This window comes from Calliphora vicina, chromosome 1 (genome assembly GCF_958450345.1).
Source record: "Calliphora vicina chromosome 1, idCalVici1.1, whole genome shotgun sequence".
Lineage (NCBI taxonomy): Eukaryota > Metazoa > Arthropoda > Insecta > Diptera > Calliphoridae > Calliphora > Calliphora vicina.
In genome coordinates this window covers 104895817-105184174 of record NC_088780.1, presented here as the reverse complement: position 1 = coordinate 105184174, position 288358 = coordinate 104895817, and the positions used below count along the sequence as shown (strand labels likewise).

General features: G+C 29.6%; 1 protein-coding gene across 1 annotated transcript; it reads right to left on the bottom strand.

Annotated features, from left to right (window-relative positions):
- Nucleotides 1-150661: 150661 nt before the first annotated feature.
- Oamb (Octopamine receptor in mushroom bodies) lies at nucleotides 150662-281017 on the bottom strand. The gene is made up of 5 exons (XM_065505039.1): nucleotides 280465-281017; nucleotides 221359-221650; nucleotides 215765-216001; nucleotides 209874-210795; nucleotides 150662-151892 (listed from the first exon to the last, which is right to left on the bottom strand). Exons 2-5 carry the CDS (start codon nucleotides 221608-221610, stop codon nucleotides 150961-150963), a joined length of 2343 nt encoding a protein of 780 aa, XP_065361111.1. The 5' UTR covers nucleotides 221611-221650; nucleotides 280465-281017; the 3' UTR covers nucleotides 150662-150960.
- Between the last annotated feature and the right edge of the window lie 7341 nt (nucleotides 281018-288358).

Genomic DNA, 288358 nt, shown 5'->3' with positions numbered 1-288358 from the left:
AAATTCCCCATATATAAAAATGAAATGGTCCATGTATGTAATGCCATCACGTGAGAACGGCTGGAGCGATTTAGCTGATTTTTTTATATTTGATTCGAAATTTTCATGGTTTGTAAAGAAATAAATTCAAAAATTCCGGGCAAAACTCGGAAATTCTTTTTTCTGTGAGTCCAGTCAACTGTAAAAAAAGCTCCCTAAAGTATGCAGTACAAATTTAGATATTTTATTTGCAAATAAATAAGAACAGGCTGATGTGCGTGGGTTGGAGAAAGTTGAAGAACTAACATTAGTAAATGCTACTGGGCCGGTGCGATCAACTAGTGTTTGTAGTAAATTTGTTCATAGATGTTAAAATATAAAATATAAAAATTTTCTAACATCTTTAACCCATTGTGACTTAAATGTCATGCATTTAAATTTTACACTTTCAAAGTGATTTTAACCCTCCGAAGGGTGAGAAGGGGACCTATTTTATTTCTATCCATGAAAAATTCCAAATATTGAAAAATTTGACCTTTGACCTTCACGATTTAAGGGTTAACGTTTTCCGATTTTAGTAAAAATTTCAGAGTATATTTAGAATTATCTGGACTATAATATTCTGAATAAGTTTTGCTTAAAATTCATAAGAGTAAGGAAATAGAGCTCATTCGCCTAAAAATTGTCAAATAATTGGTTTTTCTCGAAAATTTCAAAATTTAAATCGCAGGTACGGAAAAACTATAAGAGATATTTTCATAATTTTTTCACATTTTTATTCCCTATTGTATTCTTAATAAATCCCAATGAGATGATCAAAAAATTCTGAAATTTGGTAAATAAAATTTTTAAAAATTTGAAAATGGAGTTTTGAAACTGCCGTTAAAAAAATTTTATTTTTTTGTTCATATAGTTTAACGGTATCCTACGAAGACAAAAACTCATATACAAGTATATATGGACATATTTTAAGTAAAAATGAGCTTTTATTTTAATATTTATCAAAATATGTTAATTTTGTTCCTACCTTTCTTGTTCTAGTTGCCTGAGACACGTTAATGGCCTGGCGATTTTTTAATAACTTTAACATTTTTTGACCAATTTCTGGTTTTATGTCTCATTAGAACGACAATTGCGTACAAATTTCTATTCTTTTAAATTAAATTGGTTAAGTATTTTTTTAATAGCAAAATTTTTACAAAAACTGAAAAAAATGATTTTTTTCCCCTTGTAAATGCATCTCAAAACTTCAGAGATTTACCTAAAATTTTTTCAGGATGATTTTTTTACCTGAAAAAATCTCTGCGGAAAGATATTTGACTCCAACGATGAAATCATCTCACAAAAAATAACTATTGTGTTGACTTAGACAAATTTTATGGAAAAATTGGAGAAACATTATGTATTTTTGAACCGCTCTCGTATTTACAATAAAACTTAAATTAATCCCTTTTGATAGTAATGAATTTTTTAAGCAACAAAAGTTTTTCTAAGAAAACTTTTACCTCAAACACCCAGTTGCCAAAGATAAACTTTAAGTCTAGTTAAGATAACTAGTGGCCTAAACAAATTATAGTTTGGCCAACTTAGTTCGTAAAAGGAAATTATAAAAAGAAGTGTATTACGTGTTAGAAAACCGACAGAGAATTTCCACAAGCGCTTAAAAAACTCAAAACTAAAACAAAGGAAAAAATGTTTGACAAAACTATTTAAAATTATAACAAGGAATCATAATAGTTTTTGTTCTTAGTAATAGAGGTTTACATACCTCTCCCTGAAGATCCTTAATTATTATTTGTAAGACAAATTAAGGTGTAAATTGGCCTAATTTAACATTTACCTTAAATTTCTGGTTTAAAGTATAAACAAATTGTTAAGGTATGGTTTTGTTATTATAAATATGTATGTCGTTTTTGACAATTTATTTAACTAATTTCCTTTCTAATTGTTATGGCAGAACACCTGTGTTCAGGCATCATTTAATATTGACAACAATAGTAAAATAAAATAGCAGCAGAAGCAGCAGCAGCAAGGCAGCCAGCAATATCGAGAGCAATAGCAATAACTATTTGTATAAAATATACAACAATAATAACAATAACGTAAATGTGAATTATATATTGTGGAACTATATACCCTGCAGTTTTGAAGGTAGCGGTTAACAACTTTTGCTATAAATATATCGCTATTTATATAGGGACACTAAATTGACAATTGGCTCATCGCTAGATTACCTGGGGTATGCAAAATAACTACTTGGCTCCTCTCTGCATCATTACAAAGAACTTTAATTAATACATATTGTCAAATCATCCCAAAACTATATAAATTGGAATCATTAGTGACGAAGTGATGCTATTACTGACGAAGTGATGTTAGTATAAATTTCATAACGGTCACCTCTTTCAGATGTTCGATGCTCTCAAGGTCTTAAATTATTTTCCATTAAACAGTGTTTTTTTATAAACTTTTTAAAGCGTCAAAAGAAGTTTTGTGAGTATCCTGAAGGGAATATATATATAAAGTAGTATTTATAGTGATATCTTACTTTTTTTTTCATATTTTATTTATTGTATCTTCACAAAATAATGTGAACTATCAATAATTTGTTCAAATCTTAAATCTAAATGTTATTATACCCTCCACCACCATAAGTGGTGAATGAGGGTATATATAAGTTTGTCATTCCGTGTGTAACATTGAGAAATATTCATCTGAGACCCAACAAAGTATATATATTATTGATCCTTATGAAATTCTAAGTCGATTGAGCCATGTACGTCTGTCTGTCCGTCTGTGTAAAACACGCTCACGTCCAAAATACGCAAACAAACTTAGTAGAGTTGCAAGAAAAATATTTATTATTGTCCTAAGCAGTTTGGTATTGAAAATCAGCGAAATCGGTACAGTGGAACTAAAGTTATGAATTAAAATGTGGGACAACCTCAAAAAAAATTTATAATTTTCAGATATTTTTAGTCATTTTTGTAAATATATTGCAGCTACTATCATAAAAATTTGCACTCGTTACTTTTATGATAAAAGGAGTAAGTCTGGTGAAAATTATACGAATCGGTACATGATTTCTCCTAGCCCCCATACAAATTTCTTCCCGAAATATGGTTCTATGGTCTATAAATGCCTACAGAATAGGAATATCCATAGAAAATACAGGAAAAATAAGTCTTCTGGTAAAAAAAATTATATTACAAAATTGTTCGTGGATCGTCTTATATTTGACCATAGCCCCCATATAAAGTACACTTCCGAAAATCCCTTAAATAAGCATAAATGTCTCTATCAAGTTGAAATTCGACATAAATAATCCCCATATACACCAAAATCGCTGTTCCTAATTCTATGAAGATCGGCCGATATAGCTCCCATATAAGGACCACTTCCGAAAAACACAATAACCTACATAAATATCTAAAAAATATCAATACCAAAACAAAATTTCACACAGATCCGTAATTTATATTTATAAATCATACTGCAGGATTTTGTGAATATCGGTCCATATTTGACCATAGCTCCCATATAAGGTCCACTTCCAAAAATCAGTTAAGTACTCATAAATCTCTTATAAATACCTTTATCTTGCTAAAATTCGACAAAAATAATACTCATATACATGGATATCACTGTACCAAATTTTATGCAGATTGGCCGATAATTGGTCATAGCTCCCCTATAAGGACCATTTCCGAAAAAGTTGTTCATCTTAAAAAATATTTAATACATATCGATATCAAAATGAAATTACGCACAGATCAGTAATTTGTATCCAGTAATCATACTTCTGGATTTTGTGAATATCGGTCCATATTTAACCGTAGCTGCCATATAAGGTCCACTCCTGAAAATCACTAAAATCCTCATAAATTTCTTACAAATACAAAAAATAGTTATCAGGTTGAAATTCGAAACAAATTTATTCAATATATACAAAAATCGATGTACCAAATTTTATGATGATAGGCCCATAATTGGTCATAGCCTCCATATAAGAACAAATATCCAAAAAAATCTATACTGAACCAAAATTTTACACCGATCAGTAATTTGTATCCAAGAATCGTACTACAAGATTTTTTAAATATTGGTCCATAATTCGGCATAGCTCCCATATAACGTCCACTCTTGTTAATAGCGTTGTTTATATGAAATTCTACAAAACTAGACCTCAAATACTTAGGACCATAATAGGTCATAGTATCCATATATTAAACCAAAATAGTACACAGATCAGTAATTTGTATTCAAAAATCATAATACTGAATTTTGTGAATATTGGTCCATAATTGGCCACAGCTCTCATATAAATACATAAAAATCACGGTAAAATATTTTATGACAATCGAATCATAATAGGTCATAGCTCCCACGTAAGTCCCACAACCAAATTTTTTGAAATTTGTCTAAATATATTTGTATACTCTTTCTTATACTCTGTTTCTTCACTTGAGGTTAAAAGGGAAAAATGTTGATCCAAACGTATTTACTAATTATTAAGTATATAAATTGTTAAATTTCATACGTTCGAATAGGAATTTCAGTTATGAATTGCTGAATTAGATACAATTTTTTGTACATTTGAAATAAAATATCTTCTGCTTAAACTAGTCTTTCTAACAATTGTTATATTATTTCAGTTGTTATACCATCATATTTAGGTGGAGGGTATTTAAGATTCGGCACTGCCGAATATAGTACTCTTACTGGTTGTATTTTTTTATATATATAAAACTATAGTTAAATATGAAATTTTGTCTTTCTATCATGGTTGCAACCCGTGCCGACTTGCGATTTAGTTTTGTGGTGCATTTACAAGGGGAAAAAATTCATTTCAGTTTTTGTAAAAATTTTGCCATTAAATAATTACTTTTGCAATTTAATTTAAAAGAATCGACATGTGTACGTAATTGTCGTTCTAATAAGACATAAAACACAAAAATTGGTTAAAAAATGTTAAAGTTATTCAAAAATCGCCAGGCCATTAACGTGTCTCAGGACACTAGAACAAGAAACGTAGGAACAAAATAAACATATTTTGAGAAATATTAAAATAAGAGCTTATTTACTTGTATATGAGTTTTTGTCTTCGTAGGATACCGTTAACCGCAGTTATGACCAAAAAAAATTATTTTTTTTAATTGCAGTTTCAAAACTCCAATTTAAATTTTTTCAAAAATTTGTTAAACAAATTTCAGAATTTTTTGATCATCACATGGGGATTTATTTACAACATAATAGGGAATAAAACTGTGAAAAAAGTATGTCAATACCACCTATAGTTTTTCCGTACCTGCGATTTAAATTTTGCGATTTTCGAGAAAAACAAATTTTTTGGCCATACTTTGGCGAATGAGCCGAATTTCCTTACAGTTATTAATTTTAAGTATAACGAATTCCGAATATTATAGTCCAGGTAATTTTATATATAGTCTGAATGTATTACTAAAATCGGAAAACGCTAAGCCTTAAATCTTGAGGGTCAAAGGTCAAATTTTTCAATATTATTATATATTTTTGGGCCGATTTTGATGAAACGTAAGGAAAATATAACATGAAGTTTAGTATTAACAATAACAGTACAAAAATGGAAATTACATACGCAATGCGATTCTTTTAAATAAAATTGCAAAAGTAATTGCAAAATATTAAAAAAAACTGAAAAAATTCATTTTTTCCCCTTTTAAATGCACCACAAAACTAAATCGAAAGTCGTCACGGGTTGCCCTTCTTAGAACAAGCTAAACATTTTTTTGGTGGTATTTTAGGTCACTACGAAAGTTTTCATGTATGTATATAAATTATACTCTAAATATTGTTAAACTATGAAATTACCAAATTAAATTCCTAAACAGTTTTATAGTAATACAAGTAGGTATTAGGATTTATATGAAATTTTACAAAAATGAATTTTACTGCACTATTTTTTTTACATGGAATATTTTTTCGTGCTTTAAATTGTGGTTAAATTCTGCAAAAATGATGTCAATAGTTCTTATTATTGGATTTAAAACTAGCATGGTATTTATATTTCTTGGTATCCAGTAATAATGGGTTGTCGATTGAAAACTATTTTTATATTTTTTCAAGTTTTTTTGCCTCTTCATTACCAAACAATACGGAACAGCCAGTGAACCACCATCAATCACTAGGAATTTCACTTGTAAAGCTTTTCAGTTGACCAGTTAATTCTATTGCAACCAGATATCTGCTTATGCTGGGTTGTTTGGTTTTTATCTAATTCTAAGAACTACGAGGTGTATTTAAGAGTTTGTATGTTTTTGTGTTGGTCGTCTTCGAATATTCCCAGCTACAAGTGAATGTAACGCAATAAAATAAAACACCAAAAGTATTTAAGGTTGATTGCTTTTGTATGTTTTTTACAAAACAAACCTGAAACAAATTTAATGATTTTTGGTTTAAATTTTTTTTGGTACCCTTCTTTGAGTTTTAAAGAAAATTTATATACAAAAATAATCAGATACTAGAACGTATCTGTTGCAGGCTAAACAATATATTAGGAGGTTATTATTGCATAAATAAAGTGGGCGGAATTAAAAATTGAAAACCCAGACTAAGTTATGGTGAAATTTTGAAATTTAATTTCTCTCGACAACTGTAATACTTAGTAAATTAAATAGCGCACGAAAACATATTATTTAAAAGCATTAAAAATGTAATCAAGCATTACAAAATTTTACATGCCTGAGGTGCCCTACTTTGAGACCCCAAAGCGGCACTTTCAAGGGGTCTGTGAACTCTGTTATGCCTACGATAAACTGTATGTAAATCGGATCAGCCGGTAAGAAAGAATAGATTTATTTTCAACATATTTTGATTATGTTCCTCTGTGCAGTATAAAAAATTATGTTTTCGCAACCTTTTTCTTTCTAGTATTCACTTAAAAAAAACTCTGTTTCCTTGTTAAATAAAAAGTTCCTGCCCAAATAAGGTAACCAAAAACTCGCCTAAAACTTCAACACTCCAACACGTCTAGACCATAAAATTTTATTTTCCTAAGATTTAAACTGACACACTTAAAATAAACAAAACCTGGTGAAAAAACCTGTAAAGAAGTATGAATTGAATGAATAACAGTTAGTTGGGTTTTTAAACAAAAATAAAACATCAATAAAAGAAATATAAAACCCATATCACTTTCCACTTATTTTTCATTTGCAGCTTCTGGCAGTTTTTTCTTCAAAGCAATCGCAATTTTTTTTTAAAAGTAATAGCTATTATAATTATTTTACATTTTAGGTGTTATTTTTGTTTTGTTCTTCTTTCTTTTATATCAATAAAGGAAACTGGCAGCTTGTGTTTGTATTTGGTTCACAGTCATTAAATTTTATGGTCTCTCCTTCACCCTCTTTCACCATAATGGTGGACTTGCTGTACAAATGTTGTGATAATTTCAGAAATTTTAGTAGAACGAATACATACCACGCAACATTACGTATCATTGGGCACCGTTATCTTACGTTCAATTCCTGCCACAGCGCCAGTTTTGCATGTCATCATATGCCCCTACTAAGCACATTCGGCATACGTACTACCATTTTAAAGCTTAGTATTTTTCAGGAAAATTTAGAGGCTTTATGAGAATACGAAAGCTTTATTAAAAGCTTTACGTTTTCTACAGAATATATGAAAACTTTTCTATAGAAAATATGAAAGCTTTAGTAAGTTAGTGAGTTTTAAATTTTCTCAAGAAAATATGAAGGCTTTAGTATAAGCTTTAAATTGTCTATAGAAAATTGAAAGCTTTAATAGAAGCTTTAAATTTTCTATAAAAAATATGAAAGCTTTAGAAGAGCTTTAAATTTTCTATAGAAAATATGAAATCTGTAGAAGAGCTTTAAATTTTCTATAAAAAATATGAAAGCTTTAGAAGAGTTTTAAATTTTCTATAGAAAATATGAAATCTTTAGAAAAGCTTTAAATTTTCTATAGAAAATATGAAAGCTTCAGTAAAAACTTTAAATTTTCTATAGAAAATATGTAAGCTTTAGTAAAAGCTCTAAATTGTCTATAGAAAATATGAAAGCTTTAAATTTTCTCTAGAAGATATGAAGGCTTTAGTATAAGCTTTAAATTGTCTATAGGAAAATAAATTTTCTGTAGAAAATAAGAAATCTTCCGTAAAAGTTTTTAATTTCCTATAGAAAATATTAAAGCTTTAGTAAAATCTTTATAAATTTTCTATAGAAAATATGAAAGCTGTAAAAAAGCATTAAATTTTTAATACAAAATATGAAAGCTCTAAATTGTCTAAAGAAAATATTAAAGCATTGCATTTTCTTTAGAAAATATGAAAACTGTAGTAATAACATTAAATTTTATATAGAAAATATAAGAACTAGGAATCGAAGAGACTCATTACCAAACTAATTCTCATTAATCACAACTACCACATCGTAATCATACTTGGGCTCTGTTCCTATTTTGAAAAATTAAGAGCTCTAAATGGTAAATAATAATAATATAATTTTCATATATACATATATTTTTTTTACAATAGAACCAACAGTTAAGAAGATGAATGTATAAATATCATATTTTAACTAGCTGCACGAGTTCATTTCGAAATAAAACTAAAATATTATTGCTATTTAAATTAATTATATTTAAATTTATAATAGCATTAAATTCATAATTTTATTCATAAATCTGTGCAACAAATTTCATTAAATCTGACATTTTTATCTGCTGCATTTTATAAAACTTTTAGTTATGTAATACTTACGCATTAACATGCTCTAACTCCCATATTTACATACATATATCATACATTCGCACACACAATCATAAAATTAATATTTTGTTTTAGATCTCTTTGTATCTATGTCTGTCTGAATTTTCATTGATATTCAAGTACATGCAACCTGCATGCTGCTGTATAAAAAATTTTACAATTTGTATATTTTTCATCAGAGATGTTCGGTATTAAATCATTAATCAAATAGTACTTTTTTCATCTTCAGATTACTAAAATTAAAATTAATTATTTGCATGTAAGGTGCAAATCGCTTAAAGAAAAAAACAAGTAAGAGTGGTATATTCGTCTGTGCCGAATCTTATATACCCTTCACCAAGTTATACTTCAAAATTTTAAATATTTTTAGGTAAACAAAATTAAATTTTTTTTCCAGTTGTTTTTTTCATTTTTTTTTTTTAAATTTTTTCGATTGTTATTTAAAATTTTTTTTTTTTAAATTTTAAAATTTTTTTTTTGTTTTTTTAATTTTTTTTTGTGAAAAAAAAAATTCGGGTTAAAAATTTTTTTCCAGATTTTCACCCATTGTAGGTCCAACTTACTATGGTCTTATATACGTCGTTGCAAATGACTTTGAAATATCTATCATTAGATATCCATATTGTCTATATTAATGTCTTAGAGCCAGTTTTTGACTTCGTATTTAAATATGAATTATATTTAAGTTCTATTTAAATGCGAAAATGAGTTTCTCAGTGCTTTTTTAAATGATACTTAAATGGCCGACGTTGGTCATTTAAATTCTATTTAAGTTTCATAAACTACCATATGTTTTTGACAGCTGACTTTTGTTGTTTGGTTTTTTTTTTCAATCTATTGTAGTGAAAAAAAACCAAACAACAGAGTCTTGCTAAAAACAGCGTCTTGCAAAAACTACAATTCCGATGCGGGTCAATTGGAACTTCTTTTGTACATTTTCCTACCAATAATTTTATTGTTTAATAAACTTTTATTTCTTATTGGGCAAAATGTATCAAGTTTTGTTTTGGTTGAACAGCTGTTTTAAGCAAAACTATCGATAAATTTTTGATATTTAGTAGTGCTACCATACTTTTATCTTATTTAAATAAGACAAATTATGTAGCACTGTAAAACTCAAACTGTATTTAAATACAACTTAATTTTAAGAAAAAATTAACTAAATACGTATTTAAATAACAAGTCAAAAACTGGGCATTAGTAATCCAGATATAGGTCAAAAATCGAGGTTGTCTTGGTTTTTTCCTCATATCTCAGCCATTTGTAGACCGATTTTGCTGATTTTAAATAGCAAAATTCTCGAAAGCATGTCTGACAGAATTATTGAAGATTTGGATCCCGAAGATATCTGGGGTCTTCAGAAAATTGATTTCAACAGACAGACAGACAGACAGACGGACATTGCTTAATCGACTCCGCTATCTATAAGGATCCAGAATATATATACTTTATAGGTTCGGAAATGAAAAATGTAGAAATTACAAACGGAATGACAAACTTATATATAGACGAAGGTGAAGGGTATAAAAACTTAAAATTTTCTATTGACAAAACTCTTATTTAGAAACAGTTATAAATTCAAATTTCTATACAATCAAATACGATCTCTTATGCTTCGGGTTATCGCAATAGATCCATTTTTCTTAGCAAGTAATGATTCGGTGCAAAAATGATTTTCTTTTATAGCGTTTAGGCAGCCTTTCAGACAAACAAAATCGTCTTTCGAGGTCGCTTAGCTTTAATTCGTATGGTTTTGAATAAATCCTGCCGCTTGCAAACGTTATGAAATTGCTAATTGAGCAGCTCTTAATGAATTTGCAAGCTTTTGTTGAGTTTGACAACAATCTTCATGGAGAAATAACTCCAATTCTTGGTCCTGAAAAAATTGTTCTGTGTCAAAATCAACACTTCTGAACCGAAAAAAAAAATATCTCAAATTCAAATTAAAGAAGTAAAACAAAACTTCCCGCATATGACGATTTGCTGGCACAAAATTCGACATTTAGTTTCTACTTGTAGTTTCTACTTTAATGTTCAATATCTAAGTGAGAATAAATGACAGATATGTACACTAGAGCGTCCCTTAGAATTACATTTTTTGAAATGTTGAAACGGTACCCCCTGAAAACTTTCATAATGACCTAAAATACCACCAAAAATTTTTTTAGCTTGTTCTAAGAAGGGCAACCCGTGTCGACTTTCGATTTAGTTTTGAGGTGCATTACAAGGGGAAAAAATGCATTTTTTTTTAAATTTAGCTATTAAGTAAATACTTTTGCAATTTAATTTAAACGAATATAAATGTATACGTAATTGACGTTCTAATAAGATATAAATGACAAAAATTGGTTAAAAACTGTTAAAGTTATTAAAAAATCGCCAGGCCATTAACGTGTCTCAGGCCACTGGAACAAGAAATGTAGGAACAAAATTAACATATTTTGATAAATATTAAAATAAAAGCTAATTTTTACTTAAAATATATCCATATTTACTTGTATATGAGTTTTTATCTTCATAGGATACAGTTAACCTATTCGTAGGTATAACCAAACAAAAATATTTTTTTTTAAACGGCATTTTCAAAACTCCAATTTCATATTTTTAAAAATTTTGTTAAACAAATTTCAGAATTTTTTGATCATCATATGGGGACAACATAATAGGGAATAAAAATGTGAAAAAATTATGTCAATAGCTCCTATAGTTTTTCCGTACCTGATATTTAAATTTGTAAATTTTCGAGAAAATCTAATTATTTAGCCATATTTTGGCGAATGAGCCGAATTTCTTTACAGTTATTAATTTTATGTAAAATCTGTTCATAATATTATAGTTCAGGTAATTTTAAATATATTCTGAAAGTTTCCCTAAAATCGGAAAACGTTAACCCTTAAATCATGAAGGTCAAAGGTAAAATTTTTCAATATTTGGAATTTCTAATGGAAAGATAGCGAAATGTTATATATTACAAACTAAACTCTTTTGAGTGTTTCAAAGTCGCTATGGTGTGATAATTCAGTTTGTTTTGTGGCTGGATTAAAAAAAGGAATGTTTACAATAACATCACAAAAATGAAAATTAACCCTTAAGAGCACTTGGGGTCAAAATTACTGTGTTTTTCGTGATTTTAAAAGTTCAGGGTCATTTGGACCCCAAGTGCTCTTAAGGGCTAATTTCCATTTTTGTGATGTTATTGCAAACATTTCTTTTTTTAATCCAGCCACAAAACAAACTGAATTATCACATCATAGCGACTTTGAAACACCCAAAAGAGTTTAGTTTGCCTTTGTTAGAACCTCATTGTTTCAACATGGCGAATTTAAACAGAAACGGAACAGAAGAAGATTTACCTTACATAGCACCTAGCCTAGCCTTATGTGAAACTGGAAATTATTCGAAGACTTTTAAAAATAAAATACTGAAAATTGTTTGAAGATATCAAATGAATCGTGGGAGTACTAATGTATTTTTGAATATGAAATAGTATCAAAAAAAAATGTACAATTGTATAAACTTTTTCCACTCTGCTTTTCGTACATACTTTCATACAACACACGTACGAGTTTATTTGCAAAATATCTACATTTATATTGCAAATTGTGTTGTGCATTATAATTCTTATTTACTACATTGCTGGGAATAATATACAGATCCACATACATACCGATACTTAGATACATTCTCATAAATGTTAACTTCATTTGTATACACATGTACACATACATATTGTATATATCGTTTCCTTAATCTAGAAAGGCCCTAACTCGTGCTATTTTTAAGTCTAGATTTTTTGGCTAAATATGATATATGAGCGCATTATTTATCGAAATCAACAAAAATCTGGGCTTACAAAAAAAAAAAAAAACCCTAGTTAGGGCCTTTCTATATTAAGGTAACGATATTCATACTTCGTTACTTACGTGTACATTTATACTATTTAATATAAAGTAATTTAAATAAATATACACTGAAAGGAAAATACAAAAATATTTTATCTTAAAAGAACACAAATCAGTTTAAACAAACTTCCCATAATTTAGGTTTATTCATTTGGAAGATCAAGTACCATAACAAGAAAATAGTACCATTAATATGTCGAATTTTGTACAAACAAAGCGTCATATGCGGGAAGTTTTGCTTTTCTTCTTTAATTTGAAAAAAGTGCAGCTGAAGCATACCGATTGTTCACCAAAGCTTATGGTGAATGTGCTGCATCGGTTTCAACGTGCGATAGATGGTTTGTGCGGTTCAGAAGTGCTGATTTTGACAAGGAAAACAAAGATCGCTTAGGCCAGCCAAAATAGTTTGAAGACTAAGAATTGGAGTCATTGTTCCATGAAGATTGTTGTAAAACTCAACAAGAGCTTGCAAAATTATTGAAGCTACTCAAACAGAAATTTCAAAACGATTGTGAGCAGAAGGATTCATCCTAAAGCAGGAAAATTAGGTGCCATACACTGAGGGAAAAACGAAGTTGCAAAATTGGCAACGGTTGGTGTTATTTTAACACCATATGGTGTCACTTTTTTCGACACGGTACGTTTACAATTTCTAAACAAACGTGGAGGAATCGACAATACAATTGGGGGATTCAAACGGTCTCCTATTAGGTCGTATTGTCATAAAATATATTTTTAGTTTAAACACATTTTTATTTGTTTTATCATATAATAACACTTTTTTTGTTTGCAGCACAATAAGAATTTTTTTAAACTAAAAAAATATTTTACGACATTATGACAACTAGCAAGCCCGGTGCACTTCGCTACCTCTACCCTAGTAAAATTAAAAATATATGGATGGAAATACGAAACTAACCCATACAAAATTTAAGAATCTCTCAATTACAGTTCACTTGATATTCGAAAATAACTAACTAATTTTGTATAGGAGATACCACTACACTGCTGTGATCCCATCCATTTTTAAACCTTTTATGTAAATATCAAGCTTTACTTTAACTTTCCATTATAAGGGAGGTATCATTTCTACTAAGCCGATCATTCTTAGCTAAACTTCGAACTGGGAACAGGAGTTAATTCGTTTTTAGCTAACCTCCGTAGAATGGTAATAAATTGATTGATACAGAGCTTAAATTCTTTTAGAATTATAGTTCTCCAGATATTATTTTTTTACTTTGTGCCACAACCACTAATGCAATCCCGACCATTTTCAGCCAATCTGTGTAAAATGGTAAGAGAACTATGCGGACAAAGTTTGAAGAACCTTGCAATTATTACTTTGTATGGGAGGTGACTCACCTCCTTTTCCGACCCCTCCCATTATGGTTGCCCAGATATTCGAAATCAGTATTTACTCTGTATGGGAGGTGCTATGCCCTCTAATCTAATTCCGCCTATATTCAGCTAAACTCCGCACAGTAATAAGAAAATAATTCGCTAAAAGTTTAAACAATTTTACAATTATAGTTCTACAGATATTCGAAATTACTGATATACTTTGTATAGGGTGTGCCACGCCCACTATTCCAATCCCGAACAATTTCAGCGAAACTATGTAAAATTATAAAAGAGCCATTTAGACTAAGTTTGAAGAATCTTGCAATTATAGTTCACAACATATTTATAAATAACTATTTACTTATGTACAATTACATATTCACCCCCATATGCATAAACAGTTTTTAAATTTGTCAAAGGTTTATAAAACAAATTTTGAATGGAAATTTTGTTTTATATACCTTTGATAAATTTAAAAAATTATTTACGCATATGGGAGTTAGATTTAAAAAAAAATCACCTTCAAAATACATTTTTGTGACTTTAAATTACTAAAGTCTTCTTCTTTGTTTTCTATAACAACTCTCACTTAAAACAGAGCGAAATCAATACTGTTTAATTGTTTCTCTTATTTATTTACAACAACAAATTGGACAAACACGCATAGCTTTGTTTACTTTTTAGCTTAAGGTTCCTAAAATACGGAACCGATTTCAATAAAATATATATTCTGCACTTCTGTGAATAAATCCCTTTGAAATGGTATATTTCTTGCCCAAATTGAATGTATAATGTGAGCGTAAAAGGGGTCTAAAGAAATCGACTTGCCTATTAATATTATGATACGACATAATAGCAGACCGTTTGAATCCCCCAATTGTATTGTCTATTGCTTAACCGATTTTATTGAAACTCAGCATGCGTTCTTCTTTTATGTACCAAATTACTAGACTTTTACTTGGATAGGAAAAATTGTATGCAAAAAAATCGAATTGGACTGTATGGGCAGTGAGCGTGGTCGATTTTGATAAAATTTTATTTTTTCTTAGTTTGGTCCATATAATTCTCGGTGCCAAATTTCAGGCCTCTACGACCTCTCCTTATAATACGTTGTTGACACCGAATGGTGTCAAATCGTACACGGATGTGTTAATTTATTCTGTGGGTGTACGAATTGAAGCTGATAGACCTTAAAAGACGATTTTGCACGTCCGAAATTATGCTTGAACGCTATAACAGAAAATAATTTGTTCATCGAATCCATTACAATACTTTGTGTTGTTGTAAGAGATTGTACGTGAAGCCCGGCCAACCAATCTGCTATATAACACCGTCCGACAAATAGAGAAATAATTCGTTAGACACGAACCGGATGATATACGTCTGAAACTATAAATTTAGTGGAGAAAAACTGTGTTTTCATTTTTTCATTTCGTGATCCTGTGTCTTTTTTTAAGGACTTCAAAATTTCAAAGAAGTACATTTTTTAAAAAATATTTAAAAATACTCCTCCTATTCCTACAATGACAAATTGTATGTCAAAAGAACAAGAAGAATTTTAAAATATTTTGTATTATCTTTATTTTATCCTGTAAGGATCAGAAGATGTCAAAAATATCCTTTAAAATGTTTATCCTTTAATATCCTTTAAGATTGCCAATAAATTCCTTTTAAAAAAATAGTGCGTTAAAGACCCAAATATTCTATACTAAATGTCAAAATTTCATCCTTTATATGTGTATATAGGGGGCATTTACATTATGACTTTAAGTCATGACTAAAAATCATGTTTTATTTTTTGTACTAAGGGGGCATTTACATTATGACTTTAAGTCATGACTAAAAATCATGTTTTATTTTTGTACTAACAAATTGTGACATCTAAACTAAAGGCAAGTTTTCTGTTTTTCAAGACTTTTTTTGATATTCTGCTTTGAGCTCTTTTCTGATTGGTTGTTGATACGATTATATGCCAAAAAAAGGCAAACGTGGTTGACAAAAAAAGGCATCGTATAAATGCAAGGGGATTTTCGTAGGGGTTTTAAAAGAAAAACAAACAAAAACGACATGACTTTAAATGAAAGTGCAAATGCCACCATAGTAAAATTAAAATATAAAAAAAAAATTATTAGTATACAAAAAAGTTTTATTAAGAAAAGTGCATGTTTATAAACTACACCACCATAGTGGGGGAGGTATAATAGGTTAGGGCTGATGTTTGTAACATACAAAAGTCCCAACACCCACCTTAAAGTATACCAATCTGCTCAGGATCACTTTCTGAGTCGACTAAGCGATGTCCGTCCGTCTGTCCGTCCATCCATGTAAACCTTGTAATCAAACTACAGGTCGCAGGTTTAAAGATAATTCGACAAAATTTGGCACAAACCTTTATATTGACCTTTATATTTATCCTAGCCCCCATACAATTGGCCTATTTGAAAATAGTTAAGCTCTCATAAATATCTTAATTATAAACATATTCAAACCAAATTTTGCTAAATTAAGCTTTATGTAAGCCGAACTCTCACTACCAAATTTCGTGACGATCGGTCAACAATATTCCATAGCTCCATATAAGCAACATTCTCGAAAATGTCATTAATATACATAAATCTCTGAAATATGTCAGTATCCAAACAAAATTCAACACAAATATGTTTCATATATTCGCAATTCATCCCACCAAATTTTGTGACGATTGGTCCATAATTAGTCATAGCTCCCATATAAGGCCCACTACCGAAAATGTGTGTATTCAAATAAGATTCAACACAAATAAGTTTCATATCAAAAGAAAACTCTTTATAATCATATACCCGGTGTAGGATATCATAAGGTGAGGCTTACCCGACTATACCATTTTACTTGTTTATTAAAAAGTCTTTTTCGTAGCTTTTCACAACGGATTTTGTTATATTTTTTTCGAATGAAATATTAAAATAAAATTTAAAAAATCAAATAATTCAAATTTCAAATATTTTTTAACACTTAAGTACATAGGGTAACATAGAGACGAGACGGAATTGTCAAAAACCTAAGTCTGTTGTCAAAAACCTATCTCTTGCAACAACAAAATACATGCTAGACAATGTATTTTGTTGTTGTATCAGAAATATTATTTGTTGTATTTTTGTTTGACAAATCGGAGTGTCTCGTCTCTATGTTACCCTATGCTTAAGTAGTTAACCCCTTGTGGACCAAGGCTTTGTATCGTTGAGAAGGTTAATTTTTTTTATTAAATGTTGAAAATAAGGACTTCAGGAAGTCATTTACAAAATTTTAACTTTGTGGAGGACCTGCAAGGAACCGAAAAGGAACTGCAAAGATCCGAAAAGGAACTGCAAGGATCCGGAAGGGACCTGGTACCGTTAGGTCAGCATCAATCAAAATATAAAAAAACTCATCGATTTTTGTTTAAATTTTATTAATATATTGATTAGTTTTGTTACTTTTATAACATTTTCTATTAAAAGTCGATTTTATGGTATTTTACGAAATAGTATTTTTCACCATTACAACATAAATGAACATTACAATGAGAACATGAAATAATTCGGAGTTATTCTGGGTAAAGGAGTTTGCCAATATGCAAAAACAATATATTATTCCAAAGATGATAGTGTAATTCAAGGTACTTTTGAGCAAAAAGGGTCAAAATATGTTTTGTTTTCATTTGGTGTGCTTATTATTGTTATGGTACTTTTAAGTACCGTCGGTCGACAAAGGGTTAAGATAGAAGGATGAAGTTTTGGCATGTGGTATTCAATATGTGGATCTTTTACTCACTATTTTTTTTTTTTAAAAAAATTATTGGAAATCTAAAAGGATATTCAAGGATAAAAATTTGAAAGGACATTTTTGACATCTTTTGATCCTTACAGGATAAAATAAAAATAATACGAAATATTTTAAAACTCTTCATGATCATTTGACACCATATTTGACATAGTAGGATGATTAGAAGTATTTTAAACGTTTTTTTAAAAATGTACTTCTCTGAAAATTTGAAGTCCTTTTAAAAGGAAACAGGATCACGAAATGAAAAACTGAAAATGCAGTTTTTCTCCATTTAATTTATTGTTTCAGACGTATATCATCCGGTTCGTGTCTAATATTGAGTGTCGTACGGTGTAACACAACACAAAGTATTTCATCAAACATTGTCATATCTGGTTGTTTTTATTTTTACTTAGCATCATATTCAAAAGCTTTATTTCTTTACGTGTAAATTACTGCTATACAAGTGACTGATATTCAGCAAAAACTAAGAGTTTTACTCTATCATTTTAAAACAGAATGTAAAATACAAAAGCAAAAAAAAATTGAATGAAAGAAAATGCAAAGAAAAACCATATCAAGCATTTAAACGTGTTCTTCAGAATCCATTTTAAGAATGATTTATACATTTAGTTTAAATGCAACTATGAGGTTTTGCAAGTGACAATGTTATTATCACTTAAAACAAGTCATGCCAAACAGTTTAGCATCAAAAACTAGCAGAGTTTTAAATATTTATTTATCTAACATTAGCAATGATTTGTCAGCTATTGCTTAATACTTTCACCCACCTGTAGTTTATTAGTGCCTTTCATATTTTCTCTATATCTTCATTAAGGTGAAACGTGTACTTGTGATTATGACTCTATTGTTGTGTGTGCGCTTGACAACAAGCTATTGTAGATCAATAATTCTATGATTATTCGAATAGAAAATTTAAATTGTTTCAATATATCACTAAAGTACATTCATTTAAGAATCTTATTTTTGAAACAGAATATAAAAAAATAAAACATTAAATAAGAGAAACATTGTAAAGAGAAAAAAAGAACAACCTTTTTAATTTTTGTGTGTGTTTATGTAGCAAATGTTATCGAACATTAGTCGATAGCATGTCTATGCGTTTATCACTTCCGCTTCCTTTGACAACCACAAAGTTTTTGTAATTATTGTTTTTTTTATATTTTTTGCTGTAAGTATGTATGTTTCTATTGATACTGATACTGCCGTTGGTACTTTTGTTGTCGTTGTTGTAGTAATACTAAACTAACTAACAATGCTAACTATATTTGAATGCAAAAAAACATACCAAACTACAGGCATATATCCCAGCAGTTAGGCAAGTAGTCAATGTATCCCTTTTAGACAGTAATCACTTGGTTGACTCCAATTTATATATTGTCGGTCATTTGAATCCAATGCACTCTTTGTAGTGCAGAAAGAAGTAAATTGCTTACTTTATACATCCCATGTAATCTAGCGTGAAGTCAATTGTCACTTTAGTGTCTCCAAGTAACCTTGAGAGTAGTTACTTTAAACGTTTATTTTAAACTGCACTTTAGAAAGTAGTTAATTTACCCAAAATAAGTAATTTATTGGAGAGTAGTCGGAGGAAGGTTTGTTTACAAGCAATCGGTTATTGGACTTGTCTTTTTAACTGACTATTTGAGGTCAATTAGCACCCATACATGTTTAAATAAGTAGATGTGTAGCTGTGTAACCAGTTAGGTAGCTAATAAGATAACTGACTCTATGTAACCGGCATGTGAATCCAATGCATTGACTACTTCGGACCAGCTATCGGACAGCCTCATTGTAATCAAAACGGGTCAAATGACCGTCTGCTTAGGACATGAACGTGTTAAAATAACTAGTCACTTAGATAGTTATGTAACTAGGTAAAATCAATAGTTCGGGACAGTCTCCTAGAGCCGCTGGTATACATTCAAACATCCATTCACACATACATAAAATAGATAAAATATTGTATTCTATATACATTCATCAATAAATGTACATTTAGAAACACTGTGATTTAAATGAATAATGTAAAGGGGGATTAAGAATGGCATTAAACATATTATAGGAAATTTAATTTATGAATAAATTTTCTAGAAAAAATTTCTATACAAAATCAAAGTTATTGATAAGTTTTCTACAGATACTCAAAATTGTGTATAACTTTTCCTGAGAAAAGTTATTCACAACTTTTTTGTAGAAAATCAAATTTATCGATGAAGTTTCTAAAAATAATCAAAGCTATCGATAACGAAAATCAAAGCTAATAATAGTTTTTCAAAATTAAAAAGTTTATCACTTTTTTAGGGTAAATCTAAGTTATCGATAACTTTTTTATAGCTATTTAAAGTTATCGATACATTTTCTATCAAAAATTTTGCGAAGTTATAAAGTTTATGTTATCTTTTCGAATGAAAGTCAATGTTATCAATAACTTTTTTACAGAAAATCCAAGCTGTCGATAATTCTGATTTAACATACATATATAAAATTTATCGACACATAGAAAACTTGTGTTTTCGATACATCTTCTATAGTCAAGTTATCGATGAACTTACTATAAATAACAGAGTTGAACAGACATTTTGGTGCCTGAAATTTCAACTACTCTTTGTACGAGTTGATGAAGCTTGGTTACTATGTTAAACCTGTTTTTTCCAGTCAGTTCGCTTTTACGAAATATCACAATTTTTCATACCCTATTTGGTTGGTGATATTCTTCTAAGTTTTGGGTCTATGTAAACTTATCTTTCTTTTGAGTGTAATAATTCTGGTGGATGCTTTAGAATATTTATCTGATCTTCCAAGAATGTGGAATTAAATCTCCCCCTTGGATTCTTATTCATTCAGAACCATATATGCTTAATTTCATATTTCTAGGTCCATTATTAAAGAGAATTCAAAAAGTACCATTAGACGAACGAAAAAGTACCTATAGTTTTGTTCTCACATTTTGGTACCTATATATTATCCCATATTCCTAATACTAACTTCACTCAGATACATATCAGCTAACTTTAATGTTAAATAATTTAAAATATTAAAAAATGTACAATTAGGAGAATAGTACCAATTTCCCATATCCTTCTTGGACACCTTTCAAGTTTGAAATTAAAAAAATACTCCATATTGTAAAAGCGGTTTGTGATACTGAAATGTCTCAAACGAGTAAAATCTATGTTAATGTGCTCAAGAAAAAAATATGTTTTAAAAAAAGTACCAAAATGTTTACCCGGATTTGGCCTAATATACATTTTGGCACTCGAGTTCCAAATAACACTCTATTAGTTAATTATTAAAATTGGCTCAATAATTTCAAATGAATTGTATTTTCATCTTTGTGGTACCTTTTTTTATCCCCATTGCCTTGGAAAAATTTTATTTAAATAAATTTCTGTATGTCAATTTATAGAAAAACTGATTTTATGGAAAAAGTACCAAAAATAAACACATTTTTTATCCCTTAAGGGTTCGAATTTCCAAAAAGTACCAAATTCGTAGAATACGATTTAAAATTTGTTTCTATTCTAAGTACTAAAATACAGTTTTTACTCCATAAAAGGTACGAATTTCGAAAAAATACCAAACACCTGTCAGCTTTTTTATTTAAATGGAGTAACATGCAACTTTTCATTTCTATCTGTCCCTCTTTTACTGACTTTTTACTTTCAGGTAACACAAAGAGACCTATTGCTTGGACCCACGTGAGCTGCTTTTCTTTTCTTCACTTCGCGGCTGCCTGGAAACCTTACCTTTAACATGCAGTTTTAAGTTTTTAGTATCTTTATTAGTTTTGAAGATATAAGATTACCGAATTTACCGGAAAATCCCTCCTTAGTGTATTGTTTTGGGAAGGGAGGAACTCACAGCATTTAGCTTCAGTCGTTTGGGCTGGGCGATGAATCAGTCAGTAACGTTACTCTTTTATATATATACACGCAGAGAAAAAATATAATTGGGCATGTTTACTGTAACCATTTTAATATTGTTACAAGTTTTTTAACTATATTATAGTCACAGTAACCATTATATATATATAGATTATATATCCAGAAATTGTTTAAGTTGCGAATTGTAATACCAAAGTATGCAAAATACAATCGGAAAACTTTGCCTGTAATTGATTTTCGCTGAGCTTTTAAAACATATTTGGATCTTTAATACAGCATCTCTAGCCATAATGAAGTTAATTTTTTTTTTATAAATTAGTTTATTGTTATGTTTTTATTGTACATCGTAACAAAATGTTGAACCCGTTTACCAAAGGTCAAACTTATAAGGATGGAACTTAAAAAAGTTACTTTTCAACATCCTTGCGATTTCACCATTATATCCAGGAAATTAGAACAACAAAATTTATGTCAAAGCAATGATAATTTTGTGTTGAATACTAATACAAATATTCAACCAATAAGAACAAAAAATAACAAACAAGAAATTAAAAAAGCGATGTTTTAAAAACAAGAGCTCTTCAAAAAAATAAAAATAGTTTTGAAAATGAAATGTTCCATATTTGTTTTATCAATTACATATTTCGCTACACCAAACCAAATGTATTTGTAAAATGAAGTTACAAATATTTTTTGTATAAAAAATCAGAGCTAGCGATAGAATAACAGAGGTTTTCATAAATTTTCTATAGAAAATTAATGTTATCGATAATTTAGCAATGAAAATTAACGGTATCGATAACTTTTCAATTTAAATCAAATTTATCGACTACTTTTTTTATATAAAATCAAAATTATCGACATCTTTTCTATAGAAAATCAAAGTTATCAACAAGTTTTCCTGAAAAATTCAAAGTTATAGATAACTTTTCTATGGGAAATCAAAATTATCGATAAGTTTTTGAAACAAAATAAAATTTAATGATAAATTTTCTATGAAAAATAAAATGTTTCTACAAAAATTAACGTTAGCAATAAATTTTCTATAGAAAATCAAAGTTATCAATAAGTTTTGCAATGAAAATTAACGCTATCGATAACTTTGCAATTTAAATAAATTTTCTCAACAACTTTTCCTGAGAAATTAAAAGTTATCGTTAACGTTTCTTTGAATAATCAAAGTTATCGGTAAGTTTTCTATAGAAAATCTAAGTTATTTATAACTATTACTGAAAAATTCAAAATTATCGATAACTTTTCTATGGAACATCAATATTATCGATAACATTTTCGATCAAAATTAAATTTAACGATAACTTTTCTATAAAAAAAAATAAAAGTTATCGTTAATTTTTCTATAAAAAATAACGCTAGCAGTAAATTTTCTATTCTAATTCAAAGTTATCGATAATTTTTCTACTCTAAATCAGAATTATCGATAAGTTTTCTGTGAAAATTAACGCTAAAAATAATTTTTCTATATAAAATCAAAGTTATATTTAACATTTCTATGTATAAACAAAGTTATCGGTAATTTTTCTATAGTAAATCAATATTATCGATAACTTTTCAATAGAAAATCGAAGTTGTCGATAACGTTTCTATGAATTATAATTATCAAAGTAAGTTTTTTATAGAAAATCTAAGTTATTTATTACTATTCCTGAAAAATTCAAAGTTATCGATAACTGTTTTATGGAACATCAAAAATATCGATAAGTTTTTCTAACAAAATTAAATTTAACGATAACTTTTCTATAAACAAATAAAAGTTATCATTAATTTTTCTATAAAAATGTCTATAGAAAATCAAATTTATCGATAACGTGTCCATGGATAACGAAAGCTATCGATAACGTTTCTATAGAAAATCAAAGCTATCAATAACTATTTCTAAGTTATCGATAACTTTTCTATTGAAAATCTCTATAGAAAATCAAATATATCTATATCATTTGTATGGAAAATCAAAGTTATATATAACGTTTCTATGGATATACAAAGTAAATCAATATTATCGATAACTTTTCTTAAGAAAATCAAATCAAGTTATCATTAATTTTTCTTTAAAAATGTTTATAGAAAATCAAATTTATCGATAACGTGTCTATGGATAATGAAAGCTATCGATAACGTTTCTATAGAAAATAAAAGCTATCAATAACTATTTCTAAGAAATTCAAAGTTATCGATAACTTTTCTATTGAAAATCTCTATAGAAAATCAAAATTATCTATATCGTTTGTATAGAAAATCAAAGTTATATAGTTGTCTATTGAAAATGTATTGTTCAATAGTTTGACAGTGTAACTATGTGTGTTCACAATAATTTGCTTTAAACTCCATAAGCCATCTATTCCTCTCACTCAATTGAACTTTAGAAAGCAATAAAGTCTCTTTGCCTTCGTTTGGTTTTTCCTCACAGATTTTTCTTTCATGTTCATTTTCGTTTTCAGATTTTCTTTTTTTTTATGATTCGAAATACTAAAAAGCTGTTGAGTGTAGTGATTTCATGTAGTCACTTTTGTGTCCTGTTCAGCTCAGCTCAGCATCGACGGTATGTTTTGGAATGTTCAAATACTTGTGAGTTTTGCTTTTCACATTCTGGTTGCAAGTAAAGGAATGTTTAGGTATTTGCAAAGTGTTTTAATTTGTTCTTTTCGTTTTGTTTTATTGGGGGAAAAAAATAACTTTTGCAACAAAATAGTTTAGAATTTCAACACGTGTAATTAGTTTTTAAAAAGTAAATCAAGCATTAAGAAAAAAAAAGTAAAATATGTTACAGTAATAGAGAAAGAGAAAATAAAACTTGGAAACAACTTTAAAACCAGGTTAAAAATAAGTTTGTTCATGTTACAACAGAAAATAAAAACATTTCAAATATAAACTGAGGTGGCAAGGAACTAAGATTAATATTTAATTTAGATTTTTATTTTAAATGGAACGTTATTATATAGAAATTGAATTTGGTTTACTTAGTACTAGTTTGTTAAGTCAAATAACAAAAGTTTAATTAAAATAATAGTTTTTGCGAAGCAAGTAACAATGGACAAATTAAATTTATTATTAAAAATGTTTCAATTTCTAACTGGATCTTCCAAAATGCATGTATGTATGCCTGATGCTACAGAAGTGTTGTCGACTTCCTAACTTTGTGTATTAAATTCTGGGTATAAAACATACAAGTTGTGCTGACATTTTAATATTAAATTTTACATTCTTAAGGCCTTATTCATAAACAATTTTTAAATTTAAACAACATTTTAATATCAAATTTTGTATTGAAATTTTGCTTTAAAACATTGTTTAAATTTATTTGTATTTAATTTTATGGTTCATAAATTGTAGCATTTGTTTATCCTACAACTTATTTAAATATTTATATAACTTTTGACTTTTAACACATTTTTATGTAGTTTTGTTTTATAGATGACAATTTAAATTTGTCTAAATAATTTAGTAGTTACTTTCAATATGTTATACATATATACAGTGGTTGACAAAACAATGGAAACTTTTCCAAATATTTCATTAGTGGCCTAAAATCTGAAATAATTTTTTAGAAAATTTTAACATTTTTGTAGTATTTTATTTGTATATTTTTATTAACTTAATTTAACAAAAAACAAAGGACATAATTAATTAAATTCTAAAAATGAGAAAACAAAATTAAAAGATTTCTTTATTTAGGCATTGACAAAACAATGGAAACTTAGGTATTATTTTAATAAATATGGTCTAAACTTTGCAATAACTAAATATTTTGTTGGGTATCCCTTATTTTTTATAACTGCTACACATCGACGATGCATTGAACTAATTAAAGAGTCAATGGTCTCCTTTGAAATATTTTGCCATTCCCTTATAACCGCCTCCGATAAATATTCCTTCCTGGTGTAATTTTGGGTCCTTATTTTACGATCTACAATTTCCCATAGATTTTCTATGGGATTGAAATCTGGCGATTGGGCAGGCGACTTCAAAACACGTACCTGGTTGAATTGTAACCACTCGGTTACAACCCAAGAGGTGTGTTTCGGGTCGTTGTCATGTTGGAATCTCCAAACTAGGGGCATATTTTCTTTAGCGTATGGATACATAACATCGTTTAATATGGTTCTGTATCCTATACCTGTCATGGTATCTTTTATAATATGAATATGGCCCATACCTTGCCCTGAAAAACATCCACATACCATAATATTGCCACCGCCAAAATTTACAGTCTTATTTGTGTACAAATGTTCTCCCATCACTGCCTCTTAAATTGTATTTGGATTCGTCGGAAAAGAGTACAGTATTCCATTTCTGTATCGACCAGTTTAAATGAGTGGTTCTTTTTAGAAATTAGTGTTTTTTTTAGAAATTAGTGTACTTATTTCTAATTTGAGTTTATTAACAACCTCTCGAGGAGTTATTTTTGGGAATTTATTGAACTCTCTCGCTATTAAATTATCTTGTCTAGGAGTAGTCTTACGAAGTCTTCCACCTAAATGTTGAGTTTTTACAGAACCGGTCTCACGAAATTTCTTTATAATTTTTGAAACTGCTGATTTATTTATTGAATATTTATCACACATACTTTTTTGATTTAAACCAGCTTTAAAATCGTTAATTATTTTATTTTTTAAGTCTTCATAAATCTTAACTTTAACAGAATTTAAAAATAAAATAACTGTAAACAGGATGCTTTTTACGAAATAGTGAATATTTTTAATTTTGTTCCCTTTTTTCAGAATATAATTAATTATGTTGTTTGTTTTTCAGTTAATTTATATACATAAATAAAACTATACAAGTAAAATACTAAAAATAATTTTATTTAAAAAAAATATTTTAAATTTTGGACTACATATGGAATGTTTGGAAAAGTTTTCAGTTTTTTTTAACCACTGTATGTACCTAAAAATATTAAACGGCCAACTAGTTTTTTTCCTACCAATTGCAACATTTGACATGCAAATTAAACTGAGTAATTGTAGCAGTTCAATTTTGTTGGAGTCCATAGATTGTGGAAATACGTTTTTCTTGATCATTTCGCTTTAGTGAAATAATGGAATTCTTAATGATGCTACTTCAAAACATCATAAGTATGTTATTTTGAAACTGATTTAAAAATTGTTTCCTTTTTGTTTTCAACAGAAAAAATAAACAAAGTACACCTAAAAATCCGAATGCATGTTATCACAAAAACTACACCATTTTTTGGAGAAAATTGAGAAAATTCCAAATGAAATTGAGATTTTCCATTTTAAATTGAGAAAATTCCAATTGAAATTGAGAATTTCCATTTTCAATTGAGAAAGTTCCAAATGAAATTGAGAATTTCCATTTTATATTGCGAAAATTCCAATTGAAATTGAGAATTTCCATTTTAAATTGAGAAAATTCCAAATGAAATTGAGAAATTCCATTTTAAATTATACATGGTTCTCAATTTCAATGAAAAATGTTGTAGTATAACTCAATAATTTTCTAAATCATTTTTATGTACTTAGGTGTTTTGGAAAGTTACTTTAGAAAATAATAATTCTACTGTCTCACGATCAACTTAGAGCGTATAGAAATGACAAATCAATATACTCCCATTTTTTTTGGTGGGGGGAATAAAAATGTTTGCTGGAGAAATACAAACAGATTTCTCAAGGCTACTTTTATATTATATATATCAATCAAAAGACCTCAGTTTATTATTTCTGAATCGGATGAGAAACCTGTAATCAGATTCTTGTTATAGTCGATATCATTCCCATTCCTCATTGTATTTATTCTTTTTATATATTTCTCATTCCGTTTGTAATTTCTACAAAGTATATATATTCTGGATCGTTATAGATAGCGAAGTCGATATAAATAGCCATGTCCCTCTGTCCGTCTGTATGTTGAAATCAACTTTCCGTAGCCCCCAAATAACTTATAAACATGATTAATACATTAGTATATCGGGAATTCTTCCGGCTCGGTTGCTATTTAAAATCGAGAAACAAATGGCTGAGATATAAGGAAAAAACCGGATAACCTCCATTTTTGGCCTATTTTTATCTATATCTGGATTACTAAATCATTAATATAGACAATATGTTTATCTAATCATATATATTTCAAAGTCCATTGCAACGATGTATATAAGGCTATAGTAAGTTGGACCTACAATAGGTCAGAATCGGGAGAAGTATTTTTTAACTCGAATTTTTTATTCACCAAAAATAATGTATTTTTTTTATCAATAAATTTCAAAAAAATGGAAAAAAATTAAAAAAACAATTTTGCAAAAAAAAATTTTATATTTTGTTTACCTAAAAATATTTTTAATTATATTTTTGTGAAGGGTATATAAGATTCGGCACAGCCCAATATAGCTCTCGTACATGTTTTTTGTACCACTGTGGAATTAATTCGGTCATTCATAGAATATTTTAAATATAACAGAGAATTATTAGAAAACTACAACTATTATTAGCACACTAGCTTATATAAAAAGTGCTAAGGGACAATGTTCATTTGACCATTTAAATGTTAAAATCAAAAATTCTAAAGCATTATATTGATTTTAATATTTAATAAAATTATTTTCTAAATAACTATAAACCTGTTACGAAAGCTTCAATTAGTTTAAATTAAAATTAATTATAAAGATACATTTAAAGAGAAACATTTCATAAATTTTTATATTTTCCAAACATTTAAAATTTCATTAATATTAAATTAACTAAATAATTAGACAGACTACTTTTGCACACACGTTGTATGTAAAAAAATAGAGTACTTTTTAAAACTAGCTAAATGAATTTTCAATTCTTTTGTTTAAATTTAGTTTTGTTTTTTGCATTTCACATTCTAGTGTTAATTTGTAATCTAAAAAAAATACGTGTCATTTTTAATAAACGAATATGTCACAACAAAAAACGAAGCAACAGGATCACATATACACAACAAACATACACTTGCACACATATGTAATTATGTATGTACATTAGAGTGCTCCAAGATTGTATGGACGAAAAATAATTTCAAGGTACAGGCCGTCCCCCTCTAGAATGGTTCTATGTATTGTAGAAACTCGTTGTGTAAAATATTAGGATGTGAGGATAACGTTAACTGGTGCCGCAATAACGCTGAAGTTTAGTGGTGCATTTACAAGGGGAAAAAATGGAATTTTTTCAGCTTTTGTTAACATTTTGCCATTAAGTAATCACTTTTGCAATTTAATTTAAAATAATCGAAATGTGTTCGTAATTGTCGTTCTAATAAGATATAAAAGACAAAAATTTGTTAACAAATTTTAAAGTTATTAAAAATTCGCCAGGCCATTAACGTGTCTCAGGCCATTAGAACAAAAAATGTAGAAACAAAATTAACATATTTTGAGAAATATTAAAATAAAAGCTCATTTTTACTTAAAATATATCCATATTTACTTGTATATGAGTTTTTATCTTCATAGAATAGAGTTAACCTATTCGCAGGTATAACCAAAAAAAATATTTTTTTAATGGCAGTTTCAAAACTCCATTTTAAAATTTTGAAAAATTTAGTTTAACAAATTTCAAAATTTTTGATCATCACATTGGGATTTATTGAGAACATAATTTGGAATAAAAATATGAAAAAAAAAATATTTTTTTGGACATATTTTGGCGAATGAGCCGAATTTCTTTACTGTTATGATTTTTAAGTAAAGTCTATTCAGAATATTATAGTCTAGGTAATTTTAAATATTAACCCTTAAATCCTGAAGGTCAAAGGTGAATTTTTTCAATATTTGGAATTTCGCATGGAAAGATAGCGAAATGTTATATATTTTTGGGCCGATTATGATGAAACTTAAGAAAAATATAACATGAAGTCTAGTATTTACACTTTAGTATTTAAACTTTCATTTAGAAATTCCAAATATAGCTAAATTTTACTTTTGACCTTCACTATTTAAGGGTTACGTTGGCCGATTTTAGCAAAACTTTCGAAGCATATTTAGAATTATCTGACCTATAATATTCTCTAAAGGCTTTACTTAAAATTAATAACAGTAAGGAAATTGGTATCATTCGTCAAAATATGGCCAATAAATAGTTTTTCCCGAAAATCGAAAAATGTAAATCACAGGTATTGTCATACTTTTGTCATATTTTTATTCTCTATTATATTCTCAATAAATCCCAATGTGATTATTTTGAAATTTGTTTAACAAAATTTTTAAAAATTTTAAAATGGAGTTATAGAATAAATTTTGTTGGTCCTGCCTGCGAATAGGTAAACGATATCCTACAATGACAAAAACTTATATACAAGTGAATATGGATATATTTTAAGTAAAAATTATCATTTATTTTAATATTTTTCAAAATATGTTAATTTTTTCCTAAATTTCTTTTTCAAGTGGAGACACTTTAATGGTCTGGGGAATAATAAATAAATTTAAAATTTTATAACCAATTTTTGTCACTTATATCTCATTACAACGACAATTAGCATCGAATATCCAAAATGAGCGAAGTAGGGGCCAACCTAATGTTCATACACTAGCATGAAAATATATGTCAAAGCCAATCATTGTCAACGCCAGCATCAGCATCGTAATCATCACTCACAAAGCCATCACTTTTACTAAAAAAAAAAATAAATAAAAATGGAAACAGGAAAGTAAACAAATGCAAGCAACAACAAGTTAATGAAGTAAAAAAAAACTTTATTAAAAAAACATTGTAATTTTATATTACACTAATACATACCCTACAAGTATATGTATGTATATGGATGTATGTTGTGTTGAATGAGAACATACATCGTAAATGTGTTAATAAATATATAATAGAATGGACATATTATTGTCTGAAAAACAACAGATGACCTTCTATTTTTTACATATAAGAAAAACAAGTTACATCTACGCTTCACTGATTTACATTACCCTTACTCTACATAGACACGTTAGAAAATGCAGTTTTAGATAAAAATAGAAAATTAAATAATAAAAGGATGTGCAGTAGGGTGGTTCGATTTAGCAATTGATTTATCGATAGCTTTTGGCATGAGGTAAAAAAAGTTCCACTACGACATATCAAAAAAATCATTTTCGAGGCTCCCAAATTTAAATGTTTTTAACATTTTCTCAACTTTTATTTTTAAGGTTTTTGTAGTATGTAAAAAAAATTCACCGATTTCAATTATTTAATTACATCCTATCCAAGGTAAAATTGTACGCTATACCTACTAAGGTATTCATTCGACTAATGATCGTTCAATTTAAATATTAACATTTTCGAATAACGATTAGTTCGAACAATTTTATGTAGAATAATCGAATAAAACGAATAAGTGTACATTAGAGTGTCCCTTATAAGCCAATTTTTTTTGGGAACTTTGGAATGGGTACCCTCTATTTTTTATATATATATATAAAACTATAGGTAAATATGAAATTTTGTCTTTCTATCATGTTGCAACCCGCTCAAAGTTTTGAAAGAGTAAGAAATTAAATTTTTTCAGTTTTTTTTAAAAATTTTGCCATTAAGTAATTACTTTTGCAATTTAATTTAAAAAAATCGAAATGTGTATGTAATTGTCGTTATAATGATATATAAAATACAAAAATTGGTTAAAAAATGTTAGAGTTATTAAAAAATCGCCAGGCCATTAATGTGTATATATAAATTTATGAAATTTAGGAACAAAATTAACATATTTTGAGAAATATTAAAATAAAAGCTTAAATTACTTAAAATATATCCATATTTACTTGTATATGAGTTTTTGTCTTAGTAGGAAACTGTAAACCTATTCGCAGTTATGACCAAACAAATTTAATTTGTTTAACGGCAGTTTCAAAGCACCATTTTCAAATTTTTAAAAATTTTGTTAAAGAAATTTTAGGTGTTTTTGATCATCACATGGGAATTTATTGACAACATAATATGGAATAAAAATGTGAAAAAAGTATGTCAATTAGGTACATTTTTTGACTACTAAGCGTATAGCAAATTCCTAATCTACGGAAAATTCTAAGAACTTTTCCAGAAGAAACCATGGTTCTAAAATCAAAATCGAGCTTCCGGTTTTTTACGAGAAGATTTGGAGCTCAAGACCTCTTTTGCTAGGAGACCTCGGGTATGTTCAATTTTAAAAATAATAATATTTCTTCGTTTGTGTTCCGATTTAAAAAAATTACATATATATAGAATCTTCTCGTCGAGTACTACATATAACATCTCGTAGCTATCAATTATCTCTTATAGCGTAATAGATATTGGCATTTGAATAATACATTTTTAACATTTTTACCCACCCTACTCCAGTTTTTTGATGACCGCGGTTTCAAATATTTTCTCTATTTTTAATTTATAGGACTAACAAGAAATTTATATATAACATAAAGGAAAAATTGATTAAAAATAATGACTGAGTCCAAAGTTATGCTTAAATTTCAAATAATTAAAAAAGGCGATTTTTCGTTATTTTTTTGGGAAAAAGGTGCTTTTATTCTTTTTAAGTTATCTAAAAAAATTTCTAAGAAGATGTATAAAGAATATATAGCTACGAGATGTTATATGTAGTACTCGACGAGAAGATTCTATATATATGTAATTTTTTTGAAATCGGAACACAAACGAAGAAATATTATTATTTTTAAAATTGAACATACCCGAGGTCTCCTAGCAAAAGAGGTCTTGAGCTCCAAATCTTCTCGTAAAAAACCGGAAGCACGATTTTGATTTTAGAACCATGGTTTCTTCTGAAAAAGTTCATAGAATTTTCCGTAGATTACGAATTTGCTATACACTTTACCACGTTTTTTGGGCCCGAACAAATTGACTCACCCTAATGTCAATACATCCTATAATTTTTCTGGACCTGCGATTTAAATTTTGCGATTTTCGAAAAAACTAATTTTTTGGCGAATGGGCCCAATTTCCTTATTGTTATTAATTTTAAGTAAAATCTGTTCAGAATATTATAGCTCAGGTAATTCTAAATATAGTCTGAAAGTTTTCCAAAAATCGGAAAACGTTAACCCTGAAATCGTGATGGTCAAATGTCAAATTAATGTACATATATATTTAAATTTATTAAATTGCTTAAATTTTTCGTAATTCCAAATTTAAATGAGTAATAATGACTTACAAAAAGTATACTGTTTCTGAAATTCGACAAATAACAAAAGACAAGGGGACTTTCGATCACTGTAGATAAGTGTTCCGATAGCTCCTTCCAAAAATATATAAATAGTACTGCATGAAGTTACAATTCTAAAATCAAGTCTTTCAAAATGTTTAATTTGGGATTTATTCGAACAATAGAAAAATCGAATACCCTTAAACCTATTAACTAGGATATTCAATCGATTAACCGTCCAAAATTAATTATTCGAAATTAACTGTTCGAATAATTTAAAATTGCCGATTTTCAAATAACAAATAAACCGATTAATTTGTGTCGATTAACCGATTAACCGAAATTCCTTTTTTTTTGCACTTTAAAAAATTTTGTTGTATATATTTTTCCCTTTCAATTCAAATACAAATTTCAAATTAAAATTAGACATTTGTTGAACATCCAATAAACATGTTTAGTGAGTATGTATAACAACTGGCATATTTAATTTACATGTATTTGAAACATTGTTTGTATTTACATGTATAGACGAAACTTTTTTTTGAAATGAGTCTTTTATCATAACTGAACGAAACTATTAAATTAATCAAAATCAAAACCAATCCAAAAAAGAATATTCTTTATCATGCTTTTGATTTCTCCAACATTTACAATCAGCGAGAGAGTTTTTTCCAAGAAAAGTTTTATTAAATCTAAAGAAAAAAATGGTTTAAATTATATTTTTTTTATAAAAAAAATAGTTCAGAAGATCTCACTAAAACCCAAAACAATTCATTTGCTCATTTGCTGCAACAACGTCATAATTAAAAAAAAAGTCGTTTCGAGAAAAACGTCTTTGAATACTTTATGACATTTTACTATTTCTTAAATAAATTTTCAACAAATCCTGCGATTTCAGAAATATAAATATGTAGTAGATGTTAATATCTTTCTAATCTGTATTTTACCCAACTTTTTACTTATCAAATATACGAGAAAACATGAATTTTCATTTTGATGTATACACAAAAAATAATTGAATTTTTGAAAACTGATAAAACTATATGAAAGATTATAGAACGGCGCATATTTTGTATTACTCAGTTAAAAAAAACACGGATTTTGAGTTATGACGTTGTTGCAGCAAATAGGCGATATGTATACAAAAATTATCTCAAATACCTTATTTGCTGTTTTTTATGTATTTGTACACAAAATGTTGTTGTATTTTAAATTTGAAATTAAAATAGAAATTATTCGGTTAATCGAATAATTTGAAATTAACCGATTACTAACCGAATAAATCTAAACCTCGATTAGTTATTTGCTCGATTAACCGATTAAACCAGAGACCCGATTAATTTAATACCCTACTATTAACTCTTTGCGGTTTAGTGGTCACTTTACTAACCACCTTTTCTATAGTATTTAAAACATAGTTTATTGGCATCTATTGACATTTTGCTAAACAATTATATTTTTTGAAGTCATGATTTTTTGCAAAACTTTGCCGTCAGTGTGCTCTGGTTAGATAAATATATTAATTTGAAAATATTGTAAACCGCAGTCAGTTAATAAAAAAAATCACAGAATGTTTATTGTTCATCGAATTCACTGTTACTTTGCTATTTCGGTTGTTTGGTCAGAAAATTTTGTCAAAAATATACGATTTCCAAAAAATTTATACGAATTTATACTAACCACGGTGGTTAGTAAACTAACCACTTCACTCCAAAAAAAAACTTGGTTTGGGGTGGTTTTTTATGTATTGATTTATTTTTTTCTTACTTTTTATAATAAACTAACCTTGATTAAAGTAAGAATAAATTTATACACAAACAAGTAAGAATATGGTCGGTCAAGCCCGAACATATAATACCCTACACCAAATATATGAGGAAAACATTTTTTTTTTAAATTTCAATAAAGTTGGCCTTATATAGGAGCTATGACTAATTATGCACCGATCGTAACAAAATTTGGTGACATGAATTTTGTATATATAAAAATTATTTGGAGTGAAATTTGTGGAGATACATATATAAATTAAGCATTTATGTCCTATAAAGTCCAATTTCGAGAGGACATTTGTATGGGGGCAAGGTGAAATAATGGAACGATTTCAGCCAGATTCAAGGCTTGATCCTTTGGCCGAAAAAATTATATGTACCAAATTTGATTGAAATATCTCAAAATTACGACCTGTACTTTGCGCACAGGGATTACATGGATGTGAAGAAAGTGATTCTAAGTCGATCGGTATACTTTAAGGTGTGTGTTAGACCAATATTTTTGGGCGCTACAAACTTCTGCACAAACGCATAATACCCTCCCCACTTGGTGGTGTAGGGTATAAAAATCGTGGCGGAAAGAGTTAAAAAAACCTTAAAAATTAAAGCGTAAACAAATTTCGACAAAAACGAGTCCAAAAACTCAAGAAAAACTTTTTTTGAAAAACTGCTAACGCGAATTTATCGCTATTTAAAAAATACAAAATTAATTTTTTTATTTTTTTCATATGTCGCACAGAGGGATTGCTTCATACATTATTTGGCAAAAATTTTAAGGATTACCGAGAATTATATGAACCAAACTAAGAAAAAAATAAAGTTTTATCAAAATCGGCTACGCCCAACGCCCACTTTTCATACAGTTCAAATCGATTTTTTCGCATAAAATGTTTCCTATCCAAGTAAAAGTCTAGAAATTTGGTACATATATTTTTTGAAACAAAAGAAGAACACATGCCGAGTTTCAATAATATGTGTCAGGCCCACCGCCCACGAAACTCATACATAGATAAGAATTTGTTTGATATTTCGTTTATTATTCGACAAAAAATTTTAAGTTTTCGTTTTCATCCTGTTCCGAAAACTTCCGAAAACTATTTTTTTTTAATCGAAACAAGACACTCCCAATTTTAGTTTTATTAAAAAAACAGCTTGGGGGAAAGTGGGGCTACATTTTTTTTTCCATGGAAAATCAAAAATAAAATAATTTTTAGAGACTTATAGATTTGGGCATATCTTTTTAACGGTTTATGAAATCCCCATTTTTTTTTTATTTTATATTTTTCAAATATGTTAAAGGTAAATGGTATTATTAGGAAAATTATACATAATTAAAGCACTGAATTTTGTGAAAATATAAGTAAATTTTTACTTAACACCCTTGCATGGACTTTACTTAAATTTTTTTTAAAAATAAAAAAAAAATTTTCTTAAAACTATAAAAATACATTTCATCTTTAAACATTTCTCTACAAAACTGCATCATTTGATTTTTGAAATTGAGTGTTTGAAAAATTGACTTTTTGACACAAAAATCCCTATGTGTGTCGTAGTGGAAATTTTTTTCCTCATGCCAAAAGCTATCGAAAAATCGATGGCACAATATCGACAAATTTTTGTTCTTACAAATTCGCCCACCCTAATGTGTAGTGTTTTAAATAAGAGATAAGACAATTGCTATACAGCGACTATAAGTTGCTTTATGAAACATTGCATTTTGGTACCCATAATTTACCAGATTTATATGTTAAATATTGAAAATATGCCCTTTTTTCATTTCAAATGACTTCAGCTGAAAATGAAGTCATCAATTCTGCCGCGGTCGCAATATCGGAATCATATTTAAACATTAATGACATAATATTATCTAATTAATAAAGCCATTTGGATAGAGCAGAACAAAAGCTTGATTGACTATTTTCCTGTGTTTATGCGTATGATTAATATTTAATTCACATACATAATTAAAAACACTCATACTCTAATATTTTTATAATATTTTGTAACATTTCGTCAGGCCCTATAATAATTTTAATAATTTTACAATAAAGTAATTAAAATTAGATACAATTATCTAAATAATTGTCATGAAATAAAAAAGAGCTCGTAAACCTCCTTTGTGGATCTGTCATATGGAAATATGATTAGCTATATAATTAAAATGTTTGTAGGGTATTCTCAGCCATAAAATTAAACAAATCCAGTTTAAGCCTGTAAGCTAAACTGATGAGTTGCTTATTTTACTTTGGCTAGACTGTTTTTATACCTTATTTCTTAAATAATTTGTCAAAGTGTCATTTTAATAAAGTCCTTGGCAAATATTTTCATCAGTTGCATACTCTCTTCGGTTAATTCTACTTTATATCGATAATTTTGGGTTAAAAGATTCAAATGGCAGCTTTGTTTAATAAAGTTTCATTCTTATTTCTTAATTATTTCTATCTTCAAGATTTCTATTGTATTTTGTTTCCTTTTTTGTTACCAAGTCAGTCATTAAAATATTAATGGTTGATTGAATGGCTGTTGGTAGGCTTTCGATGTGGTTGAGATTGACCACAATGGAAAATAATTTTTGACAGACAAGGACATTTATTGTAATAAATAAATGAACTTTGTAAGGATAGTAAGACAAAAATGGTAATTTTTCCCTTTTCCAGATATTTTTTTTTTGGGTAAATATTCCTACTTTATTAACCAAGACTTATTTAATATTGTTAATACATGTTAATATTTCTTTATATTTCAAGGAAAATGTAAAAAAATTATAAATTCGTGTTTTAATTAATTACACTAGTTTACAAATCAAACATTTTTGTTTGCTCATGGAATGAAACTTATATTTTTGAGAGGAGCTAGGGACGCTGGTTAATTGATCATTTTTTGTTTCCCACCTATACGTCAAAATTTTGAGATATATGGGTTTTTATTTTTCACCTTCCCTGAGTACTACTAATGCATACTGTAGTGTACCGAATTGTAGTAATTAAGTATTTACATCGTTTTTGGGTACTCAATACTCTGGCGAAGCTACTAGATACTTTCAGAGTTGTATTTTTTTGACAAATTCCAAAAAAAATTAACGGGAAAAAAATAAATACTGTTTAAAAGTACATCTTTCCTGTAGATAAACGTTAATAAATCGCTATTAAATACAAAACTCTAAAGTAAAAACTATTTTAAAATGTCTTTTAGAAAGTGTAAAATAAACCCAGGCCATTTCTGATTTATTTGCGGAAAAATTATTCAGTCAAATCGAGGTTTTCCTATAACATAAACACTGCAAAATGCTTATTTACATTAACAAATTTCGTAAAAGCTTTAGATAAGACAAAACTGGCATTTAAATATGTATGCAGCGTGTTCCCGAGTCTTTCTGAGGCTAAACTAAAAGAAGGGATATTTGTGGGTCCTCAAATAAGAAAAATTTTGATTGATACCAAATTTGAGAGTCGATGTTGAAAATGCAGCATGGAATTCTTTTAAACTGGTTGTTCAAGAATTTTTGGGGAATAAGAAAAGTCAAAATTACAGAGATATTGTTGCGAATTTATTACATAATTTTGAACTGATGAGTGTAAATATATCTCTCAAAATTCACTTTTTACTTTCTCATGTGGATTTTTCCCGGAAAACCTAGGACACATGAGTGATGAACATGGAGAGCGTTTCCATAAAGATTTGAAGTTTTTCGAGAGGAATTATCAAGGTTTTTGGGATCAGAATATGCTAGGAGACTACTGTTGAAGTGTCGTGAGGAAGACAAATGAAAATAATTATAAAAAGAGGACTAAACACTTCATTCTTCATTTTTTTGTCCTAATTTAATGTACATTTTTACACGTTTCTTTTTTAATAAATATCTCAAAAGTTTGACGTCCAGAATTTTTTTTAATATTTTTTCCGAAGTTAGAAGACCTAAATACACAAATCCCCATATGTTTCAATTCATGAGCAAAAACCTTGTAAACTAGTGTTATTTATATACTTGGTTTTATATAGCAGCCTTTTTTTTGAGTATATGTACTAATGTAATTGAATTGCTGTTTATAATGTTGTATTGTGATAGTTTATGTTTTGATTTACACTTGTCTGAGTTTAAATTTACTAAAAGTTGTAAATAACTATTTAGAACATTTCTTAGGAATTTTATTTATTTTTTTTTTAAAGAAATTCTCTTTAAATCCCCTTCTTATTGTTTAATAATGGACTTTATGTTTTCATTATATAATTCGCTTGGTCCCTCAAAGTTGGTCAACTCGGGTCTCACATCCTCGCCATAGTGGTATTATGCGTTTGCGCTGATATTTGTAACGTCAAAAATTATTTGTCTACCACCCACCTTAAAGTATACCGATGGACTCAGAATAACTTGCAGTGTCGATTAAACAATGTCCGTCCATCCGTCTGGCTAGCTGGCTGGTTTGCTGTCTATGTACAGGTGGCGGTGGCACATACAGTACAGGTGGCGGTGGCACATACAATTTTTTCGGCCCAAGGCTGAAGCCTATAGAAACTGGCTAAAATCATTTTTATACCCTACACCACACCAGGGTATTATGCGTTTGTGCAGATGTTTGTAACGCCCAAAAATATTGGTCTAACACCCACCTTAAAGTATACCGATCGACTTAGAATCACTTTCTGAGTCGATTAAGCGATGTCCGTCCGTCCGTCTGGTCGGCTGGCTGGCTGGCTGTCCACGTAAACCTTGTGCGCAGAGTACAGGTCGCAATTTTGAAGATCTTTCGATGAAATTTGATACATATTATTTTTTCTGCTCAAGGACCAAGCCTATTGAAACTGGCTGAAATCAGTCGATTATTTCACCTAGCCCCCATACAAATGTCCTCCCGAAATTGGACTTTATCGGTCATAAATGTTTATTTTTATATGTATTTTCACAAATTCTGCTGCAAATAAGTTTTATATACACAAAATTCATGTCACCAAATTTTGTTACGATCGGTCCATAATTAGCCATAGCTCCCATAAAGACCCGCTTCCGAAAATCACTTTAACGTGCATAAATCGCTTAAAAATATTGGTAAACACACAAAATTCAACATAGTTAACTTTAATATAGACATAAATCACACGACCTAATTTCATGGTGATCGGTCCATAAGTGGTCATAGCCCCCATATAACCCCCACTTCCAAAAATCACTCAAAAATATAAATTATTGAAATTTTAAAAGAAAAATGTTTTTGTTCTGTTTCTGTTTTATTTCACCTAGCCCCCATACAAATGTCCTCCCGAACTTAGACTTTATCGGTCATAAATATTTAATTTATATAGGTATCTACACAAGTTTCTCTCCAAATAAGTTCAATATATACGGAATTCATGTCAATTAATTTTATGATGATCGATTCATAATTAGTCATAGCCCCCAGATAAGGCCTGGGGCCGAATTACCGCACTCGTGATCGAATGAACTATCGTATGGAAAAATAATTTCGATATTGTAATTATAACAAAATATACTAAATTTCATGCTCGATATCGAATGCCGTCGTAATCTCATATAAGAAAATTACGATCGATTTTACTCGATATCAAATGCGGTAATTCGGCCCCTGCTTCTGAAAATAACTATAATAAGCATAAATATCTTAAAAATGTTGCTATACACATAAAATTCAACAGAAATCAGTGTTATATATGGGCAATTCCATATGATCGTACGTGGCATTTCTACGCCTATAGAGTGGCATAGATTTTGCAGAAATAAGAGTATCTGAATAATAATTTGGTCTTTATGTTCCATTCAGAGGGTACTATATTTTAAAATAATAAAAAGTTCTTTCGAAACATTGTTGTCCAAAATATTGAGCGAAATAAGGGTATATCGTACGTGACATAAAACGGAACTCATTTTGAAGTACATGTAGAAATATGCGAAAATATTCGAATCGTGAGAGGCGTTATGTTGTCTTTTAATTTCTTACACTAAACGAAATATTTTCCCTTTACAATCCATTATATTTAAATAAAGACAATCTTGGGATGATTTAATAATAAATAAAATTTAATATCGTACGTGACAGATTTTTCACTTATAATAAAACAATATACATATATTCCGTAAATATATGTATACAAAAACTAAAAAAATGTATGGAAAATATACATTCGGTTTCAATAAACAATTTTATAATAGCAAATAAACAGAGTCAAATTCATTTCATACTATATGCTAATTTGGAACTTAGTTTTAACCGCAATTTTAGCCTAAAACATGCGAATTATAAAATTAAATATAGTCAGTTTTAACTACACTGGTGCAAATTCCTATAAACGCACACAACTTTTTTTTAAAAAGATTGTAAAAATTATACATGAACATATTTAGGGGACTACAAATTTGTTTATTAAATTAGTTAAGACTTCACTTAAAATATTGTTTACAAAAAAAATGCATTTGTACTTTATTTATTTTTTTTTTACTTAATTTTCGAGATTAACAGCCATTTTTAAGGGTATTTTCCTATAAACGCACTTTAATTTATGGGCCATTATAGCATTAATAATGTGTGGATGATCCTTTGCTATGGATTGTTTCAAAAATACGGTCTGGCATTGATTCCACTAATTTTTTAAGCAGATTGAAATCAATTTCCTTCCAGACTTGTTTAATTCTTAGTTTCAGTTCTGTGACAGTCATTATGCTTTCATTCTGGGCATTATTTGCATAAACTTTACGGGCCCCACAAGTTCTCCATTGGTTTTAAGTCCGGACTATAAGCCGGCCAGTCCAACAGAGGAATGCTATGTTCCTAAAACCAAGATTTCGATTGCTTAGAAACATGGATTGCAGCATTATCTTGTTGGAATATGCAATCTTCATCCATTTTTTCATCCATAAATGAGAGAAGAGCATCTTCCAACAGTTCGTTATAAATCGCACTATTCATTATTGTCGGAACAAAACATATTTTCGACTTGGCAACTGCAGAAAACGCTGCCCAAGCCATAACACTGCCACCACCGAAATTACGTTTTGACATCCGAACATCGTTTGATCTCAAATCGTGCCAATGTATACGTGTAGCATGAGTATGAGTCAGGACCGTTTAAATTAAATTTTTTTTCATCAGAAAAAATTACTTTTTACCACTCATCTGTCCATTTCATATATTTTCTTGCGAATTTTAGACGATTTTCTTTATGGAGCTTTTTTAGCATTGGTTTACATTTCGGCTTTTTTCATTTTATGTTTTCATCGTTTCATAAAATGTGTGCAACGTGTTTGGAAGTCACTGGAAGATTCAATTTATTCTTTATTTGTGTGAAATTCAATTTGTGGCGGGTTGTTTCTTGTTTTATTAGATTAAGTTGTCTTCTTGTTAGTTTTTTATTTACCTTTGTAGGTTTGCAAACTCCATAATTTTGACCTTTCTTCAAGAAATTTCGCAACACACTTTCCGAACGATCGATTTTACGTCCAATTTCTCTATTGGAACATCCTTGGTCGTGATAAAATTTAATTTGAATCTTTTCTTGATCGGACAAAAAAGTTCCATTGGGCATCTTTAAAAGTGATGAAATTTATTGATTCAAATAGAAAAAGTTGCAGTAAATTGAGAATGTTACTATTAGAAACGTACCTTTGGTTGAAAAAAAAAAAACAAAAATTGATAATATTTTATTTTTGGTAACTTTTTTAAAATTAAAATTCACCTCTGCGTTTATACGAATCTTCCACATAAAATAGCACCAAGAACATTTGATCGATTGACAAGAATAAGAAAAAAAACTTGTTTACTTTCAAAAAGTACCGTTAAGTTGTATCTCATTAAAAAAAGTTATATTTTGCTTTTGGATGAGAACAACAAAGATATAAAAAAAATACAGAAACAAAATTAAGTGCGTTTATAGGAATATGCACCAGTGTATTGTTATGCCAATAAAATGTTGTAATAAACTTTAAATACTTACACATAGTAATATTTTAGTGTGTTCTCCTATTCAAATCATCTTGAAAAAGAGTTTCAAGGGTTTTTGGGTTTTCGGTCATGGTAGTCATTCTCGTGGAATTGCCCATATGTAGATATAAATCACACGTAGTGGTGTCCGTATATATTTTTTATGACATTTCTTGGTAATAAACGTTTTTGTTATTTCTGTGTAATTTGCTATAATTTAATTGTTTATATTTATTAACAATTTAAATACATTACATAGTTCCTTATTATTTTTACTTTAAATTTTTCCTTAATTGATCAAATATTGTGCATTGACAATGTAATAATGAACCAAAACAAAAACTCTGAAATGAAGTAGACATGAAAGAATTAAACAATTTTTATTGCTGACATAAAAAAGTCGTTGAAATGATTTATTCTTGTCATTTCTTTTTTTTATAATTTGTGAATAATAAAATTCAACAATATATTGTTGAATATTTAACTTTTCATGCAGTAATCAACATAATGAAACTTAATGGAAAAAAATGGAGAATAAATGCAAATGATTTAATATTTTTTATTTATTTTGCTTTTAAAAAAAACTTCAATGAAATTTGTATGGTGTTGTGTTACTTAATAACTGTATTCAGTGATAATATTCATTTTAAGTAGATAAAAATAGTATCGCTTTTATTTTATAAAAAAGTTTATGTTTTTTTCTTAATTATTTTAAAATATATCCTGTATAACTAAATGAAAAAAAATAGAACAAATTAATTTAATTTTCATCATGAAATTGATCATTTATACGGTAGATATCTATTTGTTGGAATTACGGGTATAAGTAGATATAAATAGTATTGCTTTTATTTTATTTATTATTTTTTAAATAATTTTAAAGTTTATCCTTAGTTTTGCTTGAATATTTCCAATAGCAACAAAGAACTAAATATCGATAACTTTAATCTTCTTTATAGATTATTGATAACTTTCATTTTCCATTAAAAAGTTATCGATAACATTGATTTGCTATAGAAAAGTTGTCGATATTTCTGGTTTTACCAATGAAAAAATTATCGATAATTTTGATTTTCCATAAAACAGTTATCGATAACATTGATTTTCTATGGAAAAGTTATCGATAGTTTTGATTTTCTATGAACAAATTAGCGATAACTTTGATTTTTAATACAAAAGTTATCGATAGCTTGGATTTTCTATACAAAAGTTTGGCACGTATTTTAATAGCTCATAAAGATCACTTTGTACCTTAAAAATTTTAGTTTTTTACTATTTTTCGACGCGAAAACAACGTTTTTTTTTGTTAAAAAACTATGATTAAGTGTAACTTCTCTATTGTGCTGGAGTAGCAAAAAACGGATAAATCATTATCCGTATGATTCGGGCCCATCACTTTACCCAATCTTGATCGCGCAAGACCGGCTTGATGCAATATATGAAAAAACGTTAAAATTGTTGATAGGGGGAATGGTTAGTGGAGTGGGGGTTCTGAAGAGTAAATCTTAGGACTTGAAGATTGACATTTTAGTAAAATGAAATAATTTTAAAATTTTTTTGGACGTCATTTACATAGAAAATTAAAAAAAAGATTTTGATATGGCAATTTTCCATTCAGAAAAATATAAAATTTGAATTAACGTAAAATTTTAGCGGTTAAAGATATCATAACAAAATCTGTCACTAATATATATCTAAATGTCCTTAAGTCAATGGCATAACAACTGTTGCTATTCTTTGTTTTTAAATACCATAATTTCTAAAACGGGGAAAATTTTTCAACAAACTTTAAAAAATCCATTTTTTTACCTTTTTTCCCTTGTTCAGGTCCATAGGCAGTAAACCGTTCAATAAACAACTTTCTAGAACATATGAACTTCTTAGGAATAATTCTTAACACCGTTTAGGTAGGTCAATATAAGTTAGTATGAAAAAACTAAAGGAATTAAGGGCCCAGGACCTTGTAAAACGAAGCATTCAGAAACGTAACCAATTTGTATGAAGAATACTGGGAAAAGGGTTTGAAACTTGAATATTTTCCATACAAAATTTGTTTAACGTTTGTCGTTTCGTTTTATAAAATAAGGCCCTAATTGTTTTGGGCCATAAACTATTAAATTATTATAAACTAAATCATACTTCTAGGCAGCTTTAAACATTTTTTTTGATCTTGTAGGTGAAGTTTTTTTGATTTCATATGTTCACAAAATTCCAAACTTTTTGCAAGATATGAGCATGAGAAAATTATCACTTTTTTGGAAAAATGAAAAAAAGTGCAGACTTTGGGCAAAACTGGGAGACACGGGTGTTTTTGTTTTTGGTCTTTTATCACGTACTGGTGTCCGTATATGGTTTTATTTCCATGACTTATAAAATGGCACACACTGTAATATGCCATAGACTATTTATCGATTACTTTAATCCATATTCCTCATTTCAACTGTACATAATTTTTTATAAAATATTTTTATTTATTTAAATTGTCCATTATCATATTACTGAGATTACTGACTTTAATAATCCTTAATCCTTAAAGTGTCCTTAAAGCATTAAAATATTTAACCCACACAGAGGTACACACATTAAAAATTTAATGCAAACATCTTTAAAATGACATAAAATGAACATAAAAAAATCTACATTGAATCACAAAAATCAGGTCATCTGATGCGAAAATCGATTTAAGATGTGTGGGGTAAAATTGAATTTTATTACGGAAACACCGCAAGGCACTTAACATTTTATGCTTCAACAGAATGCATCATCACATCTGTCTGCACAGTAGCAAATACAAAAACTCTTTTAAACACAAGTAAATTATACATTGTGTACATGCAAAAAGGAAACCAAAAATATAAATATGGTAAAATCCCAGAATTTTTTTTTAATATTTGGGGTGTGAAGAAATTTAGAGTTTTTTTAAATTTCTTGAAGTTTGTAAGACCAAAAATTATTTTATCCAAACAAAAAAAAGAATTAGTTGTTAATAAACGTGAATCAAATTGTTCCTAATATTTGCAATCCTTTTAAAATGTTTATACAAATTTTAGTTTTAGAATCTCAATTCTGTCATTCTAAATAGCAAAGTTTAAAAAAACTTGTCAAAAGGTCAAAAGTAATCCCAAAATTCCTTAAAATTGGAGCGAATATCCCAAAAATTAAATTTTTTACAATTTTGCCCATAGGGTCCACATTTCCTTCGGGAATGAGATAATACTTTAGGGATAAATAGGGAGCACAGCAAGGTTTCCAAAGCTGCTTTCCGTTTTCCGATTCCAGCTTTGGGATTTTAGAACATGTGGCCCAAATTTGAAATTTTCATAAAAAATAGGTCAAATTCCAAAGGGCTTAGGGGCGACATAATAGAAAAATATGACATATCTTCTATCTATCTCTATATAAATAAAAATCAAATGTCGTTCGTTGATAATTGCATCAGTAGAGAACGGCAGAACCGATTTAGACATTTTTTTTTTCAAAATGTTGGTCATAGCCCAACTTAGGTTTTTACGGAATGAAAAAAGTTGGCTGATTTTTTGTTTAAATAATCATAGTAATCCTATTTTAGTTTTTACAGAAAAAAAAATTGACCACGCCAATTTTTTTTTCAATATAACTAATTTTTTTCATAGTCCGCTAAAGTTTTTACATAAATAAAAACTGTCCACGTCCAGTAATACGCCAACTTATTAAATACATCTGCAAAATACATCGATCAATCATATTTCAGACCAAAATTCGATTACTTATATAAAAACTCACAATAGCTTAAATGGATAATAACTTGGCCAATATGCGTTTAATCAAGAAAAGGAGCTCGATCTGTGATCACTCATATTTCTCACCAAAAATCGATTTTTTATATAAAAACTCAAAATATCTAAATTCGCTAATAACTTGGCCAATAAGCGTTTAACAGAGGAAAGCAGCTCGATCTGTGATCACTCATATTTCTGACCAAAAACCGATTTTTTATATAAAAACTCAAAATACCTAAATTCGCCAATAACTTGGCCAATAAGCGTTTAATCAAGAAAAAGAGCTCGATCTGTGATCACTCATATTTCTGGACAAAATTAGCCAATAAGCGTTTAATAAAGGAAAGCAGCTCGATCTGTGATCACTCATATTTCTGAACAAAAACCTTTGCCAATAAGTGTTTAATAAAGGAAAGCAGCTCGATCTGTGATCACTCATATTTCTAACCAAATCGATTTTTTATATAAAAACTCAAAATATCTAAATTTGCTAATAACTTGGCCAATAAGCGTTGAATCAAGAAAAGGACCTCGATCTCGATCACTCATATTTCTGGACAAAATTAGCCAATAAGCGTTTAATAAAGGAAAGCAGCTCGATCTGTGATTACTCATATTTCTGAACAAAAACCTTTGCCAATAAGTGTTTAATAAAGGAAAGCAGCTCGATCTGTGATCACCCATATTTCTTTACAAAAATCGATTTTATTTATATAAAAACTCAAAATATCTAAATTCGCCAATAACTTGGCCAATAAGCTTTTAATCAAGAAAAGGAGGTCGATCTGTGATCACTAATATTTCTTAACAAAAATCGATTTTTTATATAAAATCTCAAAATATCTAAATTCGATAATAACTTGGCCAATAAGCGTTGTATCAAGTAAAGGAGCTGTGATCACTCATATTTCTTAACAAAAATCAATTTTTTTTATATAAAAACTCAAAATATCTAAATTCGCTAATAACTTGGCCAATAAGCGTTTAATCAAAAAAGGAGCTCGATCTGTGATCACTCATATTTGTGACCGAAAATCGATTTTTTTATATAAAAACTCAAAATATCTAAATTTGCTAATAACTTGGCCAATAAGCGTTGAATCTAGAAAAAGAGCTCGATATGTGATCACTCATGTTTCTGACCAAAATTCGATTTTTTATATAAAAACTCAAAATATCTAAAGTCGCCAATTATTTGGCCAATAAGCGTTTAATAAAGGAAAGCAGCTCGATCTGTGATCACTCATATTTCTGGCCAAATCGATTTTTTATATAAAAACTCAAAATATCTAAATTTGCTAATAACTTGGCCAATAAGCGTTGAATCAAGAAAAGGAGCTCGATCTGTGATCACTCATATTTCTGACCAAATCGATTTTTTATATAAAAATTCAAAATATCTAAATTCGCTAATAACTTGGCCAATAAGGAACTCGATCTGTGATCACTTATTTTTCAGGCCAAAATTCAATTACTTATATAAAAACTCAAAATATGTACATTGATTTACATATATTCTGTTGTTGCAAGACTTAGGTTTTTGACAACAAACTTAGGTTCTTTGTCTCTCAGTAGCGCTTCTATGTATATTTTATTCTATGTCCTATATGAATAAAAATTATCATTCAATTATTTTTACACTTTTCAAACCGCTTTTCACAAATACACAAATCGAACACAAGCATTTTTTTAAGTTGGACAGGACAAAGTCTGTCGGTACAGCTAGTTTTTTATATAAAAAATGTTAGAGAAAAACATACAATTGTTATATGTTCTTAAAGAAAGTTTTTTTTTAATAAAAAAATATTTTAATACCAAAATCTTCTTAAAGATAACTTACAGAAAATCATAAAATTGTTACATGTTTTAAACAAAGTTTTTTTTTTAATAAAAAAGAGTTAAGTCACCTTTTCGCCCAAAAAAAACAAAGATCTACCTACTATTTTTTGAATTTTTAAATTGAAAATTGTTTATTATACCCTACACCACCATAGTGGGGAGGGTATTATGCGTTTGTGTAGATGTGTGTAACGCCCAAAAATATTGGTCTAACCCCCACCTTAAAGTATACCGATCGACTTAGAATCACTTTCTGAGTCGATTAAACGATGTCCGTCCGTCCGTCTGGCTGGTTGTCTGGCTATCCATGTAAACCTTGTGCGCAGAGTACAGTTCGCAATTTTGAAGATATTTCGATAAAGCCTATTGAAACTGGCTGAAATCGGTCCATTATTTCACCTAGCCCCCATACAAATGTCCTCTCGAAATTGGACTTTATCGGTCATAAATGTTTAATTTATACATGTATCTACACAAAATTCGCTCCAAATATGTTTTATATGTACAAAATTCATGTCACCAAATTTTGTTACGATCGGTCCACAATTAGTCATAGCTCCCATATAGACCCGCTTCCGAAAATCACTTTAACGTGCTTAAATCACTTAAAAATGTTGGTATATAAACAAAATTCAACATAAATAACTTTCATATAAAATCACTCACGAATATAAATTATTGATATTTTAAAAGAAAAATATTTTTACTCATTTACTTGGTGTAGGGTATTATATGGTCGGGCTTGACCGACCATACTTTGTTACTTGTTTTTAAATCCATAATTGATATTGCTCTGAAATCTTTTGTAAATTATTGGTAATTTAGATTAGTCCATTCGGTGTAAAAGTACGACCTATATTTTTAAAAAAGCGGACTAAGGAATGGAAAAATTTTAAAATTTCAATTTTGCAATGCCTATAACTCGGAAATTATAAGAGATATATAGTATATATCACAGGCTAGCATGTTTTTTCCAGACCTAGCCGAGCGCTTTCCTAAAATATATAAATCTTTGAAATCAGATGGCACATGTATAAAAATTTTACATGTCCCCCCTAGTGCCGACCCTGGAGAATTTATCGGACCAATTTTTCTAAGTTAAACTCCTGGAACACTCCTTGGCTACGCCCACGTAAAATTTTATACTTTAATTATATTGTTACGTTTTAACCTTTTCAAAACGTTGGTTTATTTCCATTAAATAAACCGGATACTTTTGATTGCAAATAAAAGCCGTTTAGTAGTTCGAAAATTGTAACAACTCTTTGTTTATTTAAAATGTACAACAACAGAATTAAATAGTCACTCAATGTTTTTTTATACACGTTTATAAATTCGCAGACAAACTTTATAATGTACACGAAATCGCTTGGAAATACTGCACACTTTAAGGCACTCAGTTGATGTTTATTCGAATAGCGTCTCTGATAAACTGACTAACGACTGCAACCTCTGCCACTATTTATAACACTGCACTCTATATTGTTCTTTAACTGTCAAAACTCGTATATTCGAAGCCTAGACTTTTCGAATACACACGCCATCTCTGGTGAACTTTCTACAATGTTCTTTAACTGGTAAAGCTCGAATATTCGAATTCGAATGCTACAGATATGTTACAGTTTGAGAGGCACTGCTTTCAAATAGCATTATGCAACTTTGAATCAGCCGTTAAAATCGTTATATTTGAATTCAAGTACAATTTCGTAACAATATTTTTAAGTATATATTTTTAATTAGTTTTCCGATTTCTATAAATTTAGTTTTGTAGATGTTGAAGTTTCATTGATGTTGAAATTTACGAGTTAAAAAACAGTTATTTTGATCTACAGTGTAAGACAAAAATGTCATATATTTACACTTTGTGACACCATTTTTAAAGTGCAATGTTTATAAAGAAACGTTTTGTGTTTTTTTAAACAATATTTATTAAGGATATTTTAGGACTAAATAAATAAAATATTTCCTTAATTATACTCCAGTAATCTAAAAAAAATAACTGCAACCCATTTACACACTTTTGGCGCAGATTACTAAAGTAACTTTTTTAGTACTTCGAATAACCTGCTTTCGCGTCAATGGCAGCCTGAATTCTGGAGGGCATACATACTCTCCACCAGTTTGCGACACTCTTCTTGCATTATAGATCCCTAGATATCATGGGAGCGCTCCTAGAGCTGAGTTGTGTTTCTAAATGCATTTTGATAATTATAAACGCGACGTTTTAGAATTCGCACCAAATTCTCAATCGGATTTAAATTCTGAGATTGTGGGAATCAATCTAGCAATGTAATTTTGGCGGTTTTTAAAAAATTAAGCGTCTTTTTAGACTTATGTTTGTTGTCGTTCTCTTGTAGTATCACAGTGTTTTTTTCAATTTGTCCACGCCAATCATTGAGACTATCCACATCTGTTGTCTTGATAATGTCTATATACATTTCTGCATTCATATTACTACCAATTTTATGGAGTTTTCCTACACCTTTCGCAGAAAAACAACCACAAAATGGCAATATTCCACCACCATATTTCATAGTCGTCATAAAATCACGGTCTTTTAATGGAGCATTTCGTTTTTGGTAGTCATATTTTGGTCCATCAGTTCTAAAATGGTTAATTTTCGATTCATCTGTACAGATAACTTTTTCCCAATCATCAAAGGTCCATTTCTTAAAAAAATTTACAAGTCGAAGAGACTTGTGTCTTTCAGTTAAACGAGGTTTTTTAACAATCTTTATTGCATAAAAACCACATCTTTTGATTTCTCTAAGAGATGCACGTTTTGAAATCTTAATTTGGTAGCATGAAGATAGTTTTGGTTGTACCTCACGGGGACTATTTTCTTCTCCTGATGCAACTAGACGTTATACAGTGAGACCATCTTTTAACAATAGAATTGAATTCCGTCCACTAATTGGTGCTGGAAAAGCCAAACCACATATATTCGCTATGTTCTCAACAGATTAAAAGAAATATTGAATTTGGTGGATATTTTTCGATGGGAGATACCATTTTTCAGCTGCTCGGTAACAGAATTTGCAACTTCGGTGATAATCTTCTTCATATTCAATATTCCTTAAAGAATTGTAAATTGTTAACTAGTAACATGTTTTAACTAGCTGTCATTAATGAAATTGATTAAAATTGTTCTTTTTCTAAATAATAATAACAAGTTTATTTAACTTTAAAGAAAATGCGACAAAATTGTGTAATTCAGTTTATAACTTTTTGATATCCTGGTATTTAAATGCCATTACTTGAAATTAATTTTTTTGTATTGCTATACTTCACTAATCATGATCTTCATATTGTGTAAAAAATATTGTCAGATTGGTAAATGTTGAGCATAAAAATTCAAATTATAGATATTTCCAAATTTATTTACACATTTGTGTCTCGTACTGTATATCCCATGTATTGAGTTACAAAATATTTATTTTGATATATATCCATCTTGCATCCCACTAAGCGACGAAATAGGTCTTTAAGGAAAATATATAAACTTTTTTTGAGAAAAAAGGGCGAATTTTGAAAAATAGTCAAAATTTTTGATTGCGGAAAAAAAATTATTTTTTTTTGTTTTTTTAAAGATTGAAGAAATGTTTATCTAAACTATTTGGGTCACATTTTGCTAAGAACAACATGTAATAAGTTACATGGATGAGAAAAATCACCTGCTTGGTCAAAATGTTAAATTTTGACACCCTCTAACTCAGAGCGTTCTCTACCGATCTCGTTCAAAAATAGTGTCTGAACTAACCTTGGTGCAAATTTCATCCCGATCGGAAAACATCGATTTCAAAAGTTGGTTAACTTGACATGAAATGCCTCATATATACATATGTATATTAGAGTGGGCCTTATTTTGTACATTTTGAATTTTGTTGTGTTAGGTTTTTTAAAATTCAATAAGTGAAAAGTAAGAGCCACCCTAATGTATATAGATAAAGTACCATAAGACTTAAATGACACAAACACACACTAAAAATGCCTGGTGGATATGCAGTTCACATCTACGAACACATTTGCAATCACTCACATAACGAAATGCTCAAGTTATTTTTGGTATTAAATCTAAAAATATAAAACCCATTATGTAGATCGAACCATTTTATTTTATTTATTTTATTTTTTTCTTTAAAAAAATAAATCCTCTATAGTTTTATAGTCATTTTGTACAAGTAATAGTTATATTTATTTAATTTTTTTATTTGACTAGAGTATGTATGTGAATGTTTCCATGTATTATTTCCCAGAAGTTTTACAAGTAGTCAATGTATCCTTTTTTACTAATGTCTAATTTCTTTGCTCACTACAATTTATATATTTCTCGGTCACTTAGTACTTATTTGTAAAGCTAATATCAGTCAATTGGATACTTCATATATCCTAGGTAAAATTAAAAAAAAAATTAAAATAACAACCCCCCCCCAATTTCTTTGGCTGGATCTGCATCTGATGAGACCCTAAATCAGACTGACTTCCGCTTTAACATCTTATAACTAAATTTAAAACTAGTTGCTCTCTAACAAGAGGGCCATGTTCAAATGAGTCTCATCTTAGCAGAGTGGTAGATCGGCTCTACAAGGATTTGACATGTTCGGTTCTGTGCAAGAATTCTTCTTCTGCGGATTGGGATGGTTTTGTCGTTTTGCAGTTTTACAGTATATTTGAATTCTTCCTTGTCTCTGTGGATTATTTTATGAGCTCGCCTCATGGTCCTAAGTATTTTAGATTGGGTCCTCTGTATAAAACCAATACTAGTGCCCAAATTGGTTTTATACAGGACGACTTTATAGTCAAGGTTTAATTTTGATTGATCACTGATTAACAAGTGAAGACATGAGGCTTTTAGCTTCATATGAATATGAATCAAGGTTATTGAGTGAAACAGGAGGGTCAATTCCTCTCTATTTTATTTTAAGGCTCATGATAAAATAACTAGACACGTAGCTAACTCTATTACGAGTGCTGACCCAATATAAATGATCTGAAAAATCTATAGTTCCTCTTAATCACCTTGAACTGCTGGGTTATTTTGCAGTTTTATGTGTGTATTTTTTATACCCTACACCACCATAGTGGGGAGGGTATTATGCGTTTGTGCAGATGTTTGTAACGCCCAAAAATATTAGTCTAACACCCACCTTAAAGTATACCGATCGACTTAGAATCACTTTCTGAGTCGATTAAACGATGTCCGTCCGTCCGTCTGGTCGGCTGGCTGGCTGTCCATGTAAACCTTGTGCGCAGAGTACAGGTCGCAATTTTGAAGATATTTCGATCAAATTTGGTACATATTACTTTTTTGGCCCAAGGACCAAGCCTATTGAAACTAGCTGAAATCGGTCCATTATTTCACCTAGCCCCCATACAAATGTCCTTCCGAAATTGGACTTTATCGGACATAAATGTTTAATTATACCCTACACCACCATAGTGGGGAGGGTATTATGCGTTTGTGCAGATGTTTGTAACGCCCAAAAATATTGGTCTAACACCCACCTTAAAGTATACCGATCGACTTAGAATCACTTTCTGAGTCGATTAAACGATGTCCGTCCGTCCGTCCGTCCGTCTGGTTGGCTGGCTGGCTGGCTGGCTGGCTGGCTGTCTGGCCATGTAAACCTTGTGCGCAGAGTACAGGTCGCAATTTTGAAGATATTTCGATCAAATTTGGTACATATTACTTTTTCGGCCCAGGGACCAAGCCTATTGAAACTGGCTGAAATCGGTCCATTATTTCACCTAGCCCCCATACAAATGTCCCCTCGAAATTGGACTTTATCGGTCATAAATGTTTCATTTATCTATGTATCTACACAAATTTCGCTCCAAATAAGTTTTATATATACAAAATTCATGTCACCAAATTTTGTTACGATCGGTCCATAATTAGTCATAGCTCCCATATAGACCCGCTTCCGAAAATCACTTTAACGTGCATAAATCACTTAAAAATGTTGGTATACACACAAAATTCAACATAAATAACTTTCATATAGACATAAATCACACGACCTAATTTTATGGTGATCGGTCCATAATTGATCATAGCTCCCATATAAGGCCCCTTCGAAAAATCACTCAAAAATATAAATTATTGATATTTTAAAAGAAAAATATTTTTACTCATTTACCTGGTGTAGGGTATTATATGGTCGGGCTTGACCGACCATACTTTCTTACTTGTTTATAAATGTATCTCCATAAATTGCGCTCAAATAAGTTTTATATATACAAAATTCATGTCATCAAATTTTTTTACGATCGGTCCATAATTAGTCATAGTTCCCATATAGACCCGCTTCCGAAAATCACTTTAACGTGCATAAATCGCTTAAAAATGTTCGTATACTCACAAAATTCAACATAGTAAATTTTTATAGAGACATAAATCACACGACCTAATTTCATGGTGATCGGTCCATAATTGGTCATAGCCCCCATATAAGGCCCACTTCCAAAAATCACTCAAAAATATAAATTATTGAAATTTTAAAAGAAAAATGTTTTTGCTCTTTTACTTAGTGTAGGGAATTATATGATCGGGCTTGACCGACCATACTTTCTTACTTCTTTTATATAATGGAACTCTAAAATACTCTGTATAAGTTGTTTAAGGATTTTAGTGAACAAAATCTGTATTAGAGTTTCATTTCTTTGAAAATTTTATTACAAGTTTATAGAATGTTTTCCAAACATTTGTTTGCGTTTATATGCATGTATGTGAAGTGCACATTGTTGCGTTGCACCGCACAGTGTTGCTAATTTTGAAATAGCGGCCAAAAGTATTTTTTTATTTTGCCACCAAATTTTAATTTTAAATACACATATTAAAGTAAACATCTGAGAACTTCAGAAGCCAAAAATTCAGGTCTCTATGTAAACATTTTCCCTATAAACAGGGTGATTCAATATGCACCTTTATATTATCTGATTGAAAAGTAGGATTGAAAATTCAACAGAAATAACTTTCATATAGACATAAATCACAAGACCTAATTTCATGGCGATCAGTCCATAATTAGTCATAGTTCCCATATAAGGCCATCTTCCGAAAATCACTTTAACGAGAATAAATCTCTTAAAAATGTTGGTAGCTACACAAAATTCAACACAAATAACTTTCATGTAGACATAAATCAGACGAACTAATTTCATTGTGATCGATCTATAATTGGTCACAGCTCCCATATAAGGTCCTCTTCCGAAAATCACTTTAATGAGCATATATCTCTTAAAAATGTTGGTATACACAAAAAATTCAACTTTCATATAGGCATAAATTACATGACCTAATTTCATGGAGTTCGGTACATAATTAGTCATATCTACCATATAAGGCCCTCTTCCGAAAATCTGTCACGAAAATAAATTATTGAAATTTTAAAGAAAAATTATTTTGCTCATTTTCTTAGTTTAGGGTATTATATTGTCGGGCTTGACGGACCATACTTTCATACTTGTTATTATTATTATTATAATGATAATAGTAGTTATCATTATTTATTAAATTTTATTGGAAAACAAAATATTTCTTATAAAACTTTTCTAAAAAAAATCAACATTGTTTTTAAATTTTTTTAGTTATTCGACAAAAATATGGACTCAGAAAGTATTTTATGTTATACAATACTATATACTCAATTTTTTGTTATAAATTTCATATGCAAATTGCAAAAAAAAAAATTCTCACTTAAATTATGGCTAATAATTCTTCTGAAAATAACTATCACTTTTCTAGACATCATAACTACTTTCCGCCAAAACCTAATATATAAATTAATATACCAAAATAAGGGTAAACAAGTCACCTATCAAACCTATCAAATGAATATTGCAGATTTTTTTTACAGCAAATACGATAAAAAATTAATAAAAAGTTACTTTTTCATTTGTTATCGAGCTCACTAACGGCTAGTGCTAGGGCACACATTTTCCAAATAAAATTTCTGTTGAGTTGGTAACATGGATTCTTTTTCTGGTACCAGCCCATTGTGCTTGTGAGTGTTTGTGTGTTGTGCTGATAAAGTGTTTGCTTTTGTAGCTGAATGACACAGAATGTTTGCCAATAAAATATATATAGACTCTTTGACTTTGTTGTTTAGTTTGGCAAGGTTGGCTAAACTTGTGTATAAACTCAAGCCAACCAAAGGAAAGTATTTCAACGCATGGATTTGGTTTGTGAGGACACACATATTAATGTGCTTCTCTAATATTTTAATGGAATTCATAGGAAAAAGCTGTGTGGCAAAGCAGTACATGGAATACATTCAAAACAATCATATTTCAGCAGGTGTACTAAAGAATAGGACATGACTGATGTCATAACGTCACAACTTTCCGAAGCCCTCAAATAACACACATACATGATTGTTACATCAATATATCCACTAGAGTCCAACTTAGATTGCTATTTGTATTCTGGATGTTTATAGACAGCTCAAAAGATATAGAATATTGGAATCAACTTTCCGTAGGTCCCAAATAACTTACTTGATTTATACATCAATACATCCAACATAGTACCGCTTCGGTTTCTATTTAAAATCGAGAAAATTGATCATTAATATAGACAATATGGATATCTAATGATAGATATTTCAAAGACTTTTCCAACGACATATAAAATGCCATGGTATTTCAGTCCTACAATGGGTCAAAATCGGGAAAATATGTTTTAAACCCACAAACATTTTTGTATACTCTGGTGAAGCTTCGCAATAGCCAAATATAGCAATCAATTTTACATGTCTTTTGTAAAGATAAACCAAATAATATCGAGGTAATATCTTAGATTTTAATGAAAATAAGTTCTTAATTGATAAATATTCAACAAAAAATTGCGGTATATCAAAGAATATCGAAGAAAGAAAATATTTGTTGCAATTTTATTTACATTTTTGTAATTTCTCTATCTTAAAAAAAAAATAAATTTCTTTGTGAATAATTACGTTTTAATTCAAATATCTTGTATAATTTTATCTTGCAAAATATGGTTTCTTACTAAATGCAAATGAATACAAATCTGACCAAATATTTTAAATTGACTATTGAAGATTTTTTGAGATATCGCCTATTTTATGTTTATATCATGTTAAGAATTTGTAATTTCCACACTATTCATTTGCGACCCCATAAAATACACAGAAAAAAACAGATTTGTAGTAGCAACCGAATTTGTTGCCAATCGAATGATTCGCTTGCACACATACAATTTTCCGATTCTATGAACGGAAAGTCGGTTGATGAATAAGAATTTCGGTTGAAGTAACCAAACTTGTGTTGCCACTTCTAAAATCGTGTAGCCACAACTGAAAAATTCGGCTACTAAGATAGAATCATACGATTGGCTACAAATTCGCTTCCTACCACGAATCTGTTTCCTCTGTGTTAAAAGTGGATAAATTTATAAATACCGAGTAATATGCCAATACATATTTTAAAGCTTGAATAAATTTACGTATTTTTGAGAAATTTTAAATTGTTTTGTTTAATTTAATAGAAGTATTCGATTCTTCTACATTTCCAATATCGCTATAAAAGGAATAATTTACAAGATTTGAAGATTATAATATCCCCGAAATACAATTCTTTCTTCAATAATTTGAAGCAGTCAGAATCCAATTGCTATTTTTGTACTGTTATTGTAAATACAAGACTTCATGTTATATTTTTTTTAAGTTTCATCAAAATCGGTCAAAAATTATATAACATTTCGCTATCTTTCCATTAGAAATTCCAAAAATGGAAAAATTTGACCTTTGACCTTCACGATTTAAGGGTTAACGTTTTCCGATTTTAGGAAAACTTTCCGACTATATTTAAAATTACCTGGACTATAATATTCTGAACAGACTTTATTTAAAATTAATAACAGTAAGGAAATTGGGCTCATTCGCCAAAATATGGCCAAAAAATCGAAAATCGCAAAATTTATATCGCAGGTACGGAAAAACTCTAGAAGGCATTGACATATTTTTTTCATATTTTTATTCCCTATTGTGTTTTAAATAAATCCCCATGAGATAATAAAAAATTCTGAAATTTGTTTAACAAAATTTTTAAAAATTTGAAATTGGAGTTTTGAAACTGCCGTTAAAAATAGGTTAAGGGTATCCTACGAAGACAAAAACTCATATACAAGTAAATATGTATATATTTTAAGTAAAAATAAGCTCTTATTTTAATATTTCTCAAAATATGTTTATTTTGTTCCTACGTTTCTTGTTCTAGTGGCCTGAGACACGTTAATGGCCTGGCGATTTTTTAATAACTTTAACATTTTTTAATAAATTTTTGTGTTTTATGTCTTATTAGAAGGACAATTTCGTACACATATCGATTCGTTTAAATTAAATTGCAAAAGTAATTATTTAATGGCAAAATGTTTACAAAAACTGAAAAAATTGCAGTTTTCCCCTTGTAAATGCACCACAAAATTAAATCGCAAGTCGGCACGGGTTACAATCATGATAGAAAGACAAAATTTCATATTTAACTATAGTTTTATATATATAAAAAAATTAGAGGGTATGCGTTCCGAAATTCCAAAAAAAAAATTTTTTGGTACACTCTAGTGTCTATATATGGTTATATTTCCATGACTCAAAAAATTACACACAGTGTAACTCACCAGCTGTAATGTGACTTGCTGTAAGTTGTTTTTTGGAGTTTGTCTATTTGATTTTATCATCATCCTCGCCTTCATCATCGTTAGCAGCTTTATACTAAATTGAAATAATACTGAAACAAAGTAAACTTTTGTTTGTTGGCTTCATAGAAATGACTGACATTGTCAACTCGTTGCAAGCTGCACCGATGATTTTAACATTTAAATAAATAATACAATAATCAAATGCCTTAGAGCATTTAGCATGAAGCAAAAAAAATAATAGAGGAAGGAAGCAAAGCTGTGTTGGAAAAAAATATATTTTTTTGCGTTTAGTCGCTAAATAGTTTTAAATAATAAAAGCAACATTTTTAGTTTTCATGTAGACTAGGAAACTCTACAGATTCCGGGAGTTTCCTGTGGTTCTTACAGTTTAACAGAATTTCCTTAATTTAATATTTAAAGGGATTGAAATGTAAAAATTAAATGACATGGTTTGTTGTTCATTCTTCTGCCTACCTAAATGATGCACTTAATTGTGGTCATTTAAAACATTCCAATTTAACTCTGATTATAATACATCTATTTTAAATAATGTTGTCTGTCCACTACTAACAACATTGTTAAACATTTGTTATTGTGGTTTAGTTTTAATAGAAAAGTTTTTGAAAGTTTCAATTTGTGTGAGTGAGTATTTAATAGATAAAATAGCCAACACCAGTAGTTTCTTTGGATGTCCTACATTAAAACATGGTTAAAGAATCTTGGAAAACGATTTGTCAAAAATTTATTATTTTCACTAGTGTTATGAATAGTGTTAGAAAGACTAGAAAATAATACACTTTTGACAAATATGACACGAGGTAGTTATGTTTTTACCCCTTTAGTTACTAATTGGAAAGGATTTGTATATCAATGGAAAGGTATATTTAAATTTAAGTAAGTTTATATAAAGTTTAATATCATTCAAATAGACATCTCCTACATTCTTCTTTTCAAAACTTTGTATCGACAATATAAAGTATTTCTGGTCATATCTATAAAGGATTTCACAATATATGGGCCTCCAAAATTCCAACCTCCAACTTCAATCTGCGTCTTTTCGAATTATAATAACGTTTCCGGTCTTCTGATACTCTGGTTTTAATATCCCCTTCAACAGATGCCTTCCACATTGCCACTAACTCACTTAAATTTCAGAATATATCCAAGAACACCAGTAGCATTGTGTTACCATGTTTTGATCTTGGTAGTGGACCCACAAAGTCTGTGCAAATAATGGACCACGGTTCATTCGCAATCTTCGTTAACATCTCAACAGCAGGCTTCTGCTGACTTACATATTTTATACTGCAATGAACATGTCGTCTAATATCTCTACTCATTCGGATCACCAGATGAGCAGCAACAGAACTGTCATGATTTTCTTCTAATACGCATTGTCAACAGGATGTGGGCATGCACAGCTTCCACGGAATATCAACCCCATCAGTTATATTACGCTGAAAATTACGATAAAGTTGATTACTAAATATCACAGAAAAAATTAAACCGTTTCAATTCAAATATGTATCACATATTGAACTGGTTTCAATTATTTTATAATTTAATCAAGTATTCATGTGATCAAAAACAAAATTTTCTGCTATTTTCTATTGAATTTTGAGTTTTGAATTTGATAATTTTGACAATTGAATATACAAATTTTCGTTACTGGTTGAAATTTAAAAACAGGGTCTCATTTTAGAAAACGAAACTACAAACGTTAAACAAATTTTGTATTGAAAATATTTAAGTTTCAAACCCTTTTAACAGTATTCTTTATACAAATTGCTTACGCTGCCAAACGTTTCGTTTTACAAAATGAGGCCCACAAAACTTATTGAATAGATAATTTTCGTAATTGAAAACACATTTTTGTTATTTTTTGTTTTTGCAATTACGAAAATTATCTATTCAATCATTTTTGTATGATAAATGTTTGAATTGAAATATAATTTTTTCTGTGTATAGCATAATCTGGGTATTTAGTTATAATTTTCTGGGTATTTCGATGGAATTTTCTTTGTATATTTGAGAATTCTCTGCAGCCACTTATCTCATGTGTTTTCGATCGATCACAACTGGCTAAGTTTGCTGTTTCTATCGCCTGAGGTGATAACGCATCTGCAAAGACATTATGTTTGCCTTTTCGCGACTATATAGAGAAATTAAATTGTAGAAACTCATGTGCCCAACGACCTAAGATTCCAGTAGGACTTTTGATTGAATTGAGTGATTTGAGCGGCTGCTTGTCAGTAATTACTATGAATTTGTATCCTTCGAAGGAAGCGGGCATTTTCCAAATTTCACAAATTACACAGTCCGACAAATAGAGAAAAAAATTCGTTAGACACAAACCGGATGATATACGTCTGAAACTATAAACTTAATGAAGAAAAACTGTGTTTTAAGTTTTTCATTTCGTGATCCTGTGTCATTTTTTAAGGGCTTCAAAGTTTCAAAGAAGTACATTTTTCTAAAAATATTTAAAAATACTCCTGCTATTCCAACAATGACAAATTGTATGTAAAAAGAACAAGAAGAGTTGTAAAATATTTCGTATTATCTTTATTTTATCCTGTAAGGATCAAAATATGTCAAAAATGTCTTTTAAAATGTTTATCCTTTAATATCCTTTAAGATTGCCAATAAATTCCTTTTAAAAAAAAATGTCAAAATTTCATCCTTTATAATTATTAGTATACAAAAAGTTATATTAAGAAAAGTGCATGTTTATAAACTACACCATCGTAGTGGGGGAGGTATAATGGGTTAGGACTGTTGTTTGCAACATGCAAAAATATTTTTGCAATACCCAATACCTTAAAGTATACCAATCTGCTCAGGATCACTTTCTGAGTCGACTAAAGGATGTCCGTCCGTCTGTCCGTCCGTCTGTCCGTCCATCCTTATATACATTGTAATCAAACTACAGGTCGCAGGTTTAAAGATAATTCGACAAAATTTGGCACAAACCTTTATATTGCCCCTAGGATAAGGGCTATTGAATTTGGCTGGAATCAGCCCATTATTTATCCTAGCCCCCATACAATTGGCCTACTTGAAAATAGTTAAGCTCTCATAAATATCTTAATTATAAACATATTCAAACCAAATTCAGCACAATTAAGTTTTATGTAAGCCGAACTCTCACGAACAAATTTCGTGACGATCGGCAAACAATATTCCATAGCTCCCATATAAGCAACATTCTCGAAAATGTCATTAATATACATAAATCTTTGAAATATGTTAGTATCAAAACAAAATTCAACACAAATATGTTTCATATATTCGCAATTCATCCCACCAAATTTTGTGACGATTGGTTCATAATTAGTCATGGCTCCCATATAAGGCCCACTACCGAAAATGTGTGTATTCAAATAAGATTCAACTCAAATAAGTTTCATATCAAAAGAAAACTCTTTATAATCATATACCCGGACTATACCATTTTATTTGTTTATTAAAAAGTCTTTTTCGTTGCTTTTCACAACGGATTTTGTTATATTTTTTCGAATGAAATATTAAAATAAAATATAAAAAATCAAATAATTCAAATTTAATATTTAATATTTTTTAACACTTAAGTAGTTAAGATAGAAGGATGAAATTTTGGCATGTGGTATTCAATACTTGGATCTTTAACTCACTATTTTTTTAAAAAAAAAATATTGGAAATCTAAAAAGATATTCAAGGATAAAAATTTGAAAGGACATTTTTGACATCTTCTGATCCTTACAGGATAAAATCAAAGTAATACGAAATATTTTACAACTCCTCTTGTTCATTTGACACCAAATTTGACATAGTAGAATGATCAGAAGTATTTTAAAACATTTTTTTAAAAATGTACTCCTCTGAAAATTTGAAGTCCTTTTAAAAGGAAACAGGATCACGAAATGATAAACTGAAAACGCAGTTTTTCTCCATTTAATTTATTGTTTTCATCCGGTTCGTGGCTAATATTGAGTGTCGTACGGTGTTATTACTAAACATTAGTTTTGTAGAATAATTTTCAGAGAAAACATATTCGTGATAGCAACCGAATTTGTTGCCAGTCGAATGATTCGGTTGCACGCCTAGAATATTTCGATTCTATCAACAGAAATTCAGTTGATAAAAATGAATATTGGTTGATGTAACCAAACTATCGTTACCCCTTCCAAAATTTTGCAGTCACAACTGTAAAATTCGGTCACTAAGATAGAATAATTAGATTAGCAACAAATTCGGTTGCTATCACGAATCTGTTTTCTCTGTGTACATTTAGATGGCGACTTTGAATTCAACTCTCAAAAGTCGTTTTACATCTCGAATGTTTTCGGGATCATCTTCGCTCAACACATGTTATACAAATTTGGTTTTCTGTGTAAAAAATTATTTTTTTTTCGTTTATTCTAAGATTAGCTTATCTTAATCTACGGAAAACTTCCTTCAGATTCCCTACGTACTTACTAACTGATTATAGGCTCCTTTTTAATGTAAAGTATTTCAAAACAACAACTTTGCAAAATGTAATTAAAACTTTATTCTTACAATCAGTGACATTTAATTTTAGTTTTGTTTTTTGTTTAAAGTTAGCTGTAATAAAGTTTAAATAGAAATACATTTAAAATTCTATGCAAAAAACTATTTACAATATAAATAATAGAACAGTAACAGTAACCATGAATTTAAATATTACCATGAAATTGTTGAGTGCAACAAAATAAATGAATGAATTTATTTATTTAATGCTTTCTAGGAAATCTAGTAAATAAAATATAAATAAATAAATATTTGCAACTAATTACTTAATTGAATGGACTATGAATATGAAAAACAGGCGTTGTAATAATATAAACATACATACTTAATTTAAAAATTTAATTTCACTGGCATATTACCCTTAGTGGCAAGAGATTTGAATTGTTAAAAACTGTAGGGCCGTTTTTCTTTTAAAATCATACTTAATTATGAACACTAGCGTTCTCTGATATATTTATGACAACAAAACATGTTTGCATTACCCTCTACATACATACATATATACTAGGCCGGGTCGAATTGTATGGACGATCAAAAAATAAAAATTCGTATTGCAGAAACGAAATCTACGGAAAATTCTATGAAACTTTCCCCAAGAAACCATAGGTCTAAAATCATATCCTCTCTTGCGCATTTCGTCTTTTATCCAATAAAAAACACTATTAAAACAAAAATAGATACTGAAATATCATTGGATAAAAGACGAAATACGCAAGATAGGATTTGATTTTAGACCTATGGTTTCTTGGGGAAAGTTTCACAGACTTTTCCGTAAGATTTTGTTTCTGCTATACGATTTTTCGTGAAAAAATCGAACCACCCTAATATATACAATATTAGCTTATATATGGCGTATGTAACTATGTGCGTTATGTGTTTAGTAACCCTTATATGTCTGTTTACACTATGTATAATGTGACCACAAACTCACATCCGGTTGATGATGATAAAGGATGTTGATGCGTTAGTTATGCAAACATTTTATCAAATCCACATGATAAGTTACTTTGTTGCCAAAGACTCACATACAGAGGGATATTTTTGAATTAAAATAGTGTGATGTTTTGCAAACATATATAAATAAGCAATATTATGTACATACCTACTACTTATATGCAAACATAGCACGATGCTACAGTAAGAAAAAGCATTTTTTTTTGATTTTGTTATATTTAGTCGAAAACTTCAACGTCCCATTTTTGAATACTTTAGTTTATAGATTACTTCTTTAGTTTAAAGACTACGTCTTATACTAAAGACTACGTCTTATACTAAGGACTATGTCTTATACTAAGGACTACATCGTATACTAAGGACTACATCTTATACTAAGGACTACATCTTATACTAAAGACTACGTCTTATACTAAATAATATATCTTATATAAAGTACTACGTCTTATACTAAAGACTATGTCTTATATTATGGACTATATCTTATATAAAAGACTACGTCTTATACTAAAGACTATGTCTTAGACTACATCTTATACTAAAGACTACATCTTATACCAAAGACTACGTCTTATACTAAAGACTACGTCTTATAATAAAGATTGCATCTTATAATAAAGACTACATCTTATACTGAAGACTACATTTTATACTAAAGACTACGTCTTATACTAAAGACAACGTCTTATACTAAAGACAACGTCTTATACTAAAACTACGTCTTATACTAAAGACTACATCTTATACTAAAGATTGCATCTTATACTAAAGACTACGTATTATACTAAAGACTACGTCTTATACTAAAGACTACGTCTTATACTAAAGACTACGTCTTATACTAAAGACTACGTCTTATACTAAAGACTACGTCTTATACTAAAGACTACGTCTTATACTAAAGACTACGTCTTATACTAAAGACTACGTCTTATACTAAAGACTACGTCTTATACTAAAGACTACGTCTTATACTAAAGACTACGTCTTATACTAAAGACTACGTCTTATACTAAAGACTACGTCTTATACTAAAGACTACGTCTTATACTAAAGACTACGTCTTATACTAAAGATTGCATCTTATACTAAAGATTGCATCTTATACTAAAGATTGCATCTTATACTAAAGATTGCATCTTATACCAAAGACTACATCTTATACTAAAGACTACATCTTATACTAAAGACTACAACTTATACTAAAGACTACGTCTTATACTAAAGACTACGTCTTATACTAAAGACTACGTCTTATACTAAAGACTACGTCTTATACTAAAGACTACGTCTTATACTAAAGATTACGTCTTATACTAAATACTACGTATTATACTAAAGACTATGTCTTATACTAAAGAAAGACTACGTCCATTCCCATGTCCAGAAACCCTTACAAGGGTAACCAATGAATATCACGCTATCTTCTCTAGAGATACATACCTGACACCTGACATTCATGGACAATTTTTCATGTGTTGTACACATTTTCTAGGAATATTGTGATTTAAACTGCCTAGTTTGGGTTATTAAACTGGGTTATTAAACTGCGTTTTTATTATTATTCACTTAACAAACTAACTTACAGCTATATACAAAAAAAGTATTGAGTTGCGACGTAGACTCACAGACTGTGGGAAATGATTAGTCAGCGCTGAAGGGTTTAGTCGGGTTTCATCATGTGAACCAGACAATATTTGCCAGGTGAAATATTAGATAATACAACCTACTGACTAACTGTTTGTGTTATGACACTTAGTCGTGAGTGTACGTCACAATATAATGTAAATCCTTAGAAATCCTCAATGGCCATAATCTGGTAACTTAAGGAGCAGTCTCAACCGTATAATTGCTACGGACAGATATCACTTCCTAGCATCTCAACCCGGCAGTGAATATTTGAATAACATTGTTCGGAAGTTTGAAACTAGCAAAACTTCTCGCATTGTTGGCAAAAAAAAATCGACATTTTCAAAGCAAAAAACTAAACTTTGTTGTTTACACTATTATGTACAATATTGTAAATCTCAAATTTTTAAGTCATACACCTAATATTTGTTTTATTTTGTAGCTTAGTGTAATTTGAAATCAAAATGTGTTTTGTTTTGCTTTGAATTTATTTTTCTCTTTTTCTGCTGCTGCTGTTGGTCCCGCATAAAAAACTGAGCTAAAAATTTACATTTATATTGAAAAATGTGTGTTTGTGTGATGCATAAATCGCACAAAAGGATTAATAGAAAACTAACCAATTGTGCGGTTGTGTCGGGTTTACTAAAGATAAAAATATAAATTTTTCTAAATCCACTATATGTACATAATTGCCATTCATTTGCTTTAAATTTTTACTACAATGAATTAAATATGATCCTTTGAAGCATGGCTAAGATCTACAGTAAGGTATAGTACACCACCATAAATTGCGGTTCATTAGGCGCTCAAAAACAATTAATTTAAAGTATAACATTTCGCATTATGAAACTATTTCTGACGGCTTCAAGGCACATTCGCCTTAAAATTCTTGATAAACACTACAATGCATGAATACCTACAGTTAGTATTTAGCTGTTTTCTATTTGCCTAAATGTACTTAAATAATTAATAAAGTTAAATCAGCTAAATCCAAATAAACTGAATAGCAAAGAATTGTATTGAATACACCGTTCGACACTCAATATTAGACACGAAACGGATGATATACGTCTGAAACAATAAATTAAATGGAGAAAAACTGCGTTTTCAGTTTTTCATTTCGTGATTCTGTTTCCTTTTAAAAGGACTTCAAATTTTCAGAGGACTACATTTAAAAAAAAAAAATTAAAATACTTCTGATCTTCGGACTATGTCAAACTTGATGTCAAATGATCAAGAAGAGTTGTAAAATATTTCGTATTATTTTTATTTTATCCTGTATGGATCAAAAGATGTCAAAAATGTCCTTTCAAATTTTTATCCTTGCATTTCCTTTTAGATTTCCAATAATTTTTTTTTTTAAAAATAGTGAGTTAAAGATCCAAATATTGAATACCACATGTCAAAATTTCATCCTTCTACCTTAAATACTTAAGTGTTAAAAAAATATTTTAAATTTGAATTATTTGATTTTTTATATTTTATTTTAATATTTCATTCGAAAAAAAATATAACAAAATCCGTTGTGAAAAGCAAAGAAGAAGACTTTTTAATAAACAAGTAAAATGGTATAGTCGGGCAAGCCCAACCTTATGATACCCTACACCGGGTATATGATTATAAGATATGAAACTTATTTGTGTTGAATCTGTTTATAAAAACCGACTTTTTAAAAAACCGGTTTGTCGGTTAACCGAAAATTGGGCTTTTTTAGAAAACCGGTTTTTCGGTTAACCGACATCGAAAAAACCGGTTAAACCGGTTAACCGTGATATATATGTAGAAAACATAAAATGTCCAATAAAGTATATACAGCTTTAAAATTTGTAGTTTTTAGTAGTCAGGAATGGTTAATATTACTATGAATATACAAAAGTGCTAAGTCCATTTTATTTTGTAAAAATTTCAAAATTATTATCTCAGTCAAATGGAATTGAGTGTAAATATGTTACTAAATATATAATATACTTGTTTTAATTATTGGTTTATTCATTAAATTTTTCTGATATGGAACAGAAAATGTAGCAAGTCCCAAAAAAGGACCTATAAGATGCAAACGCATTTCTTCTTAGCTGTGATTATTTGTCATTATAAATCATACCAAATAATTAATAAAACTCCATATCAGATTTCAGAATATTTCAAATTATGGATTTTGGAACGTTGTTATTTCTGAAAAGGAATTTGTACACTAAGCGAAATGAATAATAAAATAAAATTTTAAGAACAAAACACACTAATGAAGTCAAATTGATTGAAAGAAGGTATGCACATCAAATTCAACTTGACGTTTGGTCAAATCATCATGCTTAACTTCTAGAATTCTGCGGAATTTAATTTTTATAGTTTGATTATGTGCAATTTATTCTGAAAAAGTTTTTAAATAAACTCATCGTCCTCTACTATTTAGAATCGTTGTAATTCTTAAAAATATCAATCTAAATAGGTTTATATTGTAAATCAGCAGTTTAGGTTTCAAATCAGACCAATAATGTTTGTACAATGAATATAAAAAATGCACAAAACCATGAGATTTCTTAATTTTAAACCTAAATTTTAAAAACCGGTTAACCGAGTGATAAAAACCGGATAAACCGGTTAACCGAAAATCAACATTTTAAATTAACCGGTTCGCAAAAAACCGAGATTTCGAAGAAAAACCAGTTTTTCGGTTAACCGGTTAACCGGTTTATAAACACTAATTGCGAATATATGAAACATATTTGTGTTGAATTTTGTTTGGATACTGACATATTTCAGAGACTTATGTATATTAATGGCATTTTCGAGAATGTTGCTTATATGGAAGCTATGGAATATTGTTGACCGATCGTCATGAAATTTGGTCGTGAGAGTTCGGCTTACATAAACCTTAATTGTGCTGAATTTGGTTTGAATATGTTTATAACTAAGAGATTTATGAGAGCTTAACTATTTTCCAATAGTTATCTTTAAACATGCGACCTGTAGTTTGATTACAAGGTTTACATGGATGGACGGACAGACTGACTCAGAAAGTGATCCTGAGCAGATTGGTATACTTTAAGATGGGTGTTGGGAAAATATTTTTGTATGTTGCAAACAACAGTCCTAACCCATTATACCTCCCCCACTAAGGTGGTGTAGTTTATAAACATGCACTTTTCTTAATATAACTTTTTTGTATACTAATAAATTTTTTTTTTATATTTTAATTTGACCTTTATATAAAGGATGAAATTTTGACATTTAGTATAGAATATTTGGGTCTTTAACGCAATATTTTTTAAAAAGCATTTATTGGCAATCGTAAAGGATATTAAAGGATAAACATTTTAAAGGACATTTTTGACATATTTTGATCCTTAGAGGATAAAATTAAGATAATACAAAATATTTTACAACTCTTCTTGTTCTTTTGACATACAATTTGTCATTGTTGGAATAGCAGAAGTATTTTTAAATATTTTTTAAAAAATGTACTCCTCTGAAAATTTGAAGTCCTTTTAAAAGGAAACAGGATCACGAAATGAAAAACTGAAAACAAAGTTTTTCTTCATTAAATTTATAGTTTCAGACGTATATCTTCCGGTGCGTGTCTAAGGAATTTTTTCTCTATGTCGGACGGTGATATTGATACTTACTTATCTCTTAGTAAAGGGAGGGAATGGGGAAACATGTATTTAGCACCTTTCTTTTAGACACGTAATCTACTACTACGGCCAAGAAACGAAAAACATAAACTTTTGCCAAACCAAACCTAAACCTCTGTAACCATTTATCTTATGGAATTTTAATCAGAATTTCCAAACAAGTTAGAAAATGTCTTTCCTATATTTTGTAATCAAATTGCAGCAGGGAGAATCCATATCAAAATGGACAGAAAACTGCTATTTTCGATTTTGATATCTTCGATTTTAATGAAATTTACCACACATATTACGGTTCCAAAGGGTTCCTCAATGACATTTTCATCGCGATTTGAAAATTGAAAAATTTGTTAAAATTTTCTAAAATTATATACACATAATTGCCCATAACATTGAAACTACTCAAAGTCCAACATAATTTTTGATTCTATTTTAAAGGCAAATATATTGTGCTTAAAATGATGTGAATAAAATAGTTTACTTCCAAAAGGTTAAAGGTCAATGTAAAAAATATCGAAGTTCACGGTGTTAAAAATTAATAGATAACGCGGTATGAGGACACCTAAACTCTCTACTATATTCGTTCAAAATAATTTCGATGGAGATTCTATTAGTTCAGCAGTTATAAAGAAAAAGGTTATTTATTAAAGTTACGTTTTTTCATACAAATTCATACATTGAAATATATACTCCGAATATTGACCTTTAACCTTTTGGAAGTAAACAATTTTATTCACACAGAATTGCCTGAAAGTCATAATATTTGCTTCTTTTGCAAATTGATTTTTACTGGCAAATACTTATGCGTATGTATGAATATATGGCTAACAAAGGCTGTGGCGAAACAGAATATAAAAAGATTTTTGTATAAATTTCATTACATCCTCTGAAACTCCTCCATTTGTTGCAGTTTCTTGTACATTTAACAAGCTTTATGTGGCTCTTCAACATTTAGTCAGTTTTGGGTTAGAGCAGTATGCTAATTATATCATGCTGTTTGTAACATTTGGAAATACTCATGAGACAGCCATTACATGAATTATTTTGAATTCTAATGAAATTCTAATTTGGTCTAGACAAGAAACAGTTCAATGGAAAGTTTTATGGGGATATAAATAAAAAAGATAACTTTTAGGCTTCTAATGATGTTAGTATTATAATAAAAACCATTATAAATTTTACTACTGTTTGAAAGAATCACAAAAAAATTAAATTTTAATGAAAACATGGCATTAATATTTGAAACTGATTTCGGTCATATGGCGGCTGTTCTTGACAAAGCGCATTCTGGACATTCTGTATCACTTTTCGAGCATCTCTGGCCGTATGTCAATATGAACAATGTAGGCCTCCAATTGTGGCTGGTTTCTCAAGTGACTTCAAGTGACCCCACAGCAAGTAATCATGAGGTGTCAAATATCACAACCTTGGGGGCCGATTGACAGGTGAATTTCTCGAAATCAAATTATCGCTAAATTTTGATTTCAATAAATCATTGGTTGCGGTCACTGTATGACACGTATCGCCATTCTGTTGAAAACACATCTCACCCCTTATGTTTTTTACTTGGCAAATTAATTATGGAAAAATTAACATCTCGCATATAAAAGTGTGTTTGCCTAGCCAACATTTTCATGAATGAAAATAACCGTGTTATTTTTAAGTTTTCCCTAATTAATTTGTCATGTAAAATACACAAGGTATACATGTTTTAAATCAAGGGATATTGATTTATATAACTTTTGACAGTTAAAAAATTCATTGAGTTTTTGCAAAGATAAAAGTTTTTTCAAATAAAAATTAATTTTTTATTTACACCGTCCGACAAATAGAGAAAAAATTCGTTATACACGAACCGGTCTAACGAATTTTTTATACGTCTGAAACTATAAACTTAATGGAAAAAAACTGTGTTTTCAGTTTTTCATTTCGTGATCCTGTGTCCTTTTTTAAGGACTTCAAAGTTTCTAAGAAATACATTTTTCAAAAAATATTTAAAAATACTCTTGCTATTCCAACAATGACAAATTGTATGTCAAAACAACAAGAAGAGTTGTAAAATATTTTGTATTATCTTTATTTTATCATGTAAGGATCAAAAGATGTCAAAAATGTCCTTTAAAATGTTTATCCTTTAATATCCTTTAAGATTGCCAATAAATTCCTTTTTAAAAAATAGTGCATTAAAGACCCAAATATTCTGTACTAAATGTTAAAATTTCATCCTTTATATAAATAAAGGTCAAATTAAAATATAAAAAAAAAATTATTAGTATACAAAAAAGTTTTATTAAGAAAAGTGCATATTTATAAACTACACCACCATAGTGGGGGAGGTATAATGGGTTAGGGCTGTTTTTTGCAACATACAAAAATATTGTCCCACCTTAAAGTATACCAATCTGCTCAGGATCACTTTCTGAGTCGACTAAGCGATGTCTGTCCGTCTGTCCGTCCATCCATGTAAAAATTGTAATCAAACTACAGGTCGCAGGTTTACAGATAATTCGACAAAATTTGGCACAAACCTTTATATTGCACCAAGGCTATTGAATTTGGTTAGAATCATCCCATTATTTATCCTAGCCCTCATACAATTGGGCTATTTGATAATAGTTAAGCTCTCATAAATATCTTAATTATAAACATATTCAAACCAAATTCAGCACAATTATTTAAGCCGAACTCTCACGACCAAATTTCGTGATGATCGGTCAACAATATTCCATAGCTCCCATATAAGCAACATTCTCGAAAATGTTATTAATATACATAAATCTCTGAAATATGTCAGTATTCAAACAAAATTCAACATATACAATTCCGAATATATGTTTCACAACGGATATTGTTATATTTTTTTCGAATGAAATATTAAAATAAAATATAAAAAATCAAATAATTCAAATTTAAAATATTTTTTAACACTTATGTAAGTAGTTAAGATAGAAGGAAGAAATTTTGGCATGTGATATTCAATATTTGGATCTTTAACTCACTATTTTTTTAAAAAAAAATTATTGGAAATCTAAAAGGATATTCAAGGATAAAATTTGAAAGGACATTTTTGACATCTTTTGATCCTTACAGGATAAAATAAAAATAATACGAAATATTTTACAACTCTTCTTGATCATTTGGCACTAAACTTGACATAGTAGGATTATCAGAAGTATTTTAAAACATTTTTTTAAAAAGGTACTCCTCTGAAAATTTGAAGTCCTTTTAAAAGGAAACAAGATCACAAAATGAAAAACTGAAAACGCAGTTTTTCTCCATTTAATTTATTTTTTCAGACGTATATCATCCGGTTCGTGTCTAATATTGAGTGTCGTACGGTGTTACGAATAGTTTTAAATTAAATTTTACAGTTATGTAGATTTTCCTATTAGAAATGGAAAAATAAAAACAGATTTTATTCCCAAAAAAGTGTTGAAAAATCCCAAAAATTTTATTTCTTTTTGTTTTTTGGCTATAATATCCATACCAGGAGCGGGGTTACATCTCAAATATGAGGTTTGAGAATTTTTGCCCTAAATTTGAATTTTACATAAAAAATAGGCGTAATTTGGACAATTAAATCTTATAACTTTGGAGATATTCGCATTTGAAGATTACATTTTCAACACATTTACCCACTCTACTTCAGTTTTTTGATAACAGCAGGTCTAAACATTTCCCGATTTTCTCCATTTTTATTTTATTAGACTAACATTAAATGTATTTATTAAATACAAAATAACTGTTTAAAAATTATGACTCAATCCAAAGTTATATGTATTTGAATTTAAACAATTAAAAAAGGAGATTTTTCGCTAGTTTTTTGGAAAAAAATTACTTTTTTTCTTTATACGTTATATAAAAATTTTAAAGACGATTTATAAGAAATTTATACTTTTTGAAAATCTATCATTACAATAAATATTGTAAATGTAAACAAATTTAAAAACTGTTGATACGGAGGGGACGCTCCGGGAAATGTTTAGACCTGCTGTTATCAAAAAACTGAAGTAGGGTGGGTAAATGTGTTGCAAATGTAATCTTCAAATGCGAATATCTCCAAAGTTATAAGATTTAATTGTACGATGAGGATTTTTGTAGTGATCGATGAGGAAATTTTATATATGTAATGTTTTTTAGAACCGGACATAAACGAAGAAATATGATCGTTTTAAAAATTGAATATGCAAGGTGTCCTACTTTGGGGACCTCTGACCGCGCCCCTGTAGGTCTCATGAAGTCCAAATTCAAAACTTACACTCGACAACACTTCCTTTGCGCATGCCAAATTTCATTAAAATCGTTTAAAAGTTACAGATTTATTACCCTTTTTATTTTTTCTATACCACTGTGCTGTGTTATTAAAGGACACATCAAAGTCTCTGCTAACTTAAACATAACTCTTAATAGTGTTTGCATCTTTTGCAAGAAATAAATTCCATCTAAAAAGCTAAACAAGAAACAGTTCTTTTGTTACAAATTTTAATAAACTACCAAAAAGTACAGAAAAAGTAAACAAATTTTAAAACTTTGTTAAGGAAGCAGCTCATTTTCACACACTAAATGTACACAATATCCACGCAAATCTTTAATGCAAAAGAACTACAATAAATATTAAATACTAAATGAATTGTAGCTAAATGGTATTCCAATAGCGACTTTCAAAATTTGACAGTTGATAGCGGATATACTTTAGAAGCTACATCTGTCGAAATGACTGTCATTTATTCAGTTTGTTTTGCGAAATCACCATGGCAGAATATAACGTTCAACAACACGTTTACTTAAATCATAAAATTGTTTTATCACAATTGATGTTCTCATTGTACAACTTTCCGATATTACGTGATGTGGCTCATTTCTGGATGAATGGGTTCCTCAATAAATATAATTGTCGAATTTGGCACGATATCCAAGAGAGTCCAATGAATCCCGAAAAGTCACTGTTTCCTACGCACTGTGCACTGCAGTGGTTTGAAAACGTTTTCTTTTTTTTGGAAATAATTCGGTATATCGATAGCTATTGGAGTTATTGTTATGAAAATTCACAGTTGTGGAGATTCTTAAGGCTTATGGGTACCAGGGACTGGCCCCTCATATTTGGTCACCCTGGGGTCTATTTAAAAAAAAAATGACTAAAATCAGTGTTTGATCTGAAAATTAAAATATAAATAGTTCTTGAGAAGGTCTACCAAAATAATCCTACAGGTGTAGATTATCTCTTTCACTTCATGAGATATTTGGGTTTATTTATTTTTTTTTATTTTGTTTGATCTTTTTTCGATATTTTAGATATGACGGGCCTACGGAGGGTCGAATTTTTTCATTAAAAATCAACTATATTGGCTATAAAATTCTAAATAAAATAAAAAAAACTTGCTAACAGTTGTCCTGCTCCAGTATAAAGTTATATGCATCCAAATTTCGAACATGTAAAAACGGCCGTATTTTTACTTTTATTCCCAAAAAAAGTCCTTCTACTTTTTCCGTTGTGGAAAAAAATTTTTTTGGGGACTATATAAAATTTATATGAGAAGAACTATTCAAACTTTTGGCCAATTTAAAAAATAATTATGTGTGTGAAGATAAATTCGTATTTAACTAGTAGAGACACAAACCACATTTTGTAACAGAGCTTATTTTGCAGTAAACAGTGTATTGTTATGTATTTAACAGAGATAGTATTTAAGAGGTAGTATATTTAGGAGGCTAATACAGGAGAATGGAACCAAGTCCATGACCAAAACTATATTGAAGTGGTACTCCATGAGGTCTGTAGTAATGAAATATCTAAAATATTTATAGAATTTACAAATTTGGATGTCTGTTTCGAAAATATATTCTTTAGAGGATCATATAGTGTGTTACGTATATCATTCCAAAAATGCCATTTTAACCTACGATCCTCTAAAGAATTCTTCAAAATCATATTTTTTTGAAAGTCAATTTTCTCAAATCCCAAAATTAGCTCAGCTATCCCACTACAAGTGCACCATTAGGCACCCCTTGGACTACCAAACCTATATAGTGTGTTACGTGTACCATTCCAAAAATGGCCATTTTTACCTACGATCCTCTAAAGAATTTTTCAAAATCATATTTTTTTGAAAGTAAATTTTCTCACAGTCACTTTTCTCAAATCCCAAAATTAGCTCAGCTATCCCACTACAAGTGCACCATTATATAAAGTGTTACATGTACCATTCAAAAATGGCCATTTTTACCTACGATCCTCTAAAGAATTTTTCAAAATCATATTTTTTTGAAAGTCAATTTTCTCACATCCCAAAATTAGCTCAGCTATCCCACTACAAGTGCATCATTAGGGACCCCTTGGACTACCAAACCTATATAGTGTGTTACGTATATCATTCCAAAAATGGCCATTTTTACCTACGATCCTCTAAAGAATTTTTCAAAATCATATTTTTTTGAAAGTCAATTTTCTCACATCCCAAAATTAGCTCAGCTATGACACTACAAGTGCATCATTAGGCACCCCTTGGACTACCAAACCTATATAGTGTTTTACGTATATCATTCCAAAAATGGCCATTTTTACCAATGATCCTCTAAAGAATTTTTTCAAAAATCATATTTTTTTGAAAGTCAATTTTCTCAAATCCCAAAATTAGTTCAGCTATCCCACTAATAGTGCATCATTAGGCACCCCATGGACTACCAAACCTATATAGTGTGTTACGTGTACCATTCCAAAAATGACCACTTTTACCAATGATCCTCTAAAGAATTTATTTTCGAAACAGACGAAAAGCATTTGACGCTTTGTGGGCACAAAATTCGACATTTTCGAAGCAGAAAAATCTTTGTTGTTTACATTATAATATTCAGTAAATAATTGAGATATGTACCCATCAAAATGTCACGTAGGTTATTAAAATCAAAAACCGAGTTCAAAAGATACGCCATCTATTGTAAATCCCGGATGTATACACGGTCATCAGGCAGCTCCAGTCATGGTTTGTTGGGGTGTCTCTTATGATGAAGTCAGAACTTCGGTAAAATTTTACCAATAAACAATACTAGATGCTGTTGTGAACCACCTACGCATTCCCGGCCAACATTAATTCTCTTAAGACTGAAGTGATTACTGCTGTGGCCAATGGATGACGTGCGTGCAGCTATTGACTTAAGCCGTAAAGGCCAAAGGTAAACATTTCGATTGAGACTTATATTGCTTTCTTTAGATGCATACATTTGTAACAATTTTTATTAAAGAAAACATTTTTAAAAGTACTGAATTGCCTTTAATATAAATAAAGATTGCGTAAGAGTAACAACAGCTGTTATGTTCAGTAATTTGCCCACATATTGTTTATGTTTTAATAATTTGAATTTGCAATTCTGTGTTATTTTATAAATGAATTGCTTGTTGAATAATTAATTAAATTATTCTATCGATATCTGCAATGTGAGTGTAGTTATTTGAGTGAAAGTGTGAATATGAAATGAGCCATAAATTAATGGTAATTGTTGATATAGTTTTTTTTTTCGTCCAAACACAATAAAAATATGAGAAAGAAATTTCGCTTAAATTCATAAAATTGTGTCATAATGAAAAACACTTTATAAATTAAAGCATGCCTAAAAAGTTTGAAGACCAAGAATTGGAGTTATTACAGAATTAAGATTGTTGTCAACCTCAACAAGAGCTTGCATAGTCATTGGGAGGTACTCAAGCAGAATTCATCCAAAGGCAGGGAAATTAAGTACAATATACGAATTGAAGCCTAGAGACCTTGGAAAATGATTTTGCAACTCCGAAATGCTGCTTGAACGCTGAAAATAGATCCGTTACGATAACCCGAAGCATAAGAGAGGGCGGCCAACAAGCCGAATCGACACCAAAGTTAAATATCCACGGCGCTAAGGTAATGATGTGCATTTGGTGGGACCATAAGGTTCCTGTCTGCAATGAGCTGCTGAAATCTAGGCAGGCCATTATAGGTAACGATTAGAATATGCGACCAGACATGAAACCGTAATATTCCATCATGACAATGCTTGCCCCCATGTTACAATACCTGTTAAGAACTATTTAGAAAGAAGTGATTGATACAGAAAGCTCTCTTCGGGATACGCTTCACTTCAGCCTCAAAAGATGTGCAGTTCTTTTGCAGCAGAAAGATGGGAAAGGGTCATATCTAACAACGGTTACATGTTTCGTCCAAACTATTATTAGCTAAATGTGAATGATGTTGATTTTGATTAATGCGACATTACAGTTTTTCCTGTACATACTGATTTTCCAATCAGTAACGAAAAATGTCCATTAAATTTATTGAATGCACATTTTTCTAAATCTCAACTTATTAACAAATTAAGTATATGTATGCTGACTGCTTTTTTTCCATCAATTCTAAACATTTTATAGCCGCATTCCAAACGTCTACTTAATTTTATTATTTTGGGTTGCTTAAGTTTTAAGCTCAATTCTGGCCATTAGCAAAGTTATTTTTTTTTTTATTAATCCAATTTTCATGTCTATATACACCCAGATACTATGTTTATATTGATTGCACGAACTATTTTTCTATTACTCTTACATGCCACAAATCATACAATATTAAAAACTTGTGTAGAATGTTTTACTTGGCAGAGACGAATCTTAAATGCCCTGCAGCTATAAAACTAGCATCACTCGTCTGAACATTCATGTCCATGCATACACGCAAGTATTTACACAATTGGTCAATTCACAAGGTCTCTTATCATGTCATATTGTCATAATGTCCTAATATTTCACAATGGTTTTTATTGTTTTTCATGCAAAAACTGTCCCAAAATAAAAGACACTTGCGCCGAATGCTTAAGAGTCGGTTAAGCCGAGCTGCCGAGTCCTGATATATTAGGACATTATGACAATATGACTGATAAGAGACCTTCTGAGTTGACCAATTTTGTTGTTTTTGCTGCTTATACAGTGTAAATAATACAACAACAATCAAAATTACCACGAACCAGTGATTTTTTCCTATAATTTTTGGTGACACTTAGTTACATAACCACCTACGTGCGTAGATATTTAACATGCGTCCTCATGCCGTCCTCAATCTCAACAACGAAGTTGACGATATTCAGTCGGAAATTATCATGAGCGACGAGACGCATTTTCGTTTAGGCAATTATTCCACGCCATTTTTTCATGTTCCAATTTTGGATGCTTGAATCTTTTTATAGGGATGAGATAACTGTTAGCATGTTATTTTTATTGTTTTCGAAATTAGATAATATAGATAATATTTAAAAAAAAAATTCGAACCTTCGTAGGTCCGCCATATCTAAAAAACAAAAAAAAAATCGAGCAGAATTAAAATAAATAAATAAACCTAAATATCTCTTGAACTAAAAGAGATAACTTACATATATTTTGAAAATCTCCTTATGGACTATTTACATTTTAAATTTCAGCTCATTCGGATCATACTTGGATTTTTGTAGATATTTTTAAAAAATGTGAGACCCGATAAGGCGTGTAATTTTGTTACTTAAGCGTAAAGAGCTCTATTTACAACTTTTGTATCTTTGGTGACCCCCACTGAAATTTTACGCAAAAATTTCCTAGATATTTTAATCCTTAAATGGTCTTTTGAAAGGACTTTTTTTGATATTCTCAAAAAAAGGGTCAAATTGACCCCTAAAGAGAGGAGCTATAGGGTTAAGGTCTTCCACGAAAATGACGCCCATAAAATTCAACAATATAACTCTGACAATAAGAATTCACTTAGAGATCTGCTTACAACATTTTTTTCAGTTCAAGCCCGTCCATATAATACCCTACACTAAGTAAAAGAGCAAAAACATTTTTCTTTTAAAATGTCAATAATTTATATTTTTGAGTGATTTTCGGAAGTGGGCCTTATATGGGAGCTATGACCAATTATGGCCCGATCACCATGAAATTAGGTCGTGCGATTTATGTCTATATGAAAGTTTACTATGTTGAATTTTGTGAGTATACCAACATTTTTAAGCGATTTATGCACGTTAAAGTGATTTTCGGAAGCGGGTTTATATGGGAGCTATGACTAATTGTGGACCGATCGTAACAAAATTTGATGACATGAATGTTGTATATATAAAACTTATTTGGAGCGCAATTTATGGAGATACATTTATAAATTAAACATTTATGACCGATAAAGTCCAATTTCGGAAGGACATTTGTATGTGGGCTAGGTGAAATAATGACCCGATTGCAGCCAGTTTCAATAGGCTTGGTCCTTGGGCCGAAAAAATAATATGTACCAAATTTTATCGAAATGTCTTCAAAATTGCGACCTGTACTCTGCGCACAAGGTTTACATGGACAGCCAGCCAACCAGACGGACGGACTGACGGACGGACATCGTTTAATCGACTCAGAAAATGATTCTAAGTCGATCGGCATACTTTAAGGTGTGTGTTAGACTAATATTTTTGGGCGTTACAAACATCTGCACAAACGCATAATACCCTCCCCACTATGGTGGTGTAGGTTATAATTAGACCAGCTGGACTATAAGTTTATTCTACAAAAATGATCTACTCAACATGCCATGTTCTGTTCCAATCAAAAAGTCTTAATTTTTTGGACAGTGTAATTAGATGTTGGGGTTGTATTTATGAAATGAAACGCTGACATTTTTTAATTACGAATAAAGATTTTAGTAAATTAAGCTCAAATTGATATATAATGATTGTAACATTAAGTTTTTGTATGAAATTTGGCTGTAAGAATCCTAAATTACATTATCATTATATATATTTTTTGGGAATACTCGGCAAATTAAAAACCCCAGTGATAATAGATTACCTGGGATGTATAAAGTTACCAAATGACTTCTAACAGCCCTATAAAGAACTCATGCTTGTCTAATGACCCAAAATATATTAATTGGAGTCATCCAAGTGATGAGACATTAGTGACAATTACTGTTTATAAGGGATACATTGATTACTTGCTTAATTGAAAATATTTGTAGTTCGTAGCATCAAAATTTGTTCGAGGTTGTCTTACATTTTGATCCCTAACTTTTTTTCTATTAACCTGATTTTGGTGATAAACATTGCTGATAAATCTTATTAATATAGATTTCATATTTCAAGAATTTCAAAATAATCCAGGTCTGAAACAAATATGTATTTCTAAATGTAACACACAAAACGACTAACTTAAACACACCCTCCATTAGCATAGATAGAGAATATCATAAAAACAAACTACAATACAATACAGAAATCTATTGATTTCTTGTTGAATTTATACACATATATTCCAACTGAAATGAAAAGAAAAAACCAACTACAAGAAATATAAAATTGGGATCAATACAGGACTAAAACAGGGTTTTTACGGTAAATGTCAGCAACAGCTTTTATAACAGTTTTATGTGTTTTTTTTGTCCTACTTCTTGTTATTGTATGCTGCCTGTTTATACACAGATTTGTTATCATTCTGTAATGTTTTGTTTGTTGTTGTTACTGCTGCTGTCAAATAACATCAAATTGTATAAAATGGAAAAGTAAACTGAATTTGTCATCAAGAAAATGAGAGTATACAAAAAAAAATAAAAGGTTTAACCCAAGTTTTTGTTAAACGAAATGCAAAAAAAAAAATATATTTTTTTTAATTTAAATAAATCCCTTTTTTACACAAATCTGAAAATCTATTTGAATTTTATTGATAAAAATTTATTTTATAGTCAAATTATTTTTTTTTATTTATATTTTTCTCTTATTTAAAAATTCTATGTAAATTTTTTAATTCTTTTTCAAAGAAAATTTAAATATTTATTGCTTTAAGTAATTATGCGTGTAAGAGACTGGTAAGCAGTGAGGGAACTACAAACAAAACCGATTTCAATAGATCAAGGCCCTAAAGGGAAATATCTTCGACAGAAAAACAAAACAAGTAAGAGTATTAAATTAGATTGTGCCGAATCGTGTATACCTACCATCAATATCTGACAATTAAATATTTTTCTTATATAAAGTCAAATATGAAGCGAACCTCACGATATAAAGAGTTAGGGTCATATATAACTTTTTTATGTCCCATTTCATCACAATATCAATTACACTGTGCTAGTTGACAAAATCTGTCAAGCGGGTCACCCGGCGGGTTAACCCAATATTTTAACAAATGTTTAGTATTGCAATAGTCGGCAATGCAGTGCACCTAAATATATCACAAAACTGCAAGATACTATAAATTTTCTGTTTGTTTTTGATTTTGAATGCATCAATTTGCCTTGTAGACAATATAAGATATACATATTTGGTTAATTCACAAGGTCTCTTATCATGTCATATTGTCATAATGTCCTAATCTTTCACATTGGTTTTTATTGCTTTTCAAGCAAAAAATGTCCTAAAATAATACTACTCTGTATGCTATGTTTATTGTGTTATCGTAGCCAACCAGCAGAGACCTGCACCGAATGCCTAAGAGTCGGTTAAGCCGAGCTGCCGAGTCGTGATATATTAGGACATTATGACAACATGACTGATAAGAGACCTTGTGAATTGACCAATTATATATCACCGTGTAGGAAATTATGTCTTCTTTTCAAAAATATATAAAATTTGTATGAATTAAGAAATTTAAAAAAAACGGTGTTTTTTTATAAAACCTCAAAATATCTAAATTCTCTTATAACTTTGCCAATAAGCGTTTAATCAAGAAAAGGAGCTCGATCCGTGATCACTCATATTTCTGACCAAAAATCGATTTTTTATATAAAAACTCAAAATATCTAAATTCGCTAATAACTTGGTCAATACGCGTTTAATCAAGAAAAGAAGTTCGATCTGTGATCACTCATATTTCTGACCAAAATTCGATTACTTATATAAAAACTTAAAATATCTAAATTCGCTAAGAACTTAGCCAATAAGCGTTTAATCTAGAAAAGGAGCTCGATCTGTGATCACTCATAATTTTGTATATAAAAACTCACAATAAATAAGTTCGCCAATAAGCGTTGAATCAAGAAAGGGAGCTCGATCTTTGTCCACTCATATTTCAGAACAAAAATCGTTTTTTAATAATAATAACTTGGTCAATAAGCGTTTAATCAAGAAAAGGAGCTCGATCTGTGTCCACTCATATTTCAGAACAAAGAGCTCGATCCGTGATCACTCATATTTTTGACCAAAAATCGATTTTTTATATAAAAACTCAAAATATCTAAATTCGCTAATAACTTGGTCAATAAGAGTTTAATCAAGAAAAGGAGCTCGATCTGTGATCACTCATATTTCTGACCAAAAATCGATTTTTATACCCTACACCACCATAGTGGTACCTTAAAGTATACCGATCGACTTCTAATCACTTTCTGAGTCGATTAATCGATGTCCGTCTGTCTGGCTTTCTAGCTGGCTAATTGTCTGTCCATGTAAACCTTGTGCGCAAAGTACAGGTCGCAATTTTGAAGATATTTCGATAACATTTGGTACATATTGTTTTTTCGGTCCAAGGACCAAGCCTATTGAAACTGACTGAAATCGGTCCATTATTTCACCTAGCCCCCATACAAATGACCTTCCGAAATTGGACTTTATCGGTCATAAATGTTTAATTTATATTTGTGTCTCCACAAATTCCGCTCCAAATATGTTTTCTATATACAAAATTCATGTCATAGCTCCCTTATAGACCCGCTTCCGAAAATTCTCTTAAAAATGTTGGTATACACACAAAATTCAGCATAGTTAACTTTCATATAGACATAAATCATACTACCTGATTTCATGGTGATCGGCCCATAATTGATCATAGTTCCCATATAAGGACCACTTCCGAAAATCACTCAAAAATATAAATTATTGAAATTTTAAAAGAAAAATGTTATTGCTCTTTTACTTTGTGTAGGGTATTATATGGTCGGGCTTGACCGACCAAACTTTCTTACTTGTTTTATATAAAAACAGTTTTTTGACAACAGACTTAGGGTCTTTGTTTCTCAGTAACACATAACCCAAACCTATATGAATAAAAATTATCATTCAAGAATACGTTTTTTTTTTTTTTCTTTTTAACTATTTTTACCCATTTCAAACTGATTCTCACAAATCGAACACAAGCATTCTTTTAATTTGGACAGGACAACGTCTGTCGGGTCAGCTAGTTTATAATAAAACACAAAATTTGTATGTTCCTACTGGAAAACCTTTTAGAAAAGCTCACAACTGTGCTCATCTGCCTCCGTTCAAGGTGCTTCCTAAAACATACTTCCCTCGGAGTAAAGATTTTGAACAATAACTTCAGGAAGCGAAATATATGCACTTGATGTAATTCATCGAAAGTTTTCAGATACCATAATGTAAAGTGAGTTGTGCAAAGTATCTTTCGCATGGTGGAAGTTCTCAAAGTTAACATTTATGTTTTCACGATGGATATTTTTCAGATTTTTTTTTGTCTTGTAAAATTAAACCACTGTTTATATGTACTTAAGTGCTTACATATTTGCTAGTTTTGTGAAGTTTAAAGTGACTTAGTTTAAATTTGAAAGTCTAAATAAAAGAAGCAACATAGAGGTAGATCAACTTTAAAAATAAATCAAACTATTCATAAATCATCCTCAATCATACTTTGACACTTTATCCTTAGGCAATAGCCTGTTTCACTTCCTTCTTTTCTACTTTAGCTTTAACTTCTAATTCGAAATTTACTACTTTTGTATCTGTGTTCTTGTTAAATTTTCAACAACAATTGTTTATATTTTCATAATCTTTTTTCAACTCTTTTTCAACTGGAATAATGAAAAGGGTTTGGGGAGGTGTTTTACATCCCAAACCCATGTCATTATTTCAGCTTTTGTTGATGACCATATTTTCATTTCAGTTTCTTTGCTGCTGTGTGAATAATACTCTTGAAATAAAATATATATTTGTTGTTAAATCAAATGAAAATTCCATATTGCTTAGGGGTTCTGGGAGGTTAGAAAAGCAGTCATTTCATTTGTAACTTTTATTTATTTTGTTTTATTTCTACCACAAAAATAAAAAAATGGTCTACAATGAAATTATGATGATTGTGAATAGAATTGTGGCATATATGTATTTGAATTTGTGTAGAAACAGAGAAAAAGTTAAAGAGTAAATGTGAATTGTACATGTAAAATATGTATATTTTAAAAACAAAACTCAATTTCCATAAAGCAACCACTGGTCACAATTGTTTAGAAACCAACTTTGGTTTGTGGTAGACTAATATAAGGGTAATAATTCAAATGCAAAAGATGTTACTCCAGCTTCTTGCCAGAGATGTAAATATAGTCATAAAATTCTTTAATACTCTTCATCACAAATGATACTTATTTTTGAAACTTAATATAAAGAGGGATCCAGAAAAAAACTTATACTTGTATTAAGTTAAATAAAACTTAAACCGTTTAATATTAAAATTTCCAAAAATACGCTAATTTATTCATATACTGTACAAATTTATTATACATTAAAATATTGGCATATTACTCGGTATTTATAAACATTTTTTAACTTTTTGGACGAGAATTCCTCTCCTATGTTCTTTAATTCTTTTCTTATGAGAGCCCAATACATTTAAACAGGCCGAAATTCCGGACAGTTGGGTGGATTTGCCTCCCGTGTTACAGAATGTGTAGACAACAGTCCAATAAAAATTATTCTGGGGCAAGAAGGTCTACTATTTTTTAATTTTTGTATGAGTTTTGTGCTCATTAAAGACATTTTCGGAAGTGGATCGATTCAGTTGTGAATCGATCCTCACAAAATGTTTAATATTTTACAACATATTTACGCAAATTGAAAAATGAACATTAATTGAGGAGCCGCAGAACAAAAGATACTTTTTCGAATTTTTTTACAAATTGATTTGTTGGTATTTTTATAATATTTGGGTTGAAATCTTCTCTTCTGTGGCTTCTCAATTTTAATTTAAAAACATTGAGACTCTTATTAAAGAAAATATAACACTCATACGTCGTAAAGGTTAAACTTTGTATTTGTCCAGGTAAATCGATAGCTACCAACTATCCATTTTTGCATTATTTCTCAACTTTGCTGGAAAACAAAAAAAATAACTATCAATTTCTATATTTGCCATATTTTCAAAATAAAGACCTTATTATTGCTTTGCCTAATGCAAAAATGTCCAGCTGCCCGCCCCACAAAAATTGATCCATAATGTCCTGTTGTATAATAACACCGTACGACACTCAATATTAGACACGAACCGGATGATATACGTCTGAAACAATAAATTAATTGGAGAAAAACTGCGTTTTCAGTTTTTCATTTCGTGATCGTGTTTCCTTTTAAAAGGACTTCAATTTTTCAGAGGAGTACATTTTTAAAAAAATGTTTTAAAATACTTCTGATCACCCTACTATGTCAAATTTGGTGTCAAATGAACAAAAGGAGTTGTAAAATATTTCGTATTATTTTCATTTTATCCTGTAGGGATCAAAAGATGTCAAAAATGTCCTTTCAAATTTTTATCCTTGAATATCCTTTTAGATTTCCAATAATTTTTTTTTTCAAAAAAATAGTGAGTTAAAGATCCAAATATTGAATACCACATGCCAAAATTTAAAAAATATTTTGAATTTGAATTATTTGATTTTTTATTTTAATATTTCATTCGAAAAAAATATAACAAAATCCGTTGTGAAAAGCAACGAAGAAGACTTTTTACTTAATAAACAAGTAAAATGGTATAGTCGGGCAAGCCCTTATGATATGACCTTATGAGTTTTTCTTTTGATATGAAACTTATTTGTGTTGAATCTTATTTGAATACACACATTTTCGGTGGTGGGCCTTATATGGGAACTATGACTAATTATGGACCAATCGTCACAAAATTTGGTGGGATGAATTGCGAATATATGAAACATATTTGTGTTGAATTTTGTTTGGATACTGACATATTTCAGAGATTTATGTATATTAATGACATTTTCGAGAATGTTGCTTATATGGGAGCTATGGAATATTGTTTACCGATCGTCACGAAATTTGGTCGTGAGAGTTCGGCTTACATAAAACTTAACTGTGCTGAATTTGGTTTGAATATGTTTATAATTAAGATATTTATGACAGCTTTGCTATTTTCATATAGGCCAATTGTATGGGGGCTAGGGTAAATAATGGGCTGATTCCAGCCAAATTCAATAGCCTTTGCCCGAGGGGCAATATAAAGGTTTGTGCCAAATTTTGTCGAATTATCTTTAAACCTGCGACCTGTAGTTTGATTACAAGGTTTACATGGATGGACGGACATACAGACGGCCATCGCTTAGTCGAAAGTGATCCTGAGCAGATTGGTATGCATTAAGGTGGGTGTTGGGACAATATTTTTGTATGTTGCAAACAACAGACCTAACCCATTATAACTCCCCCACTATGGTGGTGTAGTTTATAATCATGCACTTTTCTTAATAAAACTTTTTTGTAAACTAATAAATTATTTTTTTATATTTTAATTTGACCTTTATATATAGAATATTTATTTGGGTATTTAACGCACTATTTTTTTAAATGGAATTTATTGGCAATCTTAAAGGATATTAAAGGATAAACATTTTAACAGGATAAAATAAAGATGATGCAAAATATTTTACAACTCTTCTTGTTCTTTTGGCATACAATTTGTCATTGTTGGAATAGCAGGAGTATTTTTAAATATGTTTTGAAAAGTGTACTTCTTTGAAACTTTGAAGTCCTTAAAAAAGGACACAGGATCACGAAATGTAAAACTGAAAACACAGTTTTTCTCCATTAAGTTTATAGTTTCAGACGTATATCATCCGGTTCGTGTATAACGAATTTTTTCTCTATTTGTCGGACGGTGTAATACTTACCTAGTCACTTCTTATATTCATACATGATAATCTGTATAACAATAATTCAATAAAATCTCCACTCTTTTCAATAGCCATTCCACTCTCTGTACTTGTCCTTATGACTAAACCTTTTTTTAACCATTATAAAAGTATTCATAAAAGACATTTTATGACATTTAAGATAACAATTATTTCTTCTATGTTTCCTTTTCCTATAATTCTATCATTTGATTTAATGGTTAAGTGATAATTTGGTTTTTATGGTTGTATCATAATTTTTTAATAATACATCAGAGAATGTATACAATTTATCATAAAATTTGTCATTAAATTTATGTTACTACTGGGCGGAACAAATTACAAGAACGAAACAAATGTCTTTATTAATTAAAATATCTTTCCTTACAACCTTTACGTTCTATAAATCTATGTGGTTGAAAATACCCACCAACTATGGTTAAGGTCAGCATCAACCGGAAAATAAATAATAACAAAATGTAAAATTTTAAACATGATATCAGCACGTCAACACAACAAAATATGTACGTGTAATCGATATCTAGAGGAAAAATATACTCACACGTTTTACTTATGAGTTTTTTGTTTTTGTTTTTCTTCAAATTAACCTGTTGACCTTACACGCGAAGGTCAAGTATTGAATGTTTTCTTTGAAAAACTTTCTCGGCTTTCTAATGCTTATATTAAATACACATTATATTACAGCCTTTTAAGTTTTATTATTTAAAGCAGAATATGTTTATAAATGACCAACATGACCGCAACATGTGATTTAAATTATAGAATAATTAAATTTTTTAGTTGTAAAAGAAAAGTAACAATTAAACCTTGATTATGGTCGTCACCACTGGAGAGTCGTTATATTGTCATAGTGTTTCAAAGGTTATGGTTTAATGTTGGCAAGTGAGCCAACTCCATAGTCATAAATAGGAAGAAATCTACACATTATCCAAACTTTGTAAAAACAAGTAAGAGTGCTATATTCGGCTGTGCCGAATCTTATATACCCTTCACCAAATTATACTTCAAAATTTTAAATATATTTAGGTAAACAAAATTTAATTTTTTTTTAGTCGTTTTTTTCATTTTTTGGAAAAAAATTTTTCCGATTGTTATTTTTTTTTTTTAAATTTTAAATTTTTTTTTTTTTTTAAATTTTAAAAATTTTTTTTTTTTAAAAAAAAATTCGGGTTAAAATTTTTTTCCCGATTTTGACTCATTGTAGATCCAACTTACTATGGTCTTATATACGTCGTTGCAAATGTCTTTGGAATATCTATCATTAGATATCCATATTGTCTATATTAATGTCTTATTAATCCAGATATAGGTAAAAAATTGAGGTTGGCTTGGTTTTTTTGTGGACCGATTTTGCTGATTTTAAATAGCAAAATTCTCGAAAGCATGTCTGACAGAATTATTGAAGATTTGGATCCCGAAGATATCTATGGTCTTCAGAAAACTGATTTCAACAGACAGACGGACATGGCTTAATCGACTCCGCTATCTATAAGGATCCAGAATATATATACTTTATAGGGCCGGAAATGAAAAATGTAGAAATTACAAACGGAATGACAAACTTATATATACCCTTCTCACGAAGGTGAAGGGTATGAAAAAGTCTTAATGAATTTAATACATTTTATTCGGTATGAAATGAACAATTTATTAAAAACCTCCCGTAAAAAGCTAAAACTATACAATTTTATAATCCGGGGATTTTGGCCAAGGAATTTAGCTACTTCTACGGAGTTAGTTTATAAATCCACATTACATTTCATTACGTTTCACTATTGCACAGTGGGGCAAAATCGAAATTTTTTGGAAATAAATCTGGTATTTCTAAACGGCTGGTTCGATCGCGATAAAATTTGAATTGGGTGTAGCCGAGGAGTATTCGAGGGGCGGCGCTATGGGGGCTCAAAGTAGGGTACCTTCGACATGTGAAATTTTTAAACATCTGTCACTTTTTTGTTTCCCATCTGATTTCAAAGAATTTTATATTTTTGGAAAGTGCTCGGCTAGATCTTGACATGCTTGCATGTGCTATTTATCTATTATAATTTCCTAGTTATAGGCATTTCAAAATTGAAATTTTAAAATTTTGGTCCGCTTTTTTAAAAATATAGGGCGCACTTTTGGAACGAATGGACTCGATTTTTTTTGTTAGTTAGACAACTAAATTACCAACAACATACAACAGATTTCAGTGCAATATCTATTACGAGTCCAAAAATAACTGATTTTCAATTTAAAAATTCAAAAAATAGTATAGTTTTGCTGTTTTTTGGACAAAAAGGTGACTTAACTCTTTTTTTATTAAAAAACAAGTTTCTTTAAGAACATATAACAATTTTATGTTTTTCTATAAAATTTCTTTACGGAGAACATTTTGGTATAAAAAACATGTCCTGTTTTTTGACCGTGTCGGCCCTACGCTCTTTGGAAATTTACCTATTTTTTTTATCAGAATTTCAACTTTGGGCCACCTGTTCTAAAATCTTAAAGCTGGGATCAGAAAGCAGCTTTGGAAACCCTGTTGTGTTCCCTATTTATTCCTAAAGTATTTTCCCAGCCCCAAAGGAAATGTGGACCCTATAGGCAAAATTGTAAAAAATACCATTTTTGGGATTTTCGCTCCAATTTTTAGGAATTGCGGGATTCCCTTTGATCTTTTGACAAGTTTTTTTACACCTTGTTATTTAGAATGAGAAACTTAAAAAACGCTGAAAATTTCAATGAGTTTCGTTAATAAATAAAGATTTTATTACATATTACATATTCATTGAGTTTCTAAAACTAAAATTTATATAAAAATTTTAATAATTTAATTTAATAATTTTAATTTGATCCACGTTTATTCCGAGCTATATTTTTTTGTTTAGATAAGTTAATTTTTGGTCTTACAAACAAAATTTCAAGTCAATATTTCAATTAGATTCAAAAATATGCCACTTTAAAACTCCGTCCTTCAAAAATATTACTAAAAAATTTGTATAAATTTTCTTACTGGTTCTGACTCAGTCACATTAAGAAGAGTTAGTGTTGAGTTAGAGTAGTTTTATTGTAGTGTTGGAGTAGAGTTAGAGTGGGTGAAACAAATTGTTTTTGAATAAATTTACGTTGTGAAAAAAAATTACCTAAAAATTAATATTGATAAAAAAAATTTGAAAAAATAAAATTGTGAAAAAATCAAAATACTCTAAATTTTTTCGACTATATCTTATCCGATTTTGATTATCAAGGACGGTAGGACAATAGCTGATATATTGAAGTACCAATAATGTGTGTAAGTTATTTGGTGACGGGGGAAAGTTGATTTCAACACACATATGAACATTAGGGTGGCCCTTAATAAACAAAAGTTGCATTTTAGCCAGTCTCACCCTCACCCCAGTTTGGTGATTTTGGTAAAAAAATTCAAAATGGCTGTTTGTCGTCATATAATTGTGGATTTGTATGTCTTGGCGTCACTTAAATGCCATTTTGTTTTATATGTCATGTTAGTTGTGAACAATATTTTGAGAATAATGTTCGAAACCATGATGAACATTGCTATAAATATTTGTATTGGTTCAATAGAGTTTTTGCATACACGCAGAAAACAAATGGTTCGACATGGTTACGACAATTATACTATGTATATTCTTTGTAACAATATATTGTTGTTGTAAACATATAATTGAAAAACTTGACATTTGATCTTCACGTGTTAAGGGTTAACGTTTTCCAATTTTAGTAGAACTTTGAGTCTTTTCTCGAAAATCGCAAAATGTAAATAGAAGGTACGGAAAAACTATGAGAGGTATTTTCATAATTTTATTCCCTATTATGTTCCAAATAAATCCCATGGTGATGATCAAAAAATTCTGAAATTTGTTTAACAAAATTTTTAAAAATTTGAAAATGGAATTTTAAAACAGCCGTTAAAATTTTTTTGGTCATATCTGCGAATAGGTTAACGATATCCTACGAAGCCAAAAACTCACATACAAGTAAATATTGATATATTTTAAGTAAAAATGAGCTTTTATTTTAATATTTCTCAAAATATGTTAATTTTGTTCCTACATTTCTTGTTCTAGTGACCTGAGTAATTTTTAAGAACTTTAACACTTTTTGTCTTTTACATCTCATGAGAACGACAATTACGTACACATTTCGATTCTTTCAAATTAAATTTCAGAAGTAATTTTTTAATTTAAAACATAAAATTTTACAAGAAATGTTCACCCTTGTAAATGCATCTCAAAACTTCAGAGGTATTGCGGCACCCAACCGAAATTTTCAGGATGATTTATTTTACCAAAATTCACCAAAATGGGGGGTGAGACTGGGAAAAATCAAACTTTTTCTTATTAAGGGCACCCTAATGGCTATATCGATTTCACTATCTATAACCATCTAGAATGTGAAAATTACAAACGGAATGACTTACTCATATATACCCTTGCTACTCATGCTGAAAGGTATACAAGATTTAATTTTAATATTTGTTGACTGCATCCAAAACTATTTTGTCAATCCATCCTCTGCGTATTAGTAATATTTATAGAATTTCAAGTTAATTATTGCTCATACGTAAACAGCGCGTTATAAGTAACTCAGCATGAGTTTTCTTTAATAACTACATACATATGTATATATAATTTTAACATAATTCAAGATAAAAATAACACATAGACATAAAGGCGACGACTTACTTTGAAATATTTATTTTTTTCTTATACGCTTGAAAAAGCATTTCCCTTTTTGTGGCAGTAAATAAATCTTTTATTTTTGTTTTCGTTATTTTTAAATATTGATAAATTCCGCTGTAAATATTAATTAAATTTCTGTATCACATTCTGCCTGTTTGTCGTCATACAATTTCCATTATATTTTATGTGTCATCTTAGTTATGAACAATATCTTGAGAATAATGCTGGAAACCATGATGAACCTTTTTATAAATATTTGTATTGATACAATCGATTTGTAACTCTTTCAGCCACGCTTTTTTGGGTATAAGTTTAAAATCAAAAAATAGAATTTTTACTTTAATCAAGGTTAGTTTATTACAAAAAGTAAGAAAAAATTACTCAAAATATGAAAAAACACCACATTCCACTATGTGCCCATTTCCAATTTTTGCGGCCAAAATTCAAATGTTCAACTTTCGCTGTTTTTAAAAAAAAAAATTATACGGTTCAATTCCTAACACTACGATGACATAAATGCCAAAAAGGTATGCCAATTGGCCACTCAGTTTTTATATGTAAACAGTTGTGAAAGCTTATACTTTTAAAATAAATTTTTCATGTTGAAAAAGTAAAAGAATTCCATTAAGGAAAAAGTGATTTTTTGTAAAAAATTTGTTATAACTAAGATTTTACGAAAATGGATTACAATACCGGAGGTGTGTACTTTAAAAAAAAACTTAAAATATTTTACTAAATGTTTGTATTATATGTATGTAAAATCTCGTGTTTTAATTAGACATATTTTTTGTGAAGTTGTGAAAAAGTTGTTCGTCTTCTGTAGTATAGAACTTACGTTGCCTGCATTTGCCCAAGGAATGATACCTATGTGGTTATTTGTGGGAAGGTCAGGCTTTATTCCATACTAAAATTTTTTGCAACTACTTGCACCGAAGCAAATAATTGTCTTTTTTCTAGAAACATACTACAATTTTGTGTAACTACTTGTACCAAAGCATGATAGCTCAATTTAGCAACTTTTATAACGATAGCGAATGTCAAAGATATACACAATTGCTTACCCAAAATTTACTTATAGCGGAGCCTCATGAAAACGATTTCTAGAATAAAATTTGAATTTATTTTTTTAAATTGTTGGTTAGTTGGAGGGGGGGTGGGTTAATGGCAACATTTTTAAAATGATATTTGTGGAAAGTGCTATGAGAATATAGATTGAAATCTTTTCTGAAAATGTTTGGTAAGATGGTGACAGGGGGTTATCGGATTAGAGGGGAGGGGGTTATTGCCAATTTCTTAAAAATTCTTATTTTAGCAACAGGGGTCATTACACAAAGTTTTATGATGCTAGCTGATGCTCCCTTGGAAATAATTTTTGCCGCAATTTTGGCTTTTGGACACATAATGCATTCCAAGGTTTTTTGTGGAGCGAAGTGGTTAGTTTACTAACCACGGTTGGCATTAACAATAACTATGATACAAATTTTTGTTTCGTATAAATTTTTTGACTAAATTTTCTGACCAAACAACACAATTATTATGATTAGATTCTCTCCCGAACAATCTCTATATATGGAATAAAAATGTTTAAGTTAAAAAAATCGTTGTTACGCATCATTGCCACGCCCACAATTTGCAATATTTTGGCTACCTAAGGTTTGATATGTTTACTAACTAATGGCACTAAAATGTTTAAAATCGATGACAACAACAAATTTAAGTTTTGGTCAATGAAAATAAATTTGGCCACCTTGCGAAGATATGTATAATTTTTAGAACATTTTTAACTGCACTATTTGAGAGCCACTCCTCAAATGACTATTATTTTATGACGAAAAAAAAAAGAAACATTATGGATTTCGAGCCAAAAGAACTGCTCAAGAACAAATCAAATCGGATACTCTGTTCCAAAGTGAAGCTTTTCCGAGAGACAGAGCGTTCTGCATCGATCGAAACAAATAGTAGTCGGACGGGGCAAGTTCTGGACTATAAGGCGGGTGAGGCAAAACTTCCCAACTACTTCTTTCTAAATAGTTTTTTAACAGCTATTGCAACCTGTGGCCTAGTTTTGCCATGGTGGAATACTACGCTTTAATGTCTGACCGCATATTCTGGGAATTTTTCGGCCAATGCTCGCTTCAAACGAATTAGTGGCGTTCGGTACAGATTCTCAGTAATCATCTGGACAGATTTAAGCAGCTCATAATAGAAAGAAACCTTTTGCTACCATCACATTACTTTAGCGCCATTGATATTTGATTTTGGTGTCGATTCGGCTTCACATACGATCTCCTATGCTTCTGGTTATCGCAACTGATACATTTTTCATCCTAAGTAAGTTTCAATTCGTATGACACTCAATTTCCCTGCTTTTGGATGAAGCCTGCTGCTTGCAAATGTTTTAAAATTGCTGCTTGAGTAGCTCCCAACGATTTTTAAAGCCCTTGTTGAGTTTGACATCAATCTTCGTGGAAGTATTCCGGGGTACATTTGTATGAGGGCTAAGTGAAAACATGGGCTGATATTGCCCATTTTCAATACCAAACAACCTTGTCGACAGATAGTATTTGTTTTCAACGGACATAGCTAGATCGTCTTAGAATCTTATGAGGACCCAAAATATATGTATATACTAATATAAGTCTACGACATATATTTTGATGTATTAGAAAGGGAATGACAAAATCAATATACCCCCAACTTTGTTGATGGTTTTATAACCATGGACAACATGTTACCAATTATTATCGAATTCAGAAAAGTAAAGGTTAACAAATGTAATTTTTTATCAATGAAAAACAATTTGTTTCATTAGAATTCTTGTTTGCTTTTTACTCATATTTCAGCGATTTTCTAAAATCTATTTTCCGAGAATTCATATTCAATTTATCCTTATAAAATCCACACTAGTTATTTACAGTCACTAGTTACACAAAGAATAAATTTGATTTCAGTGACAGTGAAAATTTATATTCTTTGTAAATATAAAAAATTCAATATTAAATTGTATGACCCAAGGAATTTTATTTATTTGTTTTAACTTATTTGTATCTTTCCCTTGCAAGGCCTTGTTAAATTTTCTTTGCAGGATATACAAATTATTTTCAGTTTTTGTAATTATCTCATTTTATGTCTGAAGAAAATATTGTGATCATTTCAGTTTACTTGATAATAAATTATAAACAAATCCAGAGATAAAGGGAGGAATAAAATGTTTGCAGGCATTAAGTTATTAAGAGGCTTATATAAATTATTAAATATCTCTGGAAATAAAATAAGCTGAAATTAATATAAAATAATTCAGTAGAACTTCATAAAATATGAAAATATGATAATTTAATTCATCAACATTTGTACAGAACTTTGGCATAAAATATTTATTAATTTTTTACAAAAGTCTCATAGATTACACAGGTCAACAAATAAAGGACAACATGTTGGTGCCGAGATACCGTTAGTGGTTTTGTGTTAGGTGTACATTGGTAACACCAATAATATTTTTTTTTTAAATTATTTTTCTATATTCAGTTGTGCATCTACCTTTATTTTTCAATATTGGCTGTCATAAGTAAATTCTTGTGCCCGTTTGTTAATTTTATATGTACATTTCTATAAATAAATTGAAATTGTTTCCACCGATGAATTTCCATTACATTAAGATGGAGATTAAGGCAGTTAAATGCTATATATTAGAGTGTCCCTTAGAATGTATATCCCATGTATTTCCATTACTTTAAGATGGAAATTAAGGCAGTTAAATGCTGTATCCCTTAGAATTAAATTTTTTGAAATGTTAAACTCATATACAAGTAAATATGGATATATTTGAAGTAAAAATAAACTTTTGTTTTAATATTTCTCCAAATATGTTAATTTTGTTCCTACATTTATTGTTCTAGTGGCCTGAGACACGTTAATGGCCTGGCGATTTTTAAATAACTTTAACATTTTTTAACAAATTTTTGTACTTTATATCTCATTTGAACGACAATTACGTTCACATTTCGATTATTTCAAATTATATTGCAAAAGTAATTATTTAATAGCAAAAAAACTGAAAAAAATGCATTTTTCCCCTTGTAAATGCATCTCAAAACTAAATCGAAAGTCGAAAAATTTTTTTTGTAGTATTTTAGGTCATTACGAAAGTTTTCAAGGGGTACCGTGTCAACATTTCAAAAAATTTAATTCTAAAGGACACTCTAATTTACAGTCAAATAATTGAAAATATTGAATAATATTGTGTTTGTGGCTTATTCGCATAGGCCTGTGACTTAAGAAATCCCTACAAGAAAAACTCTAACGGGATAAAATTGCACGATCTCGGTGTCTAGTTCACATCACCACCAAGTGAGATGATCGAGTTCTTGTGACCGACTCGAAATCGACTTTCTCGGGTGCTCCTGCACACTCTCACAGACAGCGTACCAATTCTCTGGTAGGTCACGGAACTAAATCGAATGAACTTGCTCTATTTTTTATATTACAATACTGAATACAACATTGCTACTCTTACTCTTGTTAAAAAATATACTATACACATTTTCTTAATATCTGACTTAAAACTGCCAAAGTTCTTTGTTTTGCTTATCCTTATCTCACCACTTACCATAATATTAACGAATTCAATTTAGTTTACTCGAAAATTCCATAAGGTACACATAAAGTGTCTTAAAAATTCGTCTATTATTTAATAAATATGGGGCATTTCATGTCAAGTGAACCAACTTTTGAAATCGATGTCTTCCGATCGGGATGAAATTTGCACCAAGGTTAGCTCTATATAGTAACTCAGACACAATTTTTCAACAACATCGGTCGAGAACTCTCTGAGTTATAGGGGGTAAAATTTTGACAATTTGGTCAAACAGGGGTTTTTTCTTATCCATGTAACTTATTACCTATTGTTCTTAGCAAAATGTGTCCCAAATAGTATAGATAGCTATTTCTTCGATCTTTCGAAAAAAAATATTTAAAAAAAAAAATAAAAAATTTTTAATATTTTTTTTCCGAAATCAAAAACTTTTTTGACTTTTTTTTAAAATGCGTCCTTTTTTTTTTTTTTTTTTTTTTTTTCTTAAAATAAAGTTTAGATATTTTCCTTGAACACCTACTTGGTCGCTTAGTGGGATGCGAGTGGGATATCTATCAAAATAAATATTTTGTAACTCAAAACATAAAATTTTTGACTTTTTTTGCAAAATCAAAAACTTTGTTGACTTTTTTTTTTCAAAATGGACCCTTTTTTAATCTTTTTTTTTAGGTCAAACAAAAGCTTAGATATTATCCTTGAAGACCCTTTTGGTCGCTTAGTGGGATGCGAGTGGGATATCTATCAAAATAAATATTTTTTAACTCAAGACTTACAATTTTTGACTTTTTTTTTTGCAAAATCAAAATTTTTCCAAATGGGCCCTTTTTTTAAAATTTTTTTTGTAGTCAAAAGAAAGCTTAGGTCCATTCCTTTAAGATATTTTTAGTCCCTTAGTGGGATGCGAGTGGGATATCTATCAAAATAAATATTTTGTAACGCAAGACATACAATTTTTTAATTTTTTTTTGCAAAATCAAAATTTTTTTCCAATATGGGCCCTTTTTTAATTTTTTTTTTTGCTCAAAAGAAAGCCTAGGTCCATTCCTTTAAGATATTTTTAGTCCCTTAGTGGGATGCGAGTGGGATATCTATCAAAATAAATGTTTTAACACAAAAATTGTATGTCTTGAGTTACAAAACATTTATTTTGATATATATCCCACTCGCATCCCACTAAGCGATCAAAACCATCTTAAAGGAATAGGCCTAAGCTTTCTTTATAGCAAAAAAAAAAAATTACAAAAAGGGCCCATTTTAAAAAAAAGTCAAAAAAGTTTTTGATTTTGCCAAAAAATCAAAAATTGTATATCTTGAGTTACAAAATATTTATTTTGATAGATATCCCACTCGTATCCCACTAAGGGACCTAAAATATCTTAAAGGAATGGACCTAAGCTTTCTTTTGACTAAAAAAAAATTTTTAAAAAAGGGCCCATTTTGAAAAAAAATTCGAATTTGCAAAAAAAAAGTCAATAATTGAATGTCTTGAGTTACAACATTTTTATTTTAATAGATATCCTACTCACATCTTCCTAAGTGACAAAATAGGTCTTAAAGGAAAAGACCTAAGCTTTCTTTTGAGCAAAAAAAAAATTTAAAAAAAAAGTCCCATATTGGAAAAAAAATTTCGATTTTGCAAAAAAAAATTAAAAAATTGTTACAAAATATTTATTTTGATAGATATCCCACTCGCATCCCACTAAGGGACTAAAAATATCTTAAAGGAATGGACCTAGGCTTTCTTTTGAGCAAAAAAAAAAATTAAAAAAGGGCCCATATTGGAAAAAAATTTTGATTTTGCAAAAAAAAATTAAAAAATTGTATGTCTTGCGTTTCAAAATATTTATTTTGATAGATATCCCACTCGCATCCCACTAAGGGACTAAAAATATCTTAAAGGAATGGACCTAAGCTTTCTTTTGACTACAAAAAAAATTTTAAAAAAGGGCCCATTTGGAAAAAAAAATCGTATTTGCCAAAAAAAAAAGTCAAAAATTGTAAGTCTTGAGTTAAAAAATATTTATTTTGATAGATATCCCACTCGCATCCCACTAAGCGACCAAAAGGGTCTTCAAGGATAATATCTAAGCTTTTGTTTGACCTAAAAAAAAGATTAAAAAAGGGTCCATTTTGAAAAAAAAAAAGTCAACAAAGTTTTTGATTTTGCAAAAAAAGTAAAAAATTTTATGTTTTGAGTTACAAAATATTTATTTTGATAGATATCCCACTCGCATCCCACTAAGCGACCAAGTAGGTGTTCAAGGAAAATATCTAAACTTTATTTTATGAAAAAAAAAAAAAAAAAAAGGACGCATTTTAAAAAAAAGTCAAAAAAGTTTTTGATTTTGGAAAAAAAATATTAAAAATTTTTTATTTTTTTTTTTAAATATTTTTTTTCGAAAGATCGAAGAAATAGCTATCTATACTATTTGGGACACATTTTGCTAAGAACAATAGGTAATAAGTTACATGGATAAGAAAAAACCCCTGTTTGACCAAATTGTCAAAATTTTACCCCCTATAACTCAGAGAGTTCTCGACCGATGTTGTTGAAAAATTGTGTCTGAGTTACTATCCAATAGAGCTAACCTTGGTGCAAATTTCATCCCGATCGGAAGACATCGATTTCAAAAGTTGGTTCACTTGACATGAAATGCCCCATATGTAACATTAACAAACAATCTGTACTTCTTAATACCTACACGTATGATGTCTACTCTCATAAATTTGTTACACAAATCTTCTTGACTTGTTGCAACGAAAACATCGTCAACTGATACATATATTTATTTTTTTTATTAATGCCACCAGCCACAAAGTGATTTCTTTTTTGTTTTTGTTGTGGTAGTGGTAGAGTAGCAAAAACATGGAAAATTATTTGCCACATAAAATGATAGCAAACAACATTAAACACATTTCCCGCTGAGTTAAATGATTAGCAAGGATACAGAGTTGTTGGTTATCAGTTGGTGTTTATATAATAATTACCCGGCAATTTTAATGGCTACAAATTGTCAATTTTGCTCTGGCCAATATGTATTGTATTAAGCCAGTCCTCCCAACCTATTTCTCTAATTTATAGTTTTGTAGTCAATTGGTTCCTTTGTATCATAACTTTCACCAACAAAATCGCCATTAGATGACAACAATATTAGGTTTTAGTACAAGTAGCTTATTGTAAAAATAGCAGTGTGTAGCTGAGTTTGTTTGTCTTGTTTGACTTCTAAATATGAGATGCATATGTGATCTCATTGTGGCTAGCAGTCTGATTTTTCATATCCGAGACCCTAAAAGGTCCAAAAGATTTACAAATCTCACAAAAGTTTACATGCACATAACTATTAAATCATACAATGTACAACATTAAATTTTATTTTATTGTTCAACCAATTATTTTTTAAGTTTTACAAGAACATTGAATTAAACATACCACCAAGCTACCATGATTCACTAGTAAATGATTATGACTTATTTCGTATTCGTCTGGTCAGATTTCAGAAGCTCATAATAGATAGGATCCCACCAAATACAGAGAATTACCTTAGTGCCATGGATATTTGGCTTTGGTGTCAATTCGGCTGGTGTGCCGGGATTTACTTGCGACCTCTTATGCTTCGGGTTATTGCAATGCAAAATCGTCTTTCAAGGCCTATCGGCTTCAATTCGTATGGTACCCAATTCCCTGCTTGTGGATGAATTCTGCAAACGTTTTGAAGTTACTGCTTGAGTAGCTCTCAATGATTTTGCAAGCTCTTGGTGAGTTTTACAACAATCTTCGTGGAGTAATGTCTCCAATTCATGATCTTCAAACATTTTAGGCTGGCCTGGGCGATCTTTGTCTTCCGTGTCAAAATAACCACTTCTGAACCGCACAAACCATCTCACGCACATTTAAACCGAACACATTCACTAAAAGCTTTAGTGAGCAATCGATATGCTTCAGTGGCACTCTTTTTCAAATTAAAGAAGTAAAACAAAACTTCCCGCAACTGACGATTCGTTGGTACAAAATTCAACATTTTAGAAGCAAGAAAAAACTTTGTTACCGCGTCCAAAAGATATGCTACAAACTGAATGACAAAATCAATATAACCCTATCTGTTTTGATGGTGGCGATATATGGGGGATTCATGTCAAGTGAACCAACTTTTGAAATCGATGTCTTGAGTTACAAAACATTTATTTTGCTATATATCCCATTTGCATCACTCTCAGTGCAAAAATAAGATCTTAAACGAAAAGCTTAGGATTTAAAAAAATTTCAAAAAGTCAACAAAAATTTTTGATTTTGCAAAAAAAGTAAAAAATTTTATTATTTTAAATAATTGCATCTACAAAGATTTTTATGCTATTGTTTTAAATGCGTACATTCACAAAATTTTATTTTAGGTTAGAAATTGTGTTTACTTACATATGTACATTAGGGTGGCCCCAAAATTAAAGTTGCGGATGTTCCCGACTAAAATGAAAATTTGATTCATTCTAATACTACGTTTTGAAATTTTTCCGTCCTGGGGTCAATATTTGGCGAGCTGGATCAAAGGATTAAAAGGTCCTTTTTTGAGGTTTTTTACATTTTTTCCATATTTCTTCCAAATAAAGTTTATGTAAATTTGGTATCATATGAAAGGTCTTTGAGAGACGCATTCAATTGGTTATTAGAAATTTAAAAAAAAAATTTAATTTAAAAATTTTCGACAAAATTTTAGTTTTTTTTTTAATTTTTTTATAGAATTTATTCAAATACATAGATGAAATGTATTGCTCATAATGTCAAAACATCATTTAATTTCACCGAAATGGTTTTTCTCGTTTTTTAATATTCAGTAAAGTTCAATGTTTATTCAAATTTGTTTAAACCTAATTGCATCAAAGTAACTTAAATTTTATAAGCTTTCCATCGATGTATAATTTCATATATTTATTTGAATAAATTCTATGAAAAAAATTAAAAAAAAACTAAACTTTTGTCGAAAATTTTTAAAATTTTTAAATAAAATTTTTTTTTTTAAATTTTTAATAACCAATTGAATACGTTTCTCAAAGTCCTTTCATATGATACCAAATTTACATATACTTCATTTGGAAGAAATATGGAAAAAATGTAAAAAACCTCAAAAATTACCTTATTATCCTTTGATCCAGCTCGCCAAATATTGACTCAAGGACGAAAAAATTTCAAAACGTAGTATTTATTTTTATTTCATTTATTTTAGATTGTAAGCCCTTAGGGCCTAATTAATCCAGCTTAATCATATGACAAATACAAACTTTTATTATATAGATACAAAATTCAAATTAAATTTTAAAATTTCAGTATAGATGTATTATTTTTTTATTATTATTTAACACCCCTATTGCACAAATGTTGAAAACTAAACTAAATTAAAAATGACAATTTGTATTGTGGCTAAAGTTTACAGCTTCTATAGATTTTGTAATACAATATTTCTAAATTTTGATATAGAATACGAAAAAGTATTAGAATGAAGCAAATTTTCATTTTAGGCGGGAACATCGATACCTTATTTTTTCTCCATACAAACGGGGTACCCTAATGTCCATTATTTAAACCCATTTCTTTGGGTCTTGTTCTGATTTTCCAAAAATGCCTGCTGGAAATTGTCTGTTTCCTAGAAAACTTTATTCTGGTGTGCTCTGTCTACTCTATTAACTCATTATTATTAGTTGTACCGACGTTAAAATGATACTAAATCTGGTTGTTGTGGGGGAACAATTGCAGTGATGAGGGAGGCTTTTCATATAATTATAAATAATGGGTGTTTAAAAGAAAATGTGTGATGAAATAAAGACAGAAACTACACAATCTATGTAGTTTATAATGTGGTCTAATTTCTTCGTTTAAAATCATTGGATGAGGTATCTTTTGAATGTGATTTTGGTTTTTAATAACATATTTGTCAATATGAAGGGTATCATATCTGTCATTTATTCTCACTTAGTTATTGAAATTATAGTTTAATTCGAAAATATTGATGTTTGCTTTAATTCTTTAATTTGAAAAAAGAGTGGAGCTGAAGCACACCGATTTCTCACAAAATTTTATGGTGTTTCATCGGTTTAAGCGTGCTGTTCAGAAGTGATGATTTTGACAAAAATGACAAAAATCGCCCAGGCTAGCCAAACAAATTTAAAGACCAAGATTTGAAGAAATTACTCCATGAATATTGTTGGTAAGCTCAACAAGAGCTTGCGAAATCTTTGGGAGCTACTCAAGCAGCAATTTCAAAAGATTGGAAGACGATTTGACCGAATTAATGCTCGAACGCTATCGTTACTTGCGATGAAAAATGGATCCATTACGATAACCCGAAGCGTAAGAGATCTTATATGAAGCCCAGCCCACCAGCCGAAAAGGATCCTATATATTATGAGTTGCTGAAATCTGACCAGACCGAACGTATCTGATTCGTTTGAAGTGAGCAGTGGCCGAGAAACGCCCAGAATGAAACCGTAATGTTACAATACCTGTTTAGAAAGAAGTGGCTGGGAAGTTGTGCCTCACCCATAGTCCAGACCATGCCCCGTCCGTCTACTATTAGTTTCGATTAAATGTTTCAAAATAAAAGCTAAACATTAGAAAAAATTCCGTATTTTCAAGTCCTACACCCAATATATTTAGTTCTATTCACAAAATTAAAGTTCGTCTTATCTAAAATAATGACTTATTTTCCACTGTAACTGAATTACAAGTTGGCACATACCTAGCATAGGTTTTCTGAGCACACGGTTCTATTAGACACATAAATGTCAATATTGTAGAATAATGTGAGATGTTTATGTTATTTTTAAAAACTTTATTCTTATCAACACCCGTTACTAAATATAAATATACACAGCAGCAGTTCAGTTCAATTTTTCTTTTATATTTATACCCTTCACCATGAGTGGCAAGGGTATATATAAGTTTGTTATTCCGTTTGTAATTTCTACATTTTTCATTTGCGACCCCACAAAGTATATGTATTCTGAATCGTTATAGATAGCGGAGTCGATATAGCCATGTCCGTCTGTGTGTTTAAATCAACTTGCTGAAGCCCCCAAATAACTTACATACACGAATGATACATCAATATCTCTGAAATTCTTCCGGCTCGTTTGCTATTTAAAATCGAGCAAATCGGTCCACAAATGGCTGAGATATAAGGAAAAAACCAGGACAACATCGATTTTTGACCTATTTTTGACCCATATCTGGATTAATAAACCATTAATATAGACAATATGGTATCTAATGATAGATATTTCAAAGACCTGTGTAACGACGTATATAAGACCATAGTAAGTTGGACCTACAATGGGTCAAAATCGGAAAAAATATTTTTTAACCCGATTTTTTTTCACTAAATATTAAAAAAAATAATTTAAAAACTAAAAAAAAAAATTTTTAAAATTAAAAAAAAAAATTATTAAATTAAAAAAAAAATTTTAAAATTTAAAAAAAAAAATTAAAAAAAAAAATTTCGAAAAAACAACTAGAAAAAAATTAAATTTTGTTTACCTAAAAATATTTAAAATTTTTATTTTAAAGTATATTTTGGTGAAGGGTATATAAAATTCGGCACAGCCGAATATAGCTATCTTACTTGTTTTTCCTTTACATCGGTTGTTGTTCTGGTTGCTGTTGCCAGTTGTGTGTGGCCACTGCTGCCACACAGCAGCTTCTGATGTGATGAGGATAGTTGAGGCATGAATTATGAGCAAATTAAATGGCTTCAACTAAATCAATTAAGGCATCATTACTAACAGCCAAGTAGCCAACGAAGCGTGTTTACGAACCGAGAGATATAAACTTTATTTATAGTAAATATGTGCATGTCTACACTAACACACAATTACATACAATAACACATAAGCCTAAATACCCTGCAAGTTTAAAAGGGGCAATTGTCATCAATTTTTCCATGAGAAATTCCATATATTGAAAAATTTGACCTTTCACCTTCACGATTTAAGGGTTGACGTTTTCCAATTTTAGTAAAACTTTCAGACTATATTTAAAATTACATGGACTATAATATTCTGAATAGCTTTTACTTAAAAATCATAACAGTGAGGAAATTCGGCTCAAAAATATGGCTAAAAAAATAGTTTTTCTCGAAAATCGCAAAATTTAAATCTCAGGTACGGAAAAACTATAGGAGGTATTGACATATTTTGACAGAAAGACAAAATTTCATATTTAACTATAGTTTTATATATATAAAAAAAATTTGAGGGTATGCGTTCCGAAATTCCAAAAAAAAATTTTTGGGACACTCTAATACCCACCACCAAAAAGATGTGAGGTACATTGATTTTGTCATTCCATTTGTAACATATCAGAATCTACTACAAATATAATACGATCAATCTATGTCCGTCCGTCTGTCTGTTGTTGTCACAATAAAGCCTGGAGGAAAATACGTACAGGGATGAAATGTCCTCCAAATATTCCTTGTTGATCAGAAATGTTTCGTATTGAAAATCGGTCAAATATAACCTGAGTTATAGAACAAAATATTTGACTTCCTCACATATTTTTAAAAAATGTTTTGCTATTTTCTTTAAATATATTACAGATCAAATCATGACATTCTTTTGATAAAAATACAAACTTTGTTTGAAATAAAAAGAATTGGTCCATTATTTATCTCAGTCTCCAATTCCGGAATATTGCTGCGGAATAAAAAATATTTGTTTAATTTTTCATTTGAACAAAATAGAAATAAAGGTCTGCTGCAAAGTGTTCAAAAAAATCGAAATTTTAAAAGCCAACGGATCTATCAAAGTGGTACTAGTTCCATGGTCTGCAGAATAAAAGGAAAAATTGTGTAATTGTGGAAATAATATTAAAGAGTCACTTGTAGAGCGTAAGATATATTGAAATTATCACATCTGATGTATGAGTGTGAATATTGTCAATGCACCCATGCAAGACACAGTAAAGAGGTCTTCTACGGCCCTTATATTGCAGATACAAAGACACCCTGCCGCATTGCAAATCGTTAAATTAATTTTACTCGGCGTGTCATTTGCAGCCAAGGCCTTACATAATCACATCTGTTAGAGGGCTGATATAGGGTTCCTACACGGGAAAAATTTTCCGGGAATTCCCGGGAATATTTTTTTGTTAATTTTTTTATGAGTTTTCTTCTAAAAGTTACAATTTTCAGATTCGTTTCGATGGCCAAATTTGATGCTAATTAAATCATTCTATTATATCCATAGATTTTTTCGGTTCTAGCAACAGATAGTCAGTTGGCAAAGAAGTATTACGGTTGAAATAATCTAATTTTTTCAATCAACTCAAGCCACAGCAGAAAAATTGGTTATTAAGAATGAATCTAATTTAAAGTTTATGCTCTTAAACATAGTCGAAATTCGTAAGTTTTTTAATTAAACAAAGAATTTATTGATTTTATACTGACTAAAACTACGACTGTGACAATGCCGATATAATGCCACTATTAAATTACAAGCCCTTATAAAGGCTGGACCAACATTGTACAACCAAATATATGTAGTTATTTTATACTTCTTTTAAAACCCTGGTCAATTTATTCGAAAAAAAAATTCTGGTTTTTGATGTAATTTAGTGTAAAAAAATTCCCGGGATTTCCCGGGAATGAAACGATTTTTTAATTTCCTCCCGGGAATGAAAAAAGTCCGGGAAATTAGGAACCCTAGGCTGACAGAATTAGTACTTAAGAAGGCATCGTACGACACTCAATATTAAACACGAACCGGATGATATACGTCTAAGACAATAAATTAAATAGAGAAAAACTGCGTTTTCAGTTTTTCATTTCGTGATCCTGTTTCCTTTTAAAAGGACTTCAAATTTTCAGAGGAGTACATTTTTAAAAAAATGTTTTAAAATACTTCTGATCACCCTACTATGTCAAATTTGGTGTCAAATGATCAAGAAGAGTTGTAAAATATTTCGTATTATTTTCATTTTATCCTGTAAGGATCAAAAGATGTCAAAAATGTCCTTTAAAATTTTTATCCTTGAATATCCTTTTAGATTTCCAATAATTTTTTTTTAAAAAAATAGTGAGTTAAAGATCCAAATATTGAATACCACATGCCAAAATTTCATCCTTCTATCTTAACTACTTAAGTGTTAAAAAATATTTTAAATTTGAATTATTTTATTTTTTATATTTTATTTTAATATTTCATTCGAAAAAAATATAACAAAATCCGTTGTGAAAAGCAACGAAGAAGACTTTTTAATAAACAAGTAAAATGGTATAGTCGGGCAAGCCCGACCTTATGATACCCTACACCGGGTATATGATTATAAAGAGTTTTCTTATTTGAATTGAATCTTATTTGAATACACACATTTTCGGTAGTGGGCCTTATATGGGAGCTATGACTAATTATGGACCAATCGTCAAAAAATTTGGTGGGATGAATTGCGAATATATGAAACATATTTGTGTTGAATTTTGTTTGGATACTGACATAATTCAGAGATTTATGTATATTAATGACATTTTCGAGAATGTTGCTTATATGGGAGCTATGGAATATTATTGACCGATCGTCACGAAATTTGGTCGTGAGAGTTCGGCTTACATAAAACTTAATTGTGCTGAATTTGGTTTGAATATGTTTATAATTAAGATATTTATGAGAGCTTAACTATTTTCAAATAAGCCAAATGTATGGGGGCTAGGATAAATAATGGGCTGATTTTAACCAAATTCAACAGGCTTTGTCCTTGGGGCAATATAAAGTTTTGTGCCAAATTTTGTCGAATTATCTTTAAACATGCGACCTGTAGTTTGATTACAAGGTTTACATGGATGGACAGACGGACGGACATCGCTTAGTCGACTCAGAAAGTGATCCTGAGCAGATTGGTATACTTTAAGGTACAATATTTTTGTATGTTGCAAACAACAGCCCTAACCCATTATACCTCCCCCACTATGGTGGTGTAGTTTATAAACATGCACTTTTCTTAATAAAACTTTTTTGTATACTAATACATTTTTTTTATATTTTAATTTGACCTTTATATATATAAAGGATGAAATTTTGACATTTAGTATAGAATATTTGGGTTTTTAATGCACTATTTTTTTAAATAGAATTTATTGGCAATCGTAAAGGATATTAAAGGATAAACATTTTAAAGGACATTTTTGACATCTTTTGATCCTGACAGGATAAAGTAAGGATAATACAAAATATTTTACAACTCTTCTTGTTCTTTTGACATACAATTTGTCATTGTTGGAATAGCAGGAGTATTTTTAAATATTTTTTGAAAAATGTACTTCTTTGAAACTTTGAAGTCCTAAAAAAGGACACAGGATCACGAAATGAAAAAATGAAAACACAGTTTTTTCCATTAAATTTATAATTTCAGACGTATGTCATCCGGTTCGTGTCTAACGAATTTTTTCTCTATTTGTCGGACGGTGTTATAAGGTCTTCCGTTGAAGGTCCGTAAGAAGACCTGCCAAGTAATACCTCATAGAATTTCTTCATAGGTAATCTATTAAAAGTCTTGGACATTAAATCCTAATTAAAGGGTTATTTGGGAATATATTCTTAATGATTCAGTATAAAACGTGTGTAGTTTTATATGTAAAAAACACTTTTACCTTCTTAGAGATCCTACATATAATGTGTAAACAGATCTTTTAGAAGGCCTAAAAAGTGAATCCCCATGGAATAATGCCTCCAATTCTTGGCCTTTAAACTTGTTTGGCTGAAAATCGTTGCCTTCCGTGTCAAAATCACCACTTCTGAACCGCACAAACCCAATACATTCACCATAATCATAATCGGTAAGCTTCAGCGGCACTTTTTTTCAAATCAAAGAAGTAAAGCAAAACTTCCCGCATACGATGCTTTGTTTGCACAAAATTCTTAATTTTGGGAGCTAAAAAGAACTTTGTGGTTGACACTATAATGTTCAATAACTAAGTGAGAATAAATATGATAGATATGTTCCCTTCAAAATTACATACATATATGTAAGTTATTAAAACCAAAAAACCGCGTTCAAAATATACGCCTTATATTGTAAATCCATATATAAAATCTCCTGGAATTATGAATTGATTGATTTAAAATTTTAATAAAAACTATTTATTTAATTCAATTTAAACCCAAATAAATTTAATAATGGACAATTTATTTGAATACAAAATACTGTTGTTTTTTTGTTGAATCATTTATTTTTTTTAATTTAGTTTTTGTTTGTTTTAGAGATTGTTTCTATTATTTGATTCTATCAATTGCTGTAAATGAGTATTGAAATAATATTCGTAACATAATATTTATTTTAGTAATCGAGAATAGCTAAACAAGTTTCGTTTGTTATTATTTTAGCAGACCGGTGGGTCAAGTGATAAGTTTATAACTTTCATTTATCGTTTGAACCAATGCACAGTGGGGCAGAATCAAAATTTTTTGGAAATAAATCTGGCATTTCTAAACAGCTGTTCCGATCGGCATAAAATTTGACGTGGGCATAGCCCGCAATTCCTAAAAATTGGAGCTAAAATTCTATAAATGGTATTTTGTACAACTTTGCCAATATTGTTCATATTTTCCTCGGGGCTGAGAAACTACATTGGAGATAAATAAATACTTTAAGGATAAATAGGGAACACATCAGGATTTCCAAGGCTGCTTTACATTTTCGGGTCCAGCTTGGGGATTTTAGAACATGTGGCCCAAAATTGATATTTTGAAAAAAAAATATATATCAAATTCCGAAGGGTGTATGCGCGACATATTCAAAAACTAGCACATATTTTTGATACCAAAATGTTCTCCCTAAAGATACCTTACAGAAAAAATTGTTATATGTTCTTAAAGAACGTTTTTTTTTTTATAAAAAAAATTTAAGTCACTTTTTCGCCCAAAAAACACCAAAAATCTACTATTTCTTGAATTTTTAAATTGATAATCGTAAGATTGCTCCGAAATCTTTTCTAGATTATTGGTAATTTCGTTGTCTAACTAACAAATACAAATTCGAATCTATACGGTCCAAAATTACGATCTATATTTTTAAAAAATCGGACCAAGTTATGGCAAAATTTGGAAAATTTATAACTTGGAAATTATAAGAAATAAATAGCAAACGCAAGATCTAGTCGAGCGCTTTCCAAAAATATAAAAAATTTTGAAATCGGAAATTTTACATGTCGAAGGTACCCTACTTTGAGCCCCCATAGCCCCCGTGGAGTATTTGTACGGACAAATTTTATCCCGATCGGACCAGTTGTTTAGAAATGCCAAATTTGTTGCCAAAAAATGTTGATTCTGCTTCACTGAGCAATGAAATGTATTTTAAATCGTATTGTTTACATTGCAAAAACTACCAAATACAAATTTTGGAAATTCGAAACCATAAATAATCGTTCTTTTTCCATTACGACCACCATTTACCGTCTTATTGATTTTAGGTGGAAAATAAAGTGATTATAGATTAGTGTCTCTATTGCATTTGGACCACTAATAAGCTCCTTATAGCCAAGTTTCTGTTTCAGTTAATTTTCATTTGAAAAATCTATTTATACCTTACACCACCATAGTGGGGAGGGTATAATGCGTTTGTGCAGATGTTTGTAACGACCAATAATATTGGTCTAACACCCACCTTAAAGTATACAGATCGACTTAGAATCACTTTCTGAGTCGATTAAACGATGTCCGTCCGTCCGTCTGGCTGGCTGTCCATGTAAACCTTGTGCGCAGAGTACAGGTCGCAATTTTGAAGATATTTCGATAAAATTTGGTACATAAAATTTTTTCGGCCCAAGGACCATGCCTTTTGAAACTGTCCATTATTTCACCTAGCCCCCATACAAATGTCCTCTCGAAATTGGACTTTATCGGTCATAAATGTTTAATTTATATATGCATCTACACAAATTTCGCTCCAAATAAGTTTTATATATACAAAATTCATGTCACCAATTCATGTGTCCATAATTGGTCATAGCTCCCATATAAGGCTCACTTCCGAAAATCACTCAAAAATATAAATTATTGATATTTTAAAAGAAAAATCTTTTTGCTCATTTACTGGGTGTATGGTATTATACGGTCAAGCCCGACCATACTTTCTTACTTGTTTTGCTTGCAAATACAAATTGTTCTTTTTCCATTTGGTGCACTGTTTACCGAATATAGACATGTTTATGACAATTCGATTTTTTGTTGAAAATCTAAGTGATACAGTTTATCATTCGAACCTTTTCTTATTTGGACCACTATAGCCTCGTTTGTTTTTCAGTTTACTACAATTGGACGATGAAAAGCATATTTTTGGATCAATAAATGCAGAATTTTTGTTTGTGTGCTTTACTTTTGTGATTTCTTTAATTTTGTTTTTAATTTATATACGTTAATGGCTTTAACGAAATTTTCAATTAATCCACTTGTCTTTGCGGGATTTTTCGATTATTTTTTCGCCTTTGTCTTGTATTATCAAAGAAGCATAAAACAGACATTTGAATTTATTAATCGTAACAGTTTGTTTTTGTTATGTTATTGTTGTGAATATTGTATTTTGTCGTCGTCTTGTTAAAACATTGTAGTTGTTGACTAAAGAGGCGCCCTTGTTATTAAGATGTGTGTTGTTATTTTTCCTTCATCTTGATTTTATGCCGTTTTCTCTCCTGCTTTGTTTATTATTAACAAGGACATCACTTTAACCATTTATGGCAGTTGCCAAGTTCGAGAGACGACAAGTCTGGCAAAAGCTAAACATTATTTTCTCCAACTGCCTGCCAAAGCCACCTTAACCATCATCATCGTTGTTAGATGGAATTGTTTAGTGGAAATTTAAGCCTACATTTGACATGAATAGGAAATAGGAAAATGAGACGAACAAGACGTTGACAACGGCAATAAGAAGTGTTTTTTTGTTAGGGGAATTATTACAAATGATATTAGGAATGACAAAACAGTCAGACAGTCAGTCAGACAAGCAAACAAATGGTAAATGATAAATGAAAGGCATCTCTCTAGTGATTTAATGTAAATGACAAATAAGTTGAAAATGTGAGTATTTAAGGCATCAAGTTTCGTATTGTCTATTTCTATTCGACTTTGTGTAATATAAAATGTTTTTATTTCAAGAGTCCCACAGGTAACAACAGCGGAATCAACATGCTGTAAATAATTATGGTTTAAGTTAACTGAGAAGTGTTTTTTTATTTTTTTTTTATTTTTCAAACTTACGAAATTATTTTAAATTCGTCTGAGCCAAATGAAAACAAAAATGTTAATTGGGGGAATTTCTTTTGTGTTTTCTTTTTATATTTAACCATAAATTTATGTCATCGTTTATGAATTTTTCTTTTAATAAAAGTTTACTGGTTTTTCTTTGTTTTTTATGTTAATATAGGCGTCAGCAGTCTATCGCATGTTTATTTGACAAAGCAAAAAAACACTTAAATACTTTCAGTTTAACTTAGATTATTTCAATATATTTTCCCTTTTTTATTGTAAGTAGTTATCTACAATGTTTTATAGTTTTACAAGTTTTAGCAAATATTTAGCAAACTATAATTATGCCATTAGTTTTCGTTATCGCTGTTTTAAGCCTTAATTTATATTAAAAAAATTACATAACATTTAGAAATTATTTGAATTGCTGTAATAAGTTCACACTTCAGTGGCTAAAATGACTTCACCAATAGCGAGGTTACAGTTTCGTTTTTGCTCTAACATTACCAAAACCACCATAGACGAAACATTTTCACAAATTCAAATAAATATTATTCCAAGTAGAGTTGTGTCATTCGAATAATCGAATTACTAAAGTTTTTCTGTTTAGAATAAACTCGAATAAATTAACTTTGAAGTTAAAATTATAAACAATAATTTGAAAAAGAAAAATATCTCCAAGAAACAAGACTAACAGTTTGTAACGTTATATTAAACATTTTATTAATAATTTTCTATATAAATTTTTCAATCGACTTTTGATTAACGCACTAATACCAGGAAATTATGAAACCCGCTTCCGAAAATCACTTAAACGATCATAAATCTTCTTAAAATGTTGGTGTACACAAAAAAATGTTTTGCTCATTTACTTAGTGTAGGGTATTATATGTTTGGGCTTGACCGACTATGCTTTCTTACTTGTCTCAATTGACCATATTCGATAAATTGCATATATCTTTCGTCATTCCATGAAAGATTTATAAAACAATGACATTTTTAATCATGGATCTTCAGAATTTGTCCAATTTTGTCCAAATAACACCAACAATTTTTTAGCTTGTTCTAAGAAGGGCAACCCGTGCCGACTTTCGATTTAGTTTTGAGGTGCATTTACAAGGGGGAAAAATGCATTTTTTTTAAGTTTTTTTTTTAAATTTGGTTATTAAAAAATTACTTTTGCAATTTAATTTAAAATAATCTAAATGTGTACGTAATTGTCGTTCTAATGAGATATAAAGCACAAAAATTGGTTAAAAAATGTTAAAGTTATTAAAAAATCGCCAGGCCATTAACGTATCTCAGGCCACTACAAAAAGAAATGTAGGAACAAAATTAACATATTTTCAGAAATATTAAAACAAAAGTTTATTCTTACTTAAAATATATCCATATTTACTTTTATATGAGTTTGTATATACATAGGATACAGTTAACCTATTCGAAGGTATAACCAAAAAAAATATTTTTTTAACGGCAGTTTCAAAACTTCAATTTCAAATTTTTAAAAATGTTGTTAAACAAATTTCAGAATTTTTTGATCATCACATGGGGATTTATTGACAATATTATAGGGAATAAAAATGTGAAAAAAGTATGTCAATACCTGCTATAGTTTTTCCGTACCTGCGATTTAAATTTTACGATTTTCGAGAAAAACTAATTTTTTGGCCATATTTTGGCGAATGAGCCGAATTTCCTTGCTGTTATGATTTTTAAGTAAAACCAATTCAGAATATTGACTTGGACAATTTAAATATAGTCTGAATGCTTTACTAAAATCGAAAAACGATAAGCCTTATATATTGAGGGTCAAATGTCAAATTTTTCAATATTTGGAATTTTTCATGGAAAGATAGCGAAATGTTATATATTTTTGGGCCGATTTTGATGAAACTTAAGAAAAATATAACATGAAGTCTAGTATTTACAATAACAGCACAAAAATGGAAATTAACCCTTGAGTGCACTTGGGGTCCAAGTGACCCTGAACTTTTAAAATCACGAAAAACACAGTCATTTTGACCCCAAGTGCTCTTTAGGGTTAATTTACATTTTTGTACTGTTATTGTAAATACTAGACTTCATGTTATATTTATCTTAAGTTTCATCAAAATCGGCCCAAAAATATGTAACATTTCGCTATCTTTCCATTAGAAATTCCAAATATTGAAAAATTTGGCCTTTGACCTTCAAGATTTAAGGGTTAACGTTTTCCGATTTTAGAAAAACTTTCAGACTATATTTAAAATTACCTGGACCATAATACTCTGAACAGATTTTACTTAAAATTAATAACATTAAGAAAATTGTGCTCATTTGCCAAAATATGGCCAAAAAATAGTTTTTCTCGAAAATCACAAAATTGACATATTACATAAAATAGGTATTGACATATTTTTTTCTCATTTTTTTTATTTCATTTTATATTGTAAATAAATCCCCATGTGATGATCAAAAAATTCTGAAATTTGTTTAAAAAAATTTTTAAAAATTTGAATTTGGAGTTTTGAAACTGCCGTTAAAAAAATATTTTTTTTTGGTTGTACCTGCGAATAGGTTAACTGCTTCATATGAAGATAAAAACTCATATACAAGTAAATATGGATATATTTTAAGTAAGAATAAACTTTTGTTTTAATATTTCTCAAAATATGTTAATTTTGTTCCTACATTTCTTTTTCTAGTGGCCTGAGACTCGTTGATGGCCTGGCGATTTTTTAATAACTTTAACATTTTTTAACCAATTTTTGTCTTTTATATCTCATTAGAACGACAATTAAGTACAGAATTTGATTCTTTTAAACTAAATTGCAAAAGTAATTACTTAATAGCAAAATTTTTTAAAAAGAAAACTGAAAAAATGCATTTTTTCCCCTTCTAAATGCACCTCAAAACTAAATCGAAACTCGGCACGGGTTGCCCTTCTTAGAACAAGCTAAATATTTTTTGGTGGTATTTTAGGTTATTACGAAAGTTTTCAGAGGGTACCGTTTCAACATTTCAAAAAACTTAATTCTAAGGGACACTCTAATATACATTTATTCAAAGTATTGGTCATTGTTAGCAATGATTTTTTGTCATCTTTCTGGCAACGTATGGATTCCGAGCCAGAAGAACTGCTCATCTTTTGAGGCCAAGAGTGAATCAAGCCAATATCGGATACTCTGTTCCAAATTGAAGCGTATCCTAGAGAGCGCACTCTGCATCGATCAAAACGAATAGTAGTCAATTGGGGCACGACTACTATAAAGCGGGTGAAGCAAAACTTCACAACCACTTCTTTCTAAATAGTTTTTGACAGGTATTGCAACATGCGGCAGAGTGTTGTCATGATGAAATATTACGGTTTCATGTTTGTCCGCATATTCTGGGTGTTTTTCGGCCAATGCTCGCTTCATATGAATCAGTTGCATTCGATACAGGTTCAGCTCATAATAGATTGGACCCCTTTGCTCCCACCAAATACTGAGAATTACCTAAGCGCCATAGATATTTGGCTTTTGTGTGGACTCGTCTGGTTGGCCGGGCTTCACATACGCTTCGGGTTATCGTAATGGATCCATTCTTCATCGCAAGTAATGATTTGGTGCAAAAATGATTTTTTTATAGCGTTCAACCATCATTTCGATTCAGTCAAGAAGCACCCTGTTAATATGCAACTGGTCTAAGGATAAGTGCATTCGTTAGTACTTTGTTTTAGTCACCTTCAGTGACGATGCAGACTGAAATTGTTTACAGCATTGAAAGATTTCTCTATGTACGAAACTACTTGATATAGGCATTATGTTTAACCCTCCGTTAGTCGCAATAATTTTCAATCGAGACTATTGCGACTAGTCTCGATTCAAAATTGATATCAATAAAAGAAAGGCGCGTTTGAAAATAATCTCTTTACTTTTTATATCGAAAACATAAAAACAATATTAAATTCAAAGTATTTAAAAGAATAATAAAAATAAAATTGCAGTAAAAATATATTTTGCCTGTATCAACTAGATCAGTTGCGAGTAACGGAGGGTTAAATCAAACGGCACACAGTGGGGGATCTGAAAAAAAAAAGTGGAAATAAATCTGTAACTTCTAAACGAATAGCCCGATTTTAATAAAATTTCCCATGGCTATAGAGGAGGTGTCGATAAGTTTGGGCTTAAACAACCGAGCCACAATTCCCCAAAGTGGAGCACCTCGGGTATATCAAAAATTAAAAATGATGCCAAATTTGTTTGCGATCCGATTTGAAAGGTTTTTATATATATGGAATGTACTAGACGAGATCTACAAAAAAACATTACATTAGCCATATATTATCTCTTATAGTTTACGAGTTATTCGCATTTGAAAAGTAAAATTTTATTTTTTTTGCCTACCTTGGTCTGCCATTTTGCTAATAACGGATCCAATTCTTTCCCGATTTTCTTGAAGTATCTTTTTTTGAATTAACAACAAATTTATTAATAATCTTAAGAAAGAATTGTTAAAATAAATAAAAAAAATATCTACTGAGTCAAAAGTTATGTGCATTCAAACTTAAAAAAAAATAAAAAAGTCGTTTTTTCGTACCTATATTATACAGAAAATGAGAAAAAAATAAATAATGTTTTTATATTTTTCTGAAAGATAACATTTCAGGAAATATTATAAAAGCAAAATAATATCAAAATTCGTATTATTGCGTGGTCCAGAGCCTTCCGAAGTAGACCTATTTTTTATGTAAATTTCAACTTTAGACAACATATTCTAAAATCGCATAGCAGCTTTCAAAAAATTAAGACCAGTTTTGTATGTCCCAATCTGTTCTTCAATATCATTTGATACATAACTTTATCTTTCTCAAAAATAATTTGTCGATTACTTAGAGTTACTATATAAAATATATCGATATTGGTTTCTCTATAGAAAATTTATCAATAACTTTGATTTTCTAAAGAAATCGATAAACTGTCTTTAAGAATTTGTTGTTGTTTTTAAATTGCTTACACAATTTCCATAGAAATTTTCTAAACAAATACATTTGGTAAACCTTAAAGTCATGCCTGTATATTTTTATTTTATTTTTATATTTAAGGGTTTTTCTACAATGTATTAATTTCATTTCCGTATTAAACCCAAAATATTTATATTTTTTGTTTTAAAAGTTTGTTTCCTTTTCTTAGAAACATTTAGTAATTTAGAAGCTTCCAATTATCCGACTATTTTTACAATCTACCTTTTGCCCCACTCGATACCATCAATTTACTACTAATCATTTCATGAGAAAAAGAAATTTCAGATAATTTAAGAATGTAAAATAAATTAACAGATATTTCCAAGTTTAACTTGTAATAGAATCCTTAAAAGGCTTAACTAATCAAATCAAACCTTTAAGGAGGAAATACATACTAAAACCCACTAACAAAAAAAAAGAGAAACAGATACTTTTTTGTTTATAAGGAATTTCAATAGACTGTTGTTAGAGGCTGCTTTGTATTACACTTGATTAGAAAGTCAAAGTTAACTTAAGAAATACACGGTCGCATAAGACACTTTTGTTGTTTCGTTATCCTTACAAATTTCAGGCCACACTTGAAGCGTTTAACAAGATGCAAAAGAAGATGATGATGATGATGATGAAATTGCTAACAAATGAACATGTTTAATACACGGCACGTGGTGGTTAATATTCATCCTGCATATCCTAAGGAGACGTTGAAAATGAGAGTGTTTTTATATGTGTTAGGATGTCTGTATAACTATGAATCATTTAGGATCCCTTAGACACAATAGTCACATTCATTGTATACATTTTTAGTTAGTTAAGTTTAACAATATTCTATGAAACAAATTTATTTACAACGAAATCTGTAAATACTTATTCTTCAAGCTGCACTTATTCTTCCGTATTAATGCTGTTTAATATTCCAGAAAAGTTAACGAAAATAAACTTCAACTAAATTGCAAAGTATTGAAAACACTTTTTAAGACTATAGACAACAGAAAACGAATACCTTAAAGTTCGAGTATAAATGCTAATGAATAGAATGAAATACAACACTACTTATTTAGGAGAATATGTACAGTAGTCCAATAAAGTCTACATACAGGAAAAGTAATTGTGTTACTTTAAGTTAAATCAGTTTTTTTTTTAGTTTCTTTATGTCGATTTTAGCAAAAAAAAATTCAAATAACGAGCAAAAGTTCACCATTATTAGAGTTATTGATGCTTACTTTTTGGTGGGCGTGGCTTTTAAGATTCATAATAATAATATTTTGAACATTAAACCCAAAAAACGAAAAAAAAAATTTAAAGGGAAGACGCTGAAAAACAGTTCATGCATTAAAAAGTTATTATTAAAAAAATTTAATAACTTTAATATTTCATATAGAATTTATAATAACACAGTGCAGCGTGGGTTATCGGTCTTCCTGAGTACATTACAAATTGTGTCTAAAAATTTCAGAAACCTCTTCAAATTCAGAATTTATTCTAAAAATACCGTTTTCAGAGATGTTCGTCAACTTATCGACCTGTAACTCAGTTTCAAATATTTTTAAGTAAACAAAATTTATTTTTGTTTTCCAAAGTGTTTTTTTTTTAATTTTTTGGGAAATTTTTTTTATTTTTTTTGTTTTTAATTTAAAATTTTTTTTTTTTAAATTTTAATTTAATTTTTTTTTAAATTTAAAAAAAAAAAATTTTTGGAGAAAAAAAAATTCGGGTTAAACATTTTTTTTCCGATTTTGACCCATTGTAGGTCCAACTTACTATGGTCTTATATACGTCGTTGCAAAGGTCTATCTTTAGATATCCATATTGTCTATATTAATGTCTTAGTAATCCAGATATAGGTCAAAAATAGGTAAAAAATCGAGGTTGTCCTGGTTTTTTCCTCATATCTCAGCCATTTGTGGGCCGATTTTGCTGATTTTAAATAGGAAACTTCTCGAAAGCATGCCTGATAGAATTATTGAAGGGGGTCTTCAGAAAATTTATTTCAATAAACAGACGGACAGACGGACATGACTTAATCGACTCCGCTATCTATAAGGATCCAGAATATATATACTGAAAACACATTTTTGTTATTTTTTGTGTTTTCAATTACGAAAATTATCTATTCAATAATTTTTGTATTTAAAATTCAACCAATAACGGAAATTGTATATTCAATTGTCAAAATTATCAAATTCAAAACTCAAAATTCAATAAAAAATATCAGAAAATTTTGTTTTTGAGCACATGAATACTTGATTTAATTATGAAATAATTGAAATCAGTTCAATTGAAATATACATTTTTCTGTGTATAAATACATTTTATGAAAACTTAATTCTTTGCCTATCCATAATTGTTTAAAAATTTTAAATCCATTTAAGAATGTGGGAGTTAGAGGTATTAAAGTACTACACCCTACCATAAAACTGTTTTTTTTAAAATAACTTAAAATTTTGAGGATGTTTCAAAATCTTTTAAAACGGGTTTAGTATGTCCTAACCCTCATTCGGTCGCTTTTCATGTTCTGAAAAAAAGTGTTTTTTTCAGATAAATTCAGTAAATTATCTGTATAAAATTTTATCAATATATTTGGAATATTTCCCAAAAACAGAAAACAATAAATCGATTAAACAAAGTTTCTAGAGTATTATTTCAAGTAATTATTTAGCTTTTATTTGGAGTACAACTTCATTTACCTATTCTCAAACATTTATACAATGTTAGGTATTGTAGTGTTAATATTATTCACAACCATACACAATGTATATACATTGGTGCATATTCCTATAAACGCACACTACTTTTTTTTTAAAAAAAATTGTAAAAATTAAACATGAACATATTTAGGGGGCTACAAATTTGTTTATTAAATAATTTAAGACTTCAATTAAAATATTGTTTACAAAAAAAATTCATTTGTACTTTATTTATTTTTTTTAAATTAATTTTCGAGATTAACAGCCATTTTTAAGGGTATTTTCCTATAAACGCACTTTAATTTATGGGCCACTGTAGCATTATTAATAATGTGTGGATGATCCTTTGTTATGGATTGTTTCAAAAATACGGCCTGGCATTGATTTCACTCATTTTTTAAGCAGATCGGAATAAATTTCCTCCCAGACTTGTTTAATTCTTAGTTTTAGCTCTTTCACAGTCATTATGCTTTCATTTTGGGCATTATTTGCATAAACTTTACAGGCCATATATCCCCACAAGTTCTCCATTGGGTTTAAGTCCGGACTACAAGCCGGCCAGTCCAACAGAGGAATGATATGTTCATTAAACCAAGATTTCGATTGCTTAGAAACATGGATTGCAGCATTATCTTGTTGGAATATGCAATCTTCATCCATTTTTTCATCCATAAATGAGAGAAGAGCATCTTCCAACAGTTCGTTATAAATCGCACTATTCATTATTGTCGGAACAAAACATATTTTCGACTTGCCAACTGCAGAAAACGCTGCCCAAACCATAATACTGCCACCACCGAAATTACGTTTTGACATCCGAACATCGTTTGATCTCAAATCGTGCCAATAGCATGAGTATGAGTCAGGACCGTCTAAATTAAATTTTTTTCGTCAGAGAAAATTACTTTTTACCACTCATCTGTACATTTCATATATTTTCTTGCGAATTTTCGACGGGTTTCTTTATGGTGCTTTTTTAGCATTGGTTTACATTTCGGCTTTTTCCATTTTATGTTTTCATCGTTTCGTAAAATGTGTGCAACGTGTTTGGAAGTCACTGGAAGATTTAATTTATTCTTTATTTGTATGGAATTCAATTTGTTGCGGGTTGCTTCTCGTTTTATTAGATTAAGTTGTCTTTTTGATAGTTTTGTATTTCATTTTGTAGGTTTGCGAACTCCATAATTTTGACCTTTCTTCAAGAAATTTCGCACCACACTTTCCGAACGATCGATTTTACGTCCAATTTCTCTATTGGAACATACTTGGTCGTGAACAAAATTTAATTTGAATCTTTTCTTGATCGGACAAAAAAGTTCCCTTGGGCATCTTTAAAAGTGATGAAATTTATTGATTAAAATAGAAAAGTTGCAGTAAATTGAGATATTACTATTAGAAACGTACCTTTGGTTGAAAAAAACTAAAATTGATCATATTTTATTTTTGGTAACTTTTTTAAAAACAAATTTCTGCGTTTATACGAATCTTCCACTTAAAATACCAAGAACATTTGATCGTATAATTGAGGCAAACAACAAGAATATGAAAAAAAACTTGTTTACTTTCAAAAAGTACATACCGTTAATTTGTCTCTCATTAAAAAAGTTAAATTTTGCTTTTGGATGAGAACAACAAAGATATAACAAAAATACAGAAAAAAATTAAGTGCGTTTATAGGAATATGCACCAGTGTACATGCGCTTACAGTCAAGCATGTTTATCCTTTGAAAACTAATAGATTTCTCTTATCATTGTTATGGCTGCCTTTTGTTAGATTTTTCTGCTATACTCAGTATTTTGCCTGGTTTTTCCGGTCTCAATGAAAATTACTTAATAATTTCTACAATTGGAGTTTTTCCTAATGTCCAAGAATCATACATAAATGGTGTCTATTATAGCAAATTCTCTGTAATTTTAAGTGTATGCGTTTATTATCTTTCATGTATGTTAAATGTTTTGAGTTTTCAACATTTTGAAAATGTTCATATTAATTTCAATCTAATGTTTCATGTGGGCATGTTTTGCATAGCTCTTTCTGGGTGTGAGTCTGTGTAAATAATAGGGTATTCATTCGACTAATGATCGTTCGATTAATCGAATAATTTCTTACGAATAATTATTCGAACAATTTAAAAATGGCCATTTTCGAATAACGAATAATTCGAACAATTTTATGTAGAATAATCGAATAAAACGAATAAATGCTCATATATATTTAAATTTATTAAATTGCTTCAAACTTTTCAATTTCAAATTTAAATAAGTAATAATGACTCACAAAAATTGTATTGTTTCTGAAATTCGACAAATAACTAAAGACAAATGGACTTTCGATCACTGTAGATGAGTGCTCCTACAGCTCCTTCTATAAATATCTTATATATAAATAGGCCACACGTTTTTTTGTGGTACAATTTTAAGTATGTTATTGTCCACCAATATTGATGAAACATATATGGTTTAAAAGCTTATTTTCTCTAGATTTGCAGAACATTTTTTTTTTTAAATTCTTTCCATAAAAGTGGTAAAAAGCGTTTTAAAGTGGTCGAATTTCGGCCACCGGGCGATCCTAGTATAAATAAGTAAGCAAGAAGTTACAATTCTGGAAACAAATCTTTCAAAATTGTTAACTTAGGACTTGAACCAATTAAAATAAAAGGTACGGAATAAAATATTTGTTATTTATCTGGCGAAATATTAGAAGAATCGCAATTAATAATCAAAATATTAACTTACATTAAAGTGGAGTTAAATGTGATTTTGAAACGGTCGTCGAAAGTAATATTGAGGATGACATTTATAATGATTACTTTAAAATAGATGAAGGCCATGATCTTAAAATATATGTATATAAGTGATGTTATTAACCGCGTACGTAAGTTTTGCAAAATATTTAATAAATCGAATGATAAACAGAAATATTGCTGCAAGTAAAGCATGGAGTTCGTATTATACATGATTTTGAACATCGTTGAACATCTTTGTCTAACATGGTAATAAACTTTTTTCGTATTTGTAAATGCGTCAATCATGCACTGCCTGACTTCAAATTAGCCACGTTCACTGACAATGATATCAAACTTTGGACAGATTCCCTTTATTGTGTAATTCCCCAAGACCATTTTATTAAGCAAAGATTCGGCAACGTTGACAGAGCTTGATTTATAATACAATTTGTTATAAATAATTTAGAAATAGTGAATAATTAATTTACTAAAGAATAAGTTACTCAATTTAAAACCCGAATTAATGAACGACATAAAAAAGTTTTTAATACGTTTATATTGTATTTGAATTTAGGATCATGTCCAACTACCTGACATTTTTTAAAGCATAGCTCCAAAACGGAAACTAAAGGGTTTGCTACTTTGTTTTGTACATTGTTCGGGAGTTAATCTGATCAGAATATTGCTGTTGAAAATTTAATGATGGACTTTGTTTTCGAATGTTTTTTAATATTATCAATACTTGAGTTGTTAACATTAACGTTATTTTTGTTTTTCTTAACATTAAATTATTAAAAAATCGACATCAAAACTTCATTCTTTACTTTTTTTAAAAAAAATAAATTATTCGAATAATTCGATTAATTTTAAACGTGTGATCGAATTATTCGAACAAGTTAAAATCTCTTATTCGAATTATTCGTTTTGTTCGAACGAAAGAAAAATCGAATAATTCGAATACCCTAGTAAATATGCATGTACGAAGGTGGTACTATAGAGTTAGTTAATTTTATTTTATTACCCTTGCAAAATCGTCATTCGTTTTAGGCTGATTTATATTTGAGGTGTGTGTATCAATATTATTTCACAAAAGGGAACCTCCTGTACATCATTAGCTGATTTTATGAAATTTACAACAAAAAAAAACATTTCTCATTTACCCGTATACTTTCATTTCGTTTAGGACATGGTTAAACAAGAAACCATTCTAACAAAGTAAAGGAACAAATGAATGAAAACACCAAAGTTGTAGACGTAAATTTTAAATAAACAATGTAAGGATGGGTGTATGTCAGTATGTAAATATAACTGGTTGTAATCGTATACATGCAACATTCCCAAAAATAAAGATGCAAGTTAAATAAACCAACACGTACACGCACATTTCTATGTGGGCTGGTTGCAAGTTTCTTTAGTCGTCTCAGCATTTCTTCTGTCATTCTCTCTGTCCTTCTGTGTGTGTTCTTATTTATCTACTTAGTTTGCATAAAATACTTTTTGAGCTTCCGTCTTTATCTCTTTGTATGTACACATTTTAACATTTCAACGTTCACATTCAGATTGTGAAATTAAGTTTCATTTCGGTTCTCGTCCTTGTTTGGTTGGTTAAATCAGAGTTTTGTAAAAAAAAGATTTTATGCATACCAAATGTTATGTTGTTGTTTTGTTGTGAGTGCATGCATTCTGTAAATATTTTGTGGTTGCAAAATGTTTCTTTTATGCTACAACTTATCCTTACTGTACTTTGATACTTTAATGGAATTTAAACAGTTTTGATCATTTTAAATAAGACATATTTAATATAATGGCAAGAACACTTTTCTTTTGAATTAAATGAAACCAATCTTAATTACTCATAATTTATTTATCAAATTTCAATAAAATTATTTTTTGCCCATATACATATATGGGGGATTTCACGTCAAGTGAACCAACTTTTAAAATCGATGTCTTCCGATCGGGATGAAATTTACACCAAGGTTAGACCTATTGGATAGTAATTCAGACACAATTTTTCAACAAGATCGTTCCAGAACTCTCTGAGTTAGAGGGGGTCAAAATTAGACATTTTGGCCAAACATGTGATTTTTCTCATCCATGTAACTTATTACCTATTGTTCTTAGCAAAATGAGTTCCAAATAGTTTAGATAGCTATTCAATCTTTCGAAAATAAATATTTAAAAAAAAAATTAATATTTCTCCGAAATCAAAAACTTTTTTAACTTTTTTTTCAAAATGGGCCCTTTTTTCTTAAAATAAAGCTTAGATATTTTCCTTGAAGACCTATTTGGTCGCTTGGTGGGATGCGAGTTTGATATCTATCAAAAAAAAAATGTTTTTTAACTCAAAACATGCAATTTTTTACTTTTTTTGCAAAATCAAAAACTTTGTTGACTTTTTTTTCAAAATGGACCCTTTTTTAATTTTTTTTTTTTGCTCAAAAGAAAGCTTGGATATTTTCCTTTCAGACCTATTTGGTGGCTTAGTGGGATGCGAGTGGGATATCTTTCAAAATAAATGTTTTATAACTCAAAACATGTAATTTTTCACTTTTTTTTTTTTCAAAATCGAACTTTTTTCCAAAATGGGCCCTTTTTTAAAATTTTTTTTTGCTCAAAAGAAAGCTTAGGTCTATTCCTTTAAGAGCTTTTTGGTCTCGTAGTGGGATAGTATCAAAATAAATGTTCTAAAACAAAAATTGTATGTCTTGACTTACAAAATATTTATTTTGATAGATATTCATCCCGATCGGAAGACATCGGTTTTAAAAGTTGGTTCACTTGACGTGAAATCCCCCATATCTATAAGAGAAATATAGATAATCTATGGAAATTTTAACTTTCAAAAGAAAACTTATCTTAAATTTTAATTTTCTAAAGAAAAGTTATGGATATCATTAATTTTCTTCAGAAAATGTATCAATAATTTTTACTTTCTATAGAATAGTTTTCGATAACTTTAATTTCCATAGAAAATTTTCGATAACCGTAATTTTCGGTATAAAATATACCAATAACTTTAATTTCCCATAGAAAAGGTATCGACAACTTTAATTTTCTACAGATTTGATTTTATAACGTTTTTTGATTCTCGTGTAAAAAAAAATTAAAGTGTAGTTACATCCGTTTTCATTTAAGTTGAATATATATTAAATAAATTTTCTATAGAAAAGTTACTCTTAAGCTATGTATTTCGAGAATTCTCGGGAATTATTTTCCTTAGTTTTATGTGATGTTTTTTGACTTTGTCTAAGGGCACTGCTACACGTTCAATATATATTGACCGCGATCCAGTATCGCGATATTTATTGAACGTGTAGCATGCAGTATTGATGGATCGTGATCCAAATCGCAGAATAACCTCATTTTGTGTGATCCATTTCAATGGATCGCGATCCAAATATCACAATATATATTGAACGTGTAGCAGTGCACTAAAAGATGCTTAAAACTCCAAAACAAATGCAGAAGATTCATACAAGATTTAACCCAAAGCGAGCATTGGCCAAAAACGTCCATAATATATTTTTTTTTAAGTTTTAAGTTTTTAATTAATTTTCTATAATTATTTATTAGCTATTGATAAAGCTTTCTATTGAAATTAACTGTTATTGATAAATCTTCTATAAAAATTAATTGTTATCGATAAATTTTCTTTAAGAATTCATTGTCATCGATAATTTGTTAATGGAAATTTATGGTAAATTTGCGGTACATTTTTTTTTTTTTTTTTGGAAATGTATCTTTAATTTTTCTTCTTCGATATATTTGTATTGAAGGCAGCACATTTATATTTGTACATGCCACATAAGGTCCCATGTGTGTTTGGTTTAGAGTTGTTTGTTTGTTTATTTAGTTATTTCTGTGTTCTTTTTACGTACAAATTACGTTTAATAGGAAGACATTAATCTTATAATGTGAGCCACATGTAAATGTGCGGTTTTGAGACACGAAAGCACTGAATGAAACGCATAAAATCATCAAACCGCAGAAAAAATTAACAAAATATATCAGAGATGTAACGAAAAATTATTGTTTGTAATACTTTTATAGAATAATAAAAAGGTTTGTTTAGCATGACATAGATTAAAAATACTTGAAATAATTCAGCGGGAAAAAATGCTGTAGAGGCCATACTAAAGGCCTTATTTGGCAGACAAAAGGACTCCCAGCCACATTGCAAAATCGTTTCAATTTAACACAGCTTGTCATTGGTAGCCAAGGATTTGCATATTAGCTTCTGTTACAGAGAACATTGGGGAAGAATTAAATTTTTAAATCTAGCATTTCTAAACGGCTGATCCGATCGGGATCAGTGGGCGTAGCCAAGGAGTATTCGAGTTTAATGTGCTATTTTTCTATAGCGAAAGAGTACTTTGAGTCAAAATTTAACATGTGTTTTGTTATTGTAACAAAAACAAAATACATGTAAAATGTCCACTCAAAACACTCGTTCGCTATAGAAAAACAGCACATAAGTTATTAAAATGGGCAATACAAATGCTGCAGGGGCAAAAAAATGTATACAAATTTTTTGGTATGAAAAAGTGCAAACAAATTTTTTTTGAAGGACGTAGTTTTGAAGATGCATATTTTTGACTCTAATTGAGATATTAACTTTTGTTAGACCAAAAATTAACTCATCTAAAGAAAAAAAATAGTTGGGAATAAATTTGGATCAAATTGTTCCTATTATTTGCAATCCTATTAAAATTTTGATACAAATTTTAGTTTTAAAAATTCTATAAATATGTAATATACAAATTTAGTTTTCAACGTTTTTTGAATTGTCATTTTAAATAATAAGGTAAAAAAAACTTGTGAAAAAGTCAAAGGAAATTCCGAAATTTCTAAAAATTTCTGCAAAAATCCCAAAATTGGAATTTATTATAATTTTGTCCATGGCACTTCGGGGCTAGGAAAATAATCTTGGCATGAATAGGAAACACATCATGGTTTTCAAAGCTGCTTTCCGTTTTCTGATCCCAGCTTTGGTATTTTAGAACATGTGGCCCAAAGTTCGATTAAAATATAGGTCTCATTCCGAAGGGATAAAAAAAAGAGTTAAATCACCTTTTCGCCCAAAAAACAGCAAAAATCAAAAAAAAAAACTTTAAATTGAAAATCGTTTAATTTTGTATTCACAATTGCCCTGAAATCTTTTGTATGTCATTCGTAATTTAGTTGTCTAACTAACAAAAAAAATTTGAAATGCCTATAACTCGGAAATGGTAAGAGATAAATAGAACACGCAGGCAGGTTTTTTCAAGACCTAGCCGCTAGGGAAACAAAATAATTGCACATGTTTAAACATTTTACATGTCGAAGGTACCCTACTTTGAGCCCTCATAGCGCCGTCGCTGGAGAATTTGTATGGCCCATTTTTATAACTTTTTTATAACAAGAAATGACAGATTTATTTCCACAAAAATTTGGATTCTGCCCGAAGGTAGGGCAATAAAAAAACATTTGGATTCGAAGAAGGCATATTAGAAGGTTTTCCGTTGAAGGCCTATAATAACTCATAGGAGCTTCAATTAAAAAATGTCTAATTGAAGGTCTACTGAAGTAGGGCTATAAAAAAGGTTATTAGAAATATTCTTCAGCATAAAACCCAAAGAATGGACTTTAAAGTATCACGTTTGTAGTTTAATATATACAAAATTACTTTACGAGAACATCACAACATAAAATGTTATAAAACTTTGTTCCTTCTTCAAAAATAAATTTTATTATAGAGAGACAACATATAGGAATAATTGCAAAACAAAGCATGTTTGAATTTTAAATAAATGTTGGTTAGACCTGATTTTGCAATGACATTTTGAATGTGTATGAAGGTTTTTAGAAGGAGAATCATATTCCTCTAGAACATCTTCTGAGAAATGGCAAAGTGAAATGAGTATCGGATCTTATAAAAGACATAGGTCTTTTAAAAGCCCTACAAAGTGAAGCCCTAGCTATTTTGGCCCCTGGGTAGTAAATAATCACGCTCACATAAAAACAAATGGAAAAAAACACATTCGGAAGTAATAAAGTTAACAAATACAGACACAGAAACTCACACCTATATACTGGTATGTTTGTGTGAACATAAAGTCATTGTGTATGTGTGGCAAACAACAACAGTATTAAAACAAGCGTGGCCAATGACTTCTTGTTCTCACTTTACTTTTTTCCCACCTATTTCTATTATTTTTTTTCCATTTGTTGTTTTCTAATAATAGATTTGTTAGAGCAAAAACCACATCTGAAGCAAAAAGTTGTTGGCAAATACCTTTAAGGTAACAACAAATTCAGATGTTTGTTTTCCATGACAAAACAAGTCGTCAAATATTTGAAAATATTTTCTTACATCTTTGTTTTTTTTAATAACAGAAACTGATTTATGTTGGGGTCCATTGCTGTGTTTTCATTTTAGGGGGTTTGTTTTACCATGTTTCACTTATTCCATTAGGAGTACTACTTTTGTGCCACAATGTTGTTCCACTAAAAACAACAAGATGTCCTTGTTGTTGCTTCATGTTAACGCTGAAATAATGTTGCTGTTCTTTTATACAAACATGTGTAAGTATTTTGTAGGAGGTGGTCTTTTCATCGTTGATTGGTTTTGTTTCAACTTGTTGTTAAAATTATGTTTTATTAATGCCAAACACATTTCGTGTTTGTTTCTCTTTCACCTTTGGACAAAGTTGTTTGATTTATTGTAAAATTATTCAAATTAAATTGGAAAAACTATAAATTTTGTGCAAAAATCTAATAATCTCAGGTTATGGTTTGGGAAAATTGATTTATGTATGTAGTTGAGTGTGGTTTGTGATCAAAAAAAAATTTAATATTGAAACATTTTTGAATTACGCTGTATGCTTTGCGAATGATAATGAGAGTGATATGAAATTGAAACCTTAATGTTGATATTACGGGCAAAATGGAGAATTTGAAAGGAAAATAATGAAAATTTTTACATAAATTGTGAATGCTTTTTCAATTTAAGAAACCGCTTTAGCGTATTTTATTTTGTAAACAGCTGTGCTTCAAGTAAATGTTTAAGTTTTTTAATAATTTGTTCTCTAGAAAAATGCTGTATTTATTGGGTGTATGATTTAAAAATCCAGGATTTTTCAGATTCTTATTTTGAATAATTTGTACAGTATAAATTTACTCAAAGATCTGGTCATTGTTAGATATGAGCTTTTCCCATCTTTCTGGCAACATATGGATTCCGCGCCAAAAGAACTACTTATCTTTTGAGGCCAGGAACGACTCAAGCCAATATCGGATACTCTGTTCCCAAGTGAGCGTACTGCATCGATCTAAACAAATAGTAATCGGACGGCGCACAGTCTGTACCATAAAGCGGGTGAGGCAAAAGTTTCCATTCACTTCATTCTAAATATTTTATAACAGGTATTGCAACATGTGGTCGAGAGTTGTCGTGATGGAATATTACGGTTTCAATTCTCGCTTCAAATGAATCAGTTGGATTCGGTACAGCATTCTGCATCGACCTAAACAAATAGTAGTCGGACGGGATAAGGTGTGGATTATTATTAGGCGGATGAATCGAAAATTCCCAACTACATACGACATGCATGCTGAATATCTCGGTATTTATAAAATTTATTTGGAAAATATTGGAAAGAGCTTGCGCAGTGTAATATGAAAATATAATTTTGTCTTAGAACAAAAAGTATATATTTCCTGGGTCCTCATACGGAAATTGTTGGAACACAATAGGGCTCAAACGAAAGGACTTATATTGCTGAACTGAGAAATATCCCTCCATAATTCCATATAGCCCCCATACAAACATACCCCCGGAATACTGTTTGAGTAGTCACAAATATATTGATTATGTGGTAATTCTGATAAAATTTTGCACAAATTAGTTCTAAGTACTGTAAATTTATACTGCAAAGTATGGCGAAAATCGGGCAACATTTTTTATTAGTCCCCATACAACGTCCCCATCAAAATATGAATTGAATTTATAATAATAAATTTCTGGATAAAATTTGACATAAAAATATTTTATTGTCAATAAATAATTAATATACCATTTAAAGTTTTAAGAAAGTAATCACTCTATTAAATAATGTACAGTTCGGACCATAACTGATTCAAGTGCCCATAGAATGGCTAAACAAAATTCGGCACAATCGAATATAACACTCTTACTTGCTCTTTATGCCAAGGTATTTTGTGTATTAGTTTAAAATCAAAACAATTGCATTTTTACTTTAATTAAGGTTAGTTTATTTTGAAAAATTAGATAAAATAAACAAACCCCATACCAAGGCTTTTATGGAAATGGTGGTTAGTTTATTAAACACCATGCCAACCACATTCAAAATAATCTATACATACACATATGGCCAAAATAATAAGTACATGAGATTTTTCCGCATCTTTGATGAATTAAAAACTTATATTTATTTTAAATGAAATATTATTTATATATTTAGTTAGTTTATGTTATGTTTAACATAAAACACAATCACTTATCCCCTAATTGCATAAACTAAATTTTTTATTAAATGAAAAATAAAAAAACTTCATAAAATTGGTGGACAAAATAATAAGTACATTGTATAAATCCTTAAATTAAAAGTTATAGTTGAATATTATTTGTTTTATTTTTATTGGTTTTATTAATATCTAGTGTATCCTTTATTATTTTTAATAATTTAGTGGACTCTTCTTGGCATACTGCTAATTAGTTTACGGCAGGTATCCAAAGAGATTTCATACCATGTTTTTTTAAACAAAATCACAAAATTGACCTTTATTGACGTTTGTTTTGAAATGTTTGCTTACTTATTCTGTGTTTCAACTCCCCCTAAAAGTTTTCAATTGGATTTAGATCTGGTGACTGACATGGACAGTCAAAAAGATATTAATAAAACTAATAAAAATAAAACAAATAATATTCAACTATAACTTATAATTTAAGGATTTATACAATGTACTTATTATTTTGTCCACCAATTTTATGAAGTTCTTTTATTTTTCATTTAATAACACATTTATTTTATGCAATTAGGGGATAAGTGATTGTGTTTTATGTTAAACATAACATAAACTAACTAAACATATAAATAATAGTTCATTTAAAATAAATATAAATTTTTAATTCATCAAAGATGCGGAAAAATCTCATGTACTTATTATTTTGGCCATATGTGTATAAATAAAAATCAAATGTCGTTCGTTGGTAATTGCATCAGTAGAGAACGGCCGGATAGATTTAGACAATTTTTTTTTAGAATGTTGGTCATAGCCCAACTTAGGTTTTTACGGATTTATCTAAAATCGGAAAACGGCTCATCGATTTCTCTAATTTTTGTTTTAAATGATCTTAGTAATCCAGTTTAAGTTTTTACTGAAAGAAAAATTGACAACGCAAATTTTTTTTCGATATATCTAAAATCGCAGGACGCCTGGACCGATTTAACTAATTTTTTTTCCGCCGCAAAAGTTTTTACATAAATAAAAATTGTCCACGTCCACTAATACGCCCACTTATTAAATACATCTGCAAAATACATCGGTCTGTGATCAATCATATTTCAGAACAAAATTCGCAATAGCTCACTCACAATAGCTTAAATCGATAATAACTTGGCCAATAAGCGTTTAGTCAAGAAAAGGATAAACCAAAAATCGATTTTTTATATAAAAATTCAAAATATCTAAATTCGCTAATAACTTGGCCAATAAGAGTTAAATCTAGAAAAGGAGCTCGATCTGTGATCACTCATATTTCTTAACAAAAATCGATTTTTTATATAAAAATTCAAAATATCTAAATGGATAATAACTTGGCTAATAAGCGTTTAATCAAGAAAAAGAGCTCGATCTGTGATCACTCATATTTCTGACCAAAAATCAAATTTTTATATAAAAACTCAAATTATATAAATTCGCTATTAACTTGGCCAATAAGCATTTAATCAGGAAAAGGAGTTCGATTTGTGATCAGCCATATTTTTGACCAAAAATCAATTTTTTATATAAAAATTCAAAATATCTAAATTTGCTAATAACTAGGCCGATAAGCATTTAATCAATCTGTGATCACTCATATTTCTGACCAAAAATCAATTTTTTATATAAAAATTCAAAATATCTAAATTTGCTAATAACTAGGCCGATAAGCATTTAATCAATCTGTGATCACTCATATTTCTGACCAAAAATCAATTTTTTATATAAAAATTAAAAATATCTAAATTCGCTAATAACTTGGCCAATAAGCATTTAATCAGGAAAAGGAGTTCGATTTGTGATCACCCATAGTTCTGACCAAAAATCGATTTTTTATATAAAAACTCAAATTATCTAAATTCGCTAATAACTTGGCCAATAACCTTTTAATCAAGAAAAGGACCTCGATTTGTTTTCACTAATTTTTCAGACCAAAATTCGATTACTTATATAAAAACTCAAAATATGTACATTGATTTACATGTATTCTGTTGTTGCAAGACTTAGGTTTTTGACAATAAACTTAAATTCTTTGTCTCTCAGTAGCGCTTCTATGTATATTTTATGCTATGTCCTATATGAATAAAAATGATCATTCAAAAATACGTTTTTTTTTCTTTTTAACTATTTTTACCTTTTCAAACCGCTTCTCACAAATTCACAAATCGAACACAAACATTTTGTTTAATTTTGACGTTAGTTATTACATAAATTTTCGTAGCATTTTTGAATGAATTTGCTGACCAAAACAAACGAAATAGCAAAGTAACACTGAACTCGATGAACAATAAACACTTTGTGCTTTTTTATTGAATTTATCTTAGAAAAACAGCGTTAAAACTATGTTTTAAAGACTATAGAAAAGGTGGTTAGAAAAGTGACCACTAAACCGCAAAGAGTTAATATAACAGGTTGTCAAGTCATTAGACGTAGAAACACTGTTGCATCATCCATTTTATCAAAATTGACAATTTGATAGTTATTATCATACCAGTACTTTAGAGAGATGGCCACATTACATTTGGAGAAATGTTAAATTAAAATTTAACATAATAATCTAAAAATTTTCTAAATACTACTTAATGGCTGCAACCAATTACACATTTATACACTTTGTTTACCACAACTATTTTTTATGCACATGTTATGTTACACGAGAGTTTTTAACATTGAATAAATATCAATGTAGTAAAACCACTAACAAATAATTAGCCAAATTAAAATATTTCAATGATTCAAGTCATTAAATTTTAATTACATTGGTCATGGCATCAGTTTCGCATATAAAATTGCATACCTATACATATATGTATGTAAATAAAACAGACAAACGCTAAAACATTCACATTTTAGTAATTTCTCATACATCCTTGTATGTTGGCTTGCATGTCCTGTTGTGATTTTATCATTTTCTCTTTATTTTACATTCTACATTAATAATCACTCTATAATTATTTCCAATTACAGCATGGAGCAAAGCAAACCAAAAATATTTTATAATTTCTAATTTTTAAATACACATAAATAAGTAGTATGTACAAAACCAAACACATACGGAAAACTCTGTTATACATACCCAGCAGGAAATGTCAATAGTGAAACTGTACTGACTTACTATTGACATAGTCACAGGTATTATTGACTTATTGTGCCCTTTGAAACTTTGTATAGAAGTCATTGGGAATCTTCTTCATTGGAAGTGTACTTCTTTTGGAACTATATGTAGACATTGGACCCATATACTCACTAGTACATTTTAATAATTGTAATCTACGCATTTGGTACTTTTCTGAAGTAGATATCGATATCATTATCGGATATTTTTTTAACATTTGACGACGTTTGAAATAAAATTAAAAAAACAAAAAGGTACGAATTCAAATATAAAACTGTAGAAGCTTCGTTGTCACCAAAATAGTCGAATAAATTGGTGACTTGGAAACACTTGTCCCTTGTTTCCTTCAGGGTACATAAACTCATTTCCATTTTAGGAAGCTTTTGTGGTTTTCAAAGTGCGGTTTACAAGCTTTCATTATTATTAGGCAAATATTAGACATTTTTTGTACAAATTTCTGTATATTAGGGTGGACCCGTTTGTATGGACGAAAAATAAGGTGTTGATGTTACCCACTAAAATTAAATTTTAGTTTGTTTCTTATTCAAAAAGCAAAAGTTTATATGATTTTTTTTCAAAGTAAACATATAAGCAATTCCATGTCATCGTACGTGACATTTGTATGCCTTTACAGTGAAACAAATTTTGCAAAAATTAAAGTTTAAAAAAAAAAATAATAAGTTCTTTCGAAAAATTTGTTGTCCAAAATATCGAGCGAAATAAGAGTATATCGTACGTGACATAAAATGGAAGTAAGTTTGAGGTACATGTAAAAATATGCTAAAATTTGCGAATAGGTGTTCTTTCTTCTTTTAATTTCTAACAATCCGTCATATTTATATGAAAACAATCTATGGATGATTTGATAATAAATAATTTAATATCGTACGTGACATACCGTACGCGACCAATTTTTCTCTTACAGTAAAACAATAAAAAATTAATTTCATACTACAGCCAAAAATTAATTATGGGCATTTTCTGGGGTCACGAACGTACGTTCGTACGCTTTTGATATCCAACAATTATAGAAAACCAAACACTTTCTAGCATTTTTTATTTGGCGATTCGATAGCATTTTGGTTGCCCTATTTTCGAGTTTAAGTTTTCATAATGATAATTATAAACATGTGGTAACGAACTTACGCAAAATATAAGTCAACTTTGGCTGACAGTAGTAAAATGTAAAAATCTGCAAAATGGAACGGAATATTTAAAAGCAATTAATTTAGTTTAAAAGTGTATTAATGTAGGACTCTATCCGGTATTTACACAATAAAATATCTCTATTGGTTTTTTATAATTTTCTTAAGTACCGGTCGCGAACGTACGATTTTTCCATATGTTTTTTTTATTATTATGACCATGCATTTTCCCATAAATATCTTAAAATTTCCTAAACAAACAAGTAAGAAAGTATGGTCGGTCAAGCCTGACATTTTTCTTTTAAAAATTCTATAATTTATATTAGTGGTTGATTTTCGCAGTGGGCCTTATATGGGAGCTTTGACCAATTATTGACCGATCACCATAAAATTAGGTCGTAGTTAAAGAGTAAGTTATTTATGTTGAACTTTATGTGTGTACCAACATTTTTATGAGATTTATGAACGTTAAAGTGATTTACGGAAGCGAGTCTTATAATAGAAGGGACATTTGTATGGGGGCTAGGTGAAACAATGGATCGATTTCGGGCAGTTTCAATAGGTTTCGTCAGTGGGACGAAAAAATTATATGTACCAAATTATGTCGAAATATCTTCAATAAAACACGATGATTATCAACATTTTATTTTTCGATCCTGGTTGACTAATCGTAGGATATGTCCATATAGTTAATTTGAATCTACTACCCTGCAGTTCATTGCACTAGTTCCGCAACGTCGAATTAGTTAGCCACTGAGAACTACTACTAGTGAATTTTCAACCCACTCGCAACGTTATTGACTGGTGAATTTAACACGGGGATGTCATTGCAGGTGGCCGATTGGCACATTCTGCATAACACTTCACTATTAAATTCATTAGTACAAATACATTTGATAAAAAAAAGAAAAAATAAATTTTTCTGAGAGCGGGGTTGAACACATAACCTCTCGTTTTCTAGCCAAATGCTCTAACCACCCAGCAGTTTGAAAAGTGCCAATTGGAAACCTTTCACTAGCTATATTACTACTTGTACAACACACTAGTTCGCTGTGGCTGGTAAAATGGTAGTTAAATGGTTATCATTTGCACTACATTTCACCAGCATATTAAGTAATAAACAATAGTCAGATATTTGTCATAAGTTTTTGAAAATAAATTCAAGAAAAATAAAATCTTCTAAAACATACCACTTCGATGGCCACATGTAATGCTGAATGTGGCTGTTTGTGTTTTCATTCTCAGTGATGATGTAGAAAATGCAAAAATAGAGAGTAGACTCACATGTTATTCTTAATAACAATTAGAGAGCAGTACAAATAAGAGCTCAGTGGTTTAGTGGTTACAGCATTTGACTAGAAAACGAGAGGTTGTGTGTTCAACCCCGCTCTCAGAAAAATTTATTTTTTCTTTTTTTCTCAAATGCTGGAGTATTTTCACTATTGAATTTAATAGTGAAGTGTTATGCAGAATGTGCCAATCGGCCACTTGCAATGACATCACCGTGTTAAATTCACCAGTCAATAACGTTGCGAGTGGGTTGAAAATTCACTAGTAGTAGTTCTTAGTGGCCAACGAATTCGATGTAGCGGAACTAGTGCAGTGAACTGCATAGCACTAAACCACTGAGCTCTTATTTGTACTGCTCTCTAATTGTTATTAAGAATAACATGTGAGTCTACTCTCTATTTTTGCATTTTCACATCATCACTGAGAATGAAAACACAAACGGCCACATTCAGCATTACATGTGGCCATCGAAGTGGTATGTTTTAGAAGATTTTATTTTTCTTGAATCTATTTTCAAAAACTAAAGACAAATATCTGACTATTGTTTATTACTGAATATGCTGGTGAAATGTAGTGCAAATAATAACCATTTAACTACCACTTTAGCAGCCACATCGAACTAGTTAGTTGTAGAAGTAGTAATATAGCTAGTGCAAGGTTTCCAATTGGCACTTTTCAAACTGCTGGGTATTTTTGCTCTTAGAATGTTCCCAGCAGTTTGAAAAGTGCCAATTGGAAACCTTGCACTAGCTATATTACTACTTCTACAACTAACTAGTTCGATGTGGCTGCTAAAGTGGTAGTTAAATGGTTATCATTTGCACTACATTTCACCAGCATATTCAGTAATAAGCAATAGTCAGTTATTTGTCCTAAGTTTTTGAAAATAAATTCAAGAAAAATAAAATCATCTAAAATATACCACTTCGATGGCCACATGTAATGCTGAATGTGGCCGTTTGTGTTTTCGTTCTCAGTGATGATGTAGAAAATGCAAAAATAGAGAGTAGACTCACATGTTATTCTTAATAACAATTAGAGAGCAGTACAAATAAGTGCTCTGTGGTTTAGTGGTTAGAGCATTTGACTAGAAAACGAGAGGTTATGTGTTCAACCCCGCTCTCAGAAAAATTTATTTTTTCTTTTTTTCTCAAATGCTGGAGTATTTTCACTATTGAATTTAATAGTGAAGCGTTATGCAGAGTGTGCCAATCGGCCACCCGCAATGACATCCCCGTGTTAAATTCACCAGTCAATAACATTGCGAGTGGGTTGAAAATTCACTAGTAGTAGTTCTCAGTGGCTAACTAATTCGACGTATCGGAACTAGTGCAATGAACTGCAGGGTTGTAATAAGCTCTAAATACCTTCACATAGTAAAATTTTAGTGTTTGCTCCTATTCAAATCATCTTGAAAAAAAGTTTTCAAAGGTTTTTGTTTTTTCAGTCGTGGTTTTCACACTCGTAGAATTGCTCATAAGTGGATTTCAATGACGTATCCGAATTTTTCCAATTTTTGGCAAAAGTTTTACATTTTTTTTTTTTTAAATTTTTAGTTAAAAAATTATTAAAAAATAGTTTACCAAAAATTCAAATAAAATTGGAACCGGATTGATATTCGAAAAACGGAACATCCTGTTTTCGTGAAGTTATATGAGGTTTTAACGTATTTATTTAAACTAACTATATGTACTCATTTTTAAATTTTTTTTTAAAAATTACAAAATTTCGATAATTATATATAAGGCATTGGAAGCTCTTTGAAAGACATTGCACATTTTCATTTATTTATCGTATCTTCATTAATCCAGTTTTTGATAACAAATATTTATACATTTTCACCATTTCCCTTATTAAACTAACAAGAAATGTATGTTTCAAGTAAAATAAAAATTGTTTAAAAATAATGACCGGGTCCAAAGTTATATGTATTTGAATTTAAAAAAATTTAAAAAATTACGCTAGTTTTTTTTGAAAAAAAGTAGTTTATTTCTTTTTAAGTTATCTCAAAAAATTTCTAAGAAGTATAAGGAAATTATACATTTTGAAAAGCTAACTTAACATGAAATATTTTATATAATAAAAAAATTTGGAAATTTTTGATACCGAATGGAATGTAAAAATCTACTTTAGGGCAAAAATTCTCAAATCTCATAATCGATATCAAAACATAGTAACATAGTTTAGATGGCCCAATTATGTTCTTAATTATTTTGTAAAGGGTTCTGATAATCCTGTCACTGGTATGGATATTATAACACCGTCCGCCAAATAGAGAAAAAATTCGTTAGACACGAACCGGATGATATACCTCTGAAACTCTAAATTTAATGGAGAAAAACTGTTTTTTTCAGTTTTTCATTTCGTGATCCTGTGTCCTTTTTTAAGGACTTCAAAGTTTCAAAGAAGTACACTTTTCAAAAAATATTTAAAAATACTCCTGCTATTCCAACAATGACAAATTGTATGTCAAAAGAACAAGAAGAGTTGTAAAATATTTTGTATTATCTTTATTTTATCCTGTAAGGTTCAAAAGATGTCAAAAATGTCCTTTAAAATGTTTATCCTTTAATATCCTATAAGATTGCCAATAAATTCCTTTTAAAAAAATAGTGCGATAAAGACCCAAATATTCTATACTAAATGTTAAAATTTCATCCTTTATATATATAAAGGTCAAATTTAAATATAAAAAAATTTATTAGTATACAAAAAAGTTTTATTAAGAAAAGTGCATGTTTATAAACTACACCACCATAGTGGGGGAGGTATAATGGGTTAGGGCTGTTGTTTGCAACATACAAAAATATTGTCCCAATACCTTAAAGTATACCAATCTGCGATGTCCGTCCGTCTGTCCGTCCATCAATGTAAACCTTGTAATCAAATTAGAGGTCGCAGATTTAAAGATAATTCGACAAAATTTGGCACAAAGCTTTATATTGCCCCAAGGACAAAAGCTGTTGAATTTGGTTAGAATCAGCCTATTATTTATTCTAGCCCCCATACAATTGGCCTATTTGAAAATAGTTAAGCTCTCATAAATATCTTAATTATAAACACATTCAAACCAAATTCAGCACAATTAAGTCGTATGTAAGCAGAACTCTCACGACCAAATTTCATGACGATCGGTCAACAATATTCCATAGCTCCCATATAAGCAACATTCTCGAAAATGTCATTAATATACATTAATCTCTGAAGTATGTCAGTATCCAAACAAAATTCAACACAAATATGTTTCATATATTCGCAATTCATCCCACCAAATTTTGTGACGATTGGTCCATAATTAGTCATAGCTCTCATATAAGGGCCACTACCGAAAATGTGTGTATTCAAATAAGATTCAACACAAATAAGTTTCATATCAAAAGAAAACTCTTTATAATCATATACCCGGTGTAGGGTGTCATAAGGTCGGGCTTGCCCGAATATACCATTTTACTTGTTTATTAAAAAGTCTTCTTCGTTGCTTTTCACAACGGATTTTGTTATATTTTTTGTCGAATGAAATATTAAAATCAAATATAAAAAATCAAATAATTAAAATTTAAAATATTTTTTAACACTTAAGTAGTTGAGATAGAAGGATGAAATTTTTGGCATGTGGTATTCAATATTTGGATCTTTAACTCATTATTTTTTACAAAAAAAAATTATTGGAAATCTAAAAGGATATTCAAGGATATACATTTTAGAGGACATTTTTGACATCTTTTGATCCCTACAGGATAAAATAAAAATAATACGAAATATTTTATAACTCTTCTTGATCATTTGACACCAAATTTGACATAGTAGGATGATCAGAAGTATTTTAAAACATTTTTTTAAAATTGTACTCCTATGAAAATTTGAAGTCCTTTTAAAAGGAAACAGGATCACGGAAGGAAAAACTGAAAACGCAGTTTGTCTCCATTTAATTTATTGTTTCAGACGTATTTCATCCGATTCGTGTCTAATATTGAGTGTCGTACGGTGTAATCAAAAAACTAAAAAAAATCCCATAAAATTTGTTTTAATATTTCCATTTTCAATAGCAAAATCTATATAAAATTTATATCTATGTAAAATTTCATTAAAATATATTCATAAATAAACATTTAATTTCAGTTTGAAATGGTGGACCCAAAAGGATCTAGCTGGCTGAAATTTTCCACAAATATTTTCTGTTGATATGGTTTGTGTGGCATTGAAAATGGGCAATATCGGTCCATGTTTTCACCTGGCATATAAATATATTGCTGCTTGTATTATCATTTTACAATCCCTAGTTATGGCAAATTGTAGTAATTTCTATAGTTTAATTATTAATCTATATAAGGACTAGTTTATATGGCCAAACCAATTACCATATTAGAGTTAGTTAAAAATTATTTTGAAAATAATTCGGTCAATCGTACTTGATTTCATGTGATTCCCCTTCTAAGACAGTTTTAAAACGGCTGTAAGTCTGTCAGGACACTCAAATGTTAAAATATCTACAAATACACATAGCTAATTCTGTCTGAACCTGGAGTACATATCAATCCCTTTGCGCGAAATTATCGTATGTTACATTTATACGTAGTAAAATATTATACCGATATTCGCTATATTTATGGAAATATAACTACTTAAGTTCATTTTAACGTATGTGAAATTTAATTTACTAAATCGATTATTGTATCGCATTTAGAATTTGGTATCGATGGTACCAGTCAAGGCAAAGAAATTTAATACTAAAGTTCTCCTGAAAAATTTGGTTTTTGTAACATACGATAATATCGCACAAAGGTGTCGATATGTGTGTATAACTGTGAAAATATCTCAACCATAAACACTTGCTTCCACAAAAAATATTTCTTTGAAATCCACAAAAATTTAAGAGACATTTCAAATGAAAACATACATTTTTACTGTACATACAAACATACGGAACAACATATGGTGGCAAGTGGCGGCATACAACGTGATGCAACTAAATTATGCAATATACATTTAACTTTCAACCGTCATCATCATCCTCATCATCATAACCCGCATCATCATCGTCGTCGACACCAATACACGTTAAAATATGCATACAGCTCATATATATGTAGATAATAAGGTGGCTTCTATTTTGAACTTTTTTTATTATCGTTGCTACCAAAGTTTAAAATTGTTCTCCTTCGTGTAAAATTATTTGAGAAAAATCGGGTAACGTTTTTTTGGCTCATTTTATTTGCAGTTTCGATAAAAGTAGCTCAAAAAGAATTGTAATGTTAAAAATTTGGGCGCCTCGATAATGATTTTTTTGCTATGTAGTAGTGGACATTTTTTTTCCTCATGCCAAAAGCTATCATTGGCCCAATATCAACAAATTTTGCTCTTACAAATCGACCCACCCTAATGTATAATCATAATGGTGCGATTATATTTTTGTTGCACGTTTCACAGATGCCCTTGTTTACACTAAATAATACTACGGAAATGTTACATGTACAAACAAACAAACAAAAAGAGTTACTAACTGCTTAGTTCTAAGAAAAATTATGATATTCTACTATTGTATTGTAAGGCCAAGAGGTAAATAAAACATTTATTGTGCAATCTGCTCAACTGTTTATTATTTACTGCATTTGTTGAGGCAAATTATAAGTAAAATTAAATAACGCATAGCTCGTTTGATAAAACAATAATTGTGAATAATGCTTATGTATACTGAATAGTCGTAGAAGTGATTTAAAATGCACAGAGTTTATAAACGTGACTACAATGGTCCAAATGTAAAAAAGAGGACCAATTGTGATCAGTGATCGCTTATATATTAACCATCATCAGAATTTTTGAAGTGAAATCTAAAAATAAATAAAAAGGATGACTACACAGGTCAACAGCAAAAAAAGCTTCACTAACCTCTATATAGACTTGATGCATCATGGTTACCTAAGTACAAAAATGGTGAAATTTTGAATTCTATGGATAGATTACACTATGCAACAAATGAAGACTTTTGGAAAAACACAAGATCATGACAGTATATATAAACCCTATAATTTTCGTAATTGAAAACACATTTTTGTTATTTTTTGTGTTTTCAATTACGAAAATTATCTATTCAATAATTTTTGTATTTAAAATTCAACCAATAACGAAAATTATATATTCAATTGTCAAAATTATCAAATTCAAAACTCAAAATTCAAGAGAAAATATCAGAAAATTTTGTTTTTGAGCACATGAATACTTGATTCAATTATAAAATAATTGAAACCAGTTCAATATGTGATAAACAGGAAATATGCTCTAAAAAAAGCGTTTTAAGCGCTTTAAATATGCAGTAAAAACTTTAAAATATGCTCTTAAAATTTAAAAAATATGCTCTTAAAAAAACAAACTTTTATATAATTTTTAACGAAAAAATATACTTTTATTTAAAAAAAATCAATAGCGGTATTCACAATGTAGAGTACTTGGCCTGGCAATGTAGTAAATGAGCACAATATCCAAAAAATAAAAACAAAATACATTAGAAATTGAAATGTTTGTCAATAAATAGCTCTTCTGCTTTTTTGCTAGGCCAAGTACTATACAGTGTGAATACCGCTAATACAATTCATTTCTAAAAAGGTAAGGTAACATAAATCGTTGTCTATTGGATCTGAAAACATTTTTATACATAGAAAATGTTCTTTCGACATCAACTGATGTTATAGGAGCAAATTTAAAAGACAATATTTCTTTAACACTTAGAACGGTTAAGTTTTAATAAGAACTAAAATTTGATATTTAGATGTCGCTATTATTAAAAGAGTGCTTATTTTATATTAAAATAAGTAAGAGAGCTATATTCGGCTGTGCCGAATCTTATATACCCTTCACCAAATTATACTTCAAAATAAAAAATTTTAATATTTTTAGCTAAACAAAAATTTTTTTTTTCAGTTTTTTAATTTTTTTGAAAAAAAAAAACATTTTCGAATTTTTGTTTTTTAATTTTTCAATTTTGAATTTTAAGCAAAGCTAGTAAAAACCTGTAACACATTAGCGGAAAATAAGTAAGACAAAATTTGTTTGATAAAGTCAAAATATGCTATTAAACAGTAAAATATGCTCTAAAAACGCAAAAATATGACATAAAAATGCTCTTAAAACAAATATATGCAAAAATATGCATTTAAGGGTAAAATATGCCAAAATATGCACTAACAAATCGATGTCAAAATTCTTAAATAGTTCTGAAACGTGTAAATATATTATCCATGTGCTCATTAGACTCAGCAGAAAAAACATGCATTTGCATATTTTGGTTTCCCTGGTGATAAATGTTTGAATTAAAATATAATTTTGTCTGTGTAATATACATAAATCTCTGAAATATGTCAGTATCCAAACAAAATTCAACACAAATATGTTTCATATATTCACAATTCATCCCACCAAATTTTGTGACGATTGGTCCATAATTAGTCATAGCTCTCATATAAGGCCCACTACCGAAAATGTGTGTATTCAAATAAGATTCAACACAAATAAGTTTCAAATCAAAAGAAAACTCTTTATAATCATATACCCGGTGTAGGGTATCATAAGGTCGGGCTTACCCGACTATACCATTTACTTGTTTATTAAAAAGTCTTCTTCGTTGCTTTTCACAACGGATTTTGTTATATTTTTTTTCGAATGAAATATTAAAATAAAATATAAAAAATCAAATAATTCAAATTTAAAATATTTTTTAACACTTAAGTAGTTAAGATAGAAGGATGAAATTTTGGCTGTGGTATTCAATATTTGGATTTTACTCACTATTTTTAAAAAAAAAAAATTATTGGAAATCTAAAAGGATATTCAAGGATAAACATTTTAAAGAACATTTTTGGCATCCTTTGATCCCTACAGGATAAAATAAAAATAATACGAAATATTTTACAACTCTTCTTGATCATTTGACTCCAAATTTGACATAGTAAGATGATCAGAAGTATTTTAAAACATTTTTTTAAAAATAACTCCTCTGAAAATTGTAAGTTTTTTTAAAAGGAAACAGGATCACGAAATGAAAAACTGAAAACGCAGTTTTTCTCCATTTAACTTATTGTGTCAGACGTTTATCATCCGAGTGTCGTAAGGTGTAATATTTCAACAAAACAATAAATATACATCTTCTGAAATAATCTTTTAAAAAAGAATATAATTTTAATGATTTCTTTTTAAACGATTTATTTTTTTATTTTTAATAAAACTTGAATTGAAAAAACTCTCTCACTGATTGTAGATGATGGAGAAATCGATAGTAAGGCATGATAAAGAATATCCAATTTCTCAGTTAATTTTTTAGTTTTTTGTAAGCATATAAAATCCTCCAACATACCATGTGAGTCCTTTTTGCATTTTTTTAGATTTTGATTTTTTTTCAGATTTCAGTCATGTCTTCAGTTTCGCCTATTACTATATCGTTCTCCGACTCATTAGGACAAAGTACATCATTGAACATTCTAGAAAAAAGGGTCATTTGCACATTCCTTATTATCAGTTTTTGTACTATGCTTCAAAAAACTATTGATAGAAGGGAATGTTTACGAGTTGATAAATAAATTGTGTGTGTTTAAAACTACATTTCTATATAAAGTTAAAAAAACAAATTTCGGTTAATCGACACAAATTAATCGATTTATTTGTTATTTGAAAATCGTCAATTTTGAATTATTCAAACAGTTAACCGACAGGAATTAATCGGTTAACCGATTAACGGTTAATCGATTGAATACCCTAATCAATACTCTTTCTGTTTGGTAGTTTTCATTACTTAATAATGGTTTTTCAATAAATCATTTTTAGGCTAATTAATGTTCCTTTAAAAATATTGTCCGAAATTTATAAGTTTTAACCTGAGTTAAATTATAAGCCCTTTAAGCGTGTCAATTATAACTTGTTTTTAATTGTAAATAACTTTTCCAGCTATTTGTAACAATATACATAAGGAAATGAAAACAAATACTATTCTGAGAACATAAATAAAAGGCTAAACAAAAGTATAATTCCTTAATATGGCATTAAACTGAATTTACGTCACAATGAATGACAGAAAAATTAATGTTAAACAATTCAGCAATCTTAATGATTTATTATACATAAAACTCACACTCAAACAGTTTGTTTTTTTGATATATATTTGCAGAAAATATTACAAAAAAAGAAAGAAAAAAATCTAAACATTGAAATGACTTTTACTGGCTGACTGACTGACTGACTTACTTTACTTTAACGCTCACTTGAACATTTAAGACATTTTTATATTTTAAGAGGCGTTGTACCTTTTTTTTAGCCCATTTTGCCTATTTGTTAATTTTTTTCGTGTACATAAAACGGGAAAAAAGTCACAAAAAAAAGAAATAAATTACAAATTAGTAAGTAACCCACATCATAAAAGTTTTAACAGAAAGCAACACAAGTAAAACAGATTTCAACCAAGCTATAACAATAAAGTTGAATATGAATGATGTTTGCAAAAAAGGTTGTTTTTTGAAAACAAAACAAAAAAAAAACTCTTAAAATTACTGTTAAGCTAATTATATTTTATTATTTCAGTCATTTTATTTATTAAGATAATTGACAACAATCAAGCTTCAATGTCAAATCTAAAAGGAATTAGAAGGAAAATCATAATTTTGTTTATTTATATAGTTACGTCAGGATAAGGATATTTTCATTTAATAGAGAAAACGTTCTTCATATTAAATAAGAAATGGCTAGGGTAACCTTTAAAATGTTTTATGAGTTTATTGTTTCATGAGAAATCAAAAATAAATATGAGTTAAACAAATGAAAAAAGTTTTGCTATTTTATGTGATCCTGCTGTTCAGAATATTATCAGAGAAATTGGGTAAAATACCAATTTCAAGATACCTTAAAAGACGATTTTCTATGTCTGAAATGATTTTTGAACTTTAAAAAAAAAAGTATTTATGAATCGAATATTTAATTGCGATGAATAATGAATCCATTACGATAACTTGAAGTGTAAGAAATGGTATGTGAAGTCCGGCCAACTAGCCGAATCTACATCAAAGCTAAATATCCATTTCGTTAAGGTAATGCTCTGTATTCGGTGAAAGCTGCTGAAATCCGGACAGACCATAACATGGAACCTTACCCAACGTAGCAGTAATTAAGTGTCAAATGGAAACTGTACATCAACGAAAGAAATAAATTATATAAAAAGCCAAACAATTGTTATACCAAAATATAACAATTGTGCTTTATTGTGGTCTTCTACTAGCTTTTAATTTTGTTCTTTACAAATACTTTCTATTTTCTATTCAAATTAAAAATATAATTTACAAACACATTTTGGTGTTCATACATGTGTATTAGACAATCAGTTGTATGGAAAATCATTTTTTTTTAGATTTCAAAGAGTGCCGTGTGGAAAGTTAAATTAAAAAAAAAAAATTAAATTTAAAATAACAACTCGAAAAAACAAAAATTAAAAAAACAACTTTGAGAAAAAACAAATTTTTACCTAAAAATATTTAAAATTTTTATTTTGAAGTATAATTTGGTGAAGAGTATATAATAAAAATCGGAAAAAATATTTTTTAACAAATTAAAAAAACAAAAAATTTAAATTTCAAAAAATTTAAAATAACAACTCGAAAAAACAAAAATTAAAAAAACAACTTTGGGAAAAAAAATTTTATTTTGAAGTATAATTTGGTGAAAGGTTATAAGTTTCGGCACAGCCGAATATAGCTCTCTTAATTGTTTTTACTTAAAATGTATTCATATTAATGCTTTTAAAATATAGAAAATATGCACTTATTATAAAAATATATTTTTGATAGGATCAGGAGGGATATGTAGTTTCGTATAATTTGCTCTAAATGTTTCTTCTCTACAGCTCCACAAAGTCTGTCAATGGCTTTTGTAGTTCTCAGTATTGCATCATAAATTCCATCATCCAAGATTGTTTAAAACACGTTTTTGTTGTAGCTTTTTCATTGGGACTCATAATACTGTGACATTTCCTATGATTTTTCGTTCGGCATTTACAGTTTACCGCTAATACACCCAGTGAAATATGTATGAGTAGGTGGCATGCAAAACTCGTTCGTTACAAAAATTAAAAAAAAAATCGAGATAACCATTGATTCTGGCAGTCCTTTTGAATCTTTATGGTAAGCAATATAGTAATTGTATGGGTGCATGTTCTTTTCTATATTTTTACATGACATAAAATTGCAGTTAGCAGCAAAACTTGCTTGTTCCATTCATCAGTCATTTTCATAACACTCTCATTACATATTTCGTAGCAAAACTCGCTGGTTCAATGTTTTAATCATTCTATTTGAAGTGTGCTAGTTTCTAAATTGTTAAGATCTTATCATTAAAAAGTTATGCAGAAATACAAAATTAATTTTTTGTTAAGAATTAGTGTGCTGAATTCCCAATTATTGATAAATTCAGTGAAATTTATTGTTGAGGGATAAGCAAGTTCCTATGCGCATTTCACTGGTTGCTTAGGCAAGATCATCAGGATCTTAATTACTGAACTTTTCCTAATGGAAGCGAGGTTCCTATATAAGAATGGAAAACTGCTTATCGTCTGTGCTGAAAACACCAGGTCAACTTCATTTTAAATTCAAAACTTCAAAGAGAATTATAATTGAAGAAACCCAGAATGGAATGTTAACTCTGCGGTGGGAGATTAATTACAGAACCAAGTTTTGCACCCGAAAACCATTCCGATATGGAGAAACGTCTAAAATAAATCACAATTTTATTTAAAAATTTTTAAAAAACAAAAACACCAACATTGGGTTGTGTTTTAAAAAGCATATACAATTTTTTCGATTTTGTTGCCCTGTGTTATCAATAAATGAAATTGAATTGAAAATTACTTATATAATTTTCTCGGTATAAAATGTTATGGATGTTCTTTTTATTTTATTTATACGTTTATTATAATATTATTCCTGCCTTTAATTTCTAGGCCTTACAATATGTAATTAAATCTTAAAACTAAACAATTATTGTTCTGTCAATGGAGAATCATATTTGGAAAATTAGATGAGTGGTAAATCAGCTCTACGCAGCCTTGAGCTGTCTGAGTTACTGTAAGTAGCCTTGCGAGCGGGTTCGGATGATGATGTAATTGTGATAAATAAGCTTCACGAGTTTTTCTGAATTCATCCTTGACCAAGGGTACATCTAAGTCTCTGTGAATGTTCTCGTTTCTTATGTACCATGGAGCTCCCGTCATGGTTCTAAGAATTTTCGATTGTGCCCTCTGTATAAGGTCTATACTGGTATTGCTTGCTGTTCCCCATAATTGGATTCCGTATGTCCAAATTGGTTTTAAGACTGTCTTATACAGGATGACTTTGCAGTTAAGGCTTAATTTCGATTGGTGGTGGATTAGCCAGAGTAAATTAGAAGCTTTTAGTTTCATGTGGAGCCGCTTGGCTTCTATGTGCCGACGCCAAGTAAGACGTCTATCTAAATGAATGCCAAGGTATGTAACGTGGTCAGACTGTGGGATGTTTACACTGTTTAGTGTCTTTGGGAGATTTTCCAATCATTCGGAAATACTCCTAGAGACAAGATCGCATTGAATAATACTGTGAGCACAATAATTGCCACATCTGGTAGGTTTCCAATCATGGAAGGTGTAATTAAATCATAACCTGGAGATTTTCTTAGTTTAAGATTGTCCTTTATGATCCTCTGGACATCTTCAATACTAACATTCATTAGTTCGGAGTCTGTTCCTATTCGAACAGGTAAATCCCCCAATACAAAATTATTTTATGGTTCCTGGGCACGTAGTCGGACGTTATCGGACTTTGACCCTCTACCGGTGGCTTAATATTCTTAGCTGCCTTCCAAAGGGAGAAGTTTGTGTGCTTAGTACTGGTTAAACTTTCAATATAGTTTCGATTTCTGCGATCCTCTTCAGACTGAAGGGCTCTTTTTAATTTCTTGCTTGCAATGGACAGCCTCTGCTTAGCAGCAGGGAATCTGTTGTGTTGCCAATCTCTTCTACATCTCCTCTTTTCGAGGAGGAGTCTATTAATTTCTGCATTAGAAATACACATTTTAGGATTAGGAGGAATTTGGCACTTAGAGTGATCCAATGCCGAAATGATTAGAGACTTGAAGTCTCTGATACAATCATTGATATCTTCCTCACACTGTATGTTACATTTAGTGTGGATGTGGCTGCTGATGTATTTTCTATATTTCAACCAATCAGTCTTGAATAATGAAGCTTCCGTATGAGACGAATGATATTGGCCGTAATAGTGTAGTATAACGGGAGAATGATCAGAAGATAGTTCATATAATATTTCTGCAGTAATAAAGTTTCTGTTTATATTCCTTGATATGGCAAAATCAATTAGATCAGATATTTTTCTAAGATCAGAAGGCCAATAAGTGGGCTGACCCGGTGATATAAAATCTAAGCAATTTTTTAGATCAACTAGAGTCCTGTACAGCTGTCTGCCTTTGGGATTCATTAATCTGGAACCCCAATATATATGCTTAGCTTTTTGTTCTTTTCTTGTTTTCCCAAATAAAAGTCAATAACTATTTTAATTTGAATATTTGCATTTTTGAAATAACAGCAAAAAAATTTATTTATTAAAGTTTTTTTCTTTTTCTTTTTGTTATTTTTATTAATACTTAATATCAATTTGTTATATTTGTAGTAGTTTTACAATATCTATTTAAATTAATTTAATATTATTATTATTATTTTTGTTTTGTTTTGTTTTATTTTTAGAATGCATTTGATAAATATACAACATATAAATAACAAATGAATCAAGTTTTGTATTTTTATTTGAATTATCTATTTCTGTTGTGGTTGTTGTTGTATTTATTTAGTACATTTATATAGATATAAAATAAATAGAAAAATATCAATTGAAATAGCAGATTAGATTTATTTATTTATGTATTAACAAAGTATTTTATTTACTCCTTCATTTCATTTAAACATGCATATGTATTATTTAGTTAAATATATTAAAGGTTTTGCCATAAATGTTTGTATGTACAAAAAATGTTTGTATAAAAAAAACATAAATTTGCACTTAAACAATTAATTCAGCATAAATAAATTAAGTTTACGGTTATTGTTTTAACATTAAATGTAGTATTAACAAATGGCTAAATTTAAATTTCATTACATATTTTAGTTTAGTTTATTTTATTTTTAATTTAATTTATTTATATATGAAACATTTTAATTTAACTTACAAGCTCAAAGACAAAAAATTCCCTAAATTTAAGATTTAACTATTAAAATGTTTTATAATTAAATATTACAAACAAGTATTGAAATATATTTATGTTGTTTACTTTACAATTATTGTTAATTTTGTAACATTTTTTTTTTTTTTTTATTAAACATTATTTTTGTGTAAATATTAATTTCTTTACTTTAAGCGTATTGCCCTACCCCTTTTTAACTTACCAGATCTATTAAATACTTGCAAACTAATCTCCTCCCTATGAGTGCTACAACTCCTACTACTTCTCGCCTCCGTTAGGGGCTACAACTGCGTGCGTTTCCCATTCGCATTGCTGCCAATATCCATCACCAAGGGATGACAGATTTCATAAACAGGAACTTTCAAACTCGTCTTGCGGACCCCCAAACTATTCGATGAACTGGAATTTGTGGGCCCAAATGAACGTCATCTATCGTTCGAACTCATTTCGGAATGATGCAACTCGGACTCATCGCCAAACGAATGATTCGCTGCACTGGGTGTTATGCTGGGTGTTCGAGCTCGTATACGTATGGCTGACATGTCTGAGCCACGCCGAGATGTTTTCACATTGATGCTCTTGCCCGAGCAGAAGCATTTGCATATGATGCGTTTAAAGGCAAAACGGAAATCTTTGGAGAACAAAGCATAAATCATGGGATTGACGGCCGAATTGCAATAGCCCAACCAAAAAAGCACCGAAAATAACAGCGGATCTATACAGTCCTCACAAAATGGTCTTATTATGTACATGGTAAAGAAGGGCAGCCAGCAGAATATGAAAAGACCCACTATAATGGCCAATGTTTTGGCGGCCTTTGTCTCCATGCGAAACCTTTTCACTTGGGCCTTAATATTTCTCTTGCCCATCTTCTTGTTGGGTCTATTCTGTTGATGTTCACTCGTATTGGAGGTTCTTCTCAGCATATCCGGCATATTCTTACCCACTTGCAAATAACATGTACTATCGTGTTGATGTCTAAACAGCTGGGTCTCTGTACAATCTCGCCCATTTTGGGAACCGTAGTGCACAGAAAACAGCATATTACCGCTGCTGGCAGATGAAGCACGATGTTCTCTTCCCCTTTCGAGGTGCATACTGTCGTGGGCATGTGCCAGTTCGCAAATATTGTCATTAGAGGGATACGAAACGGAAATTTTGATTTTATCATGATTATTGTGTTGTCTGCGGGTGGAGTATTTACTCAACCGCTCGGGCGAAGGTGTTCCCAATGTGGTGGTAGTACTTTGTGTACTGCCATTACTGTGTGTGGATTCGTGTTGGTTCGAGCCTCTTCCTCGATGGATCCTTAGTGTAAGTCGTTGTTCGTCGAAACGGGAGCCAATGCCTTTGGAGCCTACAAGAAGAAAAATTAAAGAATTCAGTTAAAATTAATTCAGCAATATGATACAGCGAAACATTACTCGCTTAGTAATTTGGTGTAAGTGGTAGTTCTGTTAGATGAGTCAGTCGCAACTGATCTAGTTGATACAGCATTGTATTTTATTTTTTAAATTTTTTTTAAATGCCCTAATTTTTATGCTATTTTTTAATAAAAATAAATTTTTTACTGAAATTTTATTTTGATTACTTTCTTAAATACTTTCCCTTGGCCTGAAACTTGTTTAATTTAGGAATTACTCTTAATGTCCCTTTTGTTTATTCCTACTTCACACAGGAACATAATTTCATGTAGAAAAATCAAAAACAATCATTAACAGAAAAAGTACCATTAATATCCCCTTTGTATTTACACATCACCAAGTCTGCGACTTTCATGCCAATGTACGTTTTTATTCTATAACACAAAATTAATTTTGACCAATTAAATGACATCGATTTGATCTTGCATATATCTTCATATTAACATATCCTGACATGATTTTTCATATTTTAGCATATTGCCATTACTCCTTAGCGATTGGCGTTACAACTAACGGTTTTGGTTACAAATTATCACCTTTTAACATGTTCTATAGAATCGTTACGAAGCCAGCACCCCTTCTTTGGAACGGTTCTAGAACCAGTTCTCTAATCAATGATTTTTGCTTGAAATTCTCATCCTTGTAACTAGTTGTATGGTAGTGATATGTAGCTAACTAACCTTCTTATTAACGGTTCAATCAACTGAAATATGATTGATCACAGACCGATGTATTTTGCAGATGTATTTAATAAGTGTGCGTATTAGTGGAAACTTTTGCGGACTATGTACTGCGAACATTAAAAAAAAATAGTTTAATCAGTCCAGGCGTCATGCGATTTTAGATATATCGAAAAAAAAATTGCGTGGTCAATTTTTCTTTCAGTGAAAACTTAAATTGAATTACTATGATCATTTAAAGTTTAAACAAAAAATTAAAAAGCTATGACCAACAATTTAAAAAAAAATTTGTCTAAATCTTTCCGGCCGTTCTCTACTGATGCAATTACCAACGAACGACATTTGATTTTTATTTATTGTAAATAAATAAATAAATCCCCATAAATTCGTTTAACAATATTTTTAAAAATCTGAAATTGGAGTTTTGGAACTGCCGTTAAAAAAATATTTTTTTTTGGTTATACCTGCGAATAGGTTAACTGTATCCTATGAAGATAAAAACTCATATGCAAGTAAATATGGATATATTTGAAGTAAGAACAAACTTTTGTTTTAATATTTTTCAAAATATATTAATTTTGTTCCTACATTTCTTCTTCTAGTGGCCTGAGACTCGTTAGTGGCCTGGCGATTTTTTAATAACTTTAACATTTTTTAACCAATTTTCTTTTATATCTCATTAGAACGACAAAAAAGTAATTATTTAATGGCAAAAATTGAAAAAAAACTGAAAAAAATACATTTTTTCCCCTTGTAAATGCACCTCAAAACTAAATCGAAAGTCGGCACGGGTTGCCCTTCTTAGAACAAGCTAAAAATTTTTTTGGTGGTATTTTAGGCCATTACGATAGTTTTCAGAGGGTACCGTTTCAACATTTCAAAAAATTTAACTCTAAGGGACACTCTAGTGTCCATATTATCCAATTCAGGCCAAAATAAGTTGGTAATCATCATCATATAGCGCTCTCCATTGACAGCGATAGGCCAGTCCATCATCGTTCCCAAAATACACACCACACTGTGATTTTTTTACATTGGACGCACTTGTATCTGATGCGGATTAGTATATTCCCAAATTCGACAATTGTTTCTTGACGTACCCATTCATTCAAAAGTGGGTCTTAGCATAAAACACTTTTATCATGTGTACGTGTTGTTGAACGTTATATCCATCCATGGTGATTTGGCAAAACAAACAGAATAAATATAAGCCAATTCGACTGATGTAGCTTCGGGAATATACTGGTTCAATAGATAACTATTACGATTTATTGATTTTACTCGCAAATGCAATTTTTAGTAAGTGACTTTACATTCGCTATCATTGCCGAGCTTTCTTTCGATTGAGATGTGTTCATTAAATTTTTAAATAATTTTTCTTAGCATGACATATGACAACTTAAGTATGATAGTCCTTGTTTAGCCTTTCAACCTCCGCACCGATTTATTAATATAATATGAAGAAAAAAAGTTTTGTAGATAGGTACAAATTTAAAGTGATAGTTTTAAGTTAGAAAAATCTTCAAAATCATTTCATTAATTATGCTACCTTGTGTAACTTAAATAAGCTATACTTAAGTCTATAGAGATATTATTCTCATGTTAATTCTCATAACAACCAACAACATAAATGTCAATTATGTTTACTTTCTAGCTTAATACATTGTGTGTGAACTTATTAACATTTTCCAAATACCAAATACTTATTAACGTTTTCACATACCCAAATATTAGAGCCCAAAGCAAATTTCTGTATTAGTTACCCTCTACGACTTCCATTTCCCGTAACAACTACTTACGCAATAATCAATAATCTGTCGTATGTTTACAAAAACAAGCACAACTAAATAAAATATGCACTGATTATGTGTAAATATTTGTTTATTGTTTAGTCGGCCAATAGTTTAATCACAGCTAAATAAAACTAAAAATAGTTTTAGTTGTGATAATACAAATGGTCATGGTACACCCACCCACCTGACAATACCAGCAAAAAAAGGTTAAAACTATTTGAAACACACACAAATACTTACGCACGCACGCAAAACAAAACGAAACTATTTTTATTTAATTTTGTCGAAGCAATTAAATGCCACAATTCAATAGAAAAAAGAACTGCAAACATAATAAAAATAAAAACAAATACAAAACCTATTATATCCTTACAAACTTTTGATTGTGTGTGGGATTACTACGCTCTACAGAACACGACAACAGTGGAGAAGAAAACAGACAAATCTAAAGGAAACATTTAAAAGTAAAACAATATTTGTATAAAGAAGACATTAGTTTTAAATATAATAGGACGAACAAATTATAAATAAATCAGTTAGAATTGGGTTGGTGCCATTTATAATTAAAGATTTGGTCTTAACAGCACATTTAGCCCACTATATATTGTAGATATATGTGTATGTAAGTCTTTACATCAATATATATTAACAATTATATAAAGCCTGTAAAAGTAAAACTTATTTCCTCAAAATAAAACTAAACCCACAAAAGCAGCAGCAACTAAATAGAAACAACAAAACAAATAACACAACAGAATTATCCATCCTCCTATATCCTTAAAATATACAACAAATGTTACACACACACCCCAGCAGTTTAGCAAGTTGTCAATGTATCCCTTATCGAAAGTAATTGTCACTAATGTCTGATCACTTGCATGACTCAAATTTATATATTTTCGGTACTTTGACAAGTATGTGCTCTTTGTATTGCAGAGAGAAGTCAACTGGCTACTTTGTACATCCCAGGTAATCTAGCGTGAAGACAATTGTCTCTTAAGTGTCTCTACACATTAATTTTTTACTGCTCTTTTTCGTGAGTAATTCGTGCTAACTGGTTTTATACAAATTGTGTTAATATAATTATGATACAGTTTTTTTCTTTTTGCGTCGCTTGTTACCTAGTGTGAAGGCAATAGTCACTTTAGTGTCTCCAAGTAACCAAGACTGTAGTTACTTCAAAGTTTATTTTGTACTGAACTTTAGAAAGTAATTATTTTACCCAATAGAAGAAATCTGTTGTAGAGTTGACGGAAGAAAGTATGCTTACAAGAAATCTGTTATTGGTTATTGTCTATTAGATGTATTTTTAACTGTATATGAGGTCAATTAGCACCCGTACATATATTAAACTGGTTACCTAACTGCTGAGCAAGTAAGCAGTAAGGCAACCAGTGAGGTAACTGCATCTGCTTAAACGATAAAATACAATGCTTTGACTACTTCAGACCAGCTATCAAACAGACCCATTGATATCCACAAATGGACAACTGACCCCTGCTTTGGACATGCAAGTGTTAAAATAACTACTCACGTAGCTAGTTATGTAACTAGTTATCCCCTAAATGGAAGGTAAAATCACTTTTTCGGGACAGTCTCCTAGTACTGCTGGGGACAGCCAACAAAGCGCTATTACATTAACAAACATCATTTTAATGCTGAAGGGACCATCTGAGTTGTATTTATACTAGAGTGTTAATACGGTTGTAAGTTGGAAAGTAACTAATATATGAAGTTTTTTATAACAATTCTAAGACATTGTATAAACATATCCACAAAACAAATAAATAGAAAAAATTAGATATAGAATGAATGAATAGAAAGTATCAAAATACTATCAAGAAAGGAAACAACTATAAATTGCTGGAAATTGTAATGAAATCGTTACAGCCGAATAATGTCTATTAAGTTTTTTTTTATTAAATTAAAGTAAAAATATATAATAATACTCAATGGAACAGAACTAGAACAGAACTAGAACAGAACTAAAACAGAACTAGAACAGAACTAGAAAAGAACTAGAAAAGAACTAGAACAGAACTAGAACAGAACTAGAACAGAACAGAACTAGAACAGAACTAGAACAGAACTAGAACAGAACTAGAACAGAACTAGAACAGAACTAGAACAGAACTAGAACAGAACTAGAACAGAACTAGAACAGAACTAGAACAGAACTAGAACAGAACTAGAACAGAACTAGAACAGAACTAGAACAGAACTAGAACAGAACTAGAACAGAACTAGAACAGAACTAGAACAGAACTAGAACAGAACTAGAACAGAACTAGAACAGAACTAGAACAGAACTAGAACAGAACTAGAACAGAACTAGAACAGAACTAGAACAGAACTAGAACAGAACTAGAACAGAACTAGAACAGAACTAGAACAGAACTAGAACAGAACTAGAACAGAACTAGAACAGAACTAGAACAGAACTAGAACAGAACTAGAACAGAACTAGAACAGAACTAGAACAGAACTAGAACAGAACTAGAACAGAACTAGAACAGAACTAGAACAGAACTAGAACAGAACTAGAACAGAACTAGAACAGAACTAGAACAGAACTAGAACAGAACTAGAACAGAACTAGAACAGAACTAGAACAGAACTAGAACAGAACTAGAACAGAACTAGAACAGAACTAGAACAGAACTAGAACAGAACTAGAACAGAACTAGAACAGAACTAGAACAGAACTAGAACAGAACTAGAACAGAACTAGAACAGAACTAGAACAGAACTAGAACAGAACTAGAACAGAACTAGAACAGAACTAGAACAGAACTAGAACAGAACTAGAACAGAACTAGAACAGAACTAGAACAGAACTAGAACAGAACTAGAACAGAACTAGAACAGAACTAGAACAGAACTAGAACAGAACTAGAACAGAACTAGAACAGAACTAGAACAGAACTAGAACAGAACTAGAACAGAACTAGAACAGAACTAGAACAGAACTAGAACAGAACTAGAACAGAACTAGAACAGAACTAGAACAGAACTAGAACAGAACTAGAACAGAACTAGAACAGAACTAGAACAGAACTAGAACAGAACTAGAACAGAACTAGAACAGAACTAGAACAGAACTAGAACAGAACTAGAACAGAACTAGAACAGAACTAGAACAGAACTAGAACAGAACTAGAACAGAACTAGAACAGAACTAGAACAGAACTAGAACAGAACTAGAACAGAACTAGAACAGAACTAGAACAGAACTAGAACAGAACTAGAACAGAACTAGAACAGAACTAGAACAGAACTAGAACAGAACTAGAACAGAACTAGAACTAGAACAGAACTAGAACAGAACTAGAACAGAACTAGAACAGAACTAGAACAGAACTAGAACAGAACTAGAACAGAACTAGAACAGAACTAGAACAGAACTAGAACAGAACTAGAACAGAACTAGAACAGAACTAGAACTAGAACAGAACTTGAACTGAAGCGAACTTAAAAACCAATGAAATCACTTAATATTACTCTCATAAAGAGAGTTTTTAGTTTTGTGTACGATGATGCGACTTCATGTGTTCAACATGCATATCTGAAAAATATGTTGCAAAAATTATTTGGCTCAAATGAAGTTGGTGCGAAACTTATTGAACCAAACTGTAAAACGCATGCTGGTGTTGCTAATTCTCACCATAGATTCCCACCTCAATAAGGCGAAAATTATAGAGACACGATTAAAACTTTTACTATTCGATGACTGATGTACAAATGTTAGAATGAGGGAGAGTGTGAAGTGAAGAAAATATTAGTGCTGAGTAGAAATCGATTGGCATCGATGGGCCAAATGGATTTGTTTTTATAGTTATAATCATTTTAATGAAATTTAAATACCTATTTTTAAAAAAAAAAAAAAAAATTCAAACTGCATTGTTTGGCGGGATTCGAAGCCGCAACCCTCAGATTAATAGTTCAGCACACTATAGACTAGTCTATCGTGGCACCTCCATATATAGCTGTTTCTGTGATCTCCATGTTTAATATTATTGTATTTATTTAAATCTAACTTCTTTCGACCTTTCAAACTTCCATTTCACTTATTTCCCCTTTTGCTCTTTAACAGAAATTGTAAATTAATGTTGTTTTGTGGTTGTTTTTCTAAAATTCACGTGGATGTCGAAATGTCTCCCATAGCTGTACTTTAATTTACGCACGAACACTTTTAAGCAGACATAAACTCTGGCACTCATACCATCTCCATCTCTAAATCTATCCAATCATATGGTATTATTAGTTATCGATAAAAATTGCCTTTGGGTTTAACCAAAATGATCCTTATGTGCTTCGTAATTTCTTTGTGTTTATTAGGAGGGTGCCAAAAAATATATCTGTCAATTTTGATCGTTTTTTTGTGACCACAATTTCAAGGCAATTCAGCTGTTGTTAAAAATATTGTATAATTGTGATAACAAAGCAGTTCTAGAAATTTCAGATAAAAGTTATATACGTAATTCGGAGCAGTCTAGTACTGACACATGCCATGATTACTTACACACGCTCTTACTGTCTAATCAAATATTGGCCCATGTGTATTTGTCTTTCCCATGTTCATATTTGCTGTTACTGTTATTGGGGTATTTGCTATTGCGGACTCTTGGTTAGAAATATTATTATTTTTATTTTCAGTTTATTAATAAGCATCTGAGCAATAAGTTAGTATTTCCAAGTTTACATTGTCTGGGTTTCGAGTTTTCTGTGTGTAAGTATGTAGTCTTTTGGTATGTGCTAAGCATAAGTTATTGGTTGATTTTTGGTTTTAGGAGTGTAACCAAAAATATTTGAAACATGTTTAATTGCACCCATCATAATCGAGTTCCTCTCTATTGTTAGAAAATTTTGGTAAAGTAGAAAAATTGTGTTCTAGGAAATTGAGAAAACTTTAAGCCATCTGAAGTTTTGGTAAACCATTATAAGTCCTGCTCAAGGTACAAACATTAACATATTTTGCTATTACTGGTTCCTTGAGTTCCTATTCTCAGGCTAGTCTGGAGACGAAACTAAATATAATTCGTAAAATTTTTTAAAACTAAATACAAATAATACATTTGCACAGAACGTGTTGTAAAGTTATTAATTGGGGGATACTTGTATTTGATACTTATCATCGGAATGGTAGTTAAATGTATAATTCTGTCACACTGCAAAATATTGAAATGTCAGGCTGTGGAAGTAATTTGGTTGGTACTAAAGGTCAGCTTAAAATGGGTTAATGGAGAATCTTTAAATCAAAAGTGTCCCGCACTTTTTTCAAATTTTTAGCTTTTTAGCCTTCACCATGAGTGGCAAGGGTATGTAGAAGTTTGTCATTCCGTTTGTAATTTCTACATTTTTCATTTGCGACCCTACAAAGTATATATATTCAGAATCGTTATAGATAGCGGAGTCGATATAGCCATATCCGTCGAGAAAATCGGTCCACAAATGGCTGAGATATAAGGGAAAAACCAGGACAACCTCGATTTTTGACCTATTTTTTACCCATATCTGGATTACTAAATCATTATTATAGACAATATGGATATCTAATGATTGACATTTTAAAGACCTGTTCAACGACGTATATAAGACCATAGTAAGTTGGACCTACAATGGGTCAAAATCGGAAAAAATACTTTTTAACCCGAATTTTTTTTCACTAAATATTAAAAAAATAAAATTTCAAAACTAAACAAAAAAAATTTTAAAATTAAAAAAAAAAAATTTAAAATTTAAAAAAAAAAATTAAAAAACAATTTCGAAAAAAACAACTGGAAAAAAAATTAAATTTTGTTTACCTAAAAATATTTAAAATTTTTATTTTAAAGTATAATTTGGTGACGGGTATATAAGATTCGGCACAGCCGAATATAGCTCTCTTACTTGTTTTTAAAAACATTTGTACATTACAAATTTATTCAAAGTATTGGCCATTGTTAGCTATAGCCTTTTCCCATCTTTATGAGAACGTATGGGTTTTGCGCCAAAAGAACTGCTTATCTTTTGAGTCCAAGAATGATTCAGATACTTTGTTCTGAAGTGGAGCATATCACAGAGAGAGAGACAAGGTCTGGATTATAAGGCGGGTGAGTCAAAACTTCTCAACCCCCTATTTCTAAAGAGTTTTTAACAGTTGTTGCAACATATTGCCGAGCGTTATCTGGTAATTTTTCGGCTAATGATTACTACATGGTCTGTCCAGATTTCAGTAACTCATAATATATATGACCTTTTAAAACCCACCAAATACAGATCATCACCTTATTATCATGGATATTTCACTTTTGTGTCGATTCGTCTGTTTGGCCGGTCTTCACATACGATCTCGGGTTATCGTAATGGATCCATTTTGCATCGCAAGTAATGATTTGGTACAAAAATTATTTTCTTTTTCTTAGGAGTTTTAAAGTGGCATATTTTTGAATCTGATTGAGATGTTGACTTTGGAAGACGAAAAATTAACTTATCTAAACAAAAAAAATTAATTCGAAATACAAGCGAATGAAATTTTCCCTAATATTTGCAATGCTATTGAAATTTTGATACAAATAAATATGAAATTTTCAAAATTTTTTAAATTTGTCATTCTAAATAACAAAGTGTAAAAAAACTTATCAAAAGGGCAAAGGGATTCCCGCAATTCCTAAAAATTTTAGCGAAAATCCAAAAAAATGGTATATTGTACTATTTTGACATTCACATTTCTTTCGGAGCTGGGAAAATACTTTGCGGTTAAATAGGGAACACATCAAGGTTTCCAAGGATGCTTTCCGTTTTTTAATCCCAGCAAATTTAATTTTTTTTTAAAAAATAGGTCAAATTCCGAAAAGCATGGGGACGATATATTCGAAACATAGAACATGTTTTTTAAACCAAAATGTTCTACGAAAAGATACCTTATAGAAAAACATAAAATTGTTATACAGTAGCCCAATAAAGTCTACATACAGGAATTCAAATTAAATTTCTTTCGTTGAAAGCTGTATTTGTAAGTTAAAAGTAATGAAATATATTTGTTAAAAAAATATATTCACACCAAAAAAAATTAAAACAACATCAATTAAGTCGGGTTTAGCAACATTTCCTATCACGTCCAACATTTCATCGTTATTAGAATTTTTGATTCTGAGTCAAATAACGAACTTTTTTTTAGGGTTTTTGGGCTTTAATGTTCAAAATATTACGAAACTTAATAGCCCCGCCCACCCAAAAGTAGGCGTGATCGAGAATAATTTTTTCGTTATTTTACTCAGAATCAATAACTCTAATAACGGTGAAATTTTGGGCGTTATTTGAATTTTTTTTGCTATAATCGACATAAGCCATGTATTATTATATATCTCACAAAAAAAACTAAAAAAAACTGCATTAAATTAAAGTAACATAATAATTTTTACTGTATGTAGACTTTCTTGGGCTACTGTATATTCTTAAAGAAAGTTTTTTTTATTGAAAATCGTTTATTTTTGGATCCATAATTGATATTGCTCTGAAATCTTCTGTATTATTGGTAATTTAGTTTTCCAACTTACAAATAAAATTCGAGTTCATTCGGTCTAAAAGTATGACCTATATTTTTGCCATACATTGGCAAAATTTTAAAACTTCAATTTTGAAATGCCTATAACTCAGAAATTATAAGAGATAAATAGTACACGCAAGCCGAGCGCTTCCCAAAAAAATATATCTTTGAAATCGGATGGGAAACAAAATAATTGCACGTGTTTAGAAGGTACCTTATTTTGAGTCTCCATAGAGCCGCCCCTAGAGCATTTATAGGGCTCATTTTAATAACTTAAACTCAAATACTCCATGGCTACGTTTTTCAAAAATTGAAAAATCTTTCAAATCGGATGGGAAACAAAAATTTGAACAAATTTTACATGCCGAAGGTACTCTAATTCGAGCCCCCATAGTGCAGCCCCCGGAGCATTTGTAGGGCCCATTTGAATAACTTAAACTCGAATGCTCCTTAGCTATGCCCGCATCGGGCGTGTGATTTTGATTCTGTGGAGTGTACTAAAGACAGATAATTTATACTAATATGTGAATAATAACATATTTTTTCCCCAAAAACTATTAGGCACAAATTTATATGAAAAATTGTGTCCACTATTACTGATTACTGTGTTTATTAAATGAATTTTCTGGTTATTATTCTCCTTATTGGTTTCTCTGTTATTTCTTTGTACAAAGTTAGTAACTTTGTTACTATTATTCACATAATAGGTTGCTTCTTGTAAAATTTTACTAGTTACTTAAGAGAGTATGATGCCACATACGTTAGAAATGTGTCCTTTACTGTAGACATTGTCAATTGTTTGTGATCTAAGCTAAACTAAACACAAAGTCTAGGAAAATGTTATAATTACAATATTAAAGGGAGTTTTGTTTTATTTAAGGGCTACACAGTAATTGCAATTTTTAGAATTGTTAAAAAGACAGATAATATTCTGAGAAATTTAGGTGTTCTTATTATTACTGTAACAATAATCAGACTAATAACTGAAAGAAGTGAAACATTTTGTAATAAATAGTAATTACAAATTCTGCCTAAACAAATCATTATTAGAAAATTTCCTTAGTGAACTAACTAGATGTATAAAAATATATAAGTAAATGTATGAGTTTATGTCTATCTACAATTTTGCTTTACTTTTATAGAAATTGAGAGATGCTGGTTTGCCTATTCAATGTATTAATTGTAATAAAAAGAAGTTTATACTTTTTTTTTGTAATTAATTGTGGTGCTGGGTATTTATAACTGTCCTAATTAATTACAGACTATTTTTTTTATAAATACATATAATTAATTGTATATTAATTAATTACAAACATTTTTTGTGTGTAATATGATTCGCTACTTAAATTTGTTGAACATAATTATCTAAGATTATTAATAAAATGGTAAAAAAATAATAATTAAATATTAAAATACATATCGCTCATTTGCTGCAACAACATCATAATTAAAAAAAGTATTATTGAGAAAAACGGCATTGAATGTTTTATGACATTTTACTATTTCTTAAATAAATTTTCAAGAAATCATGTAATTTCAAAAAATAAAAGCAGATTTAAATAATATATGTTAATATCTTTCTAATCTGTATTTAAACCAAATTTTTACTTGTCAAATATACGAGAAAACTTGAATTTTAATTTTGACGTTTACAACAAAAAAAAACACTTTCACAGAAATAATAATTGACTTTTTTGAAAACTGATAAAACTATATGAAAGAATATATAACAGCGCATGTTTTGTATTACTAATTTCAAAACACACGGATTTTTAGTTATGAAGTTGTTGCAGCAAATAAGCGATATGTATAGTGAATGGATTTAGCTTTAATAAAACATTTTTTTTTCTTTTTTTCAGATACGATTTCATTATTAACTAAAGGGTGAGTTTATATTGTATACTTTTAAATGATTAAAGCTTTGTAAAGGAAATGTTTATTATTGTTTCTAACACAGAGAAACATAGAGCGGAAACTAGAAAAAAACTCAAACAAAAAAATTACTAAAAATAATGACATATACGAGTGTTGTTTTTGTTTTCAAATAGTTTTTTCTACTAATACATTCTCACCACTTAGGTTTCTGTCAACTAAGATAGGTCTTTGACAGGAGAGTTTCCGCTCTATGTATGTATATTCTCTATGGCTTCTAATTACACAAGTTAACAAAAAAATATTTTTTATTTTTCATTGAATTAAACATTTTGTTTTTTTGAGGAAGCCTTTTTGTGGTACTTGATTAAATATTTTTTTGTTTCACAAATATATGTTCGTCACAATTTTAAGAAAAATAAGTTTTTATTTCTCATTTTATTCCACTATGCTGGTGCCCTACACCAGCATAGTGGAAAGGGTATTATTCGTTTGTACTGACGTTCGTAACACCAGCATGTTTAGTCTATTGTCCATCCTAAAGATACAAATCACTTTCAGAGTCGATTAAACGATGTCTGACCGTCTGGCTGGCTAGCTATCCAAATAAGCATTATATGCAAAGTACAGTTCGCAATGATGTTCGTGACCCCCAAAAATAGTAGTCTAGCACCCACCTTGAATCTTTAAATTTTCGAAATTTCTGTTTTGATTGCAGCAAGGACTCTTGGTCCTGCCATATATCCTTAATTGTAAAAATTCCATAACTTTTGCAAAACAGATACGATTGTAGTGAAACCAGTTATGTTTATTAGTATTTACTGAATAACTTTTTGGCTTGACAAAGATTTGTCCGTCCGCTAGTCTCTCCGTCTCCGTCTATCTGTCTGCCCGTCTGTCCATGTAAATTTGTTAATCAAGCTACAGGTCGCAATTTTAAACATGTACGAATGATGTTTGGTACACATCATTTTATGAACCCAAGGACAAACTCCACTAATTTTGGTTATAATCGGTTTATGATTTCACCTAGCCTGCGTACAGATCAGAGATCAGCAATGAGTAGTGAAAAAGTGAGTAGAATCGAATCATGACTCAAAATTTCTAGCACTTATACGCATTCATATTTATAACAATATTGTCGAGACTCATATCCACTCGTAAAGTTTGAGGTAATCATCATACTCATACTTAACAACATTTATGTCGTTTTTGATTTCGACTCTATTGAACTCAATTTGTATAGACGAATCAAAATAAGTATGATTCGAATACGAACATTCAAATACTCATATGAGGTTCTGTGTTTCAGTGTTGCCGAATTATGAACATTAAAATACTCACTATGAGGCAGTGATGGGATTTGAAGATTTATATTTAGAGCCAAATTGATGTATAAATTGTGCCAAAATGGGTTCAATAGTGCAAAAACTACTTTTCGCAACATAAACCGAATTTGGATCTCTTTTTTACACAATTTTTTATACAATTTGGTAAAAAGTAGTGGTGATTCAATGGATACATACTGCGTCATTTGCTATTAACCTTATTTGCAAACGGCATAATGTAATTATGGTGGCCTCAGGCGGGGTTCTGACTAGAAGATTGGCGATTAAATTAAGTTTAATCTGCGGATGTTGTTTTTTGGGTTGCCGATTTTTTTATTTGCTAGTTTAAGCGTTCAATATTTGCGGATTAATATCTGCAATAAATCCGAAAATACAAATAGCTGATAAAAATGTGTGTAGGAAAAAATAAAAAAATGTGTCATTTATGACGATTCAGATTGGATGACTGCCTGCCGTCCATTATACTTAAATATATTTTTACAGGATCGGCAGCATACAACCCGCTTAGAATTGTTTCGCCATTCTTTAGAATTTGACAATAATTTCCCATATTGCGCTTTTACCCTTACGCGTTTGCACTAATTGTAAAACTCTGTATTTATTTTTTCCTCAATCTCACTATTGCTATCCATTTCACAACCTGCTCATAAAAATGATAAATAATATAAAAATTAATTTACCCCATGGCAGAATCAACAAGGACTATTATTAGAAAGTATGTTCTCAATTATAATATCCCTAAAATGTCAAACAAAAGAAAATTAAAAATATCAAAATAAAATGTCTAAAAAAAAATAAAATTAATTCCAGTTTTGTTGAAAAAAATCCATTTGAAAAGTTTATTTCTGAAAAAAAAAATTAATTTTACGAAATAAAAATGTGAAAATTTAAAGCAAAAAATTTCTAAAAACGCACACAAATCAAATGAAAACATAACGTGATAAATTGCAGAGTTTGACGTTGTGTCTTTATTGTCCTTCTTTTAAAAAAGAACAACAAACACCAGTAAAACAGGGATTTAAGGGGTTAAAATATTCCGGAAAAATATTATCCGTGAACTTTTACTATAAGTCCCTGAATACACCAAAACGGAAAATTCAACCAGAAAGTCAGAAATAAGACACAACAAAAGAGAGCTTAGGGTTAATTTTGCATTTATTAAGAATTTTATTTTAAAGTACCCCAAAAATTTAACATGCGCACCCATTGAAGAACGCCTATAGCTGAAATAGGCTGGACATTGTATGGTAATGAATTGGAATTGCCTAGAGCTAAAAAAAATTTAATTAATGATTCTTAATAAATACGAAATTAACCCTAAGCTCTCTTTTCTTATGTCTTATTTCTGACTTTCTGGTTGATTTTTCCGTTTTGGTGTATTTAGGGACTTATAGTAAAATTTTACGGATAATATTTTTGCGGAACATATTAACCACTTAAATCCCTGTTGTAATGGTGTTTTATGCTCATGTTTAAAAGGACAAAAAAGACCCATGCCTTGGGGATTTAGAGGGTTAACATATTCTACAAAAGTATTCTCCGTAACATTTTACATAACTTTGTGAAACACATTTTATACCTAAAATGTAAGGATCTCATGGCTTCTTATGCCGATTAACAATCAGAATGTGCCAGAGTTGGGAAACTTTACCCCCCTCAAATGAAATTCAGATGTAAACTTTCAAAACGCCGATACACGTGACTTTTTTTTGTCTCCTCTATCAAAATTTATTGGTCGGACCTCGTATTTTTTTTGGTGTTGTACTGTGTAATTTATACTATTAAACCGTTTGAAACGCAATATACAAATGGCTTAAATGTTATGTAGATGTCAAGTTTTCTAACTTTATTTTAATAATATCGGACTAACCGTTTTTGAGTTATAATTAATTATGTTGAGAAATGTCTAACAAAATTTATAATTTTACTTTAATTTTTTTTTTTTAAATCTATTTGCACTTAGTTAGCCATGATGCATCAAATCTATAAAGTGGTTAGTCAAGCCTTTTTTGCTCTTGTCCTGTGTAATCCAAATGTAGTCGATAGCAATAGCATTTTGCAGAATATTATGTTTAATTTAACAATGCTGATCTCATATTTAAAGTGTGCTGTAACGTTTCTCAAACCTCAAGCAAAATCATAAACACATTCACCATGATAAATATAAATGTCTCATTGTATACGTATACGTGATATGAATTGTTTGTATGAATTACATATTACTCATACGTGTATTTAACTAAAATAAAATTCAAATATATATTTTCTTTATGGGTATTGGGTAAGATCTTTGAGTGACATTTTAAATATTGATTTTTGAAATAAGAACAGTTAACAATGCGTGTGTGTCTAAATAAATATGGGTTTATAGTTAGAGGAGTTTTACCTGTTTCAGTACCACAAATAGAAAAAAAGGAAACCCCCTATAAAGCACACGTGTTGGAAATATTAAATAGTATTTATATAGTGCCTTTTTTATACAGTAATTACGCATACAAACCCTGTTTTTCAAATACCATGTCATGCTTAGCCATATTTCTTTTAAAAATATTTGAATATTTTATTATTTTTTTCTTTTTTTTCTTTTTATACACAACACTTATATTTTATTTATTTGTTTATAAGTATATTAAATTTAATAACTTAAATATTTGGATATTTTATTTTAGTTATACTAAAATTATGACATAAAATGTTTTTTTTATTTTTATGTTTATTTATTTAAAATGCTATGATTGTTATTTATTAGGTTTATAATTAAAATAATATTTATTCTGCTTAAAAGTAAAGTAAAACTTAATAACACTGAATATGTATATTTATAAAAAAAGAAGATTTTTCTTATCTCTGTTTCTTTGTTTTAAAAAATAAGTAAAAATTATTGCCATTAGTTTACAATTTCGTTAAATATTTTTTTTTGTTTTAAAATAACTTCAATTTCATTAAATCGCCTTCAATTATTCAATATATTACAAAAGGCGTTTAAAAATGGCATACTTTTAGGGTTTGGCAAAATTCTCTAAAGTTTTAATTTTTGCTTAGATTTTGAGTAGAGTCTTGTATAAGTTTTAAAAGGTTATGTTTCTCATTTTTTCAATATTCTTAATGTTGTAAATGTTGTTATATATTTTACATAATAATATTTAATGAGATTTATTGTACATTATTGTTTAACATGCTTAATTTATACCATTTTTCAACCCTCCAATGATCTGTATGAATGTGAGTATTTTATATTTGTTTACAAGAAAATTAGTTAAGATTTCTGTTATGAAATGTAGTAGCCACGAAATTATAAAAATAAAATCGCTCAATTTAGATTGTATAAAAAAGAGTAAACAAAAGTCGACATTTCTCATTCTATTCACACAGAAAACAAATCGATTGGAATTCAGTTCTGATTATAAATATTTAATAAGTAAGACAGAAATAATATTGCAATTATTGATATTCTATATTCCTAATAGATTTCTTATAGTTAGAATTGTAAAACCACAATCACAATCGAATTGCGGTTCCAACAACCGTAAAACTGGTTAATTGAATTTGGTTTGTGTCTTTACTAAATTTTATTTAAAGTTTTCAGTTATAATAATTTCAATTCGGTGTTCTCTATCAATAGCAATTTTAGATTTTTTGACATTTTCCTTTAAAAAATTTTAACGTAATAAAATATAAAATATTTGAAGGAAGAACATACATATACGGATTATACAAAATATATTTTGGATAATGACTATAAAATTGCAAGTTACGCTTTTCTGTGGACTATAAATACATAAATATTTATATATCTACAAATTTTGTGTAAATATGTTTGTTTTGCATGTAAGTACATATTAGATAAAGATTTGTTGATGCACTAACGACAGTTTTTTATTACAATTATAGGCATCCTTACAACAATTAATTAATTGTATCTGCTTCTGCATCCACTATTAGAACCAACATGCTTATGACCAACCGAATACTTCAATTTGTTATTAATAATTCGTTGCTATGCTCCTGCCAGTAATTTTTGATTCGATTTAACCTTGGTGTGATGTGCAATGACACGACGAATGAAATGTTTCCATTTTTTTACGTCAAACCAAAAACAATGAAGTAAACCTCCATAATGCAGATACGAGAGTTACATCGGATTTATTATATATAATTTCTACATAAGAAACACATTTTTGTCTTCATTCTACAGTATTTTGTTCAATTAGTTTTGATTATGTATATACATATATTTTAAATATTGTAAAATTAAAAGAATAATAAATTATTTTGAATCTAATAAGAGAAAAACCACCAAAAATTGTATTTAATTGCTCCAACTAATAGTATCGGTGCTCCTCACCGAATTAATTTTTAAAACAGTTGTGTGTATCGTAAATTCAGTCACTGCAATCGAATTCAGTCGATAGTACATGCAACCGACAAAATTCGATTGGCGCCAAATTCGGTTGTGACTATGAATCTGTTTTCTCTGTGTTGAAATAATATTAATTTAAATAAACTAGCTTTAGTTTAGAAAACATCTCAACGTAAGATAATTTTTATATTGTTTGACATTTTTTGCTGTTCGTGTTTTCGTCAAATATTTTTGATTAACTGATTAGTGGAAACTGATCTGGTGGATACAGGCAAACAATTTTTATAGGACATTTTTATTACTCTTTTAAATACTTTGAATTTAATATTGTTTTTATGTTTTCGATATAAAAAGTGAAGAGATTATTTTCAAACGCGCCAATTTTCATTGATATCAATTTGATACATTGCGTCTAGTCTCGGTTGAAAATGATTGAACTAAAAAATTTACCTTGGAAATGAAACTATTTAAAGTAAGATATCTTTTATTTTCAATAATAATAAGTTGTATGATTTACACAAAATTCTGGATCTCGACATCGGCGTGACTTGTTGAGAAAGTGGAAAGAAGCGAATTTCGTGTATTATTTTTTGAGGAAAAAACCCATCAATCCAACCAAGGTTAAGATTCATAAATACTATGGGAACTCTGCAACATCAATTTCAATGGTAATAAAGTGATTTACAAAAGCTCGTTGTCGCCGTACACTGTGGGGCAGAATTAAATTTTTTTGGAAATTAATCTGGCATTTCTAAACGTCGCGATCGCGATAATATTTGAAGTGGGCCTAACCAAGGAGTATTCGAGTTTAAGTTATTAAAATGGGCCCTACAAATGCTCCATGGACGGCGCTATGAGGGCTCAAATTAGGGTACCTTCGACAAAAAAATGTATATTCCACTTTTTCATTTCATATGTGACTAATTAAGAACCATTGACTTCTTGTTAAATAAAATATTAAGAAAATTTATTAACATTTGTTAGTATGAAAAAGTGCAATATTTTTGAAGGGTGGAGATTTAAAGTGGCATATTTTTGAATCTAATTGAGATATTCGCTTGAATTTTTTTTTGTTATAACAAAAATTAACAACAAAATTAGCATGTAATAAATGTGGATCAAATTGTTCCAAATATTTGCAACTCTGTTAAAATTTTGATACAAATTTTAGTTTTAGAAACTCAATAAATATGTAATATGTAATAAAGTCTTTATTTATTAACAGAACTCAATGAAATTTTCAATGTTTTTTTAAATTTGTCAGTCTAAATAACAAGGTATAAAAAAACTTGACAAAAGTTCAAAAGTAATCCCGCAATTCCAAAATATTGAAGCGAAAATCCCAAAAATGGTATTTTTTACAATTTTGCTCATAGGGTCCACAGTTCCTTTGAGGCTAGGAAAATACTTTGGATATAAATAGAAAGCACATTCAGGTTTCCAAGGGTATTTTCTATTTTCTGATTCCAGATTTGGGATTTTAGAACATATAGTACAAAGTTGAAATTTTGATGAAAAATATGTCAAATTTCGAAGGGCGTAGGGGCAACATATTAGTAAAATAGGACATATTTATGTCAAAATGTTCTCCGTAAAGATACCTTATAGAAAAACATAAAATTTTTACATATTCTTAAAGAAAGTTTTATTTTTTAATAAAAAAGAGTTAAGTCACATTTTCGTTTCCAATTGAAAATCGTTTATTTTTTGATTCGTAGATAGGGAACATATCAAGGTTTCCAAAGCTCCTTTCTGTTTTCTGATTCCAGCTTTGAGATTTTAGAACATGCAGTCCACAATTGAAATTTTGATAAAAACATATGTCAAATTCCGAATGGCGTAGGGGCAACAGATTCGTAAAATAGGACATATTTTTTATACCAAACTGTTCTCCGTAAAGATACCTTATAGAAAAATATTAAATTTGTATATGTTCTTAAAGAAAGTTTTATTTTTTAATAAAAAAGAGTTAAGTCACCTTTTCGTGCAAAAAAACTGCAAAAATATAATATAATTTTTTTAATTGAAAGTCGTTTATTTTTGGATCCATAATTGATATTTCTCTGAAATCTATTGTATATTATTGGTAATTTAGTTGGCTAACTAACAAGAAATTGGTCCAAGGTATGGCAAGATTATAAGAGATAAATAGCACACGCAAGCAAATAGCACGTGCTTAAAAATTTTACATATCAAAAATACCCTACTTTGAGCTCCCATAGCGCCGACCCTCGAAAATTTTTATTGTCCATTTAAATAACTTAAATGTGAATACTCCTACGATTGGTCCGACGTTTAGCAATGCCAGATTTATCGTCACTATAAAAAACAACCAGAAATTGAGAAGGCTAATATCAAAGATATAAATAAAAATATATTTGAAGTTTTTTGATTATTCTTCGATACATAAGGAGAGTTTTACTAAATGTTCATTAACTCGAGAGGCTCTGCTGATCCAACTCTGATTTTGTTATGTGTTGTTAAAATAAGGTGCATTACATTTAATATGTGATCAACATTGTGAAAATTGGATAAGCGGTTGAAAAGTTATATACAATTGAAACTTCACAATTTTTCAATTTTAGTCTCATACTAGCTTGGCCCGTTGACCCTGTCGTAGTAGAATAAAAAAATATGAAAGGATTTTATAAACAAATAAATGAATATTATTAATACCGGAATTTTGAATGTATAAAAAATATTCTGCGATTTTAAAAAAATCTTGATATTTTTTCAGCCTATTGATGGCTCCAAGTAATAACACTATACAACAAAACCAAATTTTTTCCAAAATTACAAGATCCGACCAATAAATTTTGATAAGCGTTTTGAAAGTTTACATCTGAATTTCATTTGAGGGGGGTAAAGTTTCCCAACTCTGGCACATTCTTATTGTTAATCGGCATAAGAAACCATGTGAACCTTACATTTTAGGTATAAAATGTGTTCCGCAAAGTTATGTAAAATATTACGGAGAATATTTTTGTAGAATATGTTAACCGTCTAAATCCTCAAGGCATGGGTCTTTATTGTCCTTCTTTTAAAAAAGAGCAAAAACCACCATTAAAACAGGGATTTAAGCGGTTAAACTATTCTACAAAAAAAATATACGTGAAATTTTACTAAGCCCCTGAATACATCAAAACGGAAAATTCAACCAGAAAGTCAGAAAAAATACATAACAAAAGAGAGCATAGGGTTAATTTCGTATTTATTAAGAATTTGGATAGGAAGTCTTCATTAATTACATTTTTTTAGCTCTAGGCAATTCCACTTTATTACCATACGCAAATTTCAGCTATAAGCATTCTTCAATGGGTGCGCATGTTAAATTTTTGGGGTACTTTGAAATAAAATTCTTAATAAATGCGAAATTCACCCTAAGCTCTCTATTGTTCTGTCTTATTTCTGACTTTCTGGTTGAATTTTCTGTTTTGGTGTATTTTTGCGGAACATTGTAATGCCTTAAATCCCTGTTTTAATGGAGTTTGTTGCTCTTTTTTAAAAGAAGGTCAAAAAAGACCCACGCCTTGAGGATTTAGAGGGTTAACATATTCTACAAAATATTCTCCGTAACATTTTACATAATTTTGCTGTAAGATGTTACGTGTCTTTTTTTGTTGTCTCCTCTATCAAAATTTATTGGTCGGACCTCGTAATTTTTTTTGGTGTTGTATAGTGTAATTATAGATGCTAAACGGGGAATCCCGTTCCCGAAAATCCCGGGTGTTTCAGGATTTTCTAAATCCCGAAGCCCGGGATTTTTTAATTTTAAATACCGGGGTTTTCGGGATTTTCCAAATCCCGTTTTTCATAAATAAATAGGGGAAATTGTCATTTTTGTGTGACTTTTTCATTCATTTTGACATTCTACATGCCCGAATATCGCAAAGTGATGTTCAGCAAAGTTTTTAAGCTCAACTCCTGCTACAATATAGTTAATAAAGGAAAACGGTATTTTTGGTTTTCCTTGAGTGGGGCTCTAGAAAATCAATTCTTCAACTTTTTTGTAAGTTATCTAGCAAAACTCAATTTAAATCCTTTTCAAATGAAATTGATTTTATCTCAGATGAGGAGCACGAACAAAATGAAAATATTTCGATTGCTAAAAGGCTAAAAGATATTAATAAATGTAAAAACCCCAAATAACAAAAACGAAACCAAATTGTAATGTAGATTTTCAACATGCAATAGAAATAGATCATTTTATTTCTGAAGGAACAAGAGGAAATTACCTGCAGATTTGTTATAAGTATTTGCAAACGGGTTTGCCAATGTGAAAGATGGAATGTGAAAGATTTTTTCGGCAGCAGCATATGTCAAAAACAAAATTCGTTCCAGAATGGCAGATGAAACCATAGATGCAATAGTATTCTTAAGTATAAAAAATAAACACTTTTTTATACTAAAGTGCGGTTTTTCACCAGTATGTCGATTTTATTCACGATAAATCGTATAGCAGAAATGAAACCATAGGTCTAAAATCAAATCCTATCGCATTTCGTCTTTTATCCAATGATATTTCAGTATATATTTTTTTTAATAGTTTTTTTTATTGGATAAAAGACGAAATGCGATAGGATTTGATTTTAGACCTATAGTTTCTTGGGGATAATTTCTTAGAATTTTGCGTAGATTGCGTTTCTGCTATACGATTATTTACGTTTTGATCGTCATACAAATCGACCCGGCCTAATGTACATACTTTATTGTTATTTTTTCTTATATACTCATGCAAGTATTTTATGCTTTTTAGTGTCTAATAAAAATTAATTGCTAAATAAAAAATTTACTTTCAATTGTAAAGACATAATTATGTACGTTTCTTTCTTATAATTTTAGGGATTTTAGATTTCCCGAAAATACCGAAATCCCGGGTCGGGCTTTCGGGATTCTTTACCAAATCCCGAACCCCGGGATTTTTAAAAATCAGTCCCGATTAGCATCTCTAAGTGTAATCTATCTATGTTCGAAATTTCAATAAGATCGGTTCAGCCGTTTAGTTTTTATTGTTTAAGGTACCAATTTTACTGGTTTTCCCCCTGTCTATCCCTTTCTGGACCAAGTATTAAAAAAAGAGATATCCTATTGAAGTAAGGGTCTATCTATTTTCCAAATTTCAATAAAATCGGTTCAGCCGTTTAGGCGTGATGCTCAAGCAAAAAAAAAACAAACTTACAAAGACATTTATATATTTATATGGATAATATTTGAATTTTGAATCTCGATAGCATCCAACCCATAGTAAATTTATAAATGTTTAGGTACTTTAAATTTCGAACTTCCACAGAGAATCCGTGTTACAAATTAAGATAAATTTGGAAGTGTAAGTTTCGATATCTTGTTGATGTTTATATATTAGGCTTAATTTAAAAATAATTGTATTCCGATTTTGCTGTTTATCTAACATCAGGGCTGATTTTGAATAGCAGTTTTTTAGAGCAAAAATAGCTGAATGATTTTATAATCATACTCCTTCATTCATAATTGAGATAATGTTTTTCATTATCTTAAAAAAATAATACAATTCACCGATTTTTACTCACTTTTGACGCCCATAATACATTTGCCTCAAAAATCTATTTAAGACTGCCAGCAGTGATTAATATTTCGCTGTAGCTCTGTGTATATATTTTGTACAATACAAGGAACTGAAATATGTTAACAAATTTCTACACACTGACCAAGTTAGCTTGATTGCAGACCCTTCAATTGAATTTTTAATTTACCACTCTAAAAAATTGAATAACATTTTTTCAAAACCTTGCTTTATTTAAAATTTAGAACAAACAATTTGTCACACATTTTAACTTGCGTTTTAGAACATAAATCTTATAATTTTCCAAAAAAAAAAAACTCAAACATACAAAATTCTTTAATCTTATCTTAATAAAATACCAAAAAGACAAGGAAAAAAACACTACTCCAGCATTAGAGGGTTGTTAGTACATTATTTTACCTTTGCAAAAACCACCACGACGACCACTTTTATTTGCTGAATTGTTGCGTGCCACACTAGCACTCACCTTCTCCCCCAACTCTACCAATGGCTTCGCCTCCAACACCTTATCATTTTTTGGCAGTGATGTTGCTGTTGTGTGTTTCCGCTTTGAGCTTTGTTGTTGGTGTAGTGAAGTATTGGCATCAGCCTCCTGCGAATCAAGCCCATCTCCATTGCCATCTGCAGCACCCCGTCCATCAGCGTCTCCACCCATATCATCATCAATCATCATTAGTCAACTAAATTCTGGACCATCGCCTTCATCCGAACAACCTGAAATGGTTTTATGAAATGTGGCCGGTGCCATAAGGGCGCGTGCAGCAATCATTTGGAAATTTTCTGAGGCACGGAAACCACTGCGCGTACAAACACAGCGGCAAACAATACGCTTGAAGGCAATACGAAATTCATGGGAAAATAAGGCGTAAATTAGGGGATTTATGGCCGAGTTGCAGTAGCCCAGCCAAAAGAGCACAGAAAAGACAGTTGGCTGTATGCAGTGATCACAGAAGGCTCTTATTAAGTACATGGTAAAAAATGGCAACCAACAGAATATAAAACCGCCCACTATAATGGCCAAAGTTTTGGCGGCCTTTGTTTCCACCTTGAAACGTTTCACCTGAAATTTCACCGACCGCTTGCCCCTCTGCTTCTTGTCCGACTTTTTAAGCAAACTATCCGTGTGTGATTCCATTATTTTGCTCGAATGTGAAGGCGTATTGTTGTCCACATTAAAGGTGGTCTCTCCAATCTCGAACAGACTACTCTTAAAGGAACTGCGGCGACCATTGATCAATGATGTAGAGGCTGGCTGGTTAGTTGAGCTGGTCACCACCGACGCATAGGCTGGCGGTGTACTATTGATGGAAGTTGTGGAGTCCAACATGTTTTCCGAGGATGGAAATGATACTTTTATGGAGACTTTTTCATGTTTTGTTCTAGGAACTCTCATTGAGGTGGCTCTTTTGGGTGTGGCACTCAGGTGATGTGGCACATTGGCATGATGGTGTTGCAATGGATACATTTCGTCATTGTTGCTATTCACACTCAGCGTAGAAGACATCGAATGCACGGACAGTGGAGTCCTTTGTGGCGTTGAACAGGGTCGACCACGATGTATGCGCAGCACCAGTTGTGTTTCATCCACTCGATTTGTGCGAGATTCATGTGGACTTCCTGTAAATGTAAGTTTTGGTTTCGTTTTGTTGGTTTCGGTTTTAATTTCTTAAACAAAATTTCAGTTTTTTTTTATTATTTTTTTATTCTTGTGGGTGGGTGGGATACAAACAAAATGTATGATGTCATTAACAAAATTTTACCAAGACATAAAGAATAAAACGTTATTTATACAAACAAATTAGTGATTTAGTTGCGGACAAAATACATTATTAAACATTCGTTAGAGGGACATCCAAAAAAAAAGAAATTAATTAATATTAATATAAGTAAAAAACGTTCTTAATTACAAAATGCATTAATAAATTGTGTTGATTAGGAAAAAATATTACAATTATAATTTTATTATTAACATTATTTTAAAAAACGGGGCTATTTATGTGGGCAAATGCTATTGGTTTAATAAAATATTATGTGTATGGATTTAATTAAGTGATTTTTTTAGGAAATAATGTTTTAAATTTAATTTAATTTAATTTTCAGTAATAATTTTAAATATTATTTATATAGAAACATTACTTTACTGTTGAGATGTTAATGCTTAATGAGGGGTTTATTTTATTTTGATTTAAAAATACTACTCTTGGCCTTGAAATGATTTTTAACAGAATATAAATTGAAAATTTTAAATTATGCTTCATGAAGCCATTAATGTTGAGCTCAAAGAAGCCATGGAGATGTAATTGTAATTTAAAAATATTTACCTATCTCCTCATATACCAAGATTCAAATTTAATATTCTGGAGAATTAATTTAATTTTACTTTAATCGAAATCGATGTCTTCCGATGGGGATGAAATTTGCACCAATGTTAATCCTATTGCATTGTAATTTCGACATAATTTTTTAACTGAGTTAGAGGGGGTAAAAATTTTATATTTTGACCAAACAGGTATTTTTTTTTTCATCCATGTAACTTATTACATATTGGCAAAATTTGTTCCAAATAGCTCAGAGAGCTATTTCTTCAATATTTCAAAATAAAATATTAAAAACAATTTTGGACTTTTTGCAAACAAAAACAAAAATTTTATGTCTTGAGGAATTTTAAACGAATCTGATAGAAATCGAAATCTCTTAATAAAATTATGTGACAAGTATTTTTAGAAAACAACAATATATGTATATTAGAGTGACAATCAGTTGTATAAAAAAAAATTTATGTTACAATTTTGAAGAGTGCCGGATGGAATATTGTGACACTAGGCCTAAATATTAAGTGCTGAAAATTTGAGCCAAATCGGGCAACGATTTCTGGACGCGCATCGAGGTCAAAGTTCAGATATATGCAAAATTTTACTGTTAATATGGAGTAAATAGGTGAAACTCGTTAACCTTCTGCATTGTTTTCTAGAAATATGTAGATTTATTTATATTAATGAATATTACATTAAAATTTTTTTTTTGGAAATCGACCCTGTATCTCCTTTGGTTCAAAATGACCCAAAAACTGTATTATCGCCAAAATTAGAGAAAAATGCATATTTTTCAGTTTTTGAAAAAATGTTGCTACTAAATAAATACCTTTGCAATTGAATGCAAAATAATCGAAATATGTACGTAATTATCGTTGTAATGAGATATAATTGACAAAATTTGGTTAAAAAATGGTAAAGTTATTACAAATTCGGCAGACCATTAACGTGTCTCAAGCCACTTGAACAAGAAATTTAGGAAAAAAATTAAAATATTTCGAGAAAAATTAAAATAAAAGCTAATTTTTATTTAAAATATATCCGTATTTACTTGTGTATGAGTTTTTGTCTTCGTAGGATACCGTTAACCTATTTGCAGGTATGGCAAAAAAAAAAATATTTTTTCTAACGGCTGTTTCGAATCTCTATTTTTAAATTTTTAAAAATTTTGTTAAACAAATTTCAGAATTTTTCGATCATCACATTGGGATTTATTGAGATCATAATAGGGAATAAAAAGATGAAAAATGTATATCAATACCTCTTACAGTTTTTCCGTACCTGCGATTTAAATTTTGCGGTTTTCAAGAAAAACTATTTTTTTGTCCATATTTGAGGCCAATTTTTTACTGTTTTTTACATTTTAAGTAAAGTCTATTCATAATATTATAGCCCTGCTAATTTTAAATATAGTCTGAAAGTTTTACTAAAATCGGATAACGTTAACCTTTAAATCGTGAAGGTCAAAGGTCAAATTTTTCAATATTTGGAATTTCTAATGAAAATATAGCAAAATGTTATATATTTTAGGCCGATTTTAATGAAGTGGCCTGAGACACGTTAATGGTCTGGCGAAATTGTAATAACTTCACTATTTTTTAACCAAATTTTGTCATTTATATCTCATTACAACGATAATTACGTGCACATTTCGATTCTTTTGCATTCAATTGCAAAAGTATTTATTTAGTAGCAACATTTTTACAAAACCTGAAAAATTTGCATTTTTCTCTAATTTTGGCGATAATACAGTTTTTGGGTCATTTTGAACCAAAGGAGATACAGGGTTAATATCCAAATTTTTTTTAATGTAATATTCATTAATATAAATAAATCTACATATTTCTAGAAAACAATGCAGAAAGTTAACGAGATTTACCTATTTATTCCATATAAATAGTAAAATTTTGCATATATCTGAACTTTGACCTCGATGCGCGTCCAGAAATCGTTGTCCGATTTTGCCCAAATTTTCAGCACCTTACTTTTCGGCCTAGTGTCACAGTGGAATGAAATCTAAAAAAAAAATCGGCTGTCACTCTAATGTATATGTTAGAGTGTCGCAAAAATATTTAGTGCTATTAAGGGCTAATTTTAATTTTTGTGCTGCTATTATAAATACTAGACATCATGTTATATTCTTCTTAAGTTTCATCAAAATCGACCGAAAAATATATAACATTTCGCTATATTTCCATGAGAAATTCCAAATATGGAAAAAATTGACCTTTCACCTTCACGATTTAAGGGTTAACGTTTTTCGATTTTAGTACAACTTTCAGATTATATTTAAAATTACCTTGACTATAATATTCTGAATAGCTTTTACTAAAAATCATAACAGTAAGGAAATTCGGCTCATTCGCCAAAATATGACCAAAAAATTAGTTTTTCACGAAAATCGCAAATTTTAAATCGCAGGTACGGAAAAACTATAGGAGATATTGTCATACTTTTTCATATTTTTATTCCCTATTATGTTCTAAATAAATCCCTATGTGATGATTAACATATTCTGAAATTTGTTTAACAAAATTTTTAAAAATTAGAAAATAGAGTTTTGAAACTGCCGTTAAAAAAATTATTTTTTTTGCTTATACCTGCGAATAGGTTAACGGTATGCTACGAATACAAAAACTCATATACAAGTAAATATGGATATATTTTAAGTAAAAATAAATTTTTGTTTTAATATTTCTCAAAATATGTTAATTTTGTTCCTACATTTCTTGTTCTAGTGGCCTGAGACACGTTAATGGCCTGGCGATTTTTTAATAACTTTAAAATTTTTTAACCAATTTTTGTGTTTTATATCTTATTAGAAAGACAATTGCGTACACATTTCGATTCTTTGAAATTAAATTGCAAAAGTAATTATTTAATGCCAAAATTTTGACAAAAAAATTGCATTTTTCCCCTTGTAAATACACCTCAAAACTAAATCGCAAGGGTTGCAATCATGATAGAAAGACAAAATTTCATATTTAACTATAGTTTTTTATACATAAAAAATAGAGGGTATGCGTTCCAAAATTCCATAAAAACACTCTAATGTACGTCTTATTCGCCCTGCTATGATATCGCCAAGTCTGTTTCATATAAATTATTAAATTCGGTTCCTATCACTTTAGAACTAGTATCATGTTCAGTTTTCTTTTAGTTCCGTTCCTTCTAGCGATATGTCATAATTCGAAAAATTATTTTCTAGAACAGTTTATGCTTCAAACACATAGAATACAGCAGGCTACAATGATAAAGGTCTAAAAATGCCGTTGGCAGCAATCGTCGCTCTATAGTTAACTACTTAATAATAATGAAAATAACAGCAATATCGTTACCAGCTAACATTGAATTGAAGTTTCGATACATATTGTTCGTTGTTGCTTACGAAAATTTAAATTAGCTTAAGTTGGCTGTAGCGGCAATGGTGAACTTGATTGCGTGAAAATAATCCTCTTAATAGGAACGTGTGTATTTTAATTTTGACATATTGTTTTCATATATACTGCAGGAGGCTAAACATTTACACGACTACAAATGTAGTTGGCAGCAACCGTCGCCATGTATTTACCTATTTAATTATAATGAAAACAACAGCAACATCGTAACCATCTGATAACCATATATACTGGTCTGTTACGAAATTTGAAATTGAGCTGCGGTGGTCGCGTAGCCGTCTTGATGTGATGGCGTCAAAATAATGATCTTTATATCAACATATGTAGTTTAGTTTTGACAGATTGTGGTTGGTAGCCTGCTGTAGTCTATGTGTTTAAAGCATTAGTGTAATATTTAATAGTTAAATCTTTTCACACAATTTTATTTTCAACCAATAGCAAAGACTTTTTACCAAACAAATTTCTTATATCGTTTTAAAATCTTTAAAAAACTTAATGTTAGTTTATTTTGTTTTCTTTTTTACAAATAAGTTAGATAACGAAATTTAAAATGAACAAAAAAATAAAAAATTTCTAATTGTTATTAACAAACATAAAACAAAGATTTTTCAGCCAATTGAACAGAATCACAAACAATAAAAAAAACACATAAAAATAATTTATTTTCACATTTAGAATTCAGACTTTAAACAAAATTCAATTTATTCCTAATTGTAAAAAAGGAATTAACAATCAATTTGCAACAAACGAATACACACACAGAAATATTGACCAAAAAATACAACAACAACATTTAGATTTTGAAAAAGGAAAACAATGGAAAAATTTGAAATTCTTTTGTTTAACAAAGATTTATTTATATAAAAATGAAAAAAAAAAACAAGAAGAAATACACAATTACATTTGAGACAAAGACAAAATTTTGGTTTTTATTGAATTGAAAACAAACATTTTCCAATACAAATAAAAATAAAATAAAATTTTTACAATTTAAAGGGAAAAATAAAACAACAAGATAAACTGTTGAGGTTGTATTTAATGTTTAATACTGAGTGTGAGTATTATGTGTTTTTTGTGTGATTATTCTTAAATCGGTTTTAGTAAGAGTGTGAGGCTATTTGTATTAGGATGGCCCTTATTGTTGAAAGCTTCCAAAATCTAAAATTCTTCATCGTATATATTACATTCTGCTGATATGCCCACGAGCGCATTAAGTCACACATACAGTGCTCTCTCGATAGCATCTGAACAACATGAGTCTCACATTAATGAGTTGAAGAAATGACTCCCCTAATGGAAAATTAAAGACACTTCCATTTAAGACGAGACAACTGATCCTCAATACACGTATTATCAATGTGAGGATACCCATGCAACACCATGTAAGGTATCTTGGTGGCCATCTCGATCGCCATCTAATATGGACCCACCATCAGAGATCAAATACTCTACTTCAAACAGATCCCCTTGCAGGGAATTACAATCTTTTGAGAAACACAGACGGCTTGTTTGTAACGCCCAAAAATATTAGTCTAACACCGTTTAAAAAAGTATACCGATCGACTTAGAATCACTTTCTGGGTCGATTAAACGATGTCCGTCCGTCTGGCTGGTTGACTGGCTGTCCATGTAAACCTTGTGTGCAGAGTACAAGTCGCAATTTTGAAAATATTTCGATCAAATTTGGTACATATTAATTTTTTTTCGGGCCAAGGACCCAGCCTATTGAAACTGGCTGAAATCGGACCATTATTTCACCTAGCCCCCGTACAAATATCCTTCCGAAATTGGACTTTATCGGTCATAAATGTTTAATTTATACATGTATCTCCACAAATTCCGCTCCAAATAAGTTTATATATACAAAATTCATGTCACCAAATTTTGTTACGATCGGTCCATAATTAGTCATAGCTCCCATAGTCCCGCTTCCGAAAATCACTTTAACGTGTATAAATCACTTAAAAATGTTGGTATACACAACATTCAACATAGTTAACTTTAATATAGACATAAATCACACGACCTACGATGGAAAAAAAAACTTGGAAAACGACCTAGCGTGGGTTATAGGGCTTGCCGAGTACATTAGAAATTGTGTCAAAAAATTTCAGAAACACCCTCAAAATCAGAAGTTATTTTGAAAAAACCGTTTTCAGTGATTTTCGTCAACTTATCGATTTGTAACTCAGTCAGTCTCTATCCGACTTTAAATTTTTAAACGAGGTTGGAAGGAAAACTGAATGCGCTTTAAAATGACGTACATTTTATGATACATTTGTAAGTCATAAGTATTGTTTTTGTTAAGAATGTCTAAAAGAAAAACAAAATTTATCAACTTTTTTGATTTTAGTCGCTTTTCATTGCTTATTTTGATATAGAAGCTTATAAAAGTGTATACCAATGTATAAAGGAAATTTAGATCTTAACAAATCATCGATTTAAATATTCAAATCGGATGAAAATTGTAAAAGTTATTAAACTTTCATTAACACCTTTTTTAGTATTTTCTCCCCCAGCCTATATGAATAAAAAAAAACCAAAAAAAATTTTTACAATTTTTAATTTACAGGGTAAATTTTGTGGAACTTTTTTCGAAAAAGTTTAATAACTTTTGCAAGTATAAAAAGCGGTTTTAATATGTGATGTCTCATTTTTTTCAAAGAAAAATTGGTTTTCGTAGAAAAAAATTAAAATAACTATTGTTGAATTGTTGAAAAAAAGAAAGCAAAACTATTTATAAAAACTTACACAACTTCTAGGACTATAGATTTTATACATACAGTTTATGAAAGCTTAGTTCTTTACCTAACTTTAACTGTTTAAAATTTTGAGATCGATATAAAAATGTGTGAGTTAGAGGTACTAAAGTACTACGACCTACGCTAAAACAGTTTTTTCAAAATATCTCAAAATCTTGAGGGTGTTTCAAAATCTTTGAAATCGGTTTTAGTATGTCCTCACCTATGCCTAAAAAATCCATTAGGTGGCTTTTCAAGTAAAAATTTATGGATTCAAAATCAACAACAAACAGAAAATTTTCAGAACCTTGCAGTTTTGTAATATATTTTTGTGCGCTGCATTGCCGACTATTGCAAATTTTTCTAAAAAATTAGTTTTTTTTGCCAAACAAAATGTATATTTCTAAAAAGACTGCAAAGATTAAAAACACGTTGAGCCTTGCTTAAAGGCAATTTTATTGTGGAATTTCGGGTGTTAAGTTTATTCGATAAGCTTAACAGTTTTTGAGTTACGCGAATATATGTTGTGCAACCTCCTGCATTTTCGAAATAACGGTATATCTCGAAAATACGAGCTAATCTATAAGCCCCTCTTGACAGAAAAAAGTGTTAATTTCGTGCACAATGTTATCATAAGACAATTATGAATGTTCAAGTCTATTTCTGAAGGAACCTTGTATGGCCAAGTATAATTTCGGAATACTTAAAAACAATTTTTGCAAAATTTTATCACTATTGCCGCATAAACAACATATTTATGACTACTCAAACCGTATTCCGGGGTGACATTTGTATGAGGGCTATGGGAAATTATGGATCGATATTGCCCACTTTCTATACCAAACAAACAGGGAGTAAGTGTGGAAAATTTCAGCCAGCACGGTTCTTTTGTTTGGGCCCTATTGTGTTTTCAACAGACAGACAGCCAGCCATCGTCTTAGAATTTCATAAGAACCCAGAGTATATTTATACTTTTGGGAATGTTTCGATGTGCTACAAACGGAATAACAAAATCAAAATAACAATATCCCACATTTTTTCAAATTTGTGACCAACATTTTCCTCGAAATCCGCCAATTACAAATGGCGGAAACTTTCGTTTTTGTTTTTAATCCTCATTTATCGTAAAGTAAAAAAATTTAAAAAAAATTTCAAGATGTAAAATTTGAGATTTTTAATATGCATGAAATGGTATGATCTATTTAGTATCAAATTATAATGGGCTATTTCATATTTAAATATTAATTGGTAAAATAAAATACAAAAACTATTCTTAATTTATTATTAAAATATTTTTGAAAATATTTCTGATTTGACCTAAAACTTTATCCGATTTTGCTCAAATTGTGAGTACTTGGAAGCATAGAAAATCGAAAAATTCAAAATAAGGGCCATCCTAATGTGTAGGCTTAAATTTGTTTCAGTGTGAGTATAGGACCGTATGTGTATATGTGTTTGTTTTTAATAAATTCTTTTGTTTCTATACAAGTTTTATTTTTTTTTACAATTATAAAACAATCAAAATATTTATTGTAACATTTTTGTTTCACGAACATAATAAATAAATTATAGTTTATTGTTATTTTTAATCTTTTGAGGATGTATTTATATATTTCTTTGTTGTATTTAATTCATATTTTTTTTTATTATTGATTTAAAGGATTTAATTACTTAAAAGGAATTTAAATCAAGTATTTGTATTGTTGTTTTGTAAACATTTAAATTAAAAGGCTTTGTTAGAATTCTTATCATTTGGGGATTTTTTAAATAAATAAGATTAAAATTATTACAATTATTATTTATACAAAATTTAACTTACACTACACTGGGTTTGAAATTCAGGTTTTGAAATGTTGTTCAATTATGCGTATGTTGAGGAGTTTGAAGTTATAGATGTAGTTGTGGTAAATGTTGTTTGTGTAGACTGACTAATGATTTTTTTTTTGTTTTGTAAAATAATTTTAAACACTTGTCATTTATGAAATAATGTTATTTTATTTTTCAAATTTTTATTTGTTTTTTTTTTAATATTATTTTTAAAAAGTTTATAATCAATCCATTATCAATCAATATTAAGAATCTTTAGTTTTATTTTGTGAAATAAATCAAGATTAGTTTAGAAAAAGTTGTTTGCGATACAAAATTTTGTTATCCCCGATTCCAAGGAAATTTAACACAGATGTTACATATGGGCACTTCCATGGAAAGGTACACCGTGACCAAAAATAAAAATGTTCATTACATTAAATAAAATTAAAAATTTAAGAAAATTGAACTCAAAACTGAAAATGTATTTTTTCTTGCTATTTATTTACACTATCACTTTAGTGATAAAACAGGGCAACAAAATCCAAAAAATCGAAATTTTAAACCCCTACACAATTTTGATGTGGTTCCAGTAGTACAAATATGGCTCAAATTTTAAATTCTATGGAGAATTTTTTTTAAAAATTGTGTATTTTTTTAGACGTTTCTACACATAATTTATGATAACTCAAAAAGGGTTAGTCTGATATTACTAAACTAAACTTAGAAAAGTTTAAGTTTGCATAACCTTTAATCTGTTTATATATTGCGTTTTAATCGGCTCTGTAGTTTTGGAGTTATAATAACAAATTGAAACAAAAAATATATTTTTTATGCGAAAATATAAAATTTGTTTGTTTAAAAAAAAATCATGAAAAATCGAAAACTCCTGAAATTGTTTAGATTTTGATTTATCACAAAGCTACATGTAGCTTTGTAATAAAGCAAAAGGAACAAAATGAGATATCGATCGTAAAAATCTAATCGACATATGTAAATATACACTCAAAGTACGCAAATACAATTTTTTGAAAATAAGCGAATTCACTTAATTGTGAATAAATTCGAAAGTAATCCATGGATTTTTATGATCGATATCTCATTTTGTACCTATTACATGTGGCATTGTTATAAATGAATAAATATGAACAATTTCTGCCGTTTTCGATTTTTCATGATTTTTTTAAAACAAAAAAATTTAATATTTTTACATAAAAATTATATTTATACCCTACACCACCATAGTGGGGAGGGTATAATCCGTTTGTGCAGATGTTTGTAACGCCCAAAAATATTAGTCTAACACCCACCTTAAAGTATTCCGATCGACTTAGAATCACTTTCTGAGTCCATTAAACGATGTCCGTCCGTCCGTCTGGCTGGCTGTTCATGTAAACTTTGTGCATGAGAGTACAGGTCGCAATTTTGAAGATATTTCGATACAAATTGATACATATTATTTTTTCATCCCAAGGACGAAGCCTATTGAAACTGACTGAAATCGGTTCATTATTTCACCTAGCCCCCATACAAATGTCCTTCCGAAATTGGACTTTATCGGTCATAAATGTTTAATTTATATATGTATCTTCGCAAATTCCGCTCCAAATAAGTTTTATATATACAGAATTCATGTCACCAAATTTCGTTACGATCGGTCCATAATTAATCATAGCTCCCATATAGACCCTCTTCCGAAAATCACTTTAACAATCATAAATCGCTTAAAAATGTTGGTATACACACAAAATTCAACATGGTTAACTTTCAATAGACATAAATCACACGACTTAATTTCATGGTAATCGGTCTGTAATTGGTCATAGCTCCCATATAAGGCCCACTTCCGAAAATCACTCAAAAATATAAATTATTGAAATTTTAAAAGAAAAATGTTTTGCTCTTTTACTTAGTGTAGGGTATTATATGGACCATACTTTCTTACTTGTTTCCAATTGATTTTGTTCATGTTCCAATGCCTAGTTCCGGTACCTAAATCATTGTTTCTTGTCAGTACTCCGAGCTCGTTCTAATAAATTGGCTGAAACAAGTTACTGAATATAATAATCACTCTTAAGAGTTTCAAATTGTGTCACGTTCGGGATTATTATTATATCTGACCTAAATCAAGATCATGAAAACAGCTTTAGACTAATTTATTTTTGTTGACTAAAATTTTGGTTATTGGATTTCGGAGAACAATTTGAGATCTTGGAAGCATCGAAACAAAGCCATCTACTAATATAAATTTTTGCGTTTTTTTTAATTTTTCAGAAGTCAATTATTTGGACGGGAAAGTATCTGCAGATAAAATGTTTTTGATTTGAAATAAAATAAAAATTTATAATAATTGTGGTAAATATTTTTGGGAAATTTATTTATCAATATCAATTTCGAGTAAAATTGTTTAAGCTAGCAATTTCTTTTGGATAATTAATTGTAGCTGCCGTAGCTGCTTTAATTAATTTTATTCTCATATTTAAAGCAACAAATAATTTTCTCTATTTTGTAACAAACTTAATAGCACCCAAACGATATTTTAGAACATGTAACTTTTGTATGTTTCATGCACGATTTCCCCTAAATGCTGGTAATCTCTGACTTAATAAGTTCACATAAATGTAAGCGCAATGTGTTGTAAGATAAGACAAGTGGTAGGAGATCCATTTAATATTATTAACAAATGAATTTTCTTCTATAACAAACACATTGTACAAGACTACACGATTCATTAAGATGAATGTCCTTTTATTAAGTTAATGAACATCATACTCAAACCTTAATTCAAACACAAACAAACTCATCACCATCATCGTCAAACATAAGTCACATACAACTACACTAAACTATCTGCTACACCCGTACATTTAAATTGGTATCTATTTACTCAAACCATGTCTCTACTCGTATGTTAAATTAAAATCAGAAATTTTTTTATGTATTTTATGCAATAGGATGGCGCTTATTTGACACTTTTAGCAAAATCGGATAACGTTTAGAGGTTGCATATTGTATTTGAAGTACGAGTCGAAAAAATAAAAAATTTTGACAAAAAAGCTCCAATTAAAATTGGTTTTGTATTTCATTTACCCATAGACATAGAGAAATATAGAGCGGAAACTAAAAAAATCACACATACGAGAGTTGTTTTTGTTTTCACATAGTTTTTTCTACTAATACATTCTCACCACTTGGATTTCTGACAACTGAGATATGTCTTTGACAGGAGAGTTTCCGCTCTATGTCTATTCTCTATGCCCATAGATGTTTTAATAAAAAGTTTCTGACTTCGATAACCCATTATAATTTGATATCAAAAAAAATCGTAAAATTTTATGCATATCTCAAATCCCAAATTTAACCTTTTAACTAAAATTTGCTTAAACAAAGTCTAAATAAACCGAAAATTTGTATCTCTAATCTAATAAATACTAATTAAATGATGATCAAAAAAATCTAAATTTAAATGGTTGTACCAAAAGTATAACAAGTAGTCCAACTCTCAATTTATTTAAACAAATGAATTGAAATTTTTGATACAAATTAAAATTTAAAACATTTAAAACATTTCTATAAAATTCTGTTGCCTGGAAAAAATTTAAAAGGTACCAACACATGTGTAATTTTGTTACTAACACAAATGTCCTTTTGAATTTGGACATTATCGGTCATAAATGTTTAACACAAATTCCACTCCAAATAAGTTTTCTATACATGGAAGTCAAATCATTTAATTTTATGACGATCGGTCTATAATTAGTCATAGCACCCATATACGGCCCACTTCTGATCATCTATAACGTGCATAAGCCTGTTAAAAATGTTGGTATCCACATAGAATGCAACAGAAATAAGTTTCATATAGACATAAATCACTCGACCTAATTTCATGGTGATCGCTTCATAATTGCTCACAGCTTACATATAAGGCCCATTTCAGAAAATCATTCACGAAAATAATTTATTGAAATTTTAAAAGAAAAATGTTTTTGCCAGGGTCCGAACCGTAATTATACAGAAAATGTAAACTCAAAACCTCTCCATGTTAGAGTCAACTGACATATAACAATAGATTCGTATTGAAGCGCTCTTTCTGAATATATTTTTTCAACGAAAAAATAAAAGTTCGTTAGAAACTGTTAAAGAGAGTGTTTTAATTAGTCGTCATAAAATAAAACTCATTTGAGGAGTTTTATTTTTCATTTGAGGAGTTTTATTTTTCCCGTCAGTGTGTAGTAATTTATTTGTTTAAGAACAAATTTATAATAGGAATCAAACAAAAACAATTTAAAATCCCACTTCTTATTTTAATGACGATTTATGCAATTGCAATGCAAGGTGCTTTACAAATTATAATGATCTGACCAGCGGCAAGCTTTAAGAGTCGTTTACATAAAAAGAGCTTTATTTGCTGATGGGAAAAATAAAACTCCTCAAATGATTTTTATTTTGTGACGGGAAAAATAAAGCTCCTCAAATGAGTTTTCTTTTCTGACGGGAAAAATAAAAATCCTCAAATGAGTTTTATTTTCTGACGGGATGAGTTTTATTTTTTTATTTTATGATTATGCGATTACTTTTAAGAATTAGGCACAGTCGCAAAGTAAGTCTGGTTTGATTAACAACTCGCGCGTCATTGTTATTATTTCTTAAGTGCAAACAGGCAAACATTTTAAATTAAATCTTATACAATGCAATGTTAACAGTTGATCCCACTTTAACTATAAGTTAACGTGTTATTTCTGTTTTCTTTTTGTTTTTTTTTTTTTGTTTGTCAAAAATTTTGAATAAATTCATGTTAAATAAATGTAAGTTAGGTTAAATTAATTTTTGAAAGACTGAAGAATTTTTAATTAGTGTTAATAAAAAAAATTATTCAAGCTTAATGTTATGCATTAATTGGCAAAAAAAAAATACGCATTTTCGAATTAATTCAAAACCGGTTTTTTTATATGTCGAATATTTAATCACTATGTACACAATATTATAACAAAAGATGTATATCAAAACCTGGAGTAAAAAATCTATAGTGAATTTCATTTATGTAGAAATTTTGTCGTAAATTTTCTTCAGAATCTTATATATACACTCAATAAAAGTTCATTACAATGTTTATACAATATAATATTTTAAATATGGGTTTCTATATGCTAAAATAAATGAACTATAATTTACTTAGTTAAGAAATTTAGTAGTTAAAAACTCCAAAATGTGCAAAGTTATGGCCTCCCTAATGTATAATGAGTAGTGTATCTGTTTGCAACATTTAAAAAACCCAACTGTTAGAAACTACAATTTCCTTTACTGTTTCTGCTCTATATATGTACATAAGTATTTTAACTATACTATATATTCTATTCACATATTCCATCCTTTTACTTTAATTTTTTAGCCCAGCTAATGATGAAGGTTAAATCTATGTATATGTTGTTGGCAGATAGAGGATATTTTTTTCTTCCTATTTTATTTATATTTATTTTCTTGTTTCATGTAGTTTTTTTGTGCTAAAAATACCTAGAAACAACACACTTGCACAATTACCAGCACAAACTCTGCCATGAAAACGTGTGTTTGTGCGATGATATAAGAACTAGCAGCAGTTGAATAAAAAACGTACTCGTAATAAGCCTTTGGCAATGTATCCCATTAACAGATATGTACATATGGGTAAAATCAAAATATTTTGCATTTCTTGATTCACAATTTTACGAACAACACATTTTTAATATTTTAGTAAGAATTGTGCTAAATTTCCCAATTATTTATAAATTCACTAAAATTTTTTATTTTGTAGATTTTGATATTTATCCCATTATCAGCAACCTTACTGTAAAAATTTGATGCATATTTAAATCCCATATTTTCAGAACTTTTTTTAAGCGAATTTTCTTAAACTTAAACTCGTTGTGTTCGATTATAATAATCTCTAACTCGATTAAAAATGTTTACAGTTGTACTTTTTATGGGTTAGCATAGCGAGGAAATTTCGTTTTTGCTCACAATTTCGCATTATTAGTCTAGATTTTACGTTTAGTAGAGTCACATCATCATCTTACTCTCAATAATTTCTATTACAAGTTCTCCCAAAAATAGCTTTCAAACATTTTAGTTTTTTTAATGGTAGTGATTAAAAGTATTTTGTTTTTTATTGTTATTTAATCCTTTGGAAGGGATACTCTTTTAAGACTTTTTGACTTTTATTATTGGGTGTACAATATAAAATTCAGGATTTGTTTTTTTAAATGTTTAGCTTTAATTTTGAAACATTGCACAATATAAATTTATTCAAAGTATTGGCCATTGTTAGCTATGACCATTAGAGTGACAATCAGTTGTAGGGAAAATAAAAATGTTTGTTAAAATTTTGAAGAGTGCTGGGTGGAATATTGTGACACTAGGCCTAAAAGTTAAGTGCTGAAAATTTTAGCCATATCGGACAACGATTTCTAAGCATCGATGTAAAATTTCAGATATATGCACAATTTTACTATTTATATGAAATAAATAGATGAAACTCGTTAACTTTCTGCATTGTTTTCTAATTAATGAATATTACATTAAAAACAATTTTTTGGAAAAATGCAAATTTTTCAGTTTTTGTAAAAATTTTGCTACTAAATAAATACTTTTGCAATTGAATGCAAAAGAATCGAAATGTGTACGTAATTATCGTTGTAATGAGATGTAAATGACAAAATTTGGTTAAAAAATGTTAAAATTATTACAAATTCGCCAGACCATTAATGTGTCTTAGGCCACTTGAACAAGAAATTTAGGAAAAAATGTAACATATTTCGAGAAAAATTAAAATAAAAGCTAATTTTTATTTAAAATATATCCGTATTTACTTGTGTATGAGTTTTTGTCTTCGTAGCATACCGTTAACATATTCACAGGTTTGACCAAAAAAAATATTTTTTTTAACGGCTCCATTTTCAAATTTTTAAAAATTTTGTTAAACAAATTTCAGAATTTTTATACCCTTCACCATGAGTGGCAAGGGTATATATAAGTTTGTAATTTCTACATTTTTCATTTGTGACCCCACAAAGTATATATATTCTGAATCGTTATAGATAGCGGAGTCGATATAGCCATGTCCGTCTGTCCGTGTGTGTGTTGAAATCAACTTTCTGAAGCCCCCAAATAACTTACATACATCAATATCTCCGAAATTCTTCCGAATTTAAAATCGAGAAAATCGGTCCACAAATGGCTGAGATATAAGGAAAAAACCAGGACAACTTCGATTTTTTACCTATTTTTGACCCATATCTGGATTACTAAATCATTAATATAGACAATATGGATATCTAAAGACCATAGTAAGTTGGACCTACAATGGGTCAAAATCGGAAAAAATATGTTTTAACCCGAATTTTTTTTTTCACCAAAATTTTTTTTCACTAAATATTAAAAAAAAAAATTTTTTAACATTAAAAAAAAATTATTAAATTTAAAAAAAAAAAATTTTTAATTTAAAAAAAAAAAATTTAAATTTAAAAAAAATGTTGTTTACCTAAAAATATTTAAAATTTTTATTTTAAAGTATATTTTGGTGAAGGGTATATAAAATTTGGCACAGCCGAATATATCTCTCTTACTTGTTTGATCATCAGATTGTCATTTATTGAGATCATAATAGGGAATAAAAATATGGAAAAATTATGTCAATACCTCTTACAGTTTTACCGTACCTGCGATTTAAATTTTGCGATTTTCAAGAAAAACTAATTTTTTGCCCATATTTAGGCGAATGAGCCCAATTTCCTTACTGTTATAAATTTTAAGTAAAATTTATTCATAATATTATAGTCCTGGTAGTTTTAAATATGGTCAAAAAGTTTTAGTAAAATCGGAAAACGATAACCTTTAAATCGTGAAGTTCAAAGGCTAATTTTTTCAATATTTGGAATTTCTAATGAAAATATAGCGAAATGTTATAGATTTTAGGCCGATTTTAATGAAACTTGAGGAAAGTATACATTGGGGTCTAACATTTGCAATTTATATTTAATTTTATAATTCATTCTAAACAGTTTTTAACAGATATTTCAACATGTGGCCGAGCGTTGTCATTATGGAATATAATGGTTTAATGTCTGGCCCCATATTCTGGGAGTTTATTGGCCAATGCTCACTTTAAACGAATCAGTTGCTTTTGGTAAATGGAAATTTGGTTTTGGCTTCGATCCTGCTGGTTAGAAGGGCTTCACTTACGGTCTCTTACGCTTCGTGTTATCGTAATGGATCCATTTGTTATCACCAGCAATGATTCGGTGCAAAAATTATTTTCTTTTATAACTTTCAAGCAGCATTTCAGACATACAAAATCGTCTTTCAAGATCTCTAAGCAGCAGCAATTCGTATGGTATCCAATTTCCCTGCTTTTGAATGAATCCTGTTGCTCGCAAATGTTTATAATTATATGACTGTGCAACATTTTATGATTTCCCCCATATATACAATGAATTCATTGTAGAAAAAGATGTTGGTAGAGGATGAATGTTGAGAACGAAGAAAAATCATGAAAATAACAAACATGTTAAAACAACTAACTACTTATTTCAATACCACTTACATATGTTTAGTGGTATGTGACAATTCAATAGTTCTCATTGCTGTTGTTGTTGGAATAATAGTTGTTGTTGTATTCGTAATAGTGGTGGCAGAAGCACTTCATAGTCAAGAGTAAAACAAATGATGTAGTAAGAGTCTAAACATACAGTGTTAAGAACAATGGGCTAAAAAACGGGAAATTGCAAAGTGTTTTTCAAGTTTTTCATTTCTTAAAAGTAAATTTAAATTTAGTAGAAAAATTCTTAACAAAAGTAATTTTTCCTTGATCTCAACAATGTTAATTATATATGTATATCTGTCTCAATATTTATCTTGGTGTCAATTTGACTGGGTCGCTTTCCCTTTAACGTCTCTTAAGGAATGGGATTTAATAATACAATACATTGCTATGGTACTAAGATAATGAGTTACGGAATAGGGTAACACACTTAAATCTAACACACTTCAACTAATTGGTCCATTGCACAATGGGGCAAAATTGAAATATTTTGCAAATAGTTATCATTTTTAACCGGCTAATACGATTAACATGAAGTTACACACAGACGTAGCAGAAGAGTATGCGATTTTATTTTTCGACGATCGATCATCGCCTTCATTGGTGGCGGTATGCTGGAACTCAAAGTAGGGAACCTCAAACATGAAAAATTATTCAATTCTTGGTCTTCAAACTTTTTTGGCTGCTATGGGCGATCTTTGCACGAACCGACGAAACACATTCTCCATAAGCTGCGGTATGCTTAAGCTGCACTTTTTTCAAATCAGAGAAGTAAAGCAAAACTTCCGGCATAAGATACCTTTATTGGCACAACATTCAACATTTTCGAAGAAAAAAAAATCGTTGTTGTTTACACTGTTCAGTAACTAAGTGAGAAGAAATGGCATCGGGATCCATCTATTGTAGATCCCGTATTATTAAGTAATACACCCAATAAATATCCTTCATAAGAAATGATACGAGATTTGAGCCATGTAGGGCTCTTCCTTTTATAATGCGATCAAAGGTTCCTGGTGCTATTTTAAGTGGAAGATTCGTATAAACGCCAAAAAATAAAATATTATCAATTTTAGTTTTTTTTCAACCAAAGGTACGTTTCTAATAGTAACATCTCAATTTACTGCAACTTTTCTATTTGAATCAATAAATTTCATCACTTTTAAAGATGCCCAGGGAACTTTTTTGTTCGATCAAGAAAAGATTCAAATTAAATTTTTTCACGACCAAGGATGTTCCAATAGAGAAATTGGATCGTTCGGAAAGTGTGGTGTGAAATTTCTTGAAGAATGGTCAAAATTATGGAGTTCGCAAACCTACAAAGGGAAATACAAAACTAACAAGAAGACAATTTAATCCAATAAAACAAGAAGCAACCCGGAACAAATTGAATTCCACACAAGTAAAGAATAAATTGAATATTCCAGTGACTTCCAAACACTTTGCACACATTTTACGAAAAGATGAAAACATAAAATGGAAAAAGCCGAAATGTAAACCAATGCTAAAAAAGCACCATAAAGAAAATCGTCTAAAATTCGTAAGAAAATATATGAAATGGACAGATGAGTGGTAAAAAGTAATTTTCTCTGAAGAAAAAAAATTTAATTTAGACGGTCCTGACTCAGACTCAAGCTATAGGCACGATTTGAGATCAAACGATGTTCGGATGTCAAAACGTAATTTCGGTGGTGGCAGTGTTATGGCTTGGACAGCGTTTTCTGTAGTTGGCAAGTCGAAGATATGTTTTGTTTCGACAAAAATGAATAGTGCGATTTATAACGAACTGTTGGAAGATGCTCTTCTCTCATTTATGGATGAAAAAATGGATGAAGATTGGATATTCCAACAAGATAATGCTGCAATCCATGTTTCTAAGTAATCGAAATCTTGGTTTAATGAACATTGTATTCCTCTGTTGGACTGGCCGGCTTGTAGTCCGGACTTAAACCCAATGGAGAACTTGTGGGGATACATGGCCCGTAAAATGTATGCAAATAATGCCCAGAGTGAAAGCATAATGACTGTGACAGAACTGAAACTAAGAATTAAACAAGTCTGGGAGGAAATTGATTCCAATCTGCTTAAAAAATTAGTGGAATCAATGCCAGAACGTATTTTTGAAACAATCCATAACAAAGGATCATCCACACATTATTAATAATGCTACAGTGGCCCATAAATTAAAGTGCGTTTATAGGAAAATACCCTCAAAAATGGCTGTTAATCTTGAAAATTAAGTAAAAAAAAATAAATAAAGTACTAATGAATTTTTTGTGTAAACAATATTTTAAGTGAAGTCTTAACTAATTTAATAAACAAATTTGTAGCCTCCTAAATATGTTCATATTTAATTTTTACGATCTTTTTAAAAAAAAGTAGTGTGCGTTTATAGGAATATGCACCAGTGTAGTGTTAATTCAAATTCAATTTTTTTAAGTTTTTTTAGGGCTTGCGGCATTTTTGAAATATAAATAAATAAAATAAAATAAATCTAACGTTAAATTTATTCCTTTCATAATATAAAAATTTAATTTAATAAGAACAACTTCAATAATTACTAAAATCAGCAACAACTGTGTTTTCTCTCAATTCTTTATAATTAACTTAAATTTATATATAATTTTATCTGTTTCAAATTAATTTTGATGTGTCCTATGTATGTTTTTATATCTGTATTTAAAAGCCCTTATCATTGAATTCTGATTTAGTTTCTTCTGTTGTTTAATTTGTATCCATTAATTCGTTGACATTTGCAATTAGTAACATGATTTTCGTATTTTTTTTCTCTTCTGCTCAGCTTTACTTGTTGAGAATATGTACTTCAATATTGTTTATCCTTTTGGTTTCAAGTTCAACATTAATTAAGCAGCGTGTGTTATATATTTTGTTGTTTTATTCTATTTTTTGTATTTATTCAAATACCAGCTACATGTGTACCAACAACACATATTTATTTACCTTTCTATGATAAATGCAGAGTTTTAAGAGATTCAATTCTTTACTCGAAAAAAAAAATCAATCATTTTGTGGAATCAAACATTTCGTATGTAGGATATTTTAGAGTTCCTACTGTCTGAAAGGAATGAAAAACTTGAGGTACCTTAAATGATAGCAGGGAAAAGAAACGAAAAATTTCCATAAAAAATATTTATATAATTTATAATTTTTGATGTCATCTTATTTTTTTGTCAACGTATTTTTTCTATAAATCCTTTTATAATCAATACAGGATATAACATGCAAAATCGTCTTTGAGCAAAAGAAGATGTCCCTTAAATATGAGGCTGCTGGCTTAAAAAATGTTCGATTCAAATGAAATAATTTTTAAAGAAATTAAGAATATGTTTTTAAATCCAACATCAAAACAGATGGCTGTTATATCGATTTTATCATTCCGTTTTTAACACATTGAAATATTCATCACACACCCACAAAAGTTCGTCCGTGTGTCTTTTTCGATAATTCTTTTTTTTCGAAAATTCGATAGGGCCAAAGCCAAAGGAGCTGGCTACCTTTTTGGTATGTTAACTGGGCAATATCGGTTCAGGATTTCATCTAGCAGACATACGAATGTCCGAAATTCTCGATTGAGCCATGTCTGTCTGTACGTCTGTCTGCCTGTCTGTGTAAAACACGCTCACATCCAAAATACGCAAACCAAATTGGTAGACTTACAAAAAAAAAAGTTTATTGTTCTCCTCTTTTTCTTTTGAAAATTCGATAGGGCCAAAGCCAAAGGAGCTAGCTACCTGTTTGGTATTGAAAGTCAGCAAAATCGGTTCAGTGGAACCAGAGTTATGAACCAAAATGTGAGACAACCTAAAAAAAACATGATAATTTTAACATAGTTTTCGTTATTTGTGCAAATATATTGCAGATAATACCATCAAATTTTACACACGTTATTTTTATGTTAAAGGAACTAACTCTGGCGAAAATTATAAGTATTGGTCCATGATTTCTCCTAGTCCCATACAAATTTCTTCCCGAAATATGGTTATATGGTCTGTAAATGAATACAAAATTGCAGTATCCACACAAAATTAAGGCAAAAAAGTTTCGTGCTTAAAAAAATTACAACCCCAAATTTTTTGTGGATCGGCCCATATTTGACCGTAGTCCCCATATAAAGTTCATTTCCGAAAATCACTTAAATAAGCATAAATGTCTTATAAATATCGCTATTAAGTTGAAATTCGTCATAAATAGTCCCCATATATACCAAAATCGCTGTACCTAATTCTATGAAGATCGGCCGATAATTGGTTATAGCTCCCATATAAGGACCACTTCCAAAAAACACATTAACCTACATAAATATCTAAAAATATCAATATCAAAACAAAATTTTACATAGATCCATAATTTATACCTAGAAATCATACTACAGGATTTTGTGAATATCGGTCCAGATTTGACCATAGCTCCCATATAAGGTCCACTTCCGAAAATATGTTAAGTATTCATAAATCTCTTATAAATATCTTTATCATTCTAAAATTCGACAAAAATAATACTCATATACATAGAAATCACTGTACTAAATTGTATGCAGATTGGCCGATAATTGGTCATAGCTCCCCTATAAGGCCCATTTCCGAAAAATATTTGAAACATATCGATATCAAAATGGAATAACGGTACCGTGAAATAGCTCCCAAATGAAATAACTACCAATGAAATAACTCCCTATGAAATAATTCCCATCAAAAATGAAATAATTCCTAAACTTGAAAAAGGAAATAACTACCAAAGGGTAAAATGAAATTACTCCCAATAATCTAAAAAGAGGAACTTCAAAAATTAAATTATTCTTCGCTTACCAAACATTTTTTGCATTGCGGGCCTATGGCGTAGCGCAAAGTTTTACTCCTCTGGGATGTGTCAAAAACTGGCTTCACTCAGTAAAGTTGTTTTGCATTGCCGGCCTTTGGCCGTGCGCTAAGGTTTTCGCCTCTGGGGTGTATCAAAATCTGGTTGCGCTCAGAAAAGATTTCTTTCATTGCAGAAAGGTTTTATAATATTTTAGAAAGCCGATTTTCATTTCGCACCAGATTAAGAAATCGTTGCAACCTGACAAAGGCCGTCGATGTAAAAATAATCTTTTCTGATTGAAGCTGGTTTTTGATACACCCCAAAGGAGAAAACCTTTGCGCCCGGCCGAAAGCCGGCAATGCAAAAAACTTTTCTGAGCGAAGCCAGTTTTTGATATTTATTATTAACATTATTAACAGAAATGAAATAACTCCCAATACAGTGAAATAACTGCTAATTCCCAAAATAAAATGAAATAAAACCCAACAAAAATTTCATTGGGTGTTGTTTCATTGGGAGTTATTGCATTATGAAATAACTCCCAACAAAAAAAATGATGAAATAACTCCCTATGCGTTAGGAGTTTTTTCATAATGAAATAAGTCCTAAGTTGTATGAAAAATTTGTTGGGTGTTATTTCATCTTTTCGTGGGGACTTATTTCATTTGGGGGTTATTTCACGGTACCTGAAATAACGCACAGAACAGTAATTTGTACCCAGTAATCATACTTCTGAACTTTCTGAATATCGGTTTATATTTAATCATAGCTCCCATATAAGGTCCACTCCAGAAAATCACTACAATCCTCATAAAATTGTTACAAATACAGTTATCAGGTTGAAATTCGAAACAAATTTATTCAATATATACAAAAATCGATGTACCAAATTTTATGATGGTAGGCCAATTATTGGTCATAGCTTCCATATAAGAACCACTTCAGGAAAATACATTAACCTGCACAAATATCCAAAAAAAAATCTGTACTGAACCAAAACTTTACACCGATCAGTAATTTGTATCCAAGAATCGTGCTACAAGATTTTTTAAATATTGGTCCATAATTCGGATAGCTCCCATATAAATCTGACCAGACCATCACAGGGAAAATTTACCGAATGCATCTGATTCGTTTGAAGCTATCATAAGCCGAAAAACGACCAGAATATGCGGCCAGACATGAAACCGTAATATTCCATCATGATAACGATAGCCTACATGTTGCAATACCTCTTAAAAAGTATTTTAAATGAAGTGTTTGAGAAGTTTTGCCTCAACCGCTTTATAGTCCAGACCTTGTCTCGTCCGCTTACTATTTGGCTTGATTCGTTCTTGACCTCAAAAGATGTGCAGTTCTTTTGGTATGGAATCCATATGTTGGCAGAAAGACGGGAAAGTTGGGCAATACTTTGAAAAAAACCCATATGGGCATGACTATACACCTGTTGTTCGTTTGTATGGGCATAAAGTTAAAATATCTAGTTAAATATTTAATAACAAAAAGGTTGAATTATTCTGGTTTGAGACTTAGAAAATACCAGTGATGAAGCCTAAACAAGGGTGATGATGATGACAATAATTGTATGTTTTTGTTTGTGTGTCTCGTAATCTTAATTTTGTTGTTATTGTGTTTGTTTATCCTTGAGTTTCAAGAATCCTTTTCTTGAATTAGTTTGTACGTAGAAGTATGTTGGAATCTTTAAGGTGTTTTCTTTATATTTAGCCTCAGTGTATGTTTTTGTTTCACTGTATTTATTTAAATTTATCTTACCGAAATCCTTCTACTGTTTCCTTTGGCCTTGTCTGTGTGTTTCTCTTTAAATGTGTTGAAAAAGGCCTCCTTTATCTGGCTGCGTGTTTAACTGTGTGTATCTGTATATCTTTAACGGTCTTTAGTTTTTCTTGATTGTATAAATGTTTTCGTGAGTGTCTGTTTGTTTAAGTGCCTGAGTATATGTGTGTGTTTGTATTTCAATATTTTATGCTCTTGACATTTTCCATTGTTTCTCTTATATTTGTGTCTGTAGGCCATGTTTCTGAATTTTTGTTTTCCAACTTTCCTTATTTTCTTTTTCTGTTGGCGTTAAACTGATAAAAGGGTTACAAATTGATTTTTTTTGTTGTTCTTCACTTTACCTTTAAATTAAATATTGCAAAAGGTACAAATTTAATTGTTTAGTGGTTGGATTTATAGCAAATTCAATTTAAGTCGTTTAGAAAGTAAATTATAATTTATTGTCTTTGGGCTAAATAAGGGTTGACTTTTGGGATAAGAGGGAAATTACTTAGATATTTACTACTACGAAATTATTATAATTTATATTAGTAAGGAGTAAAGTATGTAAAGTGTATCCCTAAATTTACTCAAGGCTTGAAATTGTTAACCTTTGGGCAGTAAAGTGCTGCCAACAAAAAACTAGTTGTGGACTACTAAATATTGAGTATTACACAAGAGATTAATGAATTTTCATTGCTAAATAATATTTAAAAAGTTCAAAATCGAACAGTTGCACCTCCGTTTGGGGATTGTCTAAATACAAATACATACAGCATGTCACTGTTTTGATCGCATTTTGAGCAGGATTCAATATGGGTCCTACTCTAATTAAGCAGTTAATTTTACTGGTGCTCAACCTGATAACAGACTTCTTTCTGCCTCAATTGGTCGTGTTTGATGTGGACGACATGTGGTTTTAATAAGACGGTGCCACATACAGTCAGTGATTTCACATCTTTGATTTTTTTAAGGTGTAATCTTTCATAATTTTCCATATTTCATGCTACTGATACACAGTGGGGCAGAATCAAAATTTTGTGATATTAAATCTGGCATTCCTAAACGGCTGGTCCGATCGGGGTATAGCCATGGAGTATTCGAGTTTAAGTTATTAAAATGAGTCCAACAAGTGATCCAGGGGCAGCGCTATGGGGGCTCAAAATAGGGTACCTCTGACATGTAAATTTTTTAAACACATGCTATTTTTGTGATTCCTATCCGATTTCAAAGATTTTTATATTTGTCATTCTAAATCACAAAGTGTAAAAAAAATTGTCAAAGGGAATCCCGCAATTCCTGAAAATTTAAAAAATAAATTTTTTTACAATTTTACCCTTAGGGTCCACAATTCTTTCGGGACTGGAATATTACTTTGGGGATAAATAGGGAATACATCAAGGTTTCAAAAGCTGCATTCCGTTTTCAGATCCCAGCTTTGGGATTTTAGAACATGTGGCCCAAAATTGAAATTTTGATAATAAATAGGTCACATTCCGAATTGCGTAGTGGCGACATATTCGAAAAATAGGACATGTTTTTTATATCAAAGTGTTTTCCGTAAAGATATCTTACAGACAAATATAAAATTGTTATATGTTCTTAAAGAAAGTTTATTTTTAATAAAAAAGAGTTAAGTCACCTTTTCGCCCAAAAAACAGCCAACAGCAAAAATCTACTATTTTTGTAATTTTTAAATTAAAAATCGTTTTGTTTTGGATCCATAATTAATATTGCTTTGAAGTCTTTTGTTGTCTAACCAACAAAAAAAATTCAGTCCTTTCGGTCCAAAAATACGACCTATATTTTTAAAAAAGCGGATCAAGGTATGGCAAAATTTTAAAATTTGAATTTTGTAATGCCTATAATTCGGAAATTATAAGAGATAAATAGCATGTTTTTTCTAGGTCTTGCCGAGCGCTCCCAAAATATAAAAATCTTTGAAATCGGTTGGGAAACAAAATTTTTACATGTCCAAGGTACTTTGAGCCCCTATAGTGCCGCCACTGGATCAGTTTTTTTGGCCCATTTTAATAACTTAAACACGAATACTCCTTGGCTACGTCAAACTTTATCCCGATCGGACCAGCCGTTTAGAAATGTTAATTTTATTTTCTAAAAATTTTGATTCTGCCCCACTGTGTGCAGCTAGACATAAACAATATAGTTTTAGAATCTACTAGTCCTAGGCAACTCCCTCTCTGGGGGTGAGGTGATTCATGTCTTCTCTAAATGTCAAATAAATTGACTTGAACATTTTATATTTTTTATAATTTTTTGGAGAAAAATTCTTTTTTTAAAAAATATACTACTTATACAATATGGTTTTAAAATCTACTGGTCCTAAGCCACTCCCATTATGGCAGTAACTTAATTTATATATTCGTTAAATGGCCGTTACAATATTTTTAGTAGTCGTAGCCGTATTCAAGAGTTTTCCAATTCTACTTGACTTCGTTTTAGTTTAGCCGATTATAAGAACTTCCGAATTTTTCTTTCAATCGTAGTTTTTTAGTAGTTGTAGCCGTATTCCAGAACCTCCGAATTCTTCTCGACTGCATTGTAGATTAGCCGATTGTAAGAACTTACGAATTCTTCTTACATGCGTATATCGTATCCGTATCCGAATTCAAGAGCGGATTTCGAATATAGATCGTAAAATGAGTAGAAACTCTATCGTTCATTTCTGCATAGTTAAAGGTAGTCGGCTGCTAAACAAACCGAACTATACCACAATTCATATCTTGGTTTTTCTCTTTCCTTGCCTATCAGCCCAACGCTAACCAGTCAGCCGTACCGACTCCACCGTTTGAACATCCTATAAGTTCTACCGTCCCTCCGCTACTAAGTTTCATTGTGTAACGAATTTAAATTGCTGAATATCTTCCCAGATTTAAGTAGTTAATAAGTAGATTAAGGTTTCTTTAATAAAACATTTGTTTTGAATATTTATTCCTGTTTTTATTTCAAAGAAAGCAAACCTCTGAATCGAACCTGGTCACTGTGGTTCCAAATCAAAATCTAGGTGGACAAAATTATAAAAATCGGTATCATCAGAATTTGGAAAAACGAAGTTTTTTCGATAGCTGACAATCTGCTCTCCTCCAATACAGATGGGGTTTTCAATTGGACATTTCGTTTTCTTGAAAGAAGCGCCAGAAATTCAAAAAATTTTGAATCATATTTTCGTTAATTTCACGGTGCTACGATGGAAAAAAACTAGGAAAACGACCTAGCGTAGGTTATAGGGCTTGCTGAGTACATTTGAAATTGTGTCAAAAAGTTTCCAAAACACCCTCAAATTCAGAAGTTATTCTGAAAAAACGTTTTCAGTTATGTCCGTGAACTTATCGATCTGTAACTCAGTCAGTCTCTGTCCGACTTTAAATTTTTTAACGGGCTTAAAAAGAAAACTGATTACGCTTTAAAATGACGTGCATTTTTTATACATTTGTTAGTTATAAGAATTGTTTTGTTAAGAATATCTAAAAGAAAAACAAAATTTATCAACTTTTTTGATTTTAATTGCTTTTCATTGCTTATTTTTATATGGAACCTTATACAAATTTATACCAATTTATTAAGGAAAAAATTGTAAAAGTTATTCAACTTTTCATTAACACCTTTTTTAGTATTTTCGCCCCCAGCCCATATGAATAAAAAAAAAAAATTTTTTAAAAAAATTTTTCTACAATTTTTTTATTTACAAGGTAAATTTTGTGGAACTTTTTTCGAAAAAGTTTAATAACATTTGCAAGTATAAACCGACTTTAAAAACTAATATCCTGTTTTTGTCTACATAAAATTGTCTATAAATTACTATGCAAAAAAAAATATGGTTTCATAGACAAAATTTAAAATAACTATTGTTGAATTTGAAAAATTAGGAAAAAAAATAAAAAAGAAAGCCAAACTATTTATAAAAACTTAAACAATTTCTAGGAATATAGATCTTATACATACATTTTATGAAAGCTAATTCTTTACATAGCTATAATTGTTTAAAGTTTTGAAATGTGTGAGTTAGAGGTACTACGACCGACCCTAAAACAGTTTTTTCAAAATAACTAAAAATTTTGAGGGTGTTTCAAAATCATTGAAAACGGTTTTACTTAGTATTTCCTCACCTAGGCTACTACCTCCACTAGGTGGCTTTTCAAGTTCTGACAAAAAGTGTCATTTTGTAGCAGAGTGTTTTTTTATTATTTTACTGCTTGACTAAATTACATATATTGTTTTACCACATAGAAATTCACACTTCAAAACGTAAATAAACATTGATATAGCCTCTACATTTTCCTGATATAGTCCTTTAAACTTGGGTCTCAAATACACTGATATTTTTTTTCTAAGAATATTATATAGCTTGCCAAAAAAAAGATCGTCGAAGCCCGTACTATGACTATATACATGATTTAAAGAAACTTCTGGGGAATGTCCTTGTAAAAAAATTGTAGCCGCCAGCACCCGCCGAAATACCTTTTTTTAATTTTTACGGAATGGAATTTTTAGAAATATTTCTTTATTTATTATTGATTTTTATATATCTAGACCCTATTGTAACGTGAAATATAGTAAATACAGATCTTTTTAAAAATTTATTTTCAGAAACACATGATTTTTTTAAGTTTTTTTTTATTAATGGTTTTTATATATGTAACTTGAAAAAAGTTTATATTTATCTTTTGATTGTTTTCTTTTGGAATCTGAGACACCAATTCTATATAAAAAGAACGCCAAATAATTTTGTCCACATAGATTTTGCTTTGGAACCACAGTGCTGGTTGGACTGAGTCATTGCTGAGCTGGTAAATTAAATGTGCGGGTACAAAAAGGACTTGGAAACTGTGGAAACCGGAATTCCAACGCCACAGATCTTAGTGGTTAGGTCAACAAATCCATGAGGTATTGGCAGTCGCGGATCCAGAGGATGTGAAATAGGATTAAACACCCCCCACCAAACCAAAAAATTTTCATATAAAAAAGGAAAAAGAAAACTGCAGAACAAATTATAATTTTTTGGATTGGTATATATTGATGGCTGTGCTGTGTTCTAGGACAATCTGATATTATTATCATAATTTTATCTGTCTTTTTTCCATTGGAATTATACTTTTTCTTTTCCGGCACATTTTCATTTCCCTGGAAATTGGGATTAATTTTGAAATTTCCCGGGATCCCGGGTATTCCCGCATAGAACACATTATTGAATTTTAAGAATGTAAGCTTCGTTAAAAATCTAAAAAATGTCTTTGGTTTTAATATAATAATTGGATACAAATAAAAAAATTCAATAAAAATTTAATATAAAGAGGTAAACTGACTAGATTTCTAATTTTGGTTATATACAAACCTGTCACCATTTGTCATTTATATCGGAATTACTTCAATTTCCATTAGATTTTGTTCTAATGGAAGAAAATAAAATAATAGTATTAAACAAAATTCAATTTAACCGAAGGTAGTTTTATTACATTATTATTTGTTTTATTTTTTTTACTATTTGTGAAAAAGCTATGTAAATACTAAAATAATTCCATTTTCGATCGGAATAGAATTCTTCAGGATTTTTTGGAATAATTTGAATTATGAACTTGTTATTGGTCTATTTGGGTTAAATCTTTTTTGTTGTATGATTCTTCTGCATTAGTTTTGGAGCTTTAAGCATCTTTTAGAGAAAGCCAAGTTCAAAAAACATCAATTAAAACTAAGGAAAATAATTCCCGGGTATTCTCGTACAATTTCCTGGGATTTCGGGAATGGAAATATTGCGGAATTCCCGGGAATTCCCGGGAATTCCCGTGAAAAACTGTAGTTACCATACTCTTCTTAAGTGGATTTAAAATGGACCCATAGATTCCCCAGTGGAAGTACAACTTTTGTATTCTTTAAAATATTATTTCGAGAGGAAGATTAAATCTCCAATTAGAGGGAGATGGTGCACCTCGTTTTATTATTCGGCGCCTTTTCTAAAAAACATATGACAGTATTGATCAATTATCAAAGCTCGATAGTGTTAATAATAGATTAAGTTACATAAACAACTACTTGGATACTAAGCAAAGTGGCTTAAATTTGGTTATTTCAAATAGTTATGCAAATTTATTAAGTACGCTTAATTGTAATGATCTCAATTTGGGTATCAAATTTATTCAGTTTAAGTTTTCAATTAATTCTAATTATTGATTGATATGGATTGATTTAACTTTGTTTATATGCATCTATGTACTTATTTTACACTTTTTCCTTAACACTTATTATAAATTTCATTTTATTTTGAAAACACTTTAAATTGGAAATTTCCATCTGCTTTTAATACTTACCACATTGTGTCAAATTTCGAACCATTAAATTAATTTTCTTTTTTTTTCTGGCTTCTTTTTCAAACACTTTGTATATAAAACATTAAAAAATCTACACAGTTAATGTCATTAGGTCGACCCATGTTTTGTGAAATGAAAGGAACAAATTTATTTGTTTTTTTGAATGAATGACATGTTTCAAATGTACAAATATGATCTGCTACTTAAGATTTCTTTGATTTTTTTTATAAATCTGCTAAATAAACATGTTTGATCATGGTTGTGTCATGGATATGTATGTAGGTGTAAAGGTTGAGGGTTTTTCTTTTGCAAGTTTGTTACATTATTCACAATATGTTTATACAAATGAGACCAATTACAGGACGAAATGTGTGTGTGATGCACACATAGTTACATACAAATGATGTTAGATAAGAAGAAATATATATGTTGCCTTATATGTATGTATATTATTATTGAAACCATTTCCAATTTCCATATACCAATAGAATCTAGTTTTTGGGAAAATTAAGGACAAATCTGTTATTGTACAAGTGACTTTGAATGTTGAAATTTTTTACACATACGCAAAAAAAAAAAGAAAGAAATGTTTTATAAAGACAGACACTTTTAGGTGTATTTAAAGTTATGAACAGAAGAATTGTTAAATAAATTTACAGGTAAAATTGTATGAACGATAAAAAGCCAAGTAAGTGTTGCCAACAAACCAAATGTTGTGTCTGAAAGATGTGGGGGTGTAAGAAATTTATTTTTAATTTTAATATAAAAGTTAAAAAAAAACAAAATTACAATCTAGAGGTTAAAGAAAGAAACTGCTCTACTTATGAAAAAAAACTACTACGTTTTTACTTGAAATACAAAGAAAATATTTAAATGTGTGTGAGAAAGTGTTAAGCTAAACATGAATATGTTTTTGTTTAATTAACAGGAAAGTGCACAGTGGTGGAGAATAGGAGAAAATAGTAAAGTTTGTCATAGAAAGAAATAGATATAAAATTTATTGATTACACAGGGCAAGAAAATCGAAAAAATTTTGGAGGCTTTTTAAACCACTACTCAATTTTGATGTATTGTGGTTCCAGTAGTACAAAAATGTTAAAAATTTAAAATTCTATGGATAGATTTTTTAAAAAATTTTTTTTTTCTAAAATTGTGCATTTTTTCAAATGTATCTCAACATAATTTATGATAACTCAAAAACGGTTACTCCGATATTATTGAAGTCAACTTAAAAATTAATATTTACATAATATTTAATCTGGTTATTATTGCGTTGTAATCGGCTCAGTAGTTTCGGAGTTATAATAACAAATTGAAGCAAATAATATATTTTTTACGTGAAAATTGCTAATTTTTGTGTTTTAAGAAACTCATGAAAAATCGAAAACGGCAGAACTTGTTCAAGTTTATTACTTTACCGCTGCACTATTACAAAGCTGCATATAATAGCAACAAAATGAGATATTGAGATAAAAATCGATTTATTCATTTCGAATTTATTCACAATGAAGTGATTTCGCTCATATTCACAAAAATTTTACTTTTTTGTTTGATATACATAAAATTGAGTAGTTAATGTTCTTCTTTCGATTGATTGAATTTTGAAAACATTTTCCCTATGGCTATGAACAAATTTTCACATATATATTGCGTGTTAATCGGCTCAGTAGTTTCGGAGTTATAATAACAAATTGAAGCAAAAAATATATTTTTTATGTAAAAATATCCAATTTTTTTGTTTTAAAAAAATCATAAAAAATCAACAACGGCGGAAATTGTTTAGATTTATTATTTTATCGCATAGCCACATGTAATAGGAACAAAATGAGATATCGATCATAAAAATCTATGGATTATTTTCGAATTTATTCACAATTAAGTTAATTCGCTTATTTTCAGAAAATTGTGCGTACAAGCGTGTACTTTGAGTGTAAATTTTACATGTGTTTTGTGATTGTAACAAAAATTTTAACAAAAACAAAACACATGTAAAATGTGTTATCATAAATTATGTGGAGAAACATCTGAAAATTCACAATTTTACAAAAAAAATCGATCCATAGAATTTAAAAATTTTACCAATTTTGTACTTAGGTAACCATGATGCATCAAATCTATATAATGGGTAGTGAAGCCTTTTTTTGCTGTTGACCTGTGCTATTGATGGCTTAAGAAATTTCTATATACCCTAAGGGCTATAAAAAGTTTAGTGACCTTTGACCTTATATATCTAGAGTGTCAAATAATTAAGTTCAGCAGCGGAATTTTTACTTTTCTGATAGAGGCGGAGAACTTTACATTGAAATAAATTCGAAATAATATCCATTACCTTGGCTTTATTAATTAGATAATTTTATGGCATTAATGTTTAAATATAATTTCGGGCTGGCGCGTAAAAGGCATAACCTAGAGGTCCAATTCTCACGCACCCTTTGCAGTATTTAAGGCTTTATTTTTCCAATCACGCGTCTAATATTCGCTTTCAAGTGCTCAATCGTTTCTGGTTTACCTTCCTAAACCTGTGACTTTACATATTCTCAAAGAAAATAATCTAATGTTGTCAAAGCACATGATCGGGGTTGCCAATTAACAGGTTCATTTCATGAAATTATTCGTTTGCCAATTGTTTCTCTCTGTAAATTAATTGAATCAAGCTCTGCGACACCTTCCTGCAGAAACCATATGACTTCAATACAATTGCGTTCTAATTGAAGCACACAAAACTTTGTAAACATGTCACTATACCGCTCACCGTTGATTGGAACGTTCTGACAATGATACCACAGGCCCGTAAAGCGCACAAAAAAGTGAGTTCTGTAATGTAGTTTCAACAATGGCTTAAAGAATATCATCCAAAAGCGCCTATTCTATTTACTAACACAGCCATTTAACCAAATGTGTGCTTCATCACTGAACAAAATGAAAAACCTTAACTTTTTCTCTTCCTACCTACCACTGTGCAATATTCACTCATTCATTTCACTTCATTAGAGTAGATTATCATCATCATTGCTGCCACTTACCCTTTGTAGTCTTGAAACCCTGATTAATGGCACGTGTTGTGCGTACAGCTGCCCGATAGATGCGCCAATAGAAGAACAACATGACAAACATCGGTATGTAAAAGGATCCCAGAGCAGAGTATAAAACATAACCACGATCATTTGTTAACTCACACTTCCAGGGACAGGCTGGTGGTGTTGTATACGAATTAAATGCCGATGACGATGACGAGGTGCTATAGGTTGATGTAGTTGGTAGGGCTCTATTATCCTGCCCCACCACTCTACCTGAGTCTGCTGTGTCGTAATACAAGGCTGATGTTGGATCATTATTGTAACGTATACTACTACTTTCTGAACTGTCACTTGTTGTTAAAGTGTATTCATCATCATCATCAGCAGCATCAGCTACAGAAATCTTACTATTATTTCCTGCGTCAGCATCATCCTCATCTTCATTGTTCGTATAGTGTTTGTTTTTGTTGTTGTTAATGTCAGCAGGAGCATTACTATCATCAGTATCAACAACAACCCGATTACTTACACTTTTATTATCCGTATTATGATTTTGTAAATGCGCATAGTAGGGATCATATGGATTAAATGAATTATACAATGACGACGCTGAATACAATGACGGCGATGACTTGGCTGAGGTTCTTCTTGTTTGCCTCAAAGCCTTGGCTACCGATGCAGGTGCTGGTGGTGTTTTGTAGGGAGCATTTGTTGTGGTTTTTACGAATGCTTTTCGTCTATTTCCTTTGTGTTTTAATGATTTCGCTGATGATGATGAGGGTGCTCTTACGCCTGCTACTCCAGCTATAGATGACGATGTAGTTGTTGTTATTGTTGATGATGAGTCCGTTGCTACTGTTGTTGTTGTTGTACTAGTGGCATAATAAAGCGTATAATTTCCCCTTGTGTAAGTTGGTTGTATCATGGGCTGCAAGTAAGCAAGTATTTAGTCAGATAGTTATATGCATACGTTGAAATATTAAGAGAATTGCATATAAAAATATTATCTCTATGTTCAGTGATTTAGAAAAGAAAAATAGTGTGTTTGTTTAATAAGAATTCCTCTAGATTTTTTTTTTGTTTCATAAATATTTATAGTTATTTTCTATTAAAATCTGTTGGGGTTTTAGTTTAAAGTGTGTCACAAGAACTTAAACTGCTAAGGGAATTTATGAACTATTTCAATAGCAATAACTATTAAACATTTAATTATAAATACTATTATATTCACACTAGAGTATTCAAAACCGAAAACAGGTAAACCGGTTTTTTTCATCTTTGTAAAATCAACCGGTTTCGGGTTTCTTAAACTATTCGGTTTTTTGATAAACCGTATTTTTTAAGGCGGTTAATCGGTTTTAACGAAATACTTTGTAAAGCTTATTTGATCATATTATTAAAAATTATTTCGTTAACAATCTTCGTGGAGTAAAAAGTTTTAAAACTTTTTTGACTGGCCTGGGCGATCTTTGTCTTCAGTCACCACCTCTGAACAGAACAAATCATCTCTCGCATGCTAAAACAGATGGAACACATTCACCTTTAACGTGTAAGCCGTGAGCTTCAGATGCAAATTAAAGAAGTAAAGCAAAACTTCCCGCATATGAAGTTTTGTTAGCACAAAGTTTGACATTTCGAAGCAAAAATAAAACGTTTAAAAAACCACGTTCAAAAGATACATCATCTGACGTTTTCTATAGAAAACTAACGTTATCGACAACTTTTCTATAGAATACTAACGTTATCGATAACTTCTCTATAGAAAAATAAAGTTATCGATAACTTTTCTATAGAAAACTTAATTTATCGATAACTTTTTTGTAGAAAACTAAAGTTATCGATAACTTTTCTGTAGAAAAATAAAGTTATCGATAACTATTCGTTAGAAAACTAAAGTTATAGATAAATTTTCTATAGAAAACTAAAGATATCGATAACTTTTCTGTATTAAAAATTAGATGACCCGACAGACGTTGTCCTGTTAAATTAAAAAAAACGCTTATTGGCCAAGCTCCAAACGAATTTAGATATTTTGAGTTTTTATATAAAAAATCGCTTTTTGTTCAGAAATATGAGTGATCACAGATCGAGCTCCTTTTCTTGATTAAACGCTTATTGGCCACATTGTTAGCAAATTTAGATATTTTGTGTTTTTATATAAAAAATCGCTTTTTGTTCAGAAATATGAGTGATCACAGATCGAGCTGCTTTTCTTTATTAAACGCTTATTGGCCAAGTTATTAGCGAATTTAGATATTTTGAGTTTTTATATAAAAAATCGCTTTTTGTTCAGAAATATGAGTGATCACAGATCGAGCTGCTTTTCTTTATTAAACGCTTATTGGCCAAGTTATTAGCGAATTTAGATATTTTGAGTTTTTATATAAAAAATCGCTTTTTGTTCAGAAATATGAGTGATCACAGATCGAGCTGCTTTTCTTGATTAAACGCTTATTGGCAAAGTCATTAGCGAATTTAGTTATTTGGGTTTTTATATAAAAATTGATTTTTACTAACGATTTTAGATATTGTGAGTTTTTATATAAAAAAACGATTTTTTGTCAGAAATATGAGTGATCACAAATCGAGCACCTTTTATTGATTAAACGCTTATTGGACAATTATTAATGATTTAAGATATTGTGAGTTTTTATTTTTTTGGTCTGATGTGGACAAATTTTATTTCTGTAGAAACTTTTGCCGACTAAATTAAAAAAAAAACGGTCCAGGCGTCCTGCGATTTTGGATATATCGCAAAAAAATTGGCATTGTCAATTTTTCTTTCAGTAAAAACTTAAATTGGATTACTATGAATATTTAAACAAAAAATTAGCCCGATTTTGGATAAATCAAAAAAAGTGGGCGTGGTTAATTTGTCATTCCGTAAAAACCTAAGTTGGACTATGCCCAACATATTAAAAAAATTCTAAATCGGTTCGGCCGTTCTCAACTGATGCAATTACCAACGAACGACATTTGATTTTTATTTATATAGATGAAAGTTATCTATTACTACGTTTATACGCAAATAAAAATATTGCAATTAAGAAAATTTTACGTATAAACAGTGAATTAATTTTTAATTTGCAAATAGCTAACTCACGAAAACAATTCCTGATTAACTACACTATTTGCAAATAAGATTTTAAACATTGCCAAATTTTTAACGTTTTTAGTTTTTCTTTCGTTATTTTAAATATTTCATTGCGTTTTTGCTTTTGAATTGTAAGACAAACAAGAATTTTTAATTCTGTCATTTTTGCATTTAAAAAAATAAGAATTTTCCGTAACCAAAGTGACATATAAACAGAGTGTTATGGTGTTTTCTTTTCTGGCATAAATACTGCATTTATTCTGCCTTTTACCTTTCTTTGTGTTCTTTTCTGAAAAAAATATAGTTTGGTTCTTTTCTAATAATGTTACCATAAAACCCTGAAGATATACTACATGTTTCACCCTCAATTTTATCAAAGGGTTAGAAATGCACCACTTTTTTTGTAAGCAAAAAGTATAGTTTTTTAATATTTAGTAGCAAATTGCATAATTGGTAATGATTTTTGTTCTATTGTGATCGTTAAAAATGCAACACATTATGAGGGTATGGGTAGCATTTAATAAATGGTACACAATATATAGGCAACATTTTGTGTCAGAAAAGAAAACACCATTAGTTAATTGCAAATTATTTTTATTTGCGAATAGGCTACGTATAAACGTAGTATTTAACTTTTCTATAGAAAGTTAAGGATATCGTAAACTTTTCCAAAAAAATTAATGTCATCGACATTTTCTTTATAGAAACTTAAAGTTATCGACAGCTTTTCGATAGAGAATATAAATTATCGATAACTTTTCTATAGAAAATTAAAATGATCGAAATAAAGTTATCGAAAATTTCTGTAGATAACTTATCGATATTTTTTTTAATTAAATTTATCGATAACTTTTCTATAAAAATTTTGTATTATCGAAATTTAAAGTTATCAATAACTTTGGTATAGAAAATTAAGGTCACCGATAAATTTAAAAAAAAAATAATGTTAATGATAACTGCTTTACTCTAAAGTAAAATTATGTTCAGTATATTTTTTATGGAAGGTAAAATTATCGAACTATTTCTTATAAGTAGAAAGTGGAAGTTGTCGAAAACTTTTCTATATAAAATAAAAGTTGTTCACAAAATTTTAATTTGTTGAAAATTTTTCTATTGCAATTAAGAGTATCGATACGTTTAATGAAAAGTTAAAGAAATATTAAAGTTATCGATAAATTTTTCTATAAAATCAAAGCTAATGAAATCTTTTTTCTGTAAAAACAAAAAATTTAAGTTATTGATGAATTGCTTACAGGAAATAAAGTTACCTACATTTGTGTATAGAAACTATTCGACTATTTAGATTGATACAGAAAAAATAAGCTATCGATACATTGTTCAAAGGCTGTAGTAATACTTTCAATAGCGTACAGATTTCAACATAAATTATTATGTATTAAAGCCTTTTAGTTTTTTAATCTTTTACATTTTGTCCACTGCCCTAAAGAGACATGTTTATAAAATTAACATATTACTTATTCAAGGTCTTTTAGGCCCAAAACTCTAATATTAAGTATTAAGTTTTATTTTCTTGATTTATAAAATGTTTAGTTGGTTTAATATTTAAGTTAAGGTCTTTGTTTGGTCTGATTTGATTTTTCTTTTCTTAAGTATGTGAACATTTAAACTTCATTTCCTGTTGTTTTATTTTATGAGCACCATAAATTTTGATTTTTGTTTTGTTTGTATTTTCTTTTTGCACCCTCAACATTAAAAAACTTTTTTTTTTGGAATTCGAGGCCATAAAGTAAGACAACTAATAAATTTATTACCTTCAAACCTACTTAAAAACTCATAAAACTTGACCAATTTATGTCAAGCATATATTTTTTGGGTATTTTTTCAAACTTTCCTTGTTTTCATTTCGATGTCAGTTAGTTTTTTGGCACTATCTTGTATTGCCAGTAAAAAAAAAAAGAACTGTGAATACAAAAATAACAAAATCAAAAAAATAAGACCAAATTTTTGTAGTAAAATAAATTGTGCTGGGCTTTTTAAGACAATTTAGTGTTTAAGAGTGAAATATACGAGGATTGTTTCACAGTTTGGCTATTTTACAAAGTTATATAAAAAAGTGATCGAGAGAATAAAACATCTTAACTAATATTGAAGAAATGTCTTACACAGTAGTTCAAACTGTAACTTCCTTTTTGAGAAAATTAACAATAACGACTTTGATTAGACTACCCTCATATATGAACCAAAAATATTTAAATTTTTTTAGCGTCCATGCCTGGGTGAATGTCCTTTTCCGCTCCATATGTTAGCCTACTTGTTTATTTATACACATTTTCTAACAATATGTGTATGTAAATTTTTGTAATTTGCAAATCTTTTTAACAAAAATAACAAAAACGACATTTGAGGACATACATACATAAGTAGAGAAATAAAAACAAAAATTTTAAATGCCAAAACACACAAATGTTGACAGTTTTATTACAATTGTATACAACAATAATAAAATACAATATTTAATTAACGTTTTTTTCTTGTTGTGCCTTTTATTGTTATTTTCTACATCTTTGCTGGTAATTACAGCCTACAGCGGAAGTTAAAACAAGCAGACACACATACACAAAGCGTCACCTTGTTGTTTTGTTTAAAATACTAAAGGAAGTCTTTGTTTAGAATACCAAACAAAATCATTTCATTATGAAAAATTATGAAAATTTATCATAATATTTGCTAAACTCTTTCTTTTTACACTTTTGTTTAAATATAGGCTACTTAAATTATTACTACTTTGTTTTTGTTAACCAGTTGTTAATGTAATGTAATATAATGGCTGTCTCCTACTCACCTTTTGATCTTTCCATCCAACGAGCGGCGGAAAACATATAACAAATGATAAAACCCAAATGCCGGCTATTAAAGATTTCGCTTTTTTGGTAGACATAATGCTGGGATACGTAACCGGTCGTGTTACGGCCACATACCGATCCAAAGAAATGGCACATAAGTTTAATATTGAGGCTGTACACATCCAGACATCGACGGCCAGCCAAATGCGACACCAAACATCACCGAATATCCAAACCTGTGGAGAAAAGTTATATAAAATATGAAAAAAACGTTTGTACAGTGAGACTACAGTAAGTATGATTAATATTAATAGCTAGTGTATGCAATAATATTAATCATACGTAAATTGGCAGCAATAATAGAACATTTGAGAAGCTGCAGAACAAAAGATACTTTTTCCATTTTTTTTACAAACTGATTTTTTGGTTTCAGAAAAAATTTGGATTTAGAAAAAATCAATTTCCCCAAATTTTTAAATTTTCAAAAAAGTACCTTTTGTTCTGCGGCTTCTCATTTTTAAAAATATATATCAACTAAACTAATCCAATTGAACAAATAAACCTAAAAAAATTGATATATTTTTGTCTGCAGTTAAGAGCTACTAAGCCTATTCAAAATAAAAATCCATTTGGTTTTGATATCTTTCACTTTGAATGAATTTAACATAACGGCATTGTCCATATATAAAATTCAGAATGGGACCATGTGGGGTTCTTGAGATAATTGAAATTAAGGGATATATTAGCAAGCATTTATTTTTGTTTTATTACTATTGGGTGTGTGACTTAAAAATGCAAGATTTACAATAGATAGCGCACAGTGCTTTGTTTTCATATAGGCAATGGACAAAAATAGAAGGAGTTATTGCAGACGAATAAAAATTAGTAGAATATTACCTTTCGGTAAGATTAAGAAAAAATATAATTCTTGAAAAAATCCGTGCAAGGACACGGGTACCTCCCATATATCCCGAACATATAATTTTGAATAAAATTCACATTTATACTCCTTTAAAATTAGGTTATAATCATTTTAATAAAGATATTGATGTTTGTGAAAATTTTTATTACAATCGCAGCAAGGATTCGGGTGGCTGCCATACATCCTTTTCCTTAAAAAACCTATAAACCTGAAAAAAAATTATTAATTTTCAGAAATTATTGTTCTCTTATAATATTAGATGCAAAATTATGAAAATTTTATCAGAAGGATATTCATAATTCCAAGACATCAATATTTCAATATCCTGTATAACATCTAATTTTTTTTTAAAAAATTCGTAAAATCCGTTTTTTTATTTTGGAACCAAGCATTAATTTAGTTATTAACATTTCAATTCTAGCAAGAATTTACATAACTGCCATATATCCTTTTTTTAAAAAATAGTGAAATATTGTATATATTTTCTAAATTCGGAAGGACGGATGGACGGACAAAATGTTGATAGCCTTATCGTTCAGCTGTAATATTAGAAACTGGATGTTGGATTACACTTTAAGTGTTCCTAATATCAGCAGAAGCTCATATTACTATCTCAACCTAAGAATATGTAGGATATATTCAATTATTGAGTTACTTACATTTACGGTGAAAATGTATTATTGATGGGTGCCATCAAAAACTAATTTTTTTAACGTCCTAGTCAAAACGGACAAATAATGATTTCACATTATAATAAATAAGAGATAGGCATTAGATAAAATTAAAGAAAAATTAAAATTGATTAACATGTTTTTTTTTCAAAATTAAATCAAACTTTTGCATTTTTTTTTATTTCAGCAAAAAAACATACAACATCAAGAACCAAATAAAGACCTATTAATACACTTTATGCCATTAAACTACTTTTGTTAAATAATGCAATATTTCTTAGTTATTTAAAAGAAAAAACGGTATAATTTTATAAAAAACCAAAAATCTGGAGCTATTTCCGCAAACCATCAAATTGAAAATTTACGAAATGGTAATTTATACATTTAAACAAAAACAAAATTTTAATAGTTTTCATACGAATGGACAACTATTGATTACATTTTCTTATAGATAATACTTAAGGCTATTCAATAGTAAAACATAATTAAAATAGATTAACATATATTTTAGTAATATTCCAACAAATTTTTAGGATTACAATAAAAAAAATGTTAATTATTAAAAGTTGCGCAGATTAAACTGTTAAAATTTTTGACAAAAACAGTAATTTGCCATAATTCCACATTCATATTCTTTCATTTGCAGCCAATCGCGAGTTTATATCTTTTAAAAGAAACTTTTAACAATTATTTTAGTTAACCATAATTAACCATAATAGATATTTATAAAAAAGTCTTTTTTACGCAAATAAGTTATTTAGTTGTCTATTGAAAAATATAAATTTCATTAACATCAAAGACATGATCTTGTTTTTGATTTTTGTCCATTGAACAAAGCACTGTGTGGCGTATGTTTAAGTTTTTAATAACTTAAACTGTCATTTATTCTTACTTAATTATTGAACATTGTAGTGTAAAGAACAAAGTTTTTTTTTTGCTTCGAAAATGTAAAATTTTGTACCAACGAATCGCCATATGCGGGAAGTTTTGCTATACTTCCTTTGTTTGAAAAAGTGCAGCTAAAGCACACCGATTCCTTACCAAAGTATATGGTGAATGCGTTCATCAGTTTCAATGATCGAGAGATGCTTTGTGCGATTCGGAAGTGATGATTTTGAAGACAAAGATTACACCATCCAAAGAGGTTTGAAGACCAAGAATTGGAGGCTTTACTCCATGAAGACTGATGTCAAAGTCAACAAAATTTTAACTCAAGTAGTAATTTCAAAACGTTTACGAGCAGCAGGTTTGCGTGTCCGAAAAAATAAATTTGAATCGTAAATGTTTATTAATTTTCACAGTTATTTTAAAATGTCTCTACCTTCTCCTCCTCCTCTAGAATATGATTACAATTTCCTTTAATAAATTGAAACTCTTGAAACACAAACTGTCTTATATTTATTAATCATATTAATGGCTTTCTTACTGACAACTCCTCACACAGCTTTATCAAATCAAATCGTTTTTATGAATGTTTAACAAAAGCATATCAATTCTGCGTTTTCTATTTAGTATATTTAGGGAGGCATAGAAATTCAAGGTGAAAAATAACACTATACAACAAAATCAATTTTTTTACAAAATTACAAGTTCCGACCAATAAATTTTGATAGAGAAGACAAAAACAACAGACACGTGTATCGGCGTTTTGAAAGTTTACATTGGAATTTCATTTGAGGGGGGATTAAAGTTTCCTAACTCTGGCACATTCCATGTGATCCTTACATTTTAGGTATAAAATGTGTTCAGCAAAGTTATGTAAAATGTTACGGAGGACATTTTTGTAGATTATGTTAACACCTTAAATCCTCAAGGCGTGGGTCTTTTTTGTCCTTATTTTAAAAAAGAGCTGACTTTCTGGTTGAATTTTCCGTTTTGGTGTATTCAGGTACTTATAGTAAAATTTCACGGATAATATTTTTGCGAAACATTTTAACCCCTTAAATCCCTGCTTTAATTGTGTTTTTTGCTCTTTTTTAAAATAAGGACAAAAAATACCCATGCCTTGAGGATTTAGAGGATTTTGACATGGAAGGTAAAGTTCACCTAGGACAGCCAAACAAGTTTGAAGACCAACAATTGAAGGCATTACTCTATGTAATACTCAACCAGAGCTTGCAAACGGGAGCTACTCAATAAGCAATTTCAAAACGTTTTAGAGCAACAGAATTCATCCAAAAGCAGAGAAATTTGTTACCATACAAATTGAAGCCAAGATCCCTTGAAAACCATGTCCGAAATGATGCTTGAACTCTATAAAATAAATTAATTTTTGTATATCCATGGCGCTAAGGTAATTCTCTGTATTTGGTAGCATCAAAAGGGCCATATTTATTATGAGCTACTAAAATCTGACAAAATCATCACACGGAACCTGTACTGAACGCAATTGATTCGTTTGAAGTGAGAATTGGCAGATAAAAGCGCAGAATATGCAGCCAGATATGAAACCGTAATATTCTATCATGACAACACTTGGCCACATGTTGTCATGATACCTCTTAAAAACTATTTAGTATGAAGTGGTTGGGAAGTTTTGCCTCACTCGCTTCATAGTCCAGACCGTGGTCCATGATTTCATTTGTAATAAAAATTTTAACAAAAATAAAAGACATGTAAAATGTACACTCAAAGTACACGCTTGTACGCACACACAATTTTCTGAAAATAAGCGAATTCACTTAATTGGGAATAAATTCGAAAATAATCCATCGCTTTTTATGGTTGATATCTCATTTTGTTCCTACTACTTGTGGCTTTGCGATAAAGCAATAAATCTAAACAATTTCTGCCGTTTTCGATTTTTCATGATTTTTCTAAAACAAAAAAATTGGATATTTTTACATAAAAAATATATTTTTTGCTTCAATTTGCTATTATAACTCCGAAACTACTGAGCCGATTAAAACGCAATATATATGTGGAAATTTGTACATAGCAAGGGGAAAATGTTCTCAATATTCAATCAATCGAAAGAAGAACATTAACTATTCAATTTTATGTATATGAAACAAAAAAGTTAAATTTTGTGAATATGAGCGAATTCACTTCATCGTGAATAAATACGAAATGAATCAATCGATTTTTATCTCCCATATCTCATTTTGTTGCTATTATATGCAGCTTTGCGGCAAAGTAATAAACTTGATGAAGTTTTGCCGCTTTCGATTTTTCATGAGTTTTTTAAAACACAAAAATTTGCTATTTTCACGTAAAAATATGTTATTTGCTTCAATTTGTTATTATAACTCGGAAACTACTGAGCCAATTAAAGTGCAATATATAACCGGATTAAAGATTATGTAAATTTTAACAGTCCTAAGTTTACTTCAATAATATCGGACTAACCGTTTTTGAGTCATCATAAATTATGTGGAAAAACATTTGAAAAAATTCACAATTTTAGAAAAACAAATTTAAAAAAAAATCTATCCATAGAATTTCAAAATTTTACCATTTTTGTACTACTGGAATCACAATACATCAAAATTGTGTAGTGGTTTAAAAACCCTTCAACATTTTTTCGATTTTGTTGCCCTGTGTAATTGATGGAAATGGAAGACATGCGATGTCCTTTGTTCAAGGACGATTTTTGTTTCAATATCCAGTTTTCAAAATTAAATATTGTAAAAATTGTATAAGATGCTGTTAAAAAGTTATATTCAATTGACTTCAATTCAAAACATCATTCTTACACGCAGAGAAAAAATATGGTTCTGTATGGTTGAGACAACTATACTATGTTCTTTGTAACAATATATTGTTGTCGTACACATATAATTGTTATTTTATCTTTGAAAAATTTCAAATTTTGTATGACCATGAAAAAACCTTTGGTACACAGGTTTGGAACGGGTAAGGCCAATTTTCTCCATTTTTTGTTTCCTCCCTAAATTATTAGATTTTATTTTTAAAGAAATTTATTTGTTTATCACTAGTATTTCAAGCATTTTATTGTCCATATATAAAATATTTTCTATTTAACCTCTCTATTACTTACCTTAAACACCTCCCATGTTGCGGAGAATGGCAAAACGGCTAAGCCGACCAGTAAATCAGCCACCGCTAAATTAACAATAAAAAAGTTGGTTACACTGCGCAACTTATTGGAACAGAAAACAGCGGCAATAACTAAAAGATTTCCTCCTATTACTAAAACATTGATAAATTCGAGTATCGCTAGTGAGATCAAATTTGAGGGTTCCGTCCATTTTACCGACTTGATTAAATTATCACACTCTGTTTCATTCATGGCGGTAACTCAATAATGGGTGTTGAAATGTATTCACTACCTGCAACAAAAAAGAAGAGAGAAACAAAAAATAACATTTAATTAAATATATTAGCAAAACATAATAAAGGATTAAAATTCAGCTGTATTTCAAAAATTTTAAAGAAAATTGAGCTCATATTTTTATATAACAAAAGAAGATATGAGAGCAGCTAACTATGAATATTTGATAATACTTGGGGCAATTCCAGCTTCCACTTTTCTTACCTTTAACATATTTTAATATTTAAAGAAGTAAAATTACAAACATTTTATGAATTTTGCTAAATTAAGTCTACATTAATCCTCATTATAATTTTGGAAACATACTTTTAGTAATCGTGAATAGTGCATATAATTATTTTAATTATTATAATTAATATTGTAAAACAAGTTAATCAGAAACAGCTCTACTTTTACATATTTAAAGCATTTGCTATAATAAATTTCAATCTTAAATGTTTATTAATTTTCACAGTTATTTTAAACTTCTCCTCCTCCTCCTCCTCCTCCTCTAGCGTATGATTAATATTTCCTTTAATAAATTGAAAATCTCGCTTAAGCACTCATACGCCTTCAAACTGTCTTATATTTATTAATCATATTAATTGATTTCTTCTTTACAACTCCTCGCACAGCTTTATACTGCACTCATAATACCTGTCAACTAAATCAAATCGTTTTTATGGATGTGTAACAAAAGCATATCAATTCTACGTTTTCTATTTAGTATATTTAGGGAGGCATAGAAATACAACTGGAAAAATAATCAATAAATAAACCATTACGCTGGGTACCAAAATAAACTCAATCGATAAATGTGTTTGTGTTAATCTATCTTTAATAAGTTTACAGTATTTTTATACAATAAATTTCTAGGAAACTTTAAAGCTCTAACAAACGTAGTTATTTTTATATCTGACCACTAACTGACCGGCAAATGTGGTCGAAATGTGTATTCAAGCGGTGGCTTTTAAAAATATTTATTTTTTTCTAAAGTTCATAGTTTTATTTGTTTTCAATTTTTTTTCCGGTTTGTAGTTAACTATGGGAGGTTTAGTAGGATGAATAAATGATTGGTAACATTTGGAATGTAGGAAATTAAACAAGATGACTAAAATAAATCTGCACATTATCGACTTTAAAGCATGATTTTCAATACATTTGTATTGATTTTCATTTAATTTGTTTCGAGATTCTTAATTTAAGCTGAAAAAATTGATTTTTCGATACAAATATTTTCATATCAACGACGCAAATTTGAAGACATAACACAGAAAAAACTATTTCTTAAACCGTTTCAATTCAAATATTTGTCACGTATTGAACTGGTTTCAATTATTTCATAATTAAATCAAGTATTCATTTGCTCAAAAACAAAATTTCTTGATATTTTCTATTGAATTTTGAGTTTTGAATTTGATTATTTTGACAATTGAATATAAAATTTTCGTTATTGGATGAATTTCAAATACAAAAATTATTGAAAAGATAATTTTCGTAATTGGAAACACATTTTTGTTATTTTTTGTGTTTCAATTACGAAAATTATCTATTCAATAATTTTTGTATTTGAAATTCAACCAATAATGAAAATTGTATATTCAATTGTCAAAATAATCAAATTCAAAACTCAAGATTCAATAGAAAATATCAAGAAATTTTGTTTTTGAGCAAATGAATACTTCATTTAATTATGAAATAATTGAAACCAGTTCAATATGGGATAAATGTTTGAATTGTAATATAATTTTTTCTGTGTAAGGCACAAACTGAAACAAAAATGACGCAAATCGAAGGACTAATGGCGCAACTTCGAAGCCACGCGAAACTGAAACAAAATAGACGCAACTTCGAAATCACAGACATTGTAAAAAGACTCAACTTCGAAACGAGACAAACAGAGGTATTGGAGTATAAATTAATACTATGCAACAAATGAAGACTTTTGGAAAATCACATGATCATGACAGTATAGGTTCGACTCTACTACTAAAGGGTAGTACAACACTATACTCAGTTTGTCCATTTTGGTGACCCATTTTTTTATGGGCCCCAAAGTTTTTGAAAATCAGTGGGGCCTCTAAAAAAGGTGTCATCAGATTTTGGTTAACAGCTAATTCAGACCTTATGATACGGCTTAACTTTATATGGCAATAATATACCTAAGAGTTCGCCAAATAAATTTTGTTAAAATTTTTTTTCCAAAAAAAATAGCTTTTTCGTGCACTTTTGTTGAAAGTGGTCAGTGTTGTGGAGCTTCTGAAGAATAAGTATAAGCTTTTTATATAAGTTTTTGATATCGGTGGAAACCTTATGACTTGAAGATTGATAGTTTAGTGAAATCAATTAATTTTGTGTTTTTTCGGACGTCATTTACCTTAACAAATAACAATATTTTAAAATGATGATTTTCCATCAAGAAAAATATAAACTTTGAACAGTTACAGACATCACAACAAAATTTGGAAGTAATATAGATCTAAATGTTCTTAAGTCAATCTTTGTTTTCAAAGATCGAAATTCCTAAAACGGGGAAAATGTGTTCCAAAAACTGATTTTTTTTTAGAAAATAGCCCACTTTGACGTTAATTACAGTATGATAGTAAAAACGTTTTGTACGCATATAAACAACATATAGGGCAATAAAAATGTGAAGAGTTTTTGAGGATCGGCGCTTTGAGTTTTTAGAATTTTTTACTCAAACCTAAAATTTTGTTTCAAAATTGGCCAAGTTTGGATAGGGCTGGGGGGTACAATGTCCGCTTAAGTTAGTCAAATTTTACTTTATACTTTTTTCCATTAATTTCTCTTTCCATATCATAAAAAAGTGTATATAGTCCCAAAGAAAATTAGTTTTTTTTAAAGAAAAAACATAGGGACTTTTTTGGAAAAAAAACTTAAAAAACACACGCATACAAAGTTGAAATATATAAAAAGATGCTTCAACTTTGGATGCGTGTAACTTTTTATAGGGACGAAATAATTGTTATCAGTTTGTTTTATTTTCTTTAGAATTTTATCGCAAATATACGTCATATATAAAAAAAAAATTTTGACCTTTGGTAGGCCCATCATATATAAAATACGAAAAAGATCGAGCAAAATTTAAAAAAAAAATTAAACCTAAATATCTCTTGAACTAAAAGAGATAACCTACAGATAAAAGCATATTTTTTGTAGACCTTCTCAAGTTCTATCTATATTTTAAATTTCAGCTCATTCTAATCATAAATGGCTTTTTGGCGATTTTTTTAAAATGTGTGACATTGAGTGTCCACCCTACGATCCCCATTCCGAACACCTCAGTCGAGTAAATAATACAGCACAAGTGGGGACTTGATCATACTAGTTTAACAAAAGCTCTTTATTTTAGCGTCGAAAAATAGTAAAAACGAAAATTGTTAATGTACAAAGTGATCTTTATGTGCTATGTAGAGTGACTAGACACGTTCGGAACGCATTTATATGTTCACAAGAGTTGTTCAACTTTACCGTAGCTACAACATTGCTAAATATTGTTAGTGAAAAATTAGGAGACCCTGGAAGTTATTCTAAAAAAATTAAAAAAAAATGTTTCTTCTTATATTTTTTCAACAAAAGTGCACGAAAAAACTATTTTTTTCGAAAAAAATTTATAATAAATTTATTTGGCGGACTCTTAGCTATATTATTGTCATATAAAGTTAAGCCGTATCGCAATGTCTGAATTAGCTGTTAACCAAAAACTGATGACACCTTTTTTAGAGGCCCCACTGATTTTCAAAAACTTTGGGGGCCCATAAAAAAAAATGGGTCACCAAAATGGACAAACTGAGTATAGAGTTTTACTACCCTTTGGTAGTAGAGTCGAACATACATATACAGTCATGATCGTGTGTTTTTTTTCACTGTTGCACTGTGTTAATTCAAAGTATTTGACATTGTTAGCTATAACCAAGGAAACCAAAATATGCAAATGCATGTTTTTTCTGGTGAGTCTAATGAGCACATGGATAAGATATTTACACGTTTCAGAACTATTTAAGAATTTTGGCATCGATTTGTTAGTGCATATTTTTGTACATATATGTGTTTTAAGAGCATATTTATGTCATATTTTGCGTTTTTAGAGCATATTTTACTGTTTAATAGCATATTTTGAGTTTATCAAAAACAAATTTTGTCTTACTTATTTTTCGCTGTTGTATTACAGGTTTTTACTTCCTTTGTTTAAAATTCAAAATTGAAAATAACAATTCGAAAAATTTTTTTATCCAAAAAATGAAAAAACTGAAAAAAAAATTTTGTTCACCTAAAAATATTAAAATTTTTGAAGTATAATTAGGTGAAGGGTATATAAGATTCGGCACAGCCGAATATAGCTCTCTTACTTGTTTTAATATAAAATAAGCACTATTTTAATAATAGCTCCATCTAAATATCAAATTTTAGTTCTAATTCAAACTTAACCGTTCTAAGTGTTAAAGAAATATTGTCTTTTAAATTTGCTCCTGTAACATCAGTTGATGTCGAAAGAACATTTTCTATGTTTAAAAATGTTTTCAGATCCAATAGACAACGATTTTTATTTGAAAATTTAAGTAAATTTTTTTTGGTTAAAAATTATGTAAAAGTTTGTTTTTTAAGAGCATATTTTTTAAATTTTAAGAGCATATTTTAAAGTTTTTACTGCATATTTAAAGCGCCTAAAACGCTTTTTTTAGAGCATATTTCCGGTTTCCCTGCTATAACATTTAACCAACTTTCTGGCAACATATGGATTCTGAGCCAAAACTACTGCTAATCTTTTGAGGCCATGATAGAATCAAACCAATATCGGTTACTATCTTCCAAAGTGAAGAGTATCCCAGAGAGTGCATTCTGCATCGATAGAAACAAATCTTAGACGGACCGGGCAAGGCCTGGAATATAAAGCGGGTGAGGAAAACTTCCCAACCACTTAATTCTAAATACTTTTTAACAGGTATTGGCCGCATTTTCTGGACGGTCGCTCGCTTCAAACGAATCAGTTGCATTCGGTACAGGTTCCCTGCGATGGTCTGGCCAGATTTTAGCAGCTCATATTAGCTAAGACACCTTTGCTGCCACCAAATACACAGCATTACCTCAACGGCATGGATGTTTGGCTTTGGTGTTGATTCGGCTGGTTGGCTGGGTTTCACGTACAATCTCCTTTGCTTCGGGTTATCGTAATGGATCCCTTTTTCATTCCAAATAATGATTCGGTACAAAAATGTTTGTCTTTTATAGCGTTCAAACATCATTTCGGACAGGCAAAATCGTCTTTCAAGTTCTCTCGGATTCAATTCCTATTCGTGACCAATTTCCCCACTTTTGGATGAATCCTGCTGCATTTTGAAATTGTTGCTTGAGTAGCTCCCGATGATTTTGCAAGCCCTTGTTGAGTTTCACAACAATATTCAAGGATTAATGTCTTAGTCTTCAAAACTTTTTGGCTGGCCTGGACAATCTTTGTCTTCCGTATCAAAACCACCACTTCTGAATTAAACTTACCATCTCTCGCATGATCAAACTGATGAAACACATTCACCATAAGCTTTGGTGAGGCAATTTTTTTTTTCAAATTAAAGAAGTAAAGCTAAACTTCCAGCATATGACTGTATGTTGGCAGAAAATACGAAATTTTCCAAACAAGAAAAAACTTTAATGTTCAATAATTAAGTGAGAATGAATGACAGGTATGTACCCTTCAAAATGACTTATAAGTTATTAAAAGCAAAAACCGCGTTCAAAAGATACGTCATTAATTGTAAATCCTGCATTTTTAAGTCATTTACCCATTATTTGTTAACTTTAGTGAAACCCATTGTTTCTATATTTTTATTAATTTTTTGATATTAAATTAGAAACAAAAAACTCCTGAAATTCATGTCAAAATTGTTTGTGTTTTTCACGAAATTTAGAAACAATGTGATGAACAATATCAAACGCAGATAACAATTTAAAAAAAAAATTGTTTACACGAATTATGAATAAATAGTATAAAGTCAAATCTAAAACTGTTAAAAATTTGATAAAATTTACATGTATTTTATCAAATTTTCCCCAAATTTTTTTGAAATCCCCAAATCCCTCCCCACGAAATTTTGTCGTCAAATTATTCATGAAATCCCCAATTTGGGTAGAAATCCCCTCATCTGGTTACACTGCAAGTGTTACACCAAACATTGTCAAGTCATGTCGTACTATTCAAGAATGCTCAGCCCCGATATGCAAGTCGATAGTGTTCTGGACTATTAATCCAGGGGTTGCGGATTCGACTCCTGCCAGAGACTCTGGGTGTTTCTGCAGGCAAGCAAAATTCTTCCCAGTTTGTGTTTGTTTAAAAAAAAATGCTAAACATAAATTTAAGTAAATTGAAACACAATTGTATAGCGAAATACCATGTGCAACATATGTTCAGTGCATGTTATAAGAAAGTTGACTGAGTTCTCATCTATAACACTTTAAATACTTTCAGTAAAGTAAGGAAATTTTACTTTTGTTTTTAATGCACTTAATTACTTCTACTGATTTTACTTCTATTAGTTGTTGAAAATTTAATTTTACTATTATTACTACTATTCTCATCATTACTAATACTGCTGCTGGTATAAATTTACACTACTATCATTACTTTAGACTTTTAGCTGTCTATTTGGCCTGCTAAATTCAACTTCTTATTTTCTTTTGATTTGTTTTTCTTCATTTTCATTTCCTCTTTGTTCACATTGTTACACAACTAATAGCATTAAGTACACTTTAGAGTACTGAAAATTAATTACAAAATTTAATAGAAATCTACACGCAACTTTCGAGAAGAATTGTGAGAAAAAAAACTTTGTTGTAACTGAAAAAAAAAACTTAAATGAAATGTATGAGATATTCAAGTTGGGAATTAAGTAAATGAAAATTGAATTGTATAACCTTGTAATGGGTGACAGAGGAATTTGAAATACATTCAAATAGGGTTGTAAAATAAAAAGACAAATAGTATATTGTATATGCCGCCACTAACAAGTTTACATTTTCATTGTTTTTTTTAAATAGAACTAGAATATTTGGACTATAACATAGAGTCTTTCTATGGTGAGCAGATGTTCATGTAGTAAGCCTTTTTCCGTGCCCCAAAAATATTAGGGGCTTGATAGCTGAAGAACACAACGAGAGCTTCGAATTATAATTTCAAAAATAAAATAAAATATCACCCTTTCATTCCATAAATCCATTCCCAACATATAATTCTTTAGCTTCATTCGAAGGTTTTTATTGAAATAGAATTCATTCTTCGTTCAACCTTTAATTGATTAAATTTTTCTTAATTCAAATCTAATACAATCTGAATTAAAATATTTTTTCTTCATTAAGTACTGTTTTTGTTTCGCATTTAATCAATTACAAAATTAATTGATAAAAAAATTACTTAAGCCTTTGTGTAATAATTTTAAAATGAAGAACAATTAAATCATACAATAAAGTTTATAAAGTTATTTTTTTTATGGATTTGAATTAAAGAAAATTTGAATGGTGTAATAAGGAATTAATTCTAAAAGATGAACTTTTCAGTACAATAAGGAAAAAACTTAAATATTTGTCAGTGAAGAAATGCAACCCATAAAAATGTATTGAGTGGTCAAAAGTACCAACATTTTAAAACTCTAAAATTTTTCTATTAGGTGCATGACTTCAAAATGCGGGATTTACAAGGCGGTTTTGTTTTGTATAACTTATATGTTATTTTGAAGGATACTACATATCTGTCATTTATTATCACTTACATTTTTTGTTGAATTTTATGCCAACAAAACGCCATATGCGGGAAGATCTGATTTACTTCTTTAATTTGAAAAAAAGTGCCGCAGAAGCACACCAAATTGCTCACCAAAGCTTGTGGTGAATGTGTTCCATGTTCGGGGGATGGTTTCTGAAGTTCAGCAGTGGTCATTTTGACACGGAGTAAAGTATCGCCCAGGCGATGTTTGAATCAAGAATTGGAGGCATTAATCCATAAAGATTATTGTCAAGCTCAACAAGAGCTTGCAAAATCATTGAGTGCTACTCAAGCACCAATTTCAAAATGTATGGGAACAGCAGGCTTCATCCAAAAGCAGGAAAATTGGGTATCATACGAATTGAAGCCGAGAGATCTTGAAGAACGATTTTGCACGTCCGGAAAGGAAATAATTTTTTCACCGAATCGTTACTTGATATGAAAAAGGAATCCATTACGATAACCCGAAGCGTAAGAAATCGTATGTGACGAATCGACACACAGTGCTTTGTTCAATGGACAAAATTCAAAAACAAGATCATGTCAATGATGCTAATGAAATTTATATTTTTGAATAAAAAGATTTTTTATAAATATCTTTTTTTGTCGTAACTTGACGTTGCTAAAGTTAGTATATTTTCAACATAAATTTTATGGAGAAAAATATATTTTTTTTATGATTAACTAAAATAATTTTTAAAAGTTTGTTTTAAAAGATATAAACTTGTGATTGACGGCAAATGAAAGAAAATGAATCTGGAATTATGGGAAATTACTGTTTTTGTCAAAAAAAAGTTTAACTGTTTAATCTGCGCAATTTTTAATAATTAAAATTTTTTTTATTGTAAGCCTGAAATTTTAAAACTTTTTTGGAATATTAGTAAAATATATGTTAATCTATTTTGATTATGTTTTACTCTAGAATAGGCTTAAGTAGTATCTATAAGAAAATGTAATCATTGGTTGTCCTTTCGTAAAAAAACTATTAAAATTTTGTTTTTGTTAAATGTATAAATTCACATTTCGTAAATTTTCAATTTGATGGTTTGGAGAAATAACTCCAGATTTTTGGTTTTTTATAAAATTATACCGTTTTTTCTTTTAAATAGCCAAGAAATATTGAGTTATTTAACAAAAGTAGTTTAATAGCATAAAGTGTATTAATAGGTTTTTATTTGGTTCTTGATGTTGTATGCTTTTTGCTGAAATCCAAAAAAATGCCAAAGTTTGATTTAATTTTGAAAAAAAAAACATGTTAATCAATTTTAATTTTTCTTTAATTTTATCTAATGCCTATCTCTTATTTATTATAATGTGAAATCATAATTTGTCCGTTTTGACTAGGACGTTAAAAAAAATTGTTTTAGATAGCACCCAAAAATAATTAATTTTTACCGTAAAAGTATGTAACTCCATAATTGAATATAACCTACATACCCTTAGGTTGAGATAGTAATATGAGCTTCTGCTGATATTAGGAACACTTAAAGTATAATCCAACATCCAGTTTCTAATATTACAGCTGAACCATAAATCTATGAACATTTGAAAATGACCGTCCATCCGTCCTTCCGAATTTAGAAAATATATACAATATTTCAGTCTTTTTTTACAAAAAGGATATATGGCAGTTATGTAAATCCTTGCTAGAATTGAAATGTTAATAACTAAATTAATGCTAGATTCCAAAATAATTTTTACGATTTTTTTAAAAAACAATAGATATTATACAGGATATTGAAATCTTGATGTCTTGGAATTATGAATATCCTTCCGATGAAATTTTCATAATTTTGCATCTAATATTATAAGAGAACAATAATTTCTAAAAATTAATAATTTTATTCAGGTTTATATGGTTTTTAAGGAAAAGGATGTATGGCAGCCACCCGAATCCTTGCTGCGATTGTAATAAAAATTTTCACAAACAACAATTACTTTATTAGAATGATTATAACCAAATTTTAAAATGTTAGCAGTATAACTATGAATTTTATTCAAAATTATATATTCAGGATATATGGGAGGTAACCGTGTCCTTGCACGGATTTTTTCAAGAATTATATTTTTTCTTAATCATACTAAAAGGTAATATTCTACTAATTTTTATTCGTCTGCAATAACTCCTTCTATTTTTGTCCATTGCCTATATGAAAACAAAGCACTGTGCGACATGTTTCGTATTTGGTGGGAGCCAAAATGTCTTAGCTATTATGAGCTGATAAAATATGACCAGACCATCATATGGAACTTGTACCGAATCTGCATCTGTGAATTGATCATTGGCCAAAAAATGCCCAGAATATGCAGGCATGAAACCGTAATATTCAATCATGACAACGCTAGGCCACATGTTGCAATACCTGTTAAAAATCATTTACAAAGAAGTGGTTGGGAAGTTTTGTCCCATCCGTTTTATAGTCAGACCCCGTCCGACTACTATTTGTTTCGATCGATGTAGAACGTCCTCTCTGGAAAACTCTTCACTTTGGTACAGAGTATCCGATATTGGCTTGATTCGTTCTTGGAATCAAAAGATGGACAGTTCTTTTGGCTCGGAATCCATATGTTTCCAGAAAGATGGGAAAATGTTAGCCAACAATGGCCAATACAAATGTTTCAAAAGCTGAAAATTTGTTAAAATCCTGCATTATTAAGTCATACACCCGATATGTAATTTTAATTTTTATTAGAGGGTATTTAAGGTTCAGCTCAAATAAACATGGCTGCCACCATAAATTTGTAATTTCCTGGAATTTAACGCCTTTAAAATTATTATAATTATTTAAAATAAAATTTGGCTAACGAATTTATTATTTGCTTGAATAATTTATCAAAATTATTTTATTTGATAAGCCATTTCTTAAGAAACACATGTCAACAAAAACATAACAGTTATTTAACCTTTTATCATAAAAACAAATTAATTCCTTCTACTTTCTATTCCTAGAAAATTTTAATTTATTTTATTTTTCTGATAATTTAGGTATTAAAATTTCGAAAATAATTGAAAAACATAATACATATGTAACTATTTCAGGAAATTAATTTTAATTGAAAGAATGACACATTTAATTAAACCAGCAAAAACTTTACTTCTAATATGAACTGTCATCACTTGCTTTATGCATATATCGCAAATTCGATAATATGTACGAAGGTAATGCCGAAGTTATGTTCGGCATTACCTTCGTACATATGTCGTGCCTTGCATGATTGACAAGCAAGGCATGACTTGATAATATTTAAGTGTCATGTTGATAAACAATTCAACATGTGTCAGCATTTTTGTTTATTTTTCATAAAAATGTATTATTAATTATTTTTTTTAAGTTTTTTGACTTGCAAAACCAAATATGTATATAACCTGGCAATAATTATTTAGTATTGCTGAAAAAGGAAAATACATCTCTATTTTTACTTAGTGTAGGGTATTATAAGGTCGGGCTTGACCGATCATATTTTCTTACTTATTTTAATTAAAATTGGTTAAAAATCTTCATGTAGCTGAATTGCGAATTTGATTGAATATTCTTATAAAACAGATACTTTCAACAAAAAGCATCCTTAATTTAATTATATTTTAGCACCCACTGTGCCTAAGAAATTGTTCACTAATTTTACCAAACAAATTAGACAGAAAAAATATAAAACAATTACAGAAGCAACCCAAAAATTCCAAGCATTTTAAATTAAAAAGAAACCAAAAATACATAAATGACTTATTTCTAATTTAAGAATAGAAACCAACATCTGTTTAACACGTTTTAGCAAAAAAAAGGGTTGTTAAAGTTTTTCCCAAATTATGCATGATTTTTCAAACAACTTTTTTAATTAATATTTCTTAGCAGAACAAGTTTCTTAATATGCCTCCTTACAATTGTATTATTTTTTTTTACTTTTTAGACATTGTACATATTTTGCCCCTGACATTGATTGCTTTAACAGCAATATTCATGAAATTATTTATGTTTAATGCCAAAAAAAAAATAAAAAAATACAAAGTCACGACAATTGTTAACAAAATAGAAATAAAATGATTGAAAAAACCCCCTTGCAAACAAAAACGTTTATTCCTTATTCGTTATTTTTTATTTTTTTTCATTTTTTTATGACGTCAAATATGACTTAATAGTGATTGATTTCGTATTGTTTTTATTATTGTCTTTGCAACAATACCACCAACCACCACATTTATTACTCTCAATCACTTCGAGCTCTGTTAGCATTTCGATTATTATTGTTATCGTGCAAAAAAAAACTGCAAGGATACAGCCACTACCTTTGACAATAATAATGTATGCAGATATAAACTTGTTCAAAATGCAACAATAGCTATAAAAACAAAAACAAAAAGAAATCACAAAATAACAGATATGTACGTTTAATATTGATTATTTTGTATGGTTGCTGATTTATTCCTTCACTCTTTTTCTCTTTGCGTATTCTCATATTTGATGAAATGTCAGCAGTAGCAGAGACAACAATAACAAAAATGACATTAAAAATAAATTGAACTCTTGTTTTCAATCACCAATACAAATGTACACAGTGGGCTCATCTACTATTCACCTGCTTACTCACTCATACTTATTTGTTCCTTGTTTGAGTTGCCCTGCAGTTCACTGAACTAGTTCCTACACATCGAATTAGTTGTCATTGCAGGTGGCCGATTTGTACACTCTGCATAACAATTAAATTCAATAGTATTAATGCTCCAGCTCACAGTTGGGCAGAATCAAAAATTTTTGGAAATAAATCTGGCTTTTCTAAACGGCTGAACCGATCTGGACAAAAATTTGACTTGGGCGTAGACAAGGAGCAATCAAGTTTAAGTTATTAAAATGGACTCTACATGTATTGAGAAAACATGCTTGAGTGTTGTATTTATCTCTTATAATTTCCCAGTTATATGTATTTCAAATAGAAATTTTAAAATTTTACCATACCTTGGTCCGGTTTTTTAAAAATATAGCTCATACTTTTGGACCGAATGGACCCAATTTTTTTTGTTAGTTAAACAACAAAAGACTTCTGAAAAATATCAATTATGGATCCAAAAATAAACGATTTTCAATTTAAAAATTCAGAAAATAGTAGAATTTTGTTGTTGTTTTCAGAGCTTTTTTATTAAAGAAAAACTTTTTTTAAGAAAATATAAAAATTTTCTGTTTCTCTCTAAGGTATCTTTACGGGGAACATTTTAGTATAAAAAACATATCCTATTTTTCGAATATGTCGCACATACGTCCTTCGGAATTTGAACTATTTTTTTTTATCAAAATTTTAACTTTGGGCCACATTTACTAAAATCCCAAAGCCGGGATCAGAAAACGGAAAGCAGTTTTGAAACCTTAATGTATTCCCTATTTATCCCCATAGTATTTTCCCAGATCCGAAGGAAATATGGACCCTATGGACAAAATTGTAAATATGTCATTGTTGCGATTTTTGCTCTAATTTTTAGGATTTGCGGGATTCCTTTTAACCTTTGACAAGTCTTTTTATATTTTCTTATTTAGGATAACAAATTTCAAAAACGTTGAAAACTTCATTGAGTTCTGTTGATAAAAAAAAATTTTATTACATATTTATTGAGTTTCTATAATTAAAATTTGTATAAAAATTTTAATAGGATTGGAAATATAAGGAACAATTTAATCCATATTTATTCCGAACTAATTATACCCTACACCACCATAGTGGGGAGGGTATAATGCGTTTCTGCAGATGTTTGTAACGCCCACAAATATTAGTCTAACACCCACCTTAAAGTATACCGATCGACTTAGAATCACTGTCTGAGTCGATTAAACGATGTCCGTCCGTCTGGCTGGCTGTCTGGTCGGCTGGCTGTCCATGTAAACCTTGTGCGCAGAGTACAGGTCGCAATTTTCAAGATATTTTTCTATCAAATTTAGTACATATTATTTTTTCGGCCCAAGGACGAAGCCTATTGAAACTGTCCATTATTTCTTTCCGAAATTGGACTTTATCGGTCATAAATGTTTAATTTATATATGTATCTTCACAAATTCCGCTCCAAATAAGTTTTATATATACAAAATTCATGTCACCAAATTTTGTTACGATCGGCTCATAATTAGTCATAGCTCCCATATAGACCCGCTTACGAAAATCACTTTAATGTGCATAAATCGCTTAAAAATTTTGGTATATACACAAAATTCAACAAAGTTAACTTTAATATAGACTTTGTCATAGCTCCCATATAAGGCCCACTTCCGAAAATCACTCAAAAATATATATTATTGAAATTTTAAAAGAAAAATTTTGTTGCTCTTTTACTTAGTGTAGGGTATTATATGGTCGGGCTTGACCGCCTAATAAAGTGAATAAAAGAGAAAAAAGCATTAGAATAAGGCATCAAAGATCGTCCTATGAAAAATCGTGCATTTTCAAGTTTTATAGAACGTCTACCATGGAAGACCTAATTAAAGTCTTATTAGAAGATCTAAAATAAAAATTCTTATGCCTAAAAACAACAACAAAAATAAATAAGCAGCCACATCAAGCAATTTTTGTTGTAAATTTTGTAAAGAGAGTTAATCAAAGATAGCAGAGTATATTATTTTTTGATGTATAATATTTTTATTTAACCACTTGTTATTAGAAGGGGATTCACATGCCTTCTTGAACACCTCCTAAGAGCAGGCAGAGTGGAATGAGTATCGGATCTTTTAGAATGTGTAAGTATGTCTTTTATAAGGCCTACAAACTGAGGACCTATCATTTTTTCATAAAGTTTGTCATACCGTTTGTAACATATTTCCAATAGAAACTTTTTTCCAAGATGATTTGAATAGGAGGAAATACTAAAATGTTACTATGTGAAAGTATTTAGAGCTTATTACAACATTTTAAGGACAACAATAATAGTTTAAACTGACTAGATTTAGCATGTAGGATGAAATTAATATGACTGTGATTGTTTTTAGCTATTATCAAAATGTTTATTGAAACCGAATATATATTCGGTTCCTCTGAATGAAACAAAAATACCAAATTATTTTTCATATACTCTTACTTTAGCAAAATCTATTACACTCTAGAGGCGTAAAAATGTCACGTATGATGACATGGAATTCTCCATATTCGATTGGCATTATAATTTTTAACAATTTTTATTTTCAAATACCGACCTTATTTACCGTATGGTAGTAAGAAAACTTTGTGTGTATTTAAATAAGTTATAAATGCTTATTCAAATATTGTGCTATTTTAAGGATCACTGCTTTGCGTTTATAAATTGTCCAAGTTTGAATAGATCTGGGGGCAAGGTCCACTTAAGTGAGCCAAGTTTTCTTTACACGCTTTTGCATTAAGTTTTCTTTTCGGATCATATAAAAATTTTATATACTTAGTCCCGAAGAAAATTTTTTTCTACAAAAGAAAAAAATATAACATGTTTAAACTTTGGATGCGAGTAACTTTATATAGGGACCAGATAACTATTATAATTTGTATACCCTTCACCTTCGTGAGAAGGGTATATATAAGTTTGTCATTCCGTTAGTAATTTCTACATTTTTCATTTCCGACCCTATAAAGTATATACTTATATTCTTGATCCTTATAGATAGCGGAGTCGATTAAGCCATGTCCGTCTGTCTGTCTTTTGAAATCAATTTTCTGAAGACCCCAGATATCTTCGGGATCCAAATCTTCAATAATTCTGTCAGACATGCTTTCGAGAATTTTGCTATTTAAAATCAGCAAAATCGGTCCACAAATGGCTGAGATAAAAGGAAAAAACTAGGACAACCTCGATTTTTTGACCATAGTAAGTTGGACCTACAATGGGTCAAAATCGGAAAAAAAAATTTTTTTAAAAAAAAAAAAATTAAACAACAAAAAAAAATTTTTTAAATTAAAAACAAAAAATTTTAAATAAAAAAAAAAAAAAGTAAGAGAGCTATATTCGGCTGTGCCGAATCTTATATACCCTTCACCAAATTATACTTAAAAATATTTTTTTTTTTAAATATTTTTACTTAATTATTTATTTATTTTTTTCGATTTTGACCCATTGTATGTCCAACTTACTATGGTCTTATATACGTCGTTGCAAAGGTCTTTGAAATATATATCATTAGATATCCATATTGTCTATATTAATGACTTAGTAATCCAGATATAGGTCAAAAATAGGTCAAAAATCGAGGTTGTCCTAGTTTTTTCCTTATATCTCAGCCATTTGTGGACCGATTTTCTCGATTTTAAATAGCGACCGAGCCGGAAGAATTTCAACACACAGACGGACAGACGGAAATGGCTATATCGATTCCGCTATCTATAAAGATCCAGAATATATATACTTTATGGGGTCGCAAATGAAAAATGTGGAAATTACAAACGGAATGACAAACTTATATATACCCTTGCCACTCATGGTGAAGGGTATAAAAAATTGAAAAAATTTAAAATAACAATCGAAAAATTTTTTTCTTCCAAAAAATTAAAAAACAACTGGAAAAAAAATTGAATTTTGTTTACCTAAAAATATTTAAAATTTTGAAGTATAATTTGGTGAAGGGTATATAAGATTCGGCACAACCGAATATAGCACTCTTACTTGTTTTATTTTATTTAGAATTGTATCGTCAATATAGCTGATTGAAAAAAAAACAAGTTCTACCCTCAGCATGCCCGCCATATCTAAAAAACCAACAAAAATATCGAGCAAAATTAAAAAAATAAACCTAAATATATCTTCAAAAGAGATAACCTACATATGTAAGCGTAGCTCTTCTGAAGGTCTATTTACGTTTTAAATTTTAACTCGTTTGGATTATAACACGCTATTATTACCCCTACGAAGCTGAACATTTTTAAATCAATCCAATATCTCCAATAATTCCCGAGATACCACTGTCGAATGCCACAAAATGTGCAGTGTGATCCACTGCAGATGTAGATATACCTGAGTTGTTAGATTAGTGATGCGAAAACAAATCTATACCACCCTAATAACTTTGCGGAATGCCTTTTATTTTTTATTTTAGCTGGTATTGTTGGTAAAAAAGAGGAGCTCCAAGTGGGCTACAAGATATACTCCAGGTCTTTATGGAAGGCAAGAAGACTTCCTGGAACAACCCTTGGTTGCACCTCATCTATTAACGAGAAAGCTGAGCAGTGAGGATCACTTCAATACTTTGACACATGGACATACCGAAGAAAGCCAAGGCGAATGAGCTTGTCGATGGTCCAAATGGCATTGCTAGGAACTAAAACAAACCTTTAATATTTAACGAGAAGGCTGAACAGTAAGGATCATTTGGATACTGAGGCATATGGACATGGACTGAACGATATAAGGATAAGTTAATATTCAAAATTGCCGATGGCTCAAACGCCATTGCTAGGAACTAAAACAAATCTTGACTGCTGTTCATTTATTGAATAGATGGTTTTAAGGGCACTGCTACACGTTCAATATATATTGTGATATTTGGATAGCGATGTGGATTTCGATCAATACTGGATCGCGGTCATTATATATTGAACGTGTATCAGTGCCCTAAGGATCACTTGGATACTGGGACATATGGACCTAACGCATAATGGAAGAGCAGATAAGCTTCTTAGTCTTATTACTACCTTACGGGTTACACCAAATTTGGATGACCTGGTCCAAATATCTTGCACATCTAGACAGACGTGGTACAGGAGAGTTGGTGAATATACTTTATTGTCGGTTTTTGTGATAACCAGAGGCAGTCATATTGGCCAGCACTGGATATTGAGTTTTACTATTTCGGTGCTTCAGCGATAAGAACTGAATTGGAAGAAGAATCACATTTGTCTTCGACCTATCTCACCAATCGGAATTAGCAAGAAGCTTACTACTAACTAGGGTATTCGAATTATTAGATTTTTCTCTTGTTCGAATAAAACGAATAATTCGAATAAGAGATTTTAACTGGTTCGAATAATTCGATCACACGTTTAAAATTAATCGAATTATTCGACTAATTTAAATTTTTTAAAAAAGTAAAGAATGAAGTTTTGATGTCGGTTTTTTAATATTTTATTGATAAAGAAAAACAAAAAATAACGTTAAAGTTAACAATTCAAGTATTGATAATGTTAAAAAACATTCGAATAAAAAGTCCTTCATTAAATTTTCATCAGAAATAATCTGATTAGATTAACTCCCCAAACAATCTACAAAACAATTGACTAGCAAACCCTTTAGATTCCGTTTTGGAGCCATGCTTTAAAAGATTTGAGATAGTTGGACATGATCCTGAATTCAAATACAATATAAACGTATTAAGAACTTTTTTATGTTGTTCATTAATTCGGGTTTTAAATTGAGTAACTAATTCTTTAGTTAATTAATTATTCACTAATTCTAAATTATTTATAACAAATAGTATTATACATCAAGCTCTATCAACGTTGCCGAATCTTTGCTTAATAAAGTGGTCTTGGGGAATAACAGAAGAGAGGGAATCTGTCCAATGTTTGATATCATTGTTAGTGAATTGTGGCTAATTTGAAGTCAGGCAGTTTATGATTGACGCATTTACAAATACGCAAACCTTTTATTACCATGTTAGACAAAGATGTTAAACGATGTTCAAAACATAAATAACACGAACTCCATGCTTTTCTTGCAACAAAACGTTAGTTTGCAATATTTGTGTTTATCATTCGATTTATTAAATATTTTGCAACACTTACGTACGCGGTTAACAACATCACTTATATACATATATTTTAAGATCATGGCCTTCATATTTTTCAATGTAATCAATATAAATGTCATCCTCAATATCACTTTCGACGGCCGTTTCAAAATCACATTCTCCATCACATTCAACTCCACTTTAATCTAAGTTAATATTTTGATTATTAATTGCGATTCTTCTAATATTTCGCCAGCTAAATAACAAATATTTTATTCCCTACCTTTTATTTTCTTTGGTTCAAGTCCTATGTTAAACATTTTGAAAGATTTGTTTTTAGAATTGTAACTTCTTGCGGTAATATTTATATATTTATAGAAGGAGCTATCGGAACACTCATCTACAGTGATCGAGATTCCCTTTGTCGAATTTGAGAAACAATACAATTTTTGTGAGTCATTATTAATTATTTAAATTTTAATAAATTTAAATATATGTATGTATATGAACATTTATTCGTTTTATGATTATTCTACATAAAATTGTTCGACTTAATCGTTATTCGAAAATGGCCATTTTTAAATTGATTTCGTAAGAATTAAAAATTAAATTCGTAAGAAATTATTCGATTAATCGAACGATCATTAGTCGAATGAATACCCTACTACAAACTTTATAATGAAATCTAGTTGGTTGTAAGGAATTTCTGGATCAATTGGTGTAATTGTATTCGAACTGACTTCAATTAGAACGAATTTCAATATTCCAACGAATTTCAATATTGGCTACTGCAACAACTTTTTGAGGCAATCCAAACATTTAAGCTTTATGTTTCGTTGCTGTTCGCAACTGTTTCATATTTTACTATTATTCATTGTTGGCTTTTAATAAATGTTGTAAATACATATATGTATAATACAATCTATCCTATGTACCTCAAGGATAACAAATATTGTTAAGAGTTATCCATTTCACTTGTTTTGCTTCAGTATATTTCATGACAATGAGGACGACCCTGATTATGTGGAAATATAAATGACGAAAACAATTGGATTTGATATGCATGTATGTATGCATCTTTAACAAAAATATGTCAATATGTATGTATGCAATATGCACGTATTAACTAAAATTCATTGAGGAATTTCAATCAATCAATCAATAGTTTATTTTTATTTTATTTACTGAAATGACGTTTTAGTGACATTTGTTAGACAATAACAAAAACATGCAATCATTGATATGAAAATGTCATATGAAATATGAGAATTAAAGGTTGTTTTATTTTAAGGGGATAAACAAATTATTGAAAATGTTGCTACAAATGACATTAATATTGTTTTGAGGGATACTTTATAGTTGCAAAAAATAAAGAAAAAGTTGTATTTGTAAGAGTACTTCCGTTTGTATAACCTGATTTATTAAATAAGAACATGCTTTATTTGTCGACAAATTCTTATAAATTTGTAAACAAATTCCCTTAAAAGTCCTGTCGTTAAAAATCTACAACATGATCATAAAGTTTAATGGTCATACTTAACGTTTGTGCAACAAATCAGCAACTTGTTTTCCAAGATGTTACATAAACAAGGGATGGTTGACTTAATGGCTGCATTGTTTTCCAGTTGTTACTTTTATCTTTGTTTTTCTTTTTTTTTTTTTGTTTGCAACCATTTCTATTCTGTGCTACAGCCATAGTTATTTATTGTCCTTAGAAAGGAAACATCTAATGCAGGTTGTTAGAATTCTTTTGTTTTGCTTTAAAAAGGTTTATGTTGCTATATTGCAGATTGCAATTCTTGCTGAAATGTTTGCAAAAAAAAAAAGAAGAAAAATATCATAAAAATTGTATGAAATTCCATTAAGGTAAATATGCGCATTTTATAAAAACAATAGGATTTATAGGTATTTGAAGAAATGAGACAATTGTAAATCTCTTTAGTAAATGGATTTTTATATGTTTTTTTGTTAACCTAAGGTTTTCTTTCTAAACATAATAGTACTTTTATAAATTTGATGTATGAACCAAAAAAAAATATGATTGATGAAGCTTCAAAACAAATATTTAATATTCTATTTTAATAACAATCAAAACTGAAAAACAAAAATACAAACTTCCATGCAGGAAATATTAAGAGTAAAGTGAACTTTATAAAGGAATGAGTGTAGTACTGAAGAAATGAACGAAATAAACTCATATATTTTAATTAATTTTTGACATGACACAGCTACATTAACGCACTAGGATATTCTGAATTGTTAGTATTTAATTCACTCCCCTAAATCAAAAAGTTGTATTTACTTTTTGACTGACTTTGAACATCTAAAAACACACAATTAATGAATAAATATATATAGATATGAAGCAAGTTGACAGCAAAGGTCAAAGTTTATACAATTTATTCTTATTATTGTTTTTATTTTTTTTATATTAATAAAATAAAGCACCACTGTTATATTTCTGAGTACTTGTAAAGTTATTCAATGTTGTAATATTGTTGCAGTAATAAATAATGTAGGTAATTAATTATGATATTTATTGTCTATAAAATTACTTTTCAATTGAGTTATTATATCTAAACCACAAAAAAGCATGGGTAGTGTTATTAATATGTTGACCTAAGTATTATTCGAATATGTATAGGTAAATTAGAATGGTTCCAGTATTAAAAGATGTCAATGCTTCCTTCTAAAACAATTTTATTCTTAATTTTATGATGATATTTTGTATTTATAACCGCTTTTTTATATTTAAACTAGTTTGACCCGGTGCGCTTTGACACCCCTGTCATAGTATAATAAAAAATGTGAAAGGATTTTATAAAAAAATAGAATTAATACCGGAATTTCTTGAGTAGTGGAAAGGAGGCAGTGTGTCTTCAAGTTTCTCAAAAAAGTTTCTCTTATTAATAACAATGAGGAGTGAAAAGGAGGCAGTAAAATTTAGTTCTTTGAGTTTTCCTTAAATTTTCTCATACATAAAAAATGAGAAGTGAAAAGTAGGTCATATATTAAAAACTTAAAATTTCTGAATTTTGTCAAGAATTTTTTGATTTTTTCTACTGAAAATTTCAAATCGAATAAAAGCAAGTAAGAGAGCTATATTCGGCTGTGCCGAATCTTATATACCCTTCACCAAATTATACTTATAATCAGAGACCGTAATGATTGTAAGTTTTATTATAAAACTAATGTTTTAATAATTACTTTTCAAGGAAATTTATTTTCCTCAGAAAATAAAAATTATTGTTTGAGTTTTATTTTTTGTTCACTTATTCACTTATTTTTTACCAAAATTGTTTTTTAATTTTTTTAAAATTTTTTTTTTAATTAAAAAAAAAATTTTTTTTGATGAAAAAAATTCGTGTTTAACATTTTTTTCCCGATTTTTACCCATTGTAGGTAAATATACATCGTTGCAATGGACTTTGAAATATCTATCATTAGATATCCATATTGTCTATATTAATTACATAGTTATCCAGATATAGATCAAAAATAGACTAAAGGTCTAGATTTTGTCGATTTTAAATAGCAACTGAGCCGGAAGAATTCCCGATATATTGATGTATCAATCATGTTTATAAGTTATTTGGGGGCTACGCAAATGAAAAATGTAAAAATTATAAACGGAATGACAAACTTATATATACCCTTGCCACTCATGGCGAAGGGTATAAAAATCAGCCAAATCGCTCCAGCCGTTCTCACATAATGCCATTATATGCATGGACCATTTAATTTTTACATATGGGGTATTTCACGTCAAGTTAACCAACTTTTAAAATCAATGTTTTCCGATCGGTGAAATTTGCACCAAGATTATTGGATAGTAATTCAGACACAATTTTTCAAGAAAATAGGTCAAGAACTCTTTGAGTTATTGGGGATCAAAATTTTACATTTTGGCCAAACATGTGATTTTTCTCATCAATGTAACTTATTACCTATTGTCCTTAGCAAAATGTGTCACAAATAGTTCAGATAGCTATTTCTCTAAACTTTCGAAAAAAAAATTAAAAAAAAAAAAAAAATTTTATATTTTTGTTTCCGAAATCAAATTGCGATGCGAGTGGGATATATAGCAAAATAAATGTTTTGTAAAGATATACAATTTTTGATTTTTTTTTTTTTTGGCAAAATCGAATTTTATTTCAAAAGGGGACCTTTTTAAAATTTTTTGCTCAAAAGAAAGCTTATGTCTATTCATTTAAGAGCTTTTTGGTATCTTAGTGGGATGCGAGTGGAATATCTATCAAAATAAATATTTTATAACTCAAGACATACAATTTTTTAGCTAAAACATTTATTTTGATACTATCCCACTCGCATCCCACTAAGAGACCTCGGTGCAAATTTCATTCCGATCGCAAGACATCGATTTTAAAAGTTTGTTCACTTGACGTGAAATCCCCCATATATAGAAGTTGAAAGTTGCCATAAGTTCACACAAAATATGAAAAATCAATCTTATCAGTGCCTGTTCATACCAAGGCCAATTGGTTTAAAAATTCAACATTAACCCGAACTTCTTTTAAGGCTCTTCATAAACTCCTTAAACATTCTGATAGTTTAGATAGATCATCAATGACAAACTAGTTGAAGATCATTCGACCAGACCAATACAGCTCAATAAGACAGTAACCAGACCGGATAAGTTAACACGCAATCGGCTGTTAACCAGTTATCACGAGCTAAGTATAGTCAAAGTTGCCAGGATACCCTACCATTTCATAATGACGCTTTCAATATTTCCGAACTCTTCTGTGTTACGCTTGGTTTGAAAAATTAGGAGTAACCAGTAACTTAGTAGTCACATTGACAACCTCATTCTAATATTACGTTGTGTGTCCATGTGACGGCGTGGTCCTTACTGCTCAGCCTTCTCGTTAATATAGGAGCGGCAGTCATGGTTAGTTTTAGTTGCCAGCAATGGTGTTTAGACTTTCGGAGACGTCATGCGATTCCAGCCAGACCAAAACATTGTAATTGCACAATCTGCCTGAAAACGCTGCATTATTCAAAAAGTTATATTATATCCAGGTCAACCATTTGTTGGGATATTGTAAATTAAAATTTATTCTACATTTTTCTTTTTATTCCTTTTTTTATATGAAGACTTTTCGGTTTTGGGGGGAGGGAAAATTTCCTATTTCACCCCCTCTGGATCCGCGCCTGAGTCAGTATCATACTTTTGCAGATTAAAATAAGTCGCTTTATGATTGAACAACGTCGGAAATACTGACTATCAGTTAGTACAGGCACGGATCCTGGTCAACCATTTGGGGCGGGAGTAAATTAAAATTTATTCTACATTTTTCTTTTTATTCCTTTTTTTATATGAAGACTTTTCGGTTTTGGGTGGGAGGGAAAATTTCCTATTTCACCCCCTCTGGATCAGCGCCTGAGTCAGTATCATACTTTTGCAGATTAAAATAAGACGCTTTATGATTGAACAACGTTAGGAAATATTGCAAAATTATTTAAAAAACCAATAAAAAAGTATAGTCGGTCAAGCCCGACCATATGATACCCTACACCAGTCTAATTATGGACAAATCGCAATAAAATAAGGTGGCATGACTTCTGTATATATGAAACTTATTTGTGTTGAATTTTTTTTCGAATACCAACGTTTTTAAAAGATTTATGCCCGTTAAAGTGATTTGCGGAAGTGGGTCTATATGGTAGCTATAACTAATTGTGGAACGATCATCACAAAATTTGGTGAGGAGAGTTCGACTTATATAAAACTTATTTTTGATGAATTTGTTTTGGATATCTATATAACTGAGATATGTATGAGAGCTTAACTATTTTTCGATAGGGCAATCGTATGGGGGCTAGGATAAATAATAAACCGAATCTAACCAAATTCAATAGGCTTCGTCCTTTGAAATTCCGCCCTGTAGTTTGATTACAAGGTTTACTTGGACGGACATCGCTAAATGGACTCAGATTTAGCAGATTGGTATACTTTAAGGTGGGTGTTGGGACAATATTTTTGCACGTTACAATCATCAGCACTAACCCAATATACCCTCCCCTCTATGGTGGTGTAGGGTATAATGAGTGCTGTGTTTGTTGAAAATAAGTTTTGTCACCCACAGCGAGTGCTGTTCGCAAGTTTGTGCAAAAAGTTCGCAAAAGATACCTACTTGTACTTAGACCAGCCTCAACATGAATTTCTGAGTTCATCAATACTTATTTTGGCACTAAATAAACACATATAAAGGTGTAGGGCGAAGAGCACTGGTAACACAAATCGGGGCCATTCTCTATACCTTTTGCCGCATACCCAGATAGGTATTTTACCACCAAGCTATATCTCTAGTCAATTAAATGTAGACCCAGTAACCGATCCAGGGTTCTTGAATGCTTCTTTCAAGACTTGAAAAAATCTGTAAAGTCCATCCGACATCACACTAAATTATTACACACATCACCTAGAATGATCTCAGAAATGATCGCTAGAGCTAACTAATCGTATTTTCCATATTTTGGACTATAATTGAATAAATGTTAAAGTCAAATATTAGCGTCATCTGTAAATGAATAGATATGAGAAAGAACGGGACCTAACTGCACTTTTGAATTACTATTGAGCTCGTTTGATGAGATCTCGTCTCAGCAACTCCTATAAAGCGACCTGATAGAGAGAAGTTATTATGTGTTTTTTAAATCTCAATATATTGGTGCAGGAATATACTTTAACTTTAAAACTGTTTAAAACACTTAATTTCAACTGTTTATGCACCACTTTATAAATTTGTTCCTCAAACATTGCTAAACAAGTGTTTAAAACAGAATTTAATTTCGCTTGCATTTGCATGCCAGAAAGTGCGATAATAAAAACCAAACTAAACTACGAGCAAAATCTGAAATGAAAATTATTAAATTTATTTAGCATAACAAAGTTATAATGTGAATAAAAAGTCAGTATAATCACAAAAAAAAGGAACGTAAAAAGCAATGAGTAAAATAAAATTTTATTTAACAACATGAAATGGCAAATTAAGCAAAAAAAAAAATGAAAATAATCTAATAAAAATGTTTAAATGAAACTTAAAATGTTAAATAAAAAACTAAAGATAAAACAATTTATGTCTTATATAAAATGAGAGAATAATATTCAAAATGTTTAATTAGTTAAATAAGCAAATTCTTAAGCAAATATAGTTTAAGTTAGTTTAAGTTACTATAAATAAAAAATAAGTTTTATACAAAACTAAACTTTTACCTGGATATCTACAAACTTAATGTATGCTGTAATTTAAATTAAAAATAAATAAAATCAGTGGTCGGCAAATAGAGTGTTAGCACATATCACCTGATTTTTCACTTTAATAAAAACTAACAAGCGAAATTATAAATTTTGTTTCTTATTTTTTAATTTACTGCTATTACATAAATAAAAGATGATCACAAGATTACCACTCAGTGTTATTAATGCCGACCACTGCCTTAAATCATATTTTTCATAAATTTACTGCTTTTGAACTGTGTTTGTGCCTGTCTGACTTGTTGTCTATTTTGTATCAAACTTGTCATTCTGTGTGAGTGTTTAATTGAGTAAAAATTATAAAAAAAAGTTATAATTTCATTTATTTATATTTTTCCAGCTACAAGTGTCAACTAGAGACACTTAAACTCCCACACACAAACACATACAATTAGAATATATATATGTATATGTATATTTATTTATGAATCCTTAAACACAGAAAGGGTGATAAATAAATAATTTAATATAAAAAAAATTCTATTAAATAAGATTTTCTTATGAACTCCTGTAACATTTACTCATGCATAAAGTTTCTTTGAATTTGAAATTAAATAACTAATAGGAATTGTATTAAAAGGTTTAATTAATATTTTAGATTGTAGCAGAGCAAAGAAGTTGTAATAACATCAGCCATACTAAAGTAATAGAATAATAATGATGAAATTTTAGGAAAATCTTTTTTCAAATATATGTATCTCTTTCAAATATTAAACTTTAAATCATTTGATATATGTAAATGTTACTAAAAGGAAAAATAATGTAAGCGGGCCCCATAAAAATCCTCTTAGTATTATTCTCTAAAATAGTTAAGTCACGGGAAATTACACATACACCGGCCATTAGATAAACTCGATCTTATCCAATATAGAGTAAGTTCGGGTAATGTGGTATACCTATTTTTTATTTAACTATAATTTTTAAAATCTTAATTCGATTGGAACAGTTCTCAGCTGGTGTTCTACTACAAGTGTTGGGTTTACATCCATGAATACATTCCTCGATACATTCTTCGCTTCGTAGGAGACATTGAATGACTGATGCGAAAAAATTTCAATTTGTTATTTTAAATAGCTCAGATAGCGTTCTTCAAATCTTCCGCTGCCCATTTTCATACTTCGCATTTCTTTGCCATATTCTTTGCTTGAAATTCCTTAGCTATACCACATTAGCCGACCACGTGGTTTATTGGAATTATTATAAAATTAAACATATACACTAAATATTAGGGTATTCATTCGACTATTGATCGTTCGATTAATCGAACAATTTCTTACGAATAATTATTCGAACAATTTAAAAATGGCCATTTTCGAAAAACGAATAATTCGAACAATTTTATGTAGAATAATCGAATAAAACGAATAAATGTTCATATATATTTAACCCAGATATGCCGACGGCTTGAGCTTGATCATTTTAAAAGTTATTTTATATTATTTTGGAAGCAAATCATAAATAAAAAACATTGCAATTAAAGTTTTTTAAAAATTTATTGAAAAAAGTGGTTTTTTAAGTCGTCCTATATATAGGACTTTCGGGTCACAACAATAAAACTAAAACGCAATAATGAAACATTCATGCATATAACAATCAATCTACTCTTCATAAATATAAATTCCAAAAAAATATAGTATTTATTCACTTGTAAATGTACAAAATTTTACTTTCAGTACAAACGAGATATGTCCATAATGACTAAATATGGGCATTATGAAAATATCACAAATTAAAAATTCAATAACTCAAAAATAGTAGCAAAAAATAATGCGATCACACAATCTCCCATGAGGTAGTGGTGAGTACTAAGTATGTGAACAACAAAAAATTGTATTTTGATAAACGTGGCGTATCCTGTAAACAAGAACTACATGTACTACATGTAGTACAGTCGGCATATCTGGGTTAAACTTATTAAATTGCTTAAAATTTTTAATAATTTCACAAAAATTGTATTGCTTGTGAAATTCGACAAATAACTATAGACAAAGGGACTTTCGATCACTGTAGATGAGTATTCCGATAGCTCCTTCTATAAATATATAAATATTACTGCAAGAAGTTACAATTCTAAAAACAAGTCTTTCAAAATTTTTAACTTAGGACTTGAACCAATGAAAATAAAAGGTACGGAATAAAATATTTGTTATTTAGCTGGCGAAATATTAGAAGAATCGAAATTAATAATAAAAATTTTAACTTAGATTAAAATGGAGTTTAATGTGATGGAGAATGTGATTTTGAAACGGTCGTCGAAAGTGATATTGAGGATGACATTTATATTTATAATGATTACATTGAAATAGATGAAGGCCATGATCTTAAAATATATGTATATAAGTGATGTTATTAACCGCGTACGTAAGTGTTGCAAAATATTTAATAAATCGAATGATAAACACGTTTAAATCGAATGATAAACGTTTTGTTGCAAGAAAAGCATGGAGTTCGTCTTATACATGATTTTTACCATCGTTGAACATCTTTGTCTAACATAGTAATAAACTTTTTGCGTATTTGTAAATGCGTCAATCATGCACTGCCTGACTTCAAATTAGCCACGTTCACTAACAATGATATCAAACTTTGGACAGATTTCCTTTATTGTGTAATTCCCCAAGACCGCTTTATTAAGCACAGATTCTGCAACGTTGATAGAGCTTGATGTATAATACAATTTGTTATAAATAATTTAGAAATAGTGAATAATTAATTTACTAAAGAATTAGTTACTCAATTTAAAACCCGAATTAAAGAACGATATAAAAAAGTTCTTAATTCGTTTATATTGTATTTGAATTCAGGATCATGTCCAACTAGCTAAAATTTTTTAAAGCATGGCTCCAAAACGGAAACTAATGGGTTTGCTAGTCAATTGTTTTGTAGATTGTTCGGGAGTTAAACTGATCAGAATATTTCTGTTAAAAATTTAATGATGGACTTTGTTTTCGAATGTTTTCTAACATTATCAATACTTGAATTGTTAACTTTAACGTTATTTTTTGATTTTCTTTAACAATAAAATATTAAAAAACCGACATAAAAACTTAATTTTTTGCTTTTTTAAAAAAATTAAATTATTCGAATAATTCGATTAATTTTAAACCTGTGATCGAATTATTCGAACAAGTTAAAATCTCTTATTCGAATTATTCGTTTTATTCGAACAAGAGAAAAATCGAGTAATTCGAATACCCTACTAAATATGCTATATTGTTACATATGTTCTTCAATAGCAAAATATTCCTATTTGACTTTAAAATTAAATTAATGAAGTTTAAAACACGTTATTTTAGAAAAAAAAATAATTTTTAGCAGATCACAAAAAAAGTCTACCACAAGATAATGATGATTTTTTCCAACTGACTATTTCCATGACCTGCAAAAATTAAGTACACTCACCCAATGTTAATTTTTTGAGATCATAAAACTCTTAAGCTTGGTACCGCTACTCCTATGCTCTTAGTTTTAGAGAAAAGCAGCTATACCACATTACCCGCCTATACCACATTATCCGAACTTACTCTAATACCGTAGACAGACGATAGAGTTAATTTGCATTAACAACACCCTAATGTAAATTAAAATTTAACCCTGACAGACGAAAGTTTTTGCATTTAGTAAACAGTTGTTTGTATGTAAACTGTTTAATGTTAAAACAATATGTTGCAAATCGGTAAATTCTCTGCTAGATGTTAAGCTTTCCACAATTAATTGCCACGTAAAAAACACAAGGTATACGTGTTATATATCAATAGGCGATTTTGTCTTATTTTCCAATATATATATAAAATTTGACAATTAAAAAATACTTTTTTGGAAAATATGACAAAAAATGCATTAAATAGGTTTTTGCGAAGATACAAATTTTGTAAATTGAAATTAAAGATTTATTTATGAATATTTTTTAATGAAATTTTACAATTATATAGATTTTTCTATTGAAAATGAAAACCAATTTCGAAATTTGTTATCAGGAATCCCGCAATTCCCAAAAAAAGTGTTTAAAAATCCCAAAAATTGTATTTTTTAGTTTTTTGGCTATAATATTTTTGCCCTAAACTTGAATTTTACATAAAAAATTGGAGTTTTTTTAATGGACCTGGTTCCCTCGGTAACAGCTATTTTAATTTTTTTTTTTCATTAAAATATTTGATGAAAAGTTTGCTTTTCAAAAACTATAAATTCCTTATACATCATCTTAGAAATTGTTGGCGATAACATAAAAAGAAAAAAAATACTTTTTTCCCAAAAAAAATTAGCGAAAAATCGCCTTTTTAATTTTTTTTATATTCAAATGCATATAACATTGAACTTAGTCATTATTTTTTCAATTCTTTTTATATTTGACACATAAATGTGTTCTTAGTCCAATAAAGGAAAATTGGAGAAAATCGGGAAATACTTGGATCCGTTGTTATCAAAAAACTGGAGTAGTAGTCAAATGCGAATATCTCCCAAGCATTAAGAGATAATTGATAGCTACGACGAGGTTTTTTGTAGTGCTCGATGAGTAGATTCTATATACATAATTTGCTTGAAATTGGAACACAAAGGAAGAAATAGGATCGTTTTAAAAATTTAACATACCCGAGGTGTCCTTCTTTGGAGACCAGTTGCCGCGCCTCTGGTGAGACCAGGTGGTTCAAATTCAAAACTTAAACTCTACAACACATCCTCTTTTTGAAAGTGATATTTCATTCAAACCAGGCTAACCGTTTAGAAGTTACAGCTTTATTTCCCTCTTTTTTTTTGCTATTCTACTGTGTTACGTTTTCTTTTACAATAGTATACAATTTTCCAACAGCTGATTGATTGTCGACGGTATTGCTATATTGAAATAGCTAAATTTAGTATAAATTCAGTTTGATTTTGTGTATTTACGTTAAAGCTAATGCGCATTAGGATGGGGATAATCCACAAGTTAATTTGAATTAACACTGCTAATGCAAATTAACGCTGTCGTATGTCTACGCTATAAGATTCATACCATTTTTAAAATGTTTGGTATATCCATGGATCTAGCTATTCATAGAAGACAGCAAAAAATTTTGCAACAATGGCAGTTTTGGATGGTGTCATTTAAATGCTCACATCCAAATCAATCCAATCAAACGCCACTATAGGAACTTGAAATTTAGCTGATAGCCATTAGATCTATTACAAGATCACCATAATAAAAACCGACACAGTTAAATGGTTAACACATTCCATTCAAAGGAATACTACATTTTCGGTCTGATATGAAAGGCCATTTTTAGGTGTTTCCAAAGGTGAACAAAGTAGTTTTATCGTTAAACTGGGCGTTAAAAAGTTCCACGGCTGAGACAAAATCTAGATGTAAAAAATATCCATGATTGAGTAGGAAACTGGACGTTAAAAAGATTCAAGTTTCATTGGAAAACCGGACGTAAAAAATATACTCGATTAATACTGAAAGTGTGTATAAAAAAAATCAGGATGTATAAAGGATACACGTTCCATTGTGAAACTGAATGTTTAAAGGATCAACATTTCATTGTGAAACTGGATATTTAAAGGATCCAAGTTCCATCGTGAAACTGGATGATTAAACAATCCACGCTTGAGACAAAATCTGGATGTAAAAAATATCAATGATTGATTGATTGGAAAACTAGATTTAAAAACTATCCATGATTGAAGAGGAATCTAGTAATAAAAGAAATCTACATTGGAATGGCTCCTCGTTGCATTGGAAAACTGGATGAAAAAATAACGATTGAGTGGTAAACTGGGTGTAAACATAACCAACCGTTTTAATGTGAAACTTGATGTAAAACAAGTCAGCGATTGACTTTTCAGGGAAACTTGTTTTTAACAAAACCCACGATTCAAACTAAATAAGAGTGACTGCAAAATTGCTCCATGGTTATGGAAATATTATATAAAAGATCCACGATTGATGTGAAAATTGGAAACCTGGTCATATTAATATGGAATATTGGATACACAAAGGACCCACGCTCCTAACATTTCTGACTTACATTAACCTCCTTAAGATGTGCTTCCCAAAAGCCATTATAATAAGTTACCAAAATTGTATATGAACAAATTTTGGACTTAATTTCAATAAAGACTTTATAATTATTTTTGTTCTTCTATTGTTCAATTTAATCCCGTATTAAATATCATTTAAATGTTAATCTAATTATATAGTTTTCTACTAAAACCCCATAAAACTTTGTACAGATTTGATTTACTCTAACATTCTTATTAAAACTTTGTAACTCAGTCCTCGCTAAATCAATTTCCAATTAACACTCTACAATAAGAGCAAAACAAACCAAAATAACAAATACACATTTTTGTGAAAGAAAACACCAAAAGCACAGTGTTAATTAAAATTCAAAAAGAAAGAATCTCTAAACCAAACCCCAACAAAACATTGACTAAAACCAAATTTTATCCTTAACAGCTACTAAATACAGGACAAAATGTTTGTAACAACATACTGGTGCCAACACATAAAAGAACAATAACAATTGTTTAATGTTGGCTAAAACAAAAGTAACAAAAAGCAGAACTGGTACCAGGACCCGAACAAGAACCAGAACCACACAAACAAATGACAATTATATTAAGAGAGAAAAGCCAGGACGACGCAAACTTAGTAAAAACCAACAGCCAACCTTTTAATGGCAACTACAAGAGCAGCAGCATTATCAACAATAATTACTAACATTCATTTGCGGATTCAAAGGAGTTTTGAACGTTAGAATTAGCAAAAGCAATGTACACGACAACAAGAGCAATAACCAACAATCGACTGAACAATGAATGCGCGAGCATTAAAGGACTTGGATTACAAGGGACAACTTTTAACTGTAATTCAAACACTTGCGAAAAAATGAAAACAAAAACAATAAAAACAATGTACTTTTTTTAAATAAGCACAAGCAAGTTGTTACCCAACAGTTTTACAAGCCGTCAATGCATCCCTTATATACAGTAATTTTCACTAATGTCTAATCACTTGACTGACTCCAATTTATAGATATATTTTGGGTCATTTGACATGCATTGACACTCTTTGTAGTGCAGAGATAAGTCAATTTATTAATTTATACATTCCACGTAGTCTAGCGTGATGTCAATTGAAACTTTAATGTACTTCACTTTAGAAAGTAGTTATTTTACCCACCAGAAGTACACTCTAATAAATTTTCATATAAATTTCCTACATTAATAGTAGGAAACTTTTCTCCTTCTATAATTAGGGTAAACATTAGGGTATTCGAATTATTCGATTTTTCTCTTGTTCGAATAAAACGAATAATTCGAATAAGAGATTTTAACTTGTTCGAATAATTCGATCACACGTTTAAAATTAATCGAATTATTCGAATAATTTAATTTTTTTTAAAAAAGTAAAGAATAAAGTCTTGATGTCGGTTTTTTAATATTTTATTGTTAAAGAAAAACAAAAATTACCTTAAAGTTATCAATTCAAGTATTGATAATGTTAAAAAACATTCGAAAACAAATTTTCAACAGAAATATTCTGATCAGATTAACTCCCGAAAAATCTGCAAAACGATTGACTAGCAAATCCTTTAGTTTCCGTTTTGAAGCTATGCTTTAAAAAATTTGAGCTAGTTGGACATGATCCTGAATTCAAATACAATATAAACGTATTAAGAACTTTTTTATGTCGTTCATTAATTCGGGGTTTAAATTGAGTAACTAATTCTTTAGTAAATTAATTATTCACTACTTCTAAATTATATATAACAAATTTTATTATACATCAAGCTCTATCAACGTTGCTGAATCTTTGCTTAATAAAGTGGTCTTGGAGAATTACACAATAAAGGGAATCTGTCCAAAGTTTAATATCATTGTCAGTGAACGTGGCTAATATGAAATCAGGCAGTTCTTGATTGACGCATTTACAAGTACGTAAAAAGTTTATTACCATGTTAGACAAAGATGTTCAAAATCATGTATAAGACGAACTCCATGCTTTTCTTGCAACAAAACGTTTGTTTGCAATAATTGTGTTTATCATTCGATTTATTAAATATTTTGCAACACGTACGCGGTTAATTACTTCACTTACATATATTTTAAGATTATGTCCTTCATCCATTTCAATGTAATCATTATAAATGTCATCCTCAATATCACATTCGACGACCGTTTCAAAATCACATTCTCCATCAAATTCAACTCCACTTTAATCTAAGTTAATATTTTGATTATTAATTTCGATTCTTCTAATATTTCGCCAGCTAAATAACAAATATTTTATTCCGTACCTTTTATTTTCATTGGTTCAAGTCCTAAGTTAAAAATTGTGAAAGATATGTTTTTAGAATTGTAACTTCTTGCGGTAATATTTATATATTTATAGAAGAAGCTATCGGAACACTCATCTACAGTGATCGATGTCTTTAGTTATTTGTCGAATTTCAGAAACAATAAAATTTTTGTGTCATTATTTCTTATTTAAATTTGAAATTATGAAACATTTTAAGTAATTTAATAAATTTAAATATATATGAACATTTATTCGTTTTATTCGATTATTCTACATAAAATTGTTCGAATTATTCGTTATTCGAAAATGGCCATTTTTAAATTCTTCAAATAATTATTCGTAAGAAATTATTCGATTAATCGAATGATCATTAGTCGAATGAATACCCTAGTAAACATACATGTTGTGTGTAAATTCAAATATTTAATGGTTTTTGTTTTTTTTAGAAATAAAATATTGAGAATTTGTAGATCTTCAATTTATGCACAATATATGTAATTTTAAACATAAAATGGCTATTATATTATAAAAATTGAAAATACAACATTTTGTTTGTATTTTTGCTGAAAAAAGTATGTAATTGATTTTGATAAACATATCGTACTTAATTTTACGCATATTGTGTAATTTTACATGAAAACTTACTAACTTTATAGTAGTAGATTTACATGCATTTTTTAGAGTGTAATATATTGGACAGTAATTTGTAATCTGAAGTGTAGTATGTTAAAAATTTTATTATTTTCATTCCACTTTAGGTAAAAACTATTTTACTCACTACACTAAGGACTAGCTACTTTACTCACTACTTAAAACTTTTTAATTCATCTGACAAAGTAAATTCACATATTTCTGTTCCTTAAACTGTTTATTGAAAAAATGTTTTCGATTAATTTTCAGAATAACATTTATCATAAAATCCTGCAGTTTCATGATTTAGAAAACTTAAAATTCGATCCGATTAAGATAGTATTAAAATTTATATAGATCGAAAGATCTTTTAATCAATGGATTTGTAACTTTTTCGATTGTCTGCACTTAAATACCGAAATTCCTAAAACGGGGAAAATATATTCCAAAACTTGATTTTTTTCATAAAAGAAGCCACTCTACCTTTAGTTAACAACTAAACCACTGTGAGTCGGTCAATCATATTTGATAAAACTTTAGCAGACAAAAGTAAAGTCGATTTTAAATATTTATATATTTACAATTTTACTTACTACAATTACACGGTGCTCAAGTGAAAAAAAAAATTTGGAAAATGACCTAGCGTGGCTTATAGGTCTTGCTGAGTTTCAGAAACACCCCCAAATTCAGAAGTTATTCTAAAAAAAAAAAAAACATTTTCAGTGATGTTCATCAACTAATCGACCATTAACCCAGTCAGTTTTTATCCGACATTAAATTTTTTAACGGGTTTGGAAAGAAAACTGATTTTAGTAGCTTTTCATTGCTTAATTTTATATGAAAGCTTATACAAATTGATACCAATTTATAAACAAATTCGATTAGGCTTCTTACTGGGCACTGTATGATTGGACATATGTCGGAACGTATGGGTTACCCACGTTATAGCTACTGTAGCAGTTGTTTAGATGAAGAGGAGGAGGAATCGGTACAGCACCTTCTATGTGAATGCGCAGCCTTACAAGAGCATAGACTACTACATCTTGGTAGAGCTCTTTTCCATGATCTGGACTGTCTCAGAGATGTGTCACTAGTAAATATGCTCAGATTTATTAGAAGTACCGGTTGGTTCCCACGGGGATCACAGGAACCACATAGTCAACGAAATTAGGGAGGGAAACTATTCTCACTTTATGTACGAATTTTCAGCATAAGGGAATAGTATTTCTAAGGGTATCACAATGGGCCACAAGGCCTCCGAGTGAACTAGCTAAATTGCGAGCAACCCACGTAACCTAACCTAACCTAGTTCTTAACAAAAACTTTGTTTTAATTTTTCAAATCGAATGAAAATTGTAAAAGTTATTCAACTTTTAATTAACACCTTTTTTAGTGTTTCTCCCCCAGCACATATAGCCTAGTACTCTGTTCATATTTACGAACTTTTTTCGAAAAAGTTTAATAATTTTTGTAAATATAAACCGATTTTAACAAATAATATCATGTTTTTATACCCTCCACCTTCGTGAAAAGGTATATATGTATATACGTTTGTCATTCCGTTTGTAATTTCCACAATATAATTTTTCGGCCCTATAAAGAAGATACCGGAGTCGATTAAGCCATGTCCGTCTGTCTGTCCGTATGTCTGTTGAAATCAACTTTCCGAAGGCCCAAAATAATTCTTCCGGCTCGGTTGCTATTTAAAATCGAGAAAACCAGCCCACAAATGGCTGAGATATAAGGAAAAAACCAGGACAACCTATATTTGAGCTATATCTGGATTACTAAGTCATTAATATAGACAATATGGATATCAAATGATAGGTATTTTAAATTCCATTGCAACGATGTATATAAAGCTCTAGTAAGTTGGACCCGAATTTTATTTTCATGAAAAAATTTTTTATGTTATAAATTATTTTTCACAAAAAAAAAAAATTTTAAAAAAATTTAAAAACAATTTCGAATAGAAAGAATTTAAAAAAAAACTTTTTTATAAAAAATTTCGAAAAAAAAAATAAAAAAAAATTTTGTTTACCTAAAAATATTAAAAAAAAAACAAGTAAGAAAGTATGGTCGGTCAAGCCCTAGTAAATGAGCAAAAACATTTTTCTTTTAAAATATCAATAACTTATATTCTTGAGTGATTTTCGGAAATGGAGCTATGACCAATTATGGACCGATCACCATGAAAAAATAAATTCGAATAGAAAAAATTTTAAAAAAAAACTTTTTTATAAAAAATTTCGAAAAAAAAAATAAAAAAAATTTTGTTTACCTAAAAATATTTAAAAAAAAACAAGTAAGAAAGTATGGTCGGTCAAGCCCGAGTAAATGAGCAAAAACATTTTTCTTTTAAAATATCAATAATTTATATTCGTGAGTGATTTTCGGAAATGGGCTATGACCAATTATGGACCTATCACCATGAAATTAGGTCATGTGATTTATGTATATATGAAAGTTTTTTGTGTTGAATTTTGTATATATAATAACATTTTTAAGAGATTTATGCACGTTAAAATGATTTTCTGAAGCGGGTCTATATGGGAGCTATGACTAATTATGAACCGATCGTAACAAATTTTGGTGACATGTATTGTGTATATATATTTGAAGCGAAATTTGTGTAGATACATATATAAATTAAACATTTATGATCGATAAAGTCCAATTTCGAGAGGACATTTGTATGGGGGCTTGGTGAAATAATGGACCGATTTCAGCCAGTTTCAATAGGTTTGGTCCTTGGGCCAAAAAAATTATACGTACCAAATTTGTTCAAAATATCTTTAAAATTGCGAGCTGTACTCTGCGCACAAGGTTTACATGGACAGCCAGCCAGACGGACGGACGTCGTTTAATAGACTCAGAAAGTGATTCTAAGTCGATCGGTATACTTTAAGGTGGATGTTAGACCAATATTTTAGGGCGTTACAAACATCTGCACAAACGCATTATACCCCACTATGTTGGTGTAGAGTATAATTATTTTTAAGTATAATTTGGTGAAGGGTATCTAAGATTCAGCACAGCTGAATATCTCTTACTTGTTTAAATAATGGGTTTTCATAGAAAAAACAAAATTAAAATAACTATGGTTGTTACGCAAAAAATAAAATGAAATGCGAAACTTTTTATAAAAACTTACCTAATTTCTTGGAATATATCGGTTATGTGTGAGTTCTACGAACTACCCTTAAACTGTTTTTTTTTTTAATAAATATTTTATTTATTTATCTTCAATTTATATAACCAAGCCTTAGGGGACATTAATGGCTAATAAAAGCTACTAAATTAAATATATTAACATTTAACAAATATAGTATAAATAAAAATAGTTAAAAACAATTAATTAGAAAATTATTAACATTTTTTTTAAGCAAACATTTAAATAAATATAAATGTATATATAATTTAATAAAAAAAATATATAGTTATCAGACCCTTTTTTTAAAAATCATTAAGATATAATAATAAAACAAAAATTATAATGTATGAAAGTGTATATCTTTTAAAATTTGAGGAATAGTTAAAGGGAAGAAGAAAATTTTTCAAAATATCTCAAAATTTTGAGGGTGTTTAAAAATCTTTGAAAACGGTTTTAGTATGTCCATACATTACCATCATTAGGTCTCTTTTCAAGTTCTGACAAAAAGTGTTATTTTTTAGCAGAGTTTTATTGTGGTAAAGTGACTCTTTATGTGAATCCAACGCGTTGACTACTTGGGATCAGCTACCAGACAGTCTTATTGTAATCTATGTAGGGTCAATTGATCCTCTGCTTAGGACACACACATGTTAAAATAACTAGTCGAATTTGTGTAGCTAGTGGTGACACTAAAATATAGCTAAAATAACATTTCCCTAGAACTGCTGGGTACTTAGACAATTTGTACATTCTTTTAACAAATTGACACTCAATTGTAAATTTTAATGGAGAAACAAGAGATCTCTTGCTATTTTTGTTATTGTTTCTTTCTTAGCAGCAACAGTGATAACAACAATACAATATTCACTATAATACTTATGCAGTCAGAGTTTGAAACATTTTGTAATATCACACCAACGGATTTTATAAATCATTGCTGTGGCGTTTTTTTTTTTTTTGATATTAAATAAACTTTCAGTTAAATTAAGTAAATGCTTTGTAAACATTTTATGCACTAAATTTTAATGCTATTGTTTCTTCTTTTAAGCCTTTAAATTTCATTAGAAAATGAAGTTGAAAAAGTTAAGTTGAATATTTTACTCAATGAATTTAAATTAAAAATTCCTGAACACATGACCTTTAATTATCCAGTTAAGACCAATGAGTTTTTAACCCTTTCAAACTAGTTTTAGAAAGGCTTTGCTAAGGTTGCACAAGTTATTTGGAACGGTTCTGGAAACAGATGTCTTAGCAATGTATTTTGTTCGAACTAACTGTGAGTATCGAAAATAATTAAAGGGAATTTTACGAAGAACAATCTAGTTTTCTATAAACAAGTTCTCTAATTACTGATTTCCTAACTGTTGCCATTTGAACTTATGCAGTTGAGGAACTAATATAATTTAATTATTTCCATAGAACTATCTTTCGAAGGCAATAGTTTCCGATTAATTAAGTGATTTACAGAAACGAAAACATAATTTCCAAAAAAAACAGAAAAGAACCAAAGTCTAATATCTGAAAGTGATGAAAAGGTTGAACAAATAAGCAATGAAATTGCTTGATGTTATACTATTTAATATCATACACATTTTAAAAAAATTTACCAGTTTTAACGACGACCAGTAACAATTAATTAATTATAAGTTCCTGAAATTGGATCCAGGAAAATAAATAGTTGAAGGTTTATAGAAAAGGATGCAGTGGAAAAAATTTAGATTTATCAACTAATAGAGTTGTCAAACCGGTTTTCGAATTATTCGAAAAACCGGGAATTTTCCAATTTTCCGGTTTTTTTAAACCGGTTTTTACAAAAGGACGGTTTTCGAGTTATTCGACAAACCGGTTTTTTTGTCTCGAATTATTCGACAAAATCGAATATTTTTTAAAATTTATTTTACAACAAGTAAGAGAGCTATATTCGGCTGTGCCGAGTCTTATATACCCTTTACCATATTATACTTAAAATAGTTTTTTATTTTTTTTAAAAAAAGATTTTCCCAATTTTTTATTTTATTTTTAAAAAATCTTTTTTGGGTAAAAATAATTTTGGACAAAAAAATTCAAAAACATATTTTTCCGATTTTAACCCCTTGTAGGGTCCAACTTACTATGCCTTATACATATGTATATGCCGTTGCACAGGTCTGAAATATCTATCATTAGATATCTATTGTCCATATTTAGTAATCCAGATATGAGTCAAAAATAGGTCAAAAATCGATGTTGTCCTGGTTTCAGCCATTTGTGGACCGATTTCCTCGATTTTAAATAGCAATCGTGCTGGAAGAATTCCCGATATATTGATGTATGAATCATGTATGTAAGTTATTTGGGGGCCACGAAAAGTTGATTTCAACATAGTGGCGGACAGACGGACATGGTAATATCGACTTCGCTATCTATAACGATCCAGAATATATATACTTCGTGAGGTCGCAAATAAAAAATGTAAAAATTACAAGCCAATTGATAAAAATGGCTAAAAACCGGTTATTCGAACCGGTTTTTGATAGAAAAAACCAAAAACCGGTTTTTAAAAATTATGCTTTTTCGAATTATTCGAAAACCGGTTTTTAGAATATGTCGAATATTTGACAACTCTATCAACTAATAATAAATAAAATTGGTTAAAAACATCGATACAAAGAGAATTCAGAAATCAATGGCTGAATTACGGAAAATAATATCGAAAGGAAAAGCTACAGTATGACACAGAATGTCTTATATGGTTTGAATTTTATATAACTTGTTTAACAGAATAGCGGTCCTATAATTCAGAAATGGCATGTTGAGTAGCTCAGTTTTGTAGAATAAACTTATAGTCCAGTTGGTCTGATTTCATTTTACAGTCAAAGTTTTCATTTTTTGATTGAAAGGAGCATTATACTAACTGGAAAAAATAATATAAGTTAATGTCTGAGATAATTCTTATTGCCAAAGTGGAATTTTATGGGAATAATTTTTGTGGAAGTCCTTAACTCTCTAGCTGCTCTCTTTGACCCTTTTTTCGAAAAATCAAAAAAGTCCTTTCAGAAGGGACATTTGAGGATTAAAATATTCTACGAAAAGATATCAAACTTGTAAATAATTAGAAAAATTACACGCCACCTTGGGTCTCACATTTGTTTGAAATATCGCCAAAAATCTAAGTATGATCCGAATTTAAAATATAAATAGCCCTTAAGAATATCTATTATTATTTATTTTTTTAATTCTGCGCGACCTTTTTGATTTTTTAGATGTGGATGGCTTATGGAGGGTCAAAATTTGTATTTATTTTTTAAAAATATCAGCTATATGTATTTGCTATACACTTCTGAATAAAATCAAAAGAACATGCTAACAGTTATCTCGTACGTATAAAAAGTTACATGCATCAAAAGTTGGAACATGTAAAATTGGCCTATTTTTTAAGTTTTCCCAAACAATAATTTTCTTCGGTACTATATAAAACTTGTAGAAAAGATAACCTAATGCAAACGCGTTTAAAGTAAAACACGTACAAGTAAGCCTGAGTAAATAACGAACCCTCTAAATGTAACTATTTTTAAAGGAGTCCTAGTGGTAAATTTTCTTTCTCCTAATAAATAAGCCCGGAAATATGTTCGCATTACTCGTCTTCAATTATTCTACCTACTAGGGTATTCATTCGACTAATGATCGTTCGATTAATCGAATAATTTCTTACGAATAATTATTCGAACAATTTAAAAATGGCCATATTCGAATAACGAATAATTCGAACAATTTTATGTAGAATAATCGAATAAAACGAATAAATGTAAATATATATTTAAATTTATTATATTGCTTAAAATTTTCCTTATATTCCAAATTTAAATAAGTAATAATGACTCACAATAATTTTTATTGTTTCTGAAATTCAACAAATAACTAAAGACAAAGGGACTTTCGATCACTGTATAAATATATACTGCAAGAAGTTACAATTCTAAAAACAAATCTTTCAAAATTTTTAACATAGGACTTGAACTAATGAAAATAAAAGGTACGGAATAAAATCTTTGTTATTTAGCTGGCGAAATGCTAGAAGAATCGAAATTAATAATCAAAATTTAACTTAGATTAAAGTGGAGTTGGATGTAATGGAGAATCTGATTTTGTAATGGTCGTCGAAATTGATATTGATGATGACATTTATAACGATTACATTGAAATAGATCTTAAAATATATGTATGTATATAAGTGATGTTATTAACCGCGTACGTAAGTGATGCAAAATATTTAATATATCGAATGATAAAATATTGCAAACTAACGCTTTGTTGCAAGAAAAGCATGGAGTTCGTCTTATACATGATTTTGAACATCTTTGTCTAACATGGTAATAAACCTTTTGCGTATTTGTAAATGCGTCAATCATGCATTGCCTGACTTCAAATTAGCAAGGTTCACTGACAATGATATCAAACTTTGGACAGATTCCCTTTATTGTGTAATTCCCCAAGACCACTTTATTAAGCAAAGATTCGTCAACGTTGATAGAGCTTGATGTATAATACAATATGTTATAAATAATTTAAAACCCGAATTAATGAACCACAGAAAAAAGTTCTTAATACGTTTATATTGTATTTGAATTCAGAATCACGTCCAACTAGCTCAAATTTTTTAAAGCATAGCTCCAAAATTGTTTTGTAGATTATTCGGCAGTTAATCTGATCAAAATATTTCTGATGGACTTTGTTTTCGAATGTTTTTTAACATTATCAATACTTGAATACTTAAACTTTAACATTATTTTTTGTTTTTCTTTAACACTAAAATATTAAAAAAACGACATCAAAACTTCATTCTTTACTTTTTTAAAAAAACTTAAATTATTCGAATAATTCGATTAATTTTAAACGTGTGATCGAATTACTCGAACAAGTTAAAATCTCTTATTCGAATTATTCGTTTTATTCGAACAAGAGAAAAATCGAATAATTCGAATACCCTACTACCTACACATATATTACACTGTGTGTAATTTTTTAAGTCATGGAAATATGACCATATACGGACACTAGAGTGTCCCAAAACATTTTTTTTTGGAATTTCGGAACGCAAACCCTCTAATTTTTTTATATATATAAAACTATAGTTAAATATAAAATTTTGTCTTTCTATCATGATTGTAACCCGTGCCGACTTGCTATTTAGTTTTGTGGTGCATTTTTGTAAAAATTTTGCCATTAAATAATTACTTTTGCAATTTAATTTAAAAGAATCGATATATGTACGTAATTGTCGTTCTAATAAGATATAAAACACAAAAATTGGTTAAAAAATTTTAAAGTTATTGAAAAATCGCCAGGCCATTAACGTGTCTCAGGCCACTAGAACAAGAAACGTAGGAACAAAATTAACATATTTTGAGAAATATTAAAATAAGAGCTTATTTTTACTTAAAATATATACATATTTATTCGTATATGAGTTTTTGTCTTCGTAGGATACCCTTAACCTATTCGCAGGTATGACCAAAAAAAAATATTTTTTTTAACGGCAGTTTCAAAACTCCAATTTCAAATTTTTAAAAATTTTGTTAAACAAATTTCAGAATTTGTTGATCATCACTTGGGGATTTATTGTCAACATAATAGGGAATAAAAATGTGAAAAAATTATGTCAATACCTCCTACAGTTTTTCCGTACCTGCGATTTAAATTTAGCGATTTTCGAGAAAAACTAATTTTTTTGCCATATTTTGGCGAATGAGCCGAATTTCCTTACTATTATGATTTTTAAGTAAAAACTATTCAGAATATAACAGTCCATGTAATTTTAAATATAGTGTGAAAGTTTTACTAACATCGGAAAACGTCAACCCTTAAATCGAGAAGGTCAAAGGTCAAATTTTTCAATATTTGGAATTTCTCATGGAAAAATTGCGAAATGTTATATATTTTTGGTCCGATTTTGATGAAACTCAAGAAAGGTATAAAATGAAGTCTAGTATTTATAATAACAGCACAACAAAAATGACACCGATGCCCCAAATCTTTGAGAGCCCATAAAAAAAATTGCATGACTTTGGACAAAACTGGGAGACACGGGTCTTTTTTTTGGTCTTTTGTCACGTAATGGTGTCCGTATATGGTTATATTTTTTCGTGTTGCACTGTGTTATTAACAGTATTCCTTTTCAACGCCTGTAAATTGTAAATGAACAAAGAACAGAAATATTTTTAGAATTTTTTTTACCAAGAATTTCTTTATTGTGTTACAAGCCATTATAATATTTATTCTCATCCATAGTGTACTGCAAATAATGATCTACACTAAAAGTACTTTTGTGTTTATTTTTTCATTATTTTTACCAACATTTTTGAACGACTATTGAGTTTTTCATACTACTTTAATTAAAAATGCTCTGTGTATGTACAATGTACATATGTATGTTTGTGGAAGTGTATTTGTTTGTGTTTAATTGTAAAACGCAGTGTATTTTTATGCCAGTGTGATTTTAAGTATTTTACTTGATATTCACGGTAAGTCACTTCATGCTTTAAAATAGTGCACTCAGTAGTGGACAGTGGTATAGAAAAGTTAAAAAAATTGTTTTCAATTTATAAAATGTTAAAGACAATTTTTACGTATCGCTGGTTTAACATGCAAAGGCTCTAGTCCATATTTTAAAATTTTACAGGAGAGACAAAAAACATTCAAACTTTTTTTGCGCAAATATGTTTGAATTCTTTAAACACAATTTTTTTTGTTGTATTTTTCTTTGTTTTCTATGTGCGTAAAAGCAAAATGATAAAATAAGTATTTACCGATATAAAAGGTTTTTTGGACTTAGAGCTTTTTATATTGCTTAGTTTATATTTTTTGATGGACTTAGGTCTTTTTCTTAGAACTTGTCTTTCATTTCTTATTTACTAGTTTTTATATCTGGATTACTAAGTCATTAATATAGACAATATGGGTATTTAATGATAGAAATTTCAAAGATGTTTATTAGGCTATTGTAAGTTGGACCTACAATGAGTAAAAAAAAATTTTAAATTTTGTATACCTAAACATATTTAAAAGTTGTATTTTAAAGTACAATTTGGTGAAGGGTATATAAGATTCGACACAGCCGAATATACATAGCTATAATGAGTTTGTGTAGATGTTTGAGTCGATTAATTTTGAAGACATTTCGATAAAATGTGGTGTATATACTTTTTTAGGCCCAAGGACGAATCCTATTGAAACTGGCTGAAATCGCTCCATTATTTCCCCTAGCTCCCATACAAATATCCTCCTGAAATACTTTATACTATGGAAATCATGTCACCTAATTTCATGCCGATCGGTCTATAATTAGTCATAGCTCCCATATAAGGCCCGCTTCCAAAAATCACTTTAACGAGCATAAATCTCTTAAAAATGTTGGTAAACACATAAAATTCCACGCAAATAACTTTCATGGCGATCGGTCCATAATTAGTCATAGCTCCCACATAAGACCTTCTTCCGAAAATGAATTATTGAAATTTTTAAAGAAAAATAATTTTGCTATTTACTTTTTCTTACTTGTTTTAATACATGTCATTGAACAATTTTACAGAAATGGTTAAACTGTGATAAATTGGACTAAGCGCTTTTGCTCATCACAAAAGCGAGATAATTCCAATTTTTTTCTTTGTAATCACTTTATTTTAACTTATTGTACATTACTGCATTAAAATCTCAATTTTAAAAAAGTCGACTTAGAACCTTCGCATGTTAAGCCAACGGTATATGTATAAGTAACGAGCTAGTAAGGTAACTGGCTCTATTGAACCGGAATGTGAATACAATGCGATGAGTACTTTATACTAGCTAACAGACAGTCTCAATATAATCAAAACGTGTCACTAGTGGACAGTGGAGAAGAAGAGTTAAACAATTTTTTTTTAAATTTTCAAGGAGATTTAATAGCAAAATACGTTTAATCGGAATTATTAGTGTTCTCATTTTCTGACTATTCTCTTAATTTTATTTGGGTAATTTTAAAAACTTTTCAAAAATCTAGATTTAATTTGAAAATTCTGCAAAAATCTTTGTTTATTCTTCATTATTTGTTTGAGAACATTTTAATGAAATTATTTATTTCTTCTTTTCAAAGAAATCTAAACTATTATTTATTTAGTATAATTAAGTTTCATTTTAAAACTCTAACCACTGTAAAATATATGTTAGCATAGTTTTTGCTCTTGTTATTTTAGTTCTTATTGCTGATGATTTCAGTTTACATTTTATTTCAATGGTATAGAAAAGAATACGTAGTTATATACATATCGCACACCCAGTTCAAAAGTGACACAACTCAAAATTTTAATTTTTTAGAAATCGAAAATAAATATATGGTCAATTCACAAGGTCTCTTATCATGTCATATTATCATAATGTTCTAATATTTCACAATGGTTTAAAATTGTTATTGTTGCTATTCAAGCAAAAAATGTCCTAAACTATTACTACTCTGTAAGCTAGGTTTATTGTGCTGTCGTATCCAACCAGCAGAGACCTGCGCCGAACCCCTACTAGTCGCATACGCCGCACAGTGGCTCATTTTCGTTATTCATCGGCCAAAACTCTGTAACTTTTTAACCGATAGAGATCTTTTAGAATTTTTTTTTTGGTGGACAGATAACATCTTGAATTTTTCTCCAGTTTTAATTTCATTAAAATCGGTTCAGCAGTTGTTGCGCAATTTAAGGTTAAAGTTGAACTTTTAATTTTTTATAGCATTTAGTATGAAAATGCAAATTTTTGTTTTTTGAATCAGCTATACTTATTAAAAAAGTTATCAGCAGATAAAAACAAGTAAGGAAGTATGTTCGGCCAAGCTCGACTAAATAATACCCTACACTATAATTTATTTTCGTGAATGATTTTCGGAAGCGGGTCTTATATGGGAGCTAGACTAATTATGGACCTATCGCCATGAAATTAGGTCGTGTGATTTATGTGTATATGGAAGTTATTTCTATTGAATTTTGTGTTTATACAAACATTTTTAAGAGATTTATGCTCGTTAAAGTGATTTTCGGAAGCGGGTCTTATATGGGAGCTATAACTAACAATGGACCGATCCATGAAATTAGGTCGTGTGATTTATGTCTATATGGAAGTTATTTCTATTGAATTTTATGTTTATACCAACATTTTTAAGAGATTTATGGTCGTTAAAGTGATTTTCGGAAGCGGGTCTTATATGGGAGCTATGACTAATAATGTACCGATCATCATAAAATTAGGTGACATTAATTCAGTTTATATAAAACTTATTTCGAGCAAAATTTGTGTAGATACATATATAAATTAACCATTTACGACCGATAAAGTATAACTTCGGGAGAACATTTGTATGGGTGCTAGGTGAAATAGTTGACCGATTTCAGTAATTTTCAATAGACTTCGCCCTCGTGCCAAAAAAAATTATGTACCAAATTTTATCGCAATATCTTCAAAATTGCGACTTGTACTTTGCGCCAGTCATATGAGCAAATAAAATAAAAATAGAACAAAAATTTGGGAGTAATTTCATTCAAATGAAAAAAGTGTTCAACAAACAGGTCAAAACAGGTCAACAAGTATATATAGGCTTAAAGAGGACACTTTGGACTTTCTCCTGGTTGTAAAATTTGTTTTACCCCTTTTGACACTTTTACTCCACTGAAATTCAAATTTGGCTAAAATATAGTACCTGAGAAAAAATTAATAACACTTCAGGTATAAACGGTACAATGACAAATCATATCAGCTCTTAAAGACTATTATCCTACCAACATAACAAAAGAAAAATCATCCAATTATCTATAATAGTTTACGAGTAATGATAATTTACTTCTGATCAAATTTACAAAAATCACATTTTTATAAAATGACATAAAATATTTGACTTTAACAGCATATCACGCACACAATTGACAATATTTTTATATAATTTTTTTGGGTACCTTAGTTTCAATGTGTTTACTATTGAATGGCATTAAAATTTTTGAAATCGGAGTTAACAAAAAGTTGGACTTTTGGCCGATGAAATTGAGATATAAGCCACCGTGCGCCGAGCCGTCGAGTCGCTGATAATATTCGGGAGCCGACACCAAGAATCGCAGTCAAAAAGTTCTAGTCTCGAAAAATTAAGCAAAACCGCCATACTATTTTTCACAAGCCTCCGCCGCCGATAAAAGTGTTCGACACAGGTCTCTGATAATCAGCTGTTTTTGTTTACAATTATTTTTTGAACAAAATTTTTATTTGTTTTCGTAAAAGTGGTTGCAGAATAATATTTAATGGACGCTATAGAAAATAATTATTATTTTAGTTTTCTCACTTGGCATTGTAACAGAAAATTTTTGTAATTGTTTAATTTTGTATCGGTATTTTATATCAGCTGATTTAGATTTGAAATAGCACACTTAGTTATGAGGGGTTGTTAACAACAGTCGTATTTTTTCATGTTATTATTTTAGTAGTTCTGAAATTAGGACACCTTGTGAATTAGCTTATAGTGTTTTTTTTAGCCACAGTTAACAACAACAGAATACACTGATATCTTTTGTATAGATAAACAAGCGTATTGTGCATAGTTTAATCATAAAATTCATTTTTCGGTTTTATATAACCCGACAAATTAATTTTAAGTTGTGTCACTTTTGAACTGGATGTGCGATATGTACATATGTATACAATGGCGCGTGTGGTAAATTATGCACTTACTGTGTGGTGGGGCAGAAAACCAAACCACTACACCACTGTTTCATTATAACGACTTGTAATAATACTAAGTACTTAGTACAAAAACAAACATCAAGTACTTTGGCTGTTGCTGCATGCTCTTAATGCCATTACTACTATTACGAACAACTGTGGCTTATATTACAACAAGCAACAAACCAAACCAAACTAGTGGATATAGTGGTAAAACAAACATGTTCTGTTACTACTCTATAACAGCCACACATACAAACTTGAACGAATACTAGCTGTTGACTTTTATTCTTCCACTTTTGGGATTTTCGATGCTCTCAGGTCTAAAATTTCTCTCGGTCAGTTGTTTAAAGATCGGCCCATAATTGGTTATAGCTCCCATATAAAGACCACTTCCGAAAAATACTTAAATACACAATTATATGTAAGCCGCTGATTATGGTGATTTTCCATGCAGAAAAATATAAAACGTATCATAACAAAATTTAGAACTAATGTAGATACAAATGTCCTTAAGTTAATGTCATTTTAATTTTTGACATTTTTTATTTTCAATTACCGAAATTCCTAAAACGGAAGAAATGTGTTCCAAAAACAAAGTTTTTTTTTTAGAAAAGTACCGACGTTATTTACCGTGAAATAATCAACAAATATGGAGCTCTTTCAATAACACATAATAGCTTTTATAATAACACATAATAAGTTGGATAGTTCTAGGGGGTATTATGTCTGCTTCAGTGAGTCAAGTTTTACTTAACACGCTTTTGAATTAAATTCTCTTTTCCTTTTTACATGTACCAACTTTAAATGCGTGTAACTTTTTATAGGGATCTCTTGAACTAAAAGAGTTAACCTACAGATGCAAGTGTATTTTTAGTTTTTAAAGATCTTCCCAAGGACTATTAGCATTTTAAATTTCTACTCATTAGGGCCACCCACTGGCCCTAAATTCGCCTACAAAGCTGAAAACTGGAAATCAATTGAGAAACACCTCAACTGCAACCATGTGAAATGAAACAAGCTATATTCGGCTGTGCCGATATTTAAAATAAAATTTTTAAATATTTTTATGTAAACAAAAACTTGTTCTTGGTAAAAAAAAAATTTGCGTTAAAAAATATTTTTCCCGATTTTGACCCATTGTAGGTCCAACTTACTATAGCCTTATATACATCGTTGCAATGGACTTTGAAATATCTATCATTGGATATCCGTGACTTAGCAATCCAGATATAGATAAAAAATAGGCCAAAAATCGAGGTTATCCCGGCGATGAGTGTGCCGATTTCGTCGATTTTAAATAGCAACCGAGCCGGTTGCCGATATATTAATGTATGAATCATGTATGTTAGTTATTTGGGGGCTACGGAAAGTTGATTTCAACATACAGACGGACATGGCTATATCGACTTCTCTATCAATAACGAACCAGAATATATATACTTTGTGGGGTCGCAAATGAAAAATGTAGAAATTACAATCGGAATGATAAACTTATGTATACCCTTAAAGTGGCATATTTTTGAATCTAATTGAGATTTTTGAATCTAATTGATACAAAAATTAACTTATCTAAATAAATACAATTAGTTAGGAATAAATGTGGATCAAATTATTCCTAATATTTGCAATCCTATTAAAATTTTGATAAAAATATTTGTTTTAGAAACTCAATAAATACGTAATATGCATAAGCGTAGCTAGACTATTATTATTATTTATTATTTTCTGGTTTAGAAAAGTGAATGCATAAAGCCTCTATGCTAAGAATGTTTGCACTGATGATATGTGTGAACACGAATCCACAATAATTAAGTTTAGCCTGTCGGATAAACAATGAACCAAAATGGCTTGCAGATTTGACACCTTTATTTTAGCTTGTAAAAACCAAACATTACCTGTGCTCCGTTGTACGATTGGCATTGCAATATTTTTTAACTTTTTGTTTTCCAAAAACCCCATGATTAATGTTCTAGGGCACAGGAATCTCATAACGGAACAATCTACAAATCCAAAAATATCTTCTGCGACTTTCCAAATTTTTATCTGGGGTGGGCAGATGCGAGTCTGGGGTGGTTTTGTCCACCCCAGCACCCCCCCTATCTACGCCAATGGTAATATGTAATAAAATCTTTATTTATTAACAAAACTCAATGAAATTTTCAACGTTTTTTAAATTTGTCATTCTAAATAACAAAGTGTAAAAAAATTGTCAAAAGGTCAAAGGGAATCCCAAAAAAATTAGAGCGAAAATCCCAAAAATGGAATATTTTACAACTTTGCCCATAGGGTCCACATTTCCTTCCAGGCTAGGAAAATACTTTGTATTTAAATAGGGAACACATCAAGGTTTCTAAACCCGCCATTTTTGTGTTTTGATCCCAGCTTTGAAATTTTAGAACATGTGGCCCAAAGTTGAAATTTTTATAAAAAAAATAGTCCAATTTCCGAAGGGCATAGAGGCGACATATTCGAAAAATATGCGATGTTTTTTTATAACAAAATGTTATCAGTAAAGATAGCATACAGAAAAACATAAAATTTGTATACATATATTCTTAAAGAAAAAATTTTTTTATTTTTTTCGCCCAACAAAACAGCAAAAATCTACTATTTTTGGAATTTTTAAATTGAAAATCGTTTATTTTTGGATCCGTAATTGATTTTGCTCTGAAGTCGTTTGTATATTATGAGATAAATAGCACACGCAAGCTTGGCTTTCAAACCTAGCGCTTTCCAAAAACATACAAATCTTTGAAATCGGATGGGAAACTAAAAAATCGCACGCATTTAAAAATGTTACATGTCGAAGATACCCAACTTTGAGCTCCCATTGCGCCACCCCTGGATCATTTGTAGGGCCGATTTTAATAAATTAAACTCGAATACTCCTTGGCTACGCCGACGTCAAATTTAATCCTGAGCGAAGCAGCCGTTTAGAAATACCAGATTTATTTCCAAAAAAAAATTTGATTCTGCCCCACTGTGCATTGTTAGCAATGACTTTTTTCCATCTTTCGGGCAACATATGGATACCGAGGCCAAAAGACCTGTTTTGGGTCTTTTGGCCTTTTAGCAGCATACTAGATAGGATCCTTTTGGTCCCACCAAATACATAGCTTTACTTTAGCCACAAAGTATACAGAGGTGTCACGGGACAGAAAATAATCTCCTTTTATATTTGTCTCATTTTTTATGAACTGATCAATCATTAAAGATCAAGAATACTTATATATACTTTGCTAAGACTCGAAGGAATATTTTTCAATGTTTCACATGGAATGGCTAACTTTTGTATTCCCCTCATTCATCACTTATGGTGGTGGAGGGTAGAAAAATATATAAATTATTGCAACTTTTTTTATCCCTAGCCAAAGTCTTTATTTGTTTCAATTTATCTTGTAATTTTTTAGTATTCTATTGCTTAGGGTATATTTATTTGCTTATGGTTTTATACTATGCAAAGCACTTTCTTGTATTTATTTATATATTTATTTTGCAAAAATAACTCAAATTTATTTAACTTTTTCTTTATTATTTTGCTTTTAACCAAAACACACCATAAGTTTTCCCAGTAAATACTTGACCATTGATATGATGATACCCTTTGGCTTTAACTTGCAGTTAAAAACAGAAGAGTATTTTTATTTTCTAGTTTGATTATTTCTGATGAAGCCCTTTTATTTTTTCTACTTGTGGGAAAACAGTCATTGAAAATATCAAAAGTCAATGTCGATTTGTTGGTTTGTTTGTTGTTTTCATTGTCTAGTGTGTTCGAGTGGGTATCTGTCAGTATTTTAATGAATGTTAGTATATCTGTATGGAATTGTGAAACATTTATCTTATTTTTTTATCATATTCATTCATTCATTCGTTCGTTTATTCATCTCTGTATTTGTTCATTTATATGCGAATTTAACAATCCAGACCATTAATTTAATTGTGGGGTGTTAACTTGAGTTCCGTTTTTTGCATTAATTTTTTGTATGTTTCTTTGTGTGTGGAATATGGTCATTTTCATTTCCCATCATCGTAAATTTAATGGTCAATATGGTTGGCTGGTGGTTTTGTTTTATTTATTCGATTTTTAATTCATTTGCTGTGATTTATTTTTTAAATATTCTTTGCATATAAAGAATAACTAATGCCTTGCACTGATAAGTGGTTTTAAAGCGAAGATCTTGAAATTAAATTTAAGTAACTTAACTACACAGAGAAAACAAATTCGTAGTACAAATACGTAGGTTTCACACATAGAATTTTACGGTTCTATCAACAGCAAGTCAGTTGACAAAGAAGAACTTCGTTATAAGCAAACAAACTTTTAGTACTCCTTTTATAAGATCAAAAATTAACTTATCTAAACAAAAACAATTAGTTGGGAATAATTGTGGATCAAATTCTTCCTAGTATTTACAATCCTATTAAGATTTTGAAACTCAACAAATATGTAATAGCACTGGCTTAATATGCAAAGGCTCTAATTCCATATTTTAAAATTTTACAGGAGAGACAAAAAACATTCAAACTTTTTTTTGCGCAAATATTTTTGAATTCTGTAAACGCAATTTTTTTTGGTATTTTTCTTTGTTTTCTATGTGCTTAAAATTAAAAGCAAAATGATAAAATTAGTATTTGCCGAGATAAAAGGTTTTTTGGACTTAGAGTTTTTTCTATTGCTTAGTTTGTATTTCTTGATGGACTTAGGTCTTTTTCTTAGAACTTGTCTTTCATTTCTTATTTACTACTTTTTATACCCATCACCATGAGTGGCAAGGGTATATATAAGTTTGTCATTTAGTTTGTAATTTCTACATATTTCACTGGCGACCCCACAAAATATATATTCTAGATCGTTATAGATAGCGAAGTCGATATAGCCATGTCCGTCTGTCAGTCTCTATGATGAAATCAACTTTCCGTAGTCCCTAAATAACTTACATGTTCATACATCAATATATCGGGAATTCTTCCGGCTTGGTAGCTATTAAAAATCGACAACATCGGTCCACAAATGCCTGAGATATAAGGAAAATACCAGGACAACCTAGATTTTTGGCCTATTTTTATCTATATCTTTATTACTAAGTCATTAATATAGACAATATGGGTATCTAATGATAGATATTCAATTGCAACGATGTATATAGGGCTATAGTAATGGTGTTTTCTTTTCTGGCATAAATGATGCATTTTTTCTGCATTTTACCCTTCTTTGTGTTCTTTCTTTTCTAATTATGTTACCATAAAACCCTGAATATGTGCTACATGTTTCACCCTCAATTTTATCAAAGGGTTAGAAATGCACCACTTTGTATGTAAGCAAAAAGTATAGTTTTGTAATATTTCGAAGCTACATAAAAGAAAATTGCATAAATGGTAATGATTTTTGTTCTATCGCACAGTGGGGCAGAATCGAAATTTTTTGGAAATAAATCTGGTATTTCTAAACGGCTGGTCCGATCGGGAAAAAATTTGAGTTGGGTGTAGCCAAGGAGTATTGGAGTTTAAGTTATTAAAATAATCCAGGGGCGGCGCTATGGGGGCTCAAAGTAGGGTACCTTCGACATGTAACATTTTTAAACACGTGCCATTTTTTTGTTTCCCATCCGATTTCAAAGAATTTTATATTTTTAAATAAAAAAAATTCAATATCTCAATTAGATTCAAAAATATGCCACTTTGAAACTCCGTCCTTCAAAAATATTGCACTTTTTCATACTAAAATTTTTTTATAAATTTTCTTAATATTTTATTCAACACAAATCATTGGTTCTGACTCAGTCACATTAAGAAAATTTATACAAATTCTTTAGTATGAAAAAGTGCAATATTTTTCAAGGACGGAGTTTTTAAGTGGCATATTTTTGAATCTAATTGATATATTGACTTGAAATTTTTTTTGTAAGACCAAAAATTAACTTATCTAAACAAAAAAATTTAGCTCGGAATAAATGTGGATCAAATTGTTCCTAATATTTGCAATCCTATTAAAATTTTGATATAAATTTTAGTTTTAGAAACTCAATGAATATGTAATATGTAATAAAATCTTTATTTATTAACGACACTCAATGAAATATTCAGAGTTTTTTAAGTTTCTCATTCTAACTAACAAGGTGTAAAAAACCTTGTCAAAAGGTCAAAGGGAATCCCGCAATTCCTAAAAATTTGAGCGAAAATCCCAAAAATGGTATTTTTTACAATTTTGTCCATAGGGTCCACATTTCCTTCGGGGCTGGGAAAATACTTTAGGGATAAATAGGAAACACATCAGGGTTTACAAAACTGCTTTCCGATTTCTGATCCCAGCTTTAGGATTTTAGAACATTTGGCCCAAAGTTGAAATTTTGATAAAAAAAATAGGTCAATTTCCAAAGGACGTAGGGCCGACATGGACATATTTTTTATACCAAAATGTTCTCCGTAAAGAAGCTTTATAGAAAAACATAAAATTGTTATATGTTCTAAAAGAAAGTTTTTTTTTAATAAAAAAAGAGTTATGTCACCTTTTTGTCCAAAAAACAGCAAAAATATACTATTTTTTGAATTTTTAAATTGAAAATCTGTTATTTTTGGATTCGTAATTGATATTGCTCTGAAATCTTTTGTATGTTGTTCGTAATTTAGTTGTCTAACTAACAAAAAAAATTCAAGTCCATTCGGTCCAAAAGTGCGCCCTATATTTTTAAAAAAGCAGACCAAGGTATGGCAAAATTTTAAAATTTCAATTTTGAAATGCCTATAACTAGAAAATTATAAGAGATAAATAGCACACGCAAGAATGTTTTTTTTGCTTTCCAAAAATATAAAATTCTTTGAAATCGGATGGGAAACAAAAAAATTGTACATGTCGAAGGTACCCTACTTTGAGCCCCCATAGCGCCGTCCCTGGATTATTTGTAGGGCCCATTTTAATAACTTAAACTCGAATACTCCTTGGCTATACCCAATTCCTAATTTTATCCCGATCGGACCAGCCGTTTAGAAATGCCAGATTTATTTCCAAAAAATTTCGATTCTGCCCCACTGTGTATCGTTAAAAATGCAACACATTATGAGGGTATGGGTAACATTTAATAAATGGTACAAAATATATAGGCAACATTTTGTGTCAGAAAAGAAAACACCATAAGTTGGACCTACAATGGGTCAAATCGGGAAAAATATATTTTAAGCATAATTTTTTTTTTCATCCAAAAAATTTTTTTCCCATAAATTCAATTTTTTAATTTTTTAAAAATGAAAAAAAAAAATTTTAAAATTTGGAAAAAAAAATTAAAAAAGGCTATATAATATTCGGCACAGCCAAATATAGCTCTCTTACTTGTTTTTCACTAATAATTTTAAAAAACAAAAAAAAAAAATTGTTAAAAAACAACAAAAATCTACTATTTTTTGAATTTTTAAATTGAAAATCGTTCATTTTTTTATTCCTAACCGATATTGATCTGAAATCCATTGTATATTATTGGTAATTAGTTGTCTAACTAACAAAAATTCAAATCCATTCGGTCCAAAAGTACGGCCTAAATTTAAAAAAAGCGGAAAAAGTTTAAAATTTCAATTTTGAAATGCCTACAACTCGGAAATTATAAGAGATAAATAGCAAGCATTTTTTTCAAGAACTAAGTGAGAGCTTTCCAAAAATATAAAAATCTTTGAAATCGAAAATCAAAAATCAAAAAAATGGCACGTATTTAAAAATTTACATGTCGAAGGTATCCTACTTGGAGCCCCTATAGAGCAGGCCCTGGAATAATTGTAGGCTCCATTTTAATAGTTTGAACTCGTGTTCTCCCTGGCTACGCCCATGTCAAATTTTATTCCGATCGAAATAGCCGTTCAGAAATGCCAGATTTATTGCCAACATTGTTTTGATTCTGTGGGGCAGTGCGTTATTAATCAAAACCAGTATGATTTTTGAATACAAATTACTGATCCGTGTAAAATTTTGTTTCCATATTGATCTATTTTAGATGTTTCTGAAGATTAATTATTCATAAAATTCGGTACAGAGATTTTCGTATATATGGGGATTACATACATTGAATTTGAATTCTGATAACAATCTTTCAAGTGATTTTCGGAGGTGATCTTTACATGGGGGATATGAAAAAAAATTTACTATCCTCAAACAATTTGGTATTGTGATTTATTTTTGCTGAATTTTGCATATATTTCAGGAAGAAATTTGTATGGGGACGAGTTTGTCCCTTAATTGTCATATGAAAAAATATGTGAAAATTATCAAATTCGTTTGAGGTTGTCTCACATTTTTATCCAGAACTCTGGTTCCACTAGCTCCATTTTGCTGATTTTCAATACCATACTAGGAAAAATATTTTGGAGTGAGTTTTAATGATTTCAGGTATGTACTTTGAACATGAGAGTGTTTTGGTGGTGGAGAGTATAACAGTTTTCTAACTTAATATTTGAAGTAAATTTAAGTGTAAAAAAACTGGTTGGGCCGGTTACAAATAATAGTTTTGTTATGTCACATCTCCATAGCTCTTTATTCTTGTTTGTGATAAACATGAAATTAGCTGAGGATTTTCCTAAGTGTAGTTGTAGCTCTTAAAAAGAGAAATTAATGAAATTTCTTATTTATTTTAATGTTGCCTTTTAATGGTACTTTATTATTCTTTATTACTGCTAGTTAAGTGGCAAGAGAAATTATACAAAATTTATTATAATATTTAATTTAAGACATAGTTTTAAGATAATTCAATTCAAGACAATCAAGAATTTATCCCTACTTGACTGAACTATTTAGTTTCTAAGTAATAATATACCTGCACAATCCATCAATTTAAATCCCAATAAATACACTTATGCCCCTCTGCTTACAAATCTATTTTAAAGGAGGCAACTTACAAAATATTAATGATTTCATTGAGTAAAAAGGTAGTAGATGGAGGATGGAAAAAAAAAAGAAAATTAAATTGCACTTGAATCAGCACACAACGAGAGCTAAAACTCAAGGTGAAAAATCTACAGCAAATACAAACACACCCACCTCCTTGCAAAACAAGAAAAAGTTCATTTTATAACAAATATTTGTAGCACTTGATAAAACAAACATTATTTCTATCTATTCCCATTGAATTGAACTAAATATTTTATTTTTTCATTCATGTTTTTGTTAGTCATTCTTTCATTGATAAATTGCATTTTTAAGAGATTGTCTTTTCTCTTTATCTTATTTTTTAGGGAGATTACTTTAATAACAAACTGAGTATACTGAGGTGCTATGAAAGGTAGAGTAAAATAATAAAAGTCCGACCATATCGAGTATATAAACCAAAAAAACCTTTTCGTTGAAAAGTTGCGGTTTCTGATATTATTTCAAAAAAAATGGACGCTTAAAGTCTGTTTCCACGATTTGAAATTTTTTTTGGTTTGTCCATATCATTCCTTTCATCGATGATTAAAACTATTTTATTTAAAAATGTATATAGGAGCTGCGACTAATATACACGACTACGTGATAAAAGACCCAAAGATTTGGGACCTCGGTGTAATTTTTGCAAAAAACTGATAATTTTCTAAGGCTCATATCTTGCAAATAGTTCGGAATTTTGATTTACTGTCTGAGGCAAAGTTGTAGCCCTTATCATAGAGAACAAAAATTGTCAAAATCGCAAAAAAATTTAAACAATTTTTGTTCTCTACGACAAGGGCTACAACTTTCCCTCAGAGAGTAAATCAAAATTCCGAACTGCTTGCAAGATATGATCCTGAGAAAATGACACCCATAAAAAAGTGCATGAATTTGGGCAGAACTGGGAGATACGGGTCTTATCTTTGTTGGTCATTTATCACGTACTGGTGTCCGTATATGGTTATATTTCCATGATACAAATTACACACAGTGTTAGGGACCAATCGTCATAAAAACATATGTATCTTATTTGTATTGAATTTTATTTGAATAAAAATTTTTTTTTGGATAGAACATATTTCAGAGATATGTTCAATAATGGAATTTTTAAAAAAAGAGGTCCTTATATGGAATCTATGATAAATTATGGGCCAATCGTTATCAAATTTGGCAGTGTGAGTTTGGCTTATGTAAGACTTATTTATGTGAGCTAAAGGAACTAATGAATTTGAAATTGCGACCTGTAGTTTGATTGCAAGGTTAATATGGACGGACAGACGGAAGGACGGACATCACTCAATCGACAGAAAATGACAGACTGGTATACTCTAAGCTGGGTGCGAGGACAATTTATTTTCACATTGCAAACATACGCACTAATCCAATATACCCTAACCACTATGGTAGTGTAGCGTATAATTAGACTTATACTTTAGTTAATTATTTAAATGAATATTAGTTATATTTCAAAAACTTACCAGTAATAGCAGTAGTTTGTTGTTGGTCGTCTGTTGTAACCATGAATTACAATTACTTTTATCTACACTTGTTAAATTTATATAATTTTTATCCATTTTTTAAATGTTTTTTTCGCACAAAAGATGCCTCTTAATTTCCAGCGTTTCTCACTGCTGTCTACAATTTCTAAAACTTTTCTATTTGCAACTACCGCCAACGTTATTGCTGCTCCAAATAATGACAATATTGTTAGTTGTTCTTGTGTTGGCCCATAAAATAGTTGATAGTTGTTTAAATTACACTGATGTAACAAAGACGTTGCTGTATGCCCGCCAGCCATAACATTTACCATCATCGTAAAGATGCCAGATATTGATACCAGAACCAGAACATTATTATTCTTCTTTAGACTTTTCTGTTTCTGCTTTACAGTTTGTGTCTTGTTCTATTTTTTTTGTCAATATTTGTGACACAAATGATGTTTTGCTGGCTTAGCTGAAAACTTTAGTTGAACATTAGTTTTATATTTTAGTTTAAAATGTCAATCAGTTTAGTTGAAGTTGTTAAACTAGCATTGCAGTGTATTATAGTGGGAGCAGAAGAAGCACGTATTCCGGCTGTTAGAAGTTTTTGTTGTTGTTGTATAGTATTTATAGCCAGGTATTGACAAATTTCATTTTATTTGAGTTTAAAATAAATCATTTCTTTAGTAGAGTCTTTAAGGTGAATTCTGTAAGTATACAAAAATATGTAAAATGTTAAGGATTTTATACAAGATATTCAAGTTTATATACATATTTCTGAAGAAATAAATTAGCATATTAACCTAATTGAAAAACGATTTTACATGACCGAAATTAAGCTTGAACGCTATAAAAGCAAATAATTTTTACACCGAATCATTACATGCATTGAAAATGGATACATTACATTAACCAAAAGATATCGTATGTGAAGCTCAGCGAAATATCCATGGCGCTATGGTAATTCTCTGTATTTGTTGGCAGCAAAATGGTTCTATCAATTATAAGCTGTTCAACAGACTATCACAGGGAACTTGTACCGTGTGCAACTGATACGTTTGAAGCTAGCAATTCACTGCACATATCAAAACACAAACGCAGCCATCCATAGCTAGCTAGTCAATTAACAAACCCAGAAGAATTATCAAAGTGGTTTAGAAACCTTTTTTTTGGAAATAATTCGGTATCTTGGGAACTGTTGGAGATATTATTACGAAATTTCATATGGTTTTAGATGAGGTGTTTTCGAGTTGATATTCAGATTCCTTGCGCTAATGGGGGTCAGTAGGTAGCCCCTCAAAATAGGTCACCTCGGGTCTCAAATTTTTTAAAAAAAATCGCCAAAAACTAATAGAGATAACCTACACTTGTAAGCATATTTTTTGTAGATCTTCTCAATGACTATTTATATTCAAAATTTCAGCTTATTCGGAGTATAAATGGATTTTTAGCGATTTTTTTAAAAAATTTGAGACCCGAGGTGGCTAACTTTGAGGGGCTACGTACTGGCCCCCATTAGCGCTAGGAATCTGAACAAACGTATATCAACTCGAAAACACCTCAGCTCAAAGCGTATGAAATTTCGTAACAATGCACATAGGTCTGGCGACCCACTTTTTTTGGCCAAAACTAAAATATTCACTTATATATATAAATTCATACAAATGATACAATTAATAACAAAAAACATAATTTTTTTTAAGTTTTTAATAATTTAATTTTTTTTTTGTTTTTTACTTCCACTCTGCCAAATTCTGAGTAAATCACAATTTTTTAATTAAAAGTATCCTGAAACAAAAATTAATTTCTTAAAAATAAGCAAAAACTAGCAGAAAGTTATGGATGATTCCTAAGCACAAAATATCACTGTAATTTTGTGCGTTTTTGGTTGGTTGAAATCGGTTGAAATTATATAAGTTATATACTATTTTTTTTTTATAAAAAGTTAAAATCACTGATTTTTAGGTTATGAAAGTTTTTTATGTAATTTCTAACATAACTAACTGACTTAAAAAGTTTATTTATTTTCGTGTAATATGTGACTCAAAGAAAACAAAAAATTACACCACGTGTTTCAGTTTACCACTGCACTTAAAACATTGAACTTTCTCCCTTCATAGAATAACGGTTAATTGAAGTTTGTAAAAACAAAATATTTTTTTTGTTTATCTGAAGTGTTTGCTACTACATCCTAACAACAAATATAGGAAAAAGAGTTTTGAGTTTTGGCCAAAAAATGTGGTTTGCCAGACCTATGTGCAATGCCTCCAATAGTTCCCCAGACACCGAATTATTTCCAAAAAAAAATGTTTTTAAACCACTGTGGGATGGTTATGGACTTGTTGGCATTGACTTTAAATAATCCCATAAAAATAGATTACACGATGTAGGTGGCAAGTTCTGATCGCCGAAATATGGGTGATCTGAAACTGAATTGTGACAATTTTGACGATTAACAAAGTTATCAAGATGCAAATGTGGTTGGTTCATTGCTTAGGACGATTTTGTTCGAAATTTTTTTTAAATATTATTCAACAATGAACACGCATTGTCCTCTAGCTAACAAAAATTAAACAGTCAGCTGTCAGACTACTTTTTGTTTCAAATCTTGTGTGAGTTTCGGCACATTTAAGACTCTGACGCTTTTACTCGCAGAACAAAATATAGATTAAATATTAAAAATCGATTGATACATGATGAAGCAGTAACTTTGTAGTTTTAAAGACAACTAAGATTTAAAATAATAATAATATTTTAGCATTTTTAAACCCTTAACAATATTATTTGCTTAATTATGTTTTCTACAAATTTTTAATTGCAGAGATTTCTAAAATACTTATTGTAAAACTTTTAATTGTCTGCTTTAAACCTACAATCTCTTTTCATTACTTTGTCACCTTTAACTGATTCATTTTTATTTCTTTTTCTATTTCGTAACTCTATTTTCAGTATAATTAAAGAAAACCTCATTTGCTTTGCAGTTTTATTATCATTATTGCCACCTAAGTATAATTTAATTTTTATTTATAATGAATACATACAACAGCTACAAACTCAACCTTATTCATATATATTTTTGTTGCATGTATATATGTATTAGGGTATTCAATTAATCGGGTTTCTGGTTTAATCGGTTAATCGAGCAAATAATTAATCGAGGTTTAGATTTAATCGGTTAATAATCGGTTAATTTAAAATTATTCGATTAACCGAATAATTTATATTTTCATTTCAAATTGAAAATACAGCAACGAATTTTGTTTACAAAAACATACAAAATGGCAAATAAGGTATTTGAGATCATTTTTGTAAACATATCGCCTATTTGCTGCAACATCATTACTCAAAATCCGTGTTTATTGAACTGAGTAATACAAAATATGCGCTGTTCTATAATCTTTCATATAGTTTTATCAGTTTTCAAAAAAATAAATTATTTTTTGTGTGAGGGTGTTTTTTTGTTGTAAACATTGTAAAAATTCATGTTTTCTCGTATATTTGATAAGTAAAAATATGGGTTAAATACAGGTTACCCCCAATAACACGAAGTCTGGTTATGTTTTAACTAATAGTTATACTGACAGTTTTCATATAAAAATAATTTTAACCGGCAGTATAACTATTAGTTAAGGCATAACCAGACTTCGTGTTAATGGGGGTTAGAAAGATATTAAAATCTCCTATTTAAATTTCTGAAATCGCATGACTTGTTGAAAATTTATTTAAGAAATAGTAAAATGTCATAAAATATTCAAAGATGTTTTTCTCGAAACGACTTTTTTTGATGTGTGAGCGATGTGTGAGTTTTTTATAGTTTTAGTGAGATCTTCTGAAATAATCTTTTATAAAAAGAATATAATTTAAACGATTTTTTTCTTTAGATTTAATAAAACTTTTCTTGGAAAAAACTCTCTCTTGTATATTTTGGATTGTTTTAGATATTGATTAATTTAATAGTTTCGTTCAGTTATGATAAAAGACTCATTTCAAAAAAAAGTTTCGTCTATACATGTAAATACAAAAAAAGTTTCAAATACATGTAAATTAAATATGTCAGTTGTTATACATACTCACTAAACATGTTTATTGGATGTTCAAAAAATATCTAATTTTAATTTGAAATTTGTATTTGAATTCAAATGGAGAAATAAATACAAAAAAAATTTAAAGTGCAAAAAAAGGAATTTCGTTTAATCGGTTAATCGACACAAATTAATCGGTTTATTTGTTATTTGAAAATCGGCAATTTCAAATTATTCGAACAGTTAACCGTCAAAAATTAATCGGTTAACCGATTAACGGTTAATCGATTGAATACCCTAATATGTATATTAGGGTAACCCGTTTATATTGAGTATAAACAAGGTATCGATGTTTCTAACGAAACTAAAGATTTCGTTTATTTGAGAAGACCATTTAGGAAAATTGTTGTTCTGAGTTCAGTCTTCGGTGAGCATAAAAAGGATATTTTTAAGGTTTATATGATTTTTTCATATGTTTCAGACATAGTGGCAAGATAATGCCGAGTGTGGTTTACCGATGTTTACAAACAGACTAATGGTGGAACTCTATGCCCCATATGGACCAGGGTGGCCCGATTTCAAACACATAAATTTCGAGGGGCACAAATTTAAAGTTTTTGACTTTTTCTCAACTTTTGTTTTGAGGTTTTTTTAGTAGGTAGGTTAAGTCGTCTAACAACCCAAAAAATTTTTTTTTAAAATGATATCGCCATCGTTTTAAGCGTACAATTTTACCTTGGATAGGACATATTTAAAAAAATTGAACTCGGTAAAGAGCTCTGAATATTTATTTCGTTCTTTTTTATGTTACTGCGTAATTTTCAGTTTGTGTCTTCTCAATATTAGATTGATTTTCTGAATTTCTATTTATTGATAAAAAAAATTTCAAAAAAGTTGTTGATTTCGGGAAAAAAATTTAAAAAATTTTTAATTTTTTCGAAAGATTGAAGAAATAGCTATCTAAACAATTTGGGACACATTTTGCTAAGAACATTGTAATAAGTTACATTCTTGAGATAAAAAAACCTGTTTGGTAAAAATTTCAAATTTTGACCGCCTCTAACTTGTTGAAAAATTGTGTCTGAATTACTATCCAATAGCACTTACCTAGGTGCATGCCGATCGGAAGACATCGAATTCAAAAGTTGGTTCACTTGATATGAAATTCCCCATATGGGCAATTCCATATCATCGTACGTGACATTTGTACGCCTCTAGAGTGGAGTAGATTTTGCAAAAATATGAGTATCTGAAAAATAATTTCGTCTTTTTGTTCCATTCAGAGGGTACTATATTTAAATAAAAAGTTCTATCGAAATATTGTTGTCCAAAATATTGAGCGAAATAAGGGTATATCGTACGTGACATAAAACGGAACTCATTTTGAGGTACATGTAGAAATATGCGAAAATATTCGATTCGTGAGAGGCGTTATGTTTTCTTTTAATTTCTTACACTAAACAAAATATTTTTCCTTTACTATCCGTCGTACTTAAATAAAAACAATCTTTGGATAATTTTATAATAAATAAAATTTAATATTGTACGTGACATACCGTACGTGACAGATTTTTTTCTTATAATAAAACAATATACATATATTCTGTAAATAGATGTATACAAAAACTAAAAAATTAATAGAAAATATACAGTGGTCGACATAAGTCTTATTTGAAATCTATTTTTATTGCTATGCACCAAAAAAATGTAGTTGTAATGTAAATTTGCAAAATTATTCATAAAAAACAATAAAAAAACATTGACAAAAGTCTACATACGACCACAGCATGTCCTGGTTTTTTTTTTTTGAATACTAACAGATAAGCATGCAATTTATTAAGTCTACATTTCAAACAATATTCAGTAACTTTGAAAACACTGATAGAGTTAAAAACAAGCTGCGAAGTGGTCGCCCAAAGAAGCTACATCGTTGAGATGTAATCTTCATTTTAAAGGAAGTCAACAAAAACTCAAAAGTAAATACCACAAAATTGGCCAAAGAACTCGCAACAAGATCAGAAGTTATTGTTCATCCACGACAAATGCAAAGAACCTTAAATAATAATGGCAGAACTCCTCGTAAATTAGCGAACGGATCGCAAACTTCATTTGGAATTCACCCAAAAGCACTTTGAAAAGGACATGGAATTCTGGAAACCAGTTTTGTTCACTAATGAGTTGAAGTATAACATATTTGGAAGTGATGGGAGAGATAAAGTATGGCGCAAAACAAATATAGCAATGGATCCGAAAAACTTACTTGCTACAGTTAAGCATGGTGGTGGCATTGTGATGGTTTGGGGTACTGTCGCTGCTTCTGGAGTGGGAAGTTTGTGATTATTGATTTGTGAAATTTGAGAGCACCGGTTGATATTTTAACTCTTAATTAAAGTTGGATTTTTCAGCAAGATAACGATCCCAAACATACGTCTCAAATTGTCAAAAATTGGCTACTCTGCCATGCCCACGACAATTGTACATATCACCTCAAAGCCCGGACTTAAATGTTATTGAGTACGTGTGGGAGATTCTACAACGGAAGATCCGAAAACATCTTACTTGTGAACCAATGTTAAAGGAGAAGCTTCCAGAAGTATGTCAAAATATAAAGTCCGCAGAACTGTAAAATTTAGTTATTTCGATGCTCAGACGCTTGTAGATGCCCGTGGTGGCCCAACGAAATATTGAATTTAATGAAAATTTGTATTCGCTGAAAAATGTTTGTTTAGTGTACAGATCGTATGTAGACTTTTGTCAACATATTTTTTTAAGTTTTTGTGAATAATAGTTTTAATTAAGTAATTACAAATTTAGCGATATTTTTTTGTTATATTACTAAAAAGGCATTTGAAATAAAACTACATCATTACTTATACTTATTATGGTTTAGAAGTCCGCGAGTTACGAAAATAATGGTCGTATGTAGACTTTTGTCGGTTTCAATAAACAATTTGACAATAGCAAAAAAACAATCAGAGTCAAATCTATTTCGTACTATGTACAAGCTAATTGGGAGCCAGTTTTCGCCGCAATTTTAGCCTAAAACATTAAAAAATTAAATATAATCAGTTTAAACTATTATTATTTAAAATGTTGTAATATGATCTTTAAAATATTGTAATATGATCTAAATACTTTCACATACTAACATTTTATTATTTTCTTCTATTCAAATCATCTTGAAAAAATGATTCAAGGGTTTTTGTTTTTTTAGTCGTGGTAGCGATTCTCATGGAATTGCCCATATAAATAGAAATTATTTTGTTTTGTACTTTGCGAATATTAAAACTAAAATTAGGCGTGCTTTTAATGAAGTGGGTCAGCATTTGGTTTTAAGATGACATAATAAAATTTTACACCTGGTTGCTTTCGATGCATCCAAAAAGTGCAAAATAAGGGCCACCTCAATATTCATCATCATTTTAAGTTCACATGCATGTGTCTATAGTATATTCATTAAGGTGTGTTGAACATTTGCAGTTTATATAAAGCTGTGTGTATGCTCCATTAACTTTTTTCTTTTAATACTCTTGGTGCTGACATACATAAACGTACTCGTGTACATACCCAACCACCCTACACCCACACACTTCAACACGCACACTAAACTAATTGACTGCATTTTACTTACTCCTATTGTTGCTCTCTTTGACACCCTTGATCTTGCCTTGCAAGGATTTCAGTAGTAAGTAATAATTATATACAGTGGTGGCCAGCTGATTAGGGACAAAATTGTTAGCTAAATTCCATGTGATTCTCAATTAGTTTTTCAAATATTTTCACAAATATATATCCATAAGGACTGTTTTAACACACAAGGGTGTTTTATTCAGCTGTATTAAGTCATACATCACACATTCGGTTTTTTT

Coding starts and splice junctions, on each gene's coding strand:
- Oamb (XM_065505039.1), bottom strand. CDS start 221,610: ATGAATGAAACAGAGTGTGATAATTTAATCAAGTCGGTAAAATGGACG. Junction 210,796..215,764: donor TTGGATGGAAAGATCAAAAG/GTGAGTAGGAGA, acceptor GCTTACTTGCAG/CCCATGATACAACCAACTTA. Junction 151,893..209,873: donor GGGTTTCAAGACTACAAAGG/GTAAGTGGCAGC, acceptor TTCTTCTTGTAG/GCTCCAAAGGCATTGGCTCC.